Here is a 264,699-nt window from a genome sequence, read left to right as displayed (position 1 = left end):
TAACAGTCTGGCGGAGTTCGACCGGAGGACCGTCCCCCCAAAACCCTGACACACACACACACACACACACACACACTCTGAAGTCACCCTCTGAGAATGTGGGACAAAGAGGAACACAGCGGCACCTTTGCGTGCGAACGTTGCTCACCGTGTGTGTGTGTGTGTACGCTCACCTTGTCAGCTGATGCTCTTCAGCATTTCCTTCTGTGTGTCAGCTCTGGTGGTTACCAGCTGCGCCCCTCCAGGTGGTTGCTTTTTAAAGAACCCGGGTTTTAAGAGATCTGGGGAAACTGCATTTTCCTACTCTGCGCCATGGACATGAGACAATCATCAAAAAGATCTAGATTAGAAACACTGTATCTGTGGTGGTGCAGTGGTTAGCAGTCACCTCACAGCAAGAGGAGCCCTTCTCCTCTCGTCTCGTCGCGTCTCGTCCTGCTTTGCTTACCTTGTTTTGCTTTGTCTTGATTTATCTTGTCTTGTCTTGTCTTGTCCTGTTTTATCCTGTCTTGTCTTGTATGGTCCTGTATTATCTTCTCTTGGCTCATCCCATCGTATCTTGTCCTGTCTTGTCCTGCTTTGTCTCATCTCGTCGTACTTGTTTTATCTTGTCTTGTCATGTCTTTTCTTGTCTTGTATTGTCTTGTATTATTTTTCCAGTATTATCTTGTCTTGTCTTGCCTTGTTGTGTTTTGTCTTATCTTGTTTTGTCTTGTCTCGTTGTGTCTTGTCCTGTCTTGACCTGTATTATCCTGTCTTGTCTTGTCTTGTCTTGTCTTGTCTTGTCTTGTTGTGTCTCATCTCGTCTTGTCTTGGCTTGTTGTGTCTTGTCCTGTTTTATCCTGTCTTGTCTTGTATTGTTTTGTATGATCTTGTCTTGTCTCGTTGTGTCTTGTCTTGTCTTGTCTTGTCTTGTTGTGTCTCATCTCGTGTTGTCTTGGCTTGTCCTGTCTTGACCTGTGTTATCCTGTCTTGTATTGTTTTGTATGATCTTGTCTTGTCTCGTTGTGTCTTGTCTTGTCTTGACCTGTGTTATCCTGTCTTGTCTTGTATTGTTTTGTATGATCTTGTCTTGTCTCATTGTGTCTTGTCTTGTCTTGTCTTGTCTTGTCTTGGCTCGTCGTGTCTTGTCTTGTCCTGTTTTATCCTGTCTTGTCTTGTATGGTCCTGTATTATCTTCTCTTGGCTCATCTCATCGTGTCTTATCCTGTCTTGTCTTGTATTGTTTTGTATGATCTTGTCTTGTCTCGTTGTGTCTTGTCTTGTCTTGTCTTGTCTTGTTGTGTCTCATCTCGTCTTGTCTTGGCTTGTCGTGTCTTGTCCTGTTTTATCCTGTCTTGTCTTGTATTGTTTTGTATGATCTTGTCTTGTCTCGTTGTGTCTTGTCTTGTCTTGTCTTGTCTTGTTGTGTCTCATCTCGTCTTGTCTTGGCTTGTCGTGTCTTGTCCTGTTTTATCCTGTCTTGTCTTGTATTGTTTTGTATGATCTTGTCTTGTCTCATTGTGTCTTGTCTTGTCTTGTCTTGTCTTGTCTTGTCTTGTTGTGTCTCATCTCGTGTTGTCTTGGCTTGTCCTGTCTTGGCCTGTGTTATCCTGTCTTGTCTTGTATTGTTTTGTATGATCTTGTCTTGTCTCGTTGTGTCTTGTCTTGTCTTGACCTGTGTTATCCTGTCTTGTCTTGTATTGTTTCGTATGATCTTGTCTTGTCTCGTTGTGTCTTGTCTTGTCTTGGCCTGTGTTATCCTGTCTTGTCTTGTATTGTTTTGTATGATCTTGTCTTGTCTCGTTGTGTCTTGTCTTGTCTTGTCTTGTCTTGTCTTGTCTTGTCTTGTCTTGTCTTGTTGTGTCTCATCTCGTGTTGTCTTGGCTTGTCCTGTCTTGGCCTGTGTTATCTTGTCTTGTCTTGTATTGTTTCGTATGATCTTGTCTTGTCTCATTGTGTCTTGTCTTGTCTTGTCTTGTCTTGTCTTGTCTTGTCGTGTCTCGTCTCGTCTTGTCTTGGCTCTTCGTGTCTTGTCTTGTCCTGTTTTATCCTGTCTTGTCTTGTATGGTCCTGTATTATCTTCTCTTGGCTCATCTCATCATGTCTTATCCTGTCTTGTCTTGTATTGTTTCGTATGATCTTGTCTTGTCTTGTCTTGTCTTGTCTTGTCTTGTCTTGTCTTGTCGTGTCTCGTCTCGTCTTGTCTTGGCTCTTCGTGTCTTGTCTTGTCCTGTTTTATCCTGTCTTGTCTTGTATGGTCCTGTATTATCTTCTCTTGGCTCATCTCATCGTGTCTTATCCTGTCTTGTCTTGTATTGTTTCGTATGATCTTGTCTTGTCTTGTCTTGTCTTGTCTTGTCTTGTCTTGTCTTGTCTTGTCTTGTCTTGGCTCGTCGTGTCTTGTCTTGTCCTGTTTTATCCTGTCTTGTCTTGTATGGTCCTGTATTATCTTCTCTTGGCTCATCTCATCGTGTCTTGTCCTGTCTTGTCCTGCTTTGTCTCATCTCATCGTGTCTTGTTTTGTCTTGTATTGTCCTGTATTATTTGTCCTGTATTATCTTGTCTTGTCTTGTCTTGTTGTGTTTTGTCTTGTCTCGTTGTGTCTTGTCCTGTCTTGACCTGTGTTAACCTGTCTTGTCTTGTATTGTTTTGTACGATCTTGTCTTGTCTTGTTGTGTCTTATCTTGTCTTGTCCTGTTTTATCCTGTCTTGTCTCATTGTCTCATCTCGTCCCGTGTCGTCTCGTCGTATCTCGTCACGTCTCATCTCATCTTGTCTCGTCTCATCATGTCTCGTCTCCTCTTGTCGTGTCTTGTCGTGTCTTGTCTCATCTCGTCTCATCGTGTCTCGTCTCCTCTCGTCGTGTCTTGTCTCGTCTTGTCTCGTCTTGTCTCCCCTCGTCGTGTCTTGTCTCGTCTCATCGTGTCTTGTCCTGCTTTGTCTTGTCTTGTCTCATCTTGTCGTGTCTCATTGTGTCCTGTCTCATCTCGTCTTGCCCTGTCTCATCGCATCTCGTCTCGCCCTGCTTCGTCTCGCCCTGCCCTGCCCAGCCTTGCCTTGTTCTGTCTTGTCTTGTTCGATCTTGTCTTGTTTTATTTTCTCTTGTCTTGTCTTGCCTCGTCTCACCTTATCTTATCTTACTAGCAGGCACTGGACATCAACATAATGTCAGAAAGATGTTGAACTTTTACTTTGGACGGACGTTTAATTTTAGCTGGAATAAGAATTGTGTTGACAATATTTCAAATGTCTTAGAATATTATGTTTTTGGACATGAACATTACGACATGTTGCAGACGTGGGTTTTGTTCTCCATACCTTAGGACTAAATGTCGTTATTGTACATCAACATGACGTTGGCATGAGGCGTTTGAAAGACTGGATTTCGTATTGCATTGTTACTAATCACAATGTGAAGGGAAATATTTCTATCATTAAACCAGTGCTTACTGGATATGGTGAAACTGGTTTGTTTTAAACCTCATCTGAGCGTCTGTGTTTCCAAACGAAGTTGGTGACTCATATATTATCAAATTCAAGAGGAATGATGACAATAAGTACCAAAATGAGGGAGTTTTCCATGTTGGATGTGTCACAGTTGAGGTTGACCAACACTTCATCGTTACCACATCAACATCTCTGACATTTTTACTGTGAGTTGTAAAACCTGACGGGGCTTGTTGTCAGTTTGTTTTGTCTCTGACAGAGTCCACTTTGGATTTCTGGTTCATTTTGGACTGGATTAAAAGTTGTTTCGTGCCCTGCAGGCCGAGCAGCACCTCTCTGAGTTTCCTTTCTTTCCTCTGGGGCCATGAAACACTTTCATTTCATCGCTCACCAAAAACACCAGTTTCATTTTCCAGACGTTTTTTTAATGTTGGCTCGAGGAGTGAGTCATCAAAACTTCAGGGTTTGGAAAGGATCTCCGCTGACGAAAACATTTCCCAGCATGCTCAGTTAGTCACATAGCAGGATGATGGATTGAAAGCTCTTCCAAATAAATACATGAAAACAAACCTCCACTTCCAGGTCGGAGATGAGGTTTTTATTCAACCCCTATTTATCCAGGGGAGGTTTGCCCGCCGCGTTCACTCTCTCTCAACAATGCCGTGATTCTGTTTCACAAAGATGCACTCATTATCATTTGGGAGCTGCCCAGTTTGACCACAGCCTCCTGCTGCTGGCTACTGGGAGCTGCCCAGTATACGACCACAGCCTTCTGCCGCACCGAGCTAATTGGAAGTTAAGTGTCTTGTTCAAGGGCACAACTGTGGTGTCTGGAGAGCGTTGCTGCTTCACATAAAGGGTCAGTTCACTCAACTGAACATATTGTCTCATTCACCATCTGCTTCTCATATGATGGTGTCCCACTACCGTCTATTTCTGTCAAATAAAATTCCTGGTTTACTTTTATTGAAAATAGAAACTCTTTAACGACTCTGCATTCCTCCAAAACTTAAAAATATTTCGTCTTTGGCACCGTAAAAACACATTTTAAAGCTGTTTCCCAAAGTAGTTATTCATTATGAGGTACATTTACTGATAGCTTTTCCTGTCTTGTTTTGTCTTGTCTTGTCTTGTTTTATCTCGCCTTGTCTTGTCTTATTTCATCTTGTCTTGTCCTATTTTGTCTTGTCTTGTCTTGTTTTGTCTTGTCTTATTTTATCTCGCCTTATATTATTTCATCTTGTCTTGTCTTGTCTTGTTTTGTCTTATTTGATCTTGTCATGCTGTATCCTGTCTTGTCTTGTCTCGTTTCATCTTGTCTTGTCTTGTTTCATCTTGTCTTGTCTTGTCTTATTTTATCTTGTCTTGTCTTTTTCATCTTGTCTTGTCCTATTTTGTCTTGTCTTATCTTGTCTTGTTTTGTCTTGTCTTGTCTTGTTTTGTCTTATTTGATCTTGTCTTGTTGTATCCTGTCTTGTCTTGTCTTGTCTTGTCTTGTTGTATCTGGTCTTGTCTTGTCTTATTTTGTCTTGTCTTATCTTGTCTTGTTTTGTCTTGTTTTGTCTTGTTTTGTCTTATTTGATCTTGTCTTGTTGTATCCTGTCTTGTCTTGTCTTGTCTTATTTTATCTTGTCTTGTCTTGTTGTGTCCTGTCTTATCTTGTCTTATTTTGTCTTGTTTTATTTTATCTTTTCTTGTCTTGTCTTGTCCTGTTTTGTCTTGTCTTATCTTGTTTTGTCTTGTCTTGTCTTGTTTTGTCTTATTTGATCTTGTCTTGTTGTATCCTGTCTTGTCTTGTCTTGTCTTATTTCATCTTGTCATGTCTTGTCTTATTTTATCTTGTGTTGTCTTGTTGTGTCTTGTCTTATCTTGTCTTGTCTTATTTCATCTTATCTTGTCTTATTTTATCTTGTCTTGTTGTATCCTGTCTTGTCTTGTCTTATTTTTTTCTGGTCTTGTCTTCTTTCATCTTGTCCTGTCCTGTTTTATCCTGTCTTGTATTATCTGGTCTTGTCTTGTTGTATCCTGTCCTGTCTTGTCTTATTTCATCTTGTCTTGTCCTGTCTTATTTCATCTTGTCCTGTCTCATTTTATCTCATCTTGTCTTGTCTTGTTTTATCCTGTCTTGTCTTGTCTCATCTTGTCTTGTGTTATTTCATCTTGTCCTGTCTTGTCTTATTTCATCTTGTCTTGTCTTGTTGTATCCTGTCTGGTCTTGTCTTATTTCACTTGTCTTATTTCATCTTATTTCATCTTGTCTTATTTCATCGTCTTGTCCTATTTTGTCTTGTCTCAACTTGTCTTGTTTTATCCTGTCTTGTCTTGTCTCATCTTGTCTTGTCTTATTTCATCTTGTCCTGTCTTGTCTTATTTCATTTTGTCTTGTCTTATTTCATCTTGTCTTGTCTTGTCTTGTTGTATCTGGTCTTGTCTTGTTGTATCCTATCTTGTCTTGTCTTATTTCACTTGTCTTGTCTTATTTCATCTTATTTCATCTTGTCTTGTCTTATTTCATCTTGTCTTGTCTTGTTGTATCCTGTCTTGTCTTGTTGTATCCTGTCTTGTCTTGTCTTATTTCACCTTATTTCATCTTGTCTTATTTCATCGTCTTGTCCTATTTTGTCTTGTCTTATCTTGTCTTGTTTTATCTTGTCCTTTTTTATTTTGTTTTGTATTTTTGTTTTTAAGTCTGTGATCTTTAACTTGTTTTATTGTCGTTATTTTTCAGGAAATCGTTGCTTTTCTGTGACAATTCTCGAAGACAGCCAGACCTCCTGAAACAATACGTCATGCTAAATAATTTCACCATTTTTTTTTTTTAATCACTGCCTGTCAGGGAAGGTTTTGCAGATTTGTAGCCCAGTTAAGAATGAAGCTGACATTGTACGTCTCGTTATATTTGGTCTTTTCACAGGTATCATCAGTGTTATTTATCTGATGGCCTTCATAGTTTAGCTTGTGGGTTAGGGGGTTAGAGGAATATAGCTCATGTGGGATAACAAGCAGTTCTCAAAGACAGCTTGGCTCAGTCATGGAGAGACATATTAGGAGGTTTATATGCAGCAACATCGTCATGCACAAGTCTATGTCAGGTCATATGGGAAAACATTTTCAGAAGGGCTTGGGAAAATAATATTTAGACACTAAAACATAAACATTTTTACCAAAATCTGAATGTTTAGATGTAAGGACCACCACTGGGAAGCTACAGAGTTATATATAAAAAGTAAGATAAATAATAATGGACCTGCCCTTTAACCACATTTAATGAGCAGATCTGACTCTGTCGTGCATATCTACAGAGGATATTGGATTCCTGTAGTGGATCTGATATGATCTGAAAACTGCATTTTCATTCACCTTCTTGTTGGAAAAGTCCTTGATTGATGAAGCTGCTTGGAACCACCTGAACGAGTAAACCTGAACCACATGAGCAAGTACTGTATACCGAATAACCTGAGCGAGTATACCCGAACCACCTGAGCGAGTAAACCTGAACAACCTGAACGAGTAAACCTGAACAACCTGAACGAGTAAACCTGAACCACCTGAGCGAGTAAACCTGAACAACCTGAGAGAGTAAACCTGAACAACCTGAACGAGTAAACCTGAACCACCTGAGCAAGTATACCCAAACCACCTCAGCGAGTACACCCAAATAACCTGAGCAAGTATACCTGAACCACTTGAGTGAGTATACCCAAACCACCTCAGCGAGTACACCCAAATAACCTGAGCAAGTATACCTGAACCACTTGAGTGAGTATAACTGAACCACCTTAGCGAGTAAACCTGAACCACTTGAGCAAGTATACCCAAACCACCTCAGCGAGTACACCCAAATAACCTGAGCAAGTATACCTGAACCACCTGAGCGAGTAAACCTGAACCACATGAGTGAGTATACCCAAACCACCTCAGCGAGTACACCCAAATAACCTGAGCAAGTATACCTGAACCACCTGAGCGAGTAAACCTGAACCACATGAGTAAGTACACCCAAATAACCTGAGCAAGTATACCCGAACCACCTGAGCGAGGATATCTGAACCACTTGAGTGAGTATACCCAAATAACCTGAGCAAGTATACCCGAACCACCTGAGTGAGTATACCCGAACCACCCGAGCAACTAAACCTGAACCACTTGAGCGAGTATACCTGCTCTCTCTTGTGTTTTCTGTCTAACAAAGACCAAAGACGTCAGAACAACTTAGTTTCTCTTGTTTCTTCCTCACCACTGTGACCTTTCTCTCTGGCATTCACACAAACCTCTGAAGTTACTCCCAAGACAGGCTCAGCTCTGATATTGATGGGCAGTGAAATGCGTGGGATGTTTGATATCCGAGGAATGGAGTGGGAGAAGAAAACCCATCATATTCCTCATAAATTTACTTTTCTCTTTGCTGGCTGAGGAACAGAAGCTCGCAGGCGAAGCTGATCTCCCGGGCGTCAGTGTGTGAAAGCTCGTCTTTGAGCAAACAAAGCCGAGATAACGTCTGAGCGTTTGATGTTCAGTGTTAATCTCTTTACCTTGGAATGTCTTCAGTGTCTAAAACATGGCAGCATAAATTCAGGAAGTGCATCAAGTGCATCAGTTGCCAGCTCTTTTCACACAAAACAGTGAATATTGTTTGTTTATGGTCCAGTTTGAAACCTAAACATGTAAAAACTGCTTTGAATTTACACTTGTTTATTCTGATTTCTTTTGAATTTAGCATATCATGCACATCACAGGTAAATCTTACACACTTCACCATTAAAAGGAGTCCCAGTTGGCACATATGCAAAGGGCCCTCGGTCAGCGTAGGTCAATGTCAGGCCATCGGTGAGCGTCTGCCGTCCTTGTCTTCATGGCGTGTCCCGCACTGTTGGCTCTAGTCGGCCCTTGTTGGCTTTTTCTCTCAGTAGATTCAGCATGCTAAATCTGAATCTGAGTTTGTGGAGCTTTTTGGCTTTTTGGTTTGCAGAACGTTCGTGCTTGTTGACCATTGGCTGTAGTCTTTGCGGTGTGTTCAAGTACACAGACACAGAGGACACAAGGCGTTGCAACAGTCGGCTTTGTTCACTTCTAGATTTTGATTTGATATGTCTGGGCCTTTTGCCCTGAAAAAGCAGAGTACAGTGTGAAAATGAGAGCAACCAGAAGTTGATTTCAGGTATCATATTTACTCTGCGGCATCGTCGTCTTGTCAACGATTATTGACAGAATAATTACTCGGACAGATCCATGCATCCAATGTTTTGCCCTCCATTTCATTTTTACAGTCCTTCCTCGCTGCTTGTCATCACTTCTCCCTGGATTGCCCCCCATCTGTAGGAAAAGGAGCCCACCCACTAACAGCTGGTTCTTCCTGCCCGTCGCCACCATGTTTGTTTCCTCTCAAGTCCCGTTTGTTCGCTACAGATTTTGGAGATCTTGAGAGGCGGGACTCTGGATGTTCGTGAATGGAATCTGTTAGTGTGTGGTTGGTTGTTTTGGCCATATTGTTGCTCGCCACGCACCATAGGAACAAAAATTTTTATTATTATTACATGTGTGGGGTCTCTCACATTTTCAACATCTGGTGTGGGGCAGAAATATATCTATAATAGGAAGATATTTGCAGTTTTGAAAGCTTTGGGACAAAGATAGACACATTTTTTGATCTCCCAGCCCGTACCGAAGCGATGACAGGCATGGAGCACAAGGCAACATATGAACCACAGTAAATGTTTTTTATAGGCATTCTACTTAAATTCATCCTCACCAAACAATAGAAATGTCCAACAGCAGGAAACAGATGGGTTACATGAGCCGAGCGGATGATTCCCCGCAGTCTGTGATCAATTCTCCCCTCCTGCATCAATGCTTTCTGGATACTTTTCATGATAAGTTGCAGTTTCATCAGCTGCATAGTTGTGTCCATTGTTGTTATTGAAACCTCAGTGTTTTCACTTCATCATGGTCTGTGGACGAGCTGAACCGAGCGTTCGTGTGGGTCGTAATTGGTTTTCTTCCTGCTGATGTCGTGGAAAATTAATGGAAGTACAGTCACGAACAAAGCTTCCTTTCTAGAGTTGTACATGTTGAATTTTATTTTAAAGTTGCTGATTGATGTTGATTCTCAGTGGGTTTGGTCATAAAAGCTTTTAGCCATCATCATCAATACTGAGCCACATTTAACTTGTGATTAGAGCTCTTTTTGATGCACGACAGCAAATGTACTTTTTACGATTTGTTCACTTCAGGCTGGAGCCGAGGAGCCAATCCTAGCTGAAACTAGGTGAGAGGCGGGGTTCACCCTGGACCATGGACGTGTAAAGAGAACTGGATGAAGCGCTGAAGGTGGGGCCTTGTTTATTACTGTGAAAGTTGCTTAGTGGCGCATGGAGCCAAAAAACTCAAACTCAAACTTTTTTCAAGGTATGAAATTACCCCGATCTTCGGCATCGTGAGGCTTATGTGCACACGAGACACTTAGTGCAGCCAGGCAGCTAATTTTTGCTGGGCTGAGCGGTCAACTTCTGCCAGGCTAAATGGTCAACTTCTGCCATGCCAAGTGGTCAACTTCTGCCAGGCCAAAAGGCTAATTTCTGCCATGCTGAGTGGTCAACTTCTACCAGGCCAAGTGGTCAACTTCTGCCGGGCTGAGCGTTCAACTTCTGTCCGGTGAAGCGGTCAACTTCTGCCAGACCGAGTGGTCAACTTCTGCCAGACCAGGCGGTCAACTTCTGCCATGCCGAGTGGTCAACTTCTGCCAGGCCAAGTGGTCAACTTCTGCCGGGCTGAGCAGTCAACTTCTGTCCGGCGAAGCGGTCAACTTCTGCCAGATCGAGTGGTCAACTTCTACCAGACCAAGCGGTCAACTTCTGCCAGACCGAGTGGTCAACTTCTGCCATGCTGAGTGGTCAACTTCTACCAGGCCAAGTGGTCAACTTCTGCCGGGCTGAGCGTTCAACTTCTGTCCGGTGAAGCGGTCAACTTCTGCCAGACCGAGTGGTCAACTTCTGCCAGACCAAGCGGTCAACTTCTGCCATGCCGAGTGGTCAACTTCTGCCAGGCCAAGTGGTCAACTTCTGCCAGGCTGAGCGGTCAACTTCTGCCAGACCGAGTGGTCAATTTCTACCAGACCAAGCGGTCAACTTCTACCAGACCAAGCGGTCAACTTCTGCCAGACCGAGTGGTCAACTTCTGCCATGCTGAGTGGTCAACTTCTACCAGGCCGAGTGGTCAACTTCTGCTAGACCAAGTGGTCAACTTCTGCCAGAGCAAGCAGTCAACTTCTGCCAGGCCAAGCAGTCAACTTCTGCCAGACCAAATGGTCAACTTCTGCCATGCTGAGTGGTCAGCTTCTGCCAAGCCAACTGTTGCGTCATCTACGTCGCCTCACGTCGCCCTGTGTCAGCTGCATTTGAACTCACTACACGGACTACATCCGACGGCCAAGTAGCACGTACGTTCTGCGCCTGCATGAGAGAGAGCGGAGTGAGAGAGTGGTACATCCTGTCAGCCGAGGGGTTTCCTATCTGTGCAGCCGAGCACCGCAGCACCTCCACGGACTATTACATCCAGACGGTCCCGGTGTTTCCTCCGCAGGCTCCACTTCACTCAGCTGCCCGATAAACCCGCTGCTTCTTCCCACTTTAACCTGAATAACAAACCAGGGCTCGGTGCTCACTACAGGCAGATTCACTCGCTACATGGGCAAGGGAATAAAACCTAAACAGCCAATCAGAGTGATCTCTCTCACCGACAAGCTCCGCCTCTGATTCAACATGCTCAATCGGCTGAAAAGCCGCCGATGCCGACACCAAAGGGCCAACGGTGCAGGACACACCGCAAAAACTAGGCAGACATACGCTCACCGACAGCCGACTTTGGTCGACGGCCGACCGTCAGCTTGGTGTGTCAGGGCCTTTAGAGTCAACAATTAACCTAACCTGCATGTCTTTAGACTGTGAGAAGAAGCCTGAGAACCTGCAGAAAATGTACTGGTACCCCACAAAATTAGCTCGATTTCTTGAACCTTGGAACCTTGATACTATCAAGACAACCAGTTTTGCTCTGCCCATTGCAATCAAGGAGGTGTCATCAGTCGTAGCAAGATGTCAGATCACAATGATAACAGACAATAGTTTTTGTTCTCATACTACAGATATTTATTTTTACCCCAAAAACAAGGCACAAGCTACTCCATCCTCTCTTTCCAACCTGCAGAATATGACACACCCACTGATGTCATCACTTCAGGTCGAGGAAAACCTGGTGCTGGAACCAGAAAGCAACACGCAAACTCAACACAGACGGCCCTGAGGCGTGAGGTGAGCACGAACCCTGAACTGTCTTGCTGTGCACCGCGGCGCCGCCCATTGGCAACAGTGTCCTCCAAATTAAACGTAGTTGGTCACTGCCCTCCAGAACGACCCACAGAAGCATTTTATTAGTCAGATTTAGGCACAAAACAACACGAGGCATTGGTTTAGTTTAAATGACCACTTGGTGAACGTTAGGGAACGTTCGTCATCATGGTTACAACCATAATAACCATTTGGTTGACTCAAGGAGGTGCAAAGAAACCAACCTTGACTGTCGCTTGGAAACAGGAAACAAACTGGACTTGGTAGCAGAGCCACGCTGTGAAAGTACTGCAGTACAAGTTAACGTCCTGCATTCAAAACCTTAATTAGTGAAAGTGTTTCAGTGGCCTCTTATCAGCAAAAGTCTTCTTCCACCACTGGTTTGTTCGCACGAGCTCGTCCAGCACATCCCATCACTGCCTCGTACGCGCACACTCATCTTCAGATTCCTCGGCTGTAACAAATGGACTTTAATCGTCTCCGCAGCAGCTGAGGGTCGGAGGAGGAGGACGCTTTATTTACATTGCCTCCTGATTTGTGGTCTCTCCGCACGTTGCTGCTGACAGGACGGCAGACAAATGCTCCCACTTCAAACAGCTCCGACGCCGACGAGCTGCCGGCCAATCATTTCTCTCCTGAAGCGCTTTGACCTCACGGTGTCGAGTCAGAGCGACTGATGCTGACACGCTCCAACCTGAGCTGGAAAATGCTTCACCTGCCTCCACCAAAGACTGAGAGGAGAGGACGGTGATCTGTGACACACCAAAGGAAAGGAAAGGAAAGGAAAGGAAAGGAGTAGATGGAAGAATGAGATGAACGAGCAAAGGAAGGGAGAGGAGAAGAAAGGAAAGGAAAGAAGGGAGAGCAAAGCAAAGCAAAGGAAAGGAAAGGAAAGGAAAGGAAAGGAAAGGAGAAGATGGAAGAACACGATGAGGTGAGCAAAGGAAAGAAGAGGAGAAGAAAGGAAAGGAAAGGAAAGAAAGGAAAGGAAAGAAGGGAGATCAAAGGAAAGGGAATGGAGTGAAAGAAGGAAAGGAAAGGAAAGGAAAGAAAAGGAGAAGATGGAAGAACAAGATGAGGTGAGCAAAGGAAAGAAGAGGAGAAGAAAGGAAAGGAAAGGAAAGAAAGGAAAGGAAAGGAAAGGAAAGGAAAGGAAAGGAAAGGAAAGGAAAGGAAAGGAGAAGATGGAAGAATGAGATGAACAAGCAAAGGAAGGGAGAGGAGAAGAAAGGAAAGGAAAGAAGGGAGAGCAAAGCAAAGGAAAGGAGAGGAAAGGAAAGGAAAGGAAAGGAGAAGATGGAAGAACAAGATGAGGTGAGCAAAGGAAAGAAGAGGAGAAGAAAGGAAAGGAAAGGAAAGGAAAGGAAAGAAGGGAGAGCAAAGGAAAGGGAATGGAGTGAAAGAAGGAAAGGAAAGGAGAAGATGGAAGAACAAGATGAGGTGAGCAAAGGAAAGAAGAGGAGAAGAACGGAAAGGAATGCAAAGGAAAGGAAAGGAAAGGAAAGGAGCACAAAGGAAAGGAAACAAGGGAGAGCAAAGGAAAGGAAAGGAAAGGAGAGCAAAGGAAAGGAAAGAAGGGAGAGCAAAGGAAAGGAGAGGAAAGAAGATGAGAAGAAAGGAAAGAAAAGGGAATGAAATGAAAGAAGGAAAGGAGAGGAAAGGAGAGGAAAGGAAAGGAAAGGAAAGGAGCGCAAAGGAAAGGAAAGAAGGGAGAGGAAAGGAAAGAAAAGGAAAGGAAAGGAAAGAAGAGGAAAGGAAAGGAAAGGAAAGGAAAGGAAAGGAAAGGAGAGGAAAGGAGAGGAAAGGAAAGAAAAGGAAAGGAAAGGAAAGGAAAGGAAAGAAGAGGAAAGGAAAGGAAAGGAAAGGAAAGGAAAGGAGCGCAAAGGAAAGGAAAGAAGGGAGAGCAAAGGAAAGGAAAGGAGAGGAAAGGAAAGGAGAAGATGGAAGAACAAGATGAGGTGAGCAAAGGAAAGAAGAGGAGAAGAAAGGAAAGGAAAGGAAAGAAGGGAGATCAAAGGAAAGGGAATGGAGTGAAAGAAGGAAAGGAAAGGAAAGGAAAGGAAAGGAAAGGAAAGGAAAGGAAAGGAGAAGAAGGGAGAGCAAAGGACATGAGCGAAAGGAAAGAAGAGGAGAACAAAGTGAGGAGGTGAGGAGAGCACTCTTCCTGGTCCAGCTGAGCCCCAGCTGCTCTGCTCTCTGGAGGTTTGTACTGACTTCATTCAGACAGCAGCAGGTTTCAGCTGTGTGTGAAGATCAGCTGTGTGTGAAGATCAGCTGTGTGTGAAGATCAGCTGAGTGTCAGAGGTGATTTAGGCTTTGTGTCCTCTGCTGTTACCTGCTGCTGTGACAGATGAAGAGAGACCACCGTACCTTACACGTCATGTGTCAACATACAGTACAGGCCAAAAGTTTGGACACACCTTCTCATTCAATGCGTTTTCTTTATTTTCATGACTATTTACATTGTAGATTCTCACTGAAGGCATCAAAACTATGAATGAACACATGTGGAGTTATGTACTTAACAAAAAAAGGTGAAATAACTGAAAACATGTTTTATATTCTAGTTTCTTCAAAATAGCCACCCTTTGCTCTGATTACTGCTTTGCACACTCTTGGCATTCTCTCCATGAGCTTCAAGAGGTAGTCACCTGAAATGGTTTTCCAACAGTCTTGAAGGAGTTCCCAGAGGTGTTTAGCACTTGTTGGCCCCTTTGCCTTCACTCTGCGGTCCAGCTCACCCCAAACCATCTCCATTGGGTTCAGGTCCGGTGACTGTGGAGGCCAGGTCATCTGCCGCAGCACTCCATCACTCTCCTTCTTGGTCAAATAGCCCTTACACAGCCTGGAGGTGTGTTTGGGGTCATTGTCCTGTTGAAAAATAAATGATCGTCCAACTAAACGCAAACCGGATGGGATGGCATGTCGCTGCAGGATGCTGTGGTAGCCATGCTGGTTCAGTGTGCCTTCAATTTTGAATAAATCCCCAACAGTGTCACCAGCAAAACACCCCCACACCATCACACCTCCTCCTCCATGCTTCACAGTGGGAACCAGGCATGTGGAATCCATCCGTTCACCTTTTCTGCGTCTCACAAAGACACGGGGTTGGAACCAAAGATCTCAAATTTGGACTCATCAGACCAAAGCACAGATTTCCACTGGTCTAATGTCCATTCCTTGTGTTTCTTGGCCCAAACAAATCTCTTCTGCTTGTTGCCTCTCCTTAGCAGTGGTTTCCTAGCAGCTATTTGACCATGAAGGCCTGATTCGCGCAGTCTCCTCTTAACAGTTGTTCTAGAGATGGGTCTGCTGCTAGAACTCTGTGTGGCATTCATCTGGTCTCTGATCTGAGCTGCTGTTAACTTGCCATTTCTGAGGCTGGTGACTCGGATGAACTTATCCTCAGAAGCAGAGGTGACTCTTGGTCTTCCTTTCCTGGTCGGTCCTCATGTGTGCCAGTTTAGTTGTAGCGCTTGATGGTTTTTGCGACTCCACTTGGGGACACATTTAAAGTTTTTGCAATTTTCGGACTGACTGACCTTCATTTCTTAAAGTAATGATGGCCACTCGTTTTTCTTTAGTTAGCTGATTGGTTCTTGCCATAATATGAATTTTAACAGTTGTCCAATAGGGCTGTCGGCTGTGTATTAACCTGACTTCTGCACAACACAACTGATGGTCCCAACCCCATTGATAAAGCAAGAAATTCCACTAATTAACCCTGATAAGGCACACCTGTGAAGTGGAAACCATTTCAGGTGACTACCTCTTGAAGCTCATGGAGAGAATGCCAAGAGTGTGCAAAGCAGTAATCAGAGCAAAGGGTGGCTATTTTGAAGAAACTAGAATATAAAACATGTTTTCAGTTATTTCACCTTTTTGTTAAGTACATAACTCCACATGTGTTCATTCATAGTTTTGATGCCTTCAGTGAGAATCTACAATGTAAATAGTCATGAAAATAAAGAAAACGCATTGAATGAGAAGGTGTGTCCAAACTTTTGGCCTGTACTGTATGTAACTTACTGGCCACTTTATTAGGGACACCTTGCAGGTGCCAGGTTGGACCCCCTTTTTAATTCTTGGAGTCACAGATTCAACAAGGTGCTGCAAACACTGCTCACAGATGTTGGTCCATATTGACATGATGACATCACACAGTTGCTGCAGATCTGAATGCAAACGCGCTGAGAGATACATCCGATCCCACGTGCAGCTCGCAGCCTGATAACTTTGCCCCCAAACAAATTGCTTACAAGCCGGCTGCGCACCACAAGAGGCAGTTTAACGAGCGGGTAGTGTTCAGCTGTGTGAGTGTGCGGTATAAATAGGAGCAGAGGTTTCCAGAGGCTGTCGGGTTAAAGTACAGGGTAGGAGGCTGTTAGGTCAGAGGTCCAGACGCTCTCATGAGAGGGAGACCACTGGCAGGACTACAGTCGAGCTGTCGTCTTCGTGGGAGGGCTGACACACAACTTAACTCCATCTTTATGTAGTCTGAAACAGGCACACAAATCCATCAGGAAGGTGATATCATTTCACTTGTTCCAGCTATGGTTTCCTTAAATCAAAGTTCATATTATTCCACTCATAAAACAAAAATATATTTTACAACCAAGAAATATTTGGAAAGAGATGAATTGTCTTGCTGTTCTTTAGAAATCAATAAATCTGTGAGAGAATGTTTGACGTTGTTTAAACTCCAATAAGAGTTATAAATGTGGAAATCAACCTGCCTCCTGTTGGAGCTATTTGTGCCCACGTTAATGTCCTGAGAATATAAGGAGGTAAAGAAATACGCTTTCAAAACATCACCTTTAACTGCGTAACCAGTGTGCAGCCGAGCAGGTAGAGGTGATGTACGATTACTTACACCACAGCGTCTCATGCAAATCTTTGTGTCAGCAGACAACAGGAAACATGGATTGATTACTGACTGGGCCTGCTGGGCACAGGCCCAGGGGCCCAAAGTGTCAGGGACCCCACTGGCCTTAACCTGCAAAATGTAATACAAATTAAAATGTACTGACCAGGGAGATGCTCAAAACAGCCACAAAGAGATGCAAAGGAAACACAAAGGGACACAAAATAACTAGAAAAGACACAAAATGATCTCAAAGAGACAAAATGACCAAAAAAGACACAAAATGACTTCAAAGAGACAAAATGATCTCAAAGAGACAAAAAATGACTTCAAAGAGACACAACATGACCAAAAAAGACACAAAATGACTTCAAAGAGACACAATATGATCTCAAAGACACAAAATGACCAAAAAAGACACAAAATGACTTCAAAGAGACAAAATGATCTCAAAGAGACAAAAAATGACTTCAAAGAGACACAACATGATCTCAAAGACACAAAACAATCAAAAAAGACACAAAATGACCTCAAAGAGACACAAAATAAACTTAAAGACACAAAAACAACCAAAAAAGACACAAAATGACCTCAAAGACACAAAATGATCTCAAAGAGACACAAAATAACCAAAAAAGACACAAAATGACTTCAAAGAGACACAAAATAAACTCAAAGACACAAAATACCTCAAAGAGACGCAAAATGACCAAAAAAGACACAAAATGACCTCAAAGAGACACAACATGATCTCAAAGAGACACAAAACAACCAAAAAAAGACACAAAATTACTTCAAAGAGACACAGAATAAACTCAAAGACACAAAATGACTTCAAAGAGACACAAAATAAACTCGAAGACACAAAATACCTCAAAGAGACGTAAAATGACCAAAAAAGACACAAAATGACCTCAAAGAGACACAACATGATCTCAAAGAGACACAAAACAACCAAAAGAGACACAAAATGACTTCAAAGAGACAAAATGATCTCAAGGAGACACATAATTACTTCAAAGAGACACAAAATAAACTCAAAGACACAAAATGACCCCAAAGAGACACACTATGATCTCAAAGAGACACAAAACAACCAAAAAAGACACAAAATGACCTCAAAGAGACACAACATGACCTCAAAGAGACACAGAACAACCAAAAAAGACACAAAATGACCCCAAAGAGACACAACATGACCTCAAAGAGACACAGAACAACCAAAAAAGACACAAAAAAACCACAAAAGACACAAAATGACTTCAAAGAGACACAAAATGACCAAAAAAGACACAAAATGACTTCAAAGAGACACAAATGTCATTTTTTGTCCCAGGCTGTAAACATGTTTATTTCTGCTGTTTAGTTGGACAGTTTAACATAGAGGTCTGCGGGGACTGACTCACTTTGGGAGCCAGCCTCTAGTGGACGTTACAGGAACTGCAGTTTTTGCAGCTGTTCATTTCTCAGCCCCGCAGGTGGCTGTCTGCTCTACACACACTGAGGCTGATGTCAGAATTCTGCAGGTATGTGGTCATGAATCATTAGACGGGTTAACGTGTTGTTAACTGAAAAGTGAAAGGAGCACCACATTTATCACAACACATTCAGAAGGGAGCATGAACGTCTGTAGAAAGTCTAATAAGAATCCATCCGGTAGTTGTTCAGATACTTCGGTCTGGATCAAAGTGGCGGCTGACCTTACCTGCTGCCTCTGGGTTTAAGATTCAAAGATGCATAGCCTCGGGGAGCGAACTTCCTGTGAACAACTTCAAAGTAGCTCAGCATTTCCTCATAGACATTAGTCAGAGGCTTTGACTGAGGCCAAACTTTATCCAAACAAAGACACCAGCAGCAGTGACTAATAAGCTTGGATACAGTCTTAACTATTTTCTCTACGGCGGCGTCAGGCTGTAAAACACTACCTGATCTTTCAGATGTCGTTAACACACCTGGTTATTCAACACCAACGCAACGAACTGAGTGATTATTTTGCATGTAGCTGTGAACGTCTGCAGCCTTTATCCTGTAAACAATGACGAACGTAACGGTCATGAGAACATGAGCTCAGCGTGACTCATTTGTTCAGAGGTATCTGACACAGGACGGTGAAAAGACAAATCAGACACCATCCTGCTTTCTCAGCCTCAGTGACACAGCTGATGTGAGTGAAACAAGATGTATTGCTTTATGTATTGAAAGATGGCCAGAGCTAAGATACTAAACAAATGTCGATACAAGGGAACGTATACCCAGTTTAGATGTGGATACACCCATACCAGTTGGGTAGTAGTACCCCGAAAGTGTTGGGTAGGTATAATATATTAGAATATCTGATGAAAAAAAGTCTGATAACATAATGGAAAGGATCCCTACAGAGATAGAGCTTTTTGTTAAAGAGTGACATCCTTTTTGTTCAACCGAAAACAGCCCTGAATGGAGTCTGGTGGGTTTGGTGATGGTGATTACAGGGCTGTTTCTGGTGAAACAAAAAGGATCTTACTCTTTAACACAAAGCTCCATCTCTGTAGGGATCATTCCCATAATGTTGTCGGACACTTAGAATAACAATCTGATCCTGTCAGTGGCAAAAAAACTTGAAATTGGTCCTTTATTTAGAGAGATCACTGCAGCCAGCAGCAACAAAACACACTGCAATGTAAAAATGTAGGCCCATTTTCAAAAACTGTTGTCATTGTCAGGCTCAGATTGTAATTCTGAGTCTGTCAATGAAATTTTTTTTCAAAATTGGTCTTTTATTTAGAAAGATCGCTGCAGCCAGCAGCGGCGAATCACACTCCAATGTAACCACACAAGGTTGTTGTTAATGTACATCCACTCAAAGTACTTGTTTTTGCCACTGACAGGCTCAGATTGTTATTGTGAAAGTCTTACGACATAATGGAAAGGATCCCTACAGAGACATAGCTTTGTTTTAACGAGTAAGATCCTTTTTGTTGAACCAGGAATAGTTCTGAAATCACCAGCCAGCAGCGGCGAAACACACTGCAGTGTAATAATGTAGGTCCAATTTTAAAAATTGTTGTCATTGACAGGCTCAGATGGTAATTCTGAGCCTGTCAGTGACAAGTTTTTTTTAAGTAGGTCTTTTATTTAGAGAGATCACTGCAGCCGGCAGCGGCGAGACACACTGCAATGTAACCACGCAGGGTTACTTTTAATGTACGTCCACTCAAAGTGTTTGTTTTTGTCATTGACAGGCTCAGATTGTAATTCTGAGTCTGTCAATGACAAACGTTTTTGAAATGGATCCTTTATTTAGAGAGATCGCTGCAGCCAACAGCGGCAAAACACACTGCAATGTAACTGCACAGGGTTGCTGTTAATGTACATCCACTCAAAGTGTTTGTTTTTGCCACTGACAGGCTCAGATTGTTATTCTAAGTGTCTGACAACATTATGGAAAGGATCGCTACAGAGATAGAGCTTTGTGCTAAAGAGTAAGATTCTTTTTGTTTAACCAGAAACAGCCCTGAATGGAGTCTGGTGGGTTTGGTGACGTGATTTCAGGGCTGTTTCTGGTTAAACAAAAAGAATCTTACTCTTTAACAATAAGGTCTACCTCTGTAGGGATCATTTCCATAATGTTGTCAGACATTCAGAATTACAATCTGAGCCTGTCAGTGACAAAAAATTTGAAATATTGCTGCAGCCAGCAGCGGTGAAACACACTGCAATGTAACCACACAGGGTTGCTGTTAATGTACATCCACTCAAAGTGTTTGTTTTTGTCACTGACAGGCTCAGATTGTTATTGTGAAAGGATCCCTACAGAGATAGAGCTTTGTGTTGCAGAGTAAGATTGTAAGATTGATGGTGTGATCATGCCCTAAATGGTTACATTGCAGCCTGCTGTTCTCAATACTGGACCAATTCAAAAAACTGTTGTTCCCATTAGTCACTTAGACACACAAACACTGGAAAATAGGATCCAGGCTGAAAAATACCAAACCTGCACTGCAAGGCCACGCTCAGATTTGGTTATTTCCTACTGTGAACTTTGTATTTCTACCTCCCAGTCACTGTGACTAAAGATAATCTGCACAAACATCCAAATAACCACCACGACAAATGTCAGATTTTTACACAGCGAGCATTAAAGTCGACGCTGTAAATCTGCCCAGTAAAGCTCAGTCGGATTCCTCTCTCTTCAAACTGTTTCCCATCAGTGAAAGTGGGTTTTTGCAGGCAGGAGTTTCCAGCAGTTAACACATGGTAAAATCATCTTATAAAAGACAATCAAACCACAGTAAATAAACTATAAAGGCTCAGTAAAATAAGCCACAGAGAGCCGGACAAAACAGACGCAACTTACAAAAATCAGCTGATAAGAGCAGAATAGGGGGGAAAATGCTCTACAGCACAAAGTCCTTGTGTAGATACGAGACGCTGCATCACTTAATGGGCAAATGAATGTGACCGATTCCTTCAGTGCTCAGTTTGAAGGTCAAATGGTCTAATGTTGTAAGTTAAGTTTACATCTGTCGCACTAATAAAACCCTTTCAGCTTCTATTGCTGCTCAGCAGAACAAAACTAAGACGCTTTGTCTGAGTTCGTGGATACTTAAAAGATGCAAGAAGTCAACAATCGACCCTTTTGTTTCTTCAGAAACGTTCTCAGATTCAGCGACGCTAACCCTCCAACCACATCACGTGGCGGGCTATTTAATGGACTAACATTTAAACATGCTATTGACAACACATGGTGCTAAATTGAGGTCTAACGGTCCAATAAACTCGCCACAGACAAACCGTCCTTTGTGGCGCTCGGGGCTTTAAAATGACGCTGGAGAAAAGTTGGAAGTTAGGTGCCTTGCTCAGCTGCTCTCAGAGGCTTTATTCAGGCTTTGTAATGTTCTCTTATCTTAGTTTTGGTTTCCAAAAATGGGTGAAATATAATTAGAGCCTCTGAAACCACTAAAATAGGCACAATAAGCAAAGCTCCCAGATTACAGTAATGAAAAGCACTGCCACAGTTTGATACAAAGCAACCACCCTCCTTAATTTACGTCCAAACTCACCAACATCTGCCACCAATTTACCAGAACACGCCTGCGCCGGATACAACTATTAACCAGAGCTGCAGCCTGCCGTGTCTCCGCCGGCTGCTTTCACCACTAACCAGGGCTGGAGGATGAGCCGCAGGTCCGAGGCCCTTCCAGACCTGGAGGACCTGACATGGAAAATAACACGGGTGCAGCAGGCCTGTAATTTCGAGTGGCCGTGACCTTTAATCATATCTTGATCTACGTCCTTTATCCCAACGTCTGTCGGTGGCACGACGCTAATTTGAGACCTTGTGTGTCTGAAAGTTTCGACCTGATCGCCGTGCCGCGCTTGGAGACGGGGACGAACAGATGGAGGCTTATTATTTTTGTCAACCGTCTGTGAAACCAGAAAACAGTCGAACACAAGTTAAAGAGATGGAGATGGAGGCAGGGATTGTGATATATTGTTGGGGACACATCCATGAAGATTGCTATGAAAGGCAACCACACGCTGCCGTCTGAAATAATCATCAGCACATGAACCATAATCTTAAATTCCATTATTATACTGGTTCTGGTTATGGTGCACTGCAGGTCTGCGTTTCGACTGCTGAGGGTAGATACTGGCGTTCACTCCTGGGACAAATCTGCGCGTCCTGATTTTGCCAAATAATAATAATAATTTCCCATTTGTGAAGTCTCTTTCATGGCATCACAAACCACTTCGCAAAATCAGAACATTTGCCTACATAATATAAGATTTAAAAGTTAAGTTAATGTATAAATTTGAGTTAATTTACCAAAAATATATTTACAATGTTTGCGTTGTGAATTACTTATGTATTTGTGCTTTATTATTTACATATTTACAGATTCAGATATTTACACCAGCATCTTTTGAAACAGTTAAAACAGTGTCTTCAATGTGCTTCTGTGGTTTTACCTCATTTCAGTTTCATTTGCCCCGGTCTAGGTAATTCCTAGCCTCTGATTGGTTGGGTTAGTCACATGGGTGTTAGAGACAAGGAAGTGTAATTGTTGTTGTGATTCTGATGCCGGGAGCCTCAGGGTCTGTTCGAAACCGCATACTTACCTACTACTCATACTAACTCTTTGAGTATGTAGTGTGTTTACACTGCGCAGTATGTGATTTTGAGTATGCGAGAAGTTCCCGGATGCATACTAGATTCGCCAGAAATGTTGAGTATACATCATGCGCGTACTACTCACACTCAAATTACCCAAGATGCAATGTAACGTGACGTCATCGATCGTCACTTCCTTGCCGCAAACAGGACAAAAGAAAAAAGAAGAAGAAGTTATTTATTTATTTATATTTATTAGTACTGTATTTTATAACTTATGAAACTTTATGAAATCATTCAATTCACAACGACTTTGTTGTTCAATGATGTACATTTTTCCCTCCAATTTTCAGGCTGTGAGGTATGTTATATTGCGTTGTATATTATGATTAGATTTATAGTTGATTAAAAAGGAAACTTACATCTGAGAACAATCCCAAGTCGATTGCGAGCATGATGTACCAAAGACGGCAGGCCGATCTATTCTCTCCGGTGAGGCATTTTGAACGGTCAAATTCCGTTAACGGGACGAGATCGGTCAAAACGGCGGTTTCAAGCTAGCTACATCAAGGGTAGGTCCGCCTCCCGTTTTCAAAGTTAAAAGCACAAATTTTATCGTTATGGTTTTCTGTATAAGAAAGGGCAACGGGTGTTTTATTTTGTGAAAATAACCGGAAGTGCGTTGCTCACTACGGCTAGCTTGAGTAGCGCCGAAATCTCCGAAATCGTCTGAACAAAATTGTAAACAGCTGGTATTTGGTCAGATTTTCAACATGTTGTGGATCTAAACGGCTACTTTCTCGCCTAAAAATGTTTCAAATGTTGCTAAAGTTATATATTTACAGAGTTTAGAGCTTAAGCGAAATCAGCTTAAGGCCAGCTGATTTTGGCTCGGGCAGGTGCGAAATGCATTGTGGGTTATCATGTAGTATGCTACAGTGTAAACGGTCTGCATACTGTCTGTAGATTGAGTATGTAGTATGTAGTATGGCAGTATGTAGTATGGCAGTATGTAGTATGTAGTATGCGGTTTCGAACACAGCATCAGTAAAGTTCTGTCTCAATCCTGCTGTTTCCGCTCATGAAGAGTGTCTAAATGCCACCTATCGAACCCTCACGTTACAACACCATCTGTCTCACTGCCGATCGGCTGTTGCTGCCCCTCCCGTCTCAGTGCTGAAGCACTGTCACTGTAGGAGGCGCTCCTCCTGCTCCACTCTTTCGTTAAACCTGTTAAAAGAAGCTGGGTAACGTGAGCCATGTGATGCTAACAGTTAGCCCTGTCACTGGGGAATATTGCGCCGTTATGCCGCCTCACCACCAGTGTTGTGCTAGTTACTGAAAAATAGTAACTGGTTACCATTAGTAGTTACTTCATTAAAATGTAACTCAGTTACTTAAACCAAATAGTAATGTGTTACTGAGAAAAGTAACTTTTTAGTTACTGAAATGTTTTGGTGAAAGGGAACTCCAGTTTGTGAAGGAATACCACATGCTGCGCGCCGTTTTAAAACCTTGCCAAAAATAACAGAGTAACGCACTGTTTGGTAACGGTAACTGAGTTACTGAATTTAAAAACTAACGCGTTAGAGTATTAGTTACTGACAAAACTAACGGCGTTACTGTAACGCGTCACTAATAGCACGTTATTGCCCAACACTGCTCACCACTAAGCAGCCACGTATCAGGCCGATGTGAAAGGACGGCTTTTTTCCCTGGAGTATGACGCCAGAAGTATTCGAGAACTTCAGAGTGACACTGGGCTGCATGAGTAGATGCACTCTTCCTTCTGCTCAGTGATACAGCTGGTGGGTGTAGTTCAGTAGAAAGAAAACAGTTCCTACATGACACTGCTCACAGCAAGGTCTGTGGATTATCTTGAGTAACCACGTCATGGTTTCTGCAAAGAGACATTGATGCTGAGTTTTTCGTTTTGGCGCTTTGAGCACCACACGCCGAGTGCCACACCTAAACTATCTTGCCTGATAAACAGCACTACAGGTAAAAGGAAGAATATGTATTTCTGATTTCAGGGTGAACTGAAAAAAGTTCCACTAACATTCTCACTGTGTGATTTGGTGCTAATTACACGGAGAATAGAGAGTGTTCACGTCCAATTGATTAATTACAGCTGAACACACAGGAGTGTGACGGAGCCAATAATTCAGCTTATATGAGGAGTTCAGTTTCACACATGAACATTTTCTGCTTCTCTCTGCTCTAAGTAAAACTGAAATATTGAGGATACAGTCTGAGATAAAAAAAAAAAAACTCTATGAATTTATTTGAATTTTCGGACCACAATGTTTTCGTTGCATCATCTGAAGCCAAATTAATTCAAATGTTCTTTTGGGAAAATATTGAGCTGAGCTTAATGTTGTTACATTTACACTCATTACTGTGAAATCTAATAAAGCACATTTCATTTGTTAGAATGACTCATGGCAGACGCACGCAAACAAAACCTCATGTACAGAGTAGTCGTATGAAGGAAGGAATGATCAGGTGGAACGTCCTCAGCGCAGCGTGTTGCCGACAGCTGACGAATGGCGGAGTTCACGAGTTGTAGTCGGAGTATGGGAGTGCGTTTACTGCCATGTAAATGCCACCTCTGCATGTCGCAGTAAAACGCTGCAGCGGCCTGCGGTGGCACAGTGGAATGTTACCGCAGCTCTCCGGCCTGTTGATGAGGTGTCGTCGCCCCCTCTGCTCTCTGTGCACCTAATTCGGAGAGCAAACACTGCTGCAAGTTCTGATCAGAAAAAAACACTAATTCATAATCACGCTGTCAGCCTTCAGTTGACTATTATACTTTTAAACACACTATCATTTGTTTTAATTGCCCGCCGTAAATCAGTTTGTGGGTGTCTCCATTGAGAGCAACAGTTGCTTGGCTCCATTAGCGCCTGCAGATCACAAAGCCATTAATCCAGGCTGTGCAGGCACAAATCAACCTGTCATCCTCCGCGCAATCGTTCGACTCAGAGAAGCCAGAGCTGCAAACTGACAGAAAAAAAAAGCCGCTGTGGCTCTTTAAAAAAGTCTTGTAAAGAAAAGTGCGAGCGCTGCTGCCAGGCGCTGCCGGCCCGAGCCAAGCTGTATTAAAACAGGGTGTATTTTAAACAAAGGTTGCTTTTTAATAAGGCCAGAGGGTGGCATATCGCAGATAGCTGTTGACTGGTAACTGCCGTGTTTAGCGTTAAACACAACGTGTCTGCCATGGCAACACGCAGGCCAAGAGTTCCCCGTCGGCGCTGCCAGCCAAGCTGGAACTGTTTTACGTGCAGAGCAGTCACAAATGAGAAGTGCAGTTTAATTACGGGGGAAGAAAGAAAGAATAAAGAGGCTTTATGTGAGATAGTTTATACACGTGCGTCAGATCAGGGTGCCAGGTAGCATCAGCGCATCTCAGAGCTGTAGATGCATCTCGTGTTTCCCTCAGCTGACAGTTTCCCTGTGAAAGTGCTGCTTTATAAGCTCTCTTGTTTGCCTCCTACACCCTGTATGATCCCAAAATGCAAAGCACATTTCATAGGTATCATATCAGCTTTCTATAGTGATGGAGTATCTTCCTGTGGGGATAGCTGAAGGAAAAGCGGTTGCTCCTGCCACATTAGTGCCATGAAAAATGTTTGTTTTTTACCAAGACGTTGTTGCGTTTCCTGTTGGGATAGTGCCATTAAAGTGGTTGTTTTTCATGGGGATATTGCTGCATTTCCTGCCAACATAGTTCCACAAAAAGTGGTTGATTTTTACAAAGACATCGCTGCTTTTTCTGCCTGGAATGGCAACATGAAAAGTGTTGCTTTCCACTGAGACATGGCTGCATTTCCTGTCGAGATAATGCCACGAAAGGAAATCGTTTTTCACTGAGACATTACTGTATTTCATGCCAAGATAGTGCCACAAAAAACTGTTGTGTTCTATCAAGATGTCACCGCTTTTTCTGCTGGGATGGCGACACAAAAACTGTTGCTTTCCACCGAGACATGGCTGCATTTCATGCCGAGAAAGTTCCTCACAAAGCAGATGGTTTTTGTTGAGACATCGCTGCGTTTCCTGCCATGATAGTGCCACAAAATGGGATTGTTTTTACCAAGACGTCACTGCTCTTTCTGCCAGGATAGTGACACAAAAAGCACTGCTTTCCACTGACACATGGCTGCGTTTCATGCTGAGAAAGGGCCACAAAAAGCAAATGTTTTTTGCCAAGACATTGCTGTGTTTCCTGCCAGAACAGTGACATGGAAAGCATTGCTTTTCACAGAGACGTGGCTGCAGTTTATGACAAGAAAGTGCCACAAACAGAGATTGTTGTGACGAAGACATTGCTGCTTTTTCTGCCAGGATAGTGCCACAAAAAGCAGTTATTTTTTTCTAACACATCTCTGCTTTTCTTCCCAGGATAGTGCCACAAAAGGGAACTGCTTTTTACTGAGATGTTGCTGCGTTTCATGCCAGGAGAGTGCCACAAAAAACTGTCTTGTTTTACCAAGATGTCACTGCTTTTTCTGCCAGGATGGCGACACAATAAGTGTTGCTTTCCACCACGACATGGCTGCGTTTCATGCCGAGAAAGTGCCACGAAAAGCAAATGTTTATTACTGACACATCGCTGCGTTTCCTGCCATGATGGTGCCACAAAGCACGGTTATTTTAACCAAGACAGCGCTGTTTTTTCTGCCAGGATAGTGACACAAATAGCAGTTATTATTTACCAAGACAGTGCTACTTTTTTCTGCCAGAACAGTGACATGAAAAGCATTGCTTATGTGGCTGCAGATTATGACGAGAAAGTGCCACAAACAGGTTGTTGTGACGAAGATATCGCTGCGTTTCCTGCTGAGAAAGTGCCATGAATTTCTACCAAGATGTCACGGGGATGGCGCCACAGAAAGTGTCACTTTCCACTGAGACACGGCTGCGTTTCTTGCGGCGTAATGGCCAGAAAAGATGATTGTTTTTGACTGAGATGTTGCTGCATTCCCTGCCCAGGATATATGACTGTTCATAGATGAAGTGCACACAGACAGTGTGTAGGAACAGCTGTTTGTCCTCCATGAAGCTGGAGGAGGTCAAATCAGGATGCGTCCAACTGTCTGTCATGCACGTTATCTCTGACTAATGTGATTTTGATGAAACTTTGGGGACGTCTTTATGCTGCTCTTGCTTTGTCACATGACACAACAATGTTTGCAGGACACAATCTCAGTCCACTCACTTTTACAGCTTCATCAGACTGCAGCAATCGACCTGCAGCTTGTGATTACACTTGATTTACTGCAAACTTCTGCCTTTCTTTTTGCGTTAACTAATGAAAGTGAAGTGGAGCTCCTCTCCACGCTGCCACTGCAGCTCAAAGGAGCTCTCAGCGTCTTGGTCTGAACTTCAAACACCAAATAAAAACCCAGCTTCTTGTCATTATTTCCATCCAGAAGAATCCTGATGCGTGACAGTTGATATTTACAACTCTGATTCTGGAAGTAAGCAGCGTATTACACAACCTAAGCCGTCAATACGAGAAATCACAAATGAATAAAAGAATCCAGTTTACTTTATAACCGACAGATGTTGGATGACAAATATTACGAAGCAGCCGCCGACTTCTGAGCCTTTTTATTTTCACCCTGAACTTGGATTTGTGTGCCTTTCAGTTTTGTAAATTTGGTTCCTGGCGTGCTGCAGCAGGTCCCGCACCAAGAGCACAGACACCATGATATATCACGCCAGAACACAATGAACAATACAGGAATCCTGCAGATTCATGACCCTGTAAAAGCTGGTTCACCTTGCTCTGACAGAGCGTAGGAGGACACGGGGCCTGGCTGCCAAATGACCGAAACATTGGATGAACATGTACATGCACCTTGGCAGCTTCGCGGCCCGTCACCGTGCAGGCAGAGTGAAGCAACACGGGGAGAGAAACTGAACCTTCACCTGGAGATAAGCACCCAGCTACGGTGACACACTTTGTTCAGCTGAGTCATGTGTTGCTGTCATGGGAAGAACTCCCAAATGTCAGATTTTCAGTGAGAGCTTTTGTTTCCAGCACCAGTTATATAAACATGACCGTGAGCTTCAGAGGATGGGTATATGATAAATATAATTATTTTAATACTGTAAAATGACAAGTTGACAAAAAATAAAAAATAAAAGGACAGAGGTTCTCGAGCACTATTATTAATATTGGTGGATTTATTGTAATATTTGTAGATGTAAATAGATGTATTTATACTACAGTAAATTTATTATTTATATTATTACGATTTTTTATTTTTAATTTTTTAAATTTTTCTTATTGTTACATTATTTTTTTGTATGCCAATAAAAATAAATACATATTTTTTATTCAGATGTGTATTTATTATATTAATACTGTGATCTGACAGTGTGACAAAAAAGAAGACAGGTTTGCTAAAATGTAAAAAGATTTATTAATGCCATAGCAAACATTTATTTATTTTTTTTAAGTTATTATTATTATTATTATTATTATTATTCTATTTTATTTTTTAGCAGTAGCAGTGGGACACTAGTAAAATAAATAAATAATGAAATAAATAAAGCACTCTCACAGGGTTATTTTTATTACTATTATTGTTATATTATTATTTTTATTATTTCATTTATTTCTTTTGTATTAATTTTTTATTTTTGTTATTATTATATTGATAACTTTTTTGTACAGCAATAAAATGATGAAAAAACATGCTGAAATTATTCAATTATAGACCATTCATTGTGCTTTGAATTCATTTAATTACAGTAGTTGAATTTATTATTGTCAATTTTTTTATTATTGTTATCATCAAAATTAATATCATTTTTTAAATTTCTGTTTTTCTTCTTATTTCTTATCACTTTTTATTTGCCGATAAAAAATAGAAACATATTTTTTTATTCAGATGTATATTTATTATTCTAATACTGTGATTTGACGGTGTGACAAAAAAAAGACGTGTGCTCAAAAATTGGTTGGATTTTTTTGTAATATTTGTAAATGTAAAAAGATTTATTAATGCCACAGAAAACATTATTATTATTATTATTATTATTATTATTGGTTTTTTTCCATTATTATTTTGTTTTATTTTTTAGAAGTAGTAGACATAGAAGTGGAACGCTAGTAAAATAAATAAATAGTAAAATAAATAAAGCACACTAATAGGGTTTTTATTATTTTTCTTATATTTCATTTATTTATTTTGTTATTTGTCTTATTATTATATTGATACCTTTTTTGTACAACAATAAAACAACAAAAAAACATGCTGAAATTATTAGTCCCATTAGAGACCACTTCACTGTGCTATAAATGTATTTAATTACAGTAGTTGAATTCATCATCATTTTTATTATTATTATTATCAATAGTAATAGATTTTTTTTTAATTTTCCTTTTTCTTTTAATTATATTAACTTTTTTTTTATTTGCCAAAATAATAAATAAAAAAAATAAATATTTTTTATTTTTTATTCAGATTTGTATTTATTATTTTAATACTGTGATCTGACAATATGGCAAAAAAGAAAAAAGAAAAAAAGAAGACAGGTTTGCTAAAATGACTTGGATTTATTGTAATATTTGTAAATGTAAAAAGATTTATTAATACCACAGCAAACATTATTATTATTGTTTTTATTATTATTATTTTGTTTTACTTTTCAGTATTAGTAGTAGAAGTGGTACGATAGTATAACAAATAAATAATAAAATAAATAATGCATATTAACAGGGTTTTTACTATTTTTTATTATTATTTCATTTATTTCTTTTTGTTTTTCCTTTTCTCCTTATTATATTGATAACTTTTTTGTACAGCAATTAAACAACGAAGAAACATGCCAAAATGATTTAATCATAGACCATTCATTGTGCTTTAAATTTATTTAATTACAGTAGTTGAATTCATTATTATTATTATCATCATCATTAAAAGTAATAGCATTTTATTTTTCATTTTTCTTATTATCATACTAATATTTTTGTATACCAGTAAAAAATAAATACATAATTTTTTATTCAGATTTGTATTTATTATTTTAATACTGTGATCTGACAATGTGACATAAAAAAAGATGTGTCCTAAAATTAGTTGGATTTATTATTGTTATTATTTTGTTTTATTTTTTAGGAGTAGTAGAAGTAGTAGAACACTAGTAAAATAATACAATAAATAAAGCAAATAGGGTTATTTTTATTACTATTATTATTATTATTATTGTTATCATAATTATTATATTATTATTTATTTTTGTTTTTATTTTTTAAATTACTTATTATTATTATGTTATTCTGTAAAAAACATGCTAAAATTATTTAATTATAGATCATTCATTGTTCTTTAAATTTATTTAATTACAGTAGTTGAATTTATTATTTTTTATTATTATTATCATTATTTTTAGTATAATTGTTATCATAATTATTATTATTTCATTTATTTATTTTTGTTTTTATTTTTTTAATTACTTAAATTCTGTAAAAAAAAAAACATGCTAAATTTATTTAATTACAGTAGCTGAATTTATTATTTTTAATATTATTATTAATAAATTATTTTGTTTTTATTTTTCTTCTTGTGTCGATACATTATTTTGTAGAACAATAAAAATAAATAAATACTATTACGTATTTTTATTTTTGTTTGTGTTGTTTGTCGTTAGAATGTGTACAGCAGTAAACATAAATAAAACACTGTAATATGATAGGATGACAATCACAGAATCCCTCTTAAGGTCGGCCGGGTTGGAATGCAGCCTCCCAGTCATTCCTGCTCCGCGGTGTCAGCCTCACTCGATCCACATCCGGTCCACCTTAAATATTTCTGCTCTCAGAGCGCACCGCGACGGGAGCGCGCGGCAGCGGCGGCAGCGGCGGCTCTGTCAAATCACAACGGCAGTGACGCGCAGGCGGAGCACTTTCATTAAAACCCTCCGAGGACTTTTTTTTAACGCGTAAAAGTCACGGTGTTTTCGGTAAATCGGTGTGGAAGTACGCAAACGTCAGGATTATGAAAAGCTGCGATAGTTAGCCAACGTCTCGCGGGCGTTTGGAGCACGTAACGTACACAAAGTAAGTTTTTCTCCCGGCTGAGAGGCGCACGAGACGCGACCGAGGACTAACGTTAAAGGGGATTTTACCGTCTCGGCTTTCTGTCGTTGTTTTTATTGTTTGTTTGTTTACACCGAGGGATGTGAGTCTGCCTGTTTGGAGCTGTTTTTTTATTGACACAAACAACAAGGATAACGCCACTTGTGTTTGAACCCCGCTCTGTTTGAAGTCACCATGCTGACGAACACGGCGCTTTACGCGGTGAAGAAACGGAAGAAGCCGGTTCAGAAAATGTGAGTAAACAAGCGTAAACACACACAAACATCACGGGAATGTTCCGGGAGTGTTCCTGGAATATCTCATATTGTGTCTGGCTGCATAAGAAGCGTGTATACGATAGTTTAATGTGCTTTTATAGCGGCTACAGCGCTGCTGCGGTGTCCCTGAAGGCACCATCTGTACTTACACTGTAATACTTTAATAATGCTGCATTATAAAGTGCCCTTAATCATTATTTACTTGTTTTATTTACATACAAATAACATGCATTATTGCAGGAACATGTGTTTCATGCTGTATTTCACTCCCTAAATCATTCATACATGTACACACACACTGCTCTCTAGGTGCAGCGCACACACCTCCAGACTGCATCACAGCCTCTGCTACGTGCTAATAAGAGTGCACTCTGCATCCATAAAGTCATAAAGTCTATTTTCCCTGCTGTGGTTATGCAATGCTGGCCAGTGCTGAAGTCCAGCAGCACTTCAGGCACATGCAGCATGGAAAATAAAGAATACTGTTGCTCCAGTGTTATTTTGAAACCAGTTATATTATCTGAGACAGCTGGGCGTCCCACGGGAGCTCATTTTGACTTCTTTATTTCCCCCCTCTTTCTGAGGGTTGAATTTGGAGTTTGGTTATTAGTGCTGGCTTGTTTGAGTGTGCACCGTGGGCGGGGAGGGAAACAGTGCAGAGTGGATCCCCGCATCAGTGAAATCATCACAGCACCTTCTCATGAGGCTACTCTTGATTTAGGTGGATGTATAGTTTCATCTTTGCTCCTGGTTTCCCCCTCGAGAGTCCCCGAAGGGCCCCAGACCACAATCTGAGAGCCAGAAGACCATGCGTCAGAGTCCTATGTACAGGAGGGAGATGCTATTTGCACTTTATATTTGCACCTTTTGTTAGCACTGATTGATTTTGATGATTTTTTAGGAGCTTCTCGTACTTGTCCAAGGCTCTCTGGTGGTCTCTGGACCACAGTTCGGCCGCCAGTGCTCTTTCTGGCCCGCTCACAAGTGTCTATATATTTGTGCATTTAAGGAATTATAAGGAAGATAATAAATCACAAACTCTATTGATGACTCGTGCTTTAAAGAACCTTCTGAAATGTGTCTAACATGGGTCCTTGCATAGACCTTTCTGCACAAGAACCCTCAATAAACGTCATGTAGTTCTTCGACGACTCAATCGTGCCGTAAAGAGACCTTTATGGAGGTTTTCTTAGAGCGATTCTGTTCTGAATAAAGTCGAAATAGTTCTCCAGAGAACATTAAGGTCAGAAGACCCGTTGAGAACTGAACTGCACAGTCTGAATCTGCAGCGGGAGGCAGTCTGAACACTGTGGCTAGAACGACACGCCCTCCAGTCTGTTATTGTCTCATTCTGCTAATCGACACATGCGGGAGATGCCGCAGTAAATTAAATGTTAGCAGCCGTCCCGAGAGCTCCGCCTCGTAATGTAATGACAGCTAAATAGAGTTGCCGTGAATGAGTTTACACCCTCGCTTCCCTTGTCTTGAAGTCAGACGTCTGAAATAAGGTCTGTGGTCAACACAAGCTGAAGAGACTTTCACGGTTTGTTCGTAAAATATGTCACTAAATATCCCACTTTGAATTTCTAAGCTGTTACGTGTCTTAAAAAAGACGGTTGCTAGCAAGTGGCTAAATGAGACTACACAACGTCATCATGCCGAACACAGCTTAACAGCCTCGATGCGTCGACGTTAGCTTTTTACTTCTAGCGTTTGCGCTGAGGCTTCAGCAGTCATTGAAGTGGAGTTCATTTGTTAAGATTATCTTGCTGAATCCAAAATCCAGTGGAAAAATCCCATTGGCTTTTTGGCGACGCTAAAAACCTACCAAAAACATCGTCCCTGCAGCACTCTATAGGCTGTGACTGCAGCGGTTGTGGAGGCAGCAGGTTGTTTTTGAAATTAAGTCACTAGAACATCCGAAAAGTCACCAAATCTACCGAAAAAGTCACCAAATTGACGACAGTTGGCGCTGTAAAGGACAGGGGTGAAGAGTGGTGTAAAAACATTTTAGGAACATTCTTTAATGCACCATGCACATGTTCTGATGCCGTCTCAAAGAACGACTTACAAAAGTTCTGCAATTCAGCTCACCATAGCCAAGTGTTCCTCTTAGAACTTTCATAACAGTCAAGCACCATGGTAAAATGGCTCTTCTTTGACTTCTCATTGCTATTGGAAGAATAGACCCTTAATGGTGCTGCAGAGAACCTTTAGAGACCCCCTTTGGAGATGTTCTCTTGATGAACATGCTTCAGTTGTCGCTCAAAGACTCATTATAGTGCTGCAGAGAAGTGTTTTGAGGTGTTCTCCAAAGCACCATGCTGGAGTTGGTGTTCTTCAACCCTTCATGGTGCATTAAAGAACCTTTCAGAGAGGTTTTGTCAAGCACCATGCTCAAACCGTACCTCGTAGTCCCTTGACGGTGCTGTATAAACTTATTAGTGAGGTTCTTTAATGCACCATGCACAGATGTTCTTCCAGTGACCTTTGACATCGCTTTGAAGAACTACCTACAAAACCTCTGTATTTGAGTTCGTCCATAGTATTTTTGTGGGTTCAAACCCGAAGTAGAGCTTCAAAGAACATTTAGGGGAAGTTTCCGAAAGCACACTTTGCAAAGCAAGCACAGTGGGACAGCACCATGGTAACATTAGAGAAATCGAATCTTAATGGTGCTGCAGAGAACCTTTAGATGGACCCTAGAGGAAGTCTTTCACAGTATTAGAGAGAATTTTTTAAAGCATCATGCTTAAGTCCTGTCCAGAACCACGCCAGTTTACTCTGGATCCTTCATAGTGCTGTAAATAACATGTCTGGAGATGTTCTCTTGATAAGCATGCTTGACTACTTCCTTAAAGACCCAGAGAACTGTTTAAGGTGCTGAAATGGGTGCTTGTAGACCCTTCATGGTGCTGTTAAAGAACCTTGTAGGGACGCTCTGTCAAGTACTAAGCAGAAATGGTACCTCCAAGTCCCTGTCAGTGCTGTAGAAACACTTTAGGGAGGTTCTTGAATGCACCATGCACATATGTTCTTCCACCAACCTTTGCTATAAAGACCTATTCACAAAAGTTCTCCTTAGCGTTGTATCTTTGTGGTTTCACCTGCAAGTAGAACTGCAAAAGTACCTTCAGGGGAAGTACCTGAAGGCACCACACAAGTGTTCTTCCTAGGAACCTTTACAGTGGTATAGCACTTCTTATACCTCTCATAACTATAGAAATAGTTAATGGTGCTTTAGAGAACGAACGAACCCTCTGAGGAAATCCGAAGCACACTGTTAAAGGGTTCTTCTGGATCCTCCATGGAACTGTTAATAAGTGTAATAACATGCTTGAATAGTTCCTCAAGGACTCAAAGAGAACTGTTTGGTTCCCTAAAGCACCATGCACACATAGGTGTTCCCAGACACTTCGTGGTGCTGTAGAGAACCCTTCCAGAACATAAGAGCAGCTCTGAGCCACGCTGTCTTCCTCACTGGGATTTTACCAGTTTGTGATTTCTAACTTTAACAAGCCAGACTGGAGTGTTAACTGCTGCATACAGAACCACAGGCTCGAGCAGAGAACCACGGCCAGAACCCTGCCAGAACCGCGGTTTCAGTGTGTGTGTGGTACTACCTGCATTAATCATAATCAGGACGTGGAGCGAGAGCACTCTCACGCGATGTTTCCACGAGGGAGGAGGGAGGGAGGGAGGATGGCGTAATCTGAGACTTGCTGTGTGTTTTTTTTTTTCTCCTCCTCCTTGACTGCCACAACATACTTTTTTCCTGTCTTTCCTTCTGTCTCTCTGGGTGTTTTTTCGGGGGGTTGTTTCTTTCCTCCCTCCCTCAACACAAATTAACATAGTTCAGTGTCACGCAAACGCTTACATAACTCTGCCATGTTCGCTCGCCTTTGGTTTTTCAGGAAAAGTTGCTCTCAGGGAGTTTATCTTTCTGTTTTTTTTGTCTGGGAAAGAGTGAGTGAGTTATGAGTGTGTGTGTTAGAGACAGAGACAGTTTAACCCACACACAGGTCTCGAGGCGACGTTACGGCAGTCTGCCCTCAGGCAGTGTGCCTTTATATTTACACTGCGCTGTAAAGGGAGAACATTTGAATGTATGGTGATTTCTCTGCGTCCGTTAGAGAGAAACAAACACACAAAGGTCGATATAGGTTAAAAGACCCATATATGATGCTAGAACACATTTCTGGACATCAACGTGCAGCTCTTACAGCCCTCATGCTTCTGGTTTCAGTCTCTCCACCAGTTTCTGGAGTCTGGCTGCAGAGATTTGTTCCCATTGAATTCCCACAAGAGCTTCAGTGAAGTCCAACACTGATGCTGGGCGATAAGGCCTGGCTGTAGTTCATCTCAGAGGACGGGGCTGAGGTTGGGGATGGATCTGGTTCCAGAGGAGTGAAAAACCAAGATTACTTGTGTCGGATTTAGTGGCATCTAGCGGTGAGGATTGCAGATCGCAGCCAAATGAAACCTCGCCATGTGCTCAGCATGAACCCGCAGTTAGTTTTTAATATGAGCCGAATTATTTGCAGAGGTCTCTTCCTCTCCAGAACAATCGGACCTGGTGATTTAAACGGGTAAAAACACTGAATAAAGCAGTTTCATGTTAAAAATCAGTGTTTTTCCAATGCAGATTGGCTCATCATGGAGGGGCTGACGCTCCAACAGGAGTCTCACCCTGTGGAGCCAGTGTTTCGTTTGTCCGTTCTGGGTTTCGGCAGAATCTTTCCAGACTTCTTGGACCAGACCTGCTCCTTATGTGGGTAACTTATGTGTCAACTTACAAATGAACTTCATCCCTCAAGCGCACAATTCCCCTCTCATTCATTTCCATTCAGTGCAAGGAGAGGGACAAATGAAACATATGCTACCGATGGCAGAGCAAATTTGCGCCTTCGCAACTCTGACCAGTGAAGTTGCAGCCTCATCTAATAGCAAAGTTCTGGGCTACTGTAGAAACGTGGCAGTGCAATATTGTGATCCCACTGTGGACAAGATGGCTCATTCTAGGGCAACAAAACAGATGAAACCTCTGCCATGTGCTAAGCGGGAACCCGCAGTTAGGTTTCCTCTAGTTTTTACCGTGAGCCGAATTATTCGTAGAGGTCTCTTCCATCACTAAAAATACTGAATAAAGCAGTTTCATGTTAGAAATCTGTGTTTTTACAATGCTGTTTGGCTCGTCGCAGAGGGGCTGATAACTACAGTGCCAACGGGAGTCCTTCTATGTGGAGCCAGTGTTTCGTTTGTTCGTTCTGGACTTCGGCTTCTTGTCAATATACCCCCCCCCCAAATTGTACACGCTGGAGCTTTAAACGGTCGTTCACAGTCTCTTTAAATAGTCTCTCTAGCCTCTGTCTGACCCAACAGGTATCTGCAAACAAAAAACTGCTGACGTATACAAATGTGTGCAAAGTGTGGACACACTTCACCAAAGTCAACAAAACAGTTGTCGTAATTTAGAGGAAGGGTACTTACGACGAGAGGGGAGCAAGACTTGCTTAGATGTTTATCTATCGTCCGTCCGTCAGAGTGCAGTGTACTTCTGGGGACGTTTCGACGAGTGGGAATTCTAAGTGCGTGACACATCAGTGTCACTAAAGTTGCCTGTCTGAGTTTTTCTTATTTTTACTTATTATGTCGTGATGAGAGTGATAACACATGTTATAGAAGTTTCTTTGAATTATATCATTGATTGAGAGTGATACACAGATTAATATGCTGATTCACACTCCTAGAAAGAGTCAGGAAAGTTGAAGAACTTCATAAAACGACACAAAAGCACACAGAAACTCCACACTGGTGTTGTGTGATGACGGTAAAATGTGGAACATGCATTCACTTGTGATTGTTTATATCCAGTGCTGGCCTGCGGATGAATGCGAGTGCCAGAACACTGGAGCGACTCAGCAGGAACTAAACGGTCAGATGTCGCTGCTGGTTACTGGGTTTTTTTTGTGTGTTTTCATGGGGTCATGCTGATGTGAGGCTGACCGGCTGTTTCTCTTATGACTGTCATGTGACGGACATCAGTCTCAGCTTTCACTTCCCAGACGTTACGACACCAGTAAACATCAAAACAGTGGTGCTGTGATTTTGTGTTTATTTTGTGAGTCCTGTTTTTGGTCATCTGCGTTGCTGATACTAGATATTGGCTTTTTTAGTCTGACATCGCCTCTCTGGGCCTGGTGTCGCCTCTCTGGGCCCGGTAACACCTCTCTGGGCCCGGTGTCGCCTCTCTGGGCCTGGTGTCACCTCTCTGGGCCTGGTATCGCCTCTCTGGGCCTGGTGTCACCTCTCTGGGCCCGGTGTCGCCTCTCTGGGCCTGGTATCGCCTCTCTGGGCCTGGTGTCACCTCTCTGGGCCTGGTGTCACCTCTCTGGGCCTGGTGTCGCCTCTCTGGGCCCGGTGTCGCCTCTCTGGGCCTGGTGTCACCTCTCTGGGCTTGGTGTCGCCTCTCTGGGCCCGGTGTCGCCTCTCTGGGCCTGGTATCGCCTCTCTGGGCCTAGTATCGCCTCTCTGGGCCTAGTATCGCTTCTGTGGGCCTGACATCGCCTCTCTGGGCCTGGTGTCGCCTCTCTGGGCCTGGTGTCGCCTTTCTGGGCCTGGTATCGCCTCTCGGGGCCTGACATCGCCTCTCTGGGCCTGGTATCGCTTCTCTGGGCCTGGTATCGCCTCTCTGGGCCTGACATCGCCTCTCTGGGCCTGACATTGCCTCTCGGGGCCTGACATTGCCTCTCTGGGCCTGGCATCGCCTCTCTGGGCCTGGCATCGCCTTTCTGGGCCTGACATCGCCTCTCTGGGCCTGGCGTTGCCTCTCTGGGCCTGGTATCGCCTCTCTGGGCCTGGTGTCACCTCTCTGGGCCTGGCGTCGCCTCTCTGGGCCTGGCGTCGCCTCTCTGGGCCTGGTATCGCCTCTCTGGGCCTGGTGTCGCCTCTCTGGGCCTGGCGTTGCCTCTCTGGGCCTGACATTGCCTCTCTGGGCCTGGCGTCGCCTCTCTGGGCCTGGCGTCGCCTCTCTGGGCCTGGTAACGCCTCTCTGGGCCTGATGTTGCCTCCGTGGGCCTGACGTTGCCTCCGTGGGCCTGACATCGCCTCTCTGGGCCTGGTATCGTCTCTCTGGGCCTGGCGTTGCCTCTCTGGGCCTGGCGTTGCCTCTCTGGGCCTGGTGTCGCCTCTCTGGGCCTAGTATCGCCTCTCTGGGCCTGGCGTCGCCTCTCTGGGCCTGGCGTCGCCTCTCTGGGCCTGGTATCGCCTCTCTGGGCCTGGTATCGCCTCTCTGGGCCTGGTGTCGCCTCTCTGGGCCTGGTGTCGCCTCTCTGGGCCTGGTATCGCCTCTCTGGGCCTGGCGTCGCCTCTCTGGGCCTAGTATCGCCTCTCTGGGCCTGGCGTCGCCTCTCTGGGCCTGGTATCGCCTCTCTGGGCCTGGTGTCGCCTCTCTGGGCCTGGCGTTGCCTCTCTGGGCCTGACATTGCCTCTCTGGGCCTGGCGTCGCCTCTCTGGGCCTGGCGTCGCCTCTCTGGGCCTGGTAACGCCTCTCTGGGCCTGATGTTGCCTCCGTGGGCCTGACGTTGCCTCCGTGGGCCTGACATCGCCTCTCTGGGCCTGGTATCGTCTCTCTGGGCCTGGTGTCACCTCTCTGGGCCTGACGTCGCCTCCATGGGCCTGACATCGCCTCTCTGGGCCTGGTATTGCCTCTGTGGGCCTGGTATCGCCTCTCTGGGCCTGGTATCACCTCTCTGGGCCTGGTATCGCCTCTCTGGGCCTGGCGTCGCCTCTCTGGGCCTGGTATTGCCTCTCTGGGCCTGGTGTTGCCTCTCTGGGCCTGGTGTTGCCTCTCTGGGCCTGATATTGCCTCTCTGGGATATCGGTGGCGCTCCTCCCCCTGGGCTCTTTTCTCTTCCTGTATCATAACTCCAGCAGTGGAACAGACGCCAACATCGTATTTAGTTTCTTTTGTTCTGCAAAGGTGTCGTTGCCCTGCTGGAGACAAAGTGCCTTTGTGTGAATGCAGGGGAGTGTTTTTCTTCAAGTCCAACAAACCCCCCCCCCCCGTGCGCGCACACACACACACACACACACACACACACACACACACACACACACATTCATATACACACTCAGATATATACACACGCCCCTTCCAGGGCAGATTTGATAGATAAAATGAGAAGCAACAACACTGGCCGCTCATTGTTCTTGCAGGGAGTTGTGCCGTCAGGAATGCGGCGATAGGCATCTCGCCTTGATTTCAGATATGTCGTGTTCTGGAGTATTATTGGAAGCAGATGTCTTATTTACAGGAGGGAGCGAAGCAGGGCCTGGTCAGGTTCGCAAGTGACTAACGTTTGCAGATTAGTCTGAACTCCACGCCCGTCCACCTGCGCTTTTCTTTTGGTTTCTGAACACACTGGTTGTTATATTTAGTCTGATATATTCCACAGCACGGCACTGGCTTGAGCTGCTCTGCCTCCTAATGTTATTTTTAGAGGCATTTCTGAGAGCAGTTAACTTGTGAAATTGTACATTTGCTGATTAAACCCTTTGCTCTCTGTCCTGCCAGGTCCTCACATTCCTGCTGAGGAATTATTTTCACCACACTGGTTTTTAAATTTCATCTAAATCTCACATATTGTGCAGGAGGCAACTCATGTTCTGCCTGTTAATGTTATTTTTAGAGGCATTTTGGTCCTTTTTAGGGCGCAGTAGGCAGCCCCCTAAAAGCTTACAGTCAGTACGCAGGTATTTGTGCCTCTAAATGTTATTTTAAAAGTAATTTTGGTGTCTGCTGAGAAGTCAAACACTGACCCTTATATCAGTACTTCTTCACATTTTCTTGTGTGAATTTTACCACACTGTTGTTATGTTTCCTCCATTGAGCAACTTGGTAAGAAAGGCCCCACAAATTGCAAAAAAGAAAAAAAACAAAAAAAAACAGATAATTACTTAAAAAAAGCTAGGGAAAAATATTTATAATATTTATAATTATATACTTACATTTCAAAACTGCGTTGCAGAATTATTATAATTTTTAACGGCCTGCCAGGTCATATCTCTGTGTTTTTTTGTTTTTTTAAATTTCTTTTAAATTTAATTTAATTTGTTATTATTATTGTTATTATTTTACCAATTTTCTTGTTTTTAATTTTCTCTTTTTCCTGATTTTTTTTGTTGTTTTTTTTTTGCATTTTTTTGGTGTAATTTCTTCTTTTGTTGCTCTTTGCCTTCTTCACGTGTTTTTTTAAAGAGATCAGGCTAATTTAAAAGGTTTCATAGGGTTACATTTAACTCAGTTATGCTGGTTTTTCCAGCATTTTCTATTTTTACCACATTGGTTGTTCTGTATCATTTAAATTTCACATATTTTGCGGTAGACAACTCTGACAGTCAATGCACGAGTTGTTCTGGCTCTTTGTAAAGTAATTTTGGTCATTTTTTTAGAGCACAGTTATTATATTTTTTGCAGAAGGCAACTCAAGTTGTTTTGCCTGCTAATGTTATTTTTAGAGGCATTTTTGGTCCCTTTTGAGTGCACTTAAGCAGTGATATCATACATTTAACCTTAGCTCAGTCCTGTTTTGTATATTTAAAAGACTGTTATTATAGTTCATTTAAATAAAAGTCAGTAAATGAAGTATTGTGCCTCCTCATGTTTTCATTTAGATGCATCTTGGTCCTTTGTTGCAGAGCAGTAGGGTGCTGTATTTCACCTAAACGTCTTACATTTTGCAGCAGGCGACTTTAAATGCCTTTAAATGTTAGTTATAGAGGCATTTAAGTGCTTTTTGAGAGCATTTAACCTGTGATATTATAATTTAAACCTTATTTCAGTCCTACCAGTTCTTTTCACATTCCCTTTTTTAACACTTATTGGTATGTTTTGCATATATTTTGGTGCTTTTTAGAGAGCAGTTGGTTGTTGTATTTTATCTAAATTTCACATATGTAGCAGCAGGCAACATTTAGAGGCAAGAATTCTCATGCATTGACTTTAAATGTTGGTTCTAGAGACCTTTTCGTCCCCTCTGAGAGCATTTAACCCGTGAAATCACTAGTCCTGACTCTGTCATATTCATTTTGTTGTATTTTAATCTAATTTAAACATATTTTGCAGCACGTTTTTGCCTCTTTGAGATCAGCTAACTTGTAAAATTCTACGTTTGCAGATAAAAGCTTCCTCCAGTCTGCCACTGTGGTTTGTTATATTTCATCTGAATGTAACCGTGTTCACAACAGGCCCAGACGTACTGCGTTCTTTATTGCTGTTTCCTCCTCTTCATGTTATTTCTAGAGACATTTTGCTGCTGTCGGAGATAAGTTAAGCTCAGTGAAGTCTCACAGCGCAGATGTAGATTGTTCAGCCTCTTGTTAGTGTTTTTAAAGGCTGTCCTTTTGGCAGCAGCTGGGCTGTAAAATTACACATTAGGATTGGCAGGTGAACGCTCGGCAAATAAAACCTCAGCTGTTTACATTTCATTAACATTTCTGTCTGTTTTTTTTTTATTGGTGCAGAACTACAGAACAGACTTCAGTCTCTTACGGAGCGAGCTTGGTCTGTGTGTGTCGTAGATGCCTGTTTTTCCTGACATTAAAGTTCGATATTCAGCTTAAACGTTCCCGGAGTTATTACACAGCCAGTATTTAAAGTTGTGTTTCATCACACCTCATTTATGTTCATATTTGAGGCATTTTAATCCAAGTTTTGGCTGCTTTGTTCAACTATAAAGTAATAAATTTGCTCGCCAGATATTAGCCAGCTCCAAAGACTTTATTACTTTTCATTTTCTAGTGCTGGAAAGAGACGTTTCTGTGTGTTCAACAAACTGTTTCCTCACTATTGTTGGTCCATTTTTCGTTGCTGAAGGGGTTTATGTTGGTCAACGTTTTCTGCAACCTCATACCGCACATTGTGACACAGTGAGGCACCAGTAATGAGGAAGTTGAAGGGTCACAGTGTCTAGAAAGTATGTGGTACTGCAGGTGCACACACACACAGAGTGAGCGCCACAATTGGCCTCACCTGACCTAGAAATCCCCAGCGGAGTCATCAGCAGGAACATCTGAACCTGATTTAACTTGAGAACCAGCAGACGCGCAGCTGCTCTGTGTGAGACCGACCTGTAACTGGGAGGTCACTGGTTCCACTCCCACTACAACCACATGCTCTGCTGCAGTGTTCTTGAGCAAGACGCTGACACCTGATCTGCTCACAGTCTTCAGATCAAATATTTTATTATGTGTTAATTTGCAGATACACCTCAACATTTTACCTCGATTACGATTAATGAACGATTATTTTGTTTTTTGGTTATATCAATCTTTTTTTCAACAGTATTTTCATTTAAATTTTCATCCTTGACCCTTTTCCTCCAATAGTTTTGCAGTCAGCGCTTAACATCTACATTACAGCTGTGCAGGCTTTCAACAGCGACAGTCACAAGCGCTTGTGCAGCAGCAACAACCATCCATGCCAAACACAGCGCGCTAATCGAATCATTCAGGTTACTTGAGGAATCGTTTCAGCCCTAGTTTTGATGAGTGAAAACCATCCACTGATGAAGACTGCGGGATGCAGCTGAAAGCTCCAGTAAAGAGCTTTGAGTTTTGTTTTGCTGGACTGCTCTCCAAGGCAGGGAGCATCTGACTGCTATATTTATAATATTTAGACGGCGCTTGTGTGAGAACATTCACTCAGAACTTAGACGAAGATAAATAACTGTCATGGGAAACTTTCCCAGCATCCTTTGGCAGAGGAGTCCTGCTCCGGTTTGATTCGAGCTTGTCTCGGCTGTGATTGCCACGAGAACGACCACGGAGCATGTCAGCTATCGGTTCAAAGATTTATTGTGAAGGGGAAAAACACAGACGCTCAACGATGTGAAACTTGATTATGTTTCCGTCAAGTGGAGAGCAGAAATAAAGATGACTTGTGATAAGAATTGGTTTCTGTTCTCGTGTCTTTAATGCACTTAACACACTGAAGTTTATCTTTAATCATGAAAATCATGAAAAGTTGTTCTTGAAATTGTGAAAAACACAAACTTCAGCAACAATGCGCCTCTCAGAGGTTTATAAAAGTCCCTCTTTCTCTGCCGTTGATCAGATATCAGACTGTGGTTAAACCGTACGGGTGTGAAAATCACCGCAGAGCTGCGACAACTTGCCGCGGATAAATATAAACGACCCAGAAATCTGGGTGTAAACGAGAGGCATCTCCAGGGCCGGTTTGAGGTGCTCCACAGTTTCACACCTTCTCTGGGAAAAAGAAAAGCCCCTCTGTGCTGCCGAGGTCTGGTTCGAGTTAGAGCCGAGGAGCCGCCGGGTTTACCGCCGGTCACCGGAGTTCAGTTACAGATACAGACCCGCTTTCTGCTGCGGCGCTTCATGTGACGGCGCTGAGCTGCAGCCAAACAGACGGGCGTATTTAACTCTAAGTGAAGAATTAACGTATAGCTGGTGAACGTGTGTCTGTCTGTGTTACAGGAATCTGATCTTACGTGACCTTTAGAGTCGCATGTAGGAAGGGAAACGCTTCCTCTCACTCGGAAAATGTGTCTGTCCTGCATCCTGCACACACACACACACACACACACACAGGTGAGGCGGTAACAAACAAGCTCTGACATCAGGCTGCTGACCTGGTTCCCATGGCGACAGTGGATGGAGCAGATAGCTCGGCCCTCTGGAGAGTGGAGGTGGACCAGGGCATGTTGTTTTCCACTCAGGGAGGGAGACGAAGCATGGAAAGTTTAAAACATGAAATAATCCTCTGCTGTTGTGTGAATATTAGGAGTTCACCGTTTAGTCAAGTGCCATTAAATCACTGCAGAAGAAGAAGGTGCAATGTGGGGATGTTATCAAGAGTGCAAGTCAAACATGATACAAATCTTATTTATTAATTTGAGGAAGTCCTGTTTCTGTCTGCCCCCGGTAGTATTTTTGAACGCTTCATGTACATCATGATTTATCGTGTGTAGTGACGGTTTTAAGGCGACTAATCACAAGCGGATCAACATAAAATTAATCGGCAGTTATCCTGATGATTGATTCAGGGGTTAAATAATTTTCCGGCTTCTCAAATATGAACATTGGCAGTTTTTCTTCTTTATAAATCTGTGCACTGGTGTGTGAAAATTGGATATCTTTTGGTTTTGTGCTAATCTTTCCAATAATTGTTCAATGCAGCTAGACATGTCACAATACTAGAAATTTAGTAGCTGATACCAATACCAGTGTAATGCCACAGTTCCCAATACCCAGTGCGATACCATGGAAAAACACATGAATTACGTGTACTAAAAGATTTAATTTAATTTTATTTTATTTTATTTTTAAATGTATTTATTTTTTATTATTTTTATTTTATTTTATTTTATTCTATATTGTTTTATTTCATTTAATTTTATTTTATTTTTTAATTTGTTTATTTTTATTTTTTTAATTTTTTTTATTTTTTTATTTTGTTTGTTTTTATATATTTTATTGGTTTTAAATCGATTTAATTTGATTTAATTTGATTTAATTTTATTTTTGAATTTATTTTTTATTATTTTTATTTTATTTTCAATCAGGTATGCTTTTACTTGTACTGGTTTATTGGTTAATGTATTATTTTATCTCATGATAATCTTTTATCGTTCTATTTATTATATTTCATCCCGTTTTTTTGTTTTTTTTTTAATTAATTTGAATCATATGTGTCATCCTCTTTTAATGGTCTACTTTAATTATTACTATTTTATTAAATTTTAATATTTATTTTAAATCAGCCCTTGGTCACATGTCTTTGTATCTTTATTGGTTTATCCTTCATCTTAATTATTATTTCATGAGGTTTTATTCTTAGATGTAATGGATTCGATTCAGTTTTATGGTTGGTTGCTGACTTTGTCTTGTGACTGCAACTTCAAAACTTCAATTAAATGTGCTGTATAAATAAATAAAGTTTTGCTTCCTTGCTTGCTAAATTAAATTGATCTTAAATTAAATGCTCAGAGTATACGTGGATCTTTGTTACCATGTTTTAACGTAGTCTTCTTTCTGTACCCGCAGACCCAAACCACCACCCCCAGATGGCGCCAAGTCCAACCCGTCCAAGCGCCACCGCGACCGGCTCAACGGCGAGCTGGACAAGCTCACCAGCCTGCTGCCTTTCACCGAGGAGGTCAGGGCACGGCTGGACAAGCTGTCCGTGCTGCGCCTCAGCGTCGGGTACCTGAAGGTCAAGAGCTTCTTCAACGGTGAGTGTCAGAAGTGTCTTTGAGCTACGAACGTCGGAAATATAGAAACCTTTAGTCTTCCAGAGAAAGCAGCTCAGTCTTTCATGAGACTGTCGAAGCCTTAAAGGGATGGTTTGGATTTTTTGAAGTGGGGTTGTATCGGGTATTTATCCACAGTCAGTTTGGAGAAGCAGGCTGGAGTCCGACACGGAAGCTGAGCAATGTATTCCTGGTGATGAGGGTCAGCAACAAAATGTATTTCAGCCACCAAAAAAATCAATATCAGTTTAAGTGTATGCCATATTGAGAGTATCTTCAGCGATGGCTTTAGCTCCCCATCTATGCTCTCATCAAAGCCTCCAGACTCCATTGAGAAAAACAGCAATTTAAGCTCTCTTAACACAGGAGCTGCTGGTGTACCGCTGCTTCGATAAGTTAGTTAGTTTGTGATATTGTGTGACTTTGGTGACTCCAAACTAACCCCTTCAGATGCCAAAGTCACACAGTCACACAAAATAAGTAACTTACCAAGGCAGCAGTCGACCAGCAGCTCCTGTGTTCAGCTACGTTAAATCGCTGTTTTTCTCAATGGAGTCTGGCATTGAAGAGAGCGATATAACGGCGTCATTTTCCAGTTGGAAATCACCATCTGATGTTAAAGTAAAGCAGTGAAAATACTCTCAATGTAGCGTATGCTTTGATATTAATGTTTTCAGGTGGTTAAATATGTTTTGTTGCTGGCCCCCATCCGCAGCAATAGCTTCCATGTCGAACTCCAGCCTGCTTCTGCAAAGTGGGGGCGTGCCAGCTGACATCTACTGCTTGTAACATATTTTCCATGGAAAAGTACCCCATACAACCCCACTTTAAAAAATCTGGACTGCCCCTTTAATTTATGACCATCGTGAACGCATGAACGTATTAGTGCTCGTCTCTATTTGTTAGAATAATTAAAGGGCAGACGTCTAGACTGCAATCAGATCCCACACCCAGAGCCATGCTTTCATTTTCATACACACTCTGCGCTGATTTGAATAGCAGAGAAAAACTTAAGGTCGAATTTCACTGCACCTAGGAAGCAGTTGTTTTGTTTGTTTTCCAGATGTGACACAGAAATAAAGTGAATCCTGACCTATTTCTGTCAGCATGTCTGAGGGAAACTTGAGGCTCAGCGAGGTTATTCCAGTTTCCAGCGAGCTTCCTCACATTGTTCCGCCTCCTCTTATGAAAACAGCAGCGATTAGCCCCAGACAGCCCGAGAGACAGGGTTCCTATTTACAGTGAAGGGCGTCGGGGGCGTGTGGCCGCCACCAGCTCAGAGGCTATATCTGTGCAGGGCTGTGAAATCTGGCCCTCCTGGCTCACCGTATATTTGGAGCTGACCTCGTCTGCTGCGGGAGGTGTGAAGTGGAGCGAGGCGAGAGCACAGAGCAGGTGTGCTGCGGGCTGAAATGCTAATGTACACATGTATGATCAGAGCGTGTGGGTGTGCAGTCGGTAAATACCAGACGGTACATGTGGTTTCTGGATGTTTCTGAAGACGCCTGGAGGGAGACTTGTGATATTATTGAGCAGAGGTGAAGACGCTGACGGCGAATACAGTTGAAAATTAAGAATCAAAACTGACTTTTTAGAACTTTTATTCCACATTTAAGATGAACCCTGCTAAATTTGAGCGTGTCTCCAGCTGTAACTGACACCAGCTCCCCGCAGAGATCTCTAAACGAGCTAATCAGAGCTCGGATCCAGCAGGAACGTCTGTGAGGAGGTGATATATCACTATTCCTGAGCACTGCAATAATAAAACCGCTCTTGTGTTCACTTTATTGGCTTGAAATTGAGGCCTTCATCGCTGGAATCAATGAGGGTTTTTGTTCCGTAATGGGCTACAAAGTCAGCCAGAAATTAAGTAATCAATGAGTCACTGGCGTTGACTAACAATCCCATCAACCTCCTGCAGACATGTTTGGTCTTTCTGTGATCGGAGACGGTATAAAACTGACTTATTACGCCTGTCATGTGGGTGTATGTGCAGAGACAGTGTGTTCTGAGCCGCTCTCATCAAAATTAAGTTTCAGCTTCGACCAGTTGCCAAAGGAAACAGGCAGCACAGCCGGTTGCTTTGGAGTCATCAATTATTTGGCAGCGCTGGTCACTTAGTGTCGGCTGAACAAAATCGTTTGGAGTCTGGTTGCTTTCAAGCCACACCGTCAGTGTGCGGCGAGGTTGGTGGTTCTCGCAGCTCGGTGCTTTTATTTTGAAAGAGGATCAGTGGGAAGTTTTTCTGGTTACAGCTTCTCAAATGCAACGATCAGCTGAGAGTATCAGAGGTTTGGACATAACAGGACATGTGAAGACGTCACCTTGGACTCTCAAAACGTTTCTCAGTGTGTCACTGACCAAATAATTACGAGGTTGATTATTAATACTTGAAACAAACTTTTAGTTGCAGCCCTACAGTATGATAAAGACATTATAATGACATGATAATTAACTGAAAGAGCCTCTTAACACCCCCAAAAAGTGATTTCAAGACACATGCTGTTGCAGTTGACGAGTCATCAACTATTAAATTAATCGAGTAGTTATTTGAGTAATTTATTTTATCTACAAGTGCACGTCACACACTGAGCGAGACGCTTGTTAATAGCCCCTTCTACACTGCCAGATTTTCTGTGAATATTGGGCCGTTTTGCCGGCAAGCTGCGAGCGTTTAGACATCTGATCCGAGGTGCCCAATTTTCTGCCTCGTAGGGTAGTCATATTGGTGGAACCCTTTTAGTTTAAACAGAGCGAGGCGGCCTTCCGCAACAGGAGGGGCTGTTGATGACTTGTGGGAGGAGCTGTTGATGATGCCGCATGTGCGAGCCACTGGCGGTGGATAAACAGGAAACAGCTGATAGCAGGAATTAGCGAGCAGCTAGTAGCAAGAGGGAAACACAAACCTGACAGACACTGTAAAGATGAGTAACTGGGGAGACAAGGAATTGCGCGCCCTCCTTGTCCTCGCAAACAAAGAGGCCATTAACCGTCAGATGACGGGGACGGTGAAGGACGGGCCGACTTATGAGAGAATCGCTGAAGGACTGACCAGCCGCGGCTTCCCTCCCACGTCACTGTTTACGTCACACGCTGAGCTACACGTTTTGTTACTTGCTCACGCCCCCCATTGCCCTGAAAAAGGCACATTCTGTATAAACAAAAGTAGGTAGGCAGCATTTTGCTGCACTCCCCGATTTTGTTTTTATACTGCCAATGCTGAAAAAAGACTGATTGGGCTTTCCTGCAAATTTGCACAACTCCTGTTTAAAAAGGGCTACTGTGTCCATACTAAAAATGTACTTACGGGTGAAAAACGAAAACCAAAAACAACCGCAACCTCAGTGGCATTTGTTTCGATCCCACTCCCTCTTGACTTTAGCCTTTTGTTTACTTTCCTCACTTCCGTTTCTCTTCTTGTTGACCAAGCTGAACTGCCAATCAGAGTGATTTCATTCTGCCATCTCCAATCCTGATTCAAGAAAGCCATTAACATGAGTAGCCTGTTAATGACACTGTGGGCTAATGGGCATGTAGCTACTTCCATGTTTCACATGATACGTCATGTTTGTAGTCGACCAATGAAGATGAGTTTACATATCACCTTGGGTTCATCCTTCACCTTCTCAAAATGATCCCACACTTTGGATTTCCTGCCCGACATGTTATTAACTAGCCTGTGGAATAACTGCCCTGGAAATTAACGTGTGGCCACTTCCTGTGTCTGTCCTTTCAAATTAAAGTCCCACATGGTCCCGCCATGTAGGTTTTAAGTTTCGTGTTTGTGTCATTTTTAGTTTTGTAACCGATGAAATCTTGCAGACTAATGACCCACGACATTTGAGGACGTCATCTTGGGCTTTGGGAAACACTGATTAACATTGTCACCTTTTTCTGACATGTTAAAGACCAAACAACTTATTGATTCATCGACAAAGATTAATCGATGATGAAAATAATCATTAGTTGCAGCCACAGACGAGAATCAGTTGATAGAGTAATGAAGTATCTGTGTTTCGTAGACGATAATTGATTGGTTGCCTGTGAGCAACACATTAGAAAGACTAATTTACTCCATTAAGTTGCCAGAGATCTGAGTTTTCATAAAATCTCCTGAGAACACACAAATATCTGTCACTTTCCCTCCCACCGAGCCCCACCCATTTCCTGTGTCGGCCCCTGCATCACCCCGGGGCCCCTCTTCCTCCGACTGTTCAGCCTTTTCCTCTTCGGCTCCTCCATCTGAAGTTCACAGCTCCTTCGCCCCCGCCTCCACCTCAAACAAACGCTGCAGGACTCCAGTTTGTTGTTCCAGCGGGGAGGCCTGTTCGCACGGCAGGCCTGCACCGGGGACAACTCGGGGCTTTATGCATTCATGAAACACTCCAACACACACTGAGAGGTCCCCCAATTTGACTCCGTCGCTCCTGCTTCAAAGCGCTTTTAGTGCATGCATCAGATTCATTTGAAGTGCATTGTGGTGCATGTGATTATCCACATTTGAGGCTCCGCTTTGTCTTTGTGATGTATTTTAAAACTCCTCATTACTGTTGCTTTGGGGTAATGACATGTTTGTCCACCTTGAGATGAATACAGAGAGCAATATTAACTCTGTTTAGTTATTGAAACCAGTCGTCCGTTAATTTCCTGGTTCCTCGTTATCATTCCTGATCGTCTTTATAGTTGTGTTGTGCAGACAATGCCGTGCGTCTTCCTCAAGAGGTTGTTTCTCTGTCATAATGTGATGTATTATCTGCTGAAATCGGATGTTTGGATGAGACACTGAAAGGTAAATTACCTCAGAGTATAGGTTATGAGCTGGTGCAGGCTCCAGTCTAATCATGATAATAATAAGAATAATTCTCTGTCCATTATTTCTCTCTTTATTTCTATAGTAAACATTGTTTGCATGAGCAGCTTTTACGGCATCGAACATAAAAGTTTATAAAGCACTTAAACATCCAAATAAAAAGCATACATCAAAGACGGGAGAATATTGAGAGTGGAGATAAAAGGACGGGACAGAGGGTAGAAATAATAGAGAAAACTATAAAATAAAAGACATCATGTAACAGCGACTCCATAAAATTAGGTTTTTACAGGCTGATTTTAAAGGTAGAACTGATACTGATACAACACAGCTGCTCCCGTCAAGGTTTATTTTGCTTCCTCTTGAGTTTGAAGTGAACCAAGTGCAGCATTATGTTGATGAGAAAAGGTTTCATCAGTAATGCTGGCATGGTTTCCTCCAATTTGATGATTGTTTGTTCCAAGGACCAATAGTTGGTGAAAAAAAAGGTTGGATTTCCATACCTGTGTCTTTTGTAATTAGGGAAATAACCATCACAATGTCCTAGACCCTGAAGTGACAGCTTAGAAGTCCTCATTTAGTTTGACCCAAGAGTCCAAAACCGAAAGATATTTAATTTAATTCCTCTTCTATGTCTTCCTGAAATCATGAATGGTCCAGGGCAATGGGCAGGTCACTAGTTCTAACCATCTTAGCATCAGGCATCAAAACATTTAGGTAAAACTGTTGTCGGTGTGGGCACGCTACACGTCGTTAGCTCAGTTGGATTCTCTTCATTGAGATTTACCAGCATTAGGGCTGCAACTAGCGATCATTTTCATTGTCGACTAATGTGTCGATTATTTCCTCAATTAGTCGACTAATCATTTTATCGAAAAATGTGTTAAAATGTTGAAAAATGTTGGTCTGTCTCTCCCAAACCCCAAATTTATGTCATCTAATGTCTTGTTTTGTACTCACGCCAAAGGGTTTCAGCTCACCGTCATGGGAGAGTGTGTAAAGCTGCCAATATCTGAACGTAACAAGCTGCAATAAGAGTATTTTGGGGTACTTTTATATGACGAATGACTCAAACCGATTAGTCGACTGCGAAAATCTAACAGTCGATTAGGCATCGATTAGTCAAGTAATCGTTGCAACCCTAACCAGCATAGTAAAGAAAAGAGATGCAAAAAAAAGGTGACGCCCGACCCTTGAAATGCTCAATTAAGAGTTATAAAAAAGTTTAAATTCGAGGACCTGACTTTCCTTTATGTGTTAATAAGAGACGAAAGACTAAAGGGTCTGCTCACGACTCTTTGGACATCCTTGTGTCCCAGTGTTGAAACCACAGATTAATCGATAGTGAAAATACTTCTACAAAGTAAACCTGTGCTCAAGATAGTCGACGTAAAGTTGAGGATCTTTATCTCTTGAATGTTGTCTATGACTCTCTGCTTTGACTGACCTTTGAAAGAAAGTAGACCATGTTACGTAAAGTCCTGCTGTGAGCACAGCGACAAGACAGGAAGTGGCTTTGATATTCTTAGCCCCTGAGCCTAGACTGAGCTTTTCCAACCTTGGCATCTGGGAAAAAAGACATATTTTCCTTGCAGAAGTACAACATGTGGACAGAGCCCAAAGTTAGATGTTGATTCATAGCTTTATGTTCCAAAACTGTCCAACAATGGTGTAAAAACTATCGGTACTGAGCAGAGGCTGAGAGAGAAAGAGATGCATCTTCAACCCTTTTCAGTTCCCAAAGCACAGGCATGAACGTATCCTTTGTGAGCTCGTGTGTGGCCCCTGCGCAGTCCAGACGCTGATGGCAGCAGGAGTTTCTCAATTAGATTATTCTCGATGAGGAATTCGGATGAACCACAAGACCTCCGAGGCTGGGAAAGCCTGGTGTTCGCCAACAAAGGCATGCCTCCTCCGCTGTCCTGTAAACACAGACCAACCTTATTATCTGCTGCGATAAAGACTCATAAATGAAAATGTATGTATCGCTTAAAGAGGAGTTTTAGAGTCCAATCGGACCTCAGAGTGGATACCTGCAACTGTGGCCAGACCTAAAAGTACTGAGATAAAATATTGTGGTCTTAAAACATATTTGCAACTGTAAAGAATATAGACGTGTTTTCGCAGCTGTGCAAGATCTTTCCCTGAATAGATTATTCTGAAATTTGATGTAAAGCAGGAACTGTTGAATCAAAGAATCAAATCCGTTCAGACATCCAATGCAAAGACTATGGACAAGTTCATTCATCAGACATAAAGACATCCACAGTTTCAGAAACAGGCCGAGTGTCTGCGGCCGTGGTGAATCCCTTATTGTGATTGCGGCGTTACCTAACGCGCCAGTCACAGTCTGTGTGGTGGTGAATTTCCCATCATGCGCCTCAGCGAACAAAGACGACCCCGGAGTGTAAAGGCTCATGGGAAGGCCAGGCCAGCTCGCCGCTCCAGCAGGATGTGGCTGAGAAAGGAACGCTCTGTGTCTGTCCTCTCATCCCCGTCTCTCTCCCGAGCCGCTGGACGGGGACGACGGGCCGATGGGAAATGCCCGGGGGTCCGATCCCATGGCCGACGCTCACAACACCGCCATTGTTCAACACTGTGGACATTTTCTGAACCAGACCTCCCTCATCTTCAGACACAGATCTGTTTTTATCCTCAGTGTCTGTCTCTTTTTCCTCCCCCTCCATCCGACTAAAGAAAAGGTGTCAACTTAGAAATAATGTCACATTTATTTTACTTTTCATGCACACAGTCATACACAACCTAACCTGCTCTTTTAGCTTGTCACTTTAATTATTTTTAAATACACATTTGCCCCGTAATATTTCATATAAACAGTATAAAGACAAATACCAGACCCAGAGTTGGAGTACTGAGCGGGCCTTCAGTGCACAGGCCCAGGGGGCCAAAGGGGTCACAGCCTCTGTTTGAAGTGACTGTTAACATTTCTTGTTGGAAAGCATTCAAAGAGACACAAACCAGCTACAAAGAGACACCAAGCAAGGAGCAAAACAGCCACAAAACCAAGAAAACAACCAAAAAGAGGCACAAAATGACCCCAAATATATGCAAAGCAACCATAAAAAGATGCAAAATGGCCACTGCAAGATGGAAAATTCCCATAAAGAGACAGAAGTTCTTACAAAAAGATGCAAAACAACTACAAAGAGACACAAAACAGCCACAAAAAAACAACAAAAAGTCACAAAGCAAGCCCAAAGACATGCAAAGCTGCCACAAAAAAGAGCAAGTGGCCACTTTAAAGATGTCAAATTACTAAAAAGAGACACAATATTACTACAAAAAGATGCAGAACCACCACAAAGATATACCAAATGGCTACTTTGAGATGCAAAATGACCACAGAAACATAATTTACAGCAACAAAAAACAAACAACTACAGAGAGACATAACAGCAAATGGTCACAAAACCAAAAATGACAAAAAAGAGACACAAAACAACCACAAAGAGACATCAAACTGCTTTAAAAGGATGCATATAGCCACTGTAAGATGTAAATTGAACACTAAGAGACTCAAAATTCTACAGAAAGATGCAACACTACCAAAAAGACACACAAAACAAGAAGCAAAACGGCCACAAAAACAAAAAAGAGACACAAAATAACCCAACAGAGATGCAAAATGGCCACATAGAGACGTATAAAGACTACAAAGACACGCAAAACTGCCACAAAAAGATGCACAATGACCACAGAGGAATAATTTACTGCAAAGACATGCAAAACAAGAAGCAAATGGGCCACAAAAACAAAATACAACAAACAACAGACACAAACCAACCTAAAGAGATGCAAAATTGCCACTTTAAGATGTAAAATAACCTCAGAGACGTAAATAACTGTGCAAAACAACTCAAAAGAGACACAAAATGAGTAGCAAATGGGCCCACGAAATCAAAATACAACAAGCAAGACACATAAAGCAACCCTGAAGACATGCAAACTGTCACAAAGAGATGCAAAATGGCCACAAAGAGACATCAAACTGCTTTAAAAGGCTGCATATAGCCACTGTAAGATGCAAATTCACCACTAAGAGACTCAAAATTCTACAGAAAGATGCAACACTACCAAAAAGACACACAAACCAAGAAGCAAAATGGGCACAAAAACAAAAAAGAGACACAAAACAACCCAACAAAGATGCACAATGGCCACTTTTAGATGTAAAATGACCTCAGAGACATAAATTAATGGAAATAGATGCAGAACAACTACAGAGAGACACAAACAAGAAGCAAAACGGCCACAAAACCAGACACAAAACAACGTCACAGAGACACAAAACGACCCCAGAAAGACGCCAAACGATCACAGAACGACATAAAATGAATACAAAAGCCCAAAAGATGCAGAGACCTGAACAATACTGCTTTCTGTTCCGCAGTTGTTCCATTCTGTCTGCTGTATCATTTGCGTGGGAGGACATGTTTACTTGTCTGACAATAGATAAAGAAAGATGAAGCGCACCTGAGAGGCGGCGGTAATCACAGGTGTGAAAGTAAAGGATGATGTATTTCACAAGAAATGAGACGGCAGATGCTACGCTGCCCACACTTGCAGATAAAGACGCTGCATGCACCGTAGAGAGGAGGACAAAAGAGTCTGTCTTTTGGTCATCAGTGAAATATATGCCCAGAGAATTTTCTGACGAGGGTCCTCTGCGCTTCTTAAAATTCAGAGGAATGAATTTGAGGTTGCGACATTTTTCCAGAGTAGATGGTTTTTTGGAGCCTTCATTGTGCTGCTGATGAGGCCCCAGCAGAGGAGATTTCTGGCTGTGGAGAGCCGTAATTTGTGGTCTTATAATAGCTCGGCTGAACTTCCCTCCTCTGCAGGGCCTCAGGAAACACACACACACTCACTCACACACTCACATACATGCATGTACACACACTTTTTCTTTGTTACACATTCAGTATTTACTTGCGCACACACACACCCTTCCCCCTTCGCCCTCCATGCGTTTTCCAGATGTGTTTCCAGTCGGACAGTTTCAGGCCTCCGTCAGTTTTCCCAGCAGATTAAAACTGCAAGAGGTCGTCGGGCTTCCTCTATCTGAACCCCATGACCCCTGCTGACCCCCAGCTTGATCTGGCCTGCCTCATGGGCAAAGATGGAGGCAGGTGCAAAGGTCAAAGCTTCACCCTGCTGTAAGGGGTAACAGCATTTACAGGCTCAAAGTACAGGCATTTGTCCATGCTCTGTTTGATATGTGCAGTCAGTAATTGGACCTTGAGTGGAGATTGTTTTGGCAAAAGGGTTTTTGGCAGTTCAGATGGTTTCACTTTTCCAGCTGCTTTTTAGGCTCCAAAAATGGATGTTTTGTAGCAACCTATTGGTGTTTCTCCAGGGGCTTTTGGGCTCCAAACGTGGGTGTTTTGTAGCAACCTGTCTGTGTTTTCCCAACAATTTTTTAGGCTCCAAAAATGGATGCTTTGTAGCAGCCTATTGTTTGTTTCTCCAGGGGCTTTTGGGCTCCAAACGTGGGTGTTTCGTAGCAACTCATCTGTGTGTTTCCAACATCTTTTTAGGCTCCAAATGTGGGTGTTTTGTGGCAACCCATCTGTGTTTCCATTGGTTTATTAGGCTTTAAACATGGGTTTTTTGTAGTGATCTGTCTGTGTTTACATTGGCTTGTTAGGCTCTAAACATGGGTGTTTTGTAGTGATCTGTCTGTGTTTTTCCAGCTGCTTTTTAGGCCCCAAAAATGGATGTTTTGTAGCAACCTATTGGTGTTTCTCTAGGGGCTTTTGGGCTGCAAACGTGGGTGTTTCGTAGCAACCCATCCGTTGGCTTATTAGGTTCTAAACATGGGTGTTTTGTAGTGACCTGTCTGTGTTTTTCCAATAGCTTTTTAGGCTTCAAAAATGGATGTTTTGTAGCAACCTATTGGTGTTTCTCTAGGGGCTTTTGGGCTCCAAACATGGGTGTTTCATAGCAACCCGTCCATTGGCTGATTAGGTTCTAAACATAGGTGTTTTGTAGTGACCTGTCTGTGTTTTTCCAATAGCTTTTTAGGCTTCAAACATGGGTGTTTTGTAGTGACTTGTTTGTGTGTTTCTAGTGCCTTTTTGGGCTCCCAGTGACTCTAATGTGTTTCATAGTTGGTTTTTAGGCTTGAAATGTGGGTGATTTGTATCAACCTGTCAGGGTTTCTCCAGCGGACTTGGGGCTCCAAATGTAGGTGTTTTGTAGCGATACGTTTGTGGTTTTCCAGCAGCTTTTTATAGCAACCTGTCTGTGTGTTTCTGGTGGCTGTTTAGGCTTCTAATGTGGGTGTGTTGTAGCCACCCGAATGTGTTTTTCCAGTGGCATTTTATGCTCTAAACTTGGTTGTTTTATAGCGACCAGTTTGTGTGTTTTGAGTGGCCTTTCAGGCCTTCAGGTTTTGTAGCTACCTGTATGTGTTTGTCCTGCAGCTTTTTCCTGCAGATGTTTTGTAGTGATCTGTCTGTATGTTTCCAGCGGCCTTTAAGGCTCCTAATTTCACTGTTTTGTAACAACCGGTTTGTGTGTTACAAGCTGCTTTTTAAGCTCCAAACATGGGTGTTTTGTAGCCACCCATGTGTTTTTCCAGTGGCTTTTTAGGCTCTAAACATGGGTGTTTTGTAGCCACCAGTATGTGTTTTCAGTGGCTTTTTAGGCTCCAAACCTGGGTGCCCACAATGGTTTGATTTTTACCGAGCCGTGATTTTGCCTGATCTTGATCTTGATGATCTTCTCACCATAACCAAATGTTTTTTCTGCCTAAACAACCACACATTAACATTAACCACAGTGTTGGAGAAAAACTAACGATCATTGACATTATTCTGTTCGTAATTTAGTCTGTAAAATGCTCATTACATGGTCCTGGGTTAAATACGATGCCCACTGAAGTTAATTTTATTGATATAACAGATAAGCAGCAAAAATTCACATTTGAGAACGATTTAAGAAAGTTTTTCTACTTGATTAATCACATAAGCAGTCGATTGTCTAAACTGCTGGTAACTAATTCAGCATGTGAAGTTAAACTGAGTGCAGATCAAGAGCATGTGTAAAATATAACCTTCATGCTCATCTTTTTATAGTCTTACACTTAAATTAGCTAGAATATATTTGAAATGAGAAAGAGGCAAGGTGCATGAAAACAAATAGAACTGGTGTAATTATCTGGAGCCGAACTGCATGTAAAATAGTTTATAAGACAGGACTCATGGGAGTGTCGACTTGGTGCCTCCACTTCTTCCCTCTTCTGCTTTTCTTCCCGTCTGACTGACAGCTCTGAAGTGAGGCGTCGACAGACACAAACCGGTGTTGTCGTTCCCTGTTGCGGTTGTTGCTGAGGTTTCACACACAGCGACAATGTACATGTAAGACAAAACACATACACACACAAAAAAAGAAGAACATATCAGCGGTTCGGGCTCGAAAACACAAGTGAGTCCTGCTGCAGATTCACTGTTTGGCAGGACTCCCGTGCCGGCTAACCGCCGTCAGGAAACAGATGCCTGGTTTAACTGCATTCGGTGGGACCTGCCTGTGTCCCGAGGCGAAACAAGGCTAACTGAAGAGCTGCTGCGGAGCTAAATCAAGTCGAAAGGGAAAGTGTTTTTCAAATCACAGGACTCATGCTGGTCATGGAGCTCCTGGAATATTAGGGGCTTTTAGAGATGCATGGCAGTCAGGTCAGAGGTTGGATTGAAGATTTCCCTGCTGGTAAACACGAGCAGACTTGGGAAAGTCATAAAATAAACATGATTTTGGACAGCTGCCATATTGCCCCAGTATTATGGGTTTGGCCCCACAATTATCTTTTTAAATAAACTGTCGCTCTGTTGTTTTGTTTTTTCATGGCCTCTTCTCCACATTCTTGAATGAACACAGCCTCATTTTCTTTAAATCTGCAGACATTTTTTTCGACCTAATTACTTGAAAACAAGTTTTTCTCCTTTTTTTTTTTTTGGGCTCCATCCCTGCAGTAGTGCAAGAGGCTTGATGCTGCAGCCACATCCAGATTTCTGCATTGTTTCCGAGTGAGATTTATTTGTTTTGTCTTACGTTCATTGTTTCAGCTTTATCCATTTTCAGCGAGGAGGAAGAGGATTAAGAAAAGACAGAGAACTGGTTTGTGCCAGTGGAGTCTGAACATCAATATTTCTATTGGCAAGAGAGACAAAAAGTCCAACAGAGAGACCTTTGTAACACGGCAACAAACCGGTTCTGTCAACGCAAAATAAAGTCGACAAGAACAGAACAGAAAGAATAAGATGGAGGAGAAGAGACGATGAGCCAAATGAGCCAAATGTGGTTGTTATCAATGACTTAATGTCTCCGATTTGATTTAATGAGCAGAAATGTCTGTGTTTGGGAAACGTTTCGGGGATCAAGTCCTGGAAAGGTCCTGGATTAAGTGCTGGGATGTCTCCAGTGTATCCAGTGTGATAACATCGGACCTGCAGACCCTCTGCCTGGAGGATCGCAGTCAAAACACAGCAGACAGGCGGTCGTGTAGAAACCTGCCCAGGCATCTGGGGAAGACCAGGATGTGTGAGTGTGTGTGCAGATCAGACGCACTGCGGAAACATGCTGCCACTAAGTTACCTTTTTACCTTTACCTGTATTCATATTTCTTTATTCATACTGTCCAGGAGTCGGAAAGCCAAAAGTGAATCTTATTTTACTTTAAAATGAAGCGTAAAATGATCAATTATTAATTTTCTGTCAGTCAACTAACAGATTTTTTTTGTCATATTTCACAAAAACAACACAAAATAACGCTAACGCTAAAACATTATGCTAAAGAAATGTGGCTAGCATCAGTTAGCTTAGCATAATTGGATATTTCCCGCTCAGTTTAAACAGTATGAGTGCTACGAACCCTGAGACACATGGAATTCACCCTGTTTGTCATGATCCATCATTCGGGATGGATATATCGATTCAATCATACATATTATCGTCTTTAAGATGCGCCTTTATTTTGAAATTCCCATGTCACATCTGGGTCACAATTTCCCTCCAAGTAGTCAAACAAAAAGGATATTTCCTGATGTTGTCTTGATTGATCCCATCATGGTGGACTGTGTGACGTCAGCAAGTATCGTAACGTTGCTGCCCCTCCTAAATCCTAAATCATGCTATGGGCTTTTTTCCTGTTCCAAACTATCGTTATTATATCGGCCTTTAAAAGTCCAATATCAGTCGAGCTCTAAATCAGGTGCTTGAAAACATCTGACGCGTCGTCCAATCAAGAGCACTCAACAGTGTAAATTAATAAATGTCGGTATTTGTGATGCCTCCGCGCTGAGGATAGGCTTGGCTGGAGGCATTATGTTTTTTACGTTGTTTCCTGTCCGTCCCATTCTTGTGAACGCGATATCTCAGGAATGCCTTTAGGGAATCAAATTTGGCACAAACGTTAACTTAGACTCAACGATAACAAAGAACTGATGAGTTTTTGGTGCGAAAGGACAAGGTTGCTGCGACCATGCATCCGTCCTATTCTTTTTAACATGATATCTTGCAGGAATTTGAGTTTAGCTTTCACTTTCACTTAATGATAAACTTAATAGATTTTAGTTGCCAAGGGTCAGGGTCACTGTGACCTTCTTTGTCTCATTCTTGTGTTGGCAATATCTTAAGAATGCTGTGAATTTCTTAACTTTGAACTCATTAGGCTTTGATGTCAAAGGGCAAGGTCGCTGTGACCTTGCGTCCATCTCATTCTTTGAGACACGATATCATAAGAATGCCTTCAAGGAATTTCTTTAAATTTGGCACAAATGTTCCCTTAGACTCAACGATGGACTGATTAGATTTTGTTTGCCTCATTCTTGTGAATGAGGTATCTTATAAACACCTTAAAGGAATTTCTGAAAATTTAGCAGAAACATTGACTCATAGCAAACTGGTTAGTTTTTGGTAGTTAGGGACAAAGTCGCTGTGACCTTGTTTGTCTGATTCTTGTGAGTGTAATATCCTAAGAATGCTTTAATGGGATTTCTTAAAAGTTGGCACAAATGTTCGTTTAGACTCACTGATAAACTGGTTAGATTTTGATGTTCAAAGGTCAAGGTCATTGTGACCTTGCATCCATCTTATTCTTGTGAACATGTCTGAAGAGCACCTTGAGGGAATTTCTTCAGATTTTGCACAAACATCCCCTTGGACTCGACGCTGAACTGATTGGACTTTGTAAGTTAAAGGTCAAAGGTCACTGTGACATTGTGTCTGTTTCATTCCCATGAATACAATATCTCAGGAACACCTGAGGGAATGTCTTCAAATTTGGCACACACATTCACTTAGTCTGAACGATGGACTGATTAGATTTTAATGTCAAATGTCAAGGGTTGCAGTGACTTTCCATCCATATCTTAATCTTTTGTACACAATTTCTTGAAAACACCACAAAGGAATTTCTTTAAATTTAGCACAAACATCTACTTGGACTTAACAATGGACTGATTAGCTTTTGGTAGTCAAAGGTCAAGGCTGCTAGTTTGTCTCATTCTTGTAAATGCGATACTCTAAAAACGCAGAATTTTTTAAACTTTGGCACAAATGTTCACATAGACTCATTAATGAAGTGATTAGATTTCAGTGGTCAAAGTCAAAGGTAAAGGTTGCTGTGACCTTGCAGTCATCTCATTCTTTTAAAAAAGATATCTTAAGAACGCCTTGAGGGAATTTATTTAAATGTGGCACAAACGTTCACTTGCACTCAATGATGAACTGATTAGATTTTGGTGGTCAAAGGTCACTGTGACCTTATGTCCTTCTCACTCTCATGAACGTGATATCCCAGGAAGGCCTTGAGGAATTTTCCACAAATTTGGCACAAACGTCCACGTGGACTCAAGAATAAACTGATTAGAATTTGATTGTCAAAGGTCAAAGGTCACGGTGACCTCACACAACATGTTTTTGGTTATAACTCAAGAATTCAAACGTTAATTATGACAAAACTTCACAAATGTCAAACAGAATAAAATGAAGTGATGACATTTCATATCCAAAAGGTCAAAGGTCAGCTTCACTGTGACATCATATCTCAGTTGTATAGATCTTGTGTGTGTGAAGCGTGCATGTTTTCACAGATGTAAACTGTGAGTGCAACTTGAGCGGTGCACGGAGACGTACAACCACAGAATGGTAATTCTAGTTTTATACGTGTGTGTGAATCCTGACCACAGCTCTGGAGTTCTGGGTAATGGAGTCCTCTAGAGTGAGACCATTTCCTCTCTCTGATGTTTCTCCAACAACAACAAGCTGATGTCAGACTTTTGTTTTACGACAAACTGTTTTAGTTTCACTCAGGTTAGAAAAACAACTGACTCCAGGGATGAATCTGAGTCTGTACAGTAAACGGACGCACACAGTGGCTGCTGCTGAGTGTTTCCAAACCTCTCCTTCACATCCTACACAGTCCGCTCTCTGTGGCAACACGCCAGGCATCACTAATCAATCGCACATGCCCGACTCTTTTCATCACAGTATCCTACTATACTATCAGTGACATCATCTGTTACTGGTAGGCGCACTTTGTTTTCGTGCCACGATGTTGTTACTCCCATGCAGACAACAATCATAAAACTGGCAAACAATGAAACGACCCTCATCTCTTTCATCTGTGTGACTCAACACTTACTCAGTTTTTTTACCCAGAATCCTCCAAACAGAGAGAGCGTTTTCTCGTCCAACACCTGACAGGTCCACTAACTTCATGAGGGATTATGCAGAGGTAGTAAAATCTGGGGATGTGTTTGTTTCTGTTGTTCACTGAGGCAAAATATTTCTGCCGAGGCCCGCGGAGATTTTTATCTCCACTATGCAAATGAGTGATTTGCATCGGCGCCTCGCTCAGCTGTCCTCGCAGACCTCGCACAAAACAGCCCGACGGCAAACACGGGGCGATGAAAGGCGTGTTGTACCTGAAAGGACTTTTATTCATATGTGACGGTTGACAAGACGAGCGTGTGGCGTCACAGCACAGCAGCTGTCAGTCAGTGATCGACACACCTTCAGTCACAATGAAAACAGGCTGTCTGCTTGTTATTTAAAAGACGATTTGCTCCTAAATGAGGTGCTGAAGCTGCTTGGAAATGTGGTTGAAGTTAAAAAATGTTAAATGTGACTGAACAGAGTTTGTAGCATGAATCAAGCCAAGCAGTTTGATTGGTTATTTATGTGTGTTTACTACACAACAGAGACGGGTTCGTTCACAGTAACAACTCCAAACCACAGAGCACCTTTCACCTAAAGCCTCCACATACGGAAACCCTGCACACGCTGTCTCTGCTGTCTCTGTTCGACAGCTAAGCTTTATTTCTTATGGCCTGTTTTGTACAAATGGTAGTAAATAGTGCTCCACAGAAGACATTGAGGCTAAAATGAATGACACTAAACGCATGCACTGGCAGAAATACAAAGAAAAGCTGAGACAGAGTCAAGAAGATAAAACAGCAGGAGAAGTTAAAGAGTCAAATTTATAGGCCAAAGTTTAATGAGAAGCAGCGCGGTGCAGATAAGTTCAGATCGATGTGTGTGCGTCCGGCCAGGCATGCAGCTCAGCTTTGTATGCAGCAGAGCTCCACGTGCGTCTCAGTTAATCGGGGGAAACCTGTAATACACGTTGACTAATCTCTCCTCAGTGTCTTACAGGAAGTGGAGTTTGTCAGAGGAAGTCAGGGTGGGAGGAAGCGCCCGGGGCGAAGTGGTGGTGGAGAGAAAAGGTGTCTGCTAACCTCTGATCTAGCCTCAGCCAGGGCTAAACTGGGTTCAGATTAGCCAAAAAGACAGGGGTTGTTATTTAGAAAAGTACAGGACATGATGTGCTCTGTGACTCTGCTGCTGGAACACTGGAGATATGTCTCGTCTGAGTCCAACTCTGATCAAAATAGAAAGGAAAGATCAAGGAAAAGTTGCCAAAACCAAAATGTAAGAAAACAAAACTGAACATTTCGGATCAGCTCGCCCTCTGAAATGCTCCAAAAGCCTGCAGGACATCTCTGCAATCAAACACGACAGCAGCTGATTTCAATCTTCACCACAGCTTCAGTCTGAGAGCAGCAGCTAATTAACCAAACGAGCCTCCCTGTTGTGGTGATTCGTTTGGAGCGAGAACCATCCCTGGCGCTTGCAGCTTGATTTAAATAGATTTTTCTGCATTTTTGGTCGCAGTCGTAGCTTTGACACGGTGGAGGAGGTCGAGGAAAACAGTTAGGAAGAAAGAAAATCTGACTGACTTTAAGTGATATTTTATCATCTTCACCCCCAAAATCTAACATTTGTTGCTGCTTATCAGCAACAACAGTTCTGTGAAATAATCTCTGAAACCTTTGTTGACTCATTTAAAACTTAGAATATATCGTCCTCATCTTCCTGCTTTAGGAGGAAATCAAGACAAAAGCATAATATTCTCAGGAAAGATAATAATAACCTTCTCAGAATCAGAGCAGACGCATCAGACGGCGGATGCCACATATTTAAATAGCAAAGCAACTGTTACGATGCAGTGAGTAAATTGGTGACTAATTTCACCAGAGCATGAGACGCATATCATAAGTTTGCTGTGTGGGGATTAATCAGAGCCATACTGAGAAAGAAAGAATATCTTCTGAGTTAACCAGCTGACAGTCCCACCCTGAAAGAACGATGTTTTAAAGTAAAACTCAAAGTTTGAAGTTCTTAACGACTCTGGACGTTTTGAGGTTTTTAAAGAAGGGAAAAGTTTTAAATAATCACCAATTAAAACTTATTTTAAAATGGAAATTCCAGGATTATTCAACCTTTGTCATATTCTCATAAACGTCACCAAACAAGTAATATTTGATTATTGAATCTCGTTATTAATTACCCTGAAACCCTGTCGCCTTAATATTAAGTTGGAACAGCTATTATTGTTTGTTCCTGCACTTAAAAATGAAAGAAATTGGCACGTATGTTGAACATTCAAACTAAAGACAGATAGAGAGAGAAATATTTGCAGATTAACTTTTTCTTGATCAACTTGCAGCTTTTCTAACGCCCAGACATGTTAAAGAATGACATCAAAGAATGACCAACTGTTGCATCACCTTACGTTGCCCCTGTCTCGGCCAAAAAGCTGTGTCTGAACACACCGCAAAGACAGTCAACGTACGTTCTGCGCCTGCACAAGAGGAAATAACTTTCCACACCAGCAGACGTCAGTAGTCTGTATTTTTCATTAAAAAACGGCAACTGGAAACTGACAGGATGCATTCAAGAGGCTAGTTAGCCAGCTAGCACATTAACAACACAACCCGATGTTGCAAGAACAAATTATATTTATCGTACGCTCGCAAAGAATAACCAAAAACAACTGCAAACTCAGTGGCATTTGTTTCGATCTCACTGCCTCTTGAATTTAGCCTTTTGTTTACTTTCCTCACTTCCGTTTCTCTTCTCGCTTACCAAGCTGAACTGCCAATCGGAGTGATTTCATTCCGTCTGACTAGCCGCGGCTTCCCTCTCACGCCACTGTTTACGTCACACGCTGAGCTACACGTTTTGTTACTTGCTCACACCCCCCATTGCCCCGAAAAAGGCACATTCTGTATAAAATAAAGTAGGTAGGCGGCATTTTGCTGCACTCCCCGATTTTGCTTTTATACTGCCAATGCTGAAAAAAGACTGATTGGGCTTTCCTGCAGATTTGCACAGTTCCCATCTTAAAAGGGCTACTGTGTCAATACTAAAAATGTACGTACGTGTGAAAGACAAAAACCAAAAACAACCGCAAACTCAGTGGCATTTGTTTCGATCCCACTCCCTCTTGACTTTAGCCTTTTGTTTACTTTCCTCACTTCCGTTTCTCTTCTTGTTGACCAAGCTGAACTGCCAATTGGAGCGATTTCATTCTGCCATCTCCAATCCTGATTCAACGTGCAGAATTAGTCATAAAAAAGAGAAAGCCATTAACATGAGCCCACGGCGTGGGACACACCACACACTGTGGGCTAATGGGCATGTAGCTACTTCCGTGTTTCAGATGATACGTCATGTTTGTAGTCGACCAATGAAGATGAGTTTACATATCACCTTGGGTTCGTCCTTCACCTTCTCAAAATGATCCCACACTTTGGATTTCCTGCCCGACATGTTATTAACTAGCCTGTGGAATAACTGCAGGTACCAGCAAAAAAGCACCTCTCCAGCACCTGGAGATTAGGGGCCGTACACATGCTGCGTCTTTTACCGCATTGCTTTATTTTGATAAGGCGATCTTGCACAATCCGGATCTTCATCAAAACTTGTCATTTTCAGTGTGAGCTCGAAGGTTGTTGTTGTTGTTGTTGTGTCCCGTTGCCAAGGGGATCTTGAAAGCGATAACTTGCAGATGGCGGAAGGGAGGGAGAATGCCGGCCCAAATATCCAGCCAATGGCAGGCTTGTAGCCACAGTCTGCATCCGGTGAATCAGACCAACAGATCCATGACAACTTGGCTCAAACTCCATCTGCTGATGAAGATCATGTCATGTGATCAAAAGCTCCGGGATGGATCATTCTGTCTAGTTTCTGAGTTGTCTCATGTGAGTGAATATATGATTTCAGATCATGTTCTTGTCCCGTAGTTGAAGGCTGAGCAGTGTTCTTCTTCTACTCTCCAGAACCCCTTCTTTAAGAGAGTGTTTATATGTGGACATTTCCAGAGTCAGGATACAGTTACTGAGCTGTCATGATCTCATTTTCCTCAGAGGAACAAGCTGCTTCCTGACTTCACTTCCCCTTTATCGACCCAAATGTGTCGGTCAAAGTTAGCATCTCCTTTCATAGGATAATCTGTTGATGGATGTGGCTTTTACATAACGAGGAGCTGCAGCCAAGCACTTTGATTGGTCGGAGACGCCTTCCAACAATGATGATCATTCACGTTATGACAGTTGCTGAGCTTGTTATCAATCTTGATTCGTGTCTTTTGCTTTTTTAGAATGTTTTATGGGTTTTTTCGTTGCTTTGGGGGAAACTCTCCAGCCGGTCCACATGTTGTTGATGTCAGACGACCTTGGAGGATGTTTCTAATTAAGACGACTTTGATCGGACCTCAGATCGCTGCCTCGGACATTATCTCAGAAGAATATTGATGCGTTTCTTTTATTTTATGTCTTGAATCGATTTAAATGATTGTTGTGCTTCAAGTCATGTCATCTTTTATGTGCTGTTACATCAGAACCAGGATCAATTTAATTAAAGCACGTTTTCACTAATGCAGTTGACCTTTGAGCAAATTAAGCACGAGCGCAATTAGAGCAAATTTCAAACACGCAGTACAAATAAGAGCATAGAAATAGAGATAAAAATACTTCTGTTGTGCCAAGTTATTTTTATGTCTGACATTAGTTTATTTTGGTGATTAAGAAGCATGTGGAGAAAATGTCTGCAGCTCATTTATGATGAACGTGTAACATATGTTGTAGCTGTTCTTTTTTAAATGACCATGTCTTTATTTAAAACCTGAGTGTGTTTTATTATCTGAAGGAAAACTGCTTCATTGTTGGAGAAGTGACTTAAACGAACAGGGCGTGCATGTTAAGACAAAGTCAGGAATTTTATATTATTGCCAAAAATTGTCGATTAATCTGCAGATTACTTTTGTGTCAAATTGATTAGTTGCCACCAGGAAAAGGTGACAGCAACTAGGCATGGGTGCTTTTTAAGCAACCCTATACCACCAGGGATAGTGCCATGAAAAGTGGTTGTTTTTTACCACATTTCCTGCCCGTATAGTGAAACAAAAAGGAGTTGATTTTACCTGGGCATTGCTGCGTTTCCTGCCATAATAGTGCAACAAAAAGTGGTTGCTTTTTACTGAGATATTGCTACGTTTCCTGCCGTAATAGTGCAACAAAAAGTGGTTGCTTTTTACTGAGATATTGCTATGTTTCCTGTCATAATAGTGCAACAAAAAGTGGTTGCATTGTACTGAGATATTGCTACGTGTCCTGCAGTAATAGTGCAACAAAAAGTGGTTGCTTTGTACTGAGATATTGCTACGTTTCCTGATGGAATAGTGCAACAAAAAGTGGTTGCTTTGTACTGAGATATTGCTATGTTTCCTGCCGTAATAGTGCAACAAAAAGTGGTTGCTTTGTACTGAGATATTGCTACGTGTCCTGCAGTAATAGTGCAACAAAAAGTGGTTGCTTTTTACTGAGATATTGCTATGTTTCCTGCCGTAATAGTGCAACAAAAAGTGGTTGCTTTTTATTGAGATATTGCTACATTACCTGCCGTAATAGTGCAACAAAAAGTGGTTGCTTTGTACTGAGATATTGCTATTTTTCCTGTCGTAATAGTGCAACAAAAAGTGGTTGCTTTTTACGGAGATATTACTATGTTTCCTGCCGTAATAGTGCAACAAAAAGTGGTTGCTTTGTACTGAGATATTGCTATGTTTCCTGCCGTAATAGTGCAACAAAAAGTGGTTGCTTTTTACTGAGATATTGCTACGTTTCCTGCCGTAATAGTGCAACAAAAAGTGGTTGCTTTGTACTGAGATATTGCTACGTTTCCTACCGTAATAGTGCAACAAAAAGTGGTTGCTTTGTACTGAGATATTGCTATGTTTCCTGCCGTAATAGTGCAACAAAAAGTGGTTGCTTTTTACGGAGATATTGCTATGTTTCCTGCCGTAATAGTGCAACAAAAAGTGGTTGCTTTGTACTGAGATATTGCTATGTTTCCTGCCGTAATAGTGCAACAAAAAGTGGTTGCTTTGTACTGAGATATTGCTACGTTTCCTACCGTAATAGTGCAACAAAAAGTGGTTGCTTTGTACTGAGATATTGCTATGTTTCCTGCCGTAATAGTGCAACAAAAAGTGGTTGCTTTTTACGGAGATATTGCTACGTTTCCTGCCGTAATAGTGCAACAAAAAGTGGTTGCTTTGTACTGAGATATTGCTATGTTTCCTGCCGTAATAGTGCAACAAAAAGTGGTTGCTTTGTACTGAGATATTGCTATGTTTCCTGCCGTAATAGTGCAACAAAAAGTGGTTGCTTTTTACTGAGATATTGCTACGTTTCCTGCCGTAATAGTGCAACAAAAAGTGGTTGTGTTTTGAAGAGACTTGCTCCAGTATTGTGTCACCAAACCTGGGTATTTTAAGCCAAACCTAACCATACCAAGAGTTTCCTGTGCCTAAACTTTACCACACGTTCACCACAGCGCTGCTGACACCTGAAGCTTCAGTGAATCCACTATGGTTTCAATGGTTTGCAAAAATGTACAGTGCCAACATATTTTCTAGTGACTGGGTTGTTTTGAAGACGTTGCTCTGAAAGCATAATGGATGCTCCACTTGTGCTTCCTACAAGAGCTAACATCCTCTCTGTCTGTGATATATAAAGATTATCTCCTGTGCATCTTCTGTGCGTCCCCTGCATGGTTTCCACCCTTATTAAGTAAACACCACGTGACCTAAAGGCCAAAGAGTGTGTTTAGATTCCCTAAATGTCCTGAAAGGAGGAAATGGACAGCTGTCGGCGGTCACCAACTGTTTTTACGCTCTGTGTTTTTGCGCCCAGATGATCTCAAGTCTCCCCGCAGCCGTAAATCTTGCCACAGCATGTGCAGAAAGCAGCGGCTGCTGATCTGTCCAGCCACCTGTTGCATGAATCCTGGCTGCACGGAGAGATTTATACACTAAGTATTAAAGTAATAAATGTGTGATATTGATACTGGAGTGTGCTGCTGCTGCTGCTGCAGAGGTTTTGGACTCCCCTGCACACGCTGCACGTCTGGAGCTGCAGCAGCGCTGTTGTTGTAATGACAGGGAAGTGAGTTTGGTTAGATCTTTATGGTGGAAAATTACTGGCAGCCTCTCGGCCCCGCCTCTCTCCTTGTGAATGAGAGTTTACACAGGCAGCAAGGCAACTATGAGCAGGTCATTAAGGAAAGGAGAAGCTGCCAGAGTGCAAAAAGACAGTTTGGTGAAGCAGGAACTTGATCTGCTCTATGATACCTTCAGCAACAGCTTATCTTCTATTATAGATTTAGGAAAAACCACTGATCAAATGTGAGGCTTTTCCAACACAGTAATCTTGTTGGGTGCTGCAGGAACTTGACTTCACAAAACATAATTTCTCCAGCAACAATTTATTTATAATTATACACTTTGGGAAAAGCTTGACTAAACATAATTAAACATTTCACACTTATCCTCCCCTGTCGTCTGCATCCCGAGATTTTTTAGAGACATTTATGAGTCATTTTGAGTCTTGGTTGTTGCAGCAGGAACTTTAGTTGCTGCTCAACATAACATCTGCACATGTTTTAACATACAAGTCTTGTCTGGTCAGCCCAATCGCCAGAATAAATGTATCTGAAAACGATGGATATATCATTACATCTGTACATTATTTTGTAGCAGATACACTGAAGCTGTACATTTTGCTAAGCCACGCCCCCCTTCACTCACTCGGACAAACTATCAACATTCAGTGCCCGGCGCTAAGGCAGGTGTCACAGTACACGACATTTCACAGGAGGCAACTGATGATTTTTGGGGACATAACGATCAGATGTCATTGAGAAGTAACCAAAAGGGCCTAAACTACGCATTGGAGGGATATATTCATCATTTTATTGTTGAGAAGGTCGATGAAAAGCTTAAATTACAAGCCAAAATTTACAGGTCACAGTGTACGCTTGTGAACCGCATCTGGTTGCCGTCACCATCAAAGACAACAAGTTAAAGTGCCACTGAAGTTACGGTTTTTGGCTCAGAATATGAGAAAAGGATAACGGCCTTTTTACCATCTTTACCAAGAGTGTCTCTCCGTTAGTTTGGTGCTACAGTATTTACACTGAATCATTCAGCATAACGTTTGCCAACCTTTGTTATCTCTGCCATTACAGATAAGTTAATGAAGCTAAGCTCCAGAAGTTAACGTTAGCTTAACTAGAGCCCTTTGGACAACAGCTAACAATGATGTACGATCACCAAAGTACAAAACTAGAACAAAATAGGCTAATGAACTCCCAGCAAACAAGGTGACATGATGAACAACGCAGCTAGGAGCTAACGTTAGGCTAACTTTAGCTAACGTTAGCTAGAGATGTGAAAGATAACTTTATATTTCTTTCCAGCAAAGTGTAAAAAATACACCTGGTCGCCCAGCCTCTCAGGATACCTTGTGTCAGAGTTGCATGTACCCCATGCACACCGTTTGACCATTTTTAAACTTCAAATCTCAGAAAAAGCTCATAAAACCGAACAAACTGACTTTCTGTAATGCATTTCAATGGACGTCCAGGCAGAGAATGTCCCAGTGTATGGGAATGGCTATACGCACTGTGATTGGCTCATAGCGTTTTAGGGCCATAGGTCAATTACCACTTACAGTTAGGAAAAGGTCGTGTGTTGGTTTTAAACAAAAAAAGTTCCATGGCTCAGATGTCGCTGGGTAACATTGCGATGCACAGATAAAAACATCCAGCTTCGATGCCACAAATGGTGCCAGGAAACGCTGCAGACATTTCAGACATTTCAGTATCAGTTGCACAGTATTGTGCATGTAATAGCAAGATTATAGAAGTTTGCAACACCTACATTTCAAGTCAAGACACAAGATGTGTAACACAGAGCCTGATGTAAGAGGAGAAACAAGTTAAACAAACCTAAAGTCATCGGCCGTTTATTTCCCTCTCATCGTCTCCTGCTGTCCTTTTCAACACATTGTCTAATTAGGTTTTCAGCAGGCTAATATCCGCTAATAACATCACATTTACATGTTCCCTGACTGTGGAAATTTGATCTGCTGCAAGACAGACAACACAGATTACAGCGGTGATGAGCTACAGTAGTGTGATCAGCAGTTTACATCTACATCGAGTCTCTTTGTCTTCCCTCTCTTGTCTTCTCTTATGAGACACTTGAAGCCAAAGCATGAAAAAGCAAAAGCCTGTCGGAGCACATCGCCCTGAACCCCTCCCCCCCCACCTGCCATGTTTCCCAGCTGTGTCTGCGGCCGTTTCTGGGAATATTTTTAATCTCTGAAATCAAAGTTGTGTAATTGATAGGGACATGTGCCACAAAAGGGAGGCAAGATGGTTTGGAGTTAAAAAAAATAAAAATAAAAAAAGCCTGCATGACCATCTTGATTCTGTGTGCCTTCAAAAAGCTCTGCGGCTGTGATCGGACGCCAGAGACGTGCGAGAGAAAAGAAAACTAACTGTCCCCCAGAGCAGAAAGGTGTGAAGGAAGATGGAGACCTGCTTTTATCTTAATGAACACAGAGGAAGCCGTCTTGTGAAATATGTTTCACAACACAGCCTCAGCTCAGTAGTTTTGCTTTGAACTTCATCGGTTTTCACTTGTCGTGTTTTACGTTTACATCCATGACCGAGTGTTTTCTCAGTTTCTCATTAACTTGAACGGTGACATTGTCCTGATGTCAGCTGATATTTTTCAGCTGCAGTGTCATTGGTGTATATTAGTCCGACTGCGACTGAGCTCTTTGGAAAGTTGGAGGAATGAGTGAGTAAGACTGGGTGTTACAGAGGTGTCTGAAGCAGTGCTGCAACTATCTATTATTCTCTTCATGGATCATTACACCATTGATTGTGTCATCTCTGCAATGTGTGACTTACTTCATCCGACCAACAGTCTGAAACCTAAAAGTATTCAGCTTACACTCATATAAAACACAGAGCATGTATGAATAATGTAAGTAGCCAGCATGATGTCACCTACTGGTTTGTGGACTCCAGTTTTGGGCCATTTGGCAGTCGCCATCTTGGATTTTTTGGAGCCAGAATTGACCAGAGGTCGTAGCAAAGTCGTAGCATGGTGTATTTACAATTGGTATGATTGTAATGTGAATTTTTGCTCATAAAAAATAGGTTTAAAACCATTTAAACAAACAAACAGTAATAACTGGAAAACCTGAACGTTTGAGTCCTGAGAGCAGAGGTGGCCAGACTGCGGCCCGCTGCTTATTTTTAAAAATAGCCCTGTTTGGAAGCTAAAAAGCAGCAGGAAATAACAGCCATGTTTTTGGGCTAAAATGCTGCTGGAAACACAGTGACTGGTCACTAAAAAACACCCATTTTTGGAAACATAAAAGCCGCTGGAATAGGAGCCAATAGTTGCTTAAAATCAGTCACGTTTGGGGACTTAAAAGCAGCTGGAAACACAGTGACTGGTTGCTTAAAAACAGCCACGTTTGGGGGCTAAAATGCCGCTGGAAACACAGTGACTGGTCACTAAAAAACACCCATTTTTGGAAACATAAAAGCCGCTGGAATAGGAGCCAATAGTTGCTTAAAATCAGTCACGTTTGGGGACTTAAAAGCAGCTGGAAACACAGTGACTGGTTGCTTAAAAACAGCCACGTTTTTGGGCTAAAATGCCGCTGGAAACACAGTGACTAGTTGCTTAAAAACAGCCACGTTTGGGGGCTAAAATGCTGCTGGAAACACAGTGACTAGTTGCTTAAAAACAGCCACGTTTGGGGGCTAAAATGCTGCTGGAAACACAGTGACTAGTTGCTTAAAAACAGCCACGTTTGGGGGCTAAAATGCTGCTGGAAACACAGTGACTAGTTGCTTAAAAACAGCCACGTTTTTGGGCTAAAATGCTGCTGGAAACACAGTGACTAGTTGCTTAAAAACAGCCACGTTTGGGGCCTAAAAAGCTGCTGGAAACACAGTGACTGGTCGCTAAAAAACACTCATTTTTGGAAACATAAAAGCCGCTGGAATAGGAGCCAGTAGTTGCTTAGAAAGAGTTACAGTTGGGGACTTAAAAGCTGCTGGAAAAGGAGCCTCTAGTTGCTTAAAAACAGCAACATTTGGGGCTAAGTTAACGCTGGAAACACAGTGATGGCTCGCTGAAATACACCCACATTTGGAGACATAGAAGCTGCTGCAAAAGAGCCAGGGGGTCGCTAAAATCAGCTACATTTGGGGGCTAAAAGGCTGCTGGAAAAGGAGCCACTAGTTGCTTAAAAACAGCCAGGTTTGGGGGCTAAAACGCTGCTGGAAATACAGTGACTGATCGCTAAAAAACATCTGTTTGGAGACGTAATAGCAGCTAGAATAGGAGCCACTAGTTGCTTATAAACAGCAACATTTGGGGGCTAAAAGAACGCTGGAAACACAGTGACTGATCGCTAAAAAACATCTGTTTGGAGACGTAATAGCAGCTAGAATAGGAGCCACTAGTTGCTTAAAAACAGCAACATTTGGGGCTAAGTTAACGCTGGAAACACAGTGATGGCTCACTGAAATACACCCACATTTGGAGACATAGAAGCTGCTGCAAAAGAGCCAGGGGGTCGCTAAAATCAGCTACATTTGGGGGCTAAAAGGCTGCTGGAAAAGGAGCCACTAGTTGCTTAAAAACAGCAACATTTGGGGCTAAGTTAACGCTGGAAACACAGTGATGGCTCACTGAAATACACCCACATTTGGAGACATAGAAGCTGCTGCAAAAGAGCCAGGGGGTCGCTAAAATCAGCTACATTTGGGGGCTAAAAGGCTGCTGGAAAAGGAGCCACTAGTTGCTTAAAAACAGCCAGGTTTGGGGGCTAAAACGCTGCTGGAAATACAGTGACTGATCGCTAAAAAACATCTGTTTGGAGACGTAATAGCAGCTAGAATAGGAGCCACTAGTTGCTTATAAACAGCAACATTTGGGGGCTAAAAGAACGCTGGAAACACAGTGAATGGATGTGAAATACACCCATATTTGGAGACATAAAAGCTTCTGCAAAAGAGCTCCTCATTTGCATAAAGTTGAATCGAGGCAACTTTATGCATATTGTGGGCGTCCTCGCTACCTCTGGAAACTCCAGAAAAACCTTTAAACTAACTGCTGTCAATCATGAAGATGTATTCAGGAACTGCACTGCTTATCCCTCCTCTCAGATGTTTCCAGAAACAGATTTCGGTGAACTGTTTACGTAGTATGTGAGAAAGATGCCAAATGAGGCGATCAATCAGGAGTCATAAATGTCAACCGATTTGGCCCACATTGAACTCTAAAATTAGTCGAGGAAATTTAGGGTTAAAATCTGTCTTAATCTGCACAGCGTTTGGTCGGATTAAGTCACTAAGACCTGCTTATAATCAGTCAGCTTTTGTGGATAATGCTCCGTACCTGCAGCGTTCAGTCGTTTGTCTTGGTGCTCAGATTTTTACTCTGCACATCTGCACGACATAAATGTGTGTAGAAAATGGATGCAGCACAAACACGTAAAAGAAAAGTGGCACATTTTCACATTTACGAAACTTAAACCAGCAAATATTTTGTATTTTATCTGATAAACTGAAATGATGAATCGACTACCAGAGCTGCCACTGATTCATTTCCTGTGTTTCATTGCTGTGATACGCTGGAGCCAAGTCGCTGAGTGTTTCAACCCAAATACTGAGTCAGGAAATTAAAACCTCTCTTGCAAAACACACACACACACACACACACACACACACTGCAGGTATTAATACTGCAGCTGCAGAGGTGTGTGTGTGTGTGTGTGTGTGTGTGTGTGTGTGATGGTTTATAGTAGATAATCCCGGCTGTAGGTTTTGGCTCGCTGCTGCAGGATTCACTGTGACGCTTTAGATCAACACGTAACATCACCTGTGGATTATCACAGTGTTCTTAACAGGAAAAGTCAATATCTGATTTTGAATCACAGAAACGGAGTGGAGGTTTTGTGACGAGTGTGAGTCACTGGTTTTTAATCTGATTTCTGAGGGTTTTTAACTCTGATAGTTAACTTGGATGGTTTGGGTTTTGGTCAGCTTGGGCATTGTCCCAACCCAAACACCAGAAAAAAATGTTGGCATTGTACGTTTCTGCTAACCATGGACCCAAAACAGTTGCGGGTAATTAAAAAACACCTACGTTTGAGGTCCTTAGCGCTGCTAGCAAAGGAGCCACTAGTCACCTAAAAACAGCCATGTTTGGAGGCTAAAAAGCAGCTGGAAAAACAGTGACTGGTCGCTAAAATACACCCAGGTTTGGGGATGTTAAAGCTGCTGGCAAAGGAGCCACTAGTTGTTTAAAAACATCCAAGGTTGGGACTAAAAAGTTGCTGGAAACACAGTGTGTGTTTGCTGAAAAACACCCATGTTTGAAGATGTAAAAACTGCAGAAAGCACAGCAATGGGTTGCTATAAAACACTCTCTTTGGGAGTGAAAAAGCTGCATGAAATACAGTGACAGGTCGCTAAAAAACAGCCACATTTGGGGATGTAAAAGCTGCTCGTAAAGGAGCCACTAGTTGCTTATAAACAGCCATGTTAGGGGCTGAAAAGCAGCTGGAAACACAGTGACTGGTCGCTAAAAAACACCCACATTTTAGGATGTAAAAGCTGCAGGAAACACAGCAATGGGCTGCTAGAAAAACTCCACATTTGGGGACATAAAAGCTGCTGGCAAAGGAGCCACTAGTTGCTTTAAAACAGCCGCCTTTTGGGGATAAAAATCCGCTGGAAACACAGTGATGGGTCCCTTCATTAACAGCCACAGCTGGGGTTAAAAAGCAGCAGGAAAAAGAGCCATTGATTGCTTAAAAACATCCACGTTAGGGGGCTAAAAAGCAGCTGGAAACACAGTGACAGGTTGTTAAAAAAACCACCCATGTTTGGGGCGAAAAAGCAGCTGGAAAAACAGTGATGGGTCCCTTCATTAACAGCCACAGCTGGGGTTAAAAAGGTGCTCGCAAAGTAGCCAGGGGTCACATAAAAACAGCCACAACAGGGGGCTAAAAAGCAGCTGGAAACACAGTGATGGGCTGCTATAAATCACTCAGTTTGGGAGTTGGAAAGCCACAGAAAATACTACGATAGTTCGCCAACAAACAGCCATGTTTGAGGGCTGAAAAGCAGCAGGAAACACGGCAATGATTTGCTAAATCACAACCATATTTGTTTGTTTGTCTTGAACAGTGGTGTGCATCTTCACAGGTGTCCACCATCACTTCCACCTCCTGATCACAATGTCAGCTCACATACTACGTCACTTGAGGAGCATGGAAACATCTTCTTCTGCTGACTTGGTTTTATTTTCCAGCATTTGTTCTGGACTAATTGATGATGAAAGTAGTGGTTACAGTAGTTGCAGCCCTCCATGTGGCATTACAGTTTGACTGCAGGTCTCTCTGTGGGAGCACTGCAGTACTTTAACACTCTAAATCCATCCGGATGGTACTGCAGAGAAAACGACCTCATGTCTCGTGTTCTCGGAGCACATCTCTGGGTTTTAAACGCCGCCGCCGCTGCAGCTCCTCCGGTGACTCTCTGCAGCGCTGCTCCTCTTGTTTACATACTTGAGCTCCTGCAGATGAAAGAGGAGCCGGCGCCTCCTTCCAGCTGGTTCAGACATGTCGGCAAACTGGCCTTCCTCGCCGCCGGGCCCAAACACCAAAACAATAGCTCCGGTTGTGTAATCACTCGACACACTGCAGAGGGCTGCTTTAACCCTTTCATGTCCTCCAGGAAGCGAAACACAGGGCAAAAATAAACCCTGCAAAACGGATGTAGCTAATTGGGGATTGTAGGTTAGTTTGAAGGCATGACGCTGCAAAACATATGTGTGTGGAGGTGGAAATTAATCGGGAACATCATTTTGTGGGAGTTAAGATGATTACTTGAGTAGAACAGACACATTCCTAAAAGTTACAACCCCAAAAATGCGTCTTGTTGTATGAATATCATGAGATAATTCCACATTTTAGGAGGCTGGGCTGCACAAGAACACAAACACCTTTCACTTCCATGCATAAAACCAGTTTGTTTCCACGTAGGAGTCACTGCAAACATCTTTCTCTTTCCCTCTTTCACTTTGAGGTCAGAGGTCAGCGTCAGAGGACTTGCCCGAGGAAAATAAAAACATTAAATCAATTACCAATCTGGTTTAAGTGGATTCTTTGTGCAGCAGAGGAGTTAAACTTCCCAGCGTTAAACCTTCAGCAGTGCAGTCCCACAGCCTGCAGCAGCAACTGTTTAAAGGTAGCTTATCATGTGTTTCCTATTGGGCGTCATGTAGCAGCAGCTGACGGAGCTCTTGAAGCCATCAGCGTCCTCTGCCGAAATATTTTTAGCCATATGTGGTGTATATTTGGGAGCCAAATAAAAACCTGTCGCCCTCCTCCCACTGCTGCGATGCTGGGAGGGAAGGCGAGAGATTCCCGGCCCCAGACGAACAGATCCAGTGTCTCATATTAGATTTTTGGCACATGTGTGCAGAGATAACGCCCTAAATGCTAATCTAAACAGCTGTCGCAGGCATCTTGATACATTTCCAGCAGCAACGGAGCGGAGTGATTTGTTTTAATTCGAAAAGCATCTTTGATTTCAGCTGCAGCGGTCGTAAATCTGCTGCAGAGGAACTTGTTGATTCATTTGACCGCAGTATCCTCAGATTTGCAGGAAACTGATGTACTAAAATTCCAAGCTGGAGCTAATTCACTGAGAAGATGGATTGTTTTGTCGTTTATCACAAAGTCCAGCAGAAATATAGTCATATAAAGCAAAATATTCATCTGAAAAAGTTGCTTGTGGTCACGATTTATCAAATTATGAACAGAATTTCATGCAAATTAAGTAAAAAAGTTCAGATTGCAGTTTCTTATGAATGAAATCAGCATATGAACATTTCCTGTTTTGTCCTTTGTTTTTGTTGTTATTAGCTTAATGTTATAAAACACACATTTTTTGGGCATTTCAGATTAAAATATTGCCTTCAACAGCAGATTAATTTCTCTTCTTTTGCTCTTTTAAATTAAAATCCCAGCGTCCAATCATTTCAGATTCCAACAGTCAGTTTCACCACAGTGTTTTCACAGATGCGGGAAAGAAAAGATAAAAGCAGCACTAGAGAACAAACCAAAGTGGAGCTGAAGGAAAAGAGGGCCAGAGGGTGAATTCACATGAATGAATGCAGAGCGGAGTGAAGAGTAGTAACATGGCTGCACTGTTAGTCAGAGTGTGAGCGTGGGTCAGAGTGGGATGACATTTTATTCAGTTTATATCATTGTGCCTACACTTTTGACTTACATTTTTACCATTTAATTGTATGTGTCACGTGCATTAAATCTTGCTGAGCAAACCACAGCTGAGATATCAAGAGATGGTTATGTCTTGTTGTGTTTAGGGGTGCCGTGTTACAGAAGGAGTGCAGAGGTGTTTTCTATTTTACCTGTTACACCTTGTTGTGGTCGCACAAGAGCAGCTGGAAGCTCAGAGATGTGTCACAAAAATACACCCTGTTTTGGTTGCACATTCACTACTGGAAACGCAGCGATGTCTCACTAAAAAACACGCCATTTGGTGACACAAACTTTGCTAGAAATGCCTCTGGAAATGCAGCAATGTTGAGCTATAAAACACCCCAATTGGTCGCACAAATACCACTGGAAACACAGCAATATTTCACCAAAGAACCCCCCATTTTGGTCACACAAATCTGCCTAAAGACACCATGTTTTGGTTGCATAAATGCAGCTAGAAATGGTGCTGGAAACACAGTGATGTTTGGCTAAAAAACACCACATTTTCTTCACACAAATGCCACTTGAAATGCAGCTGGAAACACAACAATGTTCCACCAAAGAACCCCCCATATTGGTTGCACAGATTTGCAGAAATGTTTGGCTAGAAACGTCGTTTTGGTCGTATAACTGACACTAGAAATGCCGCTGGAAATGTTTTGCTAGAAACGTTGTTTTGGTCGTATAACTGGCACTAGAAATTCCGCTGCAAATGTTTGGCTAGAAACGTTGTTTTGGTCGTATAACGGGCACTAGAAATGCCGCTGGAAATGTTTTGCTAGAAACGCTGTTTTGGTCGTATAACGGGCACTAGAAATGCCGCTGGAAATGTTTGGCTAGAAACGTTGTTTTGGTTGTATAACTGGCACTAGAAATGCTGCTGGAAATGTTTTGCTAGAAACGCTGTTTTGGTTGTATAACGGGCACTAGAAATGCCGCTGGAAATGTTTTGCTAGAAACGCTGTTTTGGTCGTATAACGGGCACTAGAAATGTCGCTGGAAATGTTTGGCTAGAAACGTCGTTTTGGTCGTATAACGGGCACTAGAAATGCCGCTGGAAATGTTTTGCTAGAAACGCTGTTTTGGTTGTATAACTGGCACTAGAAATGCCGCTGGAAATGTTTGGCTAGAAACGCTGTTTTGGTCGTATAACGGGCACTAGAAATGCCGCTGGAAATGTTTGGCTAGAAACGTCGTTTTGGTCGTATAACGGGCACTAGAAATGCCGCTGGAAATGTTTTGCTAGAAACGCTGTTTTGGTTGTATAACTGGCACTAGAAATGCCGCTGGAAATGTTTTGCTAGAAACGCTGTTTTGGTATAACGGCACTAGAAATGTCGCTGGAAATGTTTGGCTAGAAACGTCGTTATGGTCGTATAACGGGCACTAGAAATGCCGCTGGAAATGTTTTGCTAGAAACGCTGTTTTGGTTGTATAACGGGCACTAGAAATGCCGCTGGAAATGTTTGGCTAGAAACGCTGTTTTGGTTGTATAACTGGCACTAGAAATGCCGCTGGAAATGTTTGGCTAGAAACGCTGTTTTGGTCGTATAACTGGCACTAGAAATGCTGCTGGAAATGTTTTGCTAGAAACGCTGTTTTGGTTGTATAACGGGCACTAGAAATGCCGCTGGAAATGTTTTGCTAGAAACGCTGTTTTGGTCGTATAACGGGCACTAGAAATGCTGCTGGAAATGTTTTGCTAGAAACGCTGTTTTGGTTGTATAACTGACACTAGAAATGCCGCTGGAAATGTTTGGCTAGAAACGTTGTTTTGGTCGTATAACTGGCACTAGAAATGCTGCTGGAAATGTTTTGCTAGAAACGCTGTTTTGGTTGTATAACGGGCACTAGAAATGCCGCTGGAAATGTTTTGCTAGAAACGTTGTTTTGGTCGTATAACTGGCACTAGAAATGCCGCTGGAAATGTTTGGCTAGAAACGTTGTTTTGGTCGTATAACTGGCACTAGAAATGCTGCTGGAAATGTTTGGCTAGAAACGCTGTTTTGGTTGTATAACGGGCACTAGAAATGCCGCTGGAAATGTTTGGCTAGAAACGTCGTTTTGGTCGTATAACTGGCACTAGAAATGCCGCTGGAAATGTTTGGCTAGAAACGTTGTTTTGGTTGTATAACTGGCACTAGAAATTCCACTGGAAATGCAGTAATGTTTTGGTAAAAAGACTCCCTGTTTTGATGCATAAACTCAGCTGTTAATGGAGCTGGAAATGCAGCATTGTTTTGCTAAAAACATCCATTTTGGTGGTACAAGCGCTGCTGGAAACACAGCGATGTGCTGCTATAGAACCCCGCAGAAACATCAGATAGGTGGGACCACTGGTGTTAAACTATACATCTTTCAATGCTACAGTTACGGCTTAAAATGTCAACAAAAATAAACAAGTTTGCCAATTTCACACATCTCCGCTAATCAAATCAGTTGCCTGTTGCCTGCCCAGAAGTGATTGTTCGTTAGCATGATGTCAATGTGATTCAGTCTGTGGAGAAAAATTCCCTCAATAAGGAAAATGATTTTTAACAGTTCTCCTCGTTAGGAAAACTGAACACATTTATGTATGTTGGATATGTGATATGATAGCATTAATAAAACACGGGCACAGATTAAATCTCGGGAGAATGCCACAGTGAAGTCTGAGAGATTTCTTTCCATTGCAGTCGGCGTGACGTAAAGACGGTGATGGCGGTTTTGCCGGTCTCCAAAGACTGTGACTCGCTGATGGAAAACAAGCTTTTCTTGCAGCGTTCCCGAGCCGGCCAAAAATGTAGGCCTCTTTTCTTTTCAACCACCAGTGTTTACTGACAGTGCAGGCATGGAGTCACGCTCGGCTTATGATTCCCTAAGCCTAATTCTGCGTTGATGCCATCCAGAGGCTCTGTCACTCCGTCTGGGGACGAGCAGCTCGCCTCCGGTCCCACTTGGGACTGTTTAGGTTCTGTGGCGAGGCAGACCAAGAGTTTACATTGGAAGAGTTTCATTCCTAAACACTATAAATCTATTTAGGAAAAGAAAATGGATGCCCGATGTCTGTTGCTCAATAATAATTAAAGCAAACATCAGAGGGATGCCGTTTGGAGTGAAGATGGCTTCAGGCTTCAGGGCAGCAAAGTTTTACTTTGAAAGGTGTCTCTGCTTTTTGAAATGGTGGTGAGGAATTAAATTCACAGTTCAGAGAGTTCCTACATAGTTTCATCTCATGACAAGATTTGAACATTCTGGTTTTCTTTTTGGAGCCACAAAGAAATGGAAAATGCCATTTTCTGCCAGTTGTCTGTGACATGTTAAGAAGAAATATAAAAAAGGCACACACAATATGTATTTGCAAGTATTGTGATTTAAAAACAACATTCATGAAAGCAGTGTCACCATCACAGACTGGAGTTAAAATCCACAAATTTAATTTTTAGGTGTAACTTAGATCTTAAAGTTTCCAAAGATACCAAACATGTCAGGCAGAATCTGGGGGAGATGTGCCTCAAGTGATGACGTTTCTAAAGTGACAGAGTATGTGAGGTGACTTTGTCAGCAGGAGGTAGAAGGGGTGGTGGATGGTGTGGTGAGATGGCTGCCAAGCTATAGACCACTGTTCAAGACCAACAAACATCAAAACTGGTTGTGATTTAGCGAGTCATTGCCGTGTTTCCAGCAGCTTTTTAGGCACCATTTGTTGGTGTTTTGCAGAGATCTGTCACCTGTTGCTGTGTCACCGGCATGGAAAGTGGTTGTTTTCTTACGAGACAAAGCTGCGTTTCCTGTCGGTAGACTGGCATGAAAAGTGGTTGTTTTCTTACGAGACAAAGCTGCGTTTCCTGTCGGTAGACTGGCATGAAAAGTGGTTGTTTTCTTAGGAGACATAGCTGCGTTTCCTGTCGGTAGACTGGCATGAAAAGTGGTTGTTTTCTTATGAGACATAGCTGCGTTTCCTGCTGGGATTGTGTCCCCAAAACCGTATATTTTTAGCCAAAAAATAACCCTTTCCTAACCATTACTAAGTCAGTTTTGTGCCTATGCATAACCACATGGTAACCACAGTGTTGTTGAAATGTAAAGTGTCGGCACATGGGTTGTGCACGAAGCGTTCAGTGTCCCTGCAGGACTGAAATATTCATCTGCAATCTGCGAGGGAGAATCATTTGTTAAGAGGACGCTGCCCGAGGTGGTTGCTGCAGTGTAAACATGTTATCTTGTTACACGTGTAACCTGATTTCTCTGCAGCTACGTTGGTATCTTGTGTGCATGTAAACGCATGGACATGAAATCTGAGACTTGGAGCTCAGAAAACAAACCCTGCAGTGTGATTATTTGGAAGAAGCTTTCCATTGACAATCTCTTTTTGTCTTCTCTTCCATGTGTGATGATGATGACCCTTCTCCTTCCTCCTCCCCTCCTGCCACAGGTAAGACTGTTATTACTACAGATAGTTGCTGCCTTGTAGCAGGCGCTCATTAGAGACAGGAAGCACCTGAGCTGCTGTGGGACTTTGTGAGAGACATGTCATTCATGTAGCATCTTGGGTACGATCAGCAGAGGATGCCATGGCTCTGGCAGTGTGAGTCGTAGTAACAGTAGCAGTTTGACTTTGAGTAACATTCCTGCAGCCGCGCTGGAACAAACTGACCCAGCCTGTCTGACTGCATTCACCTCTGTCACACCGACTGAACAAGCAGCTACACTTTGCTGTACATAAAGCTGTTTATACCGAGCATTTACGCTTTAAAACTCTGACCCATATTATTTGGCGTGAATAAGGCAGAAACACAGATTTCAGCTTGAATCTGGTCATCTTTATCTGTAGTACTTTTACGCAGTCACTCCCTCCGTGTTTCAGTTACACCACGTCACACATGTTTTTAATGTGTTACCTTGAGTCTGGCACTTTAATCTTTTAGTTATTCATTAATTGTAAAGGTTGGTATGAGCTGGCCCAGGATGAAGATGAAAGGATGGATGGATGATAGATGATAGCTGATGGATGGGTGGATGATGGATGGATGGATGATGGATGGATGGATAGATGATGGATGGATGGATAGCTGATGGATGGGTGGATGATGGATGGATGGATGATGGATGGATGGATGGATAGATGATGGATGGATGGATGGGTGGATGGATAGATGATGATGGATGGGTGGATGATGGATGGATGATGGATGGATGGATGGATGGATAGATGATGATGGATGGGTGGATGATGGATGGATGGATGATGGATGGATGGATGGATGGATAGATGATGATGGATGGGTGGATGATGGATGGATGGATGATGGATGGATGGATGGATGGATGATGGATGGATGATAGATGGATGGATGGATGGATGATAGATGGATGGATGATGGATGGATGGATGGATGGATGGATGGATGGATGGATGGATGGATGGGTGGATGATGGATGGATGGAGGATGGATAGATGATGATGGATGGATGGATGGATGGGTGGATGGATGGATAGATGATGGATGGATGGATGGATAGATGGATGGATAGATGATGGATGGATGATGGATGGATGGATAGATGATGGATGGATGGATGGATGGATAGATGGATGGATGGATGGATGGTTGGATGGATAGATGATGGATGATAGATGGATAGATGATGGATGGATGGATGGATTATGGATGGATGGATGGATTATAGATGGATGATGGCTGGATGGATGGATGATGGATGGATGGATGGATGGATGGATGGATTATAGATGGATGGATGATGATAGATGATGGCTGGATGGATGGATGGATGATGGATGGATGGATGATAGATGATGATGGATGGATGATAGATGATGGATGGATGATGGATGGATGGATGGATGGATATATGGATGATAGATAGATAGATGGATGGATGGATGGATGGATAGATGATGGATGGATGGATGGATGGATAGATGGATGGATGGATGGATGGTTGGATGGATAGATGATGGATGATAGATGGATAGATGATGGATGGATGGATTATGGATGGATTATGGATGGATGGATGGATTATAGATGGATGATGGCTGGATGGATGGATGATGGATGGATGGATGGATGGATAGATGATGGATGGATGGATGGATGGATGGATTATAAATGGATGATGGCTGGATGGATGGATGATGGATGGATGGATGGATGGATTATAGATGGATGGATGATGATAGATGATGGCTGGATGGATGGATGATAGATGATGATGGATGGATGATAGATGATGGATGGATGGATGATGGATGGATGGATGGATATATAGATGATAGATAGATAGATAGATAGATAGATAGATAGATAGATAGATAGATAGATGATGGATGGATGATGGATAGATGATGGATGGATGGATGGATGGGTGGATGGATAGATGATGATGGATGGGTGGATGATGGATGGATGGATGGATGGATGATGGATGGATGATGGATGGATGGATTATAGATGGATGGATGATGGATGGATGGATGGATGGATGGGTGGATGATGGATGGATGGATGGATGGGTGGATGATGGATGGATGGAGGATGGATGGATAGATGATGGATGGGTGGATGGATGGATAGATGATGGATGGATGGATGGATGGATGATGGATGGATGGATGGATAGATGATGGATGATGGATGATAGATGATGATGGATGGATGGATGGATGGAGGATGGATGGATGGATGGATGGATGGATGGATGGGTAGAGGATGATGGATGGATGGATGGATGGATGGATGGATGGATTATAGATGGATGATGGCTGGATGGATGGATGATGGATGGATGGATGGATGGATAGATGATAGATGGATAGATGATGGATGGATGGATGGATTATAGATGGATGATGGCTGGATGGATGGATGATGGATGGATGGATGGATGATGGCTGGATGGATGGATGATGGATGGATGGATGGATAGATGATGGATGGATAGATGGATAGATGATGGATGGATGGATGGATGGATGGATTATAGATGGATGATGGCTGGATGGATGGATGATGGATGGATGGATGGATGGATGGATGGATTATAGATGGATGGATGATGATAGATGATGGCTGGATGGATGGATGGATGATGGATGGATGGATGATAGATGATGATGGATGGATGATAGATGATGGATGGATGATGGATGGATGGATGGATGGATGGATGGATATGTGGATGATAGATAGATAGATAGATAGATAGATGGATGGATGGATGGATGGATGGGTAGATGATGATGGATGATGGATGGATGATGGATGGATGGATGGATGATGGATGGATGGATGGATGGATGGGTAGATGATGATGGATGATGGATGGATGATGGATGGATGGATGGATGGATGGATCGTCTCTCACTCCACACTCTGCTCTGTGTAAGACTGTGGTTGTGTTGCAGGGCGGGTTGCTTTTAAAACACGTCATCCCGGCTCAGTTTTCAAGTTAAAGCCGTGCAGTAGTGCATGATGGGTAATTTATTGCCTTTGTTTGTCGTTTAGGAGCAAGTTTTCTCCAGAATACGTCAAACCACTCAGAAAGTTCTTGATGAACTACAAACACTGCACGGCCTTTAAACCTTCGTCATCAACATGCTCTACACAATCATAATGGGACTGTAAAGTCACAGTGTAACCTTCTCCAACCTACATCTCTCAATCAAACCGCCCAGCGTCGATGGAAATAACGAACCATCGCTGACATTTACACCGAGTGTGTGTGTGTGTGTGTGTGTGTGTGTGTGTGTGTGTGTGTGTGTGTCACCACAGCGGCAGCTAAGTGCTACCACTTCCGCCTCGTGGCACCCGCAGCACGTGGCGCCCCTATGAAAGGAAGCCGGCTCGTTTGAGGGTTTTAAAGGCGCAGGGTGCAGTTTGTGCAGCGGGAGATTGGCTTGATAGAGTTACAGCGAATCAAACCTCAAATCAATCAATCATCCATCTTTTTTGAGGCCTGGTGAAGAAAGCATCATCAAAACTGCACATTTAGGCGCCAATTTTAATCAACTTTGGACGAAATCAACTGGAAAGGAGCAATTTGTAACAAAAGTCCAGCTTTTCATGACTGAACGTGACTTTATTGTGAAATGTCTCAACACACAAAGTGAAATAAACCATGTAGAGAACTCAGCAGAAGAAGAACGTGTCCAATCCACCTTAAAGGTTCCTGAGTGTCAGCGGCAGGTGAGAGCGCCGGGGAATCTGAGGCTGAATCACGGCCTCGATTGTGTCATTTTGCGGAAGCTACTTCTGGGTTTCACCGCCCACCGCCGAGCGCCGGGCAGGAAGCTGCTGAGGTCTGAGGCCGGGTTTTCCTCTGATTCACTTGTTCTTTAAACTCAGTGATGCAACACAGCAGGCCTCAAACCCACGACACCTGGAGTGCTGCTGCTGCTGCTGCTGTGTTCAGTACATCATGAGCATCATTTGACTGCTATACTGGTTTAGTAACTGGTTTCCTGCCTAATGTATTGTCTGGATTACTGACTGGTTTACTGGCTGAGTAACTGGTTTACCACCTAATTGATTGGCTGGATTACTGACTGGTTTACTGGCTGGTTATCTGACTGCTTTACTGGTTTAGTAACTGGTTTACTGCCAAATTGTTTGGCCAGATTACTGACTGGTTTACTGGCTGGTTTACTGACTGGTTTACTGACTGGTTTACTGGCTGGTTTATGGGTTTAGTAACTGGTTTCCGGCCTAATTGATTAGCTGGGTTACTGACTGGTTTACTGGCTGGTTTACTGGCTGGGTTACTGGCTGGTTTACTGGCTGGTTTATGGGTTTAGTAACTGGTTTCCGGCCTAATTGATTAGCTGGGTTACTGACTGGTTTACTGACTGGTTTACTGGCTGGGTTACTGGCTGGTTTACTGGCTAGTTATTTGACTGATTTACTGGTTTAGTAACTGGTTTCCTGTCTAATTTACCGGTGGGATAACTGACTGGTTTACTGGTTTAGAAACTGGTTTACTGCCAATTTGGTTGGCCAGATTACTGACTGGTTTACTGGCTGGTTTATGGGTTTAGTAACTGGTTTCCAGCCTAATTGATTGTCTGGGTTACTGACTGGTTTACTGGCTAGTTATTTGACTGCTTTACTGGTTTAGTTACTGGTTTCCTGCCTAATTTACTGGTGGGATTACTGAGTGGTTTACTGGCTGAGTAACTGGTCTACGGCCTAGTTGATTGACTGGATTACTGACTGGTTTACTGGTTTAGAAACTGGTGTCCTGCTTAGTTGATTGACTGGATTACTGACTGGTTTACTGGTTTAGTAACTGGTTTCCAGCCTAATTGATTGTCTGGGTTACTGACTGTTTTACTGGCTAGTTATTTGACCGCTTTACTGGTTTAGTAACTGGTTTCCTGCCTAATTTACTGGTGGGATTACTGAGTGGTTTACTGGCTGAGTAACTGGTTTACTAACTGGTTTACTGGCTGAGTAACTAGTTTACTAACTGGTATACCATTTATATTTCTGCCAAAGCTTTGACCTGTTTCTTTAAGTCTTGTGTTATTTTTAAAGTTGCTTCTGTTTTATATATTTTCGAGCTGAAATTTGCAGATGAAATTTGCCAGCAACTGTTTCACCCTTTTGTTTGTTTGTTTGTTTGTTTTGGTAACATGTTGACATGACCTCAGGTCCTCGCACTGATCGTCCTGAAACAAGGGGAGTGAAGGTGAGAGCAGCGAGAGGAGAAGGAAGGAAGACGAGGAGGGAAAGAAAGTTTGGCAGAGGAAACTTATCACTCAGACATGATCAGACACACTGCAGAAACACATTAGATCAAGCCAACTCCTCTGATCCAACTGATAGTGTTACCGTGTCACACACACACACACACACACTCCGCTGCAGCAACAGAGCATATCAGTCATGATTTTGGGTGTGTGTGCTCACATTCTTTCACAGTTGTGCCAGTATTTGCATATTCATCTGTACGCAGCTAAATTAATGTGTGTGTGCACAGATGCACTTTTGCAGGGTGCTTATCTGTGTGTGTGTGTGTTTGTGTGTGTGTGTGTGTGCATGCATATGAGCCTGCAGCTGCATGTGCACACTGTGCATTCAAAGTGTTGCAGTGTCAATGTGTGTGTGGAGGACAGACACAGTTTACACAGCACACACACAGAGTTTATAAGAGATCCCATCTGGTCAGCTCGAGCAGTGCGGTTCACTTCTAACCTTTCACTCTGGGTTTTGAGTTCTGACAGGAGTGAGACCTCTCCCCTCTCTGCAGCACCATGATCCCTCAGGCCTCAACAAAACATCTTTGAACAGCCCCCCCCCCCGTCTAAATAAACTCTTTACACGCAACTCAGCTGGCGGCCTGCCGAGCCTGTCTGCTGCTGCTGAGAGCGCCTGTCAGTCAGCGACTCATCCTGGATTACTGACTGCTGTACTGGTTTACCAACTGGTTCACTGCCACATTGGTTGGCCAGATTACTGGCTGGTTTCCTGCTTAGTTATTTGACTGTTTTACTGGATTACTAACTGATTTACTGCCTAGTTAATTAGCTGGGTTACTAACTGGTTTCCTGCCTAGTTACTTGACTGGTTTACTGGTTTAGTAACTGGTTTACTGCCTAGTTGATTAGCTGGCTGAGTAACTGGTTTTCTGGCTGAGTAACTGGTTTCCTGCTTAGTTATTTGACTGTTTTACTGGATTACTAACTGGTTTACTGCCTAGTTAATTAGCTGGGTTACTAACTGGTTTCCTGCCTAGTTACTTGACTGGTTTACTGGTTTAGTAACTGGTTTCCTGCCTAGTTGATTAGCTGGATTACTAACTGGTTTTCTGGCTGAGTAACTGGTTTCCTGCTTAGTTATTTGACTGTTTTACTGGATTACTAACTGGTTTACTGCCTAATTGATTGGCTGGATTACTAACTGGTTTTCTGGCTGAGTAACTGGTTTCCTGCCTAGTTGATTGGCTGGGTTACTAACTGGTTTTCTGGCTGAGTAACTGGTTTCCTGCCTAGTTACTTGACTGGTTTACTGGTTTAGTAACTGGTTTCCTGCCTAGTTAATTAGCTGGGTTACTAACTGGTTTCCTGCTTAGTTATTTGACTGTTTTACTGGATTACTAACTGGTTTCCTGCCTAGTTATTTGACTGGTTCACTGGTTTAGTAACTGGTTTACTGCCTAGTTGATTAGCTGGATTACTAACTGGTTTCCTGCCTAGTTACTTGACTGGTTTACTGGTTTAGTAACTGGTTTACTGCCTAGTTGATTAGCTGGATTACTAACTGGTTTACTGCCTAGTTGATTAGCTGGGTTACTAACTGGTTTCCTGCCTAGTTATTTGACTGGTTTACTGGTTTAGCAACTGGTTTCCTGCCTAGTTATTTGACTGGTTTACTGGTTTAGTAACTGGTTTCCTGCCTAATTGATTGGCTGGGTTACTAACTGGTTTTCTGGCGGAGTAACTGGTTTACCACCTAGTTGATTGGATGGATTACTGACTGGTTTACTGGCTGGTTTACTGGTTTTAGTAACTGGTTTACCACCTAATTGTTTGGTTGTGTTACTGACTGGTTTACTGGTCTAGAAACTGGTTTACTGCCAAATTGATTGGCCAGATTACTAACTGGTTTTCAGGTTGAGTAACTGGTTTACCACCTAATTGTTTGGTTGTATTACTGACTTGTTTACTGGTTTAGTAACTGGTTTCCTGCCTAGTTGATTGGCTGGGTTACTGACTGGTTTACTGCCTAGTTATTTCACTGGTTTACTGGTTTAGTAACTGGTTTCCTGCCAAATTGATTGGCAGTAAACCAGTCAGTGCTGCTGCTGAGAGTGCCTGTCAGTCAGCGATCAGGGCTACAAGCTGCAGCCAGGCTGGGCTCAGGACAGCTGACTGGTTTTCTGACCGTCTTATGGGGGCGGGAAGAAATTGATTCATCCAAGCATCAAGATTTTATTTTGTTTTATGATTTCTTCTGCACGACTTTTCTTAAAGAACCTCTCAGATTTCCATGTTTCCACAGCAGCACTCACAGAGGTAACATTACAGTAGTGTTTGATTTAGAATTCATGAATGGTCGCCGTGGCAGATTCACACAGGATCAAAGCCCCACTGCAAATTTTTCAAATCAGCGGTGCAGTGAGTCATGCTAATGAGGCTTTACTGGATTAAGATTACAGCTGCCACCGGCAATAATAACAGCGACTGAAGCTCCTCCAGTAACACTTGAGCTTGTCACCATGTCTCTGCATCAAGACAAATTGCTGCAGTGGGAAACAAACCAACGGAGGTTAAGTGGGACGGCTGAAATGTGCCTCCTGCAGATTCTGGGAATAAGCTTATTATTCCTGGCAGGTTCTTCAGAGGTTGAGGTGGTGCTGTACTCCACAGACACTTTGGGGTTTGGGTGGAGGTTTGTTAGTGTGTGGACTTTGGTTTGTTGCTTGGAGGAGGAAGGAGTGTGGTGGTGACAGAGGAGGAGACGCAGACGAGGAAGGAGAAGGAGATCAAACCTGATGGTTTAAAGTCAGGCTCTTAAATCAGTCGTTTTGTCAATGAGGTTTGGTGCAAAGAAAAAACTTTACTCGTACTTACAGTTTTGTTTGTGTGTGTGTGTGTGTGTGTGTGTGTGTGTGTGTGTGTGTGCGTGTGTGTGTGTATGCGTGTTTGTGTGTGTGTGTGTGTGTGTGCAGCCGAATGGTTTCCTGTCCTCAATGGGTCCACGGCACGACAGCGATAAGAGCACCGGAGCTACATTATGCTTCAAACTCCATTACAGATTACTGGCTCTAATGCTCCCCCTCCTCTTCCTCCTCCTCCCACCTCCTCATGTCTCCTCTCCTTTTCCCCCCTTATACAAAATCAAAAAAGAAATCCTTTTTCCTCCCTGCTGTTTCCATTGTTTCTCTCCTCCTCCTTCTCCTCCTCCTCCCACCTCCTCTGGTGTCGTCTCATCCCTCCTTTGATAAAATCTTTTTACCCCCTCTTCTCCTCTTGCTCCCATTTGTTCCTCGCCCCCTCCACCTGCTTCCTACCTGTCTTTCCATCTCACTTAACCTCCCACCATTGTTGTCCTCCTCTTTCTCTCACCTCCTCCTTCCTCTCTCCACCTCCTCCCCCTTCTTCTTGACTTTTTCTCCCCCTTTTACAAAAACTTTTCCTTTGACCGTTCCCATCTCTGTCCTCTTCCTCTCGACTCCTCTCTTTGTCCTCCACCTCCTCCTGTCTCTCCGTCTCACTTGACCTCGCTCCATCGTTGTCCTCCTTCTCCTCTTACTCCCTCCTCCTCCTTCCTCTCGTCTCTCCTCCTACTCCACGTTATTTTCTCCCCCTTTTAAATAATCATTTCCCTTGACTTCCTGTTGCCTCCCTCGTGTTTCCATCTCTGTCCTCTTCCTCTCACCTCCTCTCCTTGCCCTCCACCTCCTCCTATCTCTCCACATCTCCTCCACCCCATCCTCCTCTTCTTTACCACTTTACCTCCCTCCATCTTTGTTCTCCCGCTCCTTTTACTCCCACCGACTTCCTCCTCCCCGTCTCCTCCTTTAGTTTATTTTCTCCCTCCCTTTCACAAAATCATTTCCTTTGACCTCCCTTGAGTTTCCATCTCTGTCCTCTTCCTCTCACCTCCTCTCTTTGCCCTCCACCTCCTCCTGTCTGTCCACACCTCCTCCACCTCCCTCATCCTCCCTCTTCAACTGTTTTCCTCCTCCTTTTATTGAAAACTCCTCCTTTCATCTCCCTTTACTTTGTTTCCATCTCTTCCCTACCTCCCGTCAGCTTCTGCCTTCACCTCCTTCTCCTCCTCCTCCACTTTATTTTATCCCCCTGTTGCAAAATCATTTCCTTTGACCTCCTGTTACCTCCCGTCAGCTTCCATCTCTGTCCTCTTCCTCTCACCTCCTCTATTGTCTCCACACCTCCTCCACCCCCTCATCCTCCCACCCCAACTCCTGTCCTCCTCCCTTTACCAGAAACGTCCTCCTTGTCTCTGTTTCCATCTCTCCTCCTACCTCTCATCAGCTTCTGCCTGTCTTCACATTTTCCCTGCTTCCTCCTCCTCCTCCTCCTCCTCCTCCTCCTCCTCCTCCACCCTCATCAGTATCTACTGTATAACAACATTTAGCAGTTCCAAATTGGACAACATGTAATCATGCAAACCATTCAAAAGCCAGTGAAGGCATATCAGACGCTTTGGCAGCCGTCCCCATTACTCTGTGTGTGTGTGTGTGTGTGTGTGTGTGTGAGTCTATGCACACACACACACACACACACACACACACACACACACAATCATACTAAATGTTTTCCCTCTCTCTCTCTCTCGTCTTTTCCTCCGCCGGCCTCCTTCCTCTCCTTTCTCAGCTCAGGATGCCGGGGATTGAAAGTTCGCACGCGAGGCTAAGTGTGTGTGTGTGTGTGTGTGTGTGTGTGTGTAGGGAAAAGGGGAGTTCATTTGAAACCGAAGCAGCGATTCCAGCAAATTAGCCGTGTTTCCATCAGTTGTGTTGAAGCGAGTAAAGAGGCTTCCTGATCATTTCTGACCCTCCTGATGTTTCCTGTCTTTCTTTCTTTCTTTCTTTCTTTCTTTCTTTCTTTCTTTCTTTCAACAACACGACCTTCTTCTTTTTGGATGTTTCTCGTAGCGCAAACTCGTCTTTCAAAACCGTGTTGCCAAACAGCCATGTTGTTTTCTGTCTGTTGTTGCCACACTTTCACTTTTGGAAGGAATGAATGCGTCTTCCTAAAACGTTTGGGCCTCAGGTTCTCTGCAGTTGCATTTATATTAATAAAAAATATAAAATAAATTAAATTAAAACAAACAAAAGACAAAGATACTTAAACTTAATAATTATTTAATACTTTTCAGTGATCAGTTTGTAGGAATTAAACCCCACAAACTTTGTTTTAAGTCCTCAAACAAAAGCTGGATTAATAGTGACACCTACCTGTGATAATATTAAAAGAAACAACAGCTCTCTTGATGCAATGTTTATTTTGTATAAGATATTTAGTCTGTAACTTCCTGTACGTAACATGATACAACATTAATGCATTCACAAGACAGAAATTAACTCGATGTGACTATTTAGAACATTAGAAATTTGCAATACTGACTTGAAACCTCGAAATTTTTGAGCAACATGTCACTTATATTTTTACATTTTCTTATATTTCAGTCATTTTTGAGAATCAGAAAATCTGACAGTGTAGCAGGAGAAAAAGGTTCTCGTGTTCCTGCTTCGTATTTCTTTGAAACCTTGTTTTTTAGGACCCTAAAGGTGTCATATTAAGTTTTTGTCTTGCTGCCAAGGTCAGATGTTCATTGATAGTGTGCCTACAGCCCCACAGTGTCATTTACCTGCTCAGACGAAGCGACAGACAGTTATTCATCCTGAAATACATTTTTTATTTTATTTTAGGCAAAATCTTCATTTTTTTACTGACTTCAGAGGCCCATTACTCTGTCTCTGTATCACCTAGAGTGTTTCTAACATTCTCACAAGAAACTTCAGGGAGTTTTCTTTCTGGCAAGACCTCATGCATGCATGTAGTCAGAGCGGTTCAGAAGCTACAGCCATTTTAATTTGGGTATGTCATTTTAGGCGTTTTTGCTACAAAATGGGGGTGGAGTGCATGAGGTTAACTATTATTGCTCAAAAATGCTGAGGTTTCAAGTCAGTATTGCAAATTTCTAATGTTCTAAAAAGTACAAGAGGTTAAGGTATACTGTGATGTGAATATTGATGGTTATCATACCGTGTACATTTGCTTATCTATGATATTGAGGAAAAACAATGCAACTGGACAGAGAATGTCAGTTTTATTAGGGCCTGAGCACAACTTCTTCTTCCTCATCTCATTTTCGAGGGCCTAAAGTTTCTCAGAAAGTTATGAAATTTTGCACACATGATATTTTAGAGGTCTCATGCTTGGGTGCCAAAAATTGGCTCAGTAGCACCCCCTGTTACATTTCTACGGGAGAGTAAAAAAGGGAGAGTTTTTACACATAAATAATGTTTCAATTGAACGTTTGTTCTACTATAAAAAAACGTCCATTTTTAGTCCTTAAGGGTAATTCTCACAGATAATAACATATACGTTATACAACGACACATTGGAATCGTAATATTTTCTTAGATGGTTGTTGTACTCTAATTCTCAAGAATGGGTGATTTCTATATTTATATGTACACTAAAACTTTGATTAAACGCCCTGTCCTTTCTTCAAAATTAGCTCCTTTAGTTTTGGGAGTAGTTGAGTGACAGTGTTTGCAGATTAACTCCTGAAGTTGCCCCTCGTTCACTGAGTGATTGGTGTGATCCCAGTGTGTGTGTGTGTGTCAGGGTGTGGTGGGTCGTGTGCAGTATCAGCGGAGGCACCCGAGGATGACCCGCCGTTCAGACGAGAAGGAATGTAAACGCTGAGATGTCTCCTCCAGACTCGGCCTTATCGTAGCGGCATGCCGGGGGTCAGAGGTCGTAGGAAGAGCAGGGTCAGGGCTGGAGCAGTGTGTGTGTGCATGTGTGTGTGCTTGGTGCATGAACTTTCACAGGACGTTGTGTGCAGTTTCAGTGCCTGAATGCAGCCTGTGTGCGAACCTTTGCTCATATTTCTCCAGGAAACGACTGACAGCAGGACTCATCAGTCAGCTTCGGGCCTGCGGGCAGAAGACTCGATAAATCAAAATCTCAGAGCTGCAGTTTGACACATTCTCCTCTTTAAATCGATATAAATAAACAGGGTGCATTTCATGTTGACAGTGTGTGTTTTCAGGCCCGAATCCCCGATTCACCTGTGACACTCGGGACGTTGGGTTGTTTACCATTTTTCTGTGGGCTCGCCATTTGGGCGCGGCCATCTGTGAAATAGTTGTGGTTTTCAAAGTGAGACTTTTAACCGCAGAGCAGGAAGTGGCAGTTACGACAAGCATGGATGGAGAGAAGAAGTTAGAAAACAAGTTAATAAAGAGATGCATGTCTATTTTAAATGAAGTTTGGCTCCAGCAGGGTTATTACAGCCCCCCCTCGATGGACAAATGGCGGCAGTTTATGGTTCAGATTACATGTGGTCTCCACAAAATGTCATTGATCAAAGGGACAGCACCATAACAGGAAACTGGCCGCACCAGACAACAGATGATACATGTTAGAAAACACAGAGACGATTTAGTGCAAATGGAGAAGCGCTCAGAGGGGAACTTTGAATCTGAAACCCTTCTCGATTTCCAAACCACACGAGGGATTTTCTATACTTTCGCCCTCGCCGTTTGTTCATGTCCAAACCTGCCCAGAGAGGATCAGAGAGGGAGGAAGAGTGAGCTTGAACTGAGAAGTGAAAGACGGGGGGGGGGGGAGGGGGAGTCGGTGATTCTGATCTCCTGTCACCCCTCCTCCTCCTCCATGGTGCAGTCCAAAGGGATGAAGAACAATGACTCCATTCAGCTCTTGGGTTTCAAAGTCGACAGAAACCGCAGAGTGCTTCAGAGCGGGTGTTTGGAGATGGAGGGAGGGTGGCGAGGGGTGGGGGGGGGCGGCGTGTTCGCAAATATGATAGAAAAGGAAAAACGGTGATGTAGTGGAGGGGTTGTAAATGATTTCATGACGGGGTTAACAAGTGCACACCCAGAAAAAGAAGTTCTTAAAGGGTCTTCGAGAAGCTTTTAGGGACTGTTACTCATGCAGTGTTCGCACGACGAGCGTCAAGGCAACAGTGTGACCAGTACATGATCGAGGAGTTGCTGTGGAAGTGTTGCTCAAACACTTCTTAACATAGCTTTGTTGTCTTGTGCTTGTGTTTGTCTGCTGCTTGCCACACAGCACCTCGACTTCATGTCATCTAAACATTGTATTTTAACTTCACACTTTGCCGCTGCATTGCATCCCTGCGTGCACCACAATGCACACAACGGAACTGAAACATATGATTAATTGACGCCTCAATGTGGCTAGAGTGCTAAAAAAAATCTTCAGACAAGCGCAACTTTGGTTTGTAATGCGTCAGGCTTATCTGATGGGGCAAGTTTCGGACGTGACAGTTTGCAGCTTCATGTCACTTGCTTCTCTTGAAAATGACGCCTGTTGCTGTGTTGCTCGAGGTGTGAAGACAGCGCAACAAGCATTTTAATTAATGAATAATTAGACTAAATTCATATTTTTACTTGTAGGGATAGGACTGTAAAATGTAAGAACAGTGATAATAAACATAAAACAGACAAACAATGCAAATTGATATAAAGGACGCTTAAAAACTGTTTAAAAAAGGATGAACTGATTCAAAAATTCTATTTAAAAATGGTGAAAGTATTCATAAGATGAAATAAATCATAGAATTATAAAATCATTCATCATAAAATTAAGTACGATACAACATTTTAAGAGTTACAGTATCTTGAAGCATAAAAAGAAACAGTTTCACGGTCCTTGTTAAAGGCTAACGAGAACGGATACGTTTTAAACTTTCTATTAAAAATTTTAGCGAGCTAGCTTCCCTGATATCTGTTGGGGCGTAATTGACAAAGGCTGCATCCCCGATCTTCTTCCAACTGTTGCTGAGAGCCTCCAAAAAAATCCCACAATTATAGAATTTACCAAGGCCTAAACTGACTTTAGATACTATTGAAATACAGTGGTATCAGATCGATACTTGGTATTGGCCAGTATGCAAGTTCAAACTTAAAAATTCCCTAGTTACAGCTTCTCAATTGTAAGGATTTACTTAATTTCATATGATGGATAAATTTAGTATCTTTTGGTTTTGGACTGTTGCATGGATAAAACAAGTGATTTGAAGACATGTCTGTGGGTTTAACGATGACCATTTCCTCTATTTTCTTACACTTTATAAATCAGATGTGGACAAGCACATGACTGGATTACACTAACATGCAGAGGAATTCTTGTTTTTCTCTAAAATAGAGTTATTTATACCGTTAACGACCCACGCAGACCTTTTAGAGCACCCTTAGCTTCTTTATAGTGCCGTAAAGTTATCACCAAAACATCCAAGCACCATGTATGTTCAACATAAGACCATAAAAGAAGGGCACCAGGCTTTGTATACACAACACAAATGAAGCAGGGGAGGAGGCACGTTGAGTGCCTCAGGGCCCGTCTTCATTAAACCATAGAAGAAGAGACGGTGGAGGTGGTTTGAGGGGGTTCTCCTGTTTTATGAGGGTTCTGGCAGTTTGGTAAAAGTCAGCTGTTCCTTGTTAAAATGTCAGCGTTGGGGGGTAGAGAGGTAACTGAAGTGGGTTTTTTAACCACGTCAGAAGCAGAGCTGGGAGTTCCCCAGGGCACCTACGTCGATCCTCTCAAGTTTTCCTTTTTTTCTTGCTTCGTTTGTGTTTTTCTGTGTTTGTGTCTCTTGTTTCGTCCTTCAAGAATCACACTTTGTCGTTTGTCTTCGCGCTCGTTTCTCACTTTGTTCAGCATGTTCACACTTTTTCTATTTATACCCCACACGCCTCTTTCAGTTCTCCGTCCCTATCTTAATCAATCTCCTGTCTCACCCTGTTCTCGGTACTAAAATAGCTCATTGTTGCTGTACTGCCACACTAAACCACTAAACCAGATCGCCTCCAGCTAGGAGTGGTGTGCGTTTGAGTGTGTTAGAGAGGCCCTCACTCTGAGCGTGCCCGGACAAACCCCCCTCCAAACACACACACACACACACTTACAAAACAAAACCACACTAAGGGCAACAGTGAAATCAAAGACAAAGATGTACACTCTTAAATTCCTGCGCCTAGTTTTGGTTAACACATCTTTCCTGAATATTTGTTAACAACCCACACATTGTTTGCGTTATGTTCTTGGATGACTGTTCCATATTTGCTCTTAAAATCATTAGTCAGCCTCTTAAAACCTGTAAAAGTGTCTCATTTAGTCAACAGAGAGCACAAGTTCAGTCCTGTCCAGTTTCTGTTTGGGCTGCAGCCAAACTGTGTACTGTAAACCTTTATCTCCAGGTGGTGCATGTCTAAATTTAGAGCCCCCGTCTTCTTGAGGTATCATATTTGTCAGAGATGATCCTGTGTAAGCGTCTCCTATCATTCCTATATTGTGAGGAAATGTTTGTGTGCGGTCAGGTTACAGAGAAGGTGTCAAACCAGGTGTCATGAGAGTGAGAGTGTGCAGGTACGCCAGGTGATTTCACTGCTCTGAACTCTTAGAGATGAGGAACCAATGAGGGCAAATTGGTTGATGAAATACACGTCCAGCTCCTCAAATGTGAGAATTTTGTGCTTTTCTTTGTCATAAATGATGGTAAATGAAATATCTTTGGGTCTGAGGGATGAAAATGGAAACATCTCACTGGCATTAGACACTATTTACGGGTTTATTTGAGCAGTGCCTGTAAAAACAGCCCCTGTAAACCTGCTGAATGTCTGTGGTTGTACTGGGAAGCTCCCAGGTGGTAACCTTTATAACACTGGTGATGTGAAGCAGGGCGTCGCTGGGAACAGAGCGACTGTGCTCAGCTAACCTTCCCTGAACAAATAAACACACACAGAATAGAAGCGTACCTACTCAGGCTGAATCAAAGTGTGAAACCCGGCTGCTGGCCTGCAAAAGAAAACAGAGGATTCAGTATTTAAATTCATGAAATGTGAGAGCGCATGAAATCAGTTGGCACTGCTGCGTTGCGCCATAAATCACGTTAAACGCCGTGCAGAGCATGCCGTGGGAGCTGTGAAACATTTGGCATGGCACAAGGGAGAGGAAAAACTCCCCGTGAGGAGCGGGAGAGGGGGGGGAGGAGCAAAGGCGCATGGCATTAAACGTGAAGTCTGTTTTAACATGAAGCTCGCATGTTGACACATTTCACAACACATGCTGGGAAATCACCAGCATCAGGCTCAGCGGGGGAGCAGGTGAGGTCGAGTCCACAGGTAATCAGCCAGTTGTCCATCCTTCTGTCCGTATGTCCTGTTCTTGTGAACTCCATATCTCAAGAACGCCTTGAGGGAGTTTCCTCAAATTTGGCACAAACGTTCACTTGGACTCAAGAATGAATTGATTAGAAATTGGCGGTCAAGGGTTGTTGTGACCGCACAAAATATTGGCCGTAACTCAAGAACTGATACGCTAATGTCTAATAGAATAAACTATGACATTTTATATCCAAAAGGTCAAAGGTCAACTTCACTGTGACATCATAATGTTCAGCAAAAACACTTTTCTGGCCATTACTCAACGACCTAACTCAGGATCAGGATATAACCATGGCCAAAAGAATTCGGAGGCATACAACCCTGAGGCGGTAATCGTAGTACAGTTTCCACGTGACTTTGAATGAATGATCTTTATTGTCACCATATGCACAGGTGAACTAAATCTTAACGAAAACAAGACAACCAAAGACAAAACTTAAAAAGACTCAAAGAAGCACCAGAACAAATTAACAGCAGCAGAAGCTAGCAGTGGTGTAAGAAGTGAGCGGCTTTTTAGCTGCCAGACGTGGGTGTTTTGTAGCAACCTGTCGCTGTGTTTCCACCTGGGATAGTGCCACATAAAGCGTTTGTTTCCCCAGACATCGCTGCATTTACAGCCCCAACACGTGTACTTTTAGCCACCACATGGTCTTTACCCAATCACAACCAAGTGTTTTTGGTGCCTACACGTAATAAGGGCTCACCCTTGAAAGTCGGAGATTCGAATCATCACTCTACTGAGACTGGGGTACGTTTTGGTCCGCAGATTTTGCTGCTGAGTGAGCATTCTTGACTTTCACGCTGCTCTTTGGTGCAGACGGCTGTTGAAAAACAAATCCTCACATGTGTATCAGACGGCCAAATCTGATTCAACTGACATAATTCTGGGTCAGGTACAGCCCTAGGTCCCAGCAGCTTTTTAGGCTTCAAACATGGGTATTTCGTAGTGAGTGTGATATCTCAAGAACACCTTTGGGGGAGTTTCTTCAAATTTGGCACAAACGTCCACTTGGACTCAGCAATGACATTATTAGGTTTGGTGGTCATAGCTCAAAGGTCACTGTAACCTTGTCTGTTTCATTCTTGTGAATGGACCTGCGGTTGTACAGCGCTTTTCCGGTCTTCCAACCAGTGCTTCAACACTACAGGTCACATTCACGCACTGGTGGCCGACACTACCATACATGGTGCCCCCTGCTGCTGTAACCATTCACTTGCACTCACACACCGATGGAACAGCCATCAGGAGCCATTTGGGGTTCAGCATCGTGCCCAAGGACACTTGGGCGACATGCGACACGACATGCGGGCTGGACAAGTTGGGGATCAAACAGCTGATCTTCCAATTAGTGGGCAATCCACTCTACCACTGAGCCACAATCACCCTGAAAACTGAGTGCGATATCTTGAATACCTTGAGGAAATGTCTTCAAATTTGGCACAAATGTCTACTTTAAATCAGGATGGACTGATTAGATTCTGTGTACAAAGGTCAAGGGTCAAGGTCACTGTGACCTCACCCGTCACACTCTCGTGAACTCAGTATCTTCAGAAAGCCTTGAGGTAATATCTTCAAATTTGGCACAGATAGATGAACTGATTAGATATTTGTGATCAAGGTTGCATCCATGTCACTCTTGTGAACGTGATCTCAAAAACATCTCGAAGGAATTTGTTCAAATTCAAACCTTGCGTCTGTCTTATTTTGTCTCAAAAAGGCCTTGAGGGAGTTCTCTCAAATTTGGCACAAACGTCCACTTGGACTCAAGGAGGAACTGATCAAAAAAATTTGGTGGTTGAAGGTCAAAGGTCATTGTGACCTCACGTCCTTCTCATTTTTTGCATGCGATATCTCAAGAAGGCATTGAGGGAATTTGTTTAAATTCGTCACAAACGTCCACTTGGGCTGAAAAATAAACTGATTAGAATTTGGTGGTCAAAGGTCACTTTGAGCTCACGATACATGTTTTTGACCATAACTCAAGAATTATTGTGCTAATTATGACAAAACTTCACACAGATGTCTAACAGGATAAAATAATGAAGCGATGGAATTTTATATCCAAAAGGTCAAAGGTCAGCTTCATTGATTTCATAGCAACCTGTGGCTGTATTTCCTGCCGGGATAGTGCCACGTTAACACGGTTGTTTTTTCCGGAGACATTGGCACATTTACCGCAGGGATTGTGCCCCCAAAAGTGGGTATTCAAGTAAAGTATCTGTTTATTTTCCATTTAATGATATCCCTCGTCGTTGTGGTTTATTGGTGTATTGCTCGTGTTGTATAATCCTGTTTAAATGTAAAGCTATAGCCCCCCTAACAAAGACAACAACAGCACATAAACCAGGACAGTGCACATTAATAAACGGTGCTGTAAATTAGCCAACAAGCTGTTTGTTTGTAGCTGCAGGCGCTGCCAGATGTTGCATCGTCACCCAGAAAGAATCTCAGATTAAAGCCGTATAGACTAAAATCATTAGAAATGAGTGCAAAATCATTTAACTTGTTGTGTGCATATTTATTCTTTCATGTGACATTTTTACTCCCTTTAATGTTCGTTCATGTCCTGGTGTTGCGTCAGTCGTGTAATATTTTGAGGCCTGGCGTGCAGGGTGGCCAAACCTCCAAAATATGCGAGACAAGTGAAATGTCTGCTGTGGGAATGCGAGCGGTCGGCGGCCTCGTGAATCAAACTAAATAAAACAGACGCTGGTGTAAATCAGCACACGAGGGCATCTCAAAAATAAAAACTTCCCGCTTTTTGTTTGCTTTTTTTGTGTGTGTTTTAAAAAGTTGATTTATGTCGACCAGACAGAGTCTCTCTTTGCTCGTCCAAACTATCTTCTTGGCTCTCGGGTGTATTTTGGGATTCGCACCAGCTGCTCCACAACACAAATGATGTGTTCTCTCCATATTTCTATGGCTCCAGATCAAACCAATGTTGGCCGAACACCCACACTATTTGAATTTCCTGCCACAGCGCGGGAACGTCCTCTTTGATAGAAGCTCCTGACATGTAACGCCACCTGGTTTTCCTCACGGGGAGGAGATTTAAAGAGTTTGTGACCAGCTGTAGCCACAGGGACGTTTCCCTTTCTGTGTGCTCCACTGTGTTTTAACCAGCCCATCTGGTTTGGTTGTCCCCTGGCGTGTTCTTGTCTCTGCAGCAGGCTCGTATGGCAAATCTCAAATTATCTGAGTCTTTTATGGCTCTTACCAAACTGTGCTTTTACTTTTGGCTTGTCCTTGGCGATGTTCGAAGCTTTTTGATGACAGTGACCATCAAACCCAACCAGAGGACAAGTTTTCCTCTGCTATTTAAAGCAATGATTTGGTGAAATTTGCTTTCTTGCTGGGAGAGTTTCATCTTTGCACGATAAAGCTAGTTAGCTTAGCTTAGCATAAAGACTGGAAACAAAGGGAAACAGCTAGCATAGCTCTGACCAAAGATAACAAAATCTGCCATTTAGCTCGTTTAAAGGTCCGAAATTAAATAAATAAATAAGATAAATTGAATTATTTCTCTTGCCTTTATTCTTGTCTTTGTTTAGGATGGATTCAAGATACATGAATCAGTGTATTTAGCAATGAAAAATAGTCGTAACACCACTGTTACTACAATTTTCTTGCTGTCAGACATTTTTAAACTTAAGCTCATCACATATAATCGCTGTCTAAAAAAGAGCTTCCCGTAACTTTTCTTCTAGCGGATTATAACTTATAATCAGAGAGTTATTATCCGGTGTCTCTAAATTATACGTAAAATGCTTTTTATGCTTTTTCAGTTGGAGACGCTGCATGTTTCCATCGTCTCGTTTCGGAGCAAAACTCTTCTGCACACACGAGCGCTATTAGAAAACCAGCTCGATCTGGATCAATCAAGTCTGCCCGTCAGCGTCTGAGGCAATCGTCAACCACTTCACATGATTCCTGTCCTCCAAAATGGCCGCCTCCCTGCTGCGTTCGGTCCACTGGGGGAAAATACGGAGGCCAACGGGTAATTTTGTGGCTCTGCCTGTTATCCTCATTTGGCCTGGAGTTTTTTTAACAGGGGCAGGGCTGAGCCAGCCTCCATGCACCATGTGTGTGTGTATGTGTGCCAGTACTCCAAACCAGCAGCCTGCACAGTGTCGGCCTGCAGCTTCTCTTCCATGGATTGATCAGTTGATTTGTCGTCTTTAAACTGTCTGCAGAGCTCAAGGTGACATCTTCAGTCAGACCAAAGTCACACATACTGATTTGTTTGATGCCAGTAATTTAGTTCCATAAATCAAACTGGTTTGTGTCCGCCTGTTCCTCCGCCATCACTACACCCATCATCACGGCCGCAGTACCTGTGGCCAAAGGCATTATGTTCTCTGGTTGTCCGTCCATATGTCCCATTATTTTGAACGCAATCTCGCAAAAATGATGTAACAAAACTTCTTCAAATTTGGCGCAAACGTCCACTTGGACTCAAGGATTAAATGACAAGAATTTGGTGGTCAAAGGTCAGGGTCACTGCAACCTGTGTCCATCCCATTCTTATGAGTGCGATATCTCAAGAACGCCTTGAGGGAGTTTCTTCAAATTTGGCACAAACGTCCACTTGGTGGTCTTAGGTCGAAGGTCACTGTTACCTTGTCTGTGTCATTATTGTAAATGGACCTGCAGTTGTACCACTCCGACAGTGCTTCAACACTACATGTCACATTCACACACTGGTGGCTGACGCTACCGTACATGTGCCACCTGTTACTGTAAGGTCCATTCACTTGCACTCACACACCGATAAACAGCCATCGGAAGCAATTTCGGGTTCAGTATCTTTCCCAAGGACACTTCGGGCCAGAGGAGCAGGGTATCCAAGAGCCAATCTTTCGATGAGTGGACGATCCGCTCCACCTCTGAGTCACAACCACCCTGGAAAATGGATGTGATATCTCAAGAACACATTGAGAGGATTTAATTAATTTTGGCACAAATGTCCATTTAGACTTATTGATGAACTGATTCGATTTTGGTGGTTAAAGGTCTCTGTGATGTTGCTCTGGTCTTTCTCATAATCGCAATATCTCAAGAAGACCTTGAGGGAAGTTATTTAAATTTGGCAGAAAATGTCCATCTTAAATGAAGAATTAACCGATGAGAATTTGATGGCTGAAAGTCAAAGGTCAAGGTCACTGTGACCTCATGTGTCTCAATCTTGTAAATTCCTAACTTGTATCTCAAGAACACCTCCAGGGATTGTTTTGCAAATTTAGCACAAACATCCACTTGGACTCAACAATGAACTGATTAGATTTTTTGGGGTCGAAGGTCAAGGTCTCCGTGGCCTTGCATCCATCTCACTCTTGTGATTGATATCTCAAAAACACCTTGAGGGAATTTCTTCAAATTTGGCACGAACATCTTGGACTCAAAAATGAACTGATTAGTGACTGTGACCTTGTGTCTGTCTTATTTTGTGAACAAGATATCTCAAGAATGCCTGGAAGGAGTTCTCTCAAATTTGGCACAAACATCCACTTGGACTCAAGGAGGAACTGATTAAGATTTGGTGGTAAAAGGTCAAACGTAAAGGTCACTGTGACCTCACAAAACATGTTTCTGGCCATAACTCAAAAATTCTTAGGCTAAATTTGACAAAACTTCACATGGATGTCTAACAGGATAAAACAGTGAAGTGATGACATTTTATATCCAAAAGGTCAAAGGTCAACTTCACTGTGACATCATAATGATTTGCATAAAACACTTTTCTGTCCGTTATTCGGCGTCATATCTCAGGAACAGAAGGGGAGACATTTGGTCAGATACTGAATTAGTGACTGTCGGAGGGAAGATGTGTGTGAAGGATCACCGTTTTACCCAGTAAGGATACAAACTGTAACTGCAACTTGATTGGTCGGTGCAGGCACATGATTGCAAAGCGTTAATTCTAGTTTTGTTTTTTTTCACTTGCTTCCTCCACCTGCTTCCTCTCTGAGAGGATATTTTCGGGTTATTTTTCACTTGTTTTTCTGCTGCTGATAAGAAGTGCCTGATAAGTGCCAGAGGAGGAAGAGTTGAGTGACGGTGTTGTAAGACGACAGGAAACATCAGGCAGCTCCACCCTGATAGAAAGAGACGGAGATGTTCCTCTTGGTTTTTTTCTCACTTCTCATTTCGGCAGATATAATATTTGAGAAGTTGTTTTGTAAACACAATCAGCTGCTTGTAGCTGAGTGTTGAGGAAGTTACGGCTCGAAGAAGTTGAAATACAGCAAAGCAAGTTCTGTTGACAACATGATGATATCTGTAACCCTACTGCCTCTGGTTAAACAAAAAGGATCTTAGTCTTTAAATGAAAGCTCTATCTCTTTAGGGATCCTTTCCATAATGTGGTCAGACATAATACTCTGAGCCTGTCAGTGACAAAAACAAACACTTTTAGTTGACGTACTTGGTGCAACATATAGTTCACTGCTCCCCAACACTGCTGCTGCATCACCCTGTTTCTTGGAATGTTGCACAACTTTGTCCGGAGATCTGCACACTGGGTGGAGAAAAGTAAAAGTTGTTTCTTAAATTGGTTTCAGTTCCTGTCTGTGGTTTCTTCTTCTGTGTTTTCTCAGAAACGTGTGTTCTTTTAAGAAAGTGAAATGAACAACAATACAAAACAGAAACAGATTAAATAAATGTCAATTTGGGCATAAAAATGTGATCGGACAGCTCATTTTCTGTCCAACCTGCAGCTTGTTTGTTTCTTGGCACACTTGAAACTGAGTAACCCATCCTCTGTGGATGTTTTGTTTCTTCTTCTGTGGATTAAAACAACTGACAGGGTATTTTTTTTTATCTCCTTCACCTCCAGCCACCATGAAGAAAGGCCAGAACGGCACCAGCTGGACCAGCGAGCGGAGCCTCATGTTCGGGGTAAACGCCCAGAGCACGCCGACTCCGTCCTCCACAGCCTCCATGTCTCACCAGGTGACCTCCATCGATGGAGTCAGCTTCAATGAGGGAGACCTGCTGCTTCAGGTAACACCTCAACGATGCTGGTCGTTCTGCAGATTGTTTTGTGTTTCAGAGACAAAGCAACATGAGTTTTTTTTATTTTTATCTTCAGGCTCTGAACGGCTTTGTGTTGGTGGTGACGGCTGAAGGCTACGTCTTCTACACATCCCCAACCATCCAGGACTTCCTCGGCTTCCACCAGGTAAAACAGGACGCAGGAATAAAACCAAAACCAACCTCAAAACCAACGTTAGGAAGTACTAATGTCTTCTGTCCACACTACACTTGGTAAAAACACCCAGGATTGATGCTTGAAATGCAGCTGATACATGCTGTGAAGGGTCGGTAAAAACACCCAGGATTGATGCTTGAAATGCAGCTGATAAATGCCGTGAAGGGTTGGTAAAAACACCTAGGATTGATGCTTGAAACGCAGCTGATAAATGCTGTGAAGGGTCGGTAAAAACACCCAGGATTGATGCTTGAAATGCAGCTGATAAATGCCGTGAAGTGTTGGTAAAAACACCCAGGATTGATGCTTGAAATGCAGCTGATACATGCTGTGAAGGGTTGGTAAAAACACCCAGGATTGATGCTTGAAATGCAGCTGATAAATGCCGTGAAGGGTTGGTAAAAACACCCAGGATTGATGCTTGAAATGCAGCTGATAAATGCCGTGAAGGGTTGGTAAAAACACCCAGGATTGATGCTTGAAATGCAGCTGATACATGCTGTGAAGGGTTGGTAAAAACACCCAGGATTGATGCTTGAAATGCAGCTGATAAATGCTGTGAAGGGTTGGTAAAAACACCCAGGATTGATGCTTGAAATGCAGCTGATACATGCTGTGAAGGGTTGGTAAAAACACCCAGGATTGATGCTTGAAATGCAGCTGATAAATGCCGTGAAGGGTTGGTAAAAACACCTAGGATTGATGCTTGAAATGCAGCTGATAAATGCCGTGAAGGGTCGGTAAAAACACCCAGGATTGATGCTTGAAATGCAGCTGATAAATGCCGTGAAGGGTCGGTAAAAACACCCAGGATTGATGCTTGAAATGCAGCTGATAAATGCTGTGAAGGGTTGGTAAAAACACCCAGGATTGATGCTTGAAATGCAGCTGATAAATGCTGTGAAGGGTTGGTAAAAACACCTAATCCTAATGAGCAGACATGTAAAAAAAGGAGCGTTCAAATGTTGTTCAAATAGTATGAATACAATTTTAAGGTAATATGTGTACTGAAAATAAGGTTCAGAATGAAATCCAATGTAAATCACAGGAATAACAAGCTGTAAAATAAACAGCATCCTTTAAACTCGGCTCACAGTGTGTCATGTGCCCACTGTGTGTGTGTGTTTATGTGTGCGTGCATGAGAACTGAACTGCTTTGTTGGCTGTGAACTCTTGACTTGTAAACACATCCGTCTGAACCGGGGTTAAAGACGTCTGCAGTCGGGGATAGAAAAAAACAGAAAAGAGTAAAAGAAACGTTGGTTGCCTGAAAAGAGTGCACATGGTAAACAACACACACACACACTTGGACACACTAACACACAGAGAAATGCACTTATACACACACCACAGCGTTTCCACAACAGTCTGAAGTCAGGGTGCTCATCAGGGCAGGAAGTGTTTTGTTCTCCAGGCTACAGTAGCTGGCTGGTAGTAGTGACAGCAGCAGCAGTAGTTACAGCAGTGATAGTGTGGAAGTTTATTTACTTTATTATTTGTTACCCACACAAGACATCTACATCTACAAAAATATCTGTGTGAGGTGCAGTTACTCTCCACATCAGCAGGTGGCGACATTCCCTCACATGAGATAACTGTACCAAGCAGGCTAAACCAAAGAGCCGAACTAGCATTAGCATCCTTAACAATAACACCTGATCACAGAGACAGAAGTCAGCTGCTATTAGTTTGTTTCTAGAGAGCGTGGGGAATTTATTTATCTAATTATGAACACTTCTTTCTTTCTTTTTATGTCAAGCGTTTGAAATATGGATGATTTGTAAGGATAATATCATTGCGATGGTAATTTTTAGTAGCGCGTTAAAGGTAATCCCCATTATGTGTTAGCATTGAGCTAACTTACTAATTGAGAGCATCCCCCTGCAGAGCTGGAGCCGTCAAAAACGTATCCATTTTTAATTCAGCCAATCACGTCACAGTAGTGGGAGTAGTCAACATTTGAACTAACTAGCTATGCTAGCGCCACTTAGCGCCACATGGAATACAGTAACTTCAACCACTGCTCATTTTCGAAGGGCCGCCACAATAAAATGTATTTGTTTATATTATAGCAAAATTAATGAATAATGAGTCGTTGTTGTTGTTTGTGTCTGGCTGCCAGCATTAGCTAGCACAGCTAGCACGCTAGCGCACACGTTCGCGTTGTCTGTTTCGACTTCGAAATGATAATCTCAAGAAAGATGTTCCTTGGAGTGGTCCTCCTCTGGTGAAAGTTACTATATTCTCTGTTAATCCATGTTTAAGGAGCTGAGAATGAGACAAGGTTAGCTAGTGAGCTAGTGCGCTAGGTAGTGGAAACGTGTTCTGTTCTTTAAACACAAAATTATTGATCATAAGGCTAACGTTATTTTAACACGACGATCTAAAATATGTTTGGTGATCTCCATCCGTACAACATACAGCTGGCAGTCTGGTACTCGCGCATGTGCACGTTTAAAACGGTGGTGGCTCTCCGGCTCAGCAGGGGGTGTTTCTCAGTCGTCATGGTGCTAGTGATAGTGATAAGGTCGTAGCAGCAGCAGTAGCAGAAAGAATAAGTTATGTACTATAGTAGTAGCATGAGCAGCAGCAGTAGAAGAAGAAGTAATGTTTGTTAAATCAGTAGTAGTACAGATACTCATAGTACTCGGCATCCTTTCACACTGAAGTTCTGGTTGTGCGTGCACTGAGCTGAGATGCTGACAAACATCAGACAACAGATCCAGAGGAAGAAGAACTCTGGCTCTTCTCCAGCTCAGTCCTCAGCGTGCAGGAGTGTTTTGTTGGCGAGTTGCAGCTCTTATTAATGTTTGTACTGGCGAGCTGCGTTCAAGAGCGATGATGCAAGTGTAAACACACACACACACACACACACGGTGTGAACAGCGCTCTCAGCCCTGACACATCGAGCCCGGTGGATGAATGCCACTGGCTTAAGGCTGGAAACACAGAGACGCCGTTGTGCTGAAAGGGCCGAGGTGCTGAGCGAACCACGCCTCTCGGCTTTCTTTCTCTTACTCAAACAAACCCAACACAAAACCCTCCTTTGTCAGCGGTGCTGAAAAATGGCTTCAAACTACTCAGCAGGCTTTGTTGAGTTCAAAGACACCCTGAAGTCAAGATCTGTGAGCGCCAGAGGTTTATTTTTTAACCACTACAGAAACAGAAACAGTGCTTTAAATAAAAGATGTGCCAGTAATACTGCTGCTGCCGCAACTCTTACTACTATGACCAGTCCACTGGCTGCTAGTACTACTACTATGACCACTACTACTACTATGACCACTACTACTACTACTATGACCAGTCCACTGGCTGCTAGTACTACTACTATGACCACTACTACTACTATGACCACTACTACTACTACTATGACCAGTCCACTGGCTGCTAGTACTACTACTATGACCACTACTACTACTATGACCACTACTACTACTACTATGACCAGTCCACTGGCTGCTAGTACTACTACTATGACCACTACTACTACTACTATGACCACTACTACTACTATGACCACTACTACTACTATGACCACTACTACTACTACTATGACCAGTCCACTGGCTGCTAGTACTACTACTATGACCACTACTACTACTACTATGACCACTACTACTACTATGACCACTACTACTACTACTACTACTACTACGACTTCTACTACTACTACTACACTCCACTCCACTACTACCACCACCACTCTACCACTACTCACCACCACCACTCCCACCACCACCACTCACCACTACCACCACCACTACTCACTCACCACTTCACCACCACTCCACTCACCACCACTCCCACTCCACCACCACCACCACCCACCACCACCCACTCACCACCACCACCACCCACTCACCACCACCACCACCACCACTCCACCACCACTCAATTCACCACCACTCCACCACCACCACCACCACACCACCACCACCACCACCACTCTCCCACCACCACTCCACCACCACCGACTCCCACCACCACTCACTCACCACCACATCCACCATCCTGATTAGTGAAAGTGTGACAGCAGCACTGATCATCAACCTTAGATGGAACTGGATGGTAAATATTTCCTCATTGCTGCAGGCGAGCAGAGCTCCACGGAGATCAGCACCAACGTGATGGCGTACGACCCGCAGGCCATCCCTCCAGAGAACTCCTCCTTCCTGGAGAGGAACTTCTCCTGCCGTTTCCGCTGCCTGCTCGACAACTCCTCCGGCTTCCTGGTAAGTTACATTTTTTAAAACGTGACTCAGTCGCGAGTGCGGAAAACTGTCCCCGAACCTGCAGCTCAGCCAAACCTGTGTTTTGTCTCCAGGCCCTGAACTTCCGCGGCCGCCTGAAGTTCATCCACGGTCAGAACCGGGTGTCTGAGGACGGGACGTTGGTTCCCCCGCAGCTCGCTCTGTTCTCCGTCGCCACGCCCATGCAGCTGCCGTCCATCCTGGAGATCCGCACCAAGACGCTCATCTTCCAGTCCAAACACAAGCTGGACTTCACGCCCATGGGCATTGACGCCAGGTAGAGGCGGCAGATTGAGCTGTGTTCTTACGTACTTACGATGGCTACATTAGATTTGGATAACTTCTTCATGACCTCTGACCTTTAACTCAAACAACTGAAGTGTTTTATTTGAGTTGATTTCTGTCTTCCGCAGAGGGAAGGTGGTTCTGGGTTACGACGAAGTGGAGCTCTGTATGAAAGGGTCGGGCTACTACTTCATCCACGCTGCAGACATGATGTACTGCGCTGACAACCACATAAGAAGTAAGTCACGTCTTTACTTTCGTTTCATGTCTTCTGTTTAGTGAACAGCCCAAATGTTTGCTTGTTGCAGCTTCTCAGATGAGAGAATTTGCTGTTTTTCTCTCTTTCATGTCAAAAATTGCACATTTGGTTTTCAAATGAGGAATTTGGAGACTTTTTTTGACATTTTCGACCTAAATAAATTATTGGTTAAGGCTAGGAGGCAACGAGAGGGGGCAAATATTATGCCTTCATGCCTATGACCACCAAAGGCATAGGTTAAAGGTCAAGGTCACTGTGACCGCTCATGAAGGTGATATCTCAAGAACGCTTTGAGGGGATTTCTTCAAATTTGGCACAAATGTCTACCTGGACTCGAGGATGAACTGATTAGATTTTGGTGGTCAAAGGTCAAGATCACTGTAACCTTGCATCCATCTCATTCCTGTGAGCGAGATATTTCAAGAACAGCTTGAGGGAATTTTATCAAATTTGGCGTAAATGTTCACTTTGAGTCACAGATTAACTGATTAGAATTTGTTTGTCGAAGGTCAAGTCTATGTGACCTCATCTGACTTATTATCTCAGGAACACTGCGAGGGAATTTCTTTAAATTAAACAATGAACTGATTGGACGTTGGGTTTAAGGTCAAGGTCACTGTGACCTTGTATCTGTCTCATTCTCGTAAACGCGGTATCTCAAGAACACTTTGAGGGAATTTCTTTAACTTTGACACAAACATCCACTTGGACTGAAGAATAAACTGATTAGATTTTGGTGGTCAAAGGTCAAGATCACTGTGACCTTGCATCCATCTCATTCCTGTGACCGTGATATTTCAAGAACAGCTTGAGGGAATTTTATCAAATTTGGCGTAAATGTTCACTTTGAGTCACAGATTAACTGATTAGAATTTGGTTGTCAAAGGTCAAAGGTCAGTGTGACCTCACGAAACATGTTTTTTTTTTTTTGCCATAACTCAAGAATTCATACACTAATCATGATATTTGGTCAGATTGGTGACTCTAATCTTGAAACTGTGCTGATTGTATAGATCTTCTGTGCGTGAAGCACATTTTATTGATTTTTTTCGGTCATTTTATTAATATTTTTTCAGACACTTTATTCATATTTGTTGGACATTTTATTGAAATTTTTCAGTCATTTTAAAATAGTTTTTTGGACATTGTTTTCATATTTTTGGGACATTTTATTGATGTTTTTTTGACATTTTCTTAATAACTTTTCAGACATTTTATTGATTTTTTTCAAATCTTTTGTGATATTTTTTCAGACGTTTTATTCATATTTTTTGGACATTTCATTGATTTTGTTTTGGATATTTTATTAATTTCTTTCCCAGACATTTTAGTAATATTTTTTCATACACTTTATTAGTATTTGTTGAAAATTTTTTGGGGGCCATTTTAATATTTTTTCCAGACACTTTATTTGTATTTGTCGGACATTTTATTTATTTATTTTTTTCAGACCTTTTATAATATTTTTTTGGACATTTTATTAATTTTTTTCAGACTTTTTATTAGTATTTGGCAGGTAATTCTAGTTTTTAACGGCCAATCTGATTTTCGAAGATGGATCTCCTCAACGACTTCAAATTGTCTCTCTCACAGTGTTTCATTGTTTATTCAACTGATTTAATTTTCTTTGTGCATAAAAGACACAGATGGAGATTATTAATAATTTATAACAGGGTCCTTTAAAAACAGAATAAGATTCATTTGTGCAGCCTTTACTCTAATCTGACAGCTTTCTATTCAGACTTCTGTCAGGTCGAATATGTTTCTCGATCTCCAATATGTTGATGTGTGAATCAATATATTGATAAATATATCTGACTCTTTCTGTGTCGTCTCCAGTGATAAAAACTGGAGAGAGCGGCTTCACCGTCTTCAGGCTTCTGGCCAAAACTGGGACATGGATCTGGGTCCAGGCCAACGCCAGGTTGGTCTTTAAAGCAGGGAAACCAGACTTCATCGTGGCCCGGCAAAGAGCTTTGACGTAAGTTAACAACCAAAGAGCTAGAAGTGTTTCTTAGTGATGGTTTACAGTCAGAGCAACGACCCACTCTTGTTTTTTTATTTGCCACAGAAATGAAGAAGGGGAAGAGCAGCTGCGTCTCCGAAGGCTGCAGTTGCCGTTCAACTTTACCACCGGAGAGGCGTTACTTTACGATGTCACTCCGACTGTCGAGGTCCCCGACCCATGCTCCGCCCCCAAGCAGAGGAAGTTAGACAGCTACTCCGTCAGCCCCAGCTCCATACTGGGCAGCATGCTGAGTCAGGACCAGTCTCTCTACTGCGAACACAACACCAACACCCTCAACTCCGTCAGCGATATCGCCTTCCAGGACACCCACGCTACAGTCAGCGTCCCTGGAGATGTGTGGCAGCTCACTTCGCCCAGACCTGCTGTGGGAAGCCTGGTGAAGTCCGAGGCCTCAGTTCAGGACATGATGGAGACCCTTCAGCAGATCCTCGGGGACAACGACCTTGCCGACGCCCTGGACGTGGGGCCCGACGAGCTCAAGAGCTGGGAGAGCACCCTGCTGAAGATGAGCAACAACAGCTGCGAGATGAGCGAAGACCTGAACATTCTCAGCAACGACATCCTGTCGTACGTGGAGGAGCAGCTCCAGAGGGAGACCGCACTCAAGCTGCCAGATCAGCTGGATGACATACCGACCTGCCTCTCCACTTTGGAGCTCCAGAACCAGAATCCAGAGCAGGGCGTGGAGCAGAACTTCAGCTGGCCTGTGGAGCCCCAGAACCAGCTGATAACAAACGGAGGGCAGATGGTAGCCGCACAGCCGACTCCGGCCCTGGGGATGATGAAACTGACCCACATGGATCTCCCTCAGATGAGTTCTGGTTTAAACGGTCCAACCCTTCAGGAGATCGCCTCACAGCTCCCCGCTTCTGTTGGACTTCAAATGAGAACCACAGGCAACACTGGCGCTCCAGTTACCTTCAACCCTCCCATGGTGGCCCAAACACAGAACCAAGTGAGGAACATGCAAGCCGCTGCTAAGGACAGCAACCTCGGAGCGTTTACGCTCAGGCAAAGTTCAACCAATCAGATCCACCCTAACCAAATGGCTCAACCAATGCAGAACCACCTTCAGATGCGGACGCCCAACCTACCAGTCGGCCTCCAGGACCAAAGTGCAAAGAGACAGTTAAATCCTGTGTTCAACTTTCAGGGAAACCAGTGGAACTCGTCTGTCCCCAACTCAAACCAAGCCGACAACTTTGTAGAAACATACACCCAAAATATTTCAAACGAACCGGCTTTTACTGCAGATCCCTCCTCGTCCAGCTGCTTACAGGGCCACTTTGCACTTCAGACACAGAACAATGAGAATCAGAGACAGTCTTGGCCGCTGGTGCAGCAGCTGATCACAGGCGGACACCAACAAATGGCCGCCTGCCTCAACCAAATGTCAGGGTTTCAACGGAATACTCTCCCTGGAGTTGTCACGGCCCAGAACGCCGTCAACGGCAGGCCCATATTCAGGACTCAAGAGACTCCTGATGTACCATTTCCTGTTCAGCCAGTGGTGGAGCCGCCGACTCTTGCACAACCTAGCAGTTGCATGTTCAGTAATGCCCCCACCTCTGTGCCTGTAAACGGAGTGCACCTCAGTCAGCCGCCCCCCTGCCAGAGACTGAACCCCGCCGGCAACCAGATTCCCTCCAAGCCTTCCTGCTTCTATCAGGGTCTCCCCGGAGGTGGAGCCGTGCCGGGGATGACGGCTATCCCCAACCCCGATGAGGCGCCGCTGTCCTGCCAGATGACGACCGGTCTCAACCCGAACGGCCTGCTGGTGCAACAACAGCCGTACCTAAACTTCAGTGAACAGGCACAGGTAAATCAGTGATGCTGTTTTTATTATCTGAAGAAGCAGTTTGGTGACATCTAGTGGAGAGAATTGCAGATTGCAACCGAGTTTCCGCTCAAATTCAACTTGATTGGGGACACTTTTTATGACTTTATTTCCGACAACGTCACACATGAATCTGTGTCCTTTCTCCTTTCACAGATCAACAGCCGTCCGGTCGTTGGTAACGGAGGCTTCCCCTTCTCCTCGCTGCCCAGTGGGAACGCATACTACTCAGAGAACAAATAGGAATCAGCTGCTGCAGCTTGTGGACGGCAGAGGATCCCGACTCGGACTGAAGCGGCAGTTAAAAGGAAGCAAAAACACTCCTGTCTCTAAACATGAGAGTGGATCAGACTGAAGAACAGAAATGTGCCCAGGAAGCACGAGGAGACACGACAGGATGCCTCCCCTTTCTTCTTGTTAGGAAACAGTGATGAAAGCTTTAAGTGTTCAGGACGGCTGCTCTTTGAGGAGGAGGAGTTTGTTCCCGCTGGTTGGATTGTACCAAAAAAAAAAAAGATTTGTTTTGTGCAATCGTGATCAAGTTGGAGGAATTTAAACACAAGCACGTCTGGGTTTTTTTCTACCATGTTGATGGACGGAAGTTTGGCTGCAGCCTGTCTGGGTTGTCGCTCATCATCGGCCAGTAGAGCGGCTCCGTGCAGCTCTTTACTGGAGGTGAGGTCGTCAACCAAATCAACCCCTCGTCCTCATCCTCAAGCTTTTCTCTTGTAAAACTCACACACACGCTGCACACTAGTCTCGCAACAGAGTTGAAGTTTTCAGGCAGTCGTATGTTTGACACCCTTGATGACCAGTCCGCACCTGATCTTATCAGAACAAAGTCCTTCCTCAGCGTCCTTAACGTCCCCTTTTATTTGCTCAATTTCGGATCTGACAGCTGCGGCGTTGCTCACGATTTCAGCCTTCGACGCTCGTAGTTTACTTTTTATAGCATCAGAATCTTCAGTTGGGGCATTCTTCAGTTCTTGCCTTATCATTGACGAGAGGATGTCGGACTTTGTTGCCTCCAGGTCCATGTTTGTAACTGGGTAGCATGTCGGACGGGGCTACCTGGAGGACTCGGTGTGGAAGGAAATCATTCGGAATTAAAGTCTTTCCAGGTAGTTTACATGGGAAATATTCATTCCGAATGAGAGTTTACACGGGAGATCAGTTTAATCACGTTTACTGGGGTCTGCGCAAGGTTTGGGGCAGGGAAGGTTTCTGATTGGATAGTGGGCAGGGCAGATGCTTGACGCTACCGTTCTTAGTGCCTTTTTCTGGCTTGTTTTGCTTATATTCTTGAAGCAGCAGTACGACAACAACCTTGTTCTGCTAATGCTTCGTCTGTTGAGGAGGAGAAGGGAGGTAGAAGGTCGAAGAAGGGAGATAGAAGATCGTGCTGTGGCGAATGGAAACCGGTGAGTGCAACAAGTCCGACTGCTCTATCTCAGCCCGTTGCTATGTGCGCTATATACGTCATGGCGGCAGAAGGGCAAGGAAACGAGCATGTGCAGCAAGACCAGAATGAACTTAAAGAGGAATGAGTGTATACAAGTGCGAGAAATTCTTTCATTGGGAATTAGAAACGGAATATTCCAGCCCCTTACATCGGATTGAATTTTCAGTTGCAGTGGCCATTTTCATTCTGAATTCGGCGTTTACAAGATCACTTTTACTAGGAATGAATTTTCATTCCGAATGAAAAGGGAATTAAACTGTTCGTGTAAACATACTCAGTGTCAGAGTTTTGAAATTATAGATAAACAAAATATGATTACATGCAGTGGATGCCATTGCAGTGTCTTAATAGTAGTTTTGCAGGAGCCCTGAGAAGCACGTCTTACCCCATGTCTTGCTCAGCAGATTTCTTTAAGTGAAATATTCTCCAGACTTTATTGTACAGTGTTACCTGCCCGTTTTAAGACAAGAGAAAAGCCCTACAGGATGAGTGGGCGGGTTGGTTCCCTCCTCACCTCCGACGAAGAGCCCCGAGCGTTCACGCATGTCTCCACACAGCGGCTGACACCTGAATGTCTGAACTGAACGAAAGCTAAAGAAAGACGACACCCTGTCAATCCTCTGCCGTCTCCGACTCTCCCCAACAACCTGCGCTCAGAAGGATAAAATATATCTTTGTTTTTATTTTTTGTTGCTGTTTTTGTCCTTTTGAAAAACGTGCATTTCAACTCTTCACTGTCCCGGCGAGGGAGATTTGCTTTGCAGACAGGGTATTAATAAAAAAGAAAACGCACAAGGAAATCACGACATCATCCTACTAACAAACCATCTTTTTTAAAGATTTAAAGACGATTGAGTGAACACAGCTGCTTCTTTAGTGCCTCTCTTGTGTATTTTAAAAGCATTCAGTCAGAGCTTTTATCACTGAGCCAGTTCGTCCTTTTTCTTTTCTTATAGTTTATTTTCCTGTTGTAGGGAGAAAGAAAAATACAGACAGTGGCTTAACGTGACAGCAGGCTCAGTCTGTTGAGATTTTAAAACATTTCCAACGAGAATATTTGCAAAACCAAACTCGCCCTTGCCTTAGTTGCCAATTTTTGAGATTTTTTTTTTGCACTGCAAGTGTTTGCCAAAGCGTTGTGAAGAGAAAATAACTCTAAGCTTTATAACAAAAAGATTTCATAAGCAAGAGAAGAAAATTTTTAGTGCTGGATCCTCTAGATTTTATAGATATTGGATGATAAACTCATTATTTTGTCTTATTTGAATAATTATAATAATAATTCTACATTTTAATGACCCAGACTGAGAGTCTCAGTGCCTTAAAGTTGTCTTTTAAAAATGTTTTTTTAGATTCAAACCCCCGAAAATTCCAAACCAGGATGTTAATCTGAGAGTAGACCCTTTGTCCATATCTCCGTCCTCTTCCTCTTTCCTCTTCCTGTCTTTGTGGTTAATTTATCGACGTTCTTGCTCGGACTGGGAGCATCGGTCGACGAGTCGCCCCGGGAGCAAAAACACAGAAGTAAAACGATTAAAGGCAGCTATTGTATATTTTAAATGAGGGAAAAAATTGAAAAAAAAAAAAAAAAGATGAACACTTCACACGTGCCTTTTAATTGTCTTCTTTGATTGTCTGTTTATTTTAAAAAACAATTCAGCACTTAGATTAAAACGAAATGCCGTGAGAAAGCCTCAAACTGCAAGACACGTGCGTCGCTTCATCCAGTACTGAGCCACGAGATCTGACTTTTGTCTGAGCGAGTTTTGTGGCACGAGTTCTCAGCACTTTTGTACTTTTTAAAAATATAATTCTCCGAGAATCAGTAGGTTTCAGATGATTTTAGAAGCTAAAATAAAAGTAGTGACTGCAGACTTGAATATGTGACGTAAAAACCAAAAGAGAAAATCAGTGAAGCCATCTGTGATGCTTTATGTGCTCCAGGATACCAAAGGGAAAAGACACAACACAGATCCACACAAAATAATTTCCACACTCAAACAGCAACATCAGACAGATTGAAGCTGTGCTTTCAGAACATTCACACGTTAGAAATGTGCTGCGTTCATGTCACAAGTTTCCAACTTGTGAACAGCGTTCACACCAACACCCAAACTGAGATATACACAGTCTGCTGAAAGCTGCTGAATGTCCAACTTTGTGTTCGATAATGCATCAAAAGACGAACAAATATGGACGCCAGTGCCTGTTGTTCAAAGCGAGACACCCCAGGTGAAAGCATAACCACAACATGTTTTTGTTCAGATTTCTGTTGTGGAAATTAATAAAAAAAAAGCCCTTATTTAATGAAAAATAAAGGCAAATTTTCACATTTAATTTACATTTTAGAAAGCTTGTAATATATATAAAAAAATAATCATGGTGTAAGTAATCAGCTGAAGAAATTTCATGGTAATATCTATGAAAAATTTTACCCCAAATGTTTGTATAAAAATGTATGAAACTTTACAAAACATATATTTAAATGGTGTTTTCTCAAAAACATTCTTTTCTAAAGCTCTTTGCTAAACTGCAGTAGCACTTAAATATGCCATATTTGCATATTTAAACATAAAATCTCAGAAAACTTGTAATATACAAAAAGAATTGTCTTAGTGGAGGTAATCAGCTGAAGGCATTTAATAGTGGTATCTATTCAAAACTCGAAGCCAAAAATTTCTACTTCAGTAGCACTTAAGCTCACCAAATTTTCCAGTTTCATTCCCATCTATATTCTGAAGGTTTTTACCGAGGGGTTTGTTCGTGTGTCGTTCACAGCCTGATTTAGAGAAGTTTTTTATTCCTACAAATATGGTAAAAATGCATTTTAAATGGCTGTTGACAGTTTCTTCTGAATTATGGATTGATAAAGAGAGACGATATGTCAACATACAATTTTCATATTTAGACATAAGATTCTAGAAACTTGTAATACAAGAATAAAAAAAAAGTTTTAGTGTTAGTAATTAACTGTTAGCTAAATTTTTTACCCTTTTCACCCGGGATGTCTCCTTAACATAACAAACCTAAATTTGATGGATATACTGTTGTATATTATGAATACACAGTATGTTGAATTGAATGCACCAACAATATAGGAATGGGAGAAGTAATGTACAAAACGGCAGCTTTTTCAAATATAATTCGGTTATAGATTGTTTCAGTTGGATTATGGTCCATATAGTCCATGACGTTTGTGTTCTAGACTTGTTTTCTAGTCTTAATCATGACTTGGAAGTTGACATGAACTCTAGTCACAAGTCAGAAACTGCCCCCGTGTCCCAAATCCATCCTACATACACAGTTATCACAACAGTACACAGTTTCACTAGTTACACAGTGTACAAAAACTGTTTCATAGTTTGGATTTGGGACACGCTATGTGATGTGAACGCTTCCTTAGCAGCAAGTGAGATGTTGAAAGGCATTCTGGGTAATGTAGTAAACCACTGACAGCAGAAGTAAAGGAGGCAGGTTGAGCTACAGTTTGTTACGATTGCTTTGGCTCAGTTTTCTTGAAATAATGTGCAAATTTTTTTTATTTTTTAGGCTCAAAATATCTTTAAAAACATCTGTTGTAAAGCAAATGTAACACTTTATTTAAGCACAGAATTTAATTTGTAAAGATATGAATTCATTTTGGATCTTTGCATGTTATATGTTTGTGAAATTGAGCCACAGCAAATGTAAAAAAATAAAAAAATGTTAATTGTAATCAAGCACCTGAAAGCCCCACATTCCTCCCATGTTGTTTTAGAGGACATTTTTGACATGTTGGTGGTGCTTTCAGGTGCTACAACAAAAACCAGAGAGTGTGTCTCCACAGCTGATTCACCAAAATGAAACCAAACCCTCATCACAGATGGACGGTATCTTTTCAGATTCAGTACAAAGTGAAGCGCTCGTTTCAGAGGCGTGTGACCTCTTTAAAACCCCGAGTGCTTTCAGTCCAATCACAAAGTATTCATTTAAACATATAGAATATATCTCGTTGCTTGCTTCTAGATAAAATAAAAACATTTGTACTTGTTGTACTCTTCAAACCCCGGGAGGCCAAGGCTCCAGATTGCAGTATCTTTGTGTACCTGTATATAAATATATATATTTGTCTTCTCCTTTTTTCAATATTGTCCCATATTGTGTATTGTAATGTCGTATTGCCTTAACCCGACTCATGCCTTTGTCCTTTTTTTGTACATTTTCTGCACAGCATATTCATCATGTTAACCCCTCGTTATTATGGTTTTTTTGGTAACTTTTCAACGTATGATATCTTGTGGATTTGCCTTCAATATTTTGCCTCTAACAGTGTATTGAGTGTTTGAGTCGATCTTTTCATGCTCACCATATTAAAGGTGATGTGATCACACACAGGAGTGTTTGGAGAAGGCCTCCTCTGTCGTCTGGAATCGACATATGTGTGTTTTATTGTCATATTTTAACCAAAAAATGTGGGAAATTACAGGAAATTATTTGATGAGAAGAGAAAAGTTGTTCATTTTCTTACTCTAAATAAGAGTTTAATGAAAAAAATAGTCATTTTTGGGTCGATTTGAGTCCAAAATTAGAAATTTTAATTTAAATATTGGGGAAAATATTAACAAAATCGACCTGAAGCTTAAATTTACAAACCGCTCAAATTCAATTGAATTTTTGATGCATATTTTTCCATTTATTCAACATTATTATTGAACTTCATTGTAGTTCTGGTCAATGCAGTGGTCTCCATTGTCCACTAGATGTCAGTGTTCCACTATGTGTTTGCCATTGAACGCATCTGCTCCCAGTTAAGCCTCAAATGGTTTCCACCCAGCACCAAACTGGGCCAGAAGGGATCAAAACCAGTCTAATGTTTTGTCTCACTTTGACACGCTGCATCACAAATATCTCTGAACGGTTGTGACAGTGACGGCTGCTCATTATAGGGAAAGAAATGTGACTGTAAAGCAGGAAAAACTGCCGCAAAACAAAAATGAAAACAAGAGCATGTCATGATAATGAAAATGTGTAAGTGGGTGTGACCTTTAACATTTTCTCTCATTTTCATTTATTGACTCATAGAAAGCAACAACACATCCTATGATATTAAGCATTCACAGCCGATACGTACTTCTTAAGAGCAAAGAAAAACAGTGTGTACAGAGGCAAGAACAGGACGAAAGGAAATAAAACACAAAATGTACACATTAGGCATTAACCCTTCGAAACCTGGACCGTCATCACTTTTCTTTTGATGTGAAGTGTTTTAACCTTTGAACCCTGAGCAAGTTTCTTTCACAAACATGAGGAAAAAGGCAACGAGCAACTTGGTTAGAAATGTCCCACAATTTTAATTTTTTAAAAAACTTTATTTTTTTTAAAGGTAGGGAAAAAAGAAAAAAAAAGCTAGAGAAAAACTATATTTATAATTATTATTAGAATTACGTTTTAAAATTATGTGACAGAATTTTTATGATTTTTAAGTACTCTTTTCAGGTAATTTTCTTGTTTCTTTATTTTTTACGTTTTTTTTTTTTAAATATAAATTTTCGTGTCTTTATTTTTCTCTTTTTACTAATTCCTTGATAATTTTTTATAAGCATATTTTTTGTTTTGCTTTGCATTAAAAAAATATTTTTTTCAAAAGTAGTGAATAAAGCTAGACAAAAACTTTATTTATAAATATTATTATAATTATGTTTTCAAATTATTTTGCAGAATTATTAGGATTTTTACGTACTCTTTCCAGGTCATTTCCTTGTTTATTTTTTTGTATATACATTTTCTTGTTTTTATTTTCCTAATTTATTGTCACTTGTTTTTGTTAGCTTATTTTTTGTTTTGCTTTGAATTAAAAATATATGTATATATATATATATATTTTCAAAAGTAGAGAAAAAAGAAAAAAGCTAGAGAAAAACTTTATAAATATTATAATTACATTTTAAAATTATGTGACAGAATTATTATGATTTTTAAGTACTTTTTCCAGGTCATTTTCTTGTTTGTTTATTTTTATTTTTAAATTGTTTACCAATTTTCTTGTTTTTGTTTTTCTCTCTCTCTCTTTTTTTAACAATTTCTTGCAATTTTTCAAGCATATTTTTTGCTTTGAATTAAAAAAATATATCATAATATACATAATAGGGTTTTTTTTTCAAAAGTAGGGGAAAAAGTTAGAGAAAACCTATATTTATATTATTATAATTACATTTTTAAAATTATGTTGCAGAATTATAAGGTCATTTTCTTGTTTGTTTGTTTTTTAAATATAAATTTTCTTGTTTTTATTTTCCTCCTTGTATTCATTTCCTGCTAATTTTGTTAGTATATTTTTTGTTTTGTTTTTTTATTGTTAAGTCACTGCTCGGGTTTCAAAGGGTTAAAAGAAACATAAAAATATATTTTAAAAAACAACATAAAAATACGGTTGTAAGCGACGGTTTTAAAACGGGTAACGTGCTGGCAAGCCTCGCGACATTTATTAAAATATTAAAACAGCATTACTGAGATATAAAAAACATTTCATGCTACTTTTAAACTGTTTTAATGTTTTATTAAAAAACTTTTTAAGCTTTAAATTAATTTTCCCCTGACATGACCTTTGACCCGCCGCGCGCTCCCGACGTTAAACCAGTGCCCGGGAAGCACGCGCTGGTGCAGTCCTGTGAGAGGAGGCGGCAGCAGCAGGGAGGAGGAGAGGAGAGGAGCGCGGCCGGGACTCAGGAGGAGGAGGAGAGGACGGAGAAGAGGAGGCGGAGGAGGAGGAACAGCGTTTAACTTCACAGCGGGTTAACTCAACATGTCGGGCTGAACTCGTCCTCACGATGTGAAGTTTAAACGGAGCTTTTATCGCGGAACGTCCGCAGGATTTAACCCACCGGCGGAGCGCCATGGACGGGACAGCCGGAGCGGCAGCTCCCCTGTGACGGTCCGACACGGAGCTACAGTGCGGAGTTCACACGGTGACATTAATTACCTTTCAAAATGGCGTCTTTTTTTAATCTACTTTAACATAAATGAAGTTTAAACCGGACGTCAGCTAACGGCCACACACAGACAGGTCAGACTGAAGCTAGCTTAAAGCGCTGTCAGATGCCTCTGCTCACTGGGAGGGCTACTGGTTTCTACTGGTTTCCACCGTGTGCGGCTTGTTTACTGTAAAACAAGAGTTTATGGATTTCCTCCCGCGTCACTGTGAGTAAACAACAACAACAAACATGTATGCAGGACGGAAGAGAAGAAAACCGGCTCAGAAAGGGTGAGTGTCGTTACTCAAGGAGCCATTAAGTTGTTTTCACTCACTAATGACACCTGTTTTATTCTGTTAAAATAATTATATCAGTTATTAAAGATAGTCTATTGAGCAACATTCATATGGAGGGTCTTTATTTGTCAATATTAATATTGATTCTGCCGCTGATAGCACCAAGAATAATGAATTAAGTTAATAATAGTATTAGGGCTGCAACCATTAGTCGACTAATCGATGACTAACCGACTATTAAAATAATCGGTGACTATTTTAGTAGTTGACTCATCAGTATCTAATCTAATTTTCATAGAAAGTACTATAAAGTACCCAAAATACTCTTATTGCAGCTTCTTACATATTGGCAGCTTTACACACTCTCCCATGACGGTGAACTGAAACCCTTTGGCGTGAGTATGAAACAAGACATTAGATGACATCATTTTGGGGTTTGGGAGAGACAGACCGACATTTTTCAACATTTTTACACATTTTTCTTTAAAATGATTAGTCGACTAATCGAAGAAATAATCGACAGATTTGTCAGCAATGAAAATAATCGTTTGTTGCAGCGATAAATAGTATTTACTCGTCCATACCCATTGAGTGCACAGTTGCCCACGCACAGTTTGTTTGATTAAATATGAACCCATCAAGAAGAGCAATGACAGACAGAGTGTTTGTGAATGTGATAGTACGATTGCTTTATTGAAAGTACAGTAGTACCATTGCCAATAGTGGGATAGTTAGTGGGCTAAAACTGTACATTAGTAGTTGAGGTAGCACGTTGAAAGGCAGATAGTTAAAGTGTTTACACCAACATTGGTCCACAGGGGGAGCCACAGCGATCGGTCGCATTTTAGCCATTTTGAAGCATTTTTCTGTTGTTATAGCGCCACCCAGTTGCCAATTAGAGTTAAATTTCTCCAGTCACCTTGAGGCGTCCTGTTCTACATATCTACCAAGTTTAGTAAAAATCCATATGGCGGTTAGGCCTAGATAAGAAATGAGCTCTCTAGCGCCCCATTTTGTTTGATGGGGTCAATAATGGAGGGGTCCCCTCAGATTATGTGTGGTCATATGCCTACAAAGTTGCGTGGTGATGGGTGAAACCCTTGAGATGTTCTACACCTTTATGTGATGAGCCACGCCCTCCGCAATATTCATTGCCTTATAGAAGCTCAGTTTTAGGAAGTTTTCCAACTTTTGCCAAGAGGGAACTTTAGATATTGGTCCCTAGATTATGTTCACCCAGTTTCATGCAGATCGCTCAAACTTCCTAGGGAGAGATCCATTTGAAGTGTTTTTCAAAAAATTCAAAATGGTGGAAAATCTATATAAGTGGAAGTTATGGGTTCTTGAGGCAAATGTGTTCCTCATGAGGAGAGGCATCTCTGTGCAAAGTTTCATGTCTCTACGACATACGGGGCATGAGATATGCCCATTCAAAGTTTGACATTTCAATGGGTTGCTATAGCGCCCCCCTGGTAAATAATTGGTGAATAATTTGACTTATTTAGAGGAATATAATCGCATATTAAATGTTTTGAAGCTGCATATTGTCACATTATACATCTCGACTTTATTACCTTTTTATTCCAAGTTTATTTACTGACTTGTCTTCAAACAGCTCAGCAGAACATTAGGAATAAAGATGACAGTGTAGTGTGCCACAGAAAGTTTCATTCGTACGTGCCATCCTTAACCCACCACCAACACACACTTGTGACCTTGTAAGCGTTAAATTTAGGCATTCTCCCTTTATGTCCAGAGTCAAACCGACCCCAGCTGAAGGCACCAAGTCCAACCCGTCCAAACGCCACCGTGACCGCCTGAACTCGGAGCTGGACCGGCTCGCCAGCCTGCTGCCCTTCCCCGAAGACGTCATCTCCAGCCTGGACAAGCTGTCCATCCTGAGGCTGAGCGTCAGCTTCCTCCGCACCAAGAGCTTCTTCTCCGGTAAGAGCACGACATCACAATGAAACACACGAGGGACTTCAAAACTGTTTTGAAATGTGCATTGTCTGAAAATGTATTTATAAAATGTCGGAAAAATATTAATTAAATGTTGGAAAAAATACTAATAAAATGTCCGAGATCTATTAAAAAAAATGACAAACAATAGAAAATAAAAAGACAGAAAAATATGACTAAAATGTCCAAAAATATTATTATAATATCAGAAAAAAAATATTAATACAATGTCCGACAAACTTTAATAAAATGCCGGGAAAAAAACCATTAATTAAATGTCCAAAAATATATCAATAAAATGTCTGACATATATTAATATAATGTCGGAAAAAAACTAATAAAATGTCCAACAAATATTGTTAAAGTATCAGAAAAATATATTAATAAAATGTCCGACAAATGTTAATAAAATGTCGGGGGAAAAAACATTAATTAAATGTCCCAAAATATATCAATAAAATGTCTGACAAATATTAATATAATGTCAGAAAAAAAATTAGTAAAATGTCTGAAAGTATATTAATAAAATGTCCGACAAATACGTTAATAAAATGTCTGACAAATATTATTATAATATCAGAAAAAAATATTAATAGAATGTCCGAAACACACGAGGAAGCAGACCATGACGTGGTTTAAAAGTGGTTACGATGACGACTCGTGAAACTGGCACAGACAGAAGGAAAGTGAAGCTGGTAAATTTCAGTGTGTCGTCTTCCTCGCCGCCGCCGACTGGAACACTGGCTTTTCACACCTCACACAGGACCTGCAGACACAGAGGCACAAAAACACGCAGGAACAGACAGTGGAAGGTTTCACGTTAAAAGACGGAAGGTGAGGGAGAGTCTGAGTTCATACAGTGACGCCAAAAGTCTCTATGTTTCCAAATGTATATTTAGAGGTCGTGACCTTTGCGTCTGGGCTTCAGACTCCCGTCTAAGAAGCGGTGAAGTGGCTTTGTCGAGGAGTTAGCAGGCTTACAGGGGTAGCAGATGGATTTTGGGTGTGTGTGTGTGTGTGTGTGTGTGTATGTGTGTGAAACGTGAGCAGATCGAATGTGTGTGTAAACCGTATAAAGATATCTTTAACCTGCGTCTCTCTGCTGAAAAACACATCAGCCGCCCCCGTTCCACGCCGCCCCTGCAGAACCAGGTCAGCAGACCCATCTCCGTGTGAGTGCGTGAACCCTGGACGACCCCCACTCTCTCTCATCGCCGCGTCTTAATACAACCTCAACGTATTGTAGGTCAGCTCCTCTCGCCCGTGGCCACGAGTCGACCCTTGTCCCAAAGTCTCAGTCACACAGTAATGTAGGTCTGAAGAGACTGCGGAGAGGAGGTGGGAGGAGGAGATGAAAGCCTCGGAGAATAAAAACACGGCGGGATAATCCACTCACGGCCGCTTTACAGACCTTTTGAAGAAAGGAGCGGGGGAGGCACAGGCGCCCACTTTTCAACTTTTGACTCCTGCAACCTCAGAGAAGCCCCCGCCTTAATTTCTCTCAACTTTCAGCTCTCCAAAACTGTTTCCCCCTTGTGTTTGTGTCTTTCCGCCTCATGTAGCAGCAAATGCAGGAGAACAAAATGCCAAATGTATTTCTGCTGAGGTCAGGGCTCGACGCTGCCTTCAGGACGTCTGGTGAAAACTGATGAACCCTACGGTTCAGCTGTCATCACATTTACTCCTCTGCTGCACCACGTAAACTCTGAAATCTAAACTTTACTCATAAAGCAAATCATCCATCCAGGCCAGCGTGTGTGTGTGTGTGTGTGTGTGTGTGTGTGTGTTAGGCCACATCTGTTTCCATGTGAGGCCATCTGCCAAGTGCTCAGAGCAGATTAGTGGTTACTTACTTAATGCAGCAGCATTGTCTATTATTTCCTGCCTCTGCTGTTTCCTCGCTGCTTGTATCCGTGGAGACCATCAGCACGTCTCTACCTCTAAATCTGTGACAGTGAGCGCTGTCAGTGTTGAGACCTCCTCTGATTGTGAAGTCCCTCCGATCAGCTGACCTGGGCCTCCTGACTGTCCCACGCTCCAGCTTCAAGCTCAGGGTTGATGCAGCCTTTGCTGTGTCTGACCCTGAACTGTGGCACAGCATCGCCCTCCCAATCACCTCTGCCCTCTTCATCGACTGTCACCACGATGAGACTGTGTGTACAGACCTCAGTGTTGTAGCAGCAAAGCACTGAATTGAAATAGATCAATCTAATAGTCAAGATCAGGAAGTAAATGTCAATGCATTCATTAGAATTTCAATGAAGACACTCTGCTAACAGTGCCTTCATATTGTTTATGTGGTCTTCAAAACTGTTTTGAAATGTGCGTTTGTCTGAAAATGTATTAATAAAATGTCAGAAAAATATGAATTAAACGTTGGAAAAAATACTAATAAAATGTCCAAGATTTATTTAAAAAAAAAGTCCAACAAATATTAATTAAATGACAGAAAAATATGACTAAAATGTCAAAAAATATATTAAGAAATTGTCCGACAAATATTAATAAAATATCAGAAAATATTAATAAAATGTCTGACAAATATTACTAAAATATCAGAAAAAATATTTATAAAATATCAGAAAAAGTATTAATAAAATGTCCAACAAATATAATATTAAAATATTCATTAAATGTCAGGTTAAATATTAAAAACATATGCGAAAATATGTTTATTAAATGTCTGACAAATATTAATAAAATGTCGGGAAAAAATGAATAAAATGTCCAAAAATATATTAATAAAATGTTTGACAAATATTACTAAAATATCAGAAGAAAAAAAACACTTATAAAATGTCAGAAAAGATATTAATACAATGTCCAAAAATATTATAATAAAATGTCGGACAAATATGAATAAAATATCAGAAAAACTATCAATAAAATGTCCGAAAATATATTAATAAAATGTCCAACAAATATTCATTAAATGTCAGGTTAAATATTAAAAACATATCCGAAATTATGTTTATTAAATGTCTGACAAATATTACTAAAATATCAGAAAAAACATTTATAAAATGATAGAAAAAAATATTAATAAAATGTCCAAAAATATGTTAATAAAATGTCCAACAAATATTCATTAAATGTCAGGTTAAATATTAAAAGCATATCTAAAAATATGTTTATTAAATGTCTGACAAATATTAGTAAAATGTTAGAAAAAACATTTATAAAATGACAGAAAAATATTAATAAAATGCCCAAAAATATATCAATAAAATGTCAGACATATATTAATAAAATATCACAAAAAATATAAATAAAATGTCCAAAAATATATTAATAAAATGTCCAACAAATATTCATTAAATGTCAGGTTAAATATTAAAAACATATCCGAAAATATGTTTGTTAAATGTCTGAGAAATACTAATAAAATGTTAGAAAAAAAACATTTATAAAATGACAGAAAATATATTAATAAAATATCCAAAAATATATTAATAAAATGTTTGACAAATATTAATGAAATATCAGAAAAAATATTAATAAAATGTCCAAAAATATATCAATAAAATGTCAGACAACTATTAATGAAGCATCAGAAAAAATATTAATAAAATGTCAAACACATATTCATTAAATGTCAGATTAAATATTAAAAACATATCCGAAAAAATGTTTAATAAATAAACGTCTAACAAATATTAATAAAATGTCGGGGAAAAAATTGATAAAATGTCCTTAAATGTCAGATTAAATATTTAAAAAATATCCGAAAATATGTTTATTAAATGTCTGACAAATATGAATGAAATGTCGGAAAAAAATATTCACAAAATGTCCGATTGCAGTTAAAGATGTGATTAATTGCGATCAAAAAAATAATAATTTGACAGCCCTCGTCACAATAAATTCCCAGATAGATAGATCAACACTGTGTGTGACGATAACTGAAACAGTAAAACAAAGTCTCCATGAATATTTCATACGCACCTCTTTAAGCCCAACACCCACAAACACACTGTAGTTCGCACATCTCTGTTGTTGCTGTTGTCATTCGGGGGCCGCTCCCCTCCCGTCAGCTCTGCCGCTGCACTCGCTTGAACCTTTGAAAAATTTATTTCGGTCACAGCCGTGAGATGCTGGATTAGACGGGTCATTGTTTGTGTCACCGTCCCACCGGGCGGCCCGACCAGACTGCAGAGGAGGCTTGAATGTGTGTGTGGCTGCTGCAGGTGGATGAGGAGGAGTTCAGATTTAGGCAACAGTTCAGAACAGAGGTAAAAGATGAGGAAGATGATTTGAGCTGCCTTTATGTTTCCCTATGTGCCCTGGCGCAGTGAGTCAGAGGGGTGAAGAGCGTCTGTTGTGATGTTTTTAATGGCTGTTGGTGTCCTGGTTGCCCTCCGTTGTGCCAACAGAGGTCCCCTCCTCCTCCTCCAGGTCGCCTCGGGGTGTTTTTCTTGCCGCCGGCTCCCGTTCATGACGTCAGGGCGCAGAACACCCCCCTCCACCTCCACCAGGTCTTAATTATTGATAGCCGACATGCTTTTCCTGCTCCTTCTCTCTCTCTTTTGGCCCTGTGAGCTTCCACTACACTGAGCTCTGTCACCAACAGACTAAAGGTTCGGCTCTTTGAATCTCATGAACGACTCGATGAGGCTTCATTGATCCCCGTCAGGAGAAGCAGTCTAAGTGCGGGAACCTTCGCCCTCTGCATTGTCTGAGACTTCCTCTTCCATTAACATCTCGGCTGCTGCTTCAGAAAGGCTCTTTGTTTCCTTCAGACTTGGCCCACTCAAACACATTTTATCCCCGGGGTCAAAGGCACTGTGCCGGCCTCTGGGTCTTTGTCTCGGGGGTCAGAGGTCACGGAGAACCCCCCCTGCGGGACGTTCTGTCTGCCTGACTGTACAGGAGAAGTTTGAGAAGCACAGTGTTCTGCTACGTGTTAAATTTAAACTGTCCTCAACAGGGACGCAAATATTTTTCCATCATGGCTGAGACTGGTGAAACAGAGCCAGCCTCCATGTGATAAATATGTAACAGTCCAGCTCCACAACACGACGACAGATTCCTTTGTAGAGTTGATTTGTGTTGGATTAAAGTCTGTCACTAACTTCTTCCATCTGCGTCTCTCTCTCTGCAGTGGCGCTGAAGAAGAACCAGCTGTCCAACGGCGTGAAGAAGAGCAGCGATCACAGCGGTGGTCGCGTACCTGAGGGGGAGCTGCTGCTGCAGGTCGGTGAGGCCGCTGTCATGTCATGTGATCTGTGGCGTCTTTAATCACGGCTGGTGCTGCGGCTAATGTGGTGTGGAGTTAATGAGTGCGGCTCAGCCAAACAGATGTATTTACACTCTGTAAACATCTGGTTACAGTTTGAGCTGAGCGGTCGCATCACCATCCCTCAGTGCGTCTCTGACATGTTTGTATCTGGATTCATATGTGACGAGTAGCTATCATGTAACCGCTGACGACCCCCCGGCTCTGAGGCTCTGAGGCTTCTTTTCATGTGCATCATGCGGAGAGTTCGTACACAACAACAACAACAACAACAACAGTAATTGGCTGTTTTAGGTCAGAAGGAAACTTCAGATGGACGAGAGCAGGAATGGCTTGCTTTCTTGGACTTACGCCAGCTTTTGAAAAGAGAAATGCGTCTGAGTTCACCACAGTTGTTTTTCACTTTCATCTCACACTAGTATTGTTTTCACAAGTCAAAGTAATGACAGGGTTGTTTATCTGTCCGGCCCACGAATTTTGGGAGTCGAATATAAATCAAATAGCAAGAAAAATGAACACTAATTGAATGCTGAAGTTACTTAGCTGTTACGTCATATCAACAAATGATGTACTTAGCAGCTGTGCGTTCGTGGTAACTAAACAAAAGACGGGCGACGACTTGCTATCTGCCTTCATTTGTACTTCTGAAACAGAAAACACCCATTTATGTTGTGATTTTTACTGAATAAGACACAGTGTCGCCAACAGCAGCGATAACCAGACATTTTCAGCTCCTTGGCAGCTTCCTCCACCCAGTTTCCCTTCACTGGCTCCTGTACAGCAGGGTCAATCTTCATTCACTGTTAGTAGGCTCTACCTTCAGTAGCTAGCTAGCTAACCCTACACTTTTCAGGGTTTGATTTTGGTTTAGGAACAGAGAAGAAACGTATACAGGGCTGTACATTAACTTTTTTAGCCCACAGCACTGGTGCTGTAGAGGGTGATAATTTGTAGCACAGGCCAGAAAGTTTGTAGCACATGTCACGATAACACATTTTGCTTGGCGATTAATGGCATCAGAAATTATTGCAATAAGCGATAATATTGCCTAATATTGTGCTTTTAAGAACATTTTTATTATTGTTGTAATTTTGCTGTTTTTAGACCATTTTTTAAACTTATATAATGATAATAAAGACATAATGATGCAAGTGCACCCTCTTAAAAGAGAAATAAACAAGATATTTAACAAGAATATTTAGGAATGCAAAGAAAATTTAAATATCCGAAATAACACGTAAAAATACCAAAATAAATAAATAGACCTTATAAATACAAAAAAATAGACTGTCAGTCTCTCACTCTCAGGTGTGCAGTTAAGTTGGTCGTATTCGCTCTTTTTGTTGAGATGGTTTTCGTCCAAATTACTGGGCTCCCCTCTGTCACACAGGGCACGTGGCATTTGGTTTAGGAACAAGTTTCCTGTCTTTCTCTATAGTTGCTGACACACCAAACCGACATCAAAGAACTAGCGGCAACGAAAGCCAACTGTTGCGTCGTCTACGTCTCCTCATGTCGCCCTCTGTCAGTTGCATTTGAACACACTACACGGACTACATCCGACGGCCAAGTAGCACGGACGTTCTGCGCCTGCGTGAAAGGAAATAATGCAAAAAGGGAAACCGAAAGTCCGAGGAATGCATGAGATAAGCGAAGTAGCGGAGTGAGAGAGTGGTACATCCTGTCAGCCGAGGGGTTTCCTCCTTCCTCCTCCTCCAGTTGGATCCAAACGGAGAGTCGGGGCTAGCTGGGAAGCTAGCAGAAGCTAACTGGCTGTGCTTCCCTCCAGTCATGCTGCGGCTAAAGCTCCGCTAGCCTCACAGCTAGCTCCGGTTTGTTATTCAGGTTACGCTCAACTTGTCGCCTCGTCTCCCCCTCACGAAGAGGTGTGTGTAGCCCATAGCCCCACCTCCCCCACAGAGACGAAGACATTCAATAACAAGAGCTTTCCCTCCGTTCACTACGCTAATGAACCAACTCACCTGGCTGCCAGGCGATGCACGGCAGTGAACGCTCTTGTCGTGTAGTGAAAAAAACGAGAAACAAACAGACCACACACACAAGCGGCTCGCAAGCAGTCTGTCGCACACGTGCTACTAGGCAAATAAATTCATCGCACAAACATTTTTCATCGCAAGCAAGTCCAGTTGCCTACGCTCTTAGCACTTACGATTACCATGACCTGGATGACTGAGAATCTTCACCGATATTAATACATGACGTGCTATGATTGGGGCGTCTGTGTTTGAGGGGCGGGACATAGCAAAGGGTCAGTTGTTATAAACTGTGATGACACCTCTAGTAACTAATGGGTTAGCAACAATAATAACAGGATAAAATTAAGCCTTGAAAAATGGAACAGAACAGATGTTTCCCTCAGGAGCTGGTGGAGACCAAACTAGAGCAAAATGGAGAGGATATCGGACTCTGAATGAGTGATAATGTTGCTCTGAAACTGCTGGCTGTTGGAAAAAACAACTATTTGCTGATAAGTTCAAAATATAAAGCTAAAGAATGATGATATGTAAATCTTTGAGGTCTCATGGCATGGTCCAGAAACGGCCATAAACAAACTAAAGGGAAGTTAAAGTAGTACAAACTAAGTAAGCGCTGGTTTCTCTGCCCTCAATCAGTGCATTGATGAAGGTATTGATCCCAGAGGAGTAAATGGGTCAGTGCAGCAGTGAAGAATCAAGGAGCAGCAGCTTCCTGCCTTCAGCCGCTCTGTTCCATTACAGACACCGACCCATGAATTATACAGAGCCGGTGAACACATCTATTATTGAAGCGAGGGGGGGTTGGATGAAGCATGTGTGTGTTGCTGGAGGTGGAAATTAACTGAAAGCATTTAAAGTATTCGTAGACTTAAACAGTGTATCACCAAATCTTCAACACATCCCTCATGCCTTCATATCGTCCTCGTATAGACCAGAGTCGTGTGTGAACTGGGTCAAGATGTGTTGTTTGGAACGGTGTATTCGATGGTAAACACCGAGACAGGAACAGAGCGAGTGTTCCTGTGTTTGCTCTCATCTGACAGAGACAACAAACAGATGAATCTACAGTAAATATTTATACACAGTGTGTGTGTGCCACTCCCCTCTGCACACTGTATATGACTTCATGTGTGTGTACTGTACTGTGTGCATGTTGGGTGTGGTCACATACTGGACTGCAGGTCGCAGCTTTTTGCATTTTTTAAATGTCAGATTAAAAACAAATCTGATTGTTGATAAATAATGAATTCTGGAAACATTTTCAGGTTTTTAATTCATAAAATCATGACTGTTTGGTCACGTTTCAAAGACTGATAGTGCAAAGAAAGTTTTTTGTATATTCATTTTCTTTACTGATTAATCTCTCGACAACTGTCCGGTTAATTTAATTGTTCTTTAGTCTAAAAAATGTCTGAAAATAGTGAAAACTGTCCCTCATAAGTCCAAAATGACGTCTTCAAATGTCTGGTTTTTAATGACCAACACTATGGAAGCGTATTGCATTCACTGGCACTGACAAATAAATTTTTTTTTAAAAAAGCCCTGTTTTTCTGAGTAATTTTTTCTGTTTTTTTTTGGTAATTTTTTTCTGTTTTTCGGGGGGGGGGTTTTGTTGGGTTTTTTTTGTAATTTTTTCTGTTTTTTTGTTTGTTTTTGTGGTAATTTTTTTCTGTTTTTCAGGGTAATTTATTTATTTTTCTGTTTTTTGCTGTAATTTTTTTGTGGTAATTTTTTTCTGTTTTTCAGGGTAATTTATTTGTGATGAGTAACAATGTCCAGCATGATGGAAAAAAACTGTTAGCTTAATGTTAGGCTGTATGGGCATGATTTCAGTTGTCAGCTAACATTAAGCTAACAGTTTTTTTTCATCATGCTGGACATTGTTACTCATCACAAATTTGTCAGCTAACGTTGTTACAGCCTGTTACTAACCTAACCTGTTACATTGAGCGATAGGCCTACACTAGAAGGATGCAGTGGAAAACATAGCTAGATTATCATACCCTGTGTGTAACTAATTACGTGCCTTACCCTTATTGATCCCGTAGTTGAAATTGTCTAGGAGCAGGAGCACGGATGCAAAATACATCCATGAGCAGGAGTCACCATGGATGCAGGGCTCACTTGCAGGTGCCAGGTGGGAGCTTCTCGCGAGATTTTGAACTATCTCATCTCCTCGTTCAGGAAAAAAAATTACCACTAAAAACAGAAAAAATTACTCAGAAAAATGGGGCTTTTTATTTGTCAAGTGAATGCAATACGCTTCCGTTTCCGTACAACACTCCAAAAGAGAATCTGAAACTAATTTGATAAATGAATTATCAAAGTTTTAAATACATTTTAACAAAAAAAGGAATTGTTTTAGGTGTTTGCAAGTCCTTTAAAAAATCTTAAAATGTCACAATTTCATTTTATAAATATTTGGCCTTAAAAGTCATTAAATAGATGTTTTTAAAAATGGTTAGTTTTAAGAAATAATTTTGCACACACAACCTTTGTTTTACAAAATACTTGCGGCCAGACTCCAAATGCCCGCCAGTTCAGCAGTCTACCTAAAAGGTAGTAGAGCACACAGGCTAACATTACCTTTCTCTAAACACCTACTGGAGATCTCATCACCTCTGATTCCTGTTCAATTTAAGGATGAAGGAGCTCACTCAAACATACCAGTGATGCTCTGGACGTGCTAATGTTTTCCTTCGACTCCTCATCGACATCAATCGCACTCTGGAGAGTGTCCCATCATCTGATGGCTCAAACAAGCAGGAGAAACCTCAGCTTACTGTAAGATGCGTCAAAATGAGGGAGTGTCGTCAGCTGTTCTTCTTTCTTTCTTTAGAGTTAGCTGCTAACTGCTACAAGCTACTTTTTAAATCTCCCAGTTGGCCACACACATTGTGCGTCCGTCTGGGCCGATTAATATAACACAATAATATATAATATATTAATATCATACCAGGGGATAAATAACATGAGGTTTTATTGAAAGAAATCAGAGTTTTGTTTCTTTGTAGTCACGTGTTGCCTCTGCGGAGTGAAACCCTCCGACCTAATGTCAATAATTCAGCAGCTAAGAGAAGCGTCTTGTTTCCAGCCTGACGCTGATGAATTTTTGACATCATGTAATGGACTTTGAAAGAGGTTTCAAAAGGAAAAGTTTTGACCCCAACAGCAGAACGAGGAGCATATTAGTGTCTGTTCGGATCACTGCCGTATTCCGATGGAGGTCATCATCATCATCATCCTCATCAGCGAGGTGTAGGCGGATGCTGGCAGGATGCCGCTGTGACTCTTTGCAGTGTGGGGACACAGTGTCATCACCTCCTCACCGAGCCCCGAGGCTCGAGGAGGAGCAATGATGGAGGTGTTAGTCATCCAGCGCTGACCTCCTTCTCCTCCCTCCTCTTCCTCTCGACTCCAGCCTCTCCTCCTCGTCTTCCTCTCTTTCTGCCCCAGGGAGAAGTCTCATCCCTGTTGTTGTTGTTTTTTTTTTTTAGTTGTCTGTTATTCTTTCTGCGGTCTCGTCTCTTCTCACTGCTAATTTCTCCTGAACAAGTCTCGTTGAATATTTCGTTGTCAGCTAACGTTTGTTTTTCAGCAGGTGAAACTCCCTTTAGTGAATATGATTCAGTTGCTAACATGCTAACACTTTAGCATCTTATATCCTAATCATTAGTGACTGGTGTCCTAAAAGGCTTCTCCGCTCAAATGTTTCAACAACCACGGCTCAGATTTAAATCATATTTACTCTGGATGTTCCTGCTCACCGGAGGATGAGATTTTAAGATCTCCAGACTGTTTCTATCACGTTACCATCAGGTCAAACCCCTCAACAATTCGTTCTCTCTCTGCAGGCCCTGAATGGCTTCGTCTTGGTGGTGACAGCTGAGGGAATCATCTTCTTCTGCTCTCACACCATCCAGGATTACCTCGGCTTCCATCAGGTAAAACCCTCCTGTTCATTTTCAGGTATCTTCTTCTCCTCAGCTCTTTGGATCACGCTGTGTGTCCACCTTTAGCTCGGCTTGTTTCATCGAGGTTGGAACGATAACATCCCCTGAAAACAGCACAGAGACCAAGAGAGGAAACAGGAAATGACCCTAATTGACAGACTTCCTTAACACTTAACAATAAATAGGCAGGTCCTTTTTAGGCTGTAGAGGCTTTTTACTGTTGAGAGGACAATGAGGCTCATGACAGGCCGACCCTGAGAGCAGCAAGTGAACGCATCGTCCCGAGTGCCCCGAGGATTGAAACAAACGCACATATGGAGCGAGAGCTTTAATCCAATTGGCTTCACAACGAAGCGCCGCTGCCTGCGGTCTAATCTCATTTTGTAGAATGTGATTATCAAATTACCCAAAGTCTGTCTGTCTGTCTGACACACACTTACACACACACACAATCTAACCGCAGACACACTGAGCACAGACGCACACCTTTCCCCCTTTCAAGCGCACGCACAGGTGTAAACATCACCTCTCACCCCTCATTTCCCCGTCCACCTGAGGCGCGTCACCATGCATTTACCGAACAGACCCAAATCTGTGTTGAAGCCGCTGTCTCTGCTCACGTCGAGTGTTTGGAAACAAAACACACTGGGTGTCAGCGGCTGTTGTAACACCCACAGAACAAGACACAGGTGAGGAAGAGGAAGGGAAAGAACAGCCAGACAAAGGAAAGACACAGATGATGCTGCTCCTACTGGGATGCTTTGTAGCTTATCCACTGTTAGCTTAACACAACCTTTGTTTTAACAGGCAGCCTGCGTAAACCCCAACTACAATGAGAATATTTACTCCCCTTCTCATTCCTATGCTCAGAGGTATTTCACGCAACACTTCTGCCTGACAAAATTCCTCTCTGGTGACCTGTGTTTGACCCCTCCCACTCTGTGAGGGTGGTTCCACTCTGGTCGCCAGCCAGGTCATGCTGGGTCTGGACGGCAGATATCGGGGTCACGGCAGGTCTTTGGCTTTGTTTCAACTATTTGAATCAAATGTTGAGCGACACTTGATTTCTTTTGGCTCCGCTTCAAGGCCAACAGAATCAAGCGAACCCTTCGGGGGACCTGCTGACAGTGATGGCTTCAACAAAACATCTGCCCTAACTTGTGTGTCGTCTCATTTTCATTTTGATTTATCAGACTGTGAATTGTGTTTCCCTGTCAGACTGACGTGATGCACCAGAGTGTGTTTGAGCTGATCCACACTGAAGACCAGCAGGAGTTCAGGAGCAACCTGCACTGGGCTCTCAACCCCCCTGCAGGCCTCAGCCCCCCCACAGATCCCTCACCAGGTCTGTAAACTGGAGACAGCTAGATTAAATTCACTGCTGTGCTTAGAAAGGGCTGAATAAACTTAGGCTACATCTGCACTAACATGTTTTTGTTTTAATATACACTTCATCCCCACGCTAATGGGTTAGCTACATTTGCTCGCTAGCCTGTACTCAAGAATGCAAATCTTAGGATAGCGAAGGAATGACCCACCTTACTCCGCTTCTGATTGGCTGAACTTGACATTCTTACCCTAACCCATCTCACTCCTCTTGCCTAACCTAACCTAACAAATCCAACCAATGAAGGCAACAAGTACTAGACAAGGGAGTGTAGGGAACAAGTACTAGACAATCATAGGGAGCATAGCGAACAAGGACTAAACAATCATAGGGAGCGTAGGGAACAAGGACTAGACAATCATAGGGAGCGTAGGGAACAAGGACTAGACAGTCATAGGGAGCATAGGGAACAAGGACTAGACAGTCATAGGGAGCGTAGGGAACAAGGACTAAACAATCATAGGGAGCGTAGGGAACAAGGACTAGACAATCATAGGGAGCGTAGGGAACAAGGACTAAACAATCATAGGGAGCGTAGGGAACAAGGACTAGACAATCATAGGGAGTGTAGGGAACAATTACTAGACAATCATAGGAAGTGTAGGGAACAAGTAGTAGACAATCATAGGGAGCGTAGGGAACAATTACTAGACAATCGTAGGGAGCGTAGGGAACAATTACTAGACAATCATAGGAAGTGTAGGGAACAAGTAGTAGACAATCATAGGGAGTGTAGGGAACAAGTACTAGACAATCATAGGGAGCGTAGGGAACAAGTACTAGACAATCATAGGGAGTGTAGGGAACAAGTACTAGACAATCATAGGAAGTGTAGGGAACAAGTACTAGACAATCATAGGAAGTGTAGGGAACAAGTAGTAGACAATCATAGGAAGTGTAGGGAACAAGTACTAGACAATCATAGGGAGTGTAGGGAACAAGGACTAGACAATCATAGGGAGCGTAGGGAACAAGTACTAGACAATCATAGGGAGCGTAGGGAACAAGTAGTAGACAATCATGGAGGGCGTAGGGAACAAGGACTAGACAATCATAGGGAGCATAGGGAACAAGTACTAGACAATCATAGGGAGCGAAGGGAACAAGTACTAGACAATCATAGGGAGCATAGGGAACAAGTACTAGACAATCATAGGGAGCAAAGGGAACGAGTACTAGACAATCATAGGGAGCGTAGGGAACAAGTAGTAGACAATCATAGAGGGCGTAGGGAACAAGGACTAGACAATCATAGGGAGCATAGGGAACAAGTAGTAGACAATCATAGAGGGCGTAGGGAACAAGGACTAGACAATCATAGGGAGCATAGGGAACAAGTACTAGACAATCATAGGGAGCGAAGGGAACGAGGACTAGACAATCAGAGGGAGCGTAGGGAACAAGTACTAGACAATCATAGGGAGTGTAGGGAACAAGTACTAGACAATCATAGGGAGCGTAGGGAACAAGGACTAGACAATCATAGAGGGCGTAGGGAACGAGGACTAGACAATCAGAGGGAGCGTAGGGAACAATTACTAGACAATCATAGGGAGCGTAGGGAACAAGTACTAGACAATCATAGGGAGCGAAGGGAACGAGGACTAGACAATCATAGGGAGCGTAGGGAACAAGTACTAGACAATCATAGGGAGCGTAGGGAACAAGTAGTAGACAATCATAGAGGGCGTAGGGAACAAGGACTAGACAATCATAGGGAGCATAGGGAACAAGGACTAGACAATCAGAGGGAGCATAGGGAACAAGGACTAGACAATCAGAGGGAGCGTAGGGTGGGTCTTTCTGTCGCTATCTACTAGAGCAGAAGAGTGAGAAGGAAGTAGTAGTCAAACAAAAGAACTGACCACATTGTCAACACCACCGAAGTTGGTACAGTCATGCAGGCTCAGGCTCACTTAGCTGCCATTTTGTAGCAAAACAAAAGAAGAAGAAATCAAACAACATGGCCGACATCAGCAAATTGACTCAATTGGCAACACAAAACTGTCTGTAACTGTCTGTCCCCAAGGGTCCTCGTATCTGTACTGCGTTACAGGTGTCATGGCGAGTATAAAAAGCATAAACGTTAATAGTTGTTATTTATTGTCCTCAGATGGCGAGTCGGTGTCGACCTCTTCCTGCCTGGTGAGCTACAACCCCGACCAGCTCCCGCCTGAAAACTCGTCCTTCCTGGAGAGAGGCTTTGTCTGCCGCTTCCGCTGTTTGTTGGATAACTCCTCCGGCTTCCTGGTAAGACTGATCAACAGATACTCACACATTAGATAGGAAGAAACAAAGGCTTTGAAATATGTCCTTAAAAGTGGCTTAGATGAACCTGTTTGAGTGATTCAGAGATATAGTTACTGATAGGCTGTTTCCCAGCCAATAAGGTGATAATAATGAGTCTATATTTGAGGCCTGTGGTGTTTTCAGGCCCGTCGGTGCTGATGGCAGTATGGCGTGCCACCTCAGAGTCCCTCAGGGATCAGAAGCCACCATTTACTCCTGTAATCCGCCTTAAGAGAGCCTCGGGGTCGTGGGGAAAAAGGGCCTTAATCCTCCCACCGCCCACAGGAGACGAGAGCACAGGGGCGACTTGCTTAGTCAGGGTTGGTAGCTCCAGACCGGCCACTGCTACTTCCACTTAAGACAATTAGCTGCAGATGGAGAAAAACACCCTGCAGCTCAGTGGCAGCGAAAATCCCTTAAAGCTGCTGGGAAAACAGGGGCAGGAGCTCCCATGAGCAAGGCACTTCGGCAGCTTTTCAGTGCTGAATCGATGAGGCGATGGACAGAAAATGAATCATTTATCAAGCAAAATAAAAAATATAAAAACGCTGAACACATGAATGTACAACACTGAGGTTAGGTTCACTTCTGTATAGCTCTGTCGCCTGAAAGCTCAACTCAAGGCTTCATCGTCTTGCTCAAGGAAACTCGGGTTGAACCCGCGTCTCTCTCCGTCCTCCCTCCCAGTGTGTTTGCGTGAGCATTAAGCCAGGTCTCTGCTTCTGTCTGCCGCTTGCTATGGCTTTGTTTTTTGTAATCCCTCCTGCTATTCAGGGCTAGATTCCTGACATCACGGCTGCAGGCCCTTAAACCCACCAAGGTCAATTAACCAGAGCTAACAGAGGAGGTGGGGGTCCTCACACGAGACGCCACAGGGTGAGCAGAGGACAGCAGACAGGAGAAAGTGTTCGCAGGGTTTTTTTCTTGGAGGTCTCTGTAAGGAAACCTTCTTAGTGTAGGTTGTATTTTCAGGAATACTTTCACCATCAGACACATTTAGATGAGCAGAAACACTTTCTCGTGTATAACATCTCGTCATTAAGCTGTGTTGTTCGCAGTGAGACCTATGGTTTGTCTAGAAAGAGTCCTGTGAGCCTGAGCTGGATGAAGAACAGTCATGCATGAAGTCTCAGTCACTTAAACACAGTTTTTAACCAGCGTACAGTGAGTCATGTGACCAGAGAGCAGCTGGAGGGTTTCCAGTAAGAGACACCAGTGGGCACAGTGTGTTTACAGTACTGAAGTGGTACTGCTCCGCACATTACCCAGCAGGATAAATAAGACTGATGGTGCTCGACAGGGAGAAAAGGAAACAGCACTCACTCCTCTGCCACGGGACCTGACGCCGTCGTCTCCGAGGGACAAGATCAAGAACCAGGAAATAGACTCACAGCTCTCTGTGTTCGTCTTATTTGTGATCTCAGGCGCTGAACATCCAGGGGCGGCTCAAGTTCCTCCACGGTCAGAGCCGGCAGCAGTGCGACAGCGAGGGGAGCACCCCGCCTCAGCTCGCCCTGTTCGCCATCGCCACGCCCCTACAGCCTCCGGCCATCTTGGAAATCAGGACCAGGAACATGATCTTCAGGACCAAACACAAGCTGGACTTCACACCCATGGCCTGCGACGCAAAGTACGTTCTCAAACACTTAGGACGTGTTTAATTCAAAGTCTTTCCAGTTACTGAGTGTGTTTGTGCTCGTTTCCTGGATTTTCAGGGGTAAAATTGTTCTGGGCTACACCGAGGCGGAGCTGAGAGTTCGAGGTTCGGGTTACCAGTTCATCCACGCTGCCGACATGCTGTACTGCGCCGAGAATCATGTCCGAAGTAAGTCACAGCTGTTTGCTTTCTGTACGACTTATATCACAGTTCGTCAAAGCACGGCTGAGACTGGAGAGTTACTCGAGTTAGAATGTGGAGGAAGTGAAAAGGTCACACAGATCTCTAAAACAAGCTCCGCAAAGGTGCTGTTGGGCAAGGCAGCAAAGATTCAGCTTTATTATAAACACTTGCACCTGTTTTGACTGATTGAGTGATGTAATGAGATCAAGAGCTTGTGTACGTTGACCTCTGGCTCATGTTTCGCTCAACACTACATTAATAACACATGCAACAAACAAACAAACAAGTGCTCTGTGCACGTCTGCTGATGATGGGGGAAATCTCCAAGCGAGAGTCAAGTGTCCTACTTACTTCGTGTACCGGATGACCCGGTTAGTCGTAACCATGGCGCCCTCGACGCGCTGCTACCAGACACGCTCGCTCACAAAGACACACACTGTACGCATGTAGTCATGCATACGGAAAGGGAAACACATGCATATGCATTTGGAAACATACAGCACAGAGACACATACATGCTCTGATGCACGCACAGATGGGAGGGCAGGTTTCCATACAGCACAGCAGAACCAGGATGCTGCTGGACCAGTTGGAGACGTTTCCTCCTGTAATCGGTTTGGTTCTGCTGAGAGACCGTTTGATAAAGCATCATTTCAGGTCACAGAGCTACAGTGTTTCTCCTCCGTCAGGATGAGGACAAGAGTTTGTCCACAGACATGAATATTGCAGTTCCGTCTAAAGGTCAGCGGCTTCTGGCTTTTACTGCTAAAAATATGCAGCGATGACTGAAACTCTGCAGATCCTAAAAACAACATGATGTTCCTGTATTTTACTCAGGATCCTCTGTATACATTTGCTTAGAAACGAGACGGCACAGAAACATGACCTGCACCACAATTACACACACCGACAGACACAAGACTGAGCAGGGGCGATGAGGGACCGCAGGTAGAAGGATGTGTGTGTGTGGGTCTTTTTAAGTGTGTGCAAACAAGACTTGTAACATGTGCATGTAGCCAAAGTGAACATCAGCATGTAGCCTCCATCGCAGCGGCACGCCCGACTGAGCAAATGCAGTGTGAGTGTGTGCACACTGCGGGATGTACAGAGCGTAAACAGCAGTGACACGGAGCCTCTGATGTCTCGTCTGATGTGATTCCAGTGATAAAGACGGGCGAGAGCGGCCTCACCGTCTTCAGGCTGCTCACGAAGGACAACCGGTGGAAGTGGGTCCAGGCCAACGCCAGGCTCGTCTACAAGAACGGCAAGCCGGACTACATCATCGCCACCCAGAGGCCCTTGGTGTAAGTGCACGAGCGTTCCGGCTTGATTTTAGAGTCTTAACTGATTCATCTGTTAATTTCTGCTCTGTAAAATGTTTCCTCACAGGGACGAGGAAGGAGGGGAGCACCTGAGGAAGAGATCGATGCACCTTCCCTTCACCTTCGCCACAGGAGAGGCGATGCTCTACCAGACCGGTTACCCGCTGCACGGCTTCCCCGATTCCTTCCAGGGCAAATCCAAAGGCAGCAAGTCCAAGAAAGGCAAACTGGACAAGAGCTCCTCAGACGACCTGGACCCAAAGTCGCTGCTGGGAGCGCTGATGAGCCAGGATGAGTCCGTGTATGTCTGCCAGCCGGACACGGAGCCTAAGATGTCGTACCACAGCAGCCTTTTTAGCGAGCAGCAAGGTGACGGTGGCTGTGGTTTGTTAGGCGGTGACAGCTGGCAGATCCCGTCTAACGGGGACGCAGAGAGATGCAACAGCAAAGCATCAAGTTACGACCCACTGCTGGCCACTTTGGACTCCCTGTCTCTGGACGGAGACGAGACGTGCTCCAACAGCGAGCTCTTTAGCGCCCTGGAGAATCTCGGCCTGAACGCCGAGGACCTGGAGCTGCTGCTGCTGGATGAGAGGATGATCCAGGTGGAGCTGGGCCCCAACCACATCCCGACGCTTAACGACCTTCTCACCAATAACGAAATCCTCTCCTACATCCACGACTCGCTGGAGACCGCGACAGAAGGAGGGGACAGAGGTGGACTTGGACCGCAGAACACAGACTCCGCCCCCCAGCAGCCACAGACGTGCCCTGCACCCGCTGTCCCTCCACCTCTCCCCATCACCCAGCTGTCACAACAGATGCAGCAACACATCAGTGCAGGCGAGCTGGCGAAAACTCAGCCTGTCATTCAGTCTGTCTCCCAACCTGCGGACGCCAAGGTTTTAACTAACGGTCACTGGGTGGTGACGACAGGGAACCACCATCACCCCAACAACCACACCCACCATCACCCACATACTGTGCTCAAAGCCTCACAGCTGAACGGTGAACATAAACACCTTAACGCGCTCCTGGAGTCCAGCCAGCAGTGGCAGCTACAGCAGGACCAGCACCCGCTCCACCTCCAGTCCCATCAGCAGCTCAGCAGCCAGAGTGCTCCACCACCCGCCTTCCAGAGTCAGCTCGGACTTACCACTAACGGATCTTACATCCCAAATGGACACGCAGCCTTTCCACCCAATGTGGAGGTCGGCCACGCAGGCTACAACCTCTCCAACGCACTGCACGTAGGTGCTGCTGCGCTGAACGGCGTGACCACACCAGACGTCTGTCACTACCAGAGTCGGCCGTACCAGCTGCACCAGAAACACCAGCAGCAGGTGCCACCATCCTGTTTGCCCCAGAGCTCTGCGCTGGAGTTGGAGCAGTTACTGGGTCTGTCGCAGCCACAGCACAGCCTGCCGTCGTTAGAGGCTTACAGCATGTTCAACACCACCACACAGGAACCCTCTCACAGCAAGGTAAGACGCCAGGAAGGGTCACTTTTCATTCAAGAAATATGGGTCAGAGTAAGAAGCTTGTTGAGTGAAATACAATTTCAAGGCCTCGGGCCTTCTGTCAATCAGTATGCGAATTTCTAAATGTTGACGTCGTGGAGTTAAACCCAGGACAGCTTTTATTATCCTGCAGTAAGTCTCATTAAACACAGAGGTTGAAGAGTAATTTGCTTTTTATATGCCATCCCAGCATCATACTAGCACGTCCATTAGAAGGTGAGTCATGCTTTCCCTTCCCTCAACCGTCATCCCGACTCCCACTAAGACCTTCTGTCTTGTGTCAAGCCCGCTCTGTCTTCCTCTTCTCCTTCTTACCATCTTAAAAACGACTCCCGCTGCCAGCTCTCCTCAACGCTGTTTGTTCTGCGAGCCAAACTCTTGATCGTGGCCCACTGACGAGGCCCCGAGTCTGTGTCGCCCTCAAATATCAGAGAACATCAACAAACCGAAGGCTGCAGAATCCACGAGCCTTCAACCCCTGCGCTGTTCTCTTTCACTGTCATAAAAATGGATTTTTTTCCGAGTCAGCACACAGAGGCCTCGGGCTGGCATGGAGCTCAGTGTAAACTGTGATGATGCGACCAGACATGCCATGTAAATAAGACGAGGGGGAGACGGGTCAGAGCAGCACAGTCTGAGAATAGACTGTCGCAGTAGAGTCTGCGTGAGTTAAGGGTCGTTCTGGAGGTTTTATTTGGGCTGTTTCTGCAGCTAATTAGTGTTTGTAATGTAGGCTGTAATGTATCAGCATCAAACACACAAGATATACTTTAATTTCCTTGTTGAATTTTGATAGTTGATCAACCACATTCATCCAGTGCTCGAGTCATTTTTCACAAAGTAATATGACGAAACTCGAATAGAGCAGACCTGATCAAATAGAAGATAATGCGTGAAGATAAGTGATGGCGTCCTGAGCAGAGAATGAAGTCATGTTTCCTCTGTGTGTTGTTGTGGTGAGCCGGTCTGGTCATGCATGTACGTTCGGTGTGGCTTTTAAATGCCTGCGTATCATTCTGAGTCTCCTCTCTACATTCAGAGGATTTTGCAGGTCTGTGAACGCAGCACAGACGGAGATCTCTCTGAATTCTCTGACTCGCAGGGTGGATAATTGATGTGTTGATCCGTTCAGAGCTGATCAGAGAGGAGCAGCTGCTGCAAGTGAAAGCAAACTTTTAGATCCAGTAGAATAAATGGTGAAGTTTCACAAGCCTTTTTAAACAGGAATTGTGCAAATTTGCAGGAAAGCCCAATCAGTCTTTTTTCAGCATTGGCAGTATAAAAACAAAATCGGGGAGTGCAGCAAAATGCCGCCTACCTACTTTTGTTTATACAGAATGTGCCTTTTTCGGGGCAATGGGGGGCGTGAGCAAGTAACAAAACGTGTAGCTCAGCGTGTGACGTAAACAGTGACGTGGGAGGGAAGCTGCGGCTGGTCAGTCCTTCGGTGATTCTCTCGTAAGTCGGACCGTTCTTCACTGTCCCCGTCATCTGACGGTTAATGGCCTCTTCGTTTGCGAGGACAAGGATGGTGCGCAATTTCTTGTCTCCCTTCCGTTGCAGAAGGCCGCCTCGGTCTGTTTAAACTAAAAGGGTTCCACCAATATGTCTACCCTACGAGGCGGAAAATTGGGCACCTCGGATCAACTCGCCAATCCGGCTCTGTGTGTCTAAACGTTCGCAACTTGCCGGCAAAACGACCCAACATTAGGCGAAAATCTGGCAGTGTAAAAGGAGCTACAGTTAGTGCGCCTGATGTTCTGCTGCTCCATCCAAACGGTTATAGATATTTCAGTAATGCCCCTGATGAACAGTCCAGCTCTGAACATAGAAAACGCCATCTTGACTTTGGGAATTTGTGATGGGTTTAACACTTTTTGATTTTTCATGACCCAATGAAATGCTCAGCCCCATAAAATAATCTGTAGATTAATAAGTACAGATAATAACTGTAGCTGGAGTCTTAATAAAATGTCAGCTACATTAAAAAGAACATTTAAGAACATCTGCTGTATAAGTAGTTTCAGATTTAATTGCAGGGATCTTGAAGCACAGTCAAACTCACCACAGCCAACATAAACTCAGATCCCAAAAACATTATTCGGGTCGGTTAATGAGACTGTATAATGTTCAGGGGAAGCAGGAATTTGTCTTAAAAGTCCAACAGAAACTTTTCCCAGTAATGACAGAGCAGCGAGGGCTGGGCAATGTCATCCGAAAAGACGCTAATCACTCCGAGTACAAAGACGTGCGTAGCTGGAGGTCCGGAGAAATTCCCATCATAAAACATAACGAGGTAATGGGACCACGCCGATCAGCGCTGCCAAATTTAAGCAGGATTGAAACCAGGAATGTCTCCGCAGCACAAATGGCACCTCTGGTTTATTTTTCTGCGCCTGCAGAACAAGTGTGTATTGTTACCTCAGCTGGGGCTCGGACAAAGGCCGGTCAGCCTGCTGGTTAAACAAGCGAAATAAAAACCTGGCATAATGAAGCTGAAGTGGTGTAAGGTCTGCTGTAGTTTGAATCTCACCTTGGCTTTGTCAGCAACGCAGGAACCCCCTCGTCCATTACGTCACATCGTCACTATATTTAATGAGTTGTGTACGTGTGAAAGGTTATCGAGGATCACATGGTTGTTCCACAGCGGAGTAACAAAGAAGGTATAATGAAACATGAGAGAGCGGGCCGCGGAGAGGAAACGAGGAGCAAAGAGGCAGTAGTGAGAAAAAGAGAGTACAATAATGAATAGAATAAGGTCGGCCCCAGAGATGGTCGACCCCGGCAGGCATCCATTCATCCCCGCCCCATTCAGCCTCCACTGTTATTCTTCAGGGTCAGTGGCTGTCGCTGAAAGAAAAATACTGGCAGGCTGGCCAGTCAAGCATGAGCAGTGCTGACCTACAATTTGACTGTCATCATTACCTAATGCTGTGAACGCAGGGCGGAGGGGGAGGCAGGCGATGTGCGCAGACTATTCTCAGCTCAGAGAGAGGAGAGCAGGGCTCCCCTGGAGTTTGCTTTACTCTCATTTTACAGACCGAAGGGAATAGAAAAGTGCAGCACAGCAGGAGGGAAATGTCTCCAAAAATTTAACTATATTTTATCTCCAAGTGCACGTCACACACTGAGCGAGCCGCCTCTTAAAGACACTGTGGGCTAATGGGCATGTAGCTACTTCCATGTTTCAGATGATACGTCATGTTTGTAGACGACCAATGAAAATTGACGCGTGGCCACTTCCTGTGTCTGTCCTTTCAAATTAAGGCCCAATCCCAATACCCCCTCTTGCCTACTCCCCCTTGGCCCTCGAAATGAAGCAACGAGGGGTAGGGGTGGAAATCTTTCCCTAGGAATTGGGACACCACTCACTACGTCACCACATCGGTTACGTTCACGCATACGTAAATATTTTAAACAGGAAGGTGTGAGCCATCTACATTTCCAACCGGCATCTACAATGGAGTCTAAGTCATCCTGCTTCGTTTGATGAATGACAGATGACGAAATGATATGTACGACAGGGGACTTCTGCTAGCTAGGTAGCTGCTAACTAGTTAACATTACGAGGCAGCGTAGTTATACTAGCTGCCGTGTTATCGTCATGTGAAAAATCCGACAATTTTGCAGAACAGGACGGATGACAGACACCAGATAGTGTGAGCTAGCTAGCTAGCTAACAAGCAACCTGACGACAGTGACGTTAGCTAGCTGGCTAGCTTCCTGTCAGCTCCAATCTAGACATTGTGAATAGCAATAAAAAATTGTTATACCGTTCTCTACACAAATACACAGTTATTCGAAAACGTTTTTACAAGAGTTCCATGTTTATTTGTGAAATTATACGTACACGTATGAACTTTTTTCCCCGTCTCTTGCTCGGTGGTAGCCATGGCTTCATCTACCCCTCGCTGGCAAGTCGGCATCTGAAATCCCTCGCTCCGAAGGGCTAGTTTCATACCCACTACCCGTCGTTATGCCTCCTACCCCTACACGCAAAAAGGAATTGGGACACCACTACCCCTCACGGGAACGCGCAAATCTAGGGGTAGGGTAGGGCTAAGGGGGGGGTATTGGGACGGGCCCGAAACTCCCACATGGTCCAGTCGTATAGGTTTGGATTTATTTTGACTGGTCGACTATCGGGGTGCAGCCCTACTCATTACCATAGACTATAAAATAATGGACGTAGCTACTGTAATAGCAGACTTGTTTGGGGTGAACAGGGAACTTCCCCGCGACACCATCGGGATAAAAGGACGCAGTAAACTCACTATCAACGTTTGGACGCACCCTGTTGTTTCCCTAACGATGCTATTTTGTGAACAACAAATCCGTGTTTAAATCAGCAGGAGGTGAGCTAGCTAACGTTAGTTGTTAGCTGCTAACGAAGGTTGCCTCATGATGCATTCGAGCTCTTGTGAGTAAAATGAGTAGGTAAATTATTGAAATAGATATTAGAGAGGGATTTATCGTATATAATAAAAATGCGTCTGAAGCAAAAAAAGAGGTGTTTTTCATGTGGAAGGTTGTATTAAAGGTTGTTTCACAGATGTTTATGACAATAATGCTCATTCAATGTCTTACAATGAAGATTTCTCTGTTTCACTGGCACAAAAATTATAAATAGCATATTAACAACAGCAACAAAACATTAGCATCCCTACCATAAACTGTATAAAAATATAGTCGACATAAAAACAATAACGTTACCCACTGGTTTGTGGACCTGAGCCCCATGTTTGGCAACCGTATTTGAACGACAGATTGGACTGTGGAGGAGCGAGCGGTGCATCTGACTGTCACTTAAAGCTGTCGCACCCTTGATTATTCGTACCTTTAAGCCTTAGTAAAATATAAACAGGAGAGTTATATAAACAGTCAGCCCCCGTACAGTTGTCATAAATGTTTAAATTAGCTTTAGAGACCAAAACTGCTTTTGTATCAGACTGTAAACATGTTTATTGCAGCTGTAAAGTTGGACATGTTAACATGAAGGTCTATGGGGATTGACTCGCTCTTGGAGCCAGCCTCTAGTGGCCATTAGAGGAACTGCAGTTTTTGGTACTTTGGCATCGGTTTCATTGTTTTGGTTGTTTTTTAAAGACTTTTTTAACCTTCCAAAGGAAAATTCCCAACCACATATTTAAAAATGACCTTGTCTATATTGTGAATGTGTTCAAGTAGCATTTATTTCATGAGCAAAACAGCTAAAACAACAGCAGGAAAGCAGAATCTTGGGTTGCTGTGACACCTGAACTCCTTCAGCACTCACTAATCTGTTAAGGATTACAGTCACTGTGACTTACACATCACAGCAGCTACAGACTGCAGGGTGTTGTCTCTTCATGCCTCCTCTAATGTCCGTCCGTCCTTCCCTCCATCACTCGTCCTCCTTGTGTCAGGGCGTCTCTCAGGACTCCAGGGCTGCCCGCTCAACAGTGCTAACTGCCTGACCTGCTTCTGTGGTCGAGGTCAACGTGACTCCATTACTACTGTACACAGAAAACACAGCTGATGTCTTGTGATATATTCAACTTAAATTAATAAAAAGATAAATGTGTTGTTTTCACAAGCGGCTGCTAAAATGTCATTGTTGTTTTGCAGCTGGAGAACGGCTGCCTCCTCAGTGCCACCAACGCAGCGTACATCAGGACGTGTCTGATGCCTAATGGAAACGGAGTGGCGACAGGCGATATCCCCGATGGACTCCCTGCCCTGCAGGACCCCCAGAAATCTGGATTTTTCCTCTGAAAGGATGATGGCAGAGTGTCAGAGGAGAAGAGAAGAGAAGGTAGAGAAGAGGCTCAGAAAGGACTTTGCACTCGTGCTACTCTGAGAACCAACCAGGAAAGACGTTTTATATCTGTCACGCATTTTAGTGTTGCTAGCCGCTCGCTCACTGAACGTTTCATTTTCATGTTTGGATAAGATTTCTGCTCTTTGCTGCCAGTCAGGTGTTTCCTGGTTGCTGGAGCATGAACCTGACAGGAGCGTCGCTCTCTGACCTGTATATACACCGGAGAGACACTCAGCGAGGCCGCTCACTTTATTAAACCGGGCTCTTTTTATCTGGTGCTCAGATAAGTTAAAAAAGAACGAGGAGTTCCTCTTTTGTTGGATCACTAAAACTGTTCAACAGAGATAAACTCAGCTCAGACAATCAGTACGTTAGCTAAGGATGCACGATTAGAGGACAATTTGTGCTAACGTTAAATATTGCGATGACAGTATTACTCGTGATGAATAAACAGATGTTAAAGTGTAGTCTGCCAATGCAAAGGAATAATAGTTACAGTTTAAAGTGCAGTTGCTGCTCTAAAACTCTCTTTCAACCGACTCCAAAAATGCCAGATTGAAATCTCGCACTTATAATGACTGTAATAAAAACAGTATCGTGTGCAGCACCAGTTTTAGCACCATATAATGTTGGAGCTGGGCTATTTAAAGTGCTGTCTACATATATACAGATATTTTTCTACATTTTGGCCTCTTGTCCGCGCACAAACACACTTGTCTTGTGTTGGTTGAACACTCAACGAAGGTCCAGAAGGATCGAAACATTGGTGTCACTAGTAAATTGTGAAGCTGAAGCTGTTCAAGACTCAACTGATATTTTCCAACGTTCCTGCGTCTGAGACAGGTGGATGTCCTGATACCTTTCTTCAAACCGAGAGTGGGATTGTTGTCAATGAAGGCTTTGCTTTGGCTTTGAGTGAGCTCCTTTGTCCTCACATCGAAGGGGAATAAACCGTCATGAAATCTACAGTCGTCGTTTTTAGCCTTTACACTTCACTACCTTTGCGACGAGGGGAGAATGTGGGAGTCATTTTTGCGTTCTCGTGTGTACGGCTATGTTTTGTAAATCAAAAGTTGTGTGGACAAAAGGTGAAAAAATCAGTTTCAAAAATATCTGTATCCATGTAGACAGGGCCTTAATTGTCTCACCTTCGTAATGTGCGTCCTTCACATCACTGCTGACCATTTCCTAAAGCGTACTGTGCGTTTTAAGCAAGTAAATAAAGCTGCATAAGATTGACAAGCTCCAGCATCTAAAAAGGTAGACTGTAATTGCTAAACCAACGACTGCCTGCAAACTAAGGAATATTCCACCTTAAAGCTCCAGTGGGTAAGATTAAGGGCGGTATATCTGCAGAAACTGAATATAATATAATAAGTATGTTTTCTTTAGTGTATAATCACGTGAAAATAAGAATTGTTGTGTATTCGTTAGCTTGAAATGAGCTGTTTATATCTACGTAGGAAGCAGGTCTTTGCTTATGTGGATTGCCTAGCAGAAGTCCGCTGTCGTACATATCTTATTACTCTAATGGTATGTTAGTAGCAAGCATAATAGTAGCTAACGTTACTGTTACGTTGTAGATGCCGGTTGGAAATGTAAATGGCTCGCGGCTTACTGTTTAGAAAAGTTACGTATGCGTGAACGTAACCAACGCGGTGGTGTCCCAATTCCTAGGGAAAGATTTCATATTTTGTAGGATCCACGCTAAAAATGTACGTACGGACAAAAGCCAAAAATATTGTGCGCCAAAAAATATTTAACAATTCCGACAATCAAGCTTCCATCTGCGTCGCCAATGTCTTGTCTCCAGAATGTTCGTAAACGTGGGTCAAGTCTGTTTTTACAGATCACAACTTTTGTGTGGGAAGTGATGTACGCCTCTTTCAGGCCTCGTTTGTGCGTACGCAATGTCAATAAGGTTTTAGCTGGTCGCAATCTGTAAATCCGTCTAAATCTTACACGCTTGTCCGTTAAAAAAACGATGGTATGCTTTTAAAAAATGGTCTGCAGTGATACGTAAAGACTTGATTTGCAGTTAACGGGCTGCAATGAAGCCTCCAGTGGAGATTTTATAACGTCTCTACAGTGTTTAGATTGAGAACATTTGTGTGTGATGAAATAACAGTCACAAACTTTGTATAATAACAAGCTGCTTTCACTGGTGTGTGCGCACCATTCAACATGTCTGCTGGTAACCTGCTTGTGTTTCCTCATACAGGAATGTTAATCATGTGGAGAGGGAATGTTAAAGACATTCAGACAAACAGCCACGAGATTCGGACCGAACACACCAACAGATTATTTAGACGTCAGTGTTTGTAGTTGTAGCCGACCTGTAGGGTTCGTAGATGTCGTTCGTCCTGGTGCTTTAAATGTCGACAAAACAGCATTTCATTCTTATATCGTTGAGATGAGATTCAAACAGGTGGCGAAGGGTTGAAATCAGAAAGTTTTTATTTATTGCCGTAGAGAAACCATGTTGCGTCCGTGGCTGCGGCGTCACCGCGTTTATCCTAATGCTGCATTCTAGCCTATTTGAGGTTTACAATGATGTTGTGCACTTACATGTATATTAGCGGCAGAATCAGAGGATCTGATTTGTCCGTCAGTGGCACTGAACTCAAACCTAAAAAAAAGCATTTTTGTTTCCTGACCGGAGACAGTGTGAAAATCTCCCGTTAATGCCTTGTCTCGGCGGCCTCGGGCCAGTCAGACTCCCGCTTACTTTCTCCTGCAGTCGTGTCGCGTGGGAAACGCTGAGTGCACTCACATGCACACAGTAATCCATTAAGGACCTAATTGTAAATAATAGATTACAACTGAAGGCTGAAGAGGAAGCGCATGGACGTATTTCTGGAGTTTTTGTTTTCCTGTGGTCACAAATGATTGAGAGAATATATGCACTTACTAAAATGTAGGAAACAGTCTCTTCTTTTTTTAACTTTAATCTCTGGTCATTATGTTCATGTGTGGAAATCAATTTAAAGTGAAGATCAGAGGCAAAGTGAAAGTGCTCCCTGATCTGTAGCATCAGCTGGAGACTCAAACCAAACCATGCTAGCCAGGCCAGGCTAAACAGAGCTAACAGACGGACACAAGCTCAGACAAAGAGTTGTGTCCTTCCTTTGCAGTGTAGACTTTCCTACAGGACTGGGAAATGCTCACATACAGAGATGATGTGTTTCAACTTCTGTTAAAGGGTAAGTTTGGTATTTTTCTACCTCTGTTTTCCAATGTGACGAATGGGAACAGCAGTTTTTGAAACTGGTCCATTACAGGCTGCAATATAACCACTCTGAGCATGTTTGCACCGCCAATGTACGTCCACTAAAAGGCTCAGATTGTTATTCTAAGTGTCTGACATCTAGGGCTGTCCCAAACAATTATTTTTCCAACGATTAATCTAGTGATTACTTTTTCGATTAATCGACTAATCTAACAATTCATTTTTCAATTAGTTTAACGATTATTTTTTCAATTATCGATTATTTTTCCATTATTTGATTAATGAGGCAATTTAAACAATATTAATTCCAAAACATTTCTTATTAACATTAACATTTATTGAAACATCAGTTTCAATGTTTCCCCTACCATTATATTAGCCCGCCCCCCTTGAAGGTCAAGTTAATTTTATTTAATTTTATATTCTACGTAAATACGTTGACGCTAATAATTCGCGTCGACGTATTTACGTAGTCGATGACGTCAACGCTAATAATTCACGTTGACGTATTTACATCGTCGATGACATCGACGCTAATAATTCATGTCGAAGTATTTATGTAGTCTATGACGTCGACAGTAATAATTTGCGTCAACGTGTTTATGTGGTCGACGACGTCGACGCTAATAATTCACGTCGACGTATTTACAGAGTCGATGACATTGACGCTAATAATTTACGTCAACGTACTTACGTAGTCGATGACATCGACGCTAATAATTCACGTCGACGTATTTACGTGGTCGATAACTAATAATTTGTGTCGACGTATTTACATAGTCGATGACGTTGACGCTAATAATTAACGTCGATGTACTTACGTAGTCGATGACATCGACGCTAACAATTCACGTCGACGTATTTACGTGGTCGATGACGTCAACGCTAATAATTCACGTCGATGTATTTATGTAGTCGATGACGTCGATGCTAATAATTCGCGTCGATGTATTTATGTAGTCGATGACGTCGATGCTAATAATTCGCGTCGACGTATTTATGTAGTCAATGACGTCGACGCTAATAATTCTCATTGTACTAGCCCCTACCCCTTGACAGACTGTGCTACGTTCCGCAACCTCTCTTACCTTTTTCAGTCAAATAAGTGTCAAAAAGGTGAAATATTCAATATACGAGTTTTTCTCTTTCACCAAACTAAGACTGAAGCTAGCTCAATTTTCTGTTAGCTTATCGTAAAACACACTTTATTCAAACTCAAATCCATCGTAGTTATTCTTGTTAGCCATCTACGTAGTTCATCATTTCATAATGTTGTCAGAGACTTAGAATAACAGTCTGAGCCTGTCAGTGACAAAAACAAACTGTCAGTGGACGTAAATTGACGGTGCAAACATGTTCGGAGTGGTTATATTGCAGCCTGTTTTGTCTCTATTATTACTCGTGGGACAACAGGGTGCAGGTTGAAAAATCCAGAACTTACCCTTTAACCCACAAGATGTAGGGTCTGAAAGTGTCCTACTTCAGTCGTAGCATCAAACCAGACACTGTAACAAACACCACTGCACACGCTGAGACTTTATTCAGCTGTCCTGAGGACAGTTTAGTGTCTTTGTTGTCTTTGTTTTTGTTTGAATGTCACACAGTCAAACAAACTCGTCACCAGACTTCCTCTAAACAGTAAAACGAAACTGGATTCCTTCTTGAGTCGTCACCTGGACACGAAAGCTCGTGCTGCGTTCACGTCACGTCAGATAAGCTGTGAATAACAAGCAGCTTCTTTACTGGAGATTATGTTGAAGAAAATGATTTAATGTCTGAATATCAAGAGCTGTGATTTCTAATTTTTAATTTAGTGTAAAATCAAAATAATCAGGTCTGACGTGACGTGAACGCAGCGTCGCTCACTTCTTAAAGGCGTAAAAACGACAGGCTGGACAGCATTTAGCATTTAGCACCGCCTCCAAAACCAAATGAGAAACATGTGAACACACGTGTGTCTGCAGTCGCTCCATCGTTGAATGTCTTGTGTAAACCGTAACGGAAAAACATGAAGCTTTTATTTCACTACAAAAAAGGTGCTTCGAAGTGCTCTGTGGATTTCAGTAGTGTTAGCTGATGACGAACGTCACGACAACAAAATGCATTTACAGATTTTTGCCTCTTTTTGTTTTTGTAAACTGACTTTTGGTATAAAACAGAATATTTAAACCAGTTGTGAGATCAAATGCTGTATGAAAGATTATAAAATGGCAACCATATTCCAAGGCGCTTTAAAAACATTAAAAAAAAAAAAGGTTGTGTGTATATAACTGTGTTTTTTATGGCGTTGTTGCAAGCACTACTTTACAATCACTGCTCTTACAAACTCTTTCTCCGGCACTGAAAGTAGTCTTGTAGAAGAAAAGCATTTTATGACTCCATGTTGTGTGAATATTGTTCCCAAGAGTCGTGTTTTATCTTTGTGTCATGTTCGTCACTTGAGCTCAAAAGAAAAAACGGTGCCATAACGGTAAGATGTCCATCATCCGAACACTTGAGCTACATTTTACATGAACGTCTTTTTTTTAATCCACTTTGTCCACCAGTGTTTTATATTTTCATTGTGTTCATCAGTCGAACTCTGGAACCAAACTCTCTGTACGCTGTTTTCTCGTGGTTCTTTTTTTCTTGTTCTGTTTTTTAAAGCACACAGACTTTATTTTGCTACTTTTATCACTGAAGGTCGTAGCTGTCTTTTTAAAAATGCAGTCTGTCTTTGAGCCGTGTGTTGAAAATGTGCTCTTGGATCCTGGAAATAAAGGATTTTGTGCAATCACACTGGATCGTCTCCTCCGTCTGTGCTAACGTCTCCTGTGTCCTCTGCCTGTAGTTCCCTCACCTGAGCTGCTCACCTGTTCCCCAGTCAGCCCTTCAGGCAGAGTGCAGAGTAGCCAGCCTCTGACAGTCATGACAGGAAGGTTAGGTAAGAAACTCACTCAGATTTAACAACATGGCGCCCACTTCCTGTACAGATATTCTCACATTACAGCCAAACTGTGCACTCTTGCACTTTGCGGAGAGCCAAAACATGCATTAATGTGCACTCCTGGGAGCCAAAATGCACGCCAAGTGCCCTTTTTTTTCTTTTCACCCCTGCCCTTCAAAAAGTCTGTGCACGCCACTGCCAATCAGTCTTTTTTCAGCATTGGCAGTATAAAAACAAAATCGGGGAGTGCAGCAAAATGCCGCCTACCTACTTTTGTTTATACAGAATGTGCCTTTTTCGGGGCAATGGGGGGCGTGAGCAAGTAACAAAACGTGTAGCTCAGCGTGTGACGTAAACAGTGACGTGGGAGGGAAGCCGCGGCTGGTCAGTCCTTTGGCGATTCTCTCATAAGTCGGACCGTTCTTCACTGTCCCCGTCATCTGACGGTTAATGGCCTCTTTGTTTGTGAGGACAAGGAGGGCGCGCAATTCCTTGTCTCCCCAGTTGCTCATCTTTACAGTGAGGTCGCCTCGGTCTGTTTAAACTAAAGGGTTCCACCAATATGTCTACCCTACGAGGCGGAAAATTGGGCACCTCGGATCAACTCGCCAATCCGGCTCTGTGTGTCTAAACGCTCGCAGCTTGCCGGCAAAACGGCCCAACATTCGCGGAAAATCTGGCAGTGTAAAAGGGGCTACTAAGTAGTCTTAAATTGGAATTTGTGAGGTCTTAATTGGTGCAAACATTTTATCATATTTCTGTCAGAATGGGTCGAGCTGTTCTGCGTGAAAGTCAGGATTTTTGATCTTACAAATATTTAAAAATAAAGTGAAATTCTCAGATTCACTCTCGTTTGGCGTTTCACCTTGCTATATTTCTCTCTTAGATGCCTGTTGCTTACAGTCTGGCACCTGCTCTCGACCTTTTTATATCACCTCGACCTCACCTGAGCGCTCTGGGGGTTCACGCACATACATGTCCTGAGCGTAAAGTCAGCCTTAACTTTGGTTAAAAATTCTTTAAAATGTCTGAAAACACATTAAATTTACATTCCTGACACAAGTTTTTCAACCAGCTCTGTATCGTTACAGCACGACGCAGAGCTGGTTGAAAATCTCTTTAAAGGTAAATATTACAGCAGTGACTTAAAGAAACAGAATCAAATTAAATGCCTTAAATAATATAATTACAGCAACAATAATGAAAGTATTTAAAAACACATGAAAGGAGTATTTATTGTGTGTCCAGAAGAATAACCAGTACGGTAAAATCCACCCTGAGCTGCCTCACGGGACCTCAGAGATTTCAAAAAGTGAAGTGACGCACGCCACCAGTAACCTTAGGAAGCTTTTAGCTGCTGTCACCAAACCGTCAACACACACACACACACACACACACACACACACACCAGTATTGTCCATTCCCACCCCTCCGTTCTTACGCTTTTTGCACCAGCAGATGTGTGAAGTCGCGCCCGGCCAAAAGCAAACAAACACACACTGATACCAGAGGTGATCCGACACAGACTGAAGCGACTATAGAGATAAAACACTCGGCCAGAGCAGGAAGTATCTTCACGTAAAAGCTCATTTGATGCTCAAGTGTCACAAAGCACCACAAACAGCCGTCACTGTGTTAAAAATCAAACCTCCGCTTCCTTGTAGGCTGCGAGAACAGGAGGTCAAAGTGGATCCATTTTGTTTTCTTTGTGCACTGAACCAGCTGAGGCTCAGATCTACCTGCGGATCAGAATCCATTCAGGAAATGACTTTAAAGATAAAAACGCGACGGTGGAGGTGTTTAAACGACACATCTCAGCAGCCAGAGAGCTGCACACACACACACGCACACACACACACGCACACGGAGGCTTCCTCTCCCGAGTGCTGAACGCTGTCAGCTTGCTGACTTTACATCTTTAATGACTCGCCCCGAATCATTTATGAGAGTTTTTCTTCTCCCGCAGTCTTCAGCCAGTTAACTTTGCCCGCTTGTGACGTGATCAATCATCCAAGCAAGATGTTGTGTGTCCCACTTTAGCTTCCTCTGGGCCGCTGCGCCACACAGCCCGCTGCCGCCGGCGAGGCCCGCTGGGAGAGCTCAGACCTAACGGAGGCCGACGAGGCAGCAGCCGAGAGCAAAGATGTTGTTGTTGTGTCGGTCATTGAGATAATTCATTCCAGCCGCTCCGAGGAAAACCACAAGGAGGACGAGTTTCCTTTGTATTGATGACGGTGCTGCAGCCAAACTGTGCTCAACGCCACAGACGCCAAGACAGGTCCAGCAAAGTAGATTATGAGCTAAAGGCATCACTTCCTGTTCTGTTTGCAGTGTGAAGTATTTTTAAAGGAGCATTTATTCCTGTTTTCCACCAAAATTAAACACAGGTAAACCCACTATAAACAGGCAAAAGACAGAGCTGCGTACACGGCTTAGAAACAGGTTAGTAAACGTTGAAAATGTGCTGACTTCTTGTATATATGTCTTTCTTATTCAGTCTCTCTTTCAAACTCAGTGCAGACTAATTTGGATCAATGTTGGAGCGCTGCTTGGTTGGAGAAGGGATAGTGCATCCAAAAATGATATATACCGGTGTGCTGCCATGTTTGTTTACCATCTAGCTCTGCTTTCCAAAGCACGGCCGAAATATATCTGGCGAGCTCTAGATAAAGCCCAGCTGGATACTACTCCAGGTGGAGGTGTCTCGTCCTCGGTCACATCCAGACCTTGAAAATAAGGCTGCAACCGGTCCCATTCCTTGCAACAGAGGCATTCCTCTTCTGTGGGCACTGGGGCACAGCATTCACAGGTACACCACCAATCTCCAGAGCTACGCAGCCTTGCAGCAGCCATTCCTCCTCTCTCGTCCTCTACCTGTTGCGCTTCTCTCTCTCTCCTCCTCCGTTCTTCAATTTCACGAAGCTCTTCATCAGTGTATTCTGGCTCAAATAAATAAGGGCGGCCATCAAACTCTGCAAAATCAAATTCCTCCTCCACAAAGTCGAAGTCTGGCAAAAAGTCAGCCATTATTCTATAAATCTTTCATAAAATAAATGAATGAACTTTTCAGGCTACTGTCCGGTTCTGCCTTCCAGCTGTTGCTGCTTGTTCTCGCAATATTTCGGCCGCTCTTTGGAAAGCAGAGCTAAATGGTAAACAAACATGGCAGCACACCGGTAAGGTAAGACAACACGTTTACATGTCGTTTTCTATATGTTCTCTGACATTTATCCTAATGATATGAGGCGGTCTTTGTGGAAAAAAGCTTGGTTAGTGGACTAACTTTGCACTTGAAGGTTGCCCGTTCACTTACGTTTTAACAGGTCTGACGCTACTATGCGCCCCGGCTGTATCTAGGCTAACGGCTAACATGCTAACTATTATTTTTATGTCACTAGTCAGTTGAAACAAATTTAGGACGATAGGAGACAGGTTGAAATAAACCAAAATTTCCCTTTAAGTGGAGTTGTGTCGCTACCCACTGAGTTTGAGCACTGGGCGCTACTCTTGCACCTTCTCTGTGTCAACCTTGAAGGGCGTGGAGGCAGGTTGCACCTGGGATTTCTAAGTGGCCGCGTAGTGGGCAGGGTAAGTTGTCATTGGACCAGATGAGCTTTCCTCCTGCAGGCTGCAAGAACAAAAGATATCGAGGACCAGGGAGAGGACGGAGCATTGATTCGACGATGTCAAACTACATCCTGCTTTGCTCCTGACCACAAGACGTCACCTGTCAGGGAAACACAGGTCATTTAATGCTGTTTATTCCTTTTCCTTCCCTAATCTTTCAGTGTGGAGGTCACATCTGCGTGTGTGTATCCAGTTCAGACGGGTATTGACAGAGTTACTGGAGGTGTCCAATATTTAACACCTCCATCAGGAGGCTGTGTCGCTCCTGCTGCGTGGACACGATATGAAATATTTACTGACCATCTATAACCACTCAGGCCTCCTCTCTGAAGGAAAACATGTGAGCGGGTGCAGAGCTCCTGACCTGCTTTTCTCTCACGTGTTCAACAGCTCCAATTCTTTTTAATGCATTCGATCGACTCAGACGTAGCCTGATAAACCCACCTCGTCGTGTCTTCCTACATCTCCCACAATGCCTTCCACATCACCATATTTAAATCACATAAACTTCCGCCTCAATCTTTGAACCTCTGCGGCTCCCAGATTGACCTCCTGTCCAGATCCGTTTCTATTTTTTATTCCTCTTCTTCGTCCACATGCAGAGCTGCAGCAGGAAACACCGATCCTCCCTCCGCCTGCACACACCCTGTCTCCACCCGCCGGGCTGTCAATGTGCATTAGCTCCGGCCCAACACACAGATACTCCTGCACTTCCTGGTATAAAGGTAAAACACTCTCCTCCCCAGGAAGAAAAGCCAACGATAAATAATGAACATGGACTTTATTTGTGGCACAATAACGTTTCACAGACAATAAAACATGAATAAATAACATGAAAACAAGACACAGGTTTGAGATCAAGAAGAAAACTGAATGAAAGTGAAAATTACCTGATTTAATTAATTTATCTGCAGCGACTGACACAGAAAGGTCCAGACGGCCGAGCAGAGCGCCGTGTAGCTGTCATAAAGGTTTAAACAGAGAGCTGATGGCCGGTGTTAACAGGCAGGGAGGCTTTTAGGGAGGAAGCACCTCCTCAACAACCTCCACCTCCACCTCCACCTCCAGCTCCAGCTCCCATCACTGTAACCCAAATCTGAGCTCCGACTCCCTGCAGCTCGCTCACACACACACACACACACACACACACACACACACACATATTAAACATTAAAGACAGTTTGTAAATTCAACAAATGGTTTAGTAATGTACAGGATTCATCAGTTTTTATAAACAGCTAAATACCTCTAATAATAGTTAAAATGAAAACTAAGCAAAAAAGATATAATTAAAATAAATACATTAATTAATTATGAATAATAATATTAAAACATGTACAAATAATAATATATGTAAAAATAGAAATAAAATAAATGTATAAAGATAAAAGAATTTTTTTAAAAATAACTGAAAAATAGAAATAAAATTAATAAAGATAAAATGAAATTATGAAAGAAATAGAAATAAAACAAATAAATAAAGATAAAAATAAAATAAATTATATAATAAAACATGAATGAAAATAAAAATAAAATGAATTCATTAAGATGGAAATAAAATAAATGATACAATTAAAATGAATACAAATAAGAAATGAAATAAATTAATAAATACATCTTCAATAATATTAAAACATATAAATAAAAATAAATATTTATAAAAATAGAAATAAAAGTATAAAGATAAAATGCAATAAATAATAGCATAAAATGAATAAAAAAATGAAAAACAAATACGTAAAGATAAAAATTAAATAAATAATTTTTTAAAATAACTGAAAAATATAAATAAAATAAATTAAGATAAAATTTAATTATATAACAAATGAATAAAAAATATAGATAAAATGAATAAATAAAAATAGAAATACAAATAATTAAGACAAAAATGTAATAAATAATATAATAAAATATTAATAAAAATAGAAATGAATGAATAAAGACAAAATGAAATAAATAATAAAAAAATTAAAAACAAATGGGTTAAAATAACAATGAAATAAATAATGATGAAAATAACTGAAAAATAGAAATAAAATAAATAAAGATAAAATGAATTATATAATAACAAATGAATAAAAATAGAAATAGAAATAACAACAAACAAAAAAGTAAAGATAAGAATAAAATAAATAAAATTATGAAAATAACTGAAAAATAGAAATAAAATAAATAAAGATAAAAATGAAATAGTGAATGAATAAATAAGAATAGGAATAAAAATAATTAAGACAAAAAATGAATAAATAATATAATAAAACATTAATAAAAATAGAAATTAATGAATGAATAAAGACAAAATGAAATAAATAATATAATAAAAAATAAATAAAGAATTAAAAACAAATACGTAAAGATAAAAATGAAATAAGTAATATAAAAAATGAATAAAAAATAAAAGTAAAATAATGTAATGTAATGTATAAAGACAAATTGAAACATATAATAAAACATGAATAAAAACAAAAATAAAATGAATTAATTAAGACAAAAACGACCTAAACGGTGTGATAAAAATTCATACAAGTAGAGAAATAGTGATCATGATACAAAAAGAAAAAAATAATACAAAAAATGAATAAATATAAAACAAATTAAAAATCTAATTTAGGATAGGAGAGATAAAAACAATGCCATGCTTTATCCAGAAGGAAAAGTGTAGTTGTTAAATGCACATGCTGAGTTTGTTATAAACATTTTAAATGCTGCAGTCAGAAAGCTTCAGATGAATGAACCTGACCTCAGTGTAAATTTAAATTTGGTTGTAGAAAAGATTTTCTGCTTGATGTGAGTCGCTATTAATGGATGATGAGGACTCAGCAGGTGCTGCCTGAACCAGAGTTATCTCAACTCTGCAGAAGAGTTCAAGGATCACAGATATCAGAGAAATGAATGTTATATTAGGAGCAAACATTAAACCTTTAAAGTAGGAAGGTTTGAGTTGATGACTGGCTGCAGGTCGCTGTGAGGAGACTCATTGTGTTGATGAAGTAAAGGGCGTTTCTCAGCAGGTCCACACAGCGGGGCAGTAAGGAGGTCAGCAGCAGCTTGATGGAGTTTATTGGCTGTTTAAACTCATTAAATTTAATTAAGACTTCATATATAATGAGGTCTAAAGGACACGTCATACAGACATGTTGTAAAGGATGACTGATCAATCAGATCCATCAGATCAGACTGAGAAACTGAGCCCCAAATATTCAGGTTCCTGAAAACCTTGTTCAGCAATTGCAGGTGGTCGAAGTCGACGTGAAGCGAGCTAAAAGGTCACTAACCCTCCAGAGAATGTGTGTGTATGTGTGTGTGTGTGCGTCCCGACCTTTACTGAGTGTCGGCGTTCAGCCCGCAGGCTTCGACCTCAGCACGGCGCTCGGATCAGACCACCACAGAGTGTCGGTGTGGATCAGAGCTTTGACTGACAGCTCTCCGCTCTGACGCTGACAAAGTTGAACACAAATATCACACGTAATTAAAAGTCGTTTAACAACTCTAAACACTCTAAATGTTAAGTTTTGGCCACTTAATGCAACTTAGTGTTGATCATTGGGAAACATTCGCGAACAGTGGAGCTTTACGTGACATGACATACGACTGTTAATGTTTTGTGTGGTGTTTTCTTTTGCTGGGACATTTTAACGATAGTGCTCGCCTCCCCACGTGTAAATGTTCCACAAAAACAAGTTCACCCTCAACTAGGGTTGGGTACCGAAAGTCGGTGCTTATATGGAGCTAGTACCTATACAACCGATACCTCCCGGACTGAAACAAAACGCACATTACAGTGCCTCCTTTCGGTGCTTTTTTTTTAATGCTATGTCTCCCTCTATTGGACGTTACACGTAACAGAATCATTCATTCAATTGTTCGTTCATTTGTTGAGTGTATATTATTGTTTAAAGGCACGCTAAGCACCGTTGGGTGTCATTTCTGTTTACGTTCAATAATGTTATCAAACGCAACGGAGCTAGCTCGAAAGGTGACCCATTTGTGCCACTTTTCAACCTCCATAAAAAAACTCACATGTTGAGGTATCGGTTCAGGCACCGCCCCCTGTCTTCTAACAGTGAAAACATGTATGGACGGTAAATCTCATCAATGGTGGAGAAGCGTTCTGTCACTGATGACGGAAAATCTCGTTAGTGGCGGGGAAAGTGTTCAAAAGAATTGTGTTATTAAGTGTCTTAGAAGAGCCTTACTACCTGTTAGTGAACACTTTTTACAAAGAGGTTAATATAAAATAGGAGGTATGGAAATAACAAAAATTAATGGTTTTCTGATCGACATTTAGGCCGAAGTAACAAAAATTGTTTGCTTTAGAAAATAATGTCAGTACGGTGTTTTGAATGATGAATTTCCTTTCTGGAAATGTTACGCTTTTCTTTGTTTAGGTTAAAATGCTATTAATAAGCTGATGGCACACCAAAATGTACGTGAATTCCACCAGAAATAAAAACTCATAATTATACCATTCTCATATGGTTCTAAGAAAACTCCGACCAATCATTGTGTTCGGACAGATAGCTGTCTTCCCCAGGTGGAGGCCTCCGACTGATGTAACCGCTTGCGTAACATCTGAGATGGTCGCAGAGTTTCTGCTGGACAGGTATTTTTAACAAACGTAACATAACATTTTTAACGTAACATAGGCTGTAACGTTATATATGACAACACAGCATCCAGTTGCTAATGGCTAACATTAGCCTACTGTAGCGTAGCCTCTGAAACATTAATGTTATCTTCTTTGTACGTTTCCACTTACTAGCAAACGTTAACGCTACTATCTAACATTAGCCTACTGTAGCGTAGCCTCTGAAACATTAACGTTATCTACCTTGTGCGTTTCCACTTACTAGTAACGTTAACGCTACTGTCTAATGTTAGCCTACTGTAGCGTAGCCTTTGAAACATTAACGTTATCTTCCTTGTAGTTTCCACTTACTAGTAACGTTAACGCTACTATCTAACGTTAGCCTACTGTAGCGTAGCCTCTGAAACATTAACGTTATCTTCCTTGTAAGTTTCCACTTACTAGTAGCAGTTTTAAAACTCCGGGGTTGCGTTTGACTGTCTTGGTTGTAACGTTACACTCGCTCTCCTCTTCCGTGTATCTAACGTTACCTTGCCAACGCCTACGTCTATCATAGATGTAATGACGACGTAATGGAGGAGGGGGATGGGACTTTGGAGGGAGCCGGCAGTAGTGGATGGTTCAGTTTTAAATTTCACATCCATTTTTACTGCGCTGTAATTAAATTCACAAACATCTCATCACATTTGCTCGCATTTCTCTCCATACAGTTTATTTTTCGATGAGTTTTTTGTTGCTTCCACCCTTGATGGCGCTCTCCTTAAGTGATCAATAAAAAAATCAGGGCTGTGAAAGATGAATGTAAATTACATGTGTTTTCATCACCTCCATTTTAATCAGCTAATTTTGTGTTACCTCCTCTTGTCATGATGAAGTGTTACCAAAGACCTGGAGATGTAAACGTGTGTGCCTGTGAACAGCTGCAGACTGAAGAGACTCTGTTTACTCTCTGTCGTGATTTTGTTTGACAGGAAGACGTTTCTGTTTTCTGTCCTTGGGACGCTTCACTGAGCACCTTCACCCGCACAGTTTGACCTTCAACCCCCGGCCTTCAAACACACACACACACACACAAACACACCACCCAGCGGTTTGTGTGTGGCTGGCGACACGGCTCGTCCTCCATGTCAATGTGCCAAAACAGGTTGGATCAGAGCGCTTGTTTTGTCGACCCCAGCAGATGAGGCGGGCGGAGAGGTCGTCAAATATTGATGCTGGGGGCAGAAACACACAACTGCTCCCCTCTGAGGGAACAGGAAACTTCTGCTTTCAGTTTGTTTTGTTACAAAAGATGGCTGCTGTTGTCTGTAAGCCAACAGGAAACAGCTGAAATTATTCGTCTTTAAAAAACAATCTGGGAGTTTTGAGGTGGAAATTTGTCAGGTTGTGTTTGTTTAAACCCTCCAACAGGTGACAGACGAAACATGTTCCTTTACAGCAGCATGTGTTCATCGGACAGACTTTTTTCAAGGCTCTCATGTTTGTTGTGTCGACTCTGATAGGATGATGCTGAATAATTCAGAGTATTTTCGGCGTCCTGCTGCCGGTTTTTCAGTTTTTCCAGGAAGCTGCTGAAGCTCACAGATCGGTCTGACCTAAAAGCTCTGACATCTCAAGGGGCGATCACACACTGAGCTGCCAAAAATACTCTGTGTGTGTGTGTGTGTGTGTGTGTGTGTGTGTGTGTGTGTGTAGTCGCCAGTCGTCCACACTAGAGAGCAGAACCTCGACCTAGATACTGAAGAAACAAGGTTCAAGGAGACGAAGAGGAGGAAACGGAGGAGGGAAAGGACGATGGAGGAAGAAGAGATGAGTAGTGTTGGTTTGGAGGTCAGGGCCTCCCTCCTGTTGGTCTGATGGATCCACACTGACAACCAGAGACCACTGGGGACTCTGTGTGTGTGTGTGTGTGTGTGTGTGTGTGTGTGTGTGTGTGTGTTCAAGCTCAATCTCACCCGAACACAAACACACACACTTTTCCCAGTTTCCCTGGAGGTGTTTTCTTTATCGACTGCGGCTCTGTCTGGAAACACACCCACACTCGCATTCGCTTCCACAAAGGTCAGAGGTCAAACAGGAAGCGGTTTCCTCGCACAGATGGCGGGTTTCATGTACATCGGAGTGTGAAAGGTCACAGGACAGTCGCGCTGTAGGAGCAGTAGTAGTAGTAGTAGTGGACGTAGTCATACGTGTTGAACTCAACGTTAATTAAAAATGAAACGATGTTAACAGTGATGATGGAGATGAAGACGCTCAGGATGACAGCGCTGACGCTCACAGTGACGATGATGATGATGATGACAGCAGTGATGATGATTATTTAAAGGAATTGGTTCACACTCTGCGAGGAGTCTGTGATCGACGGCGGCATGGACAATCTGTTTGGGCCGACCCGCTCCTTGTTGTTCTGACCTCTGCGACCTCTCCGGGGCTCTTCCTGTCGCAGAGTCCGAGCTGCCATGTTGGATCTGAGGCGGGGCGCGAACGAGCCGCCGCGCTGTCGCATTCATTAACACCTCCACCCGTCTCACACACACACCTACAGGTTGAGCGTTCACTGTGAAGCAGCTTCATGTCGACCCTCATTCTGTCAAACGTGGGTCTGGAAATACGTTTGAATTTGCTGTATTGGTCAGAGGTGTGAGTAACAGAGAGCACAGTGATTGACGGCTGGAAGGCGGGGCCTGTCAGCACGTTTTAACAGTGTCTCTACATGTCAGAGTATCCACAGTTAATTTATTTTACAATCAGCCCTCACTGTGATCTTAATGTTGTTGCTACCTGCCACATAATTCCAACATGTTCTGATCCCAAGTCGTCACATATCGCCGCTTTGACAGCGGACTTTCACATCCACATAGTTAGCTAGGTGTCCTGTTGACATTCTGGGACACTGCATCCAACGCCAGAGTGTCACTTGGTTTGGCTCTACGTTCATCAGGGCTGGGCTGGATTCAAGATCAGTCTCCATTTGAAATTTCCGAAAGCAATTCATAAAAAGCCCTTATTCCTAGCCCCCATAATATCTTGCGTGAATTATGGGTACAACTTGCAACGTTGAACCAAAACTGGTGATTTCCAATGGTAACAGTTCTTTTCAACTGAGCACGCTAGCAATTGTTAACTTTAACATGGCCTGAGCTAGCTTTAGGTAAACATCTGCTCCGTTGAAATATTGTTAACTTTAACATGGCCTGAGCTAGCTTAAGGTAAACATCTGCTCCGTTGAAATATTGTTAACTTTAACATGGCCTGAGCTAGCTTAAGGTAAACATCTGCTCCTTAAAATATTGTTAACTTTAACATGGCCCGAGCTAGCTTTAGGTAAACATCTGCTCCGTTGAAATATTGTTAACTTTAACATGGCCTGAGCTAGCTTAAGGTAAACATCTGCTCCGTTGAAATATTGTTAACTTTAACATGGTCCGAGCTAGCTTAAGGTAAACATCTGCTCCTTAAAATATTGTTAACTTTAACATGGCCTGAGCTAGCTTAAGGTAAACATCTGCTCCTTAAAATATTGTTACTTTAACATGGCCCGAGCTAGCTTAAGGTAAACATCTGCTCCTTAAAATATTGTAACTTTAACATGGCCCGAGCTAGCTTAAGGTAAACATCTGCTCCTTAAAATATTGTTAACTTTAACATGGCCCGAGCTAGCTTAAGGTAAACATCTGCTCCTTAAAATATTGTTAACTTTAACATGGCCTGAGCTAGCTTAAGGTAAACATCTGCTCCTTAAAATATTGTTACTTTAACATGGCCCGAGCTAGCTTAAGGTAAACATCTGCTCCTTAAAATATTGTAACTTTAACATGGCCCGAGCTAGCTTAAGGTAAACATCTGCTCCTTAAAATATTGTTAACTTTAACATGGCCCGAGCTAGCTTAAGGTAAACATCTGCTCCTTAAAATATTGTTACTTTAACATGGCCTGAGCTAGCTTAAGGTAAACATCTGCTCCTTAAAATATTGTTAACTTTAACATGGCCTGAGCTGGCTTAAGGTAAACATCTGCTCCTTAAAATATTGTTTACTTTAACATGGCCCGAGCTAGCTTAAGGTAAACATCTGCTCCGTTGAAATATTGTTAACTTTAACATGGCCCGAGCTAGCTTAAGGTAAACATCTGCTCCTTAAAATATTGTTAACTTTAACATGGCCCGAGCTAGCTTAAGGTAAACATCTGCTCCTTAAAATATTGTTAACTTTAACATGGTCCGAGCTAGCTTAAGGTAAACATCTGCTCCTTAAAATATTGTTACTTTAACATGGTCCGAGCTAGCTTAAGGTAAACATCTGCTCCTTAAAATATTGTTACTTTAACATGGCCTGAGCTAGCTTAAGGTAAACATCTGCTCCTTAAAATATTGTTACTTTAACATGGCCCGAGCTAGCTTAAGGTAAACATCTGCTCCGTTGAAATATTGTTAACTTTAACATGGCCTGAGCTAGCTTAAGGTAAACATCTGCTCCTTAAAATATTGTTACTTTAACATGGTCCGAGCTAGCTTAAGGTAAACATCTGCTCCTTAAAATATTGTTAACTTTAACATGGCCCGAGCTAGCTTAAGGTAAACATCTGCTCCTTAAAATATTGTTACTTTAACATGGCCTGAGCTAGCTTAAGGTAAACATCTGCTCCTTAAAATATTGTTACTTTAACATGGCCCGAGCTAGCTTAAGGTAAACATCTGCTCCTTAAAATATTGTTACTTTAACATGGCCCGAGCTAGCTTAAGGTAAACATCTGCTCCTTAAAATATTGTAACTTTAACATGGCCTGAGCTAGCTTTAGGTAAACATCTGCTCCTTAAAATATTGTTACTTTAACATGGCCCGAGCTAGCTTAAGGTAAACATCTGCTCCGTTGAAATATTGTTAACTTTAACATGGCCCGAGCTAGCTTAAGGTAAACATCTGCTCCTTAAAATATTGTTACTTTAACATGGCCCGAGCTAGCTTAAGGTAAACATCTGCTCCGTTGAAATATTGTTAACTTTAACATGGCCCGAGCTAGCTTAAGGTAAACATCTGCTCCTTAAAATATTGTTACTTTAACATGGCCCGAGCTAGCTTAAGGTAAACATCTGCTCCGTTGAAATATTGTTAACTTTAACATGGCCCGAGCTAGCTTAAGGTAAACATCTGCTCCTTAAAATATTGTTACTTTAACATGGCCCGAGCTAGCTTAAGGTAAACATCTGCTCCTTAAAATATTGTAACTTTAACATGGCCTGAGCTAGCTTAAGGTAAACATCTGCTCCTTAAAATATTGTTACTTTAACATGGCCCGAGCTAGCTTAAGGTAAACATCTGCTCCTTAAAATATTGTTAACTTTAACATGGCCTGAGCTAGCTTAAGGTAAACATCTGCTCCTTAAAATATTGTTACTTTAACATGGCCTGAGCTAGCTTAAGGTAAACATCTGCTCCGTTGAAATATTGTTACTTTAACATGGCCCGAGCTAGCTTAAGGTAAACATCTGCTCCTTAAAATATTGTTAACTTTAACATGGCCTGAGCTAGCTTAAGGTAAACATCTGCTCCGTTGAAATATTGTTACTTTAACATGGCCCGAGCTAGCTTAAGGTAAACATCTGCTCCTTAAAATATTGTAACTTTAACATGGCCCGAGCTAGCTTAAGGTAAACATCTGCTCCTTAAAATATTGTAACTTTAACATGGCCTGAGCTAGCTTAAGGTAAACATCTGCTCCTTAAAATATTGTTACTTTAACATGGCCTGAGCTAGCTTAAGGTAAACATCTGCTCTGTTAAAATATTGTTAACTTTAACATGTTTTCTAAACAAATACAACATGCTAACGTTATTAGCACAAGCCTGAGGCATTTTACATCGTATAAATTAGCCTAGCAGCTACCTTTTTTTTTTTTTTTTTTTTTTTTTTTTTTTTTTAGGGACAACAGCAACATTTAACAAAGGTAACAGTACATAATTTGGCTCCATTACAACTCAGAAGATTCACCAACAAAACAACTGTCTTATGTTTTCCAAACAAATATAACATGCTAACATTATTAGCAGAACCTTTTTTATTTTTTTTATTTTTTTTGCATTCTTTTAAGTATTTGTTCACAGTTAATGATTGTTTAACTTTATTATTATTATTTAAATATTGTGCAGTGCATCTGTGAACATTGCAACTTTATAAAGGCCACCCAGATAATTTTAATAAATGGTTTACAGATCAATTACTAACCATTAACAACACTTAAGACAGTTTATGAAATGTTATCATGTGTGCAACAATAAACTGTTAAAATATCATAACTTAAAACATTACTAATAAGTAAACATTATTAAGTAGAATTTCTAAAATAATTAGAGTTAAATTAACTATTAATTTACCTTTTATCAATGATGGTTATTGCTCCTTTATTTCTGTCACTTCTCTGCTGTTGTTGTGACTCCTCACACCTCCTCCTCCTCCTCCTCCTCCTCCTGCTGCTGCTGCTGAGGGAGATCACAGGTGTCAGACGGGCCTGTTTCGCCCTCTGCTGGATGCTCTTGAGTACTGCACACTGGTCAGACTGGTGACATCACAGCAGCCTCACCTGCTGACAGCTCGCTCACAGGTGAGATTAATGTGGCATGTATTGATCTTTGATTGAACAGGAGACTGGATTGATCGGAAATAAAAAAAAATCTCAGGGTTTCTACAAGTCCTTAAAATCCTTTGAGAGAACAAATCAAGACCTTGGAAGTTTTTGAAAATAGACAGCTAGACATGGGTCATTAAAAGTGCTTGAATTTTTATATTTTGTTCAAGAATATAATTATCCGACGAGAAGTGTTCTCTTTTTAATTGTTGCGTGTGAGCATCTGTAAAGCCTGAAAGTTCCCATTATAAACACGATCACTCATGCCATGTTTGATCCTTGAATTCAAGGGAATTGGGGCTGGAAATTCCATGAAAGGTCCTTGAATTTGATGTCTAAGAAGGTGTGGAAACCGTGAATACAGATAAGGTTTAACAGACGAAAATATGATGTATGGATTAAAGCTGAAAGTATATGTTGGCGTTTTATTGAAAGAACAATTATTTAATAGTTATGGGATTAATAATCCATAATGATCAGTTGAAGCCTTGTTTTGAATTTTTCAATGCGTAAATATTTTAAATTCAAACAGTGTAAAGGCACCAGATATAGAGAACAACAAAGACAGAACTGATAAGACGAGCAGTGAAAGTGAGAAAGATGAAGACAGAGTGGTACTTTAATGTTCCAGCAGCAGAACACGGAGGTAATCCCTGTCGTCCACAGGGATTAACGATTAGCGTCTTCGTTTCATGTGCCTCAATGTCTCACTGTAATCCTGCTGCTCTCTGATAGTCTGCAGCCGCTGACGCAGTATATCTGTACACTATGTCCACATATATACAGTGTCTACATTCACAAACAGATATCCCAAAAACGCCAGCTGAAGGTACTGTATATGGAATTGACAGTAGCCGTAGTAGAAGTAGTAAAGGCAGTTGTACAGCAAGCAGTAGGAGTATCAGGGGAGTGCTAGCATCGATAGTAGTACCAGTACAGCCAAAAGAAGCAGTGGTAGTAGTTGTAATAGCAGTAGAGTTACTAGTTAATGTAGGAGAGTACTACCAGTAGTAGAAGTTGCAGTACCACCAACACGGGTTGTAACCTTAAGCCCCGTTTCCACCAAACTCTTTCGGTACGGTACCTTTGGAACCAGCCGTCACCCTTCAGACAGTGTGGAGCGAAGCCAAAGGAAAAGATTTGGACATAGGTGTCAATCTTGTGTTTTGATGCTTGAAGGAGAAGATAAGAGCGGCCTCCTCCAATACGAAAGAGGCTCTTGTTTTTCTTGAAATCTGATTGGCTCAGCCGCAGTCATCAGTCATTACTCATGGCGGACCAGGTTAGTTTGACATAAAACATGGATAAAGCCGGGAAAAAAAAGTGGTGTGGAAAAAACTCGAATTAAAAAACTTAAATCTTTACAAGAAGAGGCAGCAAAGTGCTCCAAAATAACCGACCTGTTTGGCTGCGGCGTTGGTCGATGGGCCGAGGCTGCTGGTGTTGCTAACGACGGAGATGGAGCTGGAGGCAACAGTGCCATTATAGCAGGTGTATTAACGTTAGCTAACGTTCGTGAGTGTGTTATGAGCAAGGTTGGCTTTGGCAAATTGTGTATTTCTTCTAGGTGCCAGAGGAAAACCTTTTTAGTAGTATTAAGTGGGATTTTTTTGTTGTAGTAATAAGTTGACTAAAAGGGCATACAATTATATTGTGCATAAAATTAGATGCATTAGGATAGAGTCATATACTCTTATTTTAAGTTAAATAATAAGTACATAGGCGGCACGGTGGTGTGGCGGTTAGCACTGTCACCTCACAGCAAGAGGGTTGCCGGTTCGATCCCGGGTGTGGGAGCCCTTCTGTGCGGAGTTTGCATGTTCTCCCCGTGTCAGCGTGGGTTCTCTTCAGGCACTCCAGCTTCCTCCCACAGTCCAAAGACATGCAGATTGGGGACTAGATTAATTAATAACTCTAAACTGACCAAATCAGACTGCAGTGTTCACAGCTCCACCTTTTAGTACCAGATCGGTGTGCTAGGTACCCCAACGGAGGGGGGACCAAACATGGGGACGCTAAGGAACGCTTCCGTTGGGACCATCCACAACTTTTCATCGTGGAAACGGAAATAAAGCGTACCAAACTGAACTGCTCGGTAGAAATAGTTGTGGCAGGAGAACAGAGGTATTATACAGTGCAGTGGTTGTACTAGAGATATTAATAACAGAGGAAGTAGAGATAGAAGAAGTACAGATGTTAGCAGGAGAGGAAGTAGTGGTATTAATAGTACTTGTGGCATTAACAGAAGCAGTAGCAGAAGTACTGATAGCGGTTGTACTACCGGTAGGAGTAGCAGAGGGAGTCATAGTATTGAAGGTAGTAGCAGCGCAGGCACTAGAAGCAGTTGTGGTAGTTGTAATACCAGTAAAGGGTGCTAGCTGACATGGAAGAGTAGTAGTAGTACTGTAGTTGTACTAGAAGTGTTATAACACTAGAAGCAGAAGAAGCACAGGTGGTAGCAGGAGAGGAAGTCGTCGCAGTAGCAGTAGCAGTAGTAGTGATAGCAGTTGTACAACTAGCAGTAGGAGTAGAAGTACTGTAGTTGTATAAAAAGCACAGGCAATAGTAGTAGTTGTAGTAGAGGTAGTAGTAGTCGCAGATGTAGAAAAGTAGTACCAGTAGTAGTGTTAATTGTGGCAGTACAGGTAGTAGTGGGTGTAGAAACGTAGTATGACTTGTACAGTACAGCAGCAGTAGTACTGTAGTTGTACTAGAATAATTAGTATAAGGAGTAAAGGTAGAAGTACAGATGGTAGCAGGAGAGGACGTAGTAGAGGTACTAGCTAAAGTAGTTGTGGTGTCAACAACAGCAGCAGTAGTAGCAGTAGAGGAAGCTGTGTTTTCGTTAATATACAGTATGAATGAATATATCTAAATTAAAGTGGTAATTCTTATCTGTCATAATCTGTATTTGTATTTATTTTCTTTAGAGAAAGTTACTGCAGTAAACTGTGTCAATACTTACGTATTCGGGATCATCTGTCGGTGGTTGTCACAGAGAAAACAAGGTAGTGCTGACGGCAGGAGCGTCTGCAGTAATCAAGTTAAGTGTACAGTAGGAAGGTAACTGAAGTCGTTTCCAGCTGCTGCACAATTATCCAGGTCGAGTCAAAGGCTGCGCTGACACTGGATCCCTGCAGACACCTAATATCTGTGAGAGGAAACACTGCTGTACTGTACCGTCACTCATCGCTGTCTGAAGAGTCTGCACCAACACTCTCTCCACAAACTCACACAACTGACCAGACGTACAAAATGTACATCATGGTTATCACTAACAATCATTCACTGCACTGAAATGTCTTGTAATTTCCAGTAAACAGAGGAGCTGAGCAGGAGCAGTAAAATAAGAGCTGAAGAGACAGAGAGGAAGAAGAAGAGTCCTCTGAGAGGTGCATCTGCAAACAAAACACGATATATGCTCTTTGTTTTTTGTGTCCTGTACTGACCTCTACTATTAATACTATCACTTACATCTACTGCTCCTGCGTACAACTGCTGGTACTGATGATGCAACCACTAACATTACTACAACGTCCTCTATTGCCACGACTATAATAGCTACTTTTATTGGTTTTGAGGGTTCGGACAAGGTGCTTTCGGTGCGTCAAGTACTTGAATTTGGCACTCAGAATTCAACCAATCCTCATACAGCAGTTTGTTAAATATCCTACAAATTAGCACCCCACAGATGATATACACTGGAATACTTAACGTAAATTTACATAGGTTAGGTTTAGGAAAGTAAAGATACGTAGGTTAGGAAAGTAAAGATATGTAGGTTAGGAAAGTAAAAATACGTCGGTTAGGTGTAGGCAAGTAAAGATGTGTAGGTTAGATGTAGGCAAGTAAAGATGCGTAGGTTAGATGTAGGCAAGTAAAGATACGTAGGTTATGGTTAAGTAAAGAAACATGGTGACAATGTACCTGCCCCCTAACACCGACCTCTTCTTAACTCCTGCCAACACATTGGTCAAGTGATGTCAGCCTTTGAAGACAATTAGGGAACAATTTGGCAGCAACTGAGAAACGGACGTACAGACAGCAGCTGTAGCAGCTCAAGTTTGGCCAGTGCTAACTCCCTGTGCCAGGTGTCACAGCAGGTAGGTGGCTAGCAGCAGCTATATTGTGTAAGGGCAGCAACAGAAAGTTTACGATCTGGCGGGGAGTCGGGGCTGTCCGGTCCCTCTGAGCTGGGGCTTGCACTGGCTGGATTTAGGTTGCTGCGGCCGTTGACTGGGGGTTCGTCTGCAGAGCTACTGCCCACTCTCCTCCCTGCAAGGTGCTCTGTAGCGGCAGGGAGAAAGGCGAGGGACACAACTGGTCTAGGATGCTTCCTCGGTAGGACGGGTCCTTCCAAGTCCTACAGAGGCAAGGCAAGACTCCTTCCCAGCATTCTGTAAACACACATCGAACCAGGCTCACAAGTGCCTATAGGTGAGCATCAGTGAAGAAGCCCACAGCAAATTGTGCGCAAAGAATTGCTGGTTCCTCATGCCGGCTGATGCATCCTTAAAGAATTCTCTGAGAGAAGGACTCCGTCTTCAAAAGAAGTTGAAGGATCCTTGACATTGGAACAGTCCCTTGGTGGGATTTGATGACATAGCCTCCTTGAAATTCAGCCACTCGAGGATCCTTTCTTGAGTTTGAGGAACACCAACTGTAATTCGAGGCTCTAGCTAACGTAAGCTACATAAACATGAACTTGAAGCTGCAGCTGTGAGCCTTTAGCTCCGGTTAGCTGGACGCTAAACTATCAGCAACATTTTCTCTCCATCTCTGAGACACGTTCACTGATCTGACACGAGTTTTGTTTCGTTGATTGTCAGTTTTTTAGACTCTTTTTGAGAAGACCGTCTTCCTGTTTTGTGTTGCTTCACAGTGTCAGCAGTTGTTGCCACTGCTGGACAGCTTTCTCTGTTGGATTCTCCGTCATTGAATCGGACTTTCAGCACCTGAAAGTTCTGCCAGTTTATCGGTCTGAATGGGGATTCACGGATTTAGTCTTGCACATGGATCACATGGCGATCTTGAAATGAGTCATTTCTCGGGGGCTGTGCCCACGAAGTTTCAGATGTCTCTTTCCCATTTGTAAGTCTATGGGGAAAAGTCTTTTTGGGCCTAGCGGCATCACGTGACAGATTCAGGAGTTGTAATTCCACTGTTTATCTTGAACATCTAATATCTTGAACACATTCCCAGTGTTTCGGGGTGAAAAGTGACTCAGCTGAAGGCTAAATAAAGAATTTGGGTTAAAGAGCTGCGGTACGAGCTCTGATTCCTCGGTTAATGGAGGTGGCTGCAGAGAGTGCTTTATCTGGGCCGGGGATTTGGACGGCATTAGTATAATCTTTCCTTCTGTGACCAACAGGTCCGCTCATCATCATCATCTATCCAATACATCCCGGCTTCATGCTACAGATGACAATAAATAATGTCGCATCTGGGCTGCAGCTCGCTTCGGATATCTGTCAGTGAAGAGTGGCGGCGTCAGTGTGGAGGAATAACACGTTTTACTGACTCACATTTTGATTTAAAGGTTTTCCTGCAGAGGAGAGGAGGCGCAAACTTTTTCTTTTTAAGTCAGGTGGATCATTTGGTCGTAATTAATCTTCCTCTCTTATTTATATTTGTGATACATTCATATTTCTGTCTTTAGCTGTTGATTTGTAGCTCTTATTCCAACATTATCACCTCTCTCGCCCAGATCAAGCCAACACAACACTCTACAAACAAACCACTTATTGACTCTCAGTTAGAAATATGTAAATCTAAATAAAGGTGCAGATTAACACCCTCCACCCTCGATCAATCAAATCTGCCCAGACCTCCTAATGCTCCGCTCCGTGGCCCAGTTCAGCGTCAATCTCTTAAAGCTCCCCTCATAACCCCCTCCCACAACCACAGCGCAGCGTGGTGAATAATTGACGAGCTCCCCCCTCCTCCCCTCCGCTCTCCTCTCTGTGTCTCTTTCCATCACTCTGTCTCTTTGTGGCGTCGCTCGTCGTCGGGTTCTCCGGGCCGTGACAACCTGCCCTCCCTCGCCTCTGTCATGTCCAGTTTCCACCTGCCGCCGGCTGCACGTTGACGACCGTCAGCAGGCTCAAAGAGACGGGGAGACACGGGAGCAGCTGCTGGTAAGTTCATCTTTATTACTCTGCAGAAGAAAAGAATCCAGACTACAGCAAGGAGAGGAAAAATGAAACTTTTATTTAGTTTATTGATGGTTTAAAACACAGGCCTCACACTCAATAGGAAGTATGCTTTTATGACCTCCACCCTGATGAAGAGGAGGCTGTGATGCTGCAGCCTGTTTGCATTTAAAACCATCAGTATGCCCGACTGGACAACAGGCTTCTTCTCCTTTGGAAAAGTCATGGAAAATCCTCCGTGGATAACCGTCCACATAATGTAACATGACTACAAATTTATTTTCTGTAGCTGTTGACGTGACGTGGCTCTAATATGTGTCAGTGTTTGATGTTTGCTTTACCATCATGGACGTTTGATCATTTTTTCCCCTCTACTTTCATCTGCAAAATGACAAGACAGAAATATATTATGAGACCTTAAAAAGTTATGGAAAAGTTTTGAAATGAAAGTTTGTGGGACCTGGGAGCCCTGGTTTCACTGCAGTTGAGATACAGCCATGTTAATGTTTGTGTGTCGCTACCAAAAATGTTTTGTGCTGGTCAGGAGGTGCTTTAAAACAAGGTATTTTTATCAGTATGTTAATAAAGGTGTCCTGAGTATTAATAAACAAACACCAGTAAGGACAAAAAGCCAACCCCACCCACCTGTCAACCCACGAACAGACAGAGAGAGCCAGACCAGTCAATGGAAATCTAATAGAGAAGAAAGAAAATAAATAAAAAAGAATTTTAAAATTTTTTTAAAAAATGTGTATAAAAATAAAATAAAATAAATTTATAAGTAATATATAAAAAATATGTAAACAAACATTTAAAAATAAAATAAAAATAAATTTATAAATGTTAAAAAATGTATGTGTATAAAAATGTAAAAAATAAGATAAAAAATATGTTTCAAAAACCTAAAGATTAAATAAATAAATGTGTATAAAAATAAATTTATAAGTTTATGTATGTATATAAAAATGTAAAAAGCTAAAAAAAATGTTTAAAAAAATTAAAAATTAAATTAATTAATTAATACATAAATAAATGTGTATAAAAAATAAAATAATAAATAATTTATAAAAAAATATATATCAGCAAAAATTAAGAAATAAAATAAAAATAAATGATAAAAAATGTATGTATATAAAAATGTTAAAAGATAAAACAAATGTTTCAAAAAAATAAATTCATGAATTAATACATAAATAAATAAATGTATATAAAAATAAAATAATAAATTATTTATAAAACATATATGTAAGCAAAACTTTTGAAATAAAATAAAAATAAATTTATAAATGATAAAAAAAAATGTATGTATATAAAAATGTAAAAATAAGATAAAAAAAATATATGTTTCAAAAAATGTAATTAATTAATTAATAAATAAAAGAATATATGTGTATAATACAAAAATTAAAAAGGGAAAATGATGACAAATAAATTCACGTAGTGACATCAGTAGGGGAGTAAAGTGAGTTTCATTACAATTTTTTAGCTTCTATATTTGCCACAAAAGTTAAAAATGGTAGCATGCAGTTGTAAACAGTACTTTGCTGAAAAAATATTTTAAAGCAGGTACATTTCTAAAAAAAAAAAGTTTGAGGACCACTGTCCCAGAGGAGCTTCATGTTCCTTAAAGTTAATTCAGCACCTTTTTTTGTATCTTGAATCACGTTATTAAACCTTTATTCCACATGGAAAGTTCCCTTCTTTTACTTTCTGGTGTGGCATCAGTACGCTGCCGTAATGTGACCTCAGCAACAACAAGTTTAAAGCCTGCGCCTCAGCACCAGTCAGTTAGAACTGAAGAAGCTTCTTGGATGAGAAGTGTGTAAGGAACTCAAGCAAGTCCAGTTGTCTACGATACAGCACATATGAATGTAGTCGCTGACATGGAGCGTCTAATCTGACCTGCAGCACAAAAAGGTGTTCCCGTTCGTCACTTAGACACAAAAACATTTTAAAACAAGGTCCAGGTTGAAAGATACCAAGCTGACCCTTGAAACCAGAACTTGTATGTATCACTTATGGTCATTCAAGTCATTTGCACTGATCATCAAACTCCTCTGTGGTTGTTTTCAGGAGCTTCAGAGCCATGAAGGACTTCCTCTTCCTCCTCCTGGTGGTGACGGAGGCGTCCTCCAGGTCTCACAGCAGCTGGTGTGACCTGGGCTGCGACTGTCGAGGAGATCTGAGGTTCACCATCTGCTCCCGGGCGCTCATCTCCCAGCTGCCCGCCAGAGTGCCCCCCAACACCGAGCTCCTGGACCTCTCCGACAACCACATCTCTGTCATCCCCGAACGCTCCCTCAGCAAAAACCGCAAGATCCGAGTCCTCCTGCTGCAGAACAACAACATCAGCGTGGTGGAGGACGGCGCCTTCTCTCAGCTGGAGTTCCTGCAGAAGCTGGACCTGAGCTGGAACCAGATCTCCACCCTGACTGAAGGGTTCTCCATCGGCCTGGCGTTCCTGCGGGAGCTGCAGCTCGCCCACAACCGCCTGACGAGCCTGGACAGCCACAGCTTCCTGCACCTGGACGGCCTCCAGAGGTTAAACCTGACCAGCAACAGCATCCACACCATCCAGATCAGGTCGTTCTCCTCCATGAGCAGCCTGCGGCAGCTCCACCTGGAGGGCAACCAGCTGACGTCCCTGCGGAGCGGCATCTTCTCCATGCTGCGCTCCCTGGAGGTCCTCAACCTGGGCGGGAACCAGATCAGCGAGACGGAGCCGGGCGTCTTCAAGCCGCTCGTCAGCATGACGCTACTCAACTTAGCCAACAACCGCATGTCCACGGTGCAGTTCAAGACGTTCCTGAGCATCCACACCTACAGCACCCACATCCTGCTGGAGGACAACCCGTGGAACTGCGACTGCGACCTGCAGAGAGTCTTCAGGAAGCTGCAGAGCATCCAGAGGCTCTTCCTGGACGACTACTACAACCTCACCTGCAAGGAGCCCACCGTCCTCGAGGACTACAGGCTGATGGACGTGGACACGGAGCTGTGCCTCGCCGAGACGGTCACCGTGCTCATCATCACCGCCACCGTGGTGATAACGGTGCTGGCGGCCATGCTGATGGGCGAGAGGAAGAGGAAGAAGAAGAAGAGGGGGAAGCACTGGACGCAGCAGGGGGAGCTGTCGGATGAGTCGGACTACTGAAACACAACTTCTGAACCATGTCGCTGTTTAATTTTATTTTTTAACTCTTTATTTTCCAGCAAAGAAAGACGATTAAAATAAAACATTCTGACTTTCAGGCTTCTCTGTTGTCGTCGTCGTCGCTTAAATCCCTCAGGAACATCTGCACGCCTGCAGAGATTTGAGACTCTGTGGTTCATTTTGTCGGATTTCCCATCTGCTTCGCACCGAACGAGCCTGAAAAAGCTTTTAAACCGACACTGTGGAAGGAATTACTCTAAAACATCTGCTTCATTCAATAAAAAAACCTCTGCTTTCCTTGAAATGCAGTAACTTTAACCAGTGTATTAATGGAAAATGTTTATTTTCTCATCTTAAATGTTCAGATATATTTATGTGAATGGATACTGTTCCCTTTTTAAAGTTTGGAAAACATTAAATTGAATGTTGAAACATTTTTGTGATTAAAACTTTGTGTTTAAAATGAACATTTGCCCACACAGGACTTCACATCATCTGCTTCAGGGTCACATGGAAGTCTGCAGCGCCCTCTGCAGGTAAACTGATTCATTGATATCAATTTTATGACGTCTAAAATGATAAAAGCTTTATTTAAATTATATTTATCATTCTTATAGTTGCTGTAATATCCTCATCTGTGCTGCTCAGTGGTGAGTTTAATGTTTTATTTTATATTTAAATGTGCTGTTTAACACTGATAGTTATGCGGAGTTATTTTGAACTTAATCACTGTAATGTTTTTATGTTTTCATTTTGATGAATGGAAGTTTCCCCTTTAACAGACACACTGGAGACCTTTAGGCGGAGCCGCTCTGATGCAGCAAAGTCACAGGATTCAGCACGGAGGGGACAGGAAGTTGGCAAAATAAAAGCATGACGGATGTCGAGGGAAAACCAAGAATATTAACGCACACAAAGAGTTTGCACAAACAATACCTGGACAATAAACATACAAAATAAAGGTGAAATAGGCATTTATTATTTTTATTTTATTCATTATTTAAGCTATCAATTGCATTCAATTACACAGTTCCTTAAAAAGTCTTAGAAGACAGAATTTATTAATCCAAAAATAAGGCCTTAATTGGTATTTAAATGTCTTCAGTCAGTCTTTCAAGAATCTTAAAAATGCCATGACACAGGAGGTAGGATTTTAGGGTTTTTTTCTGTTGACATTGCATTGTAAAGTTTCAAAATAAATCTGTTTGTTTTTTTAATAATATACTGCATTTTTTCCTCCACCGTTTTTGGTTATTGTAAAATTGGTCTTAAATGTTTCCGAGTGGCATTTAAAGAGTCTTAAAAAGTTTTAAGGGACTGTTCTTCACTCATCGGAGGTGGGGGTGGCTGGGCTGTGACTTCTTCCTTTTTCTTCTTCTTTGTTTTTGGTTATTTTGGTTTTCAGTCAGGAAAAAACACAACCAAATCTGAATCAAATCAAAAAAGACTTTATTTTCTATTGAAAATTTTGTCATAAATGTTTGCATAAATTAACCAGCATGCGCGAAAAGAGTGACAAAACAAGGCTTTTTTCTTCAACTTTAAAACATCTATGGGTAAATTTAAAAGATCTAACATCGGTTGGTCGATTGTTTGGTCGTTATGCTCTTGTCAGACCAAGTTCTCATTGGTCAGACAATCGCTGGTGTTACATTAATAAGGCCGTGTGTCCACCAAAGCCTTTCTTTACCCAGCACTGCGGCAGTTACGTTAATCTATGGATTACCTGTGCAGATTTTAACCCTATCGACCCATCAGTTGGTCGAAGAGTCAGTAGAATTAAAGTCGATGTAAAGAACAGAAAATTATAAGTAACAGATTATGGAAAAGAAGCATGTAAATCTGTACAAATTTCTACAATGTTAAACACTAGTAGAATAAGAATATGTTCACTGTGCTGAGTCTTATGCTGTGTCTCAAATCGTGTACTTCTGTACTTACACTTAATATTTTGAGTACATAAGTGCGTTCACACTGAGAAGTATGGAAAAATGCAGTGCACTATGAGTACCCAGATGGTCAAAACGTTGAGTGTGGAAGTATGGACACTTCTCGCACTCAATGGTCGCCATCTTGGCTACGTAGCGGAAGGGGAGGCACCACTTTTCAAACAGGAAAATACATGTGTTTTTTGCACTGAGCACCTCTATACTGCTGTCGGGTATAAGCCGTATGTTTATTGGGTTAATTTAGCAGTCTGTAATGAATTGGTAATGCGAATGCTAATGCTAGTTTGCTAACTAGCCAATTTGCGGTCGTCATTTCCGGTGAGTGCACAATGGCTGTGTTTGGTTTGAGACAACACTACCCAGTTGAAATTTGCGCACTATGCACATGGTATACTACATGAAGTGTACTGACAGAAGTATGTGATTTGAGACACACCACAAGTGTTTAACCCTTTGAAACCTGTAGCGGCATCACGTCTCTTGTGCTGCTTTCAGATGCCCTTTGCAAGTATTTAAACCTTTGAACTTGTATTGGTGCGATTTCTTACAAAAACATGGGAAAAAAGGCAATGAGCAACTTGGTAAGAAAGTTCACACACATTGCCAAAAAAAAAATCTGAAAATTATTTTTAAAAATTAGTGAAAAAAGAAAAGAAAATAGGGAAAAACTATACTGATAAGTATTATTATTACTTATTTAAAATCATGGTACAGAATTATTATAATCTATCATTCCCTTGTTTATTTATTTATTTTTAACTTTATTTTCTTTCCTTTTTATTTATTTATTTATTTTACTAATTTTAATGTTTGCAAATCTTTGGGGTCATTTCTTTTGTTGCTCATTACCTTCTTCCCATGAAAGAAATGAAGACAATTTGCTCAGGTTTTAAAGGGTTAAAGAAAAATATGTGCTATATTATGCTGTATAAACTAGTTTACAGTCGACCACCATTGTCTGTGGTTGATTACAGGCCTAATTTCACAACTAATTTATAGTCTGAGTAAAGAACAATCCTTCAACACATTTCAATAGAATTTAACATAACATGACTTTTATTTTGGAAGCGCTAACCGGAAGCAGTCGCGTCCAAAATGGCGGACTTGACGGTTTAGTGTCGGGACAGGTGGGAGCTCCGGTCTGACGAGCTGCTGTTGTTCTCCATACAAAGAGAGCAAAGCCGGAGAAACACTTCAGATTTACATTAAAATAAAAACACAAACACGTTTCGGTTCATTCAGACATTAAACGTTAAATTAAAATAATGTCCACGAGCCGGTCTGCGTGAAAAATGTCCGACAAAGAAGAGAGAAATTCAAGAGAAACTGCGCAGTCATAGTTTAATGGGAGCGGTGACCTGAGCAGGTAAGAAAATTAAACTGGTTTCTGTGTAAATTTTATGTTTTATTTTACCTTGTTAAATATATTTAAACACTTAAATTGAAGTTACAGGCGGTTAAATGACAGCAGGTTTAACGTTTGACTCGTTTCCAGCTCGTTTAACCTTTTTTATTTTCATGTTTTTTAAATTGTGACGCCATTTTGGCTCCTTCACGTAATTTTCTTTACTTCAATGTATTTAATTTGGTTTGTTTGACGGTTGAAATGAGCTGGCTTTGTTCAAGGTAGCGACACTTCCGCATAGGACTCTCAGTGACAGTCAGTGACGGTCAGACGGGTGTCAAAGTGGGGTCCGAGGACCTCCCGCGGTCGGTACAGGCTGTCCAGACAGCTGTCACTTCATTCATGTTCAGTATTGATCATCAGTGCTTTGATTATCTTTATTAATATCCCGAAGACATGCTCCTGGGGCTCAGACATGAGGTAGATTTGTTTAACTTTTATTTTGTTTGTTTAAATCAAATTTAAAAATCCAGTGAAATTGGGTTGTTTTTTTTTAAATATAGATGTGCTCATTTTAAACCTAGTTTTACTAAACTCTGATGCAAGCTAGTCCTACATTAAATTAATCCGGCCTGAATAAATAAAAATAAATGTAAAAAAAATTAATAAAAAAAAAAAAGCTGCACGATGTATCGTTGCAGCTGTGATGCGCATTAGTCGTGCAATGTCAAGTGAGGCAAATTAACTGATGTGATGCTTGATACAAACCGAAAACCTGCACAGTTCTCATTTTCCATGACTCACACCGGCCAAGCCTTCTGCTTTTAGACGTCACAAGTATATGTGACCTAGTGCGGTGGCGTTTGTCACAGGAAGCGAGACTCACCTGCATGTGTGTGTGTGTGTGTGTGTGTGTGTGTGTACAAATGTAACCAGCTGGCAAGTGCTGCAGACACAGTGAAGTGCATGCTTCTCTGAAATGAAAGTTTTGTTATACGTCCTTTAAGATTTGCGTAACTTGTATTTTTCATTTTATTTTTTAAGCAAACACACAGTAAAAATGGTGATTTAACTGCTCTGTGATTTCAGAGTTGTGTGATTAAATTTCAGAGAGTGAAAATATTTTTTCTGCTTTCGTTTTCTTTGAAAAAAGAGGCGACAAATATGTCAAACGCTCACCAGAGTCGACCTATTAACCTAGTACAGTGTTATTTTTGATAGGACCTGGTCTGCATGCAGAAAAAAACTGCATTTATTTTATTTTATTTTATTTTACTGTATGGTTGTATTATTTTATTTTGTTTTTATAATTTATTTTTTATTTTGTTTTATTTTTTTATCATGTTATTTTATTTAATTTAATTATCGTATCATTATTTTATTTTATTTCATTTCATTTTATTATTATTTTATTTTTATTACATTTTTTATTATTGTGTAATTTTATTCTATTTTTTATTTATTTTATTTCAGTTTTTATTTTATTATTGTGTAATTTTATTTTATTTATTTATTTATTTATTTTTTTTGCACATACATAAAATATCATAAAATCCAGACTGTTAAGAAAAGAAAAGATATGTCTCGAGACATCAAGAAGCCACATGCTTATACAATAACAATAAATAAATAAATAAAAAAGTAAACTAACATAATTCAGAAAAATATATCAAAAGATAACTGATAACAAGAAACACTGAGGAGACAATAATTAGTGATCAATAATTCAATAAAAACAAGAAATGCATGAAATACAATGTAATGTAGTGCTTTTAAATGTTCTGAGGATGACGTGTACTTTATTACAGAGTGCTTTGTCAATCTAATAAAGTTTTTTGCAGCAAATTAAGTTCTTATATTTATTTTCTGCCTCTTCAGTTCCGTGTTCTATAAAATAGACAGAGCAGAACACACTCAGCATCATTTGGTTACCGGGCGCCGGCGCCGCTCTCACCCTCATTTCCTTATCTTCCAGATATGGCAGCTGACGACAAGGTTGCCATCCTGACAGACGACGAGGAGGAGCAGAAGAGGAAGTATGTGTTGGCCGAGCCCTTCAACACGCTGTCAATGGAGCAGCCGACGGGTGTTTCCACGCCGCCGCCGGCTGCTTCAGACACGCCGCCCGAGCAGCCGGCGGCGGCGCCTTCTGACTCAATAGACTGCTGCGAGAGGATGTGCCTCCGCATCAACAGCCACCTCCTCGTCTCCAAGGTGTTCTACTTCTTCTTCTACGCCGCCTACGGCTCGCTGCACCCTCTGCTGGCCGTGTACTACAAGCAGCTCGGCATGTCGGCCAGCCGCAGCGGGCTGCTCGTCGGCATCCGCTACTTCATCGAGTTCTGCAGCGCCCCCTTCTGGGGGGTGGTGGCGGACCGCTTCAAGAAAGGGAAGATGGTGCTGCTGTTTTCTGTTCTGTGCTGGCTGATGTTCAACTGCGGCATCGGCTTCGTCAAACCAGCGGAGATGAAGTGTGAGGAGAAAGGTGCCGCTCCTCCTACGACGCCGGCGCCGGTGATGACCACACTCATGTACGGTAATAACTTCACGCACGCGAGCAACTCCACCAACCACACCAGAAGTCGCCGCAGCCTTCTGGATCTCCTCGAGCTTCCTAAGATCCTGGACTCTTATTTCAGCGCGCACCACAGGTATGAGCGAAGCGTAGATGCCAACGCCACTCCTGCTCCTTTTGAGCTGGTTAACACCACCCAGCAGACGCTAAACGCCGCAGTCCCCATACGAAACACCACCCTCCACATGCCAAACACAACCGTCTCTGCACCAAACACCACCGTCACCACCACAACCTCGCCTGCTCCGACCGAGAAGAAGGAGTACCAGATCACCTACAACAGGGACCAGGTGGAGAGCATCTTCCTGCTCATCCTGCTCGTCATCATCGTGGGCGAATTCTTCAGCGCCCCCGCCGTCACCATCGTGGACACCGTCACCCTGCAGTACCTCGGTAAGGCCCGCGACCGTTACGGCCTGCAGAGGATGTGGGGCTCGCTGGGCTGGGGTCTGGCCATGCTGCTGGTGGGCATCTGGATCGACCACACGCACATCACCGTGGTGATCGACGGCGTGGGCTGCATCGTGCCCGACTTCCGCCTCCACAACTACCAGATCGCCTTCATCGTCTTCGGCGTGCTGATGGGCCTGGCGTTCGTCGTCGCCACTCAGTTTTACTTCGAAAAAGGCGGCGACTACCGGCATGAGGTTCCAGAGGGCGTGGTGGAGGACCCGTGCACGCCGGGAGCGTTACCCGAGTCCAGCCCGCCGGACCAGAGTTCCGTCGGCTCTGACCCTGCTCAGGAGTTCAGCTACAGCGACCTCCTGAGGCTCCTCTGCAGCGTGCGCTACAGCTCCGTCCTCTTCGTCGCCTGGTTCATGGGCTTCGGCTACGGCTTCGTCTTCAGCTTCCTGTACTGGCACTTGGAGGACCTGAAGGGGACCACCACGCTGTTCGGCGTCTGCTCCGTCCTGAGCCACATCTCGGAGCTCGCCGCCTACTTCACCAGCCACAAGTTCATCGAGCTGGTCGGACACATCAGGTGAGACAGACGCTGACGATCATTATTGTTACTGATTAATTAATTGATCATTTTTTATAACTTCCTCATCTTAGACGACTTCCAGTAACGCCTGATACTGAATCAAAGTGCACTTTGGACGGTAGATAAGGACGTCTTTTCAGTCTGAGCTGTTTAATCCGTCGTCCACTCTGCAGACAAAGCCACCATTGATGCTTGGGGGTTTCTGCCGGAGTGAATTCAGGGTCGCACCTCGCAGGCGGCGGGGACATTTGAGAGCGTGGTGTTAGATTTCAGCTGCAGCTCTGTAACCTGCATCAGAAGACACACAATGTGTCCGCTGTTGAAAGGACTCCTGAGTCAACAGGAGGTAGAGTTAAAGGGAGGGGAGTGTTTTTAAAGGGATTTAGACAGAGCTAGGCTAACAGTTTCCCTCTGTTTCCGGTCTTTGTGCTAAGCTAAGCTAACCGGCAGCTTCATGGGTTCATATGCAGCCATGCAGACATGATCTTTGTATTGAACTGTCTCCATCTTCAGCAGGTTGTTTTCACACTGTGTGTTTTCTTCCTGTCGTCACAAGACGTTACGCTCTGCGACAAACACACTTCCTGCTTTCATGGAAACTGAAGCAGAGCAGACACAAGCTGCAGGTTGTGGTGGCCGTGCGTCTGTTTAAAGACGGCAGGATGTTAATAAGTCACCACAGGCTGCAGGTGCCACGTGTCGACCCTGATCTAACATGAGATTTTTTATTCTTCATTGAGAGATCCTCTGCTGCCATTTAACCGTGCAGCATCTGTCCTACCTGTTTGTGTGCTCAGCAAACCGTCACTGGGTGAACAAACACTGCAGTAATCCTGTCTGGCCATGAGCACATGAATGCTTTGAGGGTGTGTCGTGTTTGAAGCGTTTGTTTGTGTTCGTGAGAGCAAAGACGTTCTGCAAACAACAGCTCAGCTCAGGGATGTCTGTAAATGTGATGAAGCCATGAGAGCACACTCACCTGGATTTTAGGAAATCAGAAAGTTAAAGACGTTTTCAAAAGCTCGGTTACCTTAGACGACATTTCTTTCAATCATTAATTTATCGTTTTGAGAAATTATGAGGCAAAAACACCATCCCTGTCAAATGAATGAGTGGCTCGATAAATAAGAGAATAAGCCATTAAATGCACCATTAATATTATTAAAGAAAATAAATATAGGCATTCATTGATACAATTTGAAATAACATTGCTATTTCTGTTCTAATTTGCTTCTTTATTATTTACCTTTGCAGTAATTCCTTATTTATTTGATTTCCTATTTTAATTTTTCCCTTTTTGTTAATTTATTTTCATCAATTTTGAAATGTATTTATTTTGCTATCATTTTTGCTATCATGTTTTATTTATTTTAAATACATTTTTAAACACATTTGTTAATTTTTATTTTTTTGATTTTAATTTTTAAATGTATTCATTAGTTTTGAATTTATTTTAAATTTTATTTTATATATTTATTAATTTTCAAATTTATTTATTTTGCCATTATTTTTATTTATTTTTAATATATTTTTAAATGCATATATATTACTATTATTATTATTATTATTATTATTATTATTATTTATTTTTGCTTTTTCTGTTTTTTTAAATTCGTTTTTGAATATATTTATTCATTTTCAAATTAATCATTTTTATTTTTAGTCATTTTTAAAATATATTTATTTTCAAATGTATCATTAGTTATTTTAATTAATTTCTAAATGCATTAATTTTGCATTTATTTTTATTTATTTTAAATTAATTTTTAAATATTTATTCATTTTGAAATTTAGTATTTTTATTTTTATTTATTTTTGCATTTATTTTTATTTATTTTAAATTCCTTCTTAATATACTTACTCATTTGTACATTAATATCTTCTTATTCATTTAAAAATATATTCATTCTTTTTAAATTATTTATTTATTGTAAACCTATTATTTATTTTCATTACTTTTAAAATGTATTTATTTTTGCAACTATTTGTTACTTATTTTTTTAGTATATTTTTGAATGCAATGTTAAGATGTATTTATTTTTGCTTTTTGTATTTGTTTAATTCATTTTTGAATATATTTATTAATTTTCAAATGTATCATCAGTTTATTTTAATTGATTTTAAATGTATTCATTTTGCATTCATTTTTAAATAAATTTAGTTTTTTATTAATTTTTAAATGTATTTATTTTGCATTTATTTTTATTTATTTTAAGTTTATTCTTAATATATTTATTTAATTTTACATTAATATTTTTTTATTCATTTTAAAATATATTCATTTTAATTTTTTTATTTTCAACATATTATTTATTTATTTTCATTACTTTTAAAATGTAATTATTTTTCTAAGTATTTGTTATTTATTTTTTTTTATATATTTTTGAATGCATTTTTTTATTTTTATCAATGTTAAGATGTATTTATTTTTGCCTTTTCCATTTTTTAAATTCATTTTTGAATATATTTATTCATTTTCAAATGTATCATTAATTTATTTTAATTAATTTTTAAATGTATTCATTTTGCATTTATTTTTATTTATTTTAAATTCATTTTAAAGATATTTACTCATTTTGAAATATAGTATTTTTTAATCATTTTTAAATGTATTTATTTTTGCATTTAAATATTTTTATTCATTTTAGAATTTATTATTTTTTGAATACCTTTTTAAATGTATTTATTTATTTATTTTCTTTAATTTATTCATAATTATTTAAGTATTTTTGATTACAGCTACAGCCCTAAACTGCAGTTAACAAACTATATTTTTTAACACTACTTTAAAGAAATAAATATGACTCTACATGAAGACTACAAAGTTTTCTGATTCACACTCTGTCCTCCTCTATCTTTCCCCCTCAGGGTGCTGTACATCGGCACCATTAATATTATTAAAGAAAATAAATATAGGCATTCATTGATACAATTTGAAATAACATTGCTATTTCTGTTCTAATTTGCTTCTTTATTATTTACCTTTGCAGTAATTCCTTATTTATTTGATTTCCTATTTTAATTTTTCCCTTTTTGTTAATTTATTTTCATCAATTTTGAAATGTATTTATTTTGCTATCATTTTTGCTATCATGTTTTATTTATTTTAAATACATTTTTAAACACATTTGTTAATTTTTATTTTTTTGATTTTAATTTTTAAATGTATTCATTAGTTTTGAATTTATTTTAAATTTTATTTTATATATTTATTAATTTTCAAATTTATTTATTTTGCCATTATTTTTATTTATTTTTAATATATTTTTAAATGCATATATATTACTATTATTATTATTATTATTATTATTATTATTATTATTTATTTTTGCTTTTTCTGTTTTTTTAAATTCGTTTTTGAATATATTTATTCATTTTCAAATTAATCATTTTTATTTTTAGTCATTTTTAAAATATATTTATTTTCAAATGTATCATTAGTTATTTTAATTAATTTCTAAATGCATTAATTTTGCATTTATTTTTATTTATTTTAAATTAATTTTTAAATATTTATTCATTTTGAAATTTAGTATTTTTATTTTTATTTATTTTTGCATTTATTTTTATTTATTTTAAATTCCTTCTTAATATACTTACTCATTTGTACATTAATATCTTCTTATTCATTTAAAAATATATTCATTCTTTTTAAATTATTTATTTATTGTAAACCTATTATTTATTTTCATTACTTTTAAAATGTATTTATTTTTGCAACTATTTGTTACTTATTTTTTTAGTATATTTTTGAATGCAATGTTAAGATGTATTTATTTTTGCTTTTTGTATTTGTTTAATTCATTTTTGAATATATTTATTAATTTTCAAATGTATCATCAGTTTATTTTAATTGATTTTAAATGTATTCATTTTGCATTCATTTTTAAATAAATTTAGTTTTTTTTATTAATTTTTAAATGTATTTATTTTGCATTTATTTTTATTTATTTTAAGTTTATTCTTAATATATTTATTTAATTTTACATTAATATTTTTTTATTCATTTTAAAATATATTCATTTTAATTTTTTTATTTTCAACATATTATTTATTTATTTTCATTACTTTTAAAATGTAATTATTTTTCTAAGTATTTGTTATTTATTTTTTTTTATATATTTTTGAATGCATATTTTATCAATGTTAAGATGTATTTATTTTTGCCTTTTCCATTTTAAATTCATTTTTGAATATATTTATTCATTTTCAAATGTGATCATCAAACAAATTTATTTTAATTAATTTTTAACAAGTAAACACAAAATGCAGTTTTTAAATGAAGGGTTTTATTTAATTTTGAGGAATTCATTTTAAAAATCCAAAGCTACATGGCCTCATTTTGAAAAAGTGTTTTTAATCATAAACTGGTATTTATTTTTGCATTTAAATATTTTTATTCATTTTGCAATCAAGCGTTATTTTTTGAATAACTTTTAAATGAGTCTTTTATTTACGCTTTGGAAGAATTTTCACTAATCTTTAAGTATTGATTACAGCTACAGCCTAAACTGGCAGTTGAGCATGAACACGCCTTTAAAGAAATCATGACCACATGCATCTCAATAGTTTTCAGGTCAGGACTTTGACTCTGTCCTCCTCTAGTCATTCAGAGGTGGACTAGCTGGTGTGTTTTGGATCATTGTCCTCCTACCTGAAGAACGCCTGGACCGCTTCAGCTTGAGGTCACGAACAGATGGCCGGACATTCTCCTTCAGGAGGCTGTTTTGGGGCAGCAGAATTCATGCTTTGTTATCACAGCAAGTCTTCAGACAGGTCCTCCGACAGCTCAGGCTTTTAACTTATCATCACTCATTTGCAGCAATGACAGGGTTTCTGGATAATGGCTCTCACCTGAAACGGTTCGCTGGCAGTCCATCAAAGCTGGAGTGGCTATAACCTTTTCCAGACTGATAGATTTCAATTACTTTTTTTCTCATTTGTTCCTGAATTTCTTTGGATCTCGGCATGATGTCTGTAGCTTTTGAGGATCTTTTGGTCTACTTCACTTTGTCAGGTAGGTCCTATTTAAGTGATTTCTAGATCGGGAACAGGTGTGCAGTTATCAGGCCTGGGTGTGGCTACAGAAGTTGAACTCAGGTGTGATCCACAGTTATGTTTTAACAGGAGCTGGGGGGCAAACACTTTCTCACACAGGGCCATGTAGCTTTGGATTTTTTTCTTCCTCATTAATAAAACCCTTCATTTAAAAACTGCATTTTGTGAAACAAATATCTTTGAATAATGTTTACATAGTGGATGATCTAGCATTTAAGTGTGGAAAACAGACTGAGAAATCAGGAAGAGTTTACAAACACTGCAACGCTGTATATCCTGAAGCACAGTTATCCTCAAAATATTAGAAATATCTTTGTGTCATTGCAGCCACGAAACTGTCCTGTGCAGGACAACAAACCATCTCACAGGAATTGGCTGGCAGAATAGTTATTTACTCCTCTTGGAATGAACACAAATGCTTGAAGTCCTGAGAATACAAAAGGCCCTTGCTGAAAAAGTGTTAGATGCATGGATGCTCAAGCAGTGCCTTCATCACAGTCTGAAGGTCTGTGGGGTCTAAAGACAAAGAACAATCAACAATGAGTGTTTTATCCATGCTTTAAAGGAGCTTAACTGTCATGCAGCATTGTTGGTTCTCGTAATACCAGTTCGACACCACGTCTTGAATCATATTTTTTGTTGTGATTTTTTGAGTAACCAACCGGATAGCATCCGTCATTTTCACAGCCTGAGATCTGAGCCAAGACTCTCAGGCGGACTCCGTGGAGAGCCTCGGACTCTCAGCTGTTCCACAGATTTTCTCAGCGTGAAACTCCGCCAGCGCACCAGTGTCACACAAAAGACTGCTCAGCATGTCTTTTTCACATCGCTGGGATTTTCACTACAACGCGGAAGTGCGGACAATTTAGTCTCGAAGAAATCAAAGAACGCGCCACTATGGCAACACTGAGCCAGACGAAGGAGGCAACCCTTGTTTGCACTGATTGAGTAAGCTGCAAAATTTATTTGTCAGGAATAAAAGAAACAACGTGTTACTGTCACTCTGTTGTCCTATGGTTGTTTTTTATTTTAAATGAGTCAATTGCGCCCTCAAGTGGCGAAAATCCGGTAGTGCCATCACACAGCAGTCCCCCTCCCCGCGGTAATGCTCCAGTAGACTGGAGTTTTAAAACGGCACGGTGGGAAATAAGAGAGATGTCCTCTCTCGCAAAACCAGCGCAGTTTGGCAGCACTTTGATCTAGAAAGTGAAAACAAGGTGACATGAAGGCTGTGTCAGAAAATAAACTAGCATATAATCACTCGACTGGAGCAACGAGCAAACACATTAAAGTCAAGCATGTGAACCGACACGGAACAACAGATGCTGCTGCGAGCAGTGCTAGCCACACACTCGGAGACGCTGTGATTGCAGACACTTTTATTAATGAGTGGATCTTCAAGCTATATATATGTTAGTTTCATGTCTGAAGGGTTCCTGCTGGTTCCAAAGGTCCTGGACTCAAAGGGTTTGGTGGAGACGGGGCTTTTGTTCATCACGTCTGTAACTACTCCGGTCCAAGGAATTGATGGCCACGCGTCATACAGATGTCTTTTTAAGTTTTATTTTCATACTTCAATCCTCCGTAGACACCGTGAAATCTACAACAATAATAAAAGATAAAAGCAAATGTCCAGCATTTAGACATGCCCAACAAGTCTCTCAGATTGATTTTCTGATAATAGACAGGTCCCAAAAAATTAGCACAGCAACATGCCTCTGTTGGCATGACAAAACGTGACATGGCTGAACTTCATGACTCAGCATTTCACCAGGATGTTCTCCTCTGTCTTCACCGATGTTATCACTCTGCCGAAAACTGAAATTGAAACGCAGGTTTCAGTCGGCACTTTCAAAGCGTGAGACAATGTTCGGTTACAGTCGTATGAGCACCAAAGCTCTGAGGCCCTTCAGCTGTTCTGTTGAGGGTTTAATACATTTGTGCCACCGATGAAAGACATCACATCATTTATTTGCGTTTAATAAGAATATAGTGATGAAATGAATCAGCTGCTTTGAGTGAAGTCCTTGAAACTGAAAGGATAGCACCTAAAAAGTCCTTGAATTTTGTTTTCTGTCATCTGTATGAACCCGAATGTGTTCAGACGTCTCCTCCAGCTGTGACCCACATCTGTCCCTGTGTGTCCCGCAGGTGTGACCCACGCCTCAGTTTGGGCAGCCTGTATCTCCTTCCTGAGTGCGGCGGTCCCTCCGGCCCTGAGGACGTCGGCGCAGGGCATCCTGCAGGGCCTCCACCTGGGCCTGGGCCGTGGCTGTGGGGCCATGGTGGGCGGCGTGTTTGTCAACTACTTTGGTACGACGGCGGCGGCGCTGAATGTTTTAGTTTGGGTCACAAAACATTTTTAAACAGCAATAGTTTTCCTCCTGTTTGCTTCGCAGGTGCTGCAGCGACGTTCAGAGGGATCGGCATGGCCTCCCTTGTCATCCTCCTCATCTTCGCCTTCATCCAGTGTGTGACTGGCGAGTCTGAGGGGAAAGGTGGGGAGACTCTCATAAACCTGCCTGTACATGTCAAGCTGAATCTAGACATCTAAGTTTATGTCCCGTCTCTGTAACATCTCCTCTGTCCTCGTCTCCTCCCAGAGGACAAAATGCTGGCGGAGAACATCCCCGTCCCCTCCAGCCCGGTCCCCATCGCCACCATCGACCTGGTGCAGAGTCAAGCCGCCGCCGCCGCCGGTAGCCCTGTCCCGGCCCGCCAAGTCGCAGCGCTGCCCGTCAGGAAGACCAAACACCAGGAGGACCAGGAGGACGTGAACAAGCCGGCCTGGGTGCTCTCTGGCGCCCCCTGGGTCACCATCGCCTTCGCTATCGTCCAGATTAAGGAGATGATGAATCTGGCGAAGAGCAGCGCTCCGCCCACAGAGACTCAACCGCTTCAGGTGAGCGAAAGAACAAATATGTTTGATATGTACAATTTTTACCACTTGAGAACTGATAGAAATGGACAAAAATATAGCGTGACGACACCAAGACCCTGAGGGACACCACAGACAAATCCATGCTGTGACTCGGCGGTTAAATGTCGAGCATTTCTGTTCTGGAAACTCCTTACTGTCAGTCCACCTGTGAAAACCAAACATCCTCTGAATGTGCGAGGTCTGTAGTTTGTGTCTGTAAAGTTTCATGTTTCGTTCACATTCACTAACATGACCTCTCTGACGCTTCCTCCTCTAACCGGCCGCCCACACACACTCACTCTGAAGAAAGGTGAGACGCTTCTACGTGCAAAGGTCGATGGAAAACTACTGTGTGTGTGTTGTTTGTGTGTGTGTGTGTGTGTGTGTTTGAGGGGTGGGGTGGGCGTCCTCTGTGTCTTTGTGTGTGTGTGTTGATGCATGCGGTGACTCATCTATACCTGTGTGGGGCGTGGGCGTGTACATGCATGCATACGTGTGTTTGCGAACCTCCCCCGCTCTCCTGCCGTGACATCATGTGAAATGCATGCTTTAATTGCTCCCCTGGTGATGTCACCCCCCCGACCCCACCCTCCCGCCGCCATTTTTGGAGATCATCAGCTGCTGAGAGGTCAGATTAGTGCAGCAGATGAAGAGAGGCATGAAGGGAAGTCTGTTTTTAAAGCTTGTTGTATTAAGATCATTTTAACAGCCAGTGAAAGTATGATGTCAGCTAGCTCTTTACCTCGCTAATTAAATAAACACAAATGTTCCTTGTTGTTGCCAAACCTGGCCACCCGTCAACTGCCATCACTGTTTGTTCCTCTTGTTGCCAGGTACCTAATGAGCAGGCGTCAGCCGAGTGCAAGGCGGCGGCAACGTCACACAGAAACCAGAGTGATGACGGCACAGAAACACCCACACAACCAGACACCACCCACCCGGCACCAACAGACACAAACGGGGACAAAGACCAAACACACCCGCCCTCGCACAGAGGAGAGGAAAACCCAGCGTTAACGGCTGACGACGCACACTGACATTCAGTCAATCACTGTATCTGTGTCGCAAAATGTGCTTGAAATACGACCAGAAAACATCCTGTCATTCCGAAAATAAGCTGCAGCTCATATTTTAAACGGTTCTAAGACTCAGACGCGACTTGTTTTAACAAAAGGGACGTTTGGGTTGAATGTTTGGAGGTGCGTTTGCGCCTGAGGACCGTTGTGCACTATATTTACTGCCCTGTGACGGTGGACTTATTTATTGACTTAATTTATGTAGAAATGTGATGAAAATGGGGATTTAATTCAGCAGTTTGATTCTGTAAAACTTAAACAGCATTAAAAAGTGACAGCTTCTCTACCAGCACAGGATTAACACATTAAAATGCCTTTTTGTCAAGAGTCTCTGACACAAATTTAGAATTTTTTAAACTGAATTAGTGATTTTTTTATGCACTGAAATACAAAAGTTCCCAATCTTTTGCACCGCAGACCAGCTGACGGTAAATTCATGCACATTTTTAATCCATGCATGAATATTTTTCACTCCCAGCACACAAAAAAATGAAAGAAAGTTGATTAAATTTGTTCCAAACCGTGACAAAAACTTCACTGTATTGGCAGGAATTATCGCAACACTGCTGGGGAATACTTTGGCTAGCGTGCTCATGAAACAGATATTTAATTGTATTCTCTTCGGTATTAAAAATGTCTCACAAAGTCTTGAATGTAGCTCGTTAAATCCTGCAGAAACCTGCTGCTTAATTATTATTTGTCGTCTTTTGCTGAGTTTCCTCGCAGATCTCGTGTGGCCTCATGTGCTGGGAGCCGGTGTAACGTTGACAGGAAAGGGTTCAGATTCTGTCACGTCTGTTAAAAGTGCTGCTGGAGATATATTTTTATAATTTACAGGCGAAGCGGTGATGAAGAAGTGCCTCTTTACAACATCATTACTGTTCTAACTTATTGTGACTGTTTGTCATGCGAGGATCCCTTTACAGACGGGTCTGAGGGTCTTACTTAAACCCTGATTCCAATATTTTTCTATTGGAGCTGCCAATAGCCGACACACTGTATTTACTGTCTTTGTTTTCCATTTCCATGCCAAACTGTTCCCAGTGTTCTGCGTTCACGTCTCGTCTGGATGGAGAAATCCTCAGAGACAGAATCACATGAAGAAATTCTGTTTGTTTTTTCTGTACATTTAATGATTAAAGGATGTTTTACCCTTTAATACAGCATCAGTGCATCTCAATCTGACTGTTATTAAATGTTATTAAATGTTTATTTCACAGATAACTGTTTGTTTTAGCAGCCTCGTGAGAACCAGGAGCCTTTTTATTTCACCCACTTGTCTGGGATTGCAAAGGTCTTCTCATCCACTCCATTTTCAGCCCAATAGCCAGAAGAAAATGTTGCTGCAAACCATGAATTCATTAAATGTGTATGTTTCTGAAAACCAGTTGAGATAAAGCGAATCATTGCCGTTTCCAGAGGCTTTAAGGCGTGAAATGCAGTTGTGTTTTTTACCGAGACGTCGCTGTTTTTCCTGCCAGGATGGTGCCGTGTACAGTGGGTTTGTTTGACAGAAACATTGGTGGGTTGCCTGCCGGGATTGTGACGCACAAAGCAGGTGTTATGGTTTTTTTACAGAGACATTTCTACTAACATTTCTTGTCGGTATAAAGGCACAAAAAACAGTTGTTTTGTAGAGGGACGTCATTCAGACATTGATGCATTTCCTGCCACGATATTGGCACAAAATCAGTTGTAGTTTTTACCAAGACATTGCTGCATTTCTTTCTGGAATAGCTTCATGAAAAACGTTGGGCTGCTAACTATGGTGCCTCTTTCCTGCTCAGAAAGGGGCATGAAAAGCAGTTGTTTTATACAGAGACATCCCAGTCTTTCCTGCCAGGATACTGGTATGAAATGGATTGTGTTTTTTACTGAGACATTGCTGTGTTTCCAGCTCGGATAGCGTGATGAAAGTGCTTTGTCATTGAGACATCTTTGCGTTTCCTGCTGGGACAGGGGCACAAAAAGTGGTTGTTTTATACCGAGACATCACTGTGTTTCCTGTCAAAAGGGGTCAAGAAATGTGGCTGTTTATTACCAAGAAAATCACTGTTTCCTGCTGAGACATCGCTGTGTTTCCTGCCAGGATACTGGCATGAAATTGGTTGTATTTTTTTACCAAGTCATTTATGCGTTTCCTGCGGAGACAGTGGCACAAAAATCAGTTGCTTATTACCAAGATATAACCGTGTTTCCTGCTTGAATAGCTCCACCAGACATTGCTGCGTTCATCGCTGCGTTTCCTGTCCAAAAGGCCGAAATTTTCTTTTGTTTTTTTACCAAGACATCGCTGTGTTTCCTGCCAGGAAAGTGGCACAAAAAGCAGTTGTTTATTACCAGACATCGCTGCGTTTCTAGCTGGGGAAGTGGCTTGGAAAACGGTTGTTGTTTATCAAGACTTCCACGATTGTTTGATGGGTTTTTTTTTTTGTGAGACATCACTGCTTTTCCTTTTAAGATTGTGCACCAGAAACCAGGTATTTTAAGCCAAAACGTGGTCTTTTTCTAACCATAGCATAACATTCTTTGCACCTAAGTGCAACCACGTCTTAACTACAGCGTTGTTGAAATGTCAAGTAATTTAAGTTTCAAGGTATCCAGCTGTGGTGTGCAGAAAGGGACAATGCCAACATTTTTTTGGCATTGGGTTGAAATGTTCTCTGCCAAATTAGTATTTCTTCTATTAATTTTTCAATAATAATTAAATTATAGTATTTTTACACTGCGGTATTGCTATGTTCACATTAGTTTCTCAATACTTCTTCCATCCTTATTAATGATGAATGTAGTGCTTAAAATACAGTAGTGTATAAGTATAAAGTAGCAGAAAAAGAGAAGTAGTATAGCTGTACTTACAGTGAGTACAGTAGGAGTTTTAAACACAGTGGCTCTGATGCTGCGGGATGCTTCAGAGGCAGTTTGAGAAACGAGCCACTTGATGGCAGTAGCGCTCCGACTGTGAGTCGGTGGAGTCATGGAGACATAAATGGACTGAGCCTGTCTCTATATGAGTGTGTGGAGGGTTATTGAGGTCGTGGTGCGGCTGCCACTGATGGGTGTGAGTGGGAGGACAGTAATAGGCTTCCTCAAAAACTAGACTATGTGCTGTTGTAAAAAAAAATATATAAATAAATATATATATAAAAATAATAAAATCAAAACCGTCTTGGCACACTCAGCCTGTCTGATATCCGTGGAGAAATTTCACCAGCCCCTCTGCTGTTGATGCTGTTGTTGTTGTTTTGTCTCGCTTAATAATGAACATTATAATAGTGTTGTTTTATTTCGAGGGTGTCACGACCACGAGCTGCTACACATTTTAAATTTAAATGACACCGAGGGTCGAGGCGAGACGGGCTTTTTTATTCTCTGACACGTCTCTGGAAATTGCGGCGCTGACCTGCAGATGTTTCCACTTACTGGAACAAATAGTGTTGTGCATGGTAATCATTTCGGAGTCTTGCTTGTGGGCACTTTGGCAGGACGTGTGGACGGTCAGGTGATTATTTGTCTCGTTGTGGACACATCATCTGTGAGTTGCTTCCACTGGACAGTCTGTCCCTGATCTAATCAGCTGGAGAAACATCAGCAATTCCAGTTATCGGTCTTTTAGTTGCAGTTTTTAGAAGCATCAAAGGACATTGAGGTCATTTCCCACCGTCTCAGCTGCTTATTATCTTGTGTTCTGTCTTGCTTTTTATTTTCCTTGACCCAACACACCTAAACAGACATTTTGCTCTCACACCTGAGCATTAAAAGGATCCAAATATGATGCTAATATCCGATAAATGGCCTAATCACGCCCATTTTGTTAACTCTATCTAATGACCGTCAATATTAAAAAAGCACAGCTATTATTCTAATCACTCGCCCTCGGCCAACCGCTGCCCAGATACATCCCGGAGCTATTTATAGCTCCTTTCTCCTCACTGTGCCGTGATGGAGAGGCGAGCCAGACGCCCTGAGGAGGCGACTTGGCAGGATCTGTTGAATCAAGGTGATGACGGCTCCTCCCCGGACTCCCTGGAGAAATCAGGCACTCGCTTTCTGAGCCAAAATAACCTGTTCAGATTATCCAGAAGCACCCAGGGGAGCACGGCAGGGCGAGGCGGGCTCATCGGTCAACAACCGAAGGGTCACAAGACGCTTTTTGTAGAAAACTTTGAACCTTTTTAGCAGCAAGCTTGAAAGTCTGTCTTTGAAAGACGTGCGTCATTGAACATGAGTTGTAAGGTCAAGAGCAAAGTGGAAATCTCACACAGCTGCCATTTAAAGATTTGAAAGTGTCTTGTCACTCTTGAGCTGCAGTGATGGAGTCCAAACATGCTCAAGGAACCATTCTGATTCCCAAACTCTGACCTCCTGAGACCTGAGCCTTTATTTGGCCTGCTTTTTTGAACACTTCATGTAACAGTGACGTGCCAGAACCAAAACGTCCCCAGAAGTACACTGCACAGCACACTGACTAGCAAAACAACAGCCACTGCTCGACTTATCAGTGGTAATAAAGTCCCAATGTCCTCAAACCAGACGATAATAAAGTCCCAATGTCCTCAAATGAGACGATAATAAAGACCCAATGTCCTCAAACGAGACGATAATAAAGACCCAATGTCCTCAAACGAGACGATAATAAAGACCCAATGTCCTCAAACGAGACGATAATAAAGTCCCAGTGTCCTCAAATGAGACGATAATAAAGTCCCAATGTCCTCAAACGACTCCATTTTGTGTCGGGATCGGCTGCAGACTGACCTGGCAAAGACGGCTGCCATCTTGTTTTTACATGGATTAGTGTATTATGCTTTTTGCAGCCACGGACAAGGACAATGGGTCTGAATTAATCAGGGTCTTTTTCGATTTTGCGTTTAACGTACATGACTCATGTACGTTGATGCGACATAGCTTATGAACACAGTACCTGTCAACCTTTGTAGATTTAACTGCTGAAACTTTTGACAAATGGGAGCAAACATTGTCCACCATGCCGAGCTGAAGGCCCAGACTACCACCATGTTTTGTTTTGACTGTTCGAGGCGCTCTCTGTTTACAAGGCAGTGAAACTATCTGCCTCTGTGGTTACATGTAACAGAAACCTGTGAGGCGAACTGCAGGAGACCACCGAGCTAAATGACTAAACTGTGAAGTGTAACTGAGCAGACAACAGAGCAGGTCGCGGGTTAAAGATGAGCCTGGCACTGACGCTGTTCCAGGAACCCCCCACCCCACCAGACGACCTCAGCTAGACCTCCTGCGGCGCTGCGATCAGGACCACCTGAGTCAAGTCTGAGTCAGACTAAAGACCACGGCGAGTCATGTTATTGGCAGGATGCTGCAGACTAAATATCACATGGCTGCATGCCTCTTCCTCTGTTTTTGGATGGAGACATTGTGCCTATTTTAAAACACACATGATGCTGATTTTAATTATAAAAACAGCCTGCAGGGGCTGCGTGTTACCACCACACATCTCCCATGTGGCACTTGTATTTCTGTGCAGATTGAACCACAGTGTTTTACAGTTGTATCAGGGCATTATTAACCAGGAAACCTCTGGTTGTGTTTGTACGATACTTAAAAATATCCGAAATCCATCACTTTCAGGGCTTCCTCGAGGCGGTAAACCTCAAGCTAGCTTTTCAAATGCAGCCTAAACGTTACAGAAACCCCACTGTCGACGTAGGGTCTGCTGCGCAAGTATAAATCCCGCTTAAGAGAATGAGCATTAAGAAAGTTGACCATGCCAAAACACTGACCACCATATAATAAACAAATACTAGCTAACATTTTTAATATATTTATTTGTAGTTCTAGGCTAATAATGACCTCATTTGCTGGCTAATTAGCTTGCTAACAGTTGGCACAGGTGAGCTGATTTGTTAAACTACGACTTTTCAAGTGCAAAGCATCAGCCTTTCTATTTTTTCGGCCTTTTCTTTATAATTATTATTGTATCAAATAGTTTGATATTGGTGTAAACTAAATACATTTAATTTTTGGTTGGGCTGAACCAGCATTTAAAGATGTTAGTTTTGACATTTTTCACATTTTTCCTGCCATCCAACATCCATGAGGTGAAGTAAGTGTAAGTTTTTGTGTGTATCTTGTGGCCTTTGAATGAAACAGTCACCTGTTTTGTTGAATTATCATTAATAAATCTCTGCTAGCTGCTAGGCTAATTTATACAATGTAAAATGCCATAGGCTTGTGCTAATAACGTTAGCATGTTGTATTTGTTTGACATCATGGTAGCAGCGACTTTGTACCTGGTGTGATACGATCTTCTTTGATCCAAATTTGACCCAAGTTGACACGTAGATGAATTTTTATTTTCTAGTCCATGGAAAGGACGCAGTTTGTTGGAAATAAATGGGCCTGATGTGAGCTTTACCTCTCATCCTTAGCACTGTTAGCTGTTTGGTTTTACAGTAACGTTGACAGTATGTGTGTGCAGGGCAGGCTGAGCGCCACAGTGTAAAGCGAGTGCAGCAGACTAAGACATATAAGAGCAGACAGCTGTCATGGTCGCTCTGGCATCACCCCACTGGCTGTGTTCATACAGCCTCGCCTCTGTTTACACAGCTAAGCGAGGACGCTGCAATGTAACCTGTCCACGTCCTGCACATTAATGTTTTATTGGACACTGACCTCATTTTAATTGCTTATTTGATTCAGTGATATTTGTTTCCCTGCAGGGAGGGGTCAGGACGGCGGCCGCGCTTCATATTCATCATATCCATGACCACAGTTGTTCCACTGGAGCAAATAGACGGGAAGTGTTTGGACCCATAGGGGGTTTTTATTCATCAAATTACAACCCAAAATTCACCAGGTAATCCAGGGATCAGGCTCCTGATCAATGAGATGCCTTAAACACGAAAAGTTAACATTTGATATAGCTTGAAATACAGATTGTACTTCCTCATTGCCCCAAACCCCGACCTTACCTGAGCGCTTACACGCCCATAAACGTCCCTAGCACAGAAGATAAGAAGAAAATAAAATCCATGCAGAGGGCGTGTAATTCATCATACACAGGGTCTCTGTAAAAAAAGATACACAGCCACATACCCAGAGTGGGTCATAAGTGAGAAGGATTATTTCAGTATGAGTCTATATGTTGTTTTATAGGAAAATCCTTCATAGTATTTCTTTAAATGTAGTTTTGTAAACGTAAAGACAGGTGCTAAATATATTAATTGTTTTTTATTCTGTCCTCTGATAACCAAGTACAGTCAATAATCCCCCTCCTCACCAGGAAACAAATCCCACGGGAGCTCTAAAATGTCACAAATTACCTTTATTTTACCATATATCCTTAATCCTGGGGTTCCCCAGGGAACCGTCCCGGGTCCCCCTGTTTTCTTAATCTGAAAAACCTTAAAGGTTCCCCTCAGGGTCTTCTACATTTCACAGTGTGCAAGCATGGTAATGTATTTTAAAACATCTTAAGCACATTACAAGCGTGTTACACACCATTCTGTTTGTATAATCACATTTGGAAATGACATGCATCATTATCAAGGGAGGAAATTAACATTTTCATCCACCGGTCACAATGCTCGGTGCCTTCCAGATTTTTGCCAGAGCCTTTCACCGTCTCACCAGCCAAATATGATTTTGGGAGAAACAAAGAGTCTCAGCAGGATGGGAGGCTACCAGTGTTTTGCTGCAGGCTGCTGGTGTTTCTCTGCACCACAGATTAGTGGAGCTGCTTTTCATTTTATATCGATTACTGTCAACTGATCAGGAGAGGATGAGTTGAGATGTGATGGCTGAGAATAAAAACAAACAGAACAGCATCTGTCTCACAACAAGAGTAATTTATGCGTGTTTCAGCGCAGTGCCTGTATCATGTATACCCTCACAATGTAGATTAGACAGCACAGACAGTATGCATGTAATGGACATGAATTATTAATCATTAAAAATCAATAAGTGGCTGCGAGCAGTGGTGTAGGTCTATGATGTGGTTAATGATGGATTATGATGATAATTACCGTGAGATGAGAAAGCAGTGGATACAGCACTACAGAGTGGAGTGTCACTAACCGGACTAATTACAGCAAAATCTCATTTTCCCAGATGCATCAACATCTGCGGCCTCCGACAGATGCTGCTGTCAGACGAGGAGGACGAGCTGCATCTGTGAGAAAGTAAGAATATCAAGGAGGAACATAAATTTTATCTTTGACTGCTGATACCTGCGTGTTAGCTCTTATTATATTGATGCAGAGCTCATCTTTTATGTTCATTTAAGAGCATTCTAAAGCCTTTTATCCCTCCATCAAAGAAACACTTCACTAACCACGTACGATTATTCAGGTTTATCACAGTTTATCTTACTTTGGTAGTATCGGAAAACAACATTATCCGTCCTGGCTTTGGAACAGTGGACCAGCACTGTGGGGCCGTGGGAGTTTACCCATCCAGTCTACATGTGCTTTGTGGACTTGGAGGAGGCTTACAACCGTGTCCCTCAGGAAGTCTTGTGGGGGGTACTGAGCTCGCTGCTACGAGCCATCTGGTCCCTGTATGACCAAAATGAAAGCTGCGTCCGCATACCCGGCGTAAAGCCTCCTCCAGGGTTGTCTGTTGTCACCGATCCTGTTTGCGATATTCACGGACAGGATCTTGAGGTGCAGCCGTGGGGAGGAAGGGGTCTGGTTTGGGGACCTCAGAGTTGTGGAGCGGTCAGGATGAGTGTCCAAATCTGAGGCCATCGTTCTCTGCTGGAAACCGGTGGATTGCCCCCGCTGGTTCAGGGAGAGTTACTGCCTCAAGCAAGTGAGCTCAAGTATTTCGGGGTGTTGTTCAAGAGTGAAGGTAGAATGGAGCGTGAGGTGGATCGGCGATTTGGCGCGGCTTCTAGGGTGATGCGGGCGCTGTGCCGGACCATGATGAAGAGGAATTTCGATTTACTGGTCCATCATTGACTTAGACTTAGACTTAGACTATGTCTAAGTCTGCATCCCAACCCTCACCTATGGTCATGAGCTCTGGGTAGTGGCCGAAAGAATGAGGTCACGGATACAAGCAGCCGAAATGAGTTTCCTCCGTGGGGTGTCTGGGCTCAGCCTTAGAGATAGGGTAAGGAGTTCGTACATCTAGAGGGAGCTCAGAGTAGAGCCGCTACTCCTTCACATTGAAAGGGATCGGTTGAGGTGGTTCAGGTGTCTGATCAGGATCCTCCTGGGCGCCTCCTGTTAGAGGTGTTCCAGGCACGTCCCACTGGTAGGAGGCCTCGGGGCAGACCCAGAACACACTGGAGGGATTATAAATCTCGTCTGGCCTGGGAACACCTCAGGGTCCTCCAGGAGGAGCTGGAAAGTGTTGCTGGGGAGAGGGACGTCTGGGGCACTTTGCTTGGCCTGCTGCCCCTGCGACCTGGTCCAGAGGAGGCCCAGATTGAGGATATCTGTTGATCTCTGTTTATTCTTGACAGCTCTGACAGCAAACAAACAAAATCCTCCTTCAGTTACAACCATATAAACTCAAGCCTCTGCACAATTTAGGTGACACAGGAATATGTTGCCTGAAAACAGCTTAATAGCACTTAAACACGGACATTACGACAAGAGCAATGTCACTTACCTCTTGAATGGAGTGCGGTACCTCCAAAGGTGAACATTGGGGTGCAGAAACCAAGTATGAAACGTTCCACATACTGACTATGGAGGCCTGAGCGTGGCAGGTTGACCCTGTTACACAAATATAATCATCAGCGAGAGAAGATGTTGGCCAAAAACAGACCTGATCCTGATCCCTGGTGGCACTTTTAAGGCCCCCCAGCTGACCTTGGTGTTAAAAGATAAAAACAAAAAGCAGCTCTCTGGGAAGACGTTCTGTGCTCTGTGGGAAAAATCATTAATTTTGCAGCAGCTGGTTCGACAGAGGAGCCTGACGGAGTTCGATGGAGCTGCAACTCTGAAATGAAGGTCCAACAAAACTCGTTATCTCACAGCGGCTTTAAAAACATGCAGTTTTAGATGCTTTGTTTACTCTGTAGCATCACAAACATCATGGCATGTGAAGTATTTTGAGGTGAAGCTTGGTTTTACTTTGATTTTAACTTCTGTAGAGGATTTTGACTCGGTTTAGTAACAATGTTTGTGCTTTGTTTACCAAGTCCACCAGCCTAATTATAGATTTAGAGCGTCTCCTGATAGCTAATGGTAATTTGGTGAATTAATTAGTGAATTAATCAGTGGTACAAGGCTGAATCTGTGCATGCAGGTGGTAAATCCTTTCAGCAGGATCCAAAAACAAAGACCAGCAGAACAAAGAACTCTACACATATTTTTACTCGTGAAAGTTTCTGAATTCTAGTCTACCCGTAAACCTACAGAAAACATATGTCTCACAGGTAACTGTGCGTCTTTGTAGCAAATACTGTTTACTATGTTTCAGGCCCAAAAGTTTCCAAAACTCCCTCAATGCCTAAAAGTCAGCGTCAAACCTACACCGCCTAAAAACTACAGGTACTTTTTTTTCCTTCTCCTCAGCAGCTGATAAAGCGCTCAACCTCACCGCCACTCAGCTGTGATGATAAAGTGTGAAAGACGCGTGCTCTGTAGCTGTGACCTTTCCCCCTCTCCAGGCAAACACCTCCACACTGAACCCACAGCAGCAGCCGCCCCCCCAGCACGGCTGCCTGGACTTCAAAGGAGAGAAAGACTGGAGAAAGTCATACAGCACTGCACCTCTCTGCACAGGCAAAGTTTTAAACTTCATACTTTCCACAGTGGTCTCACACAACGGCGCTTATCAGTGGAAATTCTTCGCAAACTGCTAATGTTCGCAGATAAGTTAATTTACGCATCATCATGAGTTCCATGATCACAGAAAGACTTAATGGCCTTTGACCATATTAATAGAACAAAGGGGAAGTGCAGCATTTCTCAACCTGGATCCTATTATCTCATGTTTTTGTGTCTAAGTGACTCATGGGAACAGCGGTCTCTGAAATCTGTCCAGTATTGAGTGAGACTGCAGCCAAACATGCTTAGGACATGTTTGCACTGTCAATGTACGTTCACTAAAAGTGTTTTTGTCACTGACAGGCTCAGATTGTTAAGGTGACGAAAGCCAACTGTTGCGTCGTCTACGAAGATGTAGCAACAGAGGTACCATACCAACAGAGGTAATAGTAGTAGTAGTAGTAGTAGTAGATGTGGTAGAGGTAACAGTACATGTAGTAGAGGTAATAGTAGTAGTAGTAGTAGTAGATGTAGTAGAGGTAATAGTAGATGTAGCAACAGAGGTAATAGTTGTAGTAGTAGTAGTAGTAGTAGTAGTAGTAGTAGATGTAGTAGAGGTAATAGTAGATCTAGCAACAGAGGTAATAGTTGTAGTAGTAGTAGTAGTAGATGTAGTAGAGGTAACAGTAGATGTAGCAACATAGGTAATAGTTGTAGTAGTAGTAGTAGTAGATGTAGTAGAGGTAATAGTAGATCTAGCAACAGAGGTAATAGTTGTAGTAGTAGTAGTAGTAGATGTAGTAGAGGTAACAGTAGATGTAGCAACATAGGTAATAGTTGTAGTAGTAGTAGTAGTAGTAGTAGTAGTAGAGGTAATAGTAGATGTAGCAACAGAGGTAGTAGTAGTAGTAGTAGTAGTAGTAGTTGATGTGGTAGAGGTAACAGTAGATGCAGTAGAGGTAATAGTAGATGTAGCAACAGAGGTAATAGTTGTTGTAGTAGTAGTAGTAGTAGTAGTAGTAGTAGTAGATGTAGATGTAGCGGATGTAATAGTTGTAGTAGTAGTAGTAGTAGTAGATGTAGTAGAGGTAACAGTAGATGTAGCAACATAGGTAATAGTTGTAGTAGTAGTAGTAGTAGATGTAGTAGAGGTAATAGTAGATCTAGCAACAGAGGTAATAGTTGTAGTAGTAGTAGTAGTAGATGTAGTAGAGGTAACAGTAGATGTAGCAACATAGGTAATAGTTGTAGTAGTAGTAGTAGTAGTAGTAGAGGTAATAGTAGATGTAGCAACAGAGGTAGTAGTAGTAGTAGTAGTAGTAGTAGTTGATGTGGTAGAGGTAACAGTAGATGCAGTAGAGGTAATAGTAGATGTAGCAACAGAGGTAATAGTTGTTGTAGTAGTAGTAGTAGTAGTAGTAGTAGTAGATGTAGTAGAGGTAATAGTAGATGTAGCAACGGAGGTAATAGTTGTAGTAGTAGTAGTAGTAGTAGATGTAGTAGAGGTAATAGTAGATGTAGCAACAGAGGTAATAGTTGTTGTAGTAGTAGTAGTAGTAGTAGTAGTAGTAGTAGTAGTAGATGTAGTAGAGGTAATAGTAGATGTAGCAACAGAGGTAATAGTTGTAGTAGTAGTAGTAGTAGTAGTAGATGTAGTAGAGGTAATAGTAGATGTAGCAACAGAGGTAATAGTTGTAGTAGTAGTAGTAGTAGAACATGTAGCAACAGAGGTAATAGTTGTAGTAGTAGTAGTAGTAGTAGTAGATGTAGTAGAGGTCATAGTAGATGTAGCAACAGAGGTAATAGTTGTAGTAGTAGTAGTAGTAGTAGTAGAACATGTAGCAACATAGGTAATAGTTGTAGTAGTAGTAGTAGTAGTAGTAGTAGATGTAGTAGAGGTAATAGTAGATGTAGCAACAGAGGTAATAGTTGTAGTAGTAGTAGTAGTAGTAGAACATGTAGCAACATAGGTAATAGTTGTAGTAGTAGTAGTAGTAGTAGTAGTAGATGTAGTAGAGGTAATAGTAGATGTAGCAACATAGGTAATAGTTGTAGTAGTTGTAGTAGTAGTAGTAGATGTAGTAGAGGTAATAGTAGATGTAGCAACAGAGGTAATAGTTGTTGTAGTAGTAGTAGTAGTAGTAGTAGAACATGTAGCAACATAGGTAATAGTTGTAGTAGTAGTAGTAGATGTAGTAGAGGTAATAGTAGATGTAGCAACAGAGGTAATAGTTGTAGTAGTAGTAGTAGTAGTAGTAGAACATGTAGCAACAGAGGTAATAGTTGTAGTAGTAGTAGTAGTAGTAGTAGATGTAGTAGAGGTAATAGTAGATGTAGCAACAGAGGTAATAGTAGTAGTAGTAGCAGTAGTAGAGGTAACAGTAGTAGTAGTAGAACATGTAGCAACATAGGTAATAGTTGTAGTAGTAGTAGTAGTAGTAGATGTGGTAGAGGCAACAGTAGATGTAGCAACAGAGGTAATAGTAGTAGTAGTAGTAGTAGTAGATGTAGTAGAGGTAATAGTAGATGTAGCAACAGAGGTAATAGTTGTAGTAGTAGTATCAATCAATCAATCAATCAATCAATCAATCAATCAATTTTATTTATAAAGCCCAATATCACAAATCACAATTTGCCTCACAGGGCTTTACAGCATACGACATCCCTCTGTCCTTATGACCCTCACAGCTGATCAGGAAAAACTCCCCAAAAAAACCCTTTAACGGGGAAAAAAACAGTAGAAACCTCAGGAAGAGCAACTGAGGAGGGATCCCTCTTCCAGGACGGACAGACGTGCAATAGATGTCGTACAGAACAGGTCAACATGATAAATTAACAGTAATCCGTATGACACAATGAGAGAGAGAGAGAGAGAGAGAGAGAGAGAGAGAGAGAGAGAGAGAGAGAGAGAGATGCAGGTAATGACAGTATCTTACAACAACAGTAATGAAAGTAATAATATTATAGTTATAGTTCTGGCTACTGTGGTACAATATGTTGAAAGTATGTATTAATATCTGGCAGTATACATGTGTGACAATAATCATATGTGTATAATAACAGAAGAAGTATGACTAATGACTAATGATGGCAGCAGCAGCAGGAGGCATCTGACTGGACCACGGCAGCAGCACAACCACACACGTCACGCTGTCCAGGCACCACTGCGATATGAGTTAATCTGAGAGACAGTGGAGCACAAAGGCTCCGGAGAAGAAGCCGAGTTAGTGACATCCAGAATGGCCGAGTTAGCTAGATGCAGTAATAGGATACGAGAGAGAGAGAGAGAGAGAGAGAGAGAAGGAGAGAAGGTGCCCGGTGTATTATAGGGGGGTCCTCCGGCAGACTAGGCCTAAGTCAGCCTAACTAGGGGCTGGTACAGGGCAAGCCTGAGCCAGCCCTAACTATAAGCTTTATCAAAGAGGAAAGTCTTAAGTCTAGTCTTAAATGTGGAGACGGTGTCTGCCTCCCGGACCGTAACAGGAAGATGATTCCACAGGAGAGGAGCCTGATAGCTGAAGGCTCTGGCTCCTGATCTACTTTTGGAGACTTTAGGGACCACGAGTAACCCTGCGTTCTCAGAGCGCAGTGTTCTGGTGGGATAATATGGCACTATGAGCTCTCTAAGATATGATGGAGCTTGACCATTTAGAGCTTTATAAGTTAACAGTAGGATTTTAAATTCAATTCTGGATTTTACAGGGAGCCAGTGCAGAGAAGCTAAAACAGGAGAGATATGATCTCGTTTCTTAGTTCCTGTCAGTACACATGCTGCTGCATTCTAAATTAGCTGGAGAGTTTTTAAGGACTTACTAGAGCTACCTGATAATAGAGAGTTACAGTAATCCAGCCTTGAGGTAACAAAAGCGTGGACCAATTTTTCTGCATCTTTTCGGGTCAGGATAGGCCTAATTTTCGCAATATTACACAGATGAAAAAATGCAGTCCGTGAGGTTTGTTTTAAATGAGAATTAAAAGACAAATCTTGATCAAATGTTACTCTGAGGTTTCTTGTAGTAGTAGTAGATGTAGTAGAGGTAATAGTAGATGTAGCAACAGAGGTAATAGTTGTAGTAGTAGTAGTAGTAGTAGTAGTAGTAGAACATGTAGCAACATAGGTAATAGTAGTAGTAGTAGTAGTAGTAGTAGTAGTAGTAGTAGTAGATGTAGTAGAGGTAATAGTAGATGTAGCAACAGTGGTAACAGTAGTAGTAGTAGTAGTAGAGGTAATAGTAGTAGTAGTGATGTGGTGCAGTTCACAGTGACTCTGAGCACTTCATTTCTGCTGCTGCTGGTCCAACAGGACAACAGGGAGACTTTTTGTCCTGGCTGGGATCAATCGCTCCATAGATGACGCCCACCCAGCCAGGCCTCTCCGTGGGCGGCCGGTAGTCCAGCAGCCCAGCAGGCCGGCCTGGTCCGGCCCCGCCTGGGCCCTCCTCCGGCCCCCGCAGCCTGCAGGGCCAACACAACAGGAGAGCTGCACTTTACATGTGAAGGCTTTCAGCTGACACTCAGCTGAACTTTAAAGTCAGTGTAGGAGAGTGCAGAGCTTTCTTAGTGTGAGATACTTCCTGCTGAAGGCGGGGACGCTCACAGCCAATGGGATGTGAGGGAGAGAGCGAAAGGCGGTGTGATTGGACGAGAAAACTGAGAATAAAAACCCTGCTGATTTCAGGGAAGAAACTTTACTTATTGTTGTTATGTAAAGGAATACCTAACCCCACAAATACCCTGCGTTACCTTGAATTGTCACACAACTCGTGCAGTATAATCCAAGTCTCAGTTCTCCAGTCGGATGCTCAGTCCGTCCCAAACAGTGAAACTTATCTGCACTCTCTTTATTAATGCCAGACGCCATTGACTTTGTTGTGATGTCGCCTACAGACAAATATTAACACTTTCTCCGCCAGAGTATTATCTTTAAGTCGCCAGCCACCACCAGCACTTTTTCATCATATTAAGTAATCTTTAAAGACCGGTAGCGCTCGTTTGCTTCTTCGTCCAAGTCGGATTCAGAATGTTGATCAAAACAGGAAGTGTCGGAATCTGAGTCCATCAACATCTCCACGGCTTGTGCAACTGTAAAGTTTTCCGTTGGCGTTGGCATTTTTCATGCAGTTTACAAGCTGCTACATCGTCTACGAATTTCCAGCGGATCTTCTTCTTCATTTGTTCTTGGACACAGTAGTGCTGTTCTATTTCACATATGTGTAACAGCGCCCCCTATCTTATAACAGCGAAAACACGGATTGACGAAATATCTCGTCAGTGGCGGGGAAAGAGTGACTAAAAAGACATTCATCCTTGTACTGGCATCGTATCTTTATTTCCAATGAATCATACAACAGTTCATACGATATCCTTTGAATTAGCGCCCACGAATATCGTTAAGTCCTTATTGTTAAGTTATGTAATTGATGTAAAGTTATGAAGTTTAGGTTTATGAAAAGAAACATGGTGAGGATGTACCTTGAAATGACTCAAAGTTCTGAACATCAATCTCCAGGGGAAAGGTTCTAGATGAAAGTCCTGTGTTTTGTAACGCGCAGACTTCCAAAATATGCGGTTTATGCACAAACTAATGGCTCATGACTATGTGGGATATGTACGAATTTTGGTGCTTTACTTTTAGTAGGAAATGTATGAACTGCGCATGAGGACAGCCTGATATTTCACATACAGTGTTAGCAGTGTGTATTTTTCTAACACTTCTTGGGCGCTTCTGAAACATGCTGCTGTTTATCTGTTTCTGGGTACTTGTTTCTACAAGACAAGCCAGAAAAACTTCAGGGAAACAACAGCAACAGTTGTCATCAAAATGTAATTTTCTGAGCTGAAATGAAGTCGTTCAAATTTCTATTTTTTCTTTGTAGCACTTTAAGGACCACTCCACCATTTTGGCTTAAACGTTCAAAGCTCATTCCTGACCTTGGAGGTCCGTTCAGTAGCTGTTGGGGATCTGTCAGTCATGTGAATAATGTTATTGATGTTTTTGTCGGTGTTGCTTTGGAGAGAAGGTTTTTTTACAATTTTAATTGATCATATTTGTGATCTTTACTTTGTGCCTTTAGATGTTTAAAATTTCAAGTATGAAACAGTTTTGAACCTTGAAATTTAAACAAGCAGCACACAAACAATTTAAATGGACTTTTCCCCGCACAGTATGTAAACATTTACAAAATGACTCATTTATGTGAAGCAACTCTGAATGTCACGCAACAACAAGGACATTTACACCTTGAATTTTAAAACAGTCCGTCACAGAGCTGCACACGAGGTGAGATGAAGTTAACATCTACACAGATACTAAAACAGCCGACGTGAATGAAACACATCAGTTCAACTGTCCGCTCTATCATCTGCAAGGCCAGGTTGAATGTGTGTGTGTGTGTGTGTGTTCATGCTGTCCGTTAACCTGTCTGCATCTGTTGCTGTGGTAACAATACAGCTGAGAGCGTGTACGCTGGCTGATAATATGGTTTGACAGTACAGTAGATCTCGTTAAACCAGGCAGCATCAGAGAAGGAGGAAGTTTAGGTACGTATGCTGCGCTGTGACTGTCACTGGATCAGTATCAGACTGTGTGCTGCATAAAGAGGGAGGGAGAGGACTGATGGCAGCCAGGGTAGCAGTTTGTAATGGCAAATAAATTGTAGTAGAAACATGATGCCTTTAAATCAACTGAAACCTGAAGTAGGCATCTTAATTTTGGTGTAACAGTCTGAAGTTGACACGGTGTCCCAGAACGTCAACAACCAACACATCCAGGGTACCTTGGACGTCATATGTGAATGCGAAAGATCTATGACCAATCGTCAATGTGTGACGAGGTCGGAATGAGAATGTGTCGTCCGTTCATCAACAGTGGCCTTCTTGCAGTCTTCACCACAGAACTACAGCCATGACCTTTTCATGAGGTTGAACAGTTGCCCTGAGCTCATCTAGCCACTTAATTCTGCTGACTGTCATCACTCTTTGCTGCCTGTGTCTTCACTATGACTTCTTATGAGAGAGCTGTGTCGAACCCTCACAGGTTAACCACAAGGCCACCGCCCTTAAAGGGGAAAAAAAGGGTGAGCCAGTAACAAGTGTTTCAGGAGGTCTGAGGTCTGTTTTTCGCAGTGGAAAGGGGCTGAATTCAAATGTCCACCCTCTTGACTTGCGGGCTTCAGTTGTACTTGCTGTGGCGAGTTTGTGGTCATCACGTAAAGTCTGTGACGACAGAGGCCGCAAGCCGCTGATAGACAGCCCAGACTGTTTTACAAAACCTTCAAGAGCTCTCAAATGTCATAAATTATCTTTATTTCACCATAAATCCTTAATTTTGGGGTTCCTCAGGGAACCGTCCCAGGTCCCCCTGTAATTTGAATCTGAGAGACCTTGAAAGTTTCCTTTGGCTCATAAGTGATGATTGAAAGGGGATAAATTGGGTTTGGGTTTTTTTTTTTTTTTTCGAAAAGTCCTTTACAGTATTTTGTTAAATTAAGTTTTGTAAACATAAAGACAGATGCTAAATAAAATAATTGATGTTAATATTCTCTCTTCTTATAATCAAATACAGTCAATAATCCCCCTCCTCACCAGGAAACAAATCCCACAAGAGCTCTAAAATGTCCCAAATCACCTTTATTTGACCATAAATCCTTAATTCAGAGTTCCTCAGGGAACCGCTCTTGGTCCCCCTGTTTTTTTATTGTGAAAACCTGAACATTTTCCTTCAGGGTCTTCTACATTTCACAGCATGTAGGCATGGTAATACATTTGAAATGCACACACTTACAGGGGCTCATAAGTGATGATTGAGTCTATACTTTGCTTCTTAGGATAAATCCTGCGTAGTATATCTTAAAGGTTGAGTGTGTGCCATCTAGCAGAGAGAGTGCAGAACTGAAACGATGGCAGAAGCAAAAACTTGAAAAAGCAACACCCTATCTGGAGCCTGTGTTTGATTTGTCTGTTCTGGGCTACTGTAGAAACATGGCGGACTCTGTGGGAGAGGACCTGTCCCATACACAGATATAAATTCTGCAATTTTCTAAAAGTAACGAAATCAAAATACTTCTTAGTGTCAGGTGATTATAAATAAATGAAAACATAGTGATGAGCACGACACGCTGGACCTTTAAGGTGACAGAAGAACAAATCTGGAATCATCAAACACACCAGATGCGTGTATTTATCCGTGTTTATGTGTCGCAGTGCGGACATTTAGCCGAGGCTTTTATGCAGAGTTAGCTTCAAGCCCTGGAACACCAACTTTACAATTTAACAGCGAAAAAAGGGACTTTTAAATTAGTAATTTAAAACATTACAATGAGCTCCTGGATCACCCACATCACAACCAACAAACACGGAGCAGATTTACATTTTAGTCACTTATCCGACGCCGTTGTCCAGAGCAGAGTGCAGATTGAATTCGCCCACCGTCAGGACATTCACATTTACATTTTACTCTCTTAGCTGGAGCCTTTTTATTTTTGTTTTTTACCTGGAGGGAAGCAGCTCCACTTCACTTCCTCGATCGCTGACATGACCGGGAAGCAGTGACCGACAGAATCTGGCAATGCTGAGAATTTCTGAGAAAACCGCAGATCTGTCTTAGCAGGAAGGAAGAGAAGAGGTTGAGAGTTCAGCTCTTTGTTAGGTCCAGGAGGTAAAGGACAAAACTATCTGTGTTAAAATATAAGTGCTTTATGCTTCCAGAGGGCAGTAATCACTTTTGTCAGATATGAAATGCTTTTATTTGTGGATGAATTTGTGCTCAAATCATTCATGCAAAGACAATCAGTCGTCACATTTCTGATGTTCCAGTCAGTTTATGTGGAGCTCCACAGACGATATCTGATATTTAATTAACGGCAGATAAATCTTTATTTCCTCCGTGTGTTCGGCCCTGTTGTCTCGGCACTGTCTTGTCACTGTGTATATTAGTTGTCAGCACGTCTCTGCATTAATGTCACCAAGACAAATCCCTGTGCATTCATTGTACCCTGCGATTTAAGTGATGCTGGTTGTGATGTGCTGCAGGGACGTGGGCAGGGCGATGTGGGTACTTGTGCGTGAGGAGCCCTAAGTTGCAGAGGTTTTTTTCTAATTGAGTCAGGGACTTATGCTGGCAAGGTAGGCGTGTGAGTGGGGGGGAGACTAATCCCAAGCTGCTGTTGTTTTTCGTGCCTGCTGGCTCGAGATCAAAAACTTAACAGCAATAATCATGCAAAATGTGTGGCTTCACTTCAAAGCCTGCCTCAACTTTGCTCACACCCTTGTAGCTCGCATTGTTTCATCATTTCTACCAGTTTTTCATCTCTTCTCCTTCCTCTCCTGCGAGAGCTTTTTACAACTCTCTTTTGTCACATCTCAGCACATGTCAATCGGCGAGGCTGGGAGGTGATCTGATAGGCAGTCGTGACCTTTCTGCAGAAATTAATACACTAAACAGATTAATCACACGTCAGATAAGCTTAAAGTTGAGGTGTTTTCGTCACGCACCGCTTCGAAGGCCGGTTGGTTTCTCTCTGACTACAGTGTGTGGTCGTGGCGGAGGGAGCGTCTGCCTCCGCCTGAGATAGCAGACATGTCAGACGTCAGCAGCACTCTCAGGGTGAGGATGCCGTGGGCGGCGAGGGTCGCTGAGGCCCATACGTGGCCAAAATGGGCAAATCCCCTCCACGTCAGCCCACGGCCTGTCAGCAGGGAGCTGCAGGGCTTCCCACTGAAGCCTTAAAGGTGCAGACCAGTAAAAACTCCACCACGTTAATGACGCCTGGGCCGCTTTTTATCTGAACCCACTCCTGTCATTACACAGCAAGTGATGCGCGCTTGTACTCAGAGTGACCTTTTTCTGTTTTGTGAAAACAAAACCTAAAAAGACTGCAAATCAGTTTTGCTCTTACAAACCCTGAAGTTTCTCAGCACCTTATTAAACATTTTTTGTTACATATTTTGAATTATAAAGTGTTAGTCATTGTGAATCATGTGCATGTGCTACCTGTTTTATCATGATAAATGATATTTATAATCAAACTCTAGCATTTCAAAGGCACATACAAGATGAAAATCTGTTGTATGGTGGCCAACAAGGGCCAATGTGCTTCACCGAGCCGAAACATTTCAGTCATGAGAAATGTGCTGCAGCTTCGGAAATGATGCCAATTAAAAACACGTCCACAAACGACGTCCAGGGTACCCTGGGTGCGCTGCTTGTTGTCTGTTTTAACAGGAAATTTAATGTTAACATACAGTCTCTTTCAAAATAAAAACACTACGTCGGTACAGCACCACCTATTGACCTTTTTTTCCCTTCAACAACGCACACGTGGTTGTGTTTAGGAAAAAACAACAGGGTTTGGCTTTAGAAACTTACGGGACATGAACACCGGCCTCCCGGGTGAAAGTCCATGGTTGTTGGATCCATCCACCACCTCTTCCGCCTGTCTTACTCGGACTTTCGCCGCCTTAACTTTCGTCCTTGTCCTGCTGCATTTCCCCCTGACGCCTCCAAGTGACATTAAACCGTAACGGCAACCAACTGCGTGTGATGCCAGCGTTAAAGGATGCCTTTTTTTCCGTTGGTTTCTGATGCTGCAAGTCACTCCCCGAGCGCCGGATTTCGACGACTCTGGAGTGAGACCGGGCTTGCTAAACCCGAGGTAGCCAGTTTGCTCTATGGGCCCAGTGATGCCGAAACAGCGCCACTCATGTCAGAAAATATTTCAGGTATTTTATTTATTTATTTTTTTAATTGTTTTCATTATTTTCCTGCCAGTAATGTTTTTTTTTAATTATTATTATTTGTTTTTATGTATTTTTTTTTAGAGCTGTTTTTTTTATTTATTTTTATATTTATCATTGTTGCTTGATAATTAACTCAACTTATGGCTTTATTATCAGAATAGTTGCTAATTAGCTCTGCGGATAAGTACAACTTTAAGGTACTTGTACTCGAGTATTTTTGCTACTTTACTACATTTATTTGTGAGTAACTTTACAGATTCAGATTATTAATGTAAAGTAGGGATAAATTATGGTGCATTTTTATTTTCAGCGACACAGCAGTGTTTAAAGTAACAACATTAATGGAATAATGCATCAACCTTGTAATCCAATAATGTTGAATATTTTATTTTTGGTACTTTAATCATATTTTGATGCTCATACTTTGTACTTTTACCTGATTTTAAACACCTGACGTTACCTCTCTTTAATTACTGCGCACTTTCTTTCGCAGAGTAATTCTGAAGTTGTCTGGATGATAAAACAACTTTCCTGTGATCACTGACGCGCCCGTGTTTCCAGACAGTATCTTCATGGAGGTGAGTCTGACTCTAAGTTGTAGTCGCAGAGTGTGAAGGCAGCAGATTTCCACGCTGGCACATTTGCAGGCAGCAGGGCTCCTATAGCTGTTTCTGCAGTAAAGTTTCACACACATAAACACACTGCAGGAACACTGCAGTCTCTATCTGTATGTCACATAACCTCCGCCTACGCTCATGACGCCCACACACATCCTTGCCCAAAACGCCCACACGAGTGTAATCTGTGTGCAAAGACACACACATACACACACACACAGACACACACACACATCGCCCCTATACACACTCCCCACCCACGCAGGCACACACGTGTTCAGTCAGACATAAGCCGCTCATACCATCCCACACTTTCTCAACAGACACAAAGTAAGACTCTGCTAACCAGGGAGCCTGTGCAAACACACCGGCTTTAGCATATTCACACACACACACACACAAACCGTGGCCTCGTACGGCATCTTTAAACTCAATAAAAAAAAAACTGCTCGGCTGCTTTACTTTCTGACCAGATTTTTTGATTTCACAACATTTTTTTTTTCCGTCCTCACATCCACGCCCGTCTAAAATGTGTCTGCCACCCAAACACTGGGTGGAGACGACAATAGGAGGCACCAAACTCCAGTCATTTTTTTTATCTGCTGCTTTTTGGCATCACAGTCATCCTGTAACCCATATTCCCTCCAAATGAAAAGGGACACTCCATGACAAGCACTACCACCGCCTGGAGACTGAATCATGCCGCTCTGTTGTTCCTCCTCTTTCTTTCTCTTTTTTTTCCTCCAAAAGAGGAACTTGGATGAAAAGAGCTGCTTTTTTAGAGCGCAAAGTGTTGAGGATGTGGGTTGGTGGGAAGGAGAGGAGAGGAGAGGGGAGGAGAGGGGAGGGAGGAGACAGAGGGGAGGGAGAAGGGGAGCAGAGCAGCGTGGGCGCTCTGACAGGGCGAGGGGCTGACAGGCCCAGGCGTGGGCGTGTCATTGAAATGTGTTTCTACTCCGGAGGGGGAGAAGAAGAAGAAGGAGGGAGAGAGAAAAAAAAAAGTTGCAGGGAGGAAGAAAAGGAGGAGAAGAAGAAAAAGAGAGAGCTGCAGAAATTAAACGAACAGGCATCTCCTGAAAAGTGAAATATGAAGAGGCTCCTTGCCAAATGAGATACATCCACTGTTTGGAGGTTTCGGCGGGGAGGGGAGGACACAGGGAGGAAAAAAAAAAGTGACGCCTACTCTTTGCGAGTGATTGACAGGACGACATGAAAGCAGATTGCTGCTGTCGTGTGAAAACCTTGTACATCTTGCTCTCGGCGGTTTCTAATGTTTTTAGGACTAAATTGAAGGATGAGCTGAGGTTGGTTTTTTTTTTGTGTCGGTTTTGGGGAAACATTTTAAAACCGGATCAGATGAATTCTAAAGATGGATTTGTGCTTTTGCAGAGAGACAACTTCGCAAACCCACGCAGAGAAGAGTGTTGAGGGTAACACCCCCCCAAAGATCTCAAAGAAATACAGACGTGTCGTGTGCCAAGAAAGGGTTTCAGAAAGTTCAGTTTGGTCGTATTGTTCGGCACACAGGAAACAAAATTCCTCTTCAAGGCACGAAATATCGTTGCTGTTCTTGTCCTCGCCCCGTCCACTTACCTCAATTAAGTAGGACACGTACTCATCCCAACCCGTCACATATCGCCACTTTGTCAGGCTGTCACGTCTGAATATGGGACACGCTCCTGGATGAACATTGCAATCAACCAATCACAGCCCTCTGACATCATCAGTGTGCTGCTCTTGCACTTCTGTCGAAGTTCATTTGTGCTCCGTCAGAGCTAGTTTTCCAAACGGAACAACACTGAACAAAAACCTTAAAAGCTACTCCACAGTTAGCGAGTTAGCATGCTAACTAGGTTGGCTATGCTAACAAGTAATGCAGAATTTATATGTTTGTGTTTTACTTCTTTGCTTGTCGCTAGGCTAATTTATACAATTAAAAATGCCATAGGCTGGCACTAATAACGTTAGCATGTTGTATTTGTTTGGAAAACGTGTTTAGTATAAGACAGTTGTTTTGTCAGTGAACCTTGTAAGTTGTAATTCAGCCAAATTTTGTACCGTTACCTTGGTTACATGTTGTCCCTGGCTTTATATGAGAAGAAGAAAAGTCTGCTAGCTGCTAGGCTAATTTATACAATGTAAAATGCCATAGGCTTGTGCTAATAACGTTAGCATGTTTCACTTGTTTGGAAAACGTGTTTAGTATAAGACAGTTGTTTTGTCAGTGAACCTTGTGAGTTGTAATGGAGCCAAATTTTGTTACATTTGTTAAATGTTGCTGTTGTCCCTGGTTTTATATGAGAAGAGGAAAAGTTTGCTAGCTGATAGGCTAATTTACACATTGTAAAATGCCATAGGCTTGTGCTAATAACGTTAGCATCTTATATGTGTTTGGAAATCAAACAAAATGTTTAGTATAAGACAGTTGTTTTGTCAGTGAACCTTGTAAGTTGTAATTTAATTTTGTGGCGTTACCTTTGTTAAATGTTGCTGTTGTCCCTGGTTTTATATGAGAAGAGGAAAAGTCTGCTAGCTGCTAGGCTAATTTATACAATGTGAAATGCCGAAAGCTTGTGCTAATAATGTTGGCATGTTGTATTTGTGGGGAAAATGGGGTCTAAACTGTGTAATGATTGCAACATAAAGTTTGCTAACTGGAAGTTGGGGCTGTCTGTTCTCCCAGAGCAGAATTTTGGTTGCTGTGGCCACTGACTGGGGATCTGTAGTGGCGGAGTGTGAGGCAGAGGACACACTGTGATTTGAAGCTCTAGCTAATGTCAGGGACATAAACAGGAATGTGAAGCCATGCCTGTGGGCATTTAGCTCCGGTTAGCAGCAGGCTAACTTATTAGCATCATTTTCTCTCCATCTCTTAATTACTTTGCTAACATTGAATGTGTTTTGTTTCGTTTACTGTCAGACTCTCTGTCCTACATCTTTGGGTTGCTTTGCAGTGTAGGCAGTTGTTGCCAATGCTGGAATAGCAACTGTCTTAGCAGGATTCTCCATCACTGAATCAGACTTTCACCATCTGAAGTGACGTGCTCACACGTCTGCATTTGTAGACCAGCCAATAGGAACACCCTCTCTCTGAAGTGACCTGTGATTGGACAAAGTCTCCTGAAAACACAGCCAAGAGGAGGTGCAGAAGTTTTTGCCCAGTGATGCCAGAATAAAACTGCCTACTGCAGCTTTAATGGAGAAAAGGGAGCTCTTAGGTCAAGTTTTTGTGCAACTTTGGCCGATAAACCTGCTGTGACTTTTGTTCTCTGTAGAAACAATCATCTAAATAACCTCCCCGTGCAGAGCAGAGGCTGTAAGAAACAGGGCAGTGGTTTAAATTGGGTAAACTGGGAAACTGGGGCTTGTGGGAACAGGCAGCCTGGGTGTCGACCTACCTCTTAGTGTGGGTGGACATCCTATTTCCTGCTGGCGCTCTTGCTTTTAATTTGTTCTTGTTGTTAGATTCTGAGTGTGGTGTGTGTGTGTGTGTGTGTGTGTGTGTGTGAGAGGGTTAGTGAGGGTGGGATGGAGGAGTGAGGTCAGAGGAGACAGATACGGAGCTGATATTCCTTCTCTTCTCCGCTTCTTACAGAATTTGATTTGATCCCCGTCTGCTCGGAGGTTGATCCATGGGAACGCCGTTAGAAGGTCATATCTGCATAATAACACACACACACACAAACACGGAGCAGCCAGACGTGGATTTAGAGGCTGAAGGTGGGCGGTCTGGAATCCTACCTGCCTACCTGCATTTGGAAAACACATCATAAATATTTGCATGAAACTTCATCCTTGACTTTGGAGTTACGTAGTGTGACAAAATAATCTCAACTCAGGCTTTCCTTATTAACTTTTTCCTGAGCTTTCAACCGTACGACGCGGTCTGTTGTGCTGAGGACACTGGATTTCCAAAGAATGTGTACTTCACAGTGACATCTGGACTCCTCTTTGAAAGAAAATTCACCACAAAAAACAGAGAAACCGCCTCCTTTACTTCCTTAAAACTCCTCCTTTTCTTTAAAATTTTATTATCATGGCTTGTGAAGTATATAAAATCATATATTAGCTTTTAAAAATAAGTTCTATTACACCTAAAATGTGGGATTTGGAGTCACCAGAGGACCCACAATATGATATTATTGCAATATGCTGAGTATTGTGATAGAATATATTGCGATATATTACCTTTTTGTCCAACTGCAAATCATTTCTCTGAAGGAAAACTGTCAATGTCAGTTTTTTCTACGACCAAAAGTTGTATCAAAATGTTAATAATAAAAACATAATAATATATATGATAAAAGATCGATACTTGGTGTCCGTGTATTGAAACAATATCGCCACAAAAAATATCCCGATGCCATGTTGAATAAATTTTCCCCCTCCACTACTAAAATGTAAATTCATTAACAAATTCAATGTACAAATTGCCCGTAAACAATTAACGTTCTTTCTTTACCTCAGATTAATTCCATTTTTACATTTGTACTGGGGATGTTAATGGCTTAATTATGCACACACCTGGGTCAGGTAGAAGCTAGCTAGCGACGCAAAATACACGACTTAAGCAGTACGAATGAGAGCAGTGCGATTTTGCATCATCCGCTTATTCGCGAGAGTTGAAAAATCTGAACTTTAGCGACCAATTCATGCCACGTTAGCCAATCAGGAGTGAGATATTCCTGGGACGTATGACGCCGAGGACGTACCAACGGAAGTTCATTCATCGATTCAGTGATTTCAGGCGTGTATGATGCGAGTTATCTGTGCGTATGAAGCAACTCAACTCAAAATGTTCCAACGTTCAAACTTGTGCAAGTAATGTGACGCAAACATTCACAACATAAGGGGCTTAATTTTGAGCCGCCATCCTCCTTTAGCATTGTACGCTATGTTATCACTGTTAGCGTTGATAGTAACGTCAACATGGCTAGCGGTGCTAACATAGTTAACAGTGCTAAAGGGGTTTTGTGGTTCCAAATGAAGCAACTTTCTCACTGTGGCGACCTGGGTAGAAGCCGAAGGGTGGCCACAATGTTTCCACATGACGGTAATGGTAATCACCAAATGAGCTGCGCAGCTAGCTAGCTCCAACCTGACCCAGATGGTGCACGGTGCAGAGCAGCCAAGGCTAATGTTAGCTAATGTGTGGAGACCAGACGGTGGCCACTAGAAGTATGCAAAGGACTGCTTTGCTAATTCTGCCCCTGCTTCTGCTTGTTTTCTGACTAGCTAGCCTGACCACATCCAGCCATTACAAAATGCGCCTTCTGGCGTTGACGTTGTATCCTGTTTGTTTAATTTATACAAAACTCTAATGTTGGAACAACAAGTCGTAGTTTCAGGGAGGTTATGTGAAGCCAGGCTAGCTTTTTCCCCTTGTTTCCAGTTTCTGTGCTAAGATAAGCTAACCTGCTAAATTTACAAACATAACGAGTGGTGTCAATTTTCTCGTCCAGCTCTTTGCAAAATGGTGAATAAGTGTGAACTGTTTCTTCATGGTGGACGTAAATATTATGATTTTTTGTGGACATTGCGTTTGGTTTCCATTCCTCTTGACTAAATGTTGTTATTCAACGTCAAGACAATGTCGACATGAGTCGTTTATAAAGTGTTGGATTCTGGTTACTTGACAGAACAACTTAAAACCAACAAAATATCAACATCACTGGTCGTCAGTACTGGAAGTCAAATTGATGTTGGCATTAGACACTGTCATGACATTGAATTTTGGTCACCTGACATCACAACCTATATTTGTTGGCCAGCTGGGATGCTACAGCTACACTGAACACAAAGTACAGCTGAGGCGGAGACGGTATAAGGTGTCACAGCAGGCTGGTGGCCAGCGACAGTGCCGGGTCTAAGCTGTGTAAGGGCAGCAACAGAAAGTTTGCGGATCAAGCTGGTAGTCAGGGCTGTCCGTTCTCTTGGAGCTGGGGTTTGCGTGAGCTGAATTTGTGTTGCTGCTCCTGCTCTCCTCCTGATGAGGTGGTCTGTGGTGGCAGGGAATAAGGCTAGCTAATGTTAGCTACATAAACGTGTACGTGAAGCCGCACCCGTGAGCCTTTAGCTCCGGTTTTATTTCGTTTACTGTCAAATGCTCTTTTAAATTTTACTTCTTGAAGGTGTTTAACGTCATATGGTGACTGTAGTGTTTCTATAGTTACCATAAAGGGATTTAAGTGCCTTTATAGGCCACTTTAACAAGATGTTAATGTCTTCTACTTTCTTTAGTGTGTGTCTGGTGCTGCGTACAAAGTTTATATGTACCAAAAAACAAACAAAGAAATGATTTAGCTTATTTGTGAATTTGTGTGGTTATTAAACATTTTGGTATCAGCATAATACTCCTGCAGGATTTTATATTCCAGCATAATCTGCAGTTTTGCTTTGATATTTGTTTTAGTTTCCTTCTGAAATTAATTAGAGGATCTGAAAAGCAAGCAGTCCCACCCCGTCCACCCCCACACAGAGAAACACACACACACACACACACACACACACACACACACACAGTACAAATACTAGTTTTCTCATCATTTGGGCTTTTGAAGACACATAAAAGCAGCTGCAGCGCTCAGTGTAAATTGTTTTATTTTATTTTTCGGGCTGCTGTGTTCGGGGCGTAATGGCGGCGGAGGTGGGAGGGCAGGGTTTTGGGGAGGTGGTGGGTTGACAAAAGCTGTTCTGGTTTCGTCCCCAGGGTGTTTCACTGGTGGCGGCTGGCCTAATTCCCCAAAATAGCTCATTGATGGGGAATCAGGCAGAGTCAAAGTGATCTTGTGGAGATTTGATTCGAGCACCGAGGGTGTCAGGAGAGCAGCGTTTACAGGCGCACCGCTCGCTTTTCTTGGCTTCGTCTTACATGCAGATATTAAAGTTCCACACAGTACTACGCAGTATTTTTTTCCCTCCAGTTCACATCTTTGCCGTGTCGTGCGCACCGTGACCTCTGACCTTTCTTCTCCTTCTTGGTGCTTACTTGTCAAGTTGATGATTCAGGAAATGAAACTCTCTCTGCTGTTTACATGTCAAATCTACACAGAAATCAGTCATCATTGTTGTGTACACTGTGTAGTGCGTGTAGAAGTATACTGGCACCGGTACTAATGATTCTGTGGCAGAGGAGACGTAGCAGTAATATGTCTTGTTATTTGATTATACTGAACTGCACTGGTGCTACTGGCAGTAGTAGAAGAAGAAACAGCTGTCATAGAATAAATCGTAGAAGTATTTGGACAAGTAGCAGCAGCAGCAGCTATAATAGTAGCCATAGTAGTTGTTGTAATAGGGTTAGTAAAAGTACTTGCAGTGGTATTTGGACTAGTAATGACAGTAGCAGTAATGGTAGTATTTCTAGTAGCAGTAGTGGTAGTATTTCTAGTAGCAGTAGTGGTAGTAAAAGTAGGGTCAGTTCAAGTAGTAGTAGTAGTACTTGTACAAGTTGCAGTGGTAGCAGCATGAGCATTTTGACAAGTAACAATAGCAGCAGTAATACTAGTCATAGTAGTAACTGTAGTACAGTTAGTAAATGTACTTGCAGTAGTATTTGGACCGCTAACAATCATAGCAGTAATAGTAATATTTTTGGGCTGGCTACTACCGATGGTAGTAGTAGGGTTAGTGGCAGTACTATTAATAGTTGTGGTCAGGTCAGTACAAGCAGTAGCAGCGGTAGTATTATATGGACAAGTAATAGTAGCAAAAGTAATAGTAGTCATAGTCGTAACTGCAGTAGGGTCAGTACAAGTAGTAGCAGTAGTATTTGGACTAGTAACGATAGTAGCAGTAATGGTAGTACTATTAGTAGTAGTAGTAGGGTCAGTGCAAGAAGTGGCAGTACTATCAATGGTTGTAGTAAGATCAGCACTAGTATTAGCAGTGGTACTATTTATATTTGTAGAGGATAAGCAGTAATGGAAAATGACTGGATGGAAGGTTGGTGCAAGTAGAAGCAGCACTAGCAGTATCAGTAATGTGTACTTATACACATTTATTGAGTCTTAATGGAGGAAAGTTGAGAACAATGTTGCATCCAGACAGAAATCAGCTCTTTGTGTCACGTTCGGGAAACACTCAGCAGCAACACACACACACACACACACACACACACACACTGACTGCACAGAGGGCTTCCTGCTACCCACTTCCCCGTGTTGGAAACCATTTGCATGCTCTGTCACATCACGAAAATTTAAACTGACCATTTGCATACAGGCCTGTTTCATTGACGCACTTGTGTGGCACCCAACTTCAGTCACACGTGAGTAAAAGCCACTGCTACAGATATCAGTCAGTGGTGACATACTACTGTGTTGTGCAGATTCTTTATATGACACACAAGCGTGTGAAACGTCTACATCCACCTATCCACTGAGGAAGACTATGAGATGAAGCTGAAAGTTCAGAAGAGCTGGTGAGTAGATCATTGAGCTTATTGTGTTTCGATAGTGTTGCCAAAAGTTTAATGTGAAAAACTGCTGATGCAAAGAAAATGTACGTGTGAACACACTGTACATATACAAGATATACTGACATGCTGTATACATATTATAGTTATAGATAAAATAATATTGGTGTTTTACAGGTGAACATTATACATGTAAAAATATATACACATTGTACATATAGAGTATACATACTAAATACTGTATACACAGAAACAGTTAATAAAGAAAAATGTTTAGTATGTAAAAATGTGTACCCATGTTGTCATTGTAGACAAAGAAATATATTTACCAAGGAATTATATACACATAAACTCAATTTATAGAACAAATATTGTCTGTGCAGGCATGCAGTGTATATGAAAAAATATATAAATATATGTACAAGATTTATAGATACATAAAAATATATACTACTATACAGTGGGCTTTATTATAAAAACTTGCCCATGCACACATTACACAAAGAAAATGTAAAGACACATTGTGCATATAGAACATACAAACTATAAAGCATATATACATAGTATACACAAAAACTCCAATTCATAGGGAAAATATTTTATATACCCATGCTGTCATTGTACATAAGGAAAATATACTTTAAAAGAAAGTGTATATATATATATATATATATATATATATATATATAGTTATATGATACATACTTTCAAATATCTATCTATCTATCTCCCCAATTTTTGCATGTAGACACACTGTATTTATAGATTATATACACACAAATCACAAGATTCCTAGATAGAAAATATATATAGTAGTAGTAATGTGGTATCTCTCTCTCTCTCTCTCTCTCTCTCTATATATATATATATATATTGTATAGCATGTAGACACATTGTATATAAAGATTATATACACACAAATCAAAATAATACACAGAATACAGTTTCTAAAACTATTTACAGAGGAAATGTTTTATATACCCAAGCTGTCATTGTACATGACGAAAATATACTGATAATGAAATTATATATAGTGTATATGTAGAAAGTATAAAGTATATATAGTGTCTTTGCAAAATTGATAGATAGAAAATATCCTACTACTACAGTAGGCTATATAAAACGTACCTGTGCACACATTTTACCCTAACTCTACATAGACGTGGACATATTGTGGATATATATATATATATATATATATATATATGTATAGATTATATACACACTATCAAACATAATACATGAAATACAGTTTCTATAACTATTTGCAGAGAAAATGTTTTATATACCCATATTATCATTGCACATGAAGAAAATATACTGATAATGAAATTATATACACTGAGTTTATAGATAGAATATTATCATTTTACAGTCATATACACATCTTTGCAAGATCTATAGAGTACACACACTGTACAGCACATACACATGTTGTAGAACATTATATAGAGGAAATGTTTTACTGTCCATACATGTGAAATGCCACTGCACATGAAGACTATATACACACACTTTGGAGACTATATGACACAGTGTACTAAACCGGATGCAGCGTGTCCGCGTGCACAGTGATCAATAAGTGTCTGATATATTGATTATCGGTGAGCCAATATTTACAGCTGAGTATGGCTGTAATAATGAGATCTGCTCCACCGTGGTAATTTAGTTTGAGAACATCAAGTGTGCAAACTGCTGTGTCTCTCTGTGTCTCTGTGGGTGTTGAACCTGCCTGTGTTTGGTATTCCGTGCAGAAAGCCTCCCACGCCCCGTGTGTCCGCCCACGCGCGGATTTGCGTCACGCAGGGAGCAGCGTGGGCGAGAGAGAGAGAGAGAGAGAAAGAGAGAGAGAGGCTCTGTGGCAACCGCGCGGAATATCCCACTTTATTCTGCTGCCCGCGTCAAGCTGCGCGCGAGCAGGGCGCGACACGGACAGGAAGTGGTGACAAAATAAAAGCACCTGGAATACACATGGAGAGTAAATCAGGTTTGTAGACAACAACTGGTGGAGGAAGTACTGATGGAGTAAAAGTACTATAATAATAATAATAATAATAATAATGATAATGATAATATAAATAAAATAATAGAATAAAATAAAATAAAATGCAGAATTAAAGCAAATAAAATGAGGCAATTTTTAAAAATACAAATAAAGATAAAATACCAAAGCTGGCAACTAATTGCCCTGTAGATTGCTCTGAGGTACAGCAAATCAGACATCCCTTTTCACACATCCGACTGTGTAAAAATACTTGTTGTATACACCATGTATTGTATTGTACTTCCTGGATGATGTGTGAATAAAACTAAACTAAACTAAACTAAACTAAACTAAACTAAACTAAAAACAATAAAAGTAATCAACAGATATATATAAAATAATTGATAAAAGGCTTTTTTGAACAGATAAAAATGTCACTGATTGTCGAAATACTCTGTTGCAAGTAAAAGTCCTACATTCAAGTAAAAGTGCAGTACCTAAAGTATGGAAGTAATTTGTCAGGCAGAATTTTTTTTATAAATTTTATATATATATATTTTATATATATATTGAATATAGCAACTTTTTTAGGCTGTTATTTACCTCTGAATTGTTGTGACTAAGTGTTTAAGTAGCAAGAAATTGACATAACTGAGTAAAGACAAAACATCACAATGTACACTGTAAAAAAAGTGCAAAAGTCAAGAATCGTATCGAGAAAATTCTTTTTTAAATTTTATTTCTTGTTTTTATTTAATTTTCACATTATTGTTGTAATTCATTTTTTATTTTATTTTTATTTATCTTTATTTCATTTTTTAATTCATTTTTTAGTTTATTTTCCTTTATACATTTTTATTTTTTGTATATGTTCCTTTTTTTTACACATTTTTTTTTATTTTTTTAGTATATTTTCCTCTATTTTATACATTTTTATTTTTTGTATATTTTCCTTTATTTATACATTTTTTTTTTTTAATTTTTTTAGTATATTTTCCTTTATTTTATACATTTTTATTTTTTTGTATATTTTCCTTTATTTATACATTTTTTTAGTATAGTTTCCTTTATTTTATACATTTTTATTTTTTGTATATTTTCCTTTATTTATACATTTTTTAAAAATATATATTTACCTTTATTTTATACATTTTTTAAGGTGTAATCACACAATCAGATGCTGCGCTTTTATTTTGTAACGCCAGCCGGAAGCGCGTGTTTGCGTGTGTCTGCGCTCGCCTTGACAGTGGTGAACAGTGCAGGGGAGTGGAGAGACGCTGGGAGAGGACTCAAACACTCACACACTCACACACACTCACCCATACACACACACACACACACTCAACACACACTCGGAGGAAGAAAGACGCACCAAAAGACGCACGAAGGTCAGCGGCTTTTTTTTTTTTTCCTCTTAACTGATATTCTGCGCCTTTTTTCTCTCTCAACGGCAGGAGAAAGAAAAAGTTTCCAGAAAGAGAGGAAGAGGAGAGGAGTGTCGCTCGGTGTGAGCACGCACAGACAAGCACGCGCTCTTTGGCTTCTTCTTTTTGTCCTGGAGATAATTTGATTTTTATAAAAGATTATTTGTCATTTTTACGCACCGTTGCTGTTTTGGGGGACGCCTTGTTGTGCGGGCTGTTTGTGCACACATTCACCCCCCGGGCTCTGTGTTGATAAACAGTGAAGAAGAAGGAGAAAGAGCAGAAGAAGAAGCGGACCAGGGCGGACCAAAGGGGGCCACAAACTCACCAGGTAGGTACAAGTAGACCTGGCTCTGATCCTGCATCTTACCTGCTGCTTTATTTTGGCACATGCTGCAGAGACAGCACCACATCACCTCCAGATATTGTTCTGATATCATAGGGAATGCTTTAAAGCGCTGCAGCATGTGTGTGAAACTCTGTTTAGGAATATTATATTGAGATAAAGCAGCGTGCACATGATTTAAGCCTCTATTGTTACATTAGTATGTGGAATTATCTTTATAGGGAGTCAAAAATAGCTCAGATGCAACCTCACCTCACCACACAGGCTTTATTGATATTACAGTAATAATATAATAGATAGGGAAGCACAGTTGTAGCCACTCATGTGCATTAAAATGCGAATATAAAGGTGACTGTGTCATTGTGGACTCCCCATTGAGTTACTATGGGAACATTAAAGACACAATAATGTGGTGTTTAATTTAAATAGCCTGTGTGTCTTTGCCAGGTGTGCTCAGCTGCACCAGAGCCTGAATAACTGCACTAAATCTGCTGTTATGGTGCACACATGACTGAACACATAGTTCCCAGGTCACCGTGGTGATCACGGCGTTCTTCCTCCGCACTGAAATATTGGGAAATCCCATCTGAATCACAGTGAAGTCAAAGTGTTCCTCACTTTAGATAAGCCTGGTCTGCTGCGTGGCACTTTTACCTGGAAAACTACACATCAGCCTGAGTGTGTGTATGTATGTGTGTGTGTGTGTGTGTGTGTGTAATCTAAGTGTGTGTGCGTGTGTGCACCATTGTGCCGGCGCACGCCTCCCTTCTCCAGGTGAAAAGCCGAACTCGCTAAACTCGCTTTTGTGGAGCAGGACTTCAATTAGAAGCTGCCATTCACAGGCGCCTATTACTCCCTGAACACACACACACACACCAAACACACACACACACACACACACACACACACACACACACACACACATGTCTGCTGTGATAAAACCTGGAGTAAGATGGCAGGCTGTTAGATATCAGTCTTGAAGGAGCGTTTGTGCAGACGCCGACAACGAGCACCACCGGAGCCGTTTCCTCACTGGAGTCAATGGATCCAGTTTCTATTTGCAGGAACGCCGTGTGGTGCTTTTTAAAGCCGCAGGATTGTTTCATGCTCCAGACAGGCTTGGACAATCTACCTGCCGCACACACGGGAGTTCACACCGCAGCTATATATAGGCATTCAATTCACACGTTTGCGCTTTATTGTGAAAAACCAGCAGAAAACAGCCTCTGAGACAAAAGTGGGAACGTCTGATAGCTGCAGCCGACGAGTCTTTGTTTTGTCTGTGGAATGTCAGCAAAGGTGACATCGATCTTGTTTCATCCAGACAACCAAATCAAATATATTTACTGTAATATATGTGAAGGAAAAGCATCAAATCATAATTTTAAGAAGCCACAATCACAGATAAATAAACAGATAAATCGCATCTAATGGTGCCACAGTGGCTCTGATAAAATCTTTACATCTGTGTCAAACTGTACGCTACTGATTTAAACAGAAGGGCGTGAGGTTTGTTTCAGCATTCAGAGGTTTGGAGGTCCATGCCACAAAATATTAAGCATCAAACACCTAATTTTTGCACCAATTTGTGCCATTTCAGCATTAATCAGGGCGTCTACAGGTCCTTAAAAGGTCTTAAATTAGGCCTTAAAAGTCAGGAAATAGTCTTAACTGCGACAAACATTTTATCTAATTTAATTTATCCGTTTTTTAAATTTCTTTTTGTGAAAATGAGTGATGCCTTTCTATGTAAAAGTCTAAAAATTTTAATGTTACACATCTTTAAAAAAGTACAAGACCACGTGTACACCACTTACCTGCGATACTTAAATAAATAAAACATGATTCATCCAAAACTCTGTCCCTAAATGTGGTTAAAAGGCGTCCTGATCAGGTCTTTAAAAGCATTGAATATAACTGTCTGATACCTGTAGACACCCTCATTAATTTACATCTTAATTACATCAAAAATCAAATCAATCGAAATCTGCGCCTAATTTTAAAGCATGTTACATTGTGCAATACGTGCTGGGTAAATCTTGCTGTAACGTCGATCAGCGTCTGAAACCTCCTCCTCTCACACCTTTTCCCAAATTAAGGGAGCAGTCGTGGCCTCCTTGTGCAGCGATTGGCCAGCTCAGTATGTGGAGGTATGAAAGTACTTTAGCTACGTGTATGAACAAGTGTCTTTGAGGACGGACTGTCTGTGCACAGCTACCTCTGTTTGTGTCATTTATTAAGGTCGCTCAGAGCAGGTTTAAAAGTTTTATCGGTCAACACTTCATACGAATGTTCAAAAAATACACATCATTGAGTCGAAGTGGACGTTTGTGCCAAATTTGAAGAAATTCCCTCAAGGTGTTCTGCAGATATCACGTTCAAGAGAATGAGACGGACGAGGTCACAGTGACCCTGGCCTTTGACCACCGAAATCTAATCAGCTCGTCCAGCCCAGTAGACGTTTGTGCCAAATTTAAGAAAACAGGACATAAAGGGGGATTCATACTTGTGCGGCAGAGCCTACGCTGTTATGAGCATTTATACCTGTGTGGTGGTGTGTCCGTGTCACTCTGCAGTTACACCTCCAAAACACCAGTCAGCAGCTGTAAAGTTTACTTGATACAAAACACACATTAAACACACATTAAACACACATTAAATATGGCTTAATAGAGACAGTTTCAAACACAAGTACACAAATCAGCTTCACTATAACTCGCAGCATTCACAGACAAACACTTGTCTTTATCTGGACACATTTTCCCCACAAATACAGCATGCTAACGTTATTAGCACAAGCCTATGGCATTTTACATTGTATAGATTAGCCTAGCAGCTAGCGGACTTTTCCTCTACTCATATAAAACCAGGGACAACAGCAACATTTAACAAAGGTAATGTTACATAATTTGGCTCCATTACAACTCACTGCATAATAAGGAAAAAATAAGACTATAGAATGTAGAAGCGTCTTCTTCACACAAATGATCCCTGAGTGTGATCGACTCGCACACCAATCTGCTTGTTGTGCTCAGTTGCTAACATTGTATGGCTAAAACTTTGATTACATACAGTGTATTCTGCTTGCACTTGACAATGACCCCTGGAAAGTGACGTTTCAGCACAAACACAGCGATAGCTTTTACACTAAATCTGGATATGCCGATTGCTGACAGTGCAAGCATGAGAGTGTTAGCTTCAGAGTTGAGCTTGGAGTTTTAGGATGGTGCTGTTTCATTATCATTAAACCTTTATTTAACCAGGTGAAGACACAGTGAGATTCAACCTGCAGTTAGATGCTGGTCACTACGCTCCCAGTTTGGAGAAGCAGCCTAAAGCTAAAGCGATAGCAACAACACAAACTAATACGTAACTGATGAGTCTTTGTGTTCTGTGAACTAAAATTACTGTTTCTGTCGAAGGAGTCTGGAGCCTGTGGACGAGGGCAGCTGCAAAACATATTTTAGCCTCCTTAAAAAGGACCACCCAAAAAAAAATAAAAATCAACATCAGTGTAAGTGGACACTATGTTAAGATTATTTTACAGCTTTACCTTGCTGTCAGACAGGCCTTTACAAGGAGGAGCTGAAGCTGTTATATGTATATATATATATATATATGCGTTATATATATAGAGTGTTTATTGTGAGACGTTCAGGACTGAACATGGCGTCCACAGCAGTACATGGGTTTATATTAGTGGTGGGGAAAAAATCGATACAGCAAAGTATTGTGATATTTTTATGTGCTGATATCGTATCGACACATGGACAACAAGTATCGATTTTCTTTTTTATCATATGAATGATTTATATTATAAATACAAGTTTAAGTTTTGGTAGCCGACTAGAATAATGAAATCAATTGGTACGATATGGTACGAAATGATGAAATATGATACGATACGATGAAATATGATTCAATACAATACGATGCGATGAAATATGACTCGATACGATACAATATGACACTCTTTATTGTCCCCGTAGGGAAAGTCGCCTTTGACTCAGGAGCTGCTCAAGTATTTCTGCCTAGCATACGTACGCCATAGAAACACATACTACACATAACATTATCACACATCAGCCGTTCACGTATAGCACGTAACAGCACACGACAGAGCACCATAAACAAAGCACAACACAAAAGCATCAAGCGACATTTCAAATCTGAATTGAGGTCGGCACAAATTAATTTTTTAGAATAGTTGGCTTTTCAGTCTACTAGATACATCGCAATACTCAGCGTATCGCAACACCTTTAAAATCACACTAATATCGTATCGTGGCTTTAGTATCGTGATTATGTCATAACAGGGCCACTGGTGCTTCCCACCCCGAGTTTATATGCAGCTACGACATCACGCAGAAACCTACATCAGGTCATGTGGGAAAAAGGTTTGGTTTTTTTTCAACAGTCTGTTTATTTAGTTTTCAACATTATACAAAATGACAGACACCGATAAACATCCTACATTGCATACTATGGAATACATTTACTTATAAGTTTCAGTCAGTTTCAATGCAGAGTTTGTGATTATGCTTCCTCGATTATGTCCAACGTACAAGACAAGACGAAGATATCTTACGAATGGGTCCTTTATACATCGAAACCATTCTTGTTTATCTTTGATTGTGTGCGTAATTTTTTCCAAAGGAAAACATGCAGACATTTCCCGAAGCTAATGCCCCAATGCTTGGTCGCTAAGTGCGTCTATAAAAATGTGTTCACTGCGTTTTGTTTTTTGTCCCTTTGGATAAATGCCAAGAGCAACAAATTTAGGATCCCCCGTTAATTGAATTGATATAATGGGAAACAGTTCTTTGAAGAGCTTCAGCAAATAGCATTTTGACGCCGAAACATACGGCCAAATTTTAAAAAACTGGGCACGGAGATATGGAGAAAATCAAATTTTCATAATATTTTTGACCAGTCGTTATAACAGTATTGAGACAATATGGTATTTAATAGATAACTATCAGTATTATGGATAAAATAACGACGTAATAGAATAGCTAGAACAGAACTTTACTGTACTGCAGCCTTTATAACCAGGAAACGACAACATTTTCTGTCCAAAATCTAAGACGAAATCTAGCTTAATATCACAGTATCGATATAATTTATCTACATGTAAGCAATTTTGGTATTTTTTGAAACTTAAATCTTGAAATTTTGAGTCATACTTAACCCAAACTGTGAGATCAGTGCTCTACATGCACATTCAAAGGGATCATATTTACTGTTTTCACCCAATATTAACTGTATCATTTACAGTTCACTAAGTATGACCCTGCTCATTGATTCATTTTCTTTTCCAGTTTTTTGTTTCAACTTCTGTCACTTTACTTGAGTCCACGACATTTTCTTTTAGCAGCTTAATTAAATGACCTTTGTGACGTAAACCACGAGGTACGTTGAGTCATGTTTTCCACTTGTTTCTGTTGCCGGTCCCATCTTCGATGCTTCAAATGATGAACTTCCTCTCGCATGACATTATTTTCCTACAGTGACTTCTGCCGTATCACCACTTTCTTTTACAGCACTCTCTGGTTGTAAACGCCACTCGTGTTTGTGTTGACGCAGGTGATATTGATGGAAAGTCAGCAGGTTGAGCCACAGAGAAGTTGTTCTCAGAAAGTAATGAGGGTATTTTTGGATCTGATTCCACTTATGTTCCCAGTTTTGCATTGTAGTTATTTTTTTAGACCGTTATAAGAACGATTTGATGTCGCAGCGTGCATGAAAACCCAAATTCGAACTTTCTATTTCAGAAACAGCTTCCGCTTGGGTTGAGATAATGGAAACATTTCCAAACCTGTATACCGAACTTTACTGGAAATGTTATTAGTGATGGTTAGTTGCCAGAAACTTTAAGCTCCCTGGCGATAACTCTTCATTTAACTTTACGAATCAGCCGTTCCTTGTCCACTGCGACACTTTCAAAGCAAGCAACAGGAATAAATAGGAGGTCAGGTCACCTCTTTCGTCGGCTTCACATCCAAAGTGTTGCTATATTGGAGCACTTTAAGGTTTCTTGAGAGACAAACACTGCCATGTCTTGTGTCGTCACCCCAAAAAACACATGAACTCTCTAGTAAACGTGCATCGCTTAAAAACATGAATAAGTTTCAGCTCAAAACAGTGTGCATCCATCCTATATTCACATCCAAAATGATGCCATCTTGGTGCAGTTTTAGTTTTGTTAAGAGACTAACTCATGTCTCGTCTCGTCACCCCAAAAAACACATGCAGTTTTTTGTAACAAACAAAGAGCTCGTCCCCTCTTCTACCTGTTCTGAAATTTGATCTCCTTCATATTGCCGCGCTCAACTCGGCAGTGAAGACTTGTCAGAAACTTGCAGCTCCTGTTTTGTATAGATAACTCTTGATTCCAACTTCCAACAACTACAACAATCAGCAGTTTCTCGTCCGTTGCGGGGCGTCAAAGCGAGTGACAGGACTAAACAGAAACAGGACATCTGACAAATTTAGTTTGTAGTTAAATAAAACACCTTGTTCTTTGGGTGAAATCCAAATTGTTTTTATATTGGTTGTTTTAGTTTTATAAGAAGCCTAACTCCATGCCTCGTCACCCCAAAAAATCAGCCAATTCTCATCCGTTGCGGGGCGTCAAAGCAAGTGACAGGAGTAAAAAGAAACAGCAAATGCAACAAAGGTTCAACACCATATAGTTCGTAGTTAAATAAAACACCTGTTTCTTCAGCTCAAATCCCAAATGTTGTTCTACTGGTTGTTTTAGTTTATTAAGAGGCGAACTCAAAAAACACATGAACTTTCCAGTAAACAAACACAATGCGCAGTGCTCATCCTCCCTCCCGCCCCCACTGAAATGTGATCTCCTTCATGTTGCCGTGTTAGTCCATTTATAAACATAATATAATGTTAAAAACATACGTCCACACAGGACAACGATGTAGGCAAATGCAGGTTCAGACAGTTTGGCTCATCTTTTCGGTTTAATGTTAAGTACAGAAATGAAACAGAAATTAAGCCAAACACAAAATTATAAATCAGTCACAAATTCACATCAGACTTGAATTTCTGATCTTCGTACATAAAAATTTTAATTCCTAATAAACATAAATCCTTGTCTGACTGACTTTGAATTCTGTATTTATCTGCCCATTTAACTCCAAGAAAATAGGGTATTAAATAAACGAGGATTTCTACTTTCAACCAGGTCTTTTTAATATTTTCATAATTTACAGGTGCAGATTTGGTCGATTTGAGTCGTTAGTTTGTAGCAGAAAGAAGCAAAAATAAATATATTGGTGGAATTAATTGCTAAAAACTAGAGATGTACTGATTCCACTTTTTCCTTCCCGATACCAATTCCGATCCCTGAACCTTAGGTATCTGCCGATACTGAGTACCGATCCGATACCAGCGCGTAAAATAAAAATGGATGGGATATGAATTATTGTATGTCTCAACTCCTAAAACTCTGTGTAAAATATTAAGAAATAAATACATAATAGTAGAATGAATGCCATGAAACTTTTTTAATTATTATTATCCAGTGTTGACACAGATCAAGACACAGGTTAAAGTGCAGTCAAACAATTTGGTAAAAAAGACATTTTAAAGGCTACAGTAGAACGCTTTTTAAACTCTGCTCCGTTTCCGTTTTGTTTGCCTGTAGCGTGCGTATGCGTAATGATGTGAGGCATTACGTGGTATCGGATTGGTAATAGGCTGTACTCGCCGATACCGCATTTTAGGCAGTATTGGAGACATTTCCGGTACTGGTATCGGTGTCCGTACAACTCTGATAAAAACAAGCCCAACTTTATTTATTAATTTATTTTTTGGATCCCCATTATCACCTGGGGTCCACACACACACAGTCATACACACTTGTGCACAATGTGACGGATAAACGCAACAAACAAAACAGCTCGTCTTTTCGGTTTAACGTTAAGTACGGAAACGAAATAAAAATTAAGCCAAACACAAAATTATGAATCACATCAGACTTGAATTTTTTAATATTTCCATAACTTACAGGCTCAATTCACTTGTAGCTCCTGAAATGTTTGTAGATACTGTTTTAACGCAACTTTAAAACGATCTCTAATATTCTCTTGAACAATGTTCACTAGCTGTCGCCTTGATTTTCTGTTTCCGGGTGCAGATTTGGTCGATTTGAATCGTTAGTTTGTAGCAGAAAGACACAAAAAGAAATATGTTGGTGGAATTTATTGCTAAAAAAGAGGATATATTAAGTAAGTTGCCATCTTTGCTGTATTACAGATGTGTTAACAGATTTGATAAGTTGTGTGGACTCGTATAAAAGTGTAACGTATTTATATATTTTTGTTTGTTTGACGTCTTTCTTAATATTTATTTCTATCAAAAGCTAAACAGTTGAACAGATAAAGAGCATCTGTTGATTTTGTAGATATAGACGAAAGAACAAAGTTTCAGAGACGTCCGACAGGCTGGACCAAACCTCCTGGGAGCTGCTGTCCTGTGAACGCTAACAAAGGAATTGTTGTTTGACTTTCTGAACTTGTTTAAACTCAAAGTGACTCGTTTCTCTTCTTTAGAGACAGATTGTTTTTAGCTAACTTTAATGTTGCTGGTGTGTTCAGTAGAGATTCAGGCACTGATGAATCATGGTGGTTGCAGCAGGCTGCTCACAGGTCGGTCGATTAGCGGCAGCTCTGTCAGCTGCAGGATTGGAGGCTGTAGTTTAAATAAAATGTCTTCAGTTGTCGTCTTCCCGACTCAGGCTGAGTGGAGGCCTGCCTGGCTCCCTGGGCTGAGGCTCTCTGGGCCTATTCTGGGCGAGGCGAGCCCACCACCTACACATCCTGCAGGGGTGGAGAGAGGCATGTGGTCCTCCCAGCAACCCGGGCCTGCTGACTGCCACTCCTCTGTTAGCGAGGCCTCCGCAGGGCCTCACATGCACATAGGAAGAGTCGAGAACAAGCCTCCACTTTTTTGTTTTTTTTTTTTCCTCTTCTTCTCAAATCTAAGGTGGCAAGCGACAAGTATCTGGCGCGGAGCGGAGTGTTTCTGTGCTTTGTAAGGGTGGAGAGTGGAGGCAGAGTGAATGACAGCGGAGATAATTACTAATCTGACAGCAGAACACATATCGAGAAAAAGTTAATTCTCTGGCTGCTGTCGATGTGGAATCTGCCTGATGTGTGTGGAGACGCAGTTTCAGCTTTTTATTTCTGTCTGCTTTCAACCAGAGTGTAACACTAAACTACTGCAGCCGTGTAAGAGGCAGCTGTGTCGTCTTTAAAGGGACAGTTCACCTTAAATCAAACATATTTCCCCTCTTACCTGTAGAGCCTTTAATGTTTACATCTCTCGTAGGTGAGCAGATGCCCGCTTCCTTCTGCAGGGTGATCAGGGTTGGGTACCCTTCACATTGAAACCGGTACAAGCACCCTGCTGAACCTTTTCTCGGTACTTAACCTCCTCTGTAATCACAAAAAATGTGTTTTGAACAAGCTGCAGGGGTGACGTAGGAGACAAAGACGCACCTCTGCTCTTTTCCAATCACACATAGTGGCTCCATGCTGCGGCAGACATGTCCTGCCGTGACTGTGTCCCATGTATTTTGGTCCTTAGATTTACGATGACCGCACATATCACTTACCCTCTTTCCACCCCCTTATGGGTGGCCCTGACTACACCCGCCAACCGTATCACCACGCAGAGGGAGTCATGTATCTACTGCTAGCTCACCTAGCATCACTGAACTAGCTAGCAGTACATGCATGCCTCCTTTTTTGCGGTGATACAACTGGCGGGTGTTATTCGGTAGACAGAAAGTAGTTCCTACATGAAACTGCTCACAACTTGTGCACCTCATATCTCAAGAACTCCTTTAGGTAATTTCTTCAGATTTGGCACAAATGTCCACTTGGAATCAACAACATAATAATTAGAATTTAGGGTCAAAGTCCAAGGTTGTTGTGACCTTGTCTGTCTCATTCTTGTGAACGTGGTATTTGAGTAATGCCTCGAGGGATGTAATATTATTATTATTATTATCATTATTATTTTTATTTGGCACAAACGTTCCTCTGGATTCAAGGATGAACTGATTGCATTTTGATTATCGAAGGTGAAACGTCAAGGTCACCGTGACCTTGCATCAGTCTCATTCTTGTGCACCTGATATCTCAAGAAGTCCTTTAGGGAATTTCTTCAAATTTGGCACAAACGTCCACTTGGAATCAACAACATAATGATTAGAATTTAGGGTCAAAGGCCAAGGTTGTTGTGACCTTGTCTGTCTCATTCATGTGAACGTGGTATTTGAGTAACGCCTCGAGGGATGTAGTATTGTTATTATTATTATTATTATTTTCTTTTTTTTTTATTTGGCACAAACGTTCCTCCGGACTCAAGGATGAACTGATTGCATTTTGATTGTCGAAGGTCAAAAGTCAAGGTCACCGTGACCTTGCATCAGTCTCATTCTTGTGCACCTGATATGTCAAGAACTCCTTGGGGGAATTTCTTCAAATTTGGCACAAACGTCCACTTGGAATCATCAACATAATGATTAGAATTTAGGGTCAAATTCAAAGTTGTTGTGACCTTGTCTGTCTCATTCTTGTGAACGTGGTATTTGAGTAGTGCCTCGAGGGATGTAATATCATTATTTATTTTTTTATTTTTTTATTTGGCACAAACGTTCCTCTGGATTCAAGGATGAACTGACTGCATTTTGATTGTCGAAGGTCAAAAGTCAGGGTTACCGTGACCTTGCATCAGTCTCATTCTTGTGAACATGATATTTGAATAACTCCTCAAGGGATGTTTTTAAATGAAATTTTATTTGGCACAAACGTTCCTCTGGACTCAAGGGTGAACTGATTACAACTTGGTAATCGAAGATCAAAAGTCAAGGTCACCCTGACCTTGGAGCTGTCTCATTCTTGTGCACCTGATATCTCAAGAACACCTTCAGAAAATCCACTATGGGTCAAGGATGAACTGATAAGATTTTGGTGGTCAAAGGCCAAGATCACTGTGACCTTGGGTCTGTCTAATCTTGCGGACGTGTTATCTTAATAGAGCCTAGAGGGCAGCCAGACCTGTATCCATTAATCTCGTGCTGACATGAGCGCAAGCCTCTTGTCCGTGAGTAGATCACAACAAGGTCTGTGGATTGTCTTGAGAAAGTGGGTCATGATTTCTGGAAAGAGACATTAATGTTGAGTTTTTTAAATGTACTTTTTTTGGTGCTTGGAGCACCACAAGCTGAGTGACATCTAGTTCCATTATAGACATCTCCAACACTCCACAGGTGAGAGGAAGAATGTCGTTTTGTGTCTTCATCCAACACATGAAACGAATATTTCCAAGTTAAAACACCTGAACAGACGCAGATACCAAACAGGGTTAAAGCAGGAATATGAAATTCCTACCTCGACCATTCAGTCTATAAATGTCAGATTTAACCGTTTCACGCACCTGCTGAGGTCTGATAACCTGCAACCGTGCACCTGCCAAGAAGAACATGTTCAGTCCAAATATAACACATGTACATGTTTCAGATGAATGTGCCTCCATGTTCAGAGTGCGGTGGTGACTCTGGTGCAGAGTCAGATATGTGTGCTACATGCTAAGCTAACAGACAGGAGAGTGATGTTGATCTTCTCTTCTGATTCTCTGCAACAAAGTGAAGATGCATGTTGTCTTAAAATGTCAGTGAGCTCTTTGAATATCTGTTGTCGTCCTCCCTCAGGTATGGCGGCGGTGTTGCCGAGAACCCTGGGTGAGCTGCAGCTCTACCGGATCCTGCAGCGGGCGAACCTGCTCTACTACTACGAGGCCTTCATCCAGCAGGGCGGCGACGACGTGCAGCAGCTGTGTGAGGCCGGGGAGGAGGAGTTCCTGGAGATCATGGCCCTCGTCGGCATGGCCAGCAAGCCGCTGCACGTGCGCCGCCTGCAGAAGGCGCTCCGCGACTGGGTCACCAACCCGGCCATCTTCAACCAGCCGCTCACGTCGCTGCCCGTCTGCAGCATCCCTGTCTACAAGCTCCCCGAGGGCTCGCCCACGCTGCTCAGCGCGCAGGACCGAGCCAACACGGCGAGCGTCAAGATGCCCAAAGCCGTCGCCGCCGCCTGCTCCGACCCGGGGAAGCTGGACGTGGCGCGGGACAAAGTGTCAGCCGGGTCGCCCCTGCAGGGCAGCAGCGAGGCCCGCTTCTGGTCGGGACACAGCAACGACAGCGAGCACAGCCTGTCGCCGTCAGACCTCGGCTCCCCGTCCTCGCCGAGAGACGCGTTAGAGGCTCTGGACGCCGCCGCCGTCCAGTCGGTCCTGGAGTGTGTGGACAGGATGGCACCAGGACTTCCTAAGACAGACTTAGCGGAGGTCAAAGAGCAGCTGAAGAACAACAAGAAACTGGCAAAGATGATCGGACACATCTTTGAAATGAGCGACGACGACTCGCGGCGGGAGGAGGAGATCCGTAAATACAGCGCCATCTACGGACGCTTTGACTCCAAGAGGAGGGACGGCAAACACCTGACGCTGCACGAGGTTGTCCACAAAAAATATCTTGACTTCTTAATGAGTGAATTTGTCTTTGAGGTTTACGTGACGTTCTGATTGTGTGTGTGATGTGCAGCTGACGGTGAACGAGGCGGCGGCCCAGCTCTGTATGAGGGACATGGCGCTGCTGACACGTCGAGACGAGCTGTTTGGACTCGCCCGGCAGATCTCCAGAGAGGTCACGTACAAATACACCTACCGCACCAGCAAGTGAGTAACACTGCTTCTGTCTTTACGCTCACTGTTCATCCTTCAGGAAGACGTTCTGTCTCGTCTTAAATAACGCTGATGTTTCCACGCAGGTCTCGCTGCGGCGACAGAGACGAGCCGTCCCCGAAAAGGATTAAAACAGAGGTAAGGTCAGATTTTGCAAACATTAGTTTTGGTTGAACCAAACAAGCAGTTTGATGCAAACACTTTTGGTTTTGGGACATTTCAGGGACATTTTTCTGCCCTTTTTTTAGACGAAGCAAAAGTCAAAACCACCTGATAAACACAGTCAGTGATTTGCAGCTGTGCACCTGTCAGTTTTAAAAGACTTCTCAGCCGTTCCTGCTCACACTGCACGCCCAGCTCTTCCTCTGCTTGTTCCAGAGAAATCAGAAGTTAAATTTAAAAAGCTTCACTTCCTGTATGAAAGAGCTTCCAGACGACGTTTCTGCACCAGACGTGTGTTCACTCGCTGCTGTTTTAAAGGAGTCAGCGGTTTATTTTTAAAAATATGATACAGACATTTGACCTCTTTACTTTTGGCTTCTTTTAATAAATAATGAAGCTGTCTCTCACACACTGGTTAATTTTAAATATTTAAGTGTAAAGACGGCGGCAGATGGAGGTCGTCCGTGTGCAGCTATCAGAAACAGAACATGCGCAGCCTTGAACTGAGTACAAAGTGTGTGTGTTCGTCTCCTAACACACTTGGCTCTGAGAGTTGTCTTTGAGCTCTGAATGGCTCCTCTCAGTTTGTGAGGCGCTGATGGAAAACATGTGGTGGCCCAGAACTCTGCAGGGATTTCAACCACGACGACGAGCTGCAGATGAACCGACACCTGCTCACTAAAGCTACTCTGAGCTCCCAAAAGACGCGGGGAATTCCTGCCAAATTCACTTTCAGGCCGCTGTTCTGCAGAATCTGAAAAACTCCAAAAAAATTCCACTTTGTTTTGTCAGTTGTTTTCGTATCAAAGGAAATGAAAATGCTTAGAAAATAAATCCCTGATCTCACGTTACTGTTACTAGTGGGTAGAGTTATTTATTTATGTAATGCTCTTTTTCAAACAGATGCAAAAGAAGAATAATAAAAAATTAAGTAGATCATGATATTGGACACAATTAGATGCATAAATTAATAATTAAAAGCAATAAATATAGAGTTAAAATTGATTAAAACAAGATTATAAAAAAACAAAATGATTAAGGAAAAATTTAATTTCAGGCAAAAGCAAATTTATTAAATTATTAAAAACTTGTTGAAAAAAAGATAAAGACACAAAAAATAAGGTAAAATCACAAGTTTTTTTTTTTTTTCAACAATATCAAAAAAGTTTTCTTGTCTGTTTTTTTCTCGATGTCTTTAGGAGAACTTCTTCGACATCCAGGAGGCGCTGCAGGCCATCCACATGAGGCAGGAGATGCTGAGGGAGCAGCTGGCCTGCGCCAAGTCGAAAGGAGAAGAGACCGTCGGGCGAAACCTGCAGGTAGCCCGAAATCCCAAAAATGAGAGAGGGAGTTTCTGGTTCTTGTAAACGAAGCCTTTGGGTTTGAAAAATGAAGCCAGTGCGGAAGTGGCTGCATTCTTTCTAATGGCCAACAGGGGGCGACTCTACTGGCAGCAAAAATACATTAGATTGTACATAAGTTAATGAGAAAATGATCTTCATTTTTTCAAATTTGGCACAAACGTCCACTTGGAATCAACAACAAAATGATTAGAATTTAGGGTCAAAGGCCAAGGTTGTTGTGACCTTGTTTAACTCATTCTTGTGAACGTGGTATTTGAGTAATGCCTCAAGGGATGTGTTATTATCATTACTATTTATTTATTTTTATTTGGCACAAACGTTCCTCTGGACTCAAGGATGAACTGATTGCATTTTGGTTGTGGAAGGTCAAAAGTCAAGGTCACCGTGACCTTGCATCAGTCTCATTGTTGTGCACCTGATATGTCAAGAACTCCTTTAGGGAATTTCTTCAAATTTGGCACAAACGTCCACTTGGAATCAACAACAAAATGATTAGAGTCAAAGGCTAGTCAAGGTTGTTTGTCTGTCTCATTCTTGTGAACATGATATTTGAATAACGCCTCAAGGGATGTTTTTGTATCTCAAGAACACCTTCAGAGAATCCTTGACCTTGGTGAACATTGTCCTGATGAGTTCATGGTCGCGATCTCTAGTTCCAAGTCTTCTTCAACTCAGCATGATGTTCATTTTGTAAATGATCGTCCCATTAAGAGTAAAATAGACGATAAAGCCGAGGATACTGGCAGCGTCCTCCACCCTCTTAAATATGGGCACTTCTGGCTCCGAAAAACCAAGATGGCGACGGCTCAAATGCCGAACTTGAGGCTTCAGAACTGGAGTCCACAAACCAGTGAGAGACGTCACAGTTGCTATGTCGATTACTTTTATATGACCTGTGTTGGAGGGGCCAGTCGCAGATGGTAACTGTTAGGACAGATGTTATCTTTAACAAGCTAGACAGGACAGCAGAGGAGATACCGGCACATCAATGTGACTGGGCGAGAAAGACATTTATTTTTAAGGTCATGTTCACTTGCGTTTGGTTTCCCGCCAGGAAACAAAAGCAACTATAATTTCTTTAATTCTGTTTTACTGTAAATAAAGTTTGTGTACTCCGGTCCCAAGCTCTCATCTCTCGTCTCTCGCCCAGTGACAACGCACAATTTAAAACAAGTCTAAAATAGTTTATTGCTAAAACTCTGCGTCATCTTCTCGCCAACAAACATGGCGACAGATCTCCCTGTCAGCAGCTGTTTGTGGCAGCAGGATCCAGTTGGTTCCCAGTCCTGCTCCTTATTGGTTTCCAGTGTTCTTAATTAGAGCCGCAGTGTAGGAGGAGAGCTTTATGATAACTCATTAGCACAAAGACAAGTTCATGTGGACAGTTAGTGGAGAACACATGCTGCTGCTCTTCTTCATGTGTGAACGTCATGTGTGCACACACTGGTTTTATCAGCCGCCGTGTGTGCAGCTGCAGTTCCACTTGTCAGTTTGATGTGATTCCTCAGAAATCATGTTCAGGAGAAGAAGAAGATTTCATGGCTGCATTCACTCTGCGGGGTCCTGTGAGCCGCTGCTGGTCCCGTAATAATCTGAGCTGACAGTGACGTGCACACTGACAATGAGATGTTTTTATTCCTGCACATTTCTGTGAATCTGAGGTGTCAACTGTTTGTCAGTCTTTGCTTCAGTCGGCCTCCGTGTTAATGCTCGGCGACGGCCTCAAGCTGGAGTTACGCTTCTCCAGGCTGCGTGTGAGTGAACGTTAATGGCTGCTTCTTCTATACCTGTTGGAGGTGTGATTTACTGGTGAAAAGTTCTCGTGCCGCAGCAGCTTGACTGTGTACAGTCAGACGTTCATATTTCTGAATAATCTTTTGTGCTCTAAGTTTGTAGAAACGCCACGTTGCAAGTATGTTATGATGCCTCTGCGTCAGTGACAGCTGTGGCCAAAGGCTTTATGTTTTTAGGTTGTACATCTGCCTGTGTCATTCGTCTCTTGATCTCAAGAACACCTTGGCGTTTTTTCAAATTTGGCACAAACGTCCACTTGGAATCATCAACAAAATTATTAGAATTTAGGGTCAAAGGCCAAGTTTGTGTCTCATTCTTGTGAACGTGGTATTTGAATAATGCCTCGAGGGATGTATTCTTCTTTTTTTTTTCTTTTTTTTCTATTTTTAATGTGGCACAAACGTCCACTTGGAATCATCAGCAAAATTATTAGAATTTAGGGTCAAAGGCCAAGGTTGTTGTGACCTTTTCCGTCTCATTCTTGTGAACGTGGTATTTGAATAATGCCTCGAGGGATGTATTCTTCTTCATTTTTTCTTTTTTTTATGTGGCACAAACGTCCACTTGGAATCATCAACAAAATTATTAGAATTTAGGGTCAAAGGCCAAGGTTGTTGTGACCTTGTCTGTCTCATTCTTGTGAACGTGGTATTTGAGTAACGCCTCGAGGGATTTATTTATTTTTTTATTTATTATTATTATTGTAATAATTGTTATTATTATTATTATTATTATTTATTTATTTATGTGGCGCAAACGTTCCTCCGGACTCAAGGATGAACTGATTGCATTTTGGTCGTCGAAGGTCAAAAGTCAAAGTCACCGTCACCTTGCATCAGTCTCATTGTGCACCTGATATGTCAAGAACTCCTTTAGGGAATTTCTTCAAATTTGGCACAAACGTCCACTTGGAATCAACAACAGAATGATTAGAGTCAAAGGCCAAGGTTGTTGTGGCCTAGTCTGTCTCATTCTTGTGAACATGATATTTGAATAATGTCTCGAGGGATGTTTTTAAACAAACATTCCTCCAGACTCAAGGATGAACTGATTACAATCTGGTCATCGAAGATCAAAAGTCAAGGGTTAAATAAAAATTAAAAAATCGTAGCAACCAGACCAAATCCAAGTGTCTCAGCTGAAATAACGCTGCGCCTCCAAAGTGTGTCACGTTTAGCAAACCACAACGTAAAGAAAACACAGGAGAAGCATGACATTTGTTTGTTGCGGCCATTTTTCAGTTGTGTTGTTATAAATTATTGGTAATCAGACTAAATTATGATGTCACCCTCACTTCATTAACGTCAGTAAGAATCAGGTGTGTGGGCGCTGATGTAAATGTTGCCTACATATATAATTAAATGATCTTTTTTTTTTTTTACTTCCATCCAATTTAATTTTATTGATCCTCATTAAAGCTGCGAGGGTAAATCTTTCAGAGTGTACATAGAAATCCAGCTGTGTTACGTCTTCTGCAGATTTCTGCTGATTGATTTTCACTGCAGTTAATTTAGAATGAATAAAGTGTCTTTCAAGTCTTATTTTGGGTTGTTTGTGTTCATCAGATGCAGCTGGAGCGTCTGCTGGCCAGGCAGATGGAGATCCTCCAGGACGCAGCCGTCCAGGAGCGACTCCAGGCTCTGGACTGGAGGATCCCCCCCGCCGCCTTAAAGTACCTCAACGACGCCCAGAACACCAATGGAGCCGCCGCTGACGCCAGCAGAGACAACCAAGGTAGGACATGAGCAGACGACGGGGACGAGTTTAAATCCTCCGATCCCCGGTCTTGAAAATCCCAGACTTTAAGTATTTTATGGAGCTGTTTTTTTCACACTTGTCGTCTGGGTTTAAATATTTCATATAGCTCTGGAAACAATGCAACGATCCAAAAAATATATATCTATCGCTGTCATTTTGGGTCGTCCAGGTTTAGTCTGGACCTATTTTTTGACAAGATGTATCAGCTCACTGCTGCCCCTAGAGTCCGATCAAGAGAAGACACCCAGCTGTGGTGACAGGAAATGAAACGTAGTGCGACAGTCTCATTTGAAGAGTATTTATGTCTTAAATCCACAGGATGTGTACGCGACTGTGTGGATGGAAACAACACCTATAGGTGCTGATTTTCCACCCGGCCGTGGCAGCTGTCACTTTTTATCTCAAACACAGAAGAAGAGGAAGAGAGAAAAAAAAAAGCATCATTATTCAAGATCTTCCTTCTCCTCCGGGCCTCATCTCATTTTCATCCCTTTCCTCCCTCACCCACTCCCGACAGCTCATTATATCGCTGTTCCCACAAATCCCACAATGCACCTGTAATTATCACGCCCACGCCTGTTTACCTCCAGCCAGTTGCCTGGAGGGGGGCGTCTCTCTTTCTCTCCGTTTCACTCTCCGTCTCCGTCTCTCTGTCCTCCCCCTCTTCTTCTCTCCTTTCCTTCCTCTTTTTCTTCTTCGTGTCCCTTTTCTTTTTTTTCTCCTCCCTGTCATTTGTCATTTCTTCTCTTCTCCTTCTCGTCCTCTGAGTGTCCTAACCTCCTTCCTTCCACACAGTTGTTTATCATGCTGTCTTTTCCTGTATCTCTCTCTTAATCACCATTTTCTTCTCGTATTCATTTTCCCCCCGCTCTGTACTCCTTCCTCTGTATGCACGTTGTTCTGTAGCTCACTAGTAAACCTCAAATGAAGAAATATAACGTAATCAGTATCAGCTGTAGTCTATAACACATTTCAACACGTTTTGCAACTGTGCACAGCTGCTTTTTCTGATGTTTTCTGATTCGATTTGATTCAAAGGAATACTTCAGTTTAACAATTGACGCTGGCAGCTGAGGGTGTCGATCAGAGCGCCAACTCTGATTTCATTTTAACGGCTCTGAAAGTAGAGGTGGTGGTTCGAAGGTTCTTTCTTCCAAAAGAATAACCAGCGGGCCGACCGAACTGTCAGCTGTCACTCCCCCACTCTGGAAGCTCTACTGCTCCGTGTCCGTGGACCACCTGTTAACATTTTGGATGTAAATCACCAGTTTCATCACGATACGATATTATATTAGTTCTTTGGATAATGATACAATATTTGCCGATATTATGAAGTCTGCCACGATACGATTTTGATACGATTTAGAGGCCTGCAATCGATATGAGACAATCTCTCTGTTACAGAAGAAGATGCCACAACCTTCTTTTTCACTTTTGGCCATAAAAGATAAAAACAACATAAATAGTCACTCTGATTGGCTGTTCAGGTTTTATTTCCTCGCCCCTGTAGCGAGTGAATCTGCCTGTAGTGAAACCGGGGCTAACCGGTGCTTCCTCCTCAGGCTCCACTTCACTCAGCTGCCCCACAGACCCGCTGCTTCTTCACACTTTAACCTGAATAACAAACCGGAGCTAGCTGGGAGTGGCTAGCGGAGCGTTAGCCGCAGCATGACCGGAGGGAAGCACAGCCAGTTAGCCTCCGCTAGTCTCTGAGCTAGCCCCGGCTCTCCGTTTGGATCCAACCAGAGCACCGAGCCCTGGTTTGTTATTCAGGTTAAAGTGGGAAGAAGCAGCGGGTTTATCGGGCAGCTGAGTGAAGTGGAGCCTGCGGAGGAAACACCGGGACCGTCTGGATGTAATAGTCCGTGGAGGTGCTGCGGTGCTCGGCTGCACAGATAGGAAACCCCTCGGCTGACAGGATGTACCACTCTCTCACTCCGCTCTCTCTCACGCAGGTGCAGAACGTACGTGCCACTTGGCCGTCGGATGTAGTCCGTGTAGTGTGTTCAAATGCAACTGACACAGGGCGACGTGAGGCGACGTGAGGCGACGTAGACGACGCAACAGTTGGCTTTCGTCGCTGCTAGTTCTTTGATGTCGGTTTGGTGTGTCCGCACCTTAAGTCAGCACGTCACCTGACAGGACAGCACAGCCAAATTTCAGCCTGCATGCACGTCTTTTCAGAGAAACATTGTTGAAACAGCAGCTAGCGTTGCTGTAGTGAGGCGTTAGCGACTGGATTCACTTCAGTCTCATTCTGATTGATGATGAACGTAGTACGAGCTGCACCTGAGGCGAGCGAAATAAGAATAACTCTGTTTGTCCTTTGTGTTTCTGTCTGTCCCCTCAGATGAACGACCAATCAACTTGCGTGTGGTTAGTCAGAACATGCAGGAAGGCGACCTCCCGTTGGGCAAGCAGCTAGCCAATGAATTGAAGCGCCATCACAACCACAACAACAACAACAGCAACACAGACGAGACCAAAACACCAGCAACAGGTTAGTGATGTTAAATTTGTCCTACAATTGCTCCAAGGCTTTATGCTGCATTATCAGCCTCTTTGCTGATGATACCATCCTTTATCTCCAGAAAACGGGACGTCGCAGCGAACGTCCAGCAACGCAGAGAAGAAGACCATCAAGTCAGAGCCGGAAGACTCCACATAGTGCCTCCCGCCTCGCCCTACCACCACCCCCCACTTCATTCTACTCACACTTGACAGTATGCAGTTATTACCCGTCAATAGATACTAAGCAAGCACAGCCACAGTAGAGCCTTAACAACCAATGTTGCCTCATGAATAGCATTTATTTTTCTTTGTCTTTTTGTTCTTTTGTTTAAACGGTATTTGCCAAAGCACCTCGAGAGCATGACGAGAAGCCCCTCAGTGCTCCGCAGGTCTTTGTCTGTTGATTAATTGTACACGTTAGATGTACATGTAATTTAAGAGTGATCTGTTTGTATACTCTTTACCTCTTCCTGGGTGTTTTGTTTGTTGCTTTCTTTGGACAGCCAGGTTGCAGGCTGTGACGCCGGGGCTGAGTCTTAACTCAAAGGTAGATTCAGAGATGAGACAGAAGCAGAAAGGTTGGCTGTGTTGCTGCACGTCTTCAGCATCTTGGTAACACTTTATATGACTACCATGTAGCCAAATTTTAAGGCCTTCGTCATGCACTTTCAACTTAAAACTAAAGCCGCAGAAGCTGCCAATATTAAATCTAAAATTGTATTGCCAAACAAGCAGTGGTACTCTAAACATGTCTTACTTTGGTCCTGAAATATCTTGATAAATATTTGACAGATTGCTACGAAGTTTGGTTTGGACATTCCTAAAGACTTTGGCGATCCTCTTGATGTAGCGCCATCTGCAAGTCATTCATAATGAAGCAGTGAAATATCTCAACGTTTCCTGAGTAGAGCAGTAGTGGTTTGCTGCCTCTGTCAAGTAGCTGTCTGTTAGTCACTCACTCTACAGCAGGAAATGGCGCTTCAGAATAGAAGTGCTGTGCTGGAAAGTCCCTGTACTTCAAAATAAAGTGTGAAAAAACTTGACACGTTTGAGAGTCACTTGCGGTCCATTCAGAATGGATCCGCGACCCACTTTTGGACCGCAGCCCACCAGTTGGGAACTACGGCCTTCAGGTTTTATGTGGCGCCCTCATCAAGTCAGAACGTATTGGTCCAGTAATTTGGTTTACGACCAAATACCTGCAAAACTAACAACAATAGCTAGCATGCTAACTATGATGGTGACCATAGCAAACATTACTAGCTAATCATTAGCATTTAGCTCGAAAGCAATGCAAGTGCAGTCTCGCAGATCATTTTCATAATCGAAAGACAAATTACAGTTATTTTGGGGTTGGCAGCTCTGCAAGGTCATTGAATCAATATTACCCTAATGCTAATAGTAAACAGTATAGATAAAACTTGTGATATCTTACTTATTAGGGCTGCACAATACATCATTTTTCAGTCGTCATTGTGATGTCAGCTTGAGCGATAAACACATTGCTAAAGACTACGATATAGCACTTTGAATTTACTAACAATGCATGAAAATACATTATATCGTTAGGCGCTATTTTGTCTGATACCAGCCATGCAGTTAACTCTCGGGCCAATCACAAAGAGTCCTCACCATTAGGCGTCATAATTCTGTTCACGCGACTTACCGCAAGGGTAGTAAAGTGTGCAGGCTAACGTTACCTTTTGTAGAACACCTACTGGAGTTCTTATTGTCACCGATTCGCCTTTCCCGCCCTTGTCCCACCATCTGCTGGTTCATCCGAGCCTTATTGAAAGCCGTTGTTTCTTTCGGACTTTAAACCACAGACGCACTCAGGGTGCTTTCAGACCTAGAGTTGGTTGGTGTTCTCACGGCAGCATTTACAAGAGGACCAGATCAAATGCCTTGTGTGAGAAAGCTGCTCTTGATTGGTCAGAATTTCCATGCAGGAAAAATCCAGGAAGTAAAGCAAACGTTGAAGAAGAGTACACTTGCAAGATAAATGTGACACTTTCTAATGTCACAATGGAGGGACAACTACGCAGGTTGATTTTAGCGCTGCTCATCGTGGACTATATTGCTGTCATTGTTCATTTTAGTCAAAGCATACAGTTTGAAAACGAGGCAAACGCGGCTCCAACTAGAAAACAATGTTTTGATGCATTGGATGTGCTGAATGTGCATATTAAGGCAGTACAGGAGGAGGTGCACATTAATAATCCTCCATCCTCCATAATCCTCCTTTGATTGAACCGAACCAAACAAAGCAGGTGTGAAGACTTCTTGCCTTCTCCGGTTGATTTTTTGAGCGTTCTTATGTGAGCGCTCTGTTAAACAAACGTACGCCAAACCTGTTGAAACGTTAAGATTTATCGGGAAAAGACAAGCAATTCTTTGTAAGATCAGACATTAAGCACCCCTGTATAGCCACGATGGAACAGTCCTTTGTTTCATATCAGCATTTTCCTTCAACTGTGACGATTCGACTGAGGTCGGCGGTCAAATCAGGCTCCGTAGATCGAATCGTCCACTGTTCTTGGTCACCCCTTCATGAGAGACAACATTTTAGCATGGTGTCCTCATATTGTGCAGCTCTAAATCTTAATGGTAGACATACAAAGCGTTACCTAAAAATGAGATCTTTGGTCAGTGGCGTCATTTTTCGTCAGCATCCAGAAAGTCACTCCATGTCCATGACTTCACAACTCGTCTCCTGTAAGACGTTCAAACCTACCAGCACTAGCCAAAGATTCAGCAACACTCGGCTGCTGGCCGTCGCCCCACGTCTTCTGAGCCTCCGTCATTCTCCCAAATCTAACTTAGGGTGTCTGCATTTGTACTGTAACTCAGAGGTGTAAAAAAAAAATGTACTGTAGGGAGATGGAGTCAGGACTCAGCCCCTTCAGCAGGTTTTCCTTTTTTCTTTACTTTGTCGTTGACTTCAAATGGGAAACCAGGAGAGGTGGGGTTAATCCTTCCCTCCGCACTCTTGTCTTGTGTATATTTATGGAAGGTAATTTAAGAAGAGGATGTATAGGAGCTGTTGTGGAGAAACAGCAGGGGACCTCTGTCATTCGTCTTGGTAGGATGGCTGGGCTGGCATGCCGGAGGCCGAGCTAATTGGTTCATTTCACTTTGTAATTTAGCTAAACACTGCATGCTGGAGCGAAACCACGCATCTGCAAACGGGGAGTATTTCAGGACTAAAGATGTGGTTTTTCAGCAGCTTTTTGGAGACAGAATCAAATATTAAAGATTGCAGGTGTGTGTTTTTTTATTTCTCTCCAGCTGCAGCCAAAAGCAAAATTTCCTGTTTATTGCTGCTCTTTGCGGAGCAGCAGCCTGGGGTCTGTAAATAGTACCGTGATAACAAATAGTGCTAGCCTAATCTCTCAACCAGGGTTTGTCAAGTGTAACTTTGCTGTAGATTTTTGGTGTCAATACGGTGTTTATGTGTGTAGAGCAAAAACAACAACAAAAAAAAAACAACTTAAGTGTCACTGAGGAAAAAAAAACAACCGTGTGAAAGTGTCTGGTATATAAACACATGCTTTACATGATGATAATGTTGATTAGCCTTAGCTCTTAACAGTGTTTAACCCCCCTGTGATGGCCATCAGTGCATATTTCAAAGACGTGTTCTTGCTGTTTAGAGGTAGATACATAACAATAAGTGTTCACTGTGTTTTTCTGTGTTGGCCACACTGTGTAAATACGTCTGTTTGGTCCCAGATGATAATAACGTCCAGACAATTTGGTCTAACTCTTCTTTCCTTCCCCCCCTTCGTCCCTGCAGATAGTTTAGTCTCACTCAGCGTAATGGCAGACCAATGCAATATTTATGTAAGTAATAAGTCTATTTGCATACTCTATGGATCCATCGTTGTGTCATGTGCTCGGTAACTGTACGTCTGTCATGACCTTCAGGGTGGGAACTCACCTGCGACGTGGGAGATGTTTGTGTTGCCTCACTTCTGGTGGGGCTGTATTTGTATTTAAAGACAATGTGCTCTGTTCATCAAATTCCTTTTGTTTCAAGGAGCCGTTTGGGCGAGGAGCTGCCGCTGTGGGCCAGAAGTTTACGTACACTTGTAGAGAACATGTAGGTAACGGCAGACTTGGGTTTCCGATCATTTTGGGCGCCTGCTGTGCAACAGAAGGTACACTTTTTTCCTGCATATTCATAATCTTCTACCACATCTTCGGGATGCTATTCATCCGGCAGCGCTGCCAAAACATTCGTTAAAACATCGGAATGATCGGGAATGATGTGCTTTGACTTTAAAGTCATTTTCACGAAATTCCCGTTGAAAATAATGGGGAATCGCCATGAACAGAGGTCAGAACCGCTCTACTTTGGGGGCACACCAAATCGCCGTACTTTGACGTAGTTATTGCGTCTTTTTTCCCATTATCCAATGGGATGATTTGAGGAGAAACTGGTGGTGGTGGTTGCTGGATACCCAGAGCTATACAGCCCGATGATAGACAGCAGGTCGTCAAACTGCCCCAGTCGTCCTAAAATATACCTGGAAACATCCGTCATGGAGGAGAAGCTCCTGGACCAACTGGTGGTACTCCCCATTGGACTTTATCAGGCCTAGTGGGCATTTTGATAACTGGTACCACTTCAAAGAAATCAAAGTTTACATTTCATGTTTTTTTAAGCGGTAGCAGGCACCTGGTCAAAATGTCTTGCGGAATTTTTTAGTTTCTTTAAGTGAAAAACACAAAAAAATCCCTTCTATGAATTTATTATGGATCTCCTGAAAGCGCGACCAACTCTACCGAGTACGAAATCCACACGCAGCACCCTGATGTATCGGTTTTGACGATGTACAAAGTTGTGTCACTCAGGTTTGCTCTGTGGAGTGGCCTCATCACTTCTTGTGAGTGATCATGATTGACTGCAGCTGGTTTGAAACACTCTTTAGTTTCAGCCACAAGCACGACAGTTGGAAAGTCTAAGGAGCTCAGCGTGGATCTGGAAAAGTGAATCATTGACTTAAACATGTCAGGACAGTCACTGGGAGACATTTCAAAGCAGCTACGCCCCAAGATCAATGTCACTGCCACGATCAGGAAGAAAAGTCAAGCTATCGCCTGCAGCTGAGAGGAATCTGGTCAGGGTGATTAAGAGTCGACCAAGAACCACTTAAACGCAGGTCTAAGATGAGTTGGAGGCAGCAGGAGCACAGGTTTCAGCGCCCACAGTCGAGTGTGTTTTACATCACCGTGCAAGGAGGAAGTTTCGCTCCAGAAGCGGCACGTTAAAGGCCCTGATGCACCAAGCCGACAGTCGGCCGTCAGTCAGTGTTAGGCTGTCAGTGAGCGTCTGTTGCCCCTCGTCAGCCGCTCTAGGCTTTTTTTTTTTGGCCGATTCACTATGTCGAATCGGCATCAGCAATTCAGCGCAGCGCATGTGAAGAGAAACAGAAGTGAGGAAAGTAAACAAAGAGCAAACACCAAGAGGGAGTGAGACCAAAACAGACTTGTCAGATAAGGTAAGATTCATTTTCTTTAGTCACTGAGCTCTTTAAAGATTTCCTGATGGTTTGTGTTGTTGTTCGCTGCCGCACAGTAAATACGCTCTTTATTCTTTCAACACTGGGCTGTGTTGCTAACGTGCTAACTGGCTAACTAGCGCCAAGATGGCTGGCGTCTCCCAGTTTCCCTTGTCAAATGACAGTACAGACTGTTGCCGTCTGCCTGTGTGAAGAGTAACTTCTTGTCATGCAGGCGCAGAATGTACGTACAAACTAGCTGGCTGTCAGCTGTAGTCTTTGCGGTGTGTTCATGTGCAACTATTTGGCCGAGACACGACAATGTGGGGCGACGCTAGTTCTTTGAAGTCGGTTTGGTGTGTCTGGGCCTCAAAGGCTCGACTAAAGTTGGCCACGGATCACATTTTGGAGGAAAGTTCAGGGGTCAGATGAAACAAAAATCGAGCTATTTGGCTTCAGTGACCAGAGATTCGTTTGGACGATAAACAGTGAGGCCTTTAACCCAAGACCGTTATACCTTTAGTCGAGCGCGGTGGTGGTCGTGTTATGCTCTGGGCCTGTTTTAGCATTGCTATAAGTATGTTTTTAACTCAGAAAACCCATCGTAAATACACAAAAGAACCAAATTTGATGGTTTTTTACACTGACGAATACGAGTTGTAGAAATGATCGGAAACCCAAAACTGCCGTTACTTCTGCCCACAGCTGCAGCGAGGATTTGGAGTTTGCAAAACTAGCTGGTGAATTCTGGGAGATAACGCCGTCGAGGTTTGGGGACAAGATGACCTTTTGTCTCCGGCCCTGCTCGGCTCAAACACTGTCCTAGTTAGTGTGACTGTTGTACGATGTTTCAGAGAATAGCGCATGTCTGACCTGCCGTCTCACTGATCACCGTTCTCCTCACTGTTTATTGTAAAGTGATAGATTAGGCTTCACCTAGTTATGCACCTGTTTTTTAAACACTAATATATTTTATTTGTTATACAGCACATAAACATTAAACTTTATTTTTTTGAACTCTATTGTGAGGTGCGTTCTGTGATCAATGCTCAGAAACAAATGGGGGAATCTGAAGGTTGTGCCGGGGTTAAAACTTCCAACCAGTTCAGTGTGAAGCTGAACGCTGTGTGGTGTCCCACTTGACTCAGCAGCTCCTGTGTTCAACGATGTTAAATTACTGTTTTTCTCAATGGAGTCTGGCTGTGAAGAGAGCGACAGAACAGCTTGTTGGAAATCACTGACGGAAAGGTAAAGAGGTGAAAATACTAATTTACATGAAAGCAGCTAGCTGCAGCGGCCACAGGTTCGATTCCAGCCTGTGGCCCTTTGCTGCATGTCACCCTCTCTCTCCCCTTTCATGTTTGGCTGTCCTATCCAATAAAGGCAAGGAGCCAAATAAAATAATCTCTGGAAAAAAAAAGTAGAAATAAATAAATGTCCCACTGATTGAAAAAAAAAAAAAGAATTTAATTTAGAAAATTATTTGACAAAATGAAAAAAAACACTTCTGAAAAACTTTATTATTATTATTACATTTTAAAATTATGTTACAGAATTATTATAATTGTTGAGGTTATTTCCGTGTTTGTTTTTACTTCCTTTCTTTTTTATTTTTTTTAAACTTTTTTTTACTACTACTACTACTTTTTTTTTTACAAATTTTTACTTTTTTTTTTTACTAATATTGCCTCCCTTTTTTACTACTACATTTACTACTAAAGCTATTTTTACTTTTTTTTTAGTACTTTGACTACGACTACTTCTGCATTTTAATTTTTCTTACTATTTTTATTAATTTTTTAAACTTATTTTTACTACTACTTTAACTACTAAAAGTCAACTAATTTTTTACTACTTTGACTACTTCTGCGTCTATTTTTTTCTTACTATTTTTTTTTACTAATTTTTTTAACTTATGTTAACTACTACTTTAACTACTAAAAGTAACAAAAAACTACTAATTTTTACAATTTTTTTCACTATTTTTTTTTTACATATTTTTTACTACTTTGACTACGACTACTTCAACGTGTTACTTTTTCTTACTTTTTAAAATATTTTTTTAACTTTTTTCTTCTTTTCTTACTATTTGTTTTACTATTTTTTTAAACGTATTCTTAATACTACTACTTTAACTACTAAAAGTACTTTTTTCTTTTTTTTTTTTTAACTATTTTTTACTCCTATGACTGTTTTTACAACTTTTTCACTTTTTCCCCCTTTTTTTTCACTATTTTTTTTTTTTACAAATTTTTTACTACTTTGACTACGACTACTTGTATGTTTTACTTTTTCTTACTGTTTTTTTTAACAAATTTTTTAAACTTATTTTTACTATTTAGTACTATTTTTACTTTTTTTTACTTTTTTCAACTAATTTTTTAATTAACTTTTGTATACTTTTTTTTTAACTTATGTTTACTACTACTTTAACTACTAAAAGTAATAAAAAAAACTACTAATTTTTACTTTTTTTTTTTTTTTTTTTACAATTTTACTACTACTATTTTTACTCATTTTTATTTATTTATTTATTTATTTTTACTAATTTTGATACTCTTTTTTATAATAATTTTTGGGTATTTTTTTTTTCGCTCATTGCTCATCGCCTTCTTCCCATGTTTTTAAAACAAATGAAACCACTTTGCTCAGTTTTCAAAGGGTTAACGGCGAGACAGCTCCGCCCCCCGTATCTGGAATAAACCTTTTACACAGCACGGCGAGGCGACGTAACGGCATGAAATTCCCGCCTTGATGATGCAGTGTCAGAGGGATGATAATGACAAATGCCAGTTGGTTTAAACTCGTACACTGGAACGGACCAGCAAAACCGTACATCAGCCCGACTCCAGGAACAACTTCAAAGTGCCTTTGAGCAAGGCAGGAAAGCCCCGGGTGTTCCCAGCATGACTGTGCGTGGATGCAAATAAGGGCGGAGCTAAAGGAGAGTGAAAGAGTGCGTGATGATCCCGGCAGAGGACGGGAAACACACCCTGATGATGAGGTCAAAGTGTCGAGCTTCCTTTAAAGGAGTGACTCTGTCCTCTGTGTTTGTCTTCTCCTCCTCCTCGTCCTCCTTCTTCTTCTTCTTCTTCTTCTTCTTCTTGTCTTTCTTTCTGTGTTGTCCTGAGATGAATCCCTGCGCAGGCCCATTTGCATCAGCGTCACATCAACACATTGTGAAACTGGCTGATGACTCACTCTGACGCAGGTCCTTTTCACATACTTCCCATCATCCTCTCCCTCACTCACTCACACACACACACACACACACACACACACACACACACACACACACACACACACACACACACACACACGCACACACACACACGTAGACAGATTTTCTCTGGAGAATAGCTCGGCTCATGAACACCATGCTGGTTCCTGCTCACAGTGGCAGCCCTGCTCACCCCTCCCCTCCCTGTACTCCTCCTCCTCCTCCTCCTCCTTCTCCTTCTCCTCCTCCGGTGCAAGTCACTGATGATGATGTGTTGCCGTGGCAACGGCTGGAGGTGGGCGGCTCCACGGGCGGTGGGCGGAAGCCAGCCGCTAAGCAGCGTGGGAGGGATCTGCCGAGCGCACCCATCACCCTGGTTTTGAAAGGAGCAGGAAGCTGACTGCTTTTGAGAAGGTGTGGGTGTTGGTGAATTATCGCCTCTCCTCCCTGCAGCTTCGTTAGGGATCGCCTTGTTTGTCTCCCTTCCTTCCTTCCTTCCTTCCTTTGTTTTCCGCTGCTGCTGCACGCGGTGAAATCGCAGCTGCTCGTGGGGGAATTTCTGCGCAAAAATTAAAGTTTGAGAGCTGCTGAGAGAGCGGCCGACGCCTGGAGAGCTCAGGGAGAAGCTGCTTAAACTGACACACAGGTGACGAGGTGTCTCTGTTATGACTTTTAAAACTAGTGTGTCAGATTTAGGGCGATTTAGCGCCATCTAGAGGCGAGCAGTGCAGATTGCAACTAGCTGAAACTTCTCCATGGTGTCCCAGAGCGTCACCAGCCAACACACCAGGGTACCGTGGACGTCATGTGTGGTTGAAGCTCATTTAACATCTGCAGTAAAAGGGATTTTTTAAAATGAAAATCCTGTAAAATAACCTACAAGAAAATTTTGGTGGAATTCCCCTTTAATTGTTGACCTGATTACATGGTAGTTTGAGCCGCAGTGTCTGGCGGTGGCGTTCAGTCTGAATCCACGACCCTGTTCTGATTAGTTTTAGGTGGGCGGAGTTTACCCAGATGAAAAGTTGGGAGCCACAGAAAAGTAAAGTGAAGCAACTTTATAAAATAGTTTCCAGTGAGTAATCTTTGATGTAGGTCATTATTTTAAACGGGGTGTCAAACTCCGCCCACCTGGCCTGTGAGAAAGAGGTCAAAACAAACAGTAAAATGCCGCCTGACTCAGGTCTGATACACAAGAACAACAGACTGAGAGGAACTGATGACTTATGGTACGGAGGATGAAAAATAACTATCAATAAAACATTTTTAAAAATGGTTCAGAGAAATACAGGAATTGATAAAAAAAAATATGTAACTACATGAGTAAGTGTATGAATAAATATAGGAATAAAAAGATATGGATATAGATAAATAAATGTATAGATAAATACAGGAATATAAAATGGAAGACTCAGAAAATAAATGTGCAAAAAATTACAGGAATAAATAAATAAATGTATGAATAAATTTAGGAATAAACACATAAATTCAGAAATAAATACAGAAATAAATGTATGAATAAATATGGTCTTAAAAATACAGAAATAAATAAAAAATAAATAAGTAAATTTATAGATCAATACAGGGATAAATAAATAAAAGCAGAAATAAATATGAATAAATATGGTCTTAGAAATACAGAAATAAATAAATAAACAAATAAGTAAATTTATAGATAAATAAAGGGATAGATAAATAAATAAAAACAGAAATAAATAAATAAGTAAATTTATAGATAAATAAAGGGATAGATAAATAAATAAAAACAGAAATAAATAAATAAGTAAATTTATAGATAAATACAAGGATAAATAAATAAAAACAGAAATAAATAAATAAGTAAATTTATAGATAAATACAAGGATAAATAAATAAAAACAGAAATAAATAAATGAGTAAATTTATAGATAATACAAGGATAAATAAATAAAAAACAGAAATAAATAAATAAGTAAATTTTTAGATAAATACAAGGATAAATAAATAAAAAATAAGTCCTTTTTAGATAAATGCAGGGATAAATGAATAAATAAAAACAGAAATAAATGTATGAATAAATATAGAAATAGTTAGATACAAGAATAAATGTGTAAATGAATAAATAAATAAATTATTAAAAATAAATGCAGGAATAAATAAATGAATACAAAAATAAATAGATGTAAAAATAATTACAGATATAAATAAGAAAATAGATAATTAAGATTAATGATTAAACAGGACATAATTGAATAAATATCATCATAATTATTTCTACATTTATTTATTTATTATGTAATTTTTTATCCACATGTTAACGACTTAGGAGGTCCTGATCCCTGCATTTATTTATTTATTTATTTATTTATACGTGGATTTTATTTAAGCATCTAGTTATTTATTTATTTTTGACACTTCTGTCATTTTCCATCCTCCATACAAAGGTAGATTATTTAATTAATGGTTCCTATTGAAAAATACTACACAATTTATCAGTATAAAGCAGCATAGAAGTGTCAGAGCTCAGTGAAATACATCCAGAGATAAAAACAAAGTTGTAGACATGCCTGTGTTTAAGTGGCTGTAATTATTTTATAATTTATTATAGTCGGTTACATGTCAGTCTGCTGCTGGTGTCTGTGGACTGATGCAGAATAGTTTCTCCCAGTAGTTGGTGCTGTAGCTGTTTGATGAAGGACAGGACGCCATCTGCTGAGGACACAGGCTGAACATGTGCAGTACCACCATCAGCCACGAGGTGTCAGCGCAGGACAGGATATGAGGACATGGAGCTGCTCCCTCAACATTTAATCTGACTGTATACTGAGTTTGTAAACTATTAAAAAAGAATTCAAATGTATTTATTCAAAAGTTGTAAATGTTGAAAAAAAAAACATTTATGAATATTTTCATATTTATTTCTTAATAAATATAATCAATTTATTTGTCAATATTCACATTTTTTTAACTAAGGAATTTGTAAATGTAAAACAGATCTGCAAAATACACAAGTTCCAAAAATTAATAAATAAATAAATCTGTGAATACTGACAAATAAGTTGATTATATTTATTAAGAAATAATAGGAAAATATTCATAAATGGTTTTTTTTTTTTTTAACATTTACAACTTTTTAATAAATATTTTTGAATCCAGTTTTTTATTTGTGAATCTCTTTAACGTGG

General features: G+C 41.8%; 5 protein-coding genes across 10 annotated transcripts; all 5 read left to right on the top strand.

Annotated features, from left to right (window-relative positions):
• Positions 1-31,606: 31,606 nt before the first annotated feature.
• Positions 31,607-121,839, top strand: ahr2 (aryl hydrocarbon receptor 2). The gene is made up of 11 exons (XM_049570807.1): positions 31,607-32,074; positions 46,163-46,350; positions 106,971-107,137; positions 107,226-107,401; positions 110,581-110,810; positions 111,441-111,580; positions 111,673-111,875; positions 112,012-112,121; positions 113,982-114,123; positions 114,214-115,990; positions 116,165-121,839. The coding sequence occupies exons 1-11, from the start codon at positions 32,016-32,018 to the stop codon at positions 116,249-116,251; spliced, it is 3,279 nt and encodes a 1,092-aa protein (XP_049426764.1). The 5' UTR covers positions 31,607-32,015; the 3' UTR covers positions 116,252-121,839.
• A 2,264-nt stretch (positions 121,840-124,103) lies between these two features.
• Positions 124,104-158,024, top strand: ahr1b (aryl hydrocarbon receptor 1b). Its single transcript, XM_049570168.1, has 11 exons — positions 124,104-124,710; positions 126,473-126,660; positions 131,777-131,868; positions 137,763-137,852; positions 139,080-139,206; positions 141,362-141,498; positions 142,962-143,167; positions 143,253-143,362; positions 144,540-144,681; positions 144,767-146,183; positions 151,827-158,024. The coding sequence occupies exons 1-11, from the start codon at positions 124,670-124,672 to the stop codon at positions 151,971-151,973; spliced, it is 2,697 nt and encodes an 898-aa protein (XP_049426125.1). The 5' UTR covers positions 124,104-124,669; the 3' UTR covers positions 151,974-158,024.
• Positions 158,025-160,567: 2,543 nt separating this feature from the next.
• LOC125884895 (leucine-rich repeat-containing protein 4C) lies at positions 160,568-183,408 on the top strand. 4 transcript variants are annotated; one of them, XM_049570163.1, is made up of 5 exons: positions 160,568-160,616; positions 172,881-172,986; positions 181,236-182,852; positions 182,934-182,966; positions 183,099-183,408. In XM_049570163.1, exon 3 carries the CDS (start codon positions 181,249-181,251, stop codon positions 182,314-182,316), a length of 1,068 nt encoding a protein of 355 aa, XP_049426120.1. In that variant the 5' UTR covers positions 160,568-160,616; positions 172,881-172,986; positions 181,236-181,248; the 3' UTR covers positions 182,317-182,852; positions 182,934-182,966; positions 183,099-183,408. The 4 variants fall into 4 exon arrangements, with proteins under 4 accessions (XP_049426120.1, XP_049426119.1, XP_049426121.1 ...); XM_049570162.1 differs by lacking the exon at positions 160,568-160,616 and having other exon boundaries at positions 172,579-172,986; XM_049570164.1 differs by lacking the exons at positions 160,568-160,616; positions 172,881-172,986 and adding an exon at positions 178,921-179,147 and having other exon boundaries at positions 183,084-183,408.
• Positions 183,409-185,371: 1,963 nt separating this feature from the next.
• On the top strand, positions 185,372-199,385 carry LOC125885256 (major facilitator superfamily domain-containing protein 6-A-like). The gene is made up of 7 exons (XM_049570806.1): positions 185,372-185,631; positions 187,586-189,167; positions 192,039-192,052; positions 196,380-196,541; positions 196,628-196,726; positions 196,832-197,130; positions 197,982-199,385. The coding sequence occupies exons 2-7, from the start codon at positions 187,588-187,590 to the stop codon at positions 198,183-198,185; spliced, it is 2,358 nt and encodes a 785-aa protein (XP_049426763.1). The 5' UTR covers positions 185,372-185,631; positions 187,586-187,587; the 3' UTR covers positions 198,186-199,385.
• A 24,450-nt stretch (positions 199,386-223,835) lies between these two features.
• On the top strand, positions 223,836-259,337 carry LOC125884745 (NGFI-A-binding protein 1-like). 3 transcript variants are annotated; one of them, XM_049569887.1, is made up of 11 exons: positions 223,836-223,932; positions 228,611-228,703; positions 230,452-230,684; positions 232,136-232,436; positions 244,192-244,994; positions 245,083-245,216; positions 245,309-245,360; positions 246,584-246,703; positions 250,108-250,276; positions 252,651-252,800; positions 252,892-259,337. In XM_049569887.1, exons 5-11 carry the CDS (start codon positions 244,194-244,196, stop codon positions 252,966-252,968), a joined length of 1,503 nt encoding a protein of 500 aa, XP_049425844.1. In that variant the 5' UTR covers positions 223,836-223,932; positions 228,611-228,703; positions 230,452-230,684; positions 232,136-232,436; positions 244,192-244,193; the 3' UTR covers positions 252,969-259,337. The 3 variants fall into 3 exon arrangements, with proteins under 3 accessions (XP_049425844.1, XP_049425845.1, XP_049425843.1); XM_049569888.1 differs by lacking the exons at positions 223,836-223,932; positions 228,611-228,703; positions 230,452-230,684 and adding an exon at positions 231,839-232,069 and having other exon boundaries at positions 232,366-232,436; XM_049569886.1 differs by lacking the exons at positions 223,836-223,932; positions 228,611-228,703; positions 230,452-230,684 and having other exon boundaries at positions 231,839-232,436.
• Positions 259,338-264,699: the final 5,362 nt, after the last annotated feature.

This window comes from Epinephelus fuscoguttatus, linkage group LG24 (assembly GCF_011397635.1).
Source record: "Epinephelus fuscoguttatus linkage group LG24, E.fuscoguttatus.final_Chr_v1".
NCBI classification, from domain to species: domain Eukaryota; kingdom Metazoa; phylum Chordata; class Actinopteri; order Perciformes; family Serranidae; genus Epinephelus; species Epinephelus fuscoguttatus.
This window is presented reverse-complemented; position numbering and strand designations above follow the sequence as displayed.

What these genes read in the sequence shown, in the direction of transcription:
- ahr1b (XM_049570168.1), top strand. Translation starts at nt 124,670, where the DNA reads ATGTATGCAGGACGGAAGAGAAGAAAACCGGCTCAGAAAGG. An exon ending in CACCAAGAGCTTCTTCTCCG is followed by an intron (nt 126,661 to 131,776) that starts GTAAGAGCACGA and finishes CTCTCTCTGCAG; the next exon opens with TGGCGCTGAAGAAGAACCAG. An exon ending in AGGGGGAGCTGCTGCTGCAG is followed by an intron (nt 131,869 to 137,762) that starts GTCGGTGAGGCC and finishes CTCTCTCTGCAG; the next exon opens with GCCCTGAATGGCTTCGTCTT.
- LOC125884745 (XM_049569887.1), top strand. Translation starts at nt 244,194, where the DNA reads ATGGCGGCGGTGTTGCCGAGAACCCTGGGTGAGCTGCAGCTCTACCGG. An exon ending in CGAAAAGGATTAAAACAGAG is followed by an intron (nt 245,361 to 246,583) that starts GTAAGGTCAGAT and finishes CGATGTCTTTAG; the next exon opens with GAGAACTTCTTCGACATCCA. An exon ending in GACCAAAACACCAGCAACAG is followed by an intron (nt 252,801 to 252,891) that starts GTTAGTGATGTT and finishes CTTTATCTCCAG; the next exon opens with AAAACGGGACGTCGCAGCGA.
- LOC125885256 (XM_049570806.1), top strand. Translation starts at nt 187,588, where the DNA reads ATGGCAGCTGACGACAAGGTTGCCATCCTGACAGACGACGAGGAGGAG. An exon ending in TGGCGAGTCTGAGGGGAAAG is followed by an intron (nt 196,727 to 196,831) that starts GTGGGGAGACTC and finishes GTCTCCTCCCAG; the next exon opens with AGGACAAAATGCTGGCGGAG. An exon ending in CAGAGACTCAACCGCTTCAG is followed by an intron (nt 197,131 to 197,981) that starts GTGAGCGAAAGA and finishes TCTTGTTGCCAG; the next exon opens with GTACCTAATGAGCAGGCGTC.
- LOC125884895 (XM_049570163.1), top strand. Translation starts at nt 181,249, where the DNA reads ATGAAGGACTTCCTCTTCCTCCTCCTGGTGGTGACGGAGGCGTCCTCC.
- ahr2 (XM_049570807.1), top strand. Translation starts at nt 32,016, where the DNA reads ATGCTGACGAACACGGCGCTTTACGCGGTGAAGAAACGGAAGAAGCCG. An exon ending in GCCCGGCAAAGAGCTTTGAC is followed by an intron (nt 114,124 to 114,213) that starts GTAAGTTAACAA and finishes TATTTGCCACAG; the next exon opens with AAATGAAGAAGGGGAAGAGC. An exon ending in ACTTCAGTGAACAGGCACAG is followed by an intron (nt 115,991 to 116,164) that starts GTAAATCAGTGA and finishes CTCCTTTCACAG; the next exon opens with ATCAACAGCCGTCCGGTCGT.